Below are 288358 nucleotides of genomic sequence, written 5' to 3' on the forward strand. Positions count from 1 at the left end.
TGGCTGAGGGGAACAGCGGGTTCTGCGGCAAACGGTGGCGGTATTAGGGCCGCGGCTTCGCCCGCTGCGGGGACCGGAGCTGCCCCTGCGTCCGCGGCTGCGGCCGCCACCTCCTCTCCTCCTGACTCGGACATGGCTGTCCCTTCCTCCCACTAACCTGCTGGAGGTCGGAGTTCCTCTTCCGGGATTGGCGCCTTACCGCGCTTTCCGTTCCGCGCTTCTTTTGGCCGGTTCCGCCCACGAAGCTGAGGCTCCTCCCTCCGTGCGCGGCAATGGCGGGTTTTTGGCGGTAAATGGCAATACACAGTCCAAGCACAATAAATCACAGTTCCAAAGCACACATGACCTGATTCTTCAGGCTTAAGTAGATCCTGTTCGTGACGCCAAATTGCAGCGCCCCCACTGCCGCAGGGCCGAGGGGTACCCGGTACCGGGCCTCTGAGTCTCTGCTCTGGGGTTGTCACGGTGGCTAGGCCCAGTCCGTGACCCTGCCGAGGGGCGTACAGTGATAGATATGATATGGATAATGGTGGTGATGCTGTAGTGGTGCGGTGCAGTAAATAACGAGGACACCAGGTTGCAGTCTCTTTACCCCTTTACTGAAGGTTTTAGAGTCCTCAGTCCAGAGCGCTGTCAACAGGGCTGTTTGAGACCGGCCGGTCCAACGACACATCAGGAGCTCTCTTTACAGGTGGGAATCAGTGTCTACCTTCTAGCGCTGTGTGTTGTAGTTCTTCCCTGCTGAGCTCCCGGGAATAGTCCTCACAACTGCTTCTGTCTATCTCTGATGTTCGTTCTCTCCGTCCCCCAGATGATATGGTAGGACGCACCCGTATGACGGGGTAGCCCTGGAGTTCTTCCGGGACCCTAGAGTCGCCCCTCTCCCACAGCTGCCTCCGTTGTCTGCTTAGGTGTTAATTGAAACAGCCAACCTTTAATTGACTGTCCGGCCGTGGTTTGCAGTAGTACTTAAAGTCTCTTACTTGCTCGGCGTTCCGGCCACCGACTGTTTGCGCCTCAGAAGGATGTTGCCTCGGTCTAACAGCACGACTCCTTCTGGTCCTAATTCCTCTTTACTGTATTCCCGTTGTGCACTGGTTAGTTCTGCTCTGAGGAGTCTGCCAGGATCCCATCCCTGACAGGTCCTCTCACCAGCTCTTCCCAGCTACTTCTCACTGTCTTCCTGTCCAACCCCCAGTTTTACCAGAGTGTGAGGAGTGGCCTACTAGATAGGACCACCCCCCCTGGTGGCCGGAGTGTGAAGTGTAGTGAGGTGTTACCTGGTCAGAGAAACTCCTTTAGTGCAATCAGACGTACCATAGCTCCCCATAGTGGCGGAGCCACAGTACTGCAACGACCAGGACTCTGGGGCGCTGCATTTCCATGATAGATTTATTCATGGGGATCTTGGGTTATTGAGGTCTGAGGCAGTTCAATTTATTTGTGATATTGGCATTTCTTCCTTTGAAATGTGACGTACTGTGAGTCCTTTATGTGTTTTGAATATTTTGGGTCTACCATTTTTTAACGAGTTTATTAAAAGTTAATTTTTAATCTAGAATCATACCCTGCTTTTTTACTATATTATTGATTGGTGGTCACAGCTTTTTCATAGGTCTATAAGTTACTTTTAATCAGCTTTAATCTCCAGAAGCTCTGTGTGCTACATAAGAGACTTCCTCTTCAAGGTACACTGACTTGTTTTGGAAACCTCCCATGAGCCTCAAGAAGCTTGAGACGATGATACAAGAAATCTATCATGTGAATTAAAGAGCAAAATATCAATAAAAGTGGGAAGAGGTGCAGAAAACAAAATAAACTTAGAAGAGAATTAGGGGCATTTATCAAAATAGAGAAAAAAATAATTAAGTTGCCCATTGCAACCAATCTGGCTGCCTATTGCAGTTGCCAATGTCCATTTGAAAAGGGAGAACTGGAATCTTTGGTAGCAATAGGAACTTTTCCTTATGGTAGGTCCACACAAGATCGGAAAGCTGCAGATTTATAAATGGATTTGCACAGGGAAAATCTGTAGTAGTTTATAATGCCAGTCAAATAAGCTTTAGACAGACCTCATTCACATGCTGCAGACTTTTTACACATGGATGTTGATCATAACATTCAGACTTAAAAATCCATAATATGTCAAATGATGAGGACTTACTGCAGATTTTACCCATTTCAATGTAGCGAGATGAAGTGCATGAAGAATTCCACTGCAAAACAGATTTGCAGTGGTTTTTCCTGTTAATTATGGGCATGCTTTATCCTTCCAATAGTTTTGATATATTTTACCCACGTTTAAATGATTTCATAAGTTTTAAAGCACCACTTCAGCAATTTGTTTTTTCTTATTGCAGTGCTGGAGTGGTGCCGTTAATATAGGTTTTCTGCACCTAGTCTTATATTTACCAGACTTTCTTCTTCTGTTATTGGTGCCACTCTGGTTGGATCGCTGTAGTGTTTGCTGGGTGATCCAAAAGCCATCATTCAATGTAAATATATAAGAGCCAGAACGAGGCTCTCATAGACCTCCAGTCTGAAGTCAGACGTCGGGGTCACAAGATGACAGATCAGGACTGAAGCGACAACTGGGAGCGCTAAAGACAGCGGCTGGTGAGCATAATACTAGGATAAGGGAACTTTGATTAGTGGCACCACTCAAGCAGTGACATAAAAATAAATGCTAGAATGGAGCATTAAAGACAGCCAGGTTTTTGAAGAAGAGAATTGGTACCCTTGACAATTTATTTTATGATAAAACAAGGTATGTTCACTAGAGGTGAAAAAAATGTATTCAAGGGGAATTGAATTATACTCAATTAATATATATGAATTATATAAATTTTGCAAAAAATATGCTTTTGTTAAAATGTTTATTTTATGTAATCACTTTCGCACAATGGCAGTTACTAGTCATCATTTTTCTGAATTTAAATAGGCCATCAAAAGGTTAAATATAAAAAAATACTTATACTCACCTTACTGCTCACAAGTGATGAGCGAACTTGCTCGGATAAGGCTTGTGTGCTGAGTGTTTTCGGTGTGCCACAACACAAGAAGAGATTGCCTAATAAACAGGCAATCCCTGCACATGATGCGGCTGTCGAACAGCCGTGAGACATGCAGGTGCGGGGACTCGAACATATTTTTCGAAGACACTCGGTTAGCGCACACCTTATCCGAGCACGTTTGCGCATCACTACAGCCCACCCTCCGGCCCCTCCACTCTTCACCGCCCTTCATCACATCCTCTTACTGTCTTTGCAACCACTGAAATCCCTATCCTGCTGAAAACTGCACAAAGGTCACATCGTCATCACATGCGCCATTAGCTTGTGCATGTGTAAGTAGGGGTGATAAGAAGATTCGGTGAGGACTGAACAGGTGATGTCGAGGATCGGAAGGACAGGTAAGGGGGCAGTGAAATAAGATTAAGTATTCTTTTATCTTTTACATCTTAAGTTTATTATGCTCTGCGCTTGGATAGATGTGGCGCCCCCACTGCCGCAGGGCCGAGGGGTACCCGGTACCGGGCCTCCGAGTCTCTGCTCTGGGGTTGTCACGGCGGCTAGGCCCCGGTCCGTGACCCTGCCGTGGGGCGCTCAGTAAATAACAGGTGTGGATGATGGTGGTGACGCTGTAGTGGTGCAGTGCAGTAAATAACGAGGACACCAGGTTGCAGTCTCTTTACCTCTTTACTGAAGATCTCTGAGTCCTCAGTCCGGAATACGGTTCACCAGGCTGCGCAAGTCCGGCCGGTCCAATGGCACCTCCAGAGTTCTCTTCACAGGTGGAAATCGGTGCCTTCCTACTAGCGCTATGTGTTGTGGTCCTTCCCTGCTGTGCTTACGGAAAGTCCCCCACAACTGTTGTGTCTGTTTCTTAAGTTCCCTCACAACTCGATTAGATGATGTTCTGCTAATCCTCCGTCCCTCCCTGGTGTTCTGGTCGGGACGGCACCCGTTTGACGGGTAGGCTCGGAGCTCTTCCGGGACCCTAGAGTCGCCCCTCTCCACAAGTTGCCCCCCAAGACTGCATAGGTGATATGTGTTAGACAGCCCGCCTTAGACTGACTGTCCTGCCGCTGTTTGGAGTATTGCTTGAAGCTGAATGTTATTCTACTCCCTCGGCGTTCCGGCCACCGGTAGTGCGCCTCAGCAGGATGTTGCTTCGGTCTTACAGCACGACTCCTACTGGTATTTCTCCTTTGCGTGATCTCGTTTCTCACTCAGCACAATCTATCTCTCTTCTAATCCTTTCTTGGGCACCGCCGCTACCCGGAGCAGGCACGGTCCCGTTACGTTCATTCTTGTTGCCAAGCCCCTGTCAGGATCCCACCCCTGACAGAGACCCTACTGTATCTTCCCCTACAACACCCTCTGCCACAAGGTGTTGCCTGGTTCCAACCCAGTCAGCTTTCTGATCTAACTTCCTGCCTGACCCCCAGTTTACCCACTATGGTGGGGAGTGGCCTAATGAATAGCACCCTTAGCTCCCCCCGGAGGCCCAGCTGTGAAATGTATTGGTGTCTGTGATACCTGATCAGATGAACCCCTTCAGTGCCATCAGACGCACCATAGCTCCCCATAGTGGCGGAGCCACAGTACTGCAACGACCAGGACTCTGGGGCGCTGCACTCCCCCCTGGTTAAACACAGTACTCCGGGACTGGGAAGAAAACAACAATACAAGTTAGCAAAAAGACATACAGTTTTGTTGAGTGCAATAACAATAAGTATACTTGAACAGGCTTCCCTTTATGGGAGGTAAGGACACTTGAACGTTACAAACATGGTTAACGTTATAAATTACAGGCTATAAATAACTCCTGTTACCCGACCGGGTATTCTACTAAGTGCAAAATTGTTGAACAATAATTTAACATTGCCTTTAAGGACATACACTCTGAATCCACTAAAGACCTTCCTATAATCACATTATAAGGTAATTTAACTTTTTCATTCTCCTTCTTTAGATCTGCAGGACCGCCTGTCCTATCGGCACCAGACCTTCTGCCTCTCCTTTCGGTTACAGGACCGCCCCATTCAGCCAGGGCCTACTGCCTTTTCAACTACTATACACAGTATAGAACATAACATTACTTTCAGTTTAAGAGCACTGAGCCATCTCTACATGACTCCTATGAGGACTCAGGGTTTACCTTCTATCCTAACTATCTATCAACATTATCAAAACATTTTCTATTGAACATTAAGCCTTCTCATTATCTTTCTTTCTATCATGCATGCTGGACACCACGTCTATCCCTACGGGCCCACTGCATCCTTCTTCTATCTTTCACCTTTTTCTTCTCAGAGAACATCATCAGTATTTCTTCACAATTAACTAATTAAATACATATAACTTTCTCATGTAAACATTATCATCTCTTTCTTTGGTCAAGACATTATTGCTTCCTATCTTAAGCAATATCACGGGTTAAGCGCAACAAATGAACATCCCCTTTAAGAGGGGACCAAGTCTCTATGAGGTAGCACGCCTTCTCAAGCTACCAGTCCATACTCAGCAAAGGTTCCAGTGTGGTATCTTCACAAAGAGTCCTTCTTTAAGTAAAACCAGTAGGGAGCGCCTTTAATAAGGTGCAAACTATGTACAAGAAGTTCGGATCATGCACTGTTCATGATTTCAGCAGTTCTTTTTAACTAGGAACTTGTGCAAAACTTTAGAAAAACAAACAAAAACAAACAATAGGGATCCCAGGTCCACAGAAGGATCCCCTTAAGAGTTAACCCTGGACGGGTTCAGCAGCAAAAAAATCAGGAACCAAACAGTTAAAAACTATGTACATCTTTAAAGCATTATGCTAACTCGTTCTTCGGGGAAGAAGGTGGTTTCCTCCCGGGCCTCACCAGACCAACGGGTCGTCCGGCTGGTTCAAGGATCGGGTCCCGCCCCAACAACGACAGGATCCCTCGCCGGGATGTTCTTTTCACCGAAGCTCCGGCACACCCCCAAGGTACATGGTGAGTCCGGGTGCTCCGCTGTTCTTCAGGGCCAGGTTCAGCAGCTTTTTCAGTAGGAGATTTATCCTCCGGTGCTCCGGCAGCGGCTTGTAGTGCGACGCACCGCTGGATGCCCCGCGCCATCCAGCCAGCCTCTCCCGTGGCTCTCCTCCATCTGGTATAAGTTACCGCGTCACCTGACTCCAGGTCGCAAGGGAATCTTCCTTCGCAGGGCTCCACCTCCTCCCGGTCCACATGGACTTGTAGCGGCTCTCCAATCTCTTGGATAACCCCGCGTCCATATTGAGGGTTGAAGGAGACCACTACACCCCAGTGGGACAAGGGGGGCTCCGCAACGGTGGTTAGATCAACCTGGGTTGCCGGTTGTGGTCGGGCTCGCCATGCAGCCATCAAGCGCCGCAGGTGTTCGGCCTCAGGCATGAGCTTCAGGCCCTGTATCTGCAGCGCACTTTCAGCCGCGACCGGGTTGGAAGGAGCAGGGGACACTGGAGACAAGCAGACCTCCGTGGGCTGGCCCAGCCGAGCGATCACGCGGGCATCGGCCTCCAGGCGGGCAGCGATCCGCCGGGCTTCGGCCGCGGCCATACACTCTTCCGACGGCGGCCGGGGAGGTCGGCCCATCGTTGGCTCTGTAAGGGTCAGCTCTCGCAGTGACGGCGTACCCTGGGCCACCTCGGGCTGTCCAGCCTCTCTCCGGGTTCGACCATTCCCGTGCGGTGCTTCCGGCGTCGCCATCTTTATCTCCTCTCCAGTGTCTTCTTCCTGCGGTCTCTTTCGTGGGCGGCCCCGTCTCCATGGTCTCCACCCTCCAAACAGGATCAGGAGGTGGACCTCAGCTGTTGACGGACACGTCCTCAGGACACAGAAATATTTAGACTGGGCGGCCATTGCTGTTCACGCTCTCCAGCTTGCCTACGCCCACTTCACGCCCCTCCTCTTCTCCTGCGCTCTCCTCAGCGCTGCAATGGCGGCCGATTTTTGGCGGTAAATGGCGCAGCACACAGTCTCTCAATAAAGTACAGTAAATTACAGTTCCTAGGCACACATGACCTGACTCTTCAGGCTTAAGTAGATCCTGTTCGTGACGCCAAGTTGTGGCGCCCCCACTGCCGCAGGGCCGAGGGGTACCCGGTACCGGGCCTCCGAGTCTCTGCTCTGGGGTTGTCACGGCGGCTAGGCCCCGGTCCGTGACCCTGCCGTGGGGCGCTCAGTGAATAACAGGTGTGGATGATGGTGGTGACGCTGTAGTGGTGCAGTGCAGTAAATAATGAGGACACCAGGTTGCAGTCTCTTTACCTCTTTACTGAAGATCTCTGAGTCCTCAGTCCGGAATACGGTTCACCAGGCTGCGCAAGTCCGGCCGGTCCAATGGCACCTCCAGAGTTCTCTTCACAGGTGGAAATCGGTGCCTTCCTACTAGCGCTATTATTTGTGGTCCTTCCCTGCTGTGCTTACGTCAAGTCCCCCACAACTGTTGTGTCTGTTTCTTAAGTTCCCTCACAACTCGATTAGATGATGTTCTGCTAATCCTCCGTCCCTCCCTGGTGTTCTGGTCGGGACGGCACCCGTTTGACGGGTAGGCTCGGAGCTCTTCCGGGACCCTAGAGTCGCCCCTCTCCACAAGTTGCCCCCCAAGACTGCATAGGTGATATGTGTTAGACAGCCCACCTTAGACTGACTGTCCTGCCGCTGTTTGGAGTATTGCTTGAAGCTGAATGTTATTCTACTCCCTCGGCGTTCCGGCCACCGGTAGTGCGCCTCAGCAGGATGTTGCTTCGGTCTTACAGCACGACTCCTACTGGTATTTCTCCTTTGCGTGATCTCGTTTCTCACTCAGCACAATCTATCTCTCTTCTAATCCTTTCTTGGGCACTGCCGCTACCCGGAGCAGGCACGGTCCCGTTACGTTCGTTCTTGTTGCCAAGCCCCTGTCAGGATCCCACCCCTGACAGAGACCCTACTGTATCTTCCCCTACAACACCCTCTGCCACAAGGTGTTGCCTGGTTCCAACCCAGTCAGCTTTCTGATCTAACTTCCTGCCTGACCCCCAGTTTACCCACTATGGTGGGGAGTGGCCTAATGAATAGCACCCTTAGCTCCCCCCGGAGGCCCAGCTGTGAAATGTATTGGTGTCTGTGATACCTGATCAGATGAACCCCTTCAGTGCCATCAGACGCACCATAGCTCCCCATAGTGGCGGAGCCACAGTACTGCAACGACCAGGACTCTGGGGCGCTGCATAGACCTTAGAGCGCAATAAGGGACATCCAGTCCACAGAAAATAAATAACTTTTCTGTAAATTGAATTTCCTGTAAAAATCCTCTTAAACAAGTAAATTAGAATTTTGCCCTATCTGTTCATCTCTAATGTTCCCATGTTGTGGATTATGTCCAGATTTACAGGAGGACTCAACATGTGATTAAGGTTTTTTTGCTACATGCATTGCTGAAGAAAATCTGGACAGTTCCTTGGATATTACAGTTACCACATTCATTATTCACAAGGAATCCTCATTTCAGAGTTGTGGATCAAATCTGCGGCAGAAATCAGTTTGTTTATTGCAAATTCTGATTGTGTGAACTTGGCATTATAGATTGCTCTTTTTTGGCTTTCAGACAATTGGGGAGGTCTGTTCACTAGAAGTGAAACATGACAGAACAAAGTTACATATATTTTACATTTTTATTTATCATTATCAAAAATACAAAGTGCTCAGCACCTTGTCAAAATAGGTTGCATGTTACCAGTCAATCCGCTTTGCTTGAATATTTCAGATTTCAGGCATCGGCGCAGCAAATAGTTACAAAATTGTGCACTTGATTGTTAAAAAATGTCTCTCTTCTGCCACCGACCAATCCTCTGGAAGTTTTGGAATTCCATCTAACGTTTTCAAATTTGGCAAAATGGAGAACACTCTGAAATATTAAAATATACATATGTGATCATGAAATATGAGTAACACAAAACACAAGTCTAGTACCTGTGCACATAAGTTAATATTTATTTACATTTTGTTCGGGTTATTGAGGTTGCTTTTGGTGCTGATGCAGATATATCGGATTAATTGCTTTTACATCTCGATAGAGCAAACATTTCTGAATGTAGCGATACCAAATATGTGAATTTTTTTATTGTTATATTTTTAATGTGACAAAAGGAGGGTGATTTGAACTTTTGTGTTTTGTTTTTACTTTTTTCAAATTTTTACTGATATGTATAGCAAAAAACACAATCTCCTAACAACGCCAGCCAAGAGCCGGCTATGAATTTCAAAGCCCCCCTCAAAGGCAGGGTCACGGCCTCTGACTTAAGTATACATCAAAGGTCATGAAAGGGTTAAAAATTAAGTTATACAAAAACAAACTCAGCTGCAAGAAGAAAGTCCCCTTCATTGAACAAACTGAGAGAGCTGACAACCAAGGGTTTATTTACATATCAGATTCACGTGGTGTTTTTTTACTGTCTTTTTTTCAGAAACTTAATACAAAACAACATGGTTTTGCAGCAATTTTGGAGAAAAAGTATTAAAAACTGTAAAATGACTAAATGGCGTCAATAAAGCTTAAAGGGGTTGTCCAGCCTTGGTGCACAAGTCTACAGTTACTCTGTCACTGCAGACTTGTGAATTCTGACATCTTGCGATGGGCGCGGGCGCTCATGTGAATGTAATTATGCAATTTGCATATTTCCAGCCACGTTCCAACTAGACCATGTCTGGCCTCGCTCAATACACTTGCACTGAGTGAGATTGCACCCACCCAGTCAGCTCCTGACCGCATGTATGCAAATTACATACTTGCTTTCACAGAAGCAGCACTGGCAAAATAGATTCACACAAGTCTGTGTTATGCCTAGGTAGCAACTAATTAGGGAACATATGCTATACATTAAAAAATGCAACTGGCCCTAACCACAGACTAGGAGATGGCAACTCGGCCTTAATCTGCCCAAACAGCCATTGAGTTGCTTCATGTTCTACCTAAAGAACCAGAGGGCAGAGCAGAGTGTGAATTATCTTCAACAGGAGAAGTGTGCTGAAGAAAGGAAAGATCCCATAGTGAGTAAAGTAAATAACGAAATGCCAAACTAAGAATAAAGCATGCACTGTTAACAAATATACTGCCTACTTCCTAATAATAAACCGAAGATAGGTGCAAAATATACTAAAGAAATATGAAAGAAATAATCCTTATCTTTAATCTCACAGACTGGCTTCAAAAATCAATAGAATATCAGAACATCCAAATGAATCTATCACCAGCAGGAAATGCCAGCTGGGGGACAGAATATAAAGCTGCACCCAAAAGGTGAGACAAATGAAAACACCTGTGTTAAGCTAGACAGACTGTAGCCAGACTAGAGAACCCAAACACTCAGAGAAAAGAAGTGTCTCCTGTGGCTTGGCAGAAAGAGATGTCAAATGCTGAAAAGCTCAAGGGAGCGAATCCAGGAGCATGACAGTCTGCAGTCACATAAAGTCGAACAACCCCTTTAAAACGTACTCCAGTTATCACAGCTAAACAATAACTACTAGATTGGTAGGAGTCCATCCATAGATGTTTCCACAAATCGCATGAACAGAAACTTGTAGGAATTCTTACATTTGAAAACAGTGGCATTCCCACATGTACAATACAGCTATAATTAATGTTTACGGGCTTGATGGATAGCCATGGCTGTATTAACAGTCCTATAAAGAATAAATGGAGCAGCAGTTCACACACACAGAATGGCACACTGTTAAAGCATGAAACTAAAGCCACCCATTCTGGGGAGGTCTCAGTTGAAGGACCTCCACCAATTCAGCATGTAGCATGTGAATAGGAGATAACTTGTTATACCAGATATCCTCATTTAATGTCATATGGGGGCTGCGCTGAGCATCTTTGCATCTTTAAATGCAGCATTGTAAGTATAAGAATTGAAATTATTTCACCAACAGCAGCTAATGGAAGGAATAAGGGAGTTCTCAGCTGTGAAGTCGCTACAAGCTTCTTTGGAGTAGGAGTCTCCAGTATAAAACTGTCCAATTCACTGGGGTATTTTGGTGTAGAAAGATGACACTGAGAGTAATTAAATAAAGATAGTACTATTCTGTCTTTAAATGATTTAGAAAACAGATTTTTAAATATCACAAACCGGATATCAGAGTTAATAAAGGAGGGTCTTCTGTTCTGTATCCTGGTGTAATAACTAGAGTGTAGACCGTTGACAGCTCATTAATTTTAGTGCGACCTCTGTAATGCAGAATTGACCTACAGTGGCTTCCCCCAAAGATCACACAATATTGTTGGAGTTTCTAAAACTGGACCTCCACTAATCATATTATCATTTGTGGATGCTTCTAACAAAGCGTTGCACCCCTTTAAAACGGATGAGTGATTGGCTACATTGGTCACATTCAGAGCAGAAAGTCTGGAGCCAGGTGTGAGACGCAGGCAGAATTGGAACAGAAGATGTAGGGTATCAAGAAGATGAGTATTTTTTAGAGGGGTTTTGTGAACCCAGTTTATACAGGCCAGTATCACACCTTCTTTAGTAATTGTTATCATTTGTCATCAAAATTTTGTAAACACTGAATATAATCACGGAGTGTAAAAGCGCAAAGCAATGCAAACTGGCACAAAATGAGTTCATTACAAGTAAGTATACTAGAGTCTCTAACATCATGATGGCTGTCACTTACCGTAGTCTGTAGTCTTCTAAAAACTCACATGGATTTGACTTTAGGACAAGTGACTCTAGTGGAGAATGCTTCAAGTCTGCAAGCCCACTCAAAGACTCAATGTTATTCTCTGCAAGTGATAAGTGCTGGATTGCAGGAAGCTTTGGCAGCTGCTTAAAGGACCTAAAGTGATTTTTGCTTAAATTTAACTCTTTGCACCTGCAACAACCAAATCACTGTTATTTTCAACAGTAATTACAAATGTTGGGACAGTTTGTCTCAAGAATTAGAAATTCATTTACCGAACAACCCAAAATTCTAACAGGAGCCCTGTAACCCCTTGAAGGTTACACCATTTGTGACCTTTAAGGGTTGGTACCAAGTTAATAAGTCATACTCTACTAAACAAGTGATAACTTATTAATCAATGGGGGTCTAACCCCCCAATCGTCCTTTAGAAGGGTCTGAAGCGTGTCAATTACTTCAACGCTTTTACACCTATTCAAATGGATGAGGGAAAAGAACAAGCAAAAATTTATCAAAAACAAGAGGATTCTGCACATTGTTTTTCCTGCCAACACTATTTTTTGCTGGCGAAAAATTAGTGAATACTCAATGTGTGCACAAAGCCTACAAGTATGGTTTAGATCCTATACAAACTCCTGGCTGTGCTCTGCTATTACAACCCCTGGCAAAAATTATGGAATCACTGGCCTTGGAGGATGTTCATTCAGTTGTTTAATTTTGTAGAAAAAAAGCAGATCACAGACTTAGCACAAAACTAAAGTCATTTCAAATGGCAACTTTATGGCTTTAAGAAACACTAAAACAAATCAAGAACAAAAAATGTGGTTGTCAGTAATGGTTACTTTTTTTAATCAAGCATATTGGAAAAATTATGGAGTCACTCAATTCTGAGGAAATAATTATGGAATCACCCTGTAAATTTTCATACCCAAAAATAACACCTGCATCAAATTAGATCTGCTTGTTAGTCTGCATCTAAAAAGGAGTAATCACACCTTGGAGAGCTGTTGCACCAAGTGGACTGACATGAATCATGGCTCCAACACGAGAGATGTCAATTGAAACAAAGGAGAGGATTATCAAACTCTTAAAAGAGGGTAAATCATCACGCAATGTTGCAAAAGATGTTGGTTGTTCACAGTCAGCTGTGTCTAAAATCTTGACCAAATCCAAACAACATGGGAAGGTTGTTCAGGCAAACATACTGGTAGACCAAGGAAGACATCAAAGCCTCAAGACCGGAAACTTAAAGCAATATGTCTCCAAAACAAGAAATGCACAACAAAACAAATGAGGAACGAATGGTTGGAAACTGGAGTCTGTGACCCAACTGTAAGAAACCGCCTAAAGGAAATAGGATTTACATACAGAAAACCTAAATTAAAGCCATCATTAACACCTAAACAGAAAAAAACAAGGTTACAATGGGCTAAGGAAACGCAATCGTGGACTGTGGATGACTGGATGAAAGTCATATTCAGTGATGAATCACGAATCTGCATTGGGCAAGGTGATGGTGCTGGAACTTTTGTTTGGTGTCATTCCAGTGAGATTTATAAAGATGCCTGAAGAGAACATGCATTTTTCCACAGCCATTGATGATATGGGGCTGCATGTCAGGTAAAGGCACTGGGGAGATCGCTGTCATTACATCTTCAATAAATGCACAAGTTTATATTGATATTTTGGACACTTTTCTTATTCCATCAATTGAAAGGATGTTTGGGGATGATGAAATCATTTTTCAAGATGATAATGCATCCTGCCATAGAGCAAAAACTGTGAAAACATTCCTTTAAAAAAGACACACAAGGTCAATGTCATGGCCTGCAAATAGTCCGGATCTCAATCCAATGAAAATCTTTACAGTTGTGATAGTAGTGTGTTATGATTTTCCCAATGGCAGGGAAATCAAAATAACAACGGACTAGCTCTCGGGTGATGGGAACTAAAGTGACCGTGACCTGAACCTGACACGACACTGGAAGTAGCCGGGGAGTGTTTCCTACGATGCCCTAGACACCACGCGCCAGCCGGAGATCTAACTACTCCTATCAGAGGAATATACAGGCCTGCCTTACCTCCAGAGATGAACCCCAAAAGGAGATAGCAGCCCCCCACAGATATTGACGGTGAGTCAAGAGGAAAAGACATACGTAGGATGAACAGCAGATTTAGCACAGTGAGGTCCGCTTACTAAATAGCAGAAGTACAGGAAAGAGTCACTTCACGGTCAACTTCAAAACACTACTCAAAAACACCATCCTGAAATTACTTTAAAACTCCAGTGACAACTCATGCCACTGGAGTGGCAATTTCAGTCCACGAGAGCTTCCAGCTACAGAGAGTCACATTGCAAATAGCTGGACAAAAATAGCATTAACTAGAAACAAAATTCAACTTAGCTGAACAGGATCTTGAGGCAGGAGAATGCAACAGAATGCTACTGATACATTGTTGGCCGGCATCGGACCAGCAGCCAAGCAGCCTTAAATAGGAAACTCCCCTAATGGGTGTCAACAGGTGATCAAGGATAGAAGAAGGCAAATAAGTGGCACTACCATAGAACACCACCGGGGGAGCCCACAAACAGAATTCACAACAGTACCCCCCCTTAAGGAGGGGGCACCGAACCCTCACCAGAACCACCAGGGCGATCTGGATGAGCACTATGAAATGCACGAACCAAATCAGGAGCATGAACATCAGATGCTGTCACCCAAGAATTATCCTCCTGACCATAGCCTTTCCACTTAACCAGATACTGAAGTTTCCGTCTGGAAACACGGGAGTCCAAGATCTTTTCCACCACATACTCCAACTCACCCTCAACCAGCACAGGAGCAGGAGGATCAGCAGACGGAACAACCGGCACCTCATACCTCCGCAACAATGACCGATGAAAAACATTATGAATAGTAAAAGATGCTGGGAGGTCCAAACGAAAGGACACAGGATTGAGAACCTCCAGAATCCTATAAGGGCCGATAAACCGAGGCTTAAACTTAGGAGACAAAACCTTCATAGGAACAAATCGAGAAGACAACCAAACCAGGTCCCCAACACAAAGACGAGGACCGACACGCCGATGACGATTAGTGAACTGTTGAGTCTTCTCCTGGGACAACTTCAGATTGTCCACAACCTGTCCCCAAATCTGATGCATTCTATCAACCACAGCATCTACTCCAGGACAATCCGAAGACTCCAATTGACCGGACGAAAAGCGAGGGTGAAACCCTGAATTACAAAAAAATGGAGAAACCAAAGTGGCAGAACTGGCCCGATTGTTAAGGGCAAACTCTGCCAATGGCAAAAAATCAAGCCAATCGTCCTGATCAGCGGACACAAAACACCTCAAGTAAGTCTCCAAGGTCTGATTAGTACGCTCAGTCTGGCCATTAGTCTGAGGATGGAATGCAGACGAAAAAGACAAGTCGATGCCCATCCTGGCACAGAACGCCCGCCAAAATCTAGACACAAACTGAGTACCCCTGTCAGACACTATATTCTCAGGAATACCATGCAAACGCACAACATTCTGAAAAAATAGAGGGACCAGCTCAGAGGAGGAGGGCAATTTGGGCAAAGGTACCAAGTGAACCATCTTGGAAAAACGGTCACACACCACCCAGATGACGGACATCCTACGAGAAACAGGAAGGTCAGAAATAAAGTCCATAGAGATGTGCGTCCAAGGCCTCTTAGGAATAGGCAAGGGCAACAACAACCCGCTGGCCCGGGAACAGCAGGGCTTAGCCCGAGCACAAACATCACAAGACTGCACAAAAATACGTACATCTCGAGACAAGGAAGGCCACCAGAAGGACCTAGACACCAGATCCCTGGTGCCAAAAATTCCAGGATGACCTGCCAACGCGGAAGAGTGAACCTCCGAAATAACTCTACTGGTCCAGTCATCAGGGACAAACAGTCTACCAGGCGGACAGCGATCAGGCCTATCCACCTGAAACTCCTGCAAAGAGCGCCGCAGGTCTGGGGAGACAGCTGACAATATCACCCCATCCTTCAGGATGCCAGTAGGTTCGGAATCACCAGGCGAGTCAGGCTCAAAACTCCTAGAGAGGGCATCCGCCCTCACATTCTTAGACCCAGGCAGATATGAAACCACAAAGTTAAATCGAGAGAAAAACAACGACCAGCGCGCCTGTCTAGGATTCAGACGCCTGGCTGACTCAAGATAAATTAGATTTTTGTGGTCAGTCAAGACCACCACCTGGTGTCTAGCACCCTCAAGCCAATGACGCCACTCCTCAAATGCCCACTTCATGGCCAAGAGCTCCCGATTTCCAACATCATAATTTCGCTCAGCGGGCGAAAACTTTCGAGAGAAAAACGCACATGGTCTCATCACTGAGCAGTCAGGACCTTTCTGCGACAAAACTGCACCTGCTCCGATCTCGGAAGCATCTACTTCAACCTGGAACGGGAGCGAAACATCAGGCTGGCGCAACACAGGAGCAGAAGAAAAGCGGCGCTTAAGCTCCTGAAAGGCCTCCACAGCCGCAGAGGACCAATTAGCAACATCCGCACCCTTCTTGGTCAAATCAGTCAAAGGTTTAGCAATGGCAGAAAAACCCGCTATGAATCGGCGATAGAAATTAGCAAATCCCAAGAATTTCTGAAGACTCTTTAGAGAAGTAGGTTGTATCCAATCACAAATAGCCTGAACCTTAACAGGGTCCATCTCCATAGATGAAGGGGAAAAAATATATCCCAAAAAGGAAATTCTCTGAACCCCAAAAATACACTTTGAGCCCTTCACAAATAGAGAATTAGCTCGTAAAACCTGAAAAACTCTCCTGACCTGTTGAACATGAGATTCCCAGTCCTCCGAAAAAATCAAAATATCATCCAAATACACAATCATAAATTTATCCAGATATTCACGGAAAATATCGTGCATAAAGGACTGAAAAACGGAAGGGGCATTCGCGAGACCGAAAGGCATTACCAAATACTCAAAATGGCCTTCAGGCGTATTAAATGCGGTCTTCCACTCATCCCCCTGCTTAATCCGCACCAAATTATACGCACCACGTAGATCGATCTTAGTGAACCACTTCGCCCCCTTTATGCGAGCAAAAAGATCAGTCAGTAAAGGTAACGGGTACTGGTATTTAACTGTAATCTTATTCAGAAGTCGATAGTCGATACAAGGTCTCAATGAACCATCCTTTTTACCCACAAAGAAAAACCCTGCCCCCAGTGGAGACAAAGAGGGGCGAATATGACCCTTTTCCAAAGATTCTCTGATATACTCCCGCATAGCAGTATGTTCAGGTACAGACAAATTAAACAAGCGACCCTTAGGAAATTTACTACCGGGAATCAACTCAATAGCGCAGTCACACTCTCTGTGAGGGGGGAGAGAATCAGTTTTAGGCTCCTGAAAGACATCATAAAAATCTGACAGAAATGCTGGGATCTCAGAGGGAGTAGATGAAGAAATGGGAACCAAAGGTGCATCCCCATGAATCCCCCGACATCCCCAGCTCAGCACAGACATTGATCTCCAGTCCAAGACTGGATTATGAATTTGTAACCATGGTAATCCAAGTACTAATACGTCATGTAGATTATATAACACAAGGAAACGAATAATCTCCTGATGGTCTGGGGAAAGATGCATAGTCACTTGTGTCCAATATTGTGGTTTATTGCTAGCCAAAGGTGTAGAATCAATACCCTTTAAGGGAATAGAAACCTCCAGAGGCTCTAAATCAAACCCACAACGCTTGGCAAAGGACCAATCCATGAGACTCAGAGCGGCGCCAGAATCCACATAAGCATCCACAGTAACAGATGATAAAGTACAAATCAATGTCACGGACAAAAGAAATTTAGACTGCAAGGTACCCATAGAAAAAGATTTATCAACCTTTTTATCAACCTTCTTTATGCGTTTAGAGCATGCTGATATAACATGAGCTGGATCTCCACAATAGAAGCACAACCCATTTTTGCGCCTGTAATTCTGTCGTTCGCCTCTAGACAATACACTATCGCATTGCATATGCTCTGGTGCCTTTTCAGAGGTCACCGCCAAATGATGCACAGGTTTTTGCTCAGAAGATACCGCCATATGGTGCACAGATTTGCGCTCCCGTAAACGCCGATCAATCTGGATAGCCAATTTCATGGCATCATTCAGACCTGTAGGCACAGGGAACCCCACCATGACATCCTTCACGGCATCAGAGAGACCTTCTCTGAAATTAGCTGCTAGAGCGCACTCATTCCATTTAGTAAGCACCGACCATTTACGAAATTTTTGGCAGTATATCTCAGCTTCATCTTGCCCTTGGGAAAGAGCTATCAAGGCTTTCTCAGCCAAAATCTCTAAATTAGGCTCTTCATAAAGCAACCCCAAAGCCAGAAAAAACGCATCTACATTTAATAACGCAGGATCCCCTGGCGACAATGCAAATGCCCAACTTTGTGGGTCACCCCGCAATAGAGAAATAATAATTTTAACCTGTTGCGCAGGATCACCAGCAGAGTGAGATTTCAGAGACAAAAACAATTTACAATTCTCTCTGAAATTCAAAAAACGGGATCTGTCTCCGGTAAAAAATTCAGGCATAGGGATCTTAGGTTCAGACATTGGAGCACGTATAACAAAATCTTGTAAGTTCTGGACCTTTGTAGCCAGGTTATTCAGACCTGCAACCAAACTCTGTGGATCCATGATTCAAACAGGTGTAACCAAAGCCATTCAGAGATTAAGAGGAGAGGAAAAAAAAAGGCTGAAGACTGCAGTTTAAGCAAGGAGTACAAATAAGCACTAAGGTGCACTTTCCAAACACAGAAGGAAAAAAAAAAACCTTTTAATATCCTTTCCTGCTTTAGTGCATAGTTTTAACACATGTGGGCCGGCCAAACTGTTATGATTTTCCCAATGGCAGGGAAATCAAAATAACAACGGACTAGCTCTCGGGTGATGGGAACTAAAGTGACCGTGACCTGAACCTGACACGACACTGGAAGTAGCCGGGGAGTGTTTCCTACGATGCCCTAGACACCACGCGCCAGCCGGAGATCTAACTACTCCTATCAGAGGAATATACAGGCCTGCCTTACCTCCAGAGATGAACCCCAAAAGGAGATAGCAGCCCCCCACAGATATTGACGGTGAGTCAAGAGGAAAAGACATACGTAGGATGAACAGCAGATTTAGCACAGTGAGGTCCGCTTACTAAATAGCAGAAGTACAGGAAAGAGTCACTTCACGGTCAACTTCAAAACACTACTCAAAAACACCATCCTGAAATTACTTTAAAACTCCAGTGACAACTCATGCCACTGGAGTGGCAATTTCAGTCCACGAGAGCTTCCAGCTACAGAGAGTCACATTGCAAATAGCTGGACAAAAATAGCATTAACTAGAAACAAAATTCAACTTAGCTGAACAGGATCTTGAGGCAGGAGAATGCAACAGAATGCTACTGATACATTGTTGGCCGGCATCGGACCAGCAGCCAAGCAGCCTTAAATAGGAAACTCCCCTAATGGGTGTCAACAGGTGATCAAGGATAGAAGAAGGCAAATAAGTGGCACTACCATAGAACACCACCGGGGGAGCCCACAAACAGAATTCACAACAGTAGTGATTCCATAATTTTTCCCCTATGCTTGGTTAAAAAAAGTAACCATTACTGACTACCACATTTTTTGTTCTTGATTTCTTTTAGTGTTTCTTAAAGCCAGAAAGTTGCCATTTGAAATGACTTTAGTTTTGTGCCATGTCTGTGATCTGCTTTTTTTCTACAAAATTAAACAACTGAATGAACATCCTCCAAGGCCGGTGATGCCATAATTTTTGCCAGGGGTTGTATAATGTGGTCAGCAAAAGGTTTTTTCCACTTATTGAATACTGTCATTTCTGCAGAAACTGCTCGAACAGTGGCATAGACACAAGATGACTGTTTATAACAATGCACCTTAAGGCCAACCATACACATGAGATGCTCCAGCCAATCGTTCGGTGAGCAGCCATTTCAGCCGACAATCCCATACACAGGAGGGCTCATTCGGTTGACTGCTCGTGCTCTCTATTAGAATGCTGCCTGCTGACACATTGGTCGGCATCTTATCTTAGGGAGAACAATGTGACATGCATGATTGACATCTCTCCCGACCATCAGTTGTCCGATGCCCCCATACTCATTAGACCGTTGGATGGGCCCATCAATATCGGAGGGTTCACTGATAGTTTAATATGTATGGGTGGCCTTAGTCTCAACTGAAGACCTGAGAGAGACAGTTTTAGCCTGTTTTCCTTTCTTTGTGGCTACATGCACAATTAAATGGAAAAGAAATGAAACATAAAAAAAAAATCATACCCAATCAAACTCAAAGTCCTACCCATGAACATTCATCAGCATTTACTCTTACATCAAGCTTTTTCTGGTTCTTTAATAGCATGCATGAGTAGCCCACCTTGGCAATCGAATGGCACTCAAGTCTTTTAATGAGTTGTCGACCAACCAAAGCCTTTCTATTCTTATCAGACGTCGAAGAATACGATGAAAGTTGTTTTCTTGGTAAGGATCCCCAAGATCTTGATAAGACAGATTTATATTCTGCAAATAAACAAGTTAAAGTCAATCACAGGGTTGGATTCCCATCATATAACCTTCCTCACCCCATTCTTGATTTTCAATGTTCGGTTTTACCCATTTCTCATGTTTTGCAATTTTCTTTCCTTCTGAGGAATTTATTGACCGGCCATAAATAAAATGTAGGGCAAAAAGCGATTCCCAGTGAAATTGAAATTTTATTATATTATGAAAAACAGCAATATATAATTTTCACGGAAATATATTATTTCTAGGAGATTTTCTGAGATTTATCATACTCCCTAACAAGCTGCTAAAAGTTCCACTTCAGCTGCTCTCAGAGAAAATTGGATTTCTTTCTAACAATCACTGCTTACGTTACAAGTTATTTGCACATAGTCAGTCATGGTTTACGGTTTGTTATGTATGAATTCATTGTAAGGAGACAGCGCTGAAGCTGGAGTCTGCGCGGCTCCCTGGGGCAGTCTACAACACCTTGTAGTGCAAAGCTTTGCAACCTCTGTATGCACCAGTGAAGGCAACCCGCCACCGAGGCATGTCATACTGGCTTTATTGTCTCTAATGGTTTCCAGCTTTCCGACTCCAGACAGCTCTTTGTTTTACATATATATTTCAAGGAATGTTACACGGTGTTCCGACCAGCCAAGGCCGATTTATGTCTCCATGGAGTGCTAAAACATGATAAAATATCACTTGGAATGCATTGTGAGCATGTTTAACAGACCGAAAACTTGCAAAGACCGACTGCCCTGAAAAAGTGCTGCAGTTTGCGTGCATCAAATAACACCATTCTTTCCTCCTTGTAAAGTTTTCCCTTGTAGCTTCTCTAACTGTCATCACCATGCAGTGACAGGATCTACCCGATACATTATGACAAAGCCCCTAAATACAGGAGCCATATTTATCCATGTAGAAGAATACAATGTATTAACCCTTTAATGACACGTTCCATTTTAGTTTTTTCCTCTTCTTTTATATTTTTTTGAAATTGTCCCATCAATTTAGCCATATGGGGCTTCTTTTTTTGTGAAACAAGTTGTAATTTTTAATGACACAATTAATTTATCAGATAATTTACATTAAATGTGAAAACAATTCAAAGTTAGGTGAAATGTGAAAATGCAAGCAAATACGCCTTTTGTTTTTTGGGTTTTGTTTGTGGACTTGCTTTAGTTTAGTAGCATCACTCCAGGGCTAAAAAAAAGGCTATTGGAATGGGGCTTTAATATTATATATACATATAGTACATGAATGAAAGAAAAGACCTGTATTTTTCGGATTAAAAGACGCTCCGGATTATAAGACGCACCCCAAATTTTGAGGAGAAAAATAGGAAAAAAAGTTTTTTAAAATAAAATGGTGGTGCTTCTTATAATCCATGCGTCTTATTGCTTACCGGGGTGGTGGCTGCGGTGAAGCGGGGTCCCAGGGTCGCTGCTGGAGGAGGCAGGAGTGGGATGATGCTGCTGGCCGCAGGCTGGGATGAGGGGGTGCTCCGATTTGCGGCGTGCTGCTGCAAGTGTCCCCTGCTGTTGCGGGTGCCTGGTGCTGCGGGGGTGTCCGGACGTGCTGCGGGTTGTCCAGTGCTGCTGCGGCTGTCTCCGGTGCTCCTGCAGAGGGCTCTGATGACATTTTGTGAAAGGCCAGAGCCCCCCGCAGTTCCATGTTTTCCTGTGCTGTGGACTCCGGGAAAATGGCCACCGGGGGGGGGCAGTGCATGCACAGAATGAGATCTCAGCAACAAGATCTTGGGAGATGAAATCTCAATTGCGGGGGGCTCTGGCCTTTCACGAAATGTCGGCAGAGCCCCCCGCAGCACCGGAGACACACGCAGCAGCACTGGACACCCCCGCAGCACCATCAGACACCCTGCATGACCGCCAGACACTACCTAATCCCAGCCTGTGGCCTGCAGCTACGGTACCAGTAAGGTATATCAGCATTATAAGATGCACCCTCATTTTCCCCTCAAATTTGGGGGAAAGAAGTGCGTCTTATAATATGAAAAATATGGTGTATGGTCACAGTGAGTTAACAAATTTTAAATTAACAGTTCATATGAGTATATTAAACTTTGTCATATATTTTATCAGAGGAATATGCTTCTTTCTCCACTAGCAACCCTATTTTTTTCCCACTACCTCCTGAACATACCATCCACTCTGAATAAACAGCTCAAACCCATCTTGGTCAAAGCAAGATGGACTGCCAGTCCAGTGAGGTGTCAGGTTACACCTATTATACTCTAAGGAGAGGAGAGGGGGCAAAAGGAGGAATAAGCACTCAGCAAAGTGTAAGACAGCCAAACACAGGCACATCCAGCTGCAGCTTGGAAAAACTGTCTCACAATGCTTCAGTGCTGGATTCACAGCCACACAGCTCAGCATTGCTGGATAATATGTGGACAATTATAATATATATATATATACACTCACCGGCCACTTTATTAGGTACACCTGTCCAACTTCTTGTTAACACTTAATTTCTAATCAGCCAATCACATGGCGGCAACTCAGTGCATTTAGGCATGTAGACATGGTCAAGACAATCTCCTGCAGTTCAAACCGAGCATCAGTATGGGGAAGAAAGGTGATTTGAGTGCCTTTGAACGTGGCATGGTTGTTGGTGCCAGAAGGGCTGGTCTGAGTATTTCAGAAACTGCTGATCTACTGGGATTTTCACGCACAACCATCTCTAGGGTTTACAGAGAATGGTCCGAAAAAGAAAAAAAATCCAGTGAGCGGCAGTTCTGTGGGCGGAAATGCCTTGTTGATGCCAGAGGTCAGAGGAGAATGGGCAGACTGGTTCGAGCTGATAGAAAGGCAACAGTGACTCAAATCGCCACCCGTTACAACCAAGGTAGGCCTAAGAGCATCTCTGAACGCACAGTGCGTCGAACTTTGAGGCAGATGGGCTACAGCAGCAGAAGACCACACCGGGTACCACTCCTTTCAGCTAAGAACAGGAAACTGAGGCTACAATTTGTACAAGCTCATCGAAATTGGACAGTAGAAGATTGGAAAAACGTTGCTTGGTCTGATGAGTCTCGATTTCTGCTGCGACATTCGGATGGTAGGGTCAGAATTTGGCGTAAACAACATGAAAGCATGGATCCATCCTGCCTTGTATGGAGCATCTTTGGGATGTGCAGCCGACAAATCTGCGGCAACTGTGTGATGCCATCATGTCAATATGGACCAAAATCTCTGAGGAATGCTTCCAGCACCTTGTTGAATCTATGCCACGAAGAATTGAGGCAGTTCTGAAGGCAAAAGGGGGTCCAACCCGTTACTAGCATGGTGTACCTAATAAAGTGGCCGGTGAGTGTATATATTACGAATACAAGTCATATGATGGTCAGAAATTGTGTTATTGCACATGTACCATACGCACAGTTTATTCTGAAAAGCACCTGAAATGACAGGTACTGTATACTTTAAAAGAATAGCACAGTGGGCTGATATAATTATTATTATTGTTAGTGACTGTCCAATCATTGTTTATAGCTTTGCTTTAATGTTTTGTTTTAAATTCACAATTCATTACAAGGATATCTAATAACTGTTATATACACAGTTTCTGGTAAAAGGGGAGGAAAGGAAAAAAGCTCACCCATCTAAATGCAAATGTATAATAAAGTCGTAGGTGAATATAGGTGGCACTCACCTTTTATAAATCTTGATATCTTGCATATAGGTCACTTGGGACCATTAGTTGTTCAAAGGTGGATTTCTTCTGTGGTCGGTATGCTGCAAATCCCTGGTAGCTAGTACGTCACTCGGACCAAGTAACCATAGGAGTGTTATCCAGGCTATTTGCGCTCCTGTGGGTGTACTTTGTATGTACTTTTTCTTGAGAAATAATAAAAACCTTTTTGGATAATAAGAAGCCTTGGATCCCACACCCACGGGAGCGCAAATAGCCGGGTATAAAGTTTATTGTTATTTACACAGGAAACTCCCCCAGGAAGAAGCCGCACGCGAAACGCGCGTTGGGGATCTTTACTGGCTAATTAGGTTGTATACCCTGTACTTAGTTTTGCACATTATCACATTACTGATTACTCTGCTATTCTCAATTGCTGTCATTTTATTTGCTGCCATATATTAGACATGTGACTCTTTTGCAAATGGCATATTGTCAATTATTGTAGTCTTTGTAGACACTATATGTACCAGCACTAGGCACATTTATTTAACGGTTTTTCTGGCCCAGTAATTAGGGATGTTTACAATATAATTCAGCATTAGTAGTAAGTGAATTCAATACATTGCCTGTATATCAAGTCTATGCACTAAGCTAAACCAATACTATAATGAACCGCTTTGAATTTATCAGCCAATTAGGTTTATGTGAGCGGTCTCTTACTCTTCATATATAACTTTTATGCACTAAATTAAACTAGTACTGTGATGATGAACTGCTTCTATTTAATTAACCAACCAGGTGTATGCTAGCTGTCCCCTACGTCATATACTTTTTTTCTGTAGTATATCTACGCCTATGCTCTGAGCTAGATGAGTACTATAATAAACTGCTCTCGTTTAGTTAGTAAACTAGGTGGATGCTAGCTGATTCTCATTCTTAGACTTTTGTCTGCAGTTGAAACTTGTGTAAGGGCTCCTACTTGGAATTATTTTCTTGGCAGTATTATGGGCACTTTGGTTTAAAGATAGGCTCTGTATGATGACACTTGTCTATTTAGATATGGGTGTACTACCTCTTTAGGCAGTACCTTTTGTATTTGTATCTCTATTTTTATTGTTTGAGTTTAGATTTATTGTTAATAAAGATGATTTATTTTACTTTTTGGCCTATGCTTCCTTGTTCTGTTTGGATTAGTTTGTAGTTTGAGAAGTGCCATTAATCTAAGCCACTTGTTTGCAGGTTTATCTAATTATTGTTAGTGACTGTCCAATCATTGTTTATAGCTTTACTGTTTTGTTTTAAATTCACAATTGATTTACGAGGATATTTAATAACTGTTATAAAGCAAGCATTTATGATTTGGGCTGCCAGAGACGGCAATTGTGGCAGGAGATGCATTATACTATACCTATAATACCGTAGATAATGGTAGATTTCAGCTCCAGGAAATAAGAGTACTTAGCCTTACCAGACAATTCTCCCAGTTCTCTTGCAGTCTCTGTCTCCATATCTCTTTATCGTTCGTTTGTGTCCTTTCTTGGAATAGATGAGCCTCTCCTCTTATTACAAGTTCATCCTCCGTCGGCCCTGTGTTCATATAAAATGTATGCACACGTTAAAGAATAAACAGCTACACGGTATTCATCTGCTAATAGTAATAACGGAAACGATGTATGGTTGAGTGGATAAACATTTTTGTAAGACTTTAGCTAATGCTTTGTGCAGATAAGAGGCTTCTTACTTTACCTTCTCTCACTCTAGGACAACGAATTTGAGTCCCCTGTACATCATGTTCTTTCAACTTGTGCCAAGTTAGATATTTGAACGCGTCACATGGAAGCTTTAAATACGGAGAAGAAAGAGCTAATTATGTTTTGAAGTGTTTTCATGTGCATTCACAGAACACTTGAAAATGATTAAACCTCCGAAAGCAACACCTTGAAATCACCAAAGTCGCACAAGGACAATTGAGATTAAATATGCAAGTAAAAGTTACCTCTGTTTTGATTAAAAGAAGAACTAAATGACGGCATTCAGCACGGGCACCCTTATAGCATCCGACATGAAAGTCAATATACTCAACCTTCACTACTTACATCAGGTTGGAGAATTCTAGCATAACTCTGACCAAGCTCATTATAGTCTGTGGCATCAGAGCACCGTTCCAGAAAACACACTGATCACATAGGCTCAGTACACATCGTGCCTACTCTCTATTTAGGGGCGCTGTGGATATTATAAAACATAATAAATAACTAAAAGCTTTCAAAGAAAAGCAAGGCCATATCAGAAAAGTCATACTGAAAGGGCTCAGGCCAGTCAAAAAAGAAAGAATCTTAACCATGGTGATCTACAGCAGAATGAGACTGGGAAGCACAAAACAGCGGGGTCTGGATTAGACCTGGAACAGCACCGTGGGGAATCACTGAGGGTGGGCACCTTTTTCTTTTATTATTTGTAATCAGTCAGAGCTCATTTAAATATAATTTTGACCATCTAGATCAAACTTTAATAACGACTTCTTCTCTATTTCCTATCACTTATAGATTGTGAGCATCCCCATAGGCAATGACTTTTGTGAACACTATTTTAGTGGTCTTTACACCAGGGGTTTTTATACAAATAGTAATATACTAGCTGTTTCCAGCCAGCTAACGCTCGGCATGCTCATTGCTATCTAGTTAATGCTGCTGGTGATTAAACTAAAGTAAATAATGACAACATTCAATTTTGTTTGGGAGAATGCGGATGCAATTAAATGTACATTTACCTTGGCTGAAGTGGTTGAATTACATAGAAAGGAAGTGCTGCGTGTGGTAATGTGGGGGGGCGGAGCCTTGTGTGGTAATATGGGGGGCGGAGCCTCGTGTGGTAATGTGGGGGGACGGAGCCTCCTGTGGTAATGTGTGAGGGGACGGAGCCTCGTGTGGTAATGTGTGGGGATGGAGCCTCGTGTGGTAATGTGTGGGGACGGAGCCTCGAGTGGTAATGTGTGGGGACGGAGCCTCATGTGGTAATGTGGGGGGGTGGAGCCTCGTGTGGTAATGTGTGGGGGCGGAGCCTCGTGTGGTAATGTGTGGGGGCAGAGCCTCGTGTGGTAATGTAGGGGGACGGAGCCTCATGTGGTAATGTGGGGGGGCAGAGACTCGTGTGGTAATGTGGGGGGACGGAGCCTCCTGTGGTAATGTGGGGGGGCGTAGCCTCGTGTGGTAATGTGTGGGGACGGAGCCTCGTGTGGTAATGTGTGGGGATGGAGCCTCGTGTGGTAATGTGTGGGGACGCAGCCTCGTGTGGTAATGTGTGGGGACGGAGCCTTGAGTGGTAATGTGTGGGGACGGAGCCTCGTGTGGTAATGTGGGGGGCGGAGCCTCGTGTGGTAATGTGTGGGGACAGAGCCTCGTGTGGTAATGTGTGGGGGCGGAGCCTCTTGTGGTAATGTGTGGGGATGGAGCCTCATGTGGTAATGTGTGTGGACGGAGCCTCGTGTGGTAATGTGTGGGGACGGAGCCTCGTGTGGTAATGTGGGGGGATGGAGCATTGTGTGGTATTGTGGAGGGACACAGCCTCGTGTGGTAATGTGAAGGGATGGAGCCTCATATGGGGGGGGTGGGATTATGTATGGTAATGTGGTGGTAGGGGGATTATCTGTGGTGATGTGGTGGGGGGTGGGATTATGTGTGGTGATGTGGTGGGGGTGGGATTATGTGTGGTGATGTGGTGGGGGGTGGGATTATGTGTGGTAATGTGGTGGGGGGGCAGGATTATGTGGTAATGTGGTGGGGGCGGGATCATCTGTGGTAATGTGGTGGGGGGGCAGGATTATGTGTGGTGATGTGGTGGGGGGATTATGTGTGGTAATGTGGTGGGGGTGGGATTATCTGTGGTGATGTGGGGGGGTGAGATTATGTGTGGTGATGTGGTGGAGGGGCGGGATTATGTGTGGTGATGTGTTGGGGGGCGGGATTGTGTGGTGATGTGGTGGGGGGCGGGATTATGTGTGGTGGGGGGGCGGGATTATGTGTGGTGATGTGGTGTGGGGGCGGTATTATGTGTGAAAATGGGGTGAAGGGGCGGGATTATGTGTGGTGATGTGTTGGGGGGCATAATTATGTGTGGTGATGTGTTGGGGGGTGGGATTATGTGTGGTGGGGGGTGGGATTATGTGTGGTGATGTGGTGGGGGCGGGATTATGTGTGGTGATGTGGGGGGCGGGATTGTGTGTGGTGATGCGGTGCGGATTGTGTGTGGTAATGTGGTGGGGGCGGGATTATCTGTGGTGATGTGGGGGGGCGAGATTATGTGTGGTGATGTGGTGGAGGGGCGGGATTATGTGTGGTGATGTGTTGGGGGGTGGGATTGTGTGGTGATGTGGTGGGGGGCGGGATTATGTGTGGTGGGGGGGCGGGATTATGTGTGGTGATGTGGTGTGGGGGCAGGATTATGTGTGAAAATGGGGTGAAGGGGCGGGATTATGTGTGGTGATGTGTTGGGGGGCATAATTATGTGTGGTAATGTGTTGGGGGGCGGGATTATGTGTGGTGGGGGGTGGGATTATGTGTGGTGATGTGGTGGGGGCAGGATTATGTGTGGTGATGTGGTGGGGGGCGGGATTGTGTGTGGTGATGCGGTGCGGATTGTGTGTGGTAATGTGGTGGGGGGCGGGATTGTGTGTGGTAATGTGGTGGGGGCGGGATTGTGTGTGGTAATTGGGTGGGGGTGGGATTATGTGTGGTGATGTGGTGGGGTGGAGCTACTGTGCAGGGGGCGGATTAGCGAGTGTGTGTGGTGGGGGCGGGATTATGTGTGGTGATGTGTTGGGGGGGCGGGATTATGTGTGGTGATGTGTTGGGGGGCAGGATTATGTGTGGTGATGTGGTAGGGGGTGGGATTATGTGTGGTGATGTGGGGGGTGGAGCTACTGTGCAGGGGGCGGGATTAGCGAGTGTGATGTGGTGGGGGCGGTATTGTGTGGTGATGTGGTGGAGGGGCGGGATTATGTGTGGTAATGGGGTGAGGGGGCGGGATTATGTGTGGTGATGTGTTGGGGGGCGGGCTTATGTGTGGTGATGTGTTGGGGGCAGGATTATGTGTGGTGATGTGGTGGGGGGTGGGATTATGTGTGGTGATGTGGTGGGCGGATGGGATTATGTGTGGGGATGTGGTGCAGATTGTGTGGTGATGTGGTGGGGGGGTGGGATTATGTGTGGTGATGTTTTGGGGGTGGGATTATGTGTGGTGATGTGGTGGGTGGGCGGGATTATGTGTGGTGAGGGGGTGGGGTTATGTGTGGTAATGTGGTGGGGAGGCGGGATTATGTGTGGAAATGTGGTGTGGATTGTGTGTGGTAATGAGGTGGGGGCGAGATTATGTGTGGTGATGTGTTGGGGGGTGGGATTGTGTGGTGATGTGTTGGGGGCAGGATTATGTGTGGTGATGTGGTGGGGGGCGGGATTATGTGTGGTGATGTGTTGGGGGCGGGATTATGTGTGGTGATGTGGTGGGGGGCGGGATTATGTGTGGTGATGTGGTGGGGGGGCGGGATTATGTGTGGTGATCTGTTGGGTGGGCGGGATTATGTGTGGTGATGTGGTGAGGGGGCGGGATTATGTGTGGTAACGTGGTGGGGCAGGATTATGTGTGGTAATGTGGTGGGGCGGGATTATTTGTGGGAATGTGGTGCGGATTGTGTGTGGTAATGTGGTGGGGGGCGGGATTATGTGTGGTAATGTGGTGGGGCGGGATTATGTGTGGTAATGTGGTGCGGATTGTGTGTGGTAATGTGGTGGGGGGCGGGATTATGTGTGGTAATGTGGTGGGGTAGGATTTTGTGTGGTAATGTGGTACGGATTGTGTGTGGTAATGTGGTGGGAGGCGGGATTATGTGTGGTGATGTGCTGGGGTCGGGATTATTTGTGGTAATGTGGTGGGGGCGGGATTGTGTGTGGTAATGTGTTGGTGTGGTAATGTGGTGGGGGCGGGATTGTGTGTGGTAATGGGGTGGGGGGCGGGATTATGTGTGGTGATGTGGTGGGGGGTGGAGCTACTGTGCAGGGGGTGGGATTAGCGAGTAATCACGATGCCTCTTATATATATAGATGTTCTGTAAAACACTATAGAAATTAATGGCTCTATATACAGTGGGGAAAAAAAGTATTTAGTCAGTCAGCAATAGTGCAAGTTCCACCACTTAAAAAGATGAGAGGCGTCTGTAATTTACATCATAGGTAGACCTCAACTATGGGAGACAAACTGAGTAAAAAAAATCCAGAAAATCACATTGTCTGTTTTTTTAACATTTAATTTGCATATTATGGTGGAAAATAAGTATTTGGCCAGAAACAAACAATCAAGATTTCTGGCTCTCACAGACCTGTAACTTCTTCTTTAAGAGTCTCCTCTTTCCTCCACTCATTACCTGTAGTAATGGCACCTGTTTAAACTTGTTATCAGTATAAAAAGACACCTGTGCACACCCTCAAACAGTCTGACTCCAAACTCCACTATGGTGAAGACCAAAGAGCTGTCAAAGGACACCAGAAACAAAATTGTAGCCCTGCACCAGGCTGGGAAGACTGAATCTGCAATAGCCAACCAGCTTGGAGTGAAGAAATCAACAGTGGGAGCAATAATTAGAAAATGGAAGACATACAAGACCACTGATAATCTCCCTTGATCTGGGGCTCCACGCAAAATCCCACCCTGTGGGGTCAGAATGATCACAAGAACGGTGAGCAAAAATCCCAGAACGACGCGGGGGGACCTAGTGAATGAACTGCAGAGAGCTGGGACCAATGTAACAAGGCCTACCATAAGTAACACACTACACCACCATGGACTCAGATCCTGCAGTGCCAGACGTGTCCCACTGCTTAAGCCAGTACATGTCCGGGCCCGTCTGAAGTTTGCTGGAGAGCATTTGGATGATCCAGAGGAGTTTTGGGAGAATGTCCTATGGTCTGATGAAACCAAACTGGAACTGTTTGGTAGAAACACAACTTGTCGTGTTTGGAGGAAAAAGAATACTGAGTTGCATCCATCAAACACCATACCTACTGTAAAGCATGGTGGTGAAAACATCATGCTTTGGGGCTGTTTCTCTGCAAAGGGGCCAGGACGACTGATCCGGGTACATGAAAGAATGAATGGGGCCATGTATCGTGAGATTTTGAGTGCAAACCTCCTTCCATCAGCAAGGGCATTGAAGATGAAACATGGCTGGGTCTTTCAACATGACAATGATCCAAAGCTCACCGCCAGGGCAACGAAGGAGTGGCTTCGTAAGAAGCATTTCAAGGTCCTGGAGTGGCCTAGCCAGTCTCCAGATCTCAACCCTATAGAAAACCTTCGGAGGGAGTTGAAAGTCCATGTTGCCCAATGACAGGCCCAAAACATCACTGCTCTAGAGGAGATCTGCATGGAGGAATGGGCCAACATACCAACAACAGTGTGTGGCAACCTTGTGAAGACTTACAGAAAACGTTTGACCTCTGTCATTGCCAACAAAGGATATTTTACAAAGTATTGAGATGAAATTTTGTTTCTGACCAAATACTTATTTTCCACCATAATATGCAAATTAAATGTTAAAAAAACAGACAATGTGATTTTCTGGATTTTTTTTTCTCAGTTTGTCTCCCATAGTTGAGGTCTACCTATGATGTAAATTACAGACGCCTCTCATCTTTTTAAGTGGTGGAACTTGCACTATTGCTGACTGACTAAATACTTTTTTGCCCCACTGTAGGTACTGAAATAACAGCATTAGTAATTTAATGTTTATCGGATAACGCTCAGACCATTGTTATACTATGAGGAAGTGAAGATCTTCATTTTTTTTCTCATGTCAATTCAGCATGAGAAAAAAAAATCGCAGCATTTTGTGAGTACATCCAATATTCAGATCACGCTCACCCATTCAAGTCTATAAGTGTCTCTTAAGCATCGGACTGCACTCTGATGTCGTCAAACAATGGAGAAGATGGAGAAGTTAAGTTCTCCATCTTCTCTATAATTGTGCTCTGATTTTTTAATGCTTAGAGAATCCGATCACATTAAGTTGACACTCTGACCAATCTCCTTCAGAGTTTAATCAATTCATAATCGACTCAATTCTCTCGAGTGAGAATGTATGCTCATGTTACCCCGGCCTTAGATAAATGATTGCTGCCCATTAAATTCAAAGGGTTTCCTGCAATAGCTGTACTACAGAATTTATAATATGTGGCTTATATAAGACCCGCATATTCACAGTGTTGCAGTGGGATTCACATTACAATTTATTTACACAACAGGTGCACATGGAGCAATTTCCCAAGCAGCAAATAATTTATCAGTACGTTTAAGGGTATGTGTCCACGTTCAGGTTTGCTTCAGGCTTTGGTCAGGATTTTATGCAGGTAAAATCCTGACCAAAAATGCACCTGAGGATACTGGCAGGTCACCTGCGGTGTTCCTGCGTGTTTTGCTCATTGTAGCAACATGCTGCGTTCTGAAAAAACGCACCGCATGTGCGTTTTTGCGGGAATAACGCATGCGTTTTTTAATGCACAGTGGAGACGGGATTTCTTTAAATCCCCTCCACTGTGCTGTAACATCTGGACGCTGCGTTTTTGACTCTGCGGCTCAGCGCTGCGTCAAAAACGCAGCGTTTCCTGAACGTGGACACATACCCTTAAAGTGTGAGAAAAAAAAAGAGTACTATAAGGAAAACACTGATAGGCCACGCTCACACGTTCAGTATTTGATGAGGTTTTTTTTCATCAGTATTTGTAAGCCAAAACCATCAGTGGGTGATAAATACAGTAGTGGTGACGTGTTTCTATTATACCTTTCTTCTGATTGTTCCACTTCTGATTTTGGCATACAAATACTGTTGTAAAGTATTGACCAAATACTGCTGTGTGAACGTGGCCTTCAAGGGAAAATGTACAAGTTTTATGTAGATGTCAAATTAAAACCTACAGTAAAGCCGGCCATACACATTAGATGGCTGTAAGACGAAAGATGCTATGGCCAATCATTCAGCTGAAAGCCATCTCGCCCATTTCTTCCCTACACAGGAGTGATCTCTCGCCTGTGCCCTCCTGTGCAAAGAAAGCTGCCGACAGATCTCAGCAGGTGGATAATCTCCGAGAGAACAAAGTGATGGACAGTCTGACCTCTCCCCGAGGATCAGTATGAAGGACCCCCATACCCTTAAAGTGTCAGCTGACATTAGTCCATTGTAAGACCACTCATTAAGCCAGCATAAAACAGTGTAAATAGATACACATATACACACACACAAAAATATGATTAGTATATCACAAGATATCGTGCTATAATAGGTGAAATATAACTGTACTAAGAAAGACAGAAGGCTTATGTAACATGAAAGCTCACAAATAGCAACTCAGTCTATACACTGGCACGTACACTAAAATTCCGATGCCCTGCTTTTCTATTATATTTTTACTGTCAACAATTGTCTGTTTTCTTCAAATTAAATGTCAAATGATATTCTAATGTTTAGTCAATAGTAACTCGGGATAGTCTGTTTAGTGTTTACTACTTAATTTCTGGTATTCCGTGAGGAATGAAGGGAAAATACATAACGCGATGAGGCACCTGAAAGGAGAACACTTTCCTTCATATCAATGATAAGATAATGCTATGTCAAGGAAGAAAGTCCACTAGTGTAAGATTTACCCTGTGTGCCACAATTAAGTCATGTTGGAGTATGACTGCTACTTATCTGTTGTGATTCGGTTCGTGGGCTCCCCCGGTGGTCTCTTGTGGTACTGGTGTCCTGCAAGCTTTGCCTTCTCAGTTCACCTGTTCCTATCAGGATGTGGGAGTATCCTATTTAACCTTGCTCCTCAGTCATTCTAATGCTGGCCATCAATGTATCCAGAGTGATTCTGTTGCATGTTCCTGCTCCCAGTTTTCTGCTCAGCTAAGTTGGACACTTTAGTCCTTAAGTCTATTTTTGTATGTTTTGTCCAGTTTGCACTTATGTGAATCTCTGCAGCTGGAAGCTCTAGTTGGGCTGAAATTACCACTCCAGTGGCATGAGTTGTCACATGAGTTAAGGTAATTTCAGGATGGTGTTTTGAAGGGTTTTGCAGCTGACCGCGAAGTCCTCTGTTGTATCTTTCTGCTATTTAGTTAGCGGGCCTCTCTGTGCTAAATCTGCTTTCATACTACGTGTGTCTTTTCATCTGCTCTCACCGTTATTATATGTGGGGGCTGCTATCTCCTGTGGGGACATTCTCTGGAGGCAAGCCAGGACTGTGTTTTCTTCTACCAGGGGTAGTTAGTTCTCCGGCTGGCGCGCGGCATCTAGAGACAACGCAGGAATGCCCCCTTGGTACTTCTAGTGTGGTGTGTAGGTTTAGCATCGCGGTCAGCTCTAGTTTCCATCACCCGAGAGCTTGTCCGTTTATTCTATGCTTCTGATGTTTCCTTGCCATTGGAAACCATAACACTTATCCTCCTAATGCCTATGGAACTAGTAAGGCTGTACTCAATTTTTCAAACACTACTTCTGCCTTGTGGCGTAGTTTTTGGTAAATAAATAATTTTCCTAGGAAAATTTGTCTTATGTTGGTCATTCTAACACTGTGTTTACCTAATTGTAAGACCTTGTAAGGAACAGATTTTTTTTATCATGTAATATGATTCAGAAAGGGTCTGCTTAGTTTTCTCTAATTAAGCTTTCTTTAATAAAAGGGTATATTAACAACTCAATATGTTGACATCTTAAACTATATATTTTCCTGTTTTTTGAAACATAACATTTTACAGTCACCTCTGAATTTCACTTCTATAGCCCAAAAATTATCCTTAGAGTTTATCAGATTGCAATCATCTGATATTGTATGGTCTTTTCAACCACTGATAATGTTTCTAAAAGTAGACAAGAATGGGCACACAATACCACTCAATGCAAAGGCCAAGTGTCAGGATATTTGGCTCCAAATATAAATCAGATATATTTCTTCAAACTCTTTTACAATAGAAAGATGAATGTATGTGCTGCCATAGGTGCCATAGGTTCCTGCCGAAGGTCATTCTTCAACTTTACTGATGACTTTGATACAACCCTTATAAATTCTGTGATCATTTTATAGTATAGATTCCTAGGACACTGTGACATTGGAACAATATCCTGTATAAGTTCCTTAGCAGACCTAGGAGAGATGTGTTAATATGGAGTAGCGCTTGCACTCAGCTGGAGAGAATAAGACTGTAAAGCCACAAGATATTTTGTTGTATTCAGGTATTCGCGCGCCCATGTCATTATAAGTATACTACATATGGAAATGAGAAAATTCTCACCGGGGAGGAAATGCCGGAATCACAGCTCTGCTGCAATGCTCGTCTGTTTCTTGACAAGACTGGTAAAGACGTGTTGGTTTCGCTTAGATCAGAGCAGTGCGATGAATAGGATTTAGAGAAGCTGTTGCTGCTTGTGTTCACACCTGAGGAGCTGAAGAGATAATATTATAAGCGGAGCATGGAAATCACAAGCTATGCTTAATTTCAGCACTATATTCCGAGTCAACATGCTTGTCCCTCAAACAGATGTCGGCCTTCTGCGAATGCACAATATTCCATTTCACAAATCACATCATTAGAAAAGTTTCATCTAGGAATAAGTAACCGGAGAAAAAGGAAGCTGAAAACAGTCTTTTCTATGCCACATCATCTATTTCTGAGGCCTGTAGCACAAATGTGGCAGAGATTACTCCTGCATGACTAGATAAAACATTGACGTTGACAAAGGCTGCTGGGCCTGAATACAAAATCGAACGCAGCCTCCCTTCCCCTAAATTATGTGCAATCTGTATACTGGCGTCTTCTTATGTGTATGGGACCTTCTGGCCTTCTGCATAGTCTGATGACTACCTCCAAATTCTACAACCTCAAGTTTTACATGTGACAAATGTGATAGACTTTAGATCTCTCAAGCACGAAGGGGAACACATGCATATTCTACTATGCCGAGTGGGCATGTGCATGGGGAGAGCCAGAAGCCTGTCCCCAGAATGAAAATTCATGTGACAGCTATTGAAGGTGTATGTGAAAGGGTTCAACTTCCAAACTGCATATATGAGCATGCAGGTCTATGAACTGTAAATCCAAAGACACCTTTATATCATCTATCTGCTGCTACATTCCTGAGTAATTAGCTTTAAGTTTATATGCACAGTAGGTGTTATGTCCCCTGGGAATGACAGAGAACTTTAGGAGCTACTGCCTCCAGAGCTCATTTCCCCAGCCAGCACCAGCCTGATTGATAGTTCACCATCTATGTGACATCAGGCAGGGGATTCAGAGAGTAAGCTATAAATCAAGTCAAAGAGGCTGGTGCTGGGCGGGGAAACAACCTGGGGAGACAGAGAAATGATAAGTGCTCAGTCATGTCCAGAGCACTTAATAATTCATGTGCATATGAATAAAAATGCTGATTACCTGAGAATGCAGCAACAGATAGAAGATATAAATGTGTCAATAGATTCACATTGTAAAGCCCTGTATGCAAATGTATGCAGATTATATGAGGTATGGGGGCAGAGTGCAGCTGTATTCTTTCGTTTCTTTAGTGTGCTGTCGTAGCAGCTTTCACTTATTGTGTTAGAAGGTACTGCTCAGTTTTTGAGTGTTTTTTTTGTGCAATATTTAAGCAGCAATGTCTGGCTAAGGAGAAGTTGAAAGTGTTGCCCTTTAATATAATTGCTGAAAAAAAATATCTTCCCTGTGATCAGCAGTTTATTTTCAAGGGGTTATATTTTTTAAAGCAGCTCGGCACCCACACAAAAAATAATAATAATATTAATAATAATGATGATGATGATGATGATGATGAACAGTCAGCTGCCAATAAACACCCATTCTTCTTCTACCAGTCTTCCGATTCCTCCTTGCTTCCTCTTCTGTGAGAAAGGTCATGTGACCATGTTGTCCCTGCTTGGATTGGCTGCAGTCGTCACATGTCTGTACAACCAGGACAGGAACCAGACCACTATCCAAAGGGTCTCATTGGAATAAACCCTAGTACACGGTGCAGTTTCCAGGTCTCCTTGTTCCGGTCATACTCTGCAAACTACAGACCACTCACGCTTGACGTTTTCAGATATTTTCTTCTGTCCAGGGACTTTCTAGTGACTTCCTTTGGTAGTATAAATACGTGACTGTCTTCACTACAGCAATACAATCGTTTCTGTCCGTACTGCACCATGCATTTTTCATAAGCGTTCTCTTTTAAAGTGAAGGGCCACTAACCTATGCAAATAGTGCGATCTATGAGATTATAGTGCAATGTCAACCTTTGACAGATACAATTTTGTTCCCTCTTTGCAATTCTACATTATATAGTCGGATGTAAGAAAATATGAACGATGCCTGTACTATAATCTGCATTATTGCTAGTACTTGCTGTGTGATCCAGGCTTTACAACAAGTGATAGCGATGGCATCCGGGGATCTCACAATTACAAGGCAACGTACGGCTCGGCTGTGCATTTGGTGTAAAGTGAAACGTAATGCAGATTTTATTACACGCATTTAATGTTACATTATTTCAAGGCTATTCTGAATGAGATGTAATGGAATTGCATAGCTCAAAATGATAACATTGTATTTTTACATTCCGGGGAGCAATTAGCCGTTATTAGGGATAATGCAGCTCTCAGGGCCAGGCGATACTAAATAGATTTAGCGGTAAAATAAAAACTTCATTCCAAGGACTTCTAAATGGTGCTTGAATTGAAGAAATGATTTCAATCTATTTCCAAAGGCACTTAAATCTGCTCATATAAAAACTCTCCTAAATAAGCCGCCATCTAAAGTTTAAGGTTACTTTAATTAGATCGAACGTTCAATTAAAGAGACAATTTTTTCCGTTCATTTCAGCCACTATCAGCTGTTCAGCTCTGAATAAGACACTTAATCCCGTAGCAGCAGATTGTCTTTCATTTGCTTTCCCAATTGATGGTACAGAAATAAGACAGAACTTCTCCTCCTGCTTTCTTACCTTTCTGACATGTCTCCTTTCTTCACTGTGTATCTCTCATCTGCAGAACCTCTTTGTTCTTCGTGCTCACCATAGCGGACCCACTGCTGCCGGCTTTGTGCGGTGACTGTGGGACGTTTAGGAAGACTCCATGGATCTAGTTTCCCCAGGGACAATATCTGTTACTTGGTAACACGTCGTCATTTCCGCTGATCCATGTGTCTCCTTATCAATGAATTCCTCTTCAGTCCATTCAGGCATTCTGCATTGCCATCTGTGCAGGGCAGGTACAGAAAATGTATACATCCATTATTAATACTGTCACAGCTGATGTGAGCACAATCCATTTTTATGACCTTGCGATTAGTGTTGAGCATTCCGATACCGCAAGTATCGGGTATCGGCCGATACTTGCGGGTATCGGAATTCCGATACCGAGATCCGATACTTTTGTGGTATCGGGTATCGGTATCGAAACAACATTAATGTGTAAAAGAAAGAATTAAAATAAAAAATATTGCTATACTCACCTCTCCGACGCAGCCTGCACCTTACCGAGGGAACCGGCAGCGTTGTTTGCTTAAAATTCGCGCTTTAACTTCCTTACGTGAAGTCCCGGCTTGTGATTGGTCGCGCGCCGCCCATGTGGCCGCGACGCGACCAATCACAGCAAGCCGTGACGTAATTTCAGGTCCTTCAGGATTTTAAAATTACGTTCCGGCTTTGTGATTGGTCGCGTCGCGGTCACATGGGCGACGCGACCAATCACAACGCCGGAACGTAATTTTAAAATCCTGAAGGACCTGAAATTACGTCACGGCTTGCTGTGATTGGTTGCGTCGCGGCCACATGGGCGACGCGACCAATCCCAAGCCGTGACGTCACGGGAGGCTGGACACGCGCGCATTTTAAAATGCGCGCGTCTCCTGCCTCCCGTGACGTCACGGCTTGTGATTGGTCGCGTCGCCCATGTGACCGCGACGCGACCAATCACAAAGCCGGAACGTAATTTTAAAATCCTGAAGGACCTGAAATTACGTCACGGCTTGCTGTGATTGGTCGCGTCGCGGCCACATGGGCGGCGCGCGACCAATCACAAGCCGGGACTTCACGTAAGGAAGTTAAAGCGCGAATTTTAAGCAAACAACGCTGCCGGTTCCCTCGGTAAGGTGCAGGCTGCGTCGGAGAGGTGAGTATAGCAATATTTTTTATTTTAATTCTTTCTTTTACACATTAATATGGTTCCCAGGGCCTGAAGGAGAGTTTCCTCTCCTTCAGACCCTGGGAACCATCAGGAATACCGTCCAATACATGAGTCCCATTGACTTGTATTGGTATCGGGTATCGGTATCGGATTAGATCCGATACTTTGCCGGTATCGGCCGATACTTTCCGATACCGATACTTTCAAGTATCGGACGGTATCGCTCAACACTACTTGCGATACATTGTAGGTGCAGTTTTTAGGAATAAATGGACACACAGGGTTTACGACTTAGGTAAGAGTACCAAGTAAATACAGTCCCATGTAAACAATGCATTCTACATGGTGGCTGTGTGAGTTTGCTATTAAGGGGATTTAGAAGATCTTTTCCATTATTTGTCATTTTCCTAATAAAAAGAAAAATTTAGAAATCAGTTCCCCCCCCTGTCTACACAGACAAAATGCTATATTTGCAGACGCTGTTTAGTATTAATGTTTAAAACAGAGGTATTGATTGCACATGGGAAATAAAAATACTATCCAATTATTATTGGAGAGAGGAAAAATAAATGTTAGACCATTTTTAATACCTTATAACGATAAGGGATGCTTTGGATGTAGTAGACACGTGGTACATTACATGATCACTGCCTCTATTCCTGGGGTCTAAGGGGTAATGTTTCTCCACGTAGAGAGTGACATGCCAGCTCTGGCATGCCAAAGTAAGGAGGCTTATTCGCCGTGCAATGCTCCTCTGGGAAATGTAATATCCAAATTGTGTCTCCAGAGAGGAAGAGGACTTGAACTCTATAGTGCCACCTGTTAGAAGCAGGAATGATACAAATCAATATCTACTCTTTAACGAATCTTGCAATATTACTTCGGATAAAATCCAAATCAGAAAGTCAATTCGCAGACACGGTGTTTTGGGCTATTGGCCCTCGTCAGTGCAAAGTATGAGAATTGATTTGGCTAGGCGAGAGGCTTTGGACTGAGGTCTAAGTGGTAACTTTTCTCGTTTTGGAGAGTGACATACCGAATATGGCAGGCAAAGGTAAGGAGGCATATTTGCCATGCAATGCTCCTCTAAGAAATTTAACATACAAATTACCTCTTCAGAGAGAAAGAGGAATTGAGAACTCTATAGCGCCACTTGTCCGCGCCATGTTTAGCATATTCATTGTACACTACTGCGACTGAGTGAGGCAGTCCGTAATTACAGCCTACATTGCTCAGACTTAAATCTCACTGAAACGTCGCCATTAACTATGGGCCTTTTAATATTTTTGTATTTTTCTATTTTGGAATGGTGCCTCTATTTTTTGTATATATTGGAGGACTGGTCGCACCTGGGAGGCTTTGCGCCCTATCATTCATCTATTGCTGCTGCTCCACCCATCTTTTTATTATAGATGGATAGATTAATAGATAAATAGATAGATACAGACAAAAAACGAAGGCAGATCACCAGTTTAGGGTGAAAAAATGTGGCTCTTTAATTGCCCAAAATGGCAAAGTTTCGGCTCCGTATTGTGAGCCTTATTCAAGCCACAATCCTTAGTTGAAACGTCGCCAGTTTGGGCAATTAAATAGCCACATTTTTTTCACCCTGAACTGAATGGATGTTACAGTTGAACTACCAGTATTTTGTTCATCGTTTTGATATTCCCCACTTCCACGTCTCGTGAACACTTGACTTTCAGGTGTGATTGTCACCTTGCCTGTTTATGTGAATTCACATGGCAATCACATACAGTTCCAGCTGGAATGTGTTTCGAGGCCCTGTCTTCTAGGAACTTAGAACAGAAGGGGACATCTGAAGCTCGCTGAGGGCCATATTGCACTCTTCTCTTGTGGCATCACGCAACCTGTTCTCTTATGAATCACTTTATTTTGATAATTGTTTCACAGTCAAGCTGTCAGCTCCAGCATTGATCTGTATGTGATGTGAACAACACCGCAGTGATGGTGAAATACGACCACTACTGCACATCTGTTTACTGTACACACCTTGCAGAAAGGCCGCAGGACATGTTGTTAGATGACATAGAGAATCCCTTTTGGACATGTTGACTCTGTTAAGTCAGAGAAGAACGTATTTCTTTATGGGAAAATCAGAGGTATGAAAAGAGATCAATGTCGGAACATCTGGTCTGCAAATACAGTTGGCAAAATGACTCCTGGAAAGAGTATAATCAATATGCAGAACTACCAGGACAACAGAAACAAAGGGTAAGTCCTTAATATATTATGTATTATCTGCTGCAATACCCAGCAATGGCCGACATGAAGTGTTAATTAATCTAATGCAATAGCAGGTTGTGGTGAATGGTCATGAAGATGGGACAGTAATATTCAGGGTCATGTACAAAAACAGATGTCAATTTAGGTAGACAGATGTTTAAAAAAATGCAGCAGAAACATTGGTCTTATCTTTGCAACTTTTTTTTTGATCTTTCACCATCAGTTTCATGATTGTGTGTTCAACTAAGCTGGCCAGATCTGTAAATCATGTGCCAGCAAACTCTTATATTCAGCATTAATATTATAGTGCCAACAGCTAAGAACACCGGGCACACCGGGCCTGTACAGCAATAGATATTTATGAGTGAAAATTGCAAATCTGCCATTGTAGTGCTCAGTACATTGCAGTGCCCAGTACATTGAAATGTCCAACATTGTGCCCAGCCCGTGCTTCTGAAGACATGCACCCGTCCACACTATATCCTGTATTACAGTGTGTCTGTGTATACTGTATCTACATAGTGTGGACCTGTTTACAGTATAGTGCTGTGTAAACACTTTATACAGTCCCTCAGCCTCTATTCTATATTCAGCCAGCACAGCAACAGCTTCTGATATATACAGCCCGGCAGCAGCCCCTCGTATATCTAATATATAAAGCTGAATGTGTGTATGTATGTGTGTATGTGTGTATGTATGTCCGGGATTGGCATCTGAACCGTCGCAGCTACAGCCACAAAATTTTGCACAGTCAAACGTCTGGACCCCAAGAGCGTCATAGGCTATGTTGTGAGGTGAAATTTTAACCCCGCGCTTTCCAATTCACCAAACAATTTTGCCCCTATCTACATAATGGGGAAAAAATGAAAGGAAAAGTGTTGGAGGCAAATTAACAGCTGCCAGATGTGAACAAGGGGGACTTAAAGAATGACAGCGATGGCGCCAAAGAGTATATACTGTACAGTTGCTAAGGTGGGGCCCCGACATGGGATAATCACCACACCACCACGGGGATATGAACACACACACAAAATGCGCCACACACTACCACGTGCTCGAACACATATACCACCCTCAGCGCACATTTCACCACACATACACCAACCTCGCCACATAAAAGTCGAAACACAAAAGTCGCCGCTCAAAACTCGCCACACGCAAAACTCTTCACATGCAAAACTCACCACACGTGCAAAACTCACCTCATGGAAAACTCGCCACATGCAAAACTTGCACACGCGGAAAAATTGCCACATGCACAAAAGTTGCAACACATGCAAAAGTTGCCTCACACAAAACTTGCACATACTCAAAAGGCACCACACATAAAACTCGCCATGCGCAAAACTCGCCATGCGCAAAACTTGCTGCACGCAACTTGCTACACTAACCTGTCACATGCAACTCGACACACAAAAAGTTGCTACACGCATGTTGCCACACAAAACTCATCTCACAAAAGTCACTACATGCATGTCGCCACACGCAACTCAACACACACAGCTTGACACACGAAACTCGCCCTAAAACACACACAAGTCTGGTATTATCCTTCAAAAATAAAAATCTGATTAATAAGCAGACAAACTACAAGAGCAACAAATGTACCATATAGGAATCCGGCAGCTGTAAGTCACATGACCAGTCTATTATGTGTATGTGTGAGCTAATATATACTGCCAGGGGGTGGGCTTACTGTTGGCTGGGGATTTATCAGGCTGCCATTTTAGCTTACAAATACTGAGGTAAAAATACTGACCAAATAACGTGTGAACGAGGTCTAATACAGGAGGAGATGACATACAGATATATACTATATACAGGAGGAGATGACACACAGGTATATACTATTTACAGGGGAGATGACACACAGGTATATACTATATACAGGAGGAGATGACACACAGATATATACTATATACAGGAGAGATGACACACAGGTATATACTATATAGAGGAGGAGATGACATACAGGTACATACTACATACAGCAGGAGATGACATACAGGTATATACTATATACAGGAGGAGATGACACACAGGTATATACTATATACAGGAGCAGATTCCCTCCAGGTATATAGTATATACAGGAGGAGATGACATACAGGTATATGCTATGTATAGGAGGAGATGACATACAGGTATATACTATATACAGGAGGAGATGAAACACAGATATATACTATATATAGGTGAGATGACACACAGGTATATACTATATATAGGAGGAGATGACATACAGGTATATACTATATACAGGAGGAGATGACACACAGGTATATACTATATACAGGAGCAGATTACCTACAGGTATATAGTATATACAGGAGGAGATGACATACAGGTATATGCTATGTATAGGAGGAGATGACATACAAGTATATACTATATACAGGAGGAGATGACACACAGGTATATACTATTTACAGGGGAGATGACACACAGGTATATACTATATACAGGAGGAGATGACACACAGATATATACTATATACAGGAGAGATGACACACAGGTATATACTATATAGAGGAGGAGATGACATACAGGTACATACTACATACAGCAGGAGATGACATACAGGTATATACTATATACAGGAGGAGATGACACACAGGTATATACTATATACAGGAGCAGATTACCTACAGGTATATAGTATATACAGGAGGAGATGACATACAGGTATATGCTATGTATAGGAGGAGATGACATACAGGTATATACTATATACAGGAGGAGATGACACACAGATATATACTATATATAGGTGAGATGACACACAGGTATATACTATATATAGGAGGAGATGACATACAGGTATATACTATATACAGGAGGAGATGACACACAGGTATATACTATATACAGGAGCAGATTACCTACAGGTATATAGTATATACAGGAGGAGATGACATACAGGTATATGCTATGTATAGGAGGAGATGACATACAAGTATATACTATATACAGGAGGAGATGACACACAGATATATACTATATATAGGTGAGATGACACACAGGTATATACTATATATAGGAGGAGATGACATACAGGTATACACTATATACAGGGGACATGACACACAGCAGGTATATACTATATACAGGGGAGATGACATACAGGTATATACTATATACAGGAGATGACATACAGGTGTATACTATATATAAGGGAGATGACAAACATGTATATACTGAGGTGAAAATGAGAGGTGTGAGGTGAAAATGAAAAGGTGTGAGTGCAAAATGAGAGGAGTGAGGGAAAATAGTGGAGTGATCGGAAAATGACAGATGTGAGGTCGAAATGACAAGTGTTAGGGGGGAATGAGAGGAGTGAGGGGAAAAATAAGAGGAGTGAGGGGGAAAATGAGTGGTGTGAGGGAGAAAATGAGAGATGTGAGGGGGAAAATGAAAGATGTGATGGGGAAAATGAGAGGCGTGATGGGAAAATAAGAGAAGTGAGGTGCTATAACTAACCACAGATATTTACTATGCCCAGGCAACGCCGGGCTCTTCAGCTAGTGTATATATATATATATATATATATATATATATATATATATATATACATACAGCTCAACAGCAGCTTCTAATATATACAGCCCAGCAGCAGCCCCTCATATATATGTATATATACAGCCCAGCAGAAACCCCTCATACATATGCAGCCAAGAGAAGCCCCTCATACATATATACAGCCCAGCAGAAGCCCCTCATATATATACAACTCAGCAGAAGCCTCTCATACATATACAGCCCAGCAGAAGCCTCTCATACATACACGGCCCAGCAGAAGCCCCTCATATATATATATATATATATATATATTAATATATATATATATATATATATATATATATATATATATATATACAGCTCAGCAGAAGCCCCTCATATATATACAGCCCAGCAGAAGCCTCTCATACATATACAGCCCAGCAGAAGCCCCTCATATATATATATATATATATATATATATATATATATATATATATATATATATACAGCTCAGCAGAAGCCCCTCATATATATACAGCCCAGCAGAGGCCTCTCATACATATACAGCTCAGCAGAAGCCCCTCATATATATACAGCTCAGCAGAAGCCTCTAATACATATACAGCCCAGCAGAAGCCTCTCATACATATACAGCCCAGCAGAAGCCTCTCATACATATAGAGCCCAGCAGAAGCCCCTCATATATATACAGCCCAGCAGAAGCCTCTCATACATATACAGCCCAGCAGAAGCCTCTCATACATATACAGCCCAGCAGAAGCCCCTCAAATATATACAGCCCAGCAGAAGCCCCTCATATATATACAGCCCAGCAGAAGCCCCTCATACATATAAAGCCTAGCAGAAGCCTTTGACATATAGAGCCCAGCAGAAGCCCCTCATATATATACAGCCCAGCAGAAGCCTCTGACTTATAGAGCCCAGCAGAAGTCTTTAATATAGACAGCCCAAATTTCTACAATATACATACATACAAACATATGTACATATTTTAATCTTTAATTCCCTTTCAGGACTTCAAGGGCTGACAAGGTCAGATATACTGCATGAATTGGACTTTAGTGACATCATTAGTAATTTTGCAGCATGAAAATCAAGGAAAGTGCCCGGATTGTAAAAAATGAATTATTTTACCTGAATTACTCTGCGTAAATGATTTTTGTAAATAAACTTGCGTTCGTTTCACTTTGTGTTTTTGCATTACATATTGCAACACCTTGAAAAATGGGCCTCCCTTCAAAATGGGCCCTGGGCCACCCACCTCTTAAATCCGGCCCTGTTGCTGTATGTTTCTGGAAAACAGCCATGAAGTCAAAATCGTCTCCACGTCTGTAGATAAATTCCCAGAGGGGTGAGAGAAGATGGCAGTTGCTACTGATAAGATTCGATCTTTTTAGAAGGAAGAGGAAGGAGAAGCTCTATGTCTAGTTCCTACCATCTACCTAAAATTGTATCCATAACAACTGACATCTATCTCAGTAATGGGAAAGTCTGTCTTCACCTAATACAAATTTTACCTTTGAAGTAAGAATTTGGGTAATGAATAGTGTTGAGCATTCCGATACCGCAAGTATCGGGTATCGGCCGATACTTGCGGTATCGGAATTCCGATACCGGGATTCCGATACTTGCCGCATATCGGATACCGGAATCGGAAGTTCCCAGATTCAAACTGCACAAATTCAGCCAATGAGAATGATTCCAAGTGTGGGCACATCCTGTTCAGCATGGAGGGCATGAAACTACTGGCAAGGCTGTGATTGGCTGCTGAAATGATGTCATGATGCAGTTTAAAAGTCGCTGGCGCCATTTTGCGCTCACTCTGCTGTGAATTCAGTTAGTGACAGGATGCTGTTTGCTGACTGAGGGCCAGTTTAGAGATAGCGATTTGCTTCTTTGTGCTTTTCCAAGGCTAATTTAGCAACCGCTGTGTTCACCTACTAATCACCTTGCTTTTGCCTTGTAGCGCTGTTTTCACAGCGATCTGCAAGGTCTGTGTGTGTGTGTGTGTGAGTGCAGCCCACTCTCTAGTCTGAGTGCAGCCACATAGGCCATCCATAGCTGGTTGTATTCAGTTCAGGGAGGGTGGTTCATTGCCTCATACTGTTCTTTTTTTTTTTTTCCAAGTAGTGTAGTCTGCTGCTAATTTTTTCAAAAAAATTCTATTAGTGTCTTTCCACCCGTCTCCAGCTAATTTGTGGAAAAACACTACATAGGATAACGTAGAGGAGGGTTTTTGGGCCTTGCAGCGCCGTTTACGGCTGTCTGCACGGTCTCCGTGTGACTGCAGCTCGCCCTGTAGTCTGTGAGCAGCCATAGCCTGGTTGTCTCCAGCTCAGGGTTCTTCGCTGCGTCATACCGCAAAATCAATTTTCATTTTGTTTTAAGTAGTGCAGGCTGCTGCACATTTTTTAAAAAAATTCCTATTAGTGTCTTTCCACCCGTCTCCAGCTAATTTGTAGAAAAACACTACATAGGATAACGTAGAGGAGGGTTTTTGGGCCTTGCAGCGCCGTTTACGGCTGTCTGCACGGTCTCCGTGTGACTGCAGCTCGCCCTGTAGTCTGTGAGCAGCCATAGCCTGGTTGTCTCCAGCTCAGGGTTCTTCACTGCGTCATACCGCAAAATCAATTTTCATTTTGTTTTAAGTAGTGCAGGCTGCTGCACATTTTTTCAAAAAATTCCTATTAGTGTCTTTCCACCCGTCTCCAGCTAACTTGTGGAAAAACACTACATAGGATAACGTAGAGGAGGGTTTTTGGGCCTTGCAGCGCCGTTTACGGCTGTCTGCACGGTCTCCGTGTGACTGCAGCTCTATCTGTTGTCAGTTCAGCCCCCCAAAAATAAATAAATAATAAAGTTCACCAAACACACCAGTGACACCACTTTACATTTGTGTAGGCCACATTAGCTCATATTAAAGTCTAGTCCACACTTTAGAAAATTAGTGTTTCTTATACCTGTTAGGAGTTGTTCAGGAATAAGCACACAAAGCCGTTAGTACTTTTCTGCTTATCTTTATCAGTCAACCAAGATGAAGAAGGCAGTGAGTAAGGCACGTGGGCGTGGGCGCGGAGCAGGGAGGGGACGTGGGGATTCTGTGCCTGCTGCGGGCACCGGTGACTCATCAGCACCCACTTTCACCAGGGAACAGTCATTCATGCGCAGCTTTGTCGCAGAGCGCCGTACACCGCTGCTGCGTGAAGAACAAATTGAAGCCGTTGTCGGATGGATGGCAGCTAATGCATCAACTTCAATTAGTGCAACATCCTCTCATACACAGAGCACTGGAGAGCAGCCATCTGTCTCTTCACCACCTGCCAAATTGCCCAGGCAGACAGAGAGCCCAGGACAGGAGCCGTCTCTACTTCTGTTCTCTGAATCTCTTGGCTTGGAAACAGAGGGCCAGCCAAGCAGCATTGGAGAAATGGAAGAAGAGGCAGGGTGCAGTGATGCCCAACAGCTTTTTCTCTCTGAGTCTGAAGAGGCGGGTGGGCCAGTGGCTCCGGTCACCACATCGCAGGCCGCATCAGCTGATGATGACACTCAGGTGCCACTTACTGGTGCGTGCTCTGCTGCTGAGACTACCCAGGAGGAGCAGTTGGGGGCAGAGGGTAGTGTAGATGATGAGGTCCTTGACCCATCTTGGCGTGAGGGACAGGAAGGTGGTGGGAGCAGCTCTGAGGAAGAGATTCCCCGTACGGCCCAAAGAGGGAGAGGGAGGGGGAAGACTGCGGATCCTGCAGCCTCCGCTTTGGCACCCGTTAGGAGCATGTCTCTTCCAAAAGCCAAAAAGGGCGCTCCCAAGACTTGCAGTGCCTGGTCCTTTTTTGACACAGTTGCAGATGACATTTGCTATGTCAAATGCAAGGTGTGTCATCACAAAGTGAAAAGAGGGAAAAGTGTCAGCAACCTCAATACCACAAATATGTGGAAACATGTGCGCACCAGGCACACGGCGGAGTTATAGAAACGCACTGAAGAGCTAGGCCAACCAACAGCGGCAGCTACCACCTCTTCAGCTCGTGTTGCCTCTTCCTCCAGCTCACACGCAGCTGGTTCGGCTTCCTCCCAGGATCGCCGTGGAAGAACCTCTGGCCCTGTTGTCCAGAGACCCGCTGTAATTCCACCCGCAGCACCACTTTCCCAGTCATCCACACACTCCCAGCCCAGTCTACAGCCATCGGTAGTACAGGCATGGGAGAAAAGGCGGCCTTTCTCGTCAAACCACCCACGAGTACAGGCTCTGACTGCAGGCATTGCCAAACTTCTGTCACTGGAAATGCTGTCATTCAGGCTGGTGGAGACTGACAGCTTCCGTGACTTGATGTCATTGGCAGTCCCACAGTACAATGTGCCCAGCCGCTTTTACTTCAGCAGGCAAGCCGTCCCTGCCCTGCACAAGCATGTGGAGGGACACATAAAACATGCGCTACTGAACGCCGTCAGTAGCAAGGTCCACCTCACCACCGATGCGTGGACCAGTCAACATGGACAGGGGCGATACCTTTCCCTCACTGCCCATTGGGTTAATGTCGTTGAGCCGGGTACAGATCGTGCGAGTGGCGCAGGACGTGTCCTGCCCACTCCAAGGATTGCAGGAATCCATTCTGTACGCATTGACTGCTCCTCTTACACCAGTTCCTCAGAATCATCGCTGCAGGAGCCGTCACAGTCCACCTCCACATGGACCCGTGATGAACGTTTACCTGTTACGACCGACATGAGCACAGCCGTGGCCAAACGTCAACAGGCCGTCTTGAAATTAATTTCTTTGGGGAATCGAAGCCACACAGCGCAGGAGCTCTGGAATGCCATCAAGCAGGAGAGCGATGTGTGGTTTGTGCCAGCGAATCTCCAGCCAGGCATGGTAGTGTGTGATAATGGCCGAAATCTGGTGGCAGCTCTGGGCCTCGGCAACCTCACTCACATCCCATGTCTGGCACATGTGCTCAATTTGGTAGTGCAGAGTTTTTTGAGGGACTATCCGGATCTTGATGCACTGCTGCACAAGGTCCGCCTAGAGTGTGCTCACTTGCGGCGTTCCAGCACGGCAAAAGCGCGCATTGCGGCTCTGCAGCGCCGACACCGCCTGCCGGAACATCGCATCATATGTGACCTGCCTACCAGGTGGAATTCCACGTTACATATGTTGGAGCGGTTGTGTGAGCAGCAGCAAGCTGTAATGGAGTACCAGCTGCATCAGGCGCAAAGAAGTCGCACTCCGCGCCGTACAGACTTCACAACCACAGAGTGGGCCACTATGAATGACGTCTGCCAGGTTTTGCGTCCCTTTGATTATTCCACGCGGATGGCGAGTGCAGATGATGCACTAGTCAGCATGACTGTCCCCCTTATCTGCCTGCTTGAAAAATCACTGCAAGCGCTAAGGGATGATGTTGTGGAAGAGGTGGAGGATGAGGATTCAGCATTTCCATCATCTTCTGGACAGTCAGCGCCACGTGGTTCCTCACAAACGCGTAGGCAGGGGACAGTTTGTGAGGAGGATGAGGAGGAGTTAATGGAGGAGGAAGACATCCGTCCAGAGGAGGGAGTTACACAATTGTCCAGTACTCAGTGTGTACAGCGAGGGTGGGGTGATGACGAGCGGGCAGAGATCACGCCTCCAGCAGGGGACAGCGTTTCTTGGGCAGTTGGCAGTCTGCAGCACATGGTGGATTACATGCTGCAGTGCCTGAGAAACGACCGCCGCATCGCCCACATTCTCAACATGTCTGATTATTGGGTGTTCACCCTCCTCGATCCTCGCTACCGGGACAACGTAGAAAGCCTCATCACACCGTTGAACCGGGAGCGAAAAATGCGGGAGTACCAAGACACACTGGTGAATTCCATCATCTTCTCCATTCCAACTGAGAGAAGTGCTGCTAGTGCATTCCAAAGCAGCTCAGTGCGTCCAGGCAGTGGTGGAGGCTCTGCACAAAGAGGGAGCAGAAGCAGTGCCTCTGCCCAAGGCAAGACCAGTATGGCCCAACTGTGGCACAGTTTTCTGTGCCCGCCACAAAAGTCTACACCATCACAGACGGCTCCAGTCAGCAGGAGGCAACGGTTCCGTCAGATGGTGACAGACTACATGTCTTGCCCTCTTGCTGTACTCCCAGACGGCTCTTCACCTTTCAAGTTTTGGGTCTCAAAGCTGGATACATGGCCAGAGCTAAGCCAGTATGCATTGGAGGTGCTGTCTTGCCCTGCGGCCAGTGTATTATCGGAACGTGTCTTTAGTGCTGCAGGTGGTGTACTAACTGACCGTCGCATGCAACTATCCTCCGATAACGTTGACCGGCTTACTTTCCTGAAAATGAACAAGGCCTGGATCTCGCAGGAATTTGCCACCCCTCTTCCTGATTAAATAATTAGGTGACTGTCTACAGTATCCAGGTCTCCTGTTGTGTTCATCTTTCTACCACCTGAACTTTAATTCCTGGGCTCCAACACCGCCAGTTGAGGCTCAGAAGTGCCGTCTGCACAGTCAAAACATACGACCCAGTGTTATTGGGTTTCAGTAACGTCAGCTGATCCCCAGCTGTGTAGCCGGCAATGTGTCCTGCGACCGCCATGCTGACACAACAACTGAAATGTAAGGGAACCTGTCCCCCCCCCCCCAAGGCGTTTGTTACTGAAAGAGCCACCTTGTGCAGCAGTAATGCTGCACAAGGAAAAGGTAGCTATTTTTGTTTAGCTCCTTGCACACGCAGAACTTAACACTTATAAAATGTGTCCACTGATACCGTAAAACCGTCCCGGAGGTGGGACTTTCCTTCGTAATATGACGCAGCACAGCCGTCATTCCTACCCCCTTGGCGCCGTGCCCCGGCTCCTCAGTGTTGTTTGATTCTGTCCCGGAGCCTGCGCTGTTATGTTATCCCTTGGCCAGGCACACTTAGCGCTGCCCATCTTCTGACATCATTTGGTGTCAGGCTGGCTGCGCCTGTGCGTCCGCGCTGGCCGAGAGCCCGCCTCGCAGTGTCTTCTGATTTAATCCCACTGGGGGCCTGAGATCCATGGACATGCGCAGTGCATATCTGAACCTCCGCCTCTCACTCATCTCCCTACGCCTTCTTCAGACTGTGCGCCATCAGCTGATCCCTAATAGCATGCCACGGCCGTGACGCCGCACAGTCTGAAGAAGCCGTAGGGAGGGGAGTGAGAGGCGAGGATATGCACTGCGCATGGACACGGATCCCAGGCCCGCGGTGGGATTACATTAGACGACACTGCGAGGCGGGCTCTCGGCCAGCGCAGCCGCACAGGCGCAGCCAGCCTGACACCAAATGATGTCAGAAGATGGGCAGCGCTAAGTGTGCCTGGCCAAGGGATAACATAACAGCGCAGGCTCCGGGACGGAATCAAACAACGCTGAGGAGCCGGGGAACGGCGCCAAGGAGGTAGGAATGACAGCTGTGCTGCGTCATATTATGAAGGAAAGTCCCACCTCCGGGACGGTCTCACGGTTTCAGGGGACACATTTTATAAGTGTTTAGTTCTGTGTTTGCAAGGAGCATCATGAAAAGAGCCACCTTTTCCTTTTGCATCTTTTGTGCTGCACAAGCTGGCTCTTTCAGCTACAAACGCCTTGGGGGGGGGGTTAAAGGTTCCCTTTCGACTTTCTCCAATCAGGCTTCGGCCTACAATGTGTTCCTCTGCTTCTCCTGCTGTCCCTGGGCTCCAACACCGCTAGTTGTTGCCTGGTAGTGCTGTACGCACAGTCCCAACAGTCGCTCCTCTGTTATTGGGGTTCAGTAACGTCAGCTGTTCCCCTGCTGTGTGTGTGGCAATCCTTCCTATCTCCTCCACCTCCCCCTCCTCCTCCTTTCCCTGGGCTCCAACACCGCTAGTTGTTGCCTGGTAGTGCTGTACGCACAGTCCCAACAGTCGCTCCTCTGTTATTGGGTTTCAGTAACGTCAGCTGTTCCCCAGCTGTGTGTGTGGCAATCCCTCCTATCTCCTCCACCTCCTCCTCCTGTCCCTGGGCTCCAACACCGCTAGTTGCCGTCCAGAAGTGCTGTCCGCACAGTCCCAACAGTCGCTCCTCTGTTATTGGGGTTCAGTAACGTCAGCTGTTCCCCAGCTGTGTGTGTGGCAATCCTTCCTATCTCCTCCACCTCCTCCTCCTCCTCCTGTCCCTGGGCTCCAACACCGCTAGTTGCCGTCCAGAAGTGCTGTCCGCACAGTCCCAACAGTCCCTCCTCTGTTATTGGGGTTCAGTAACGTCAGCTGTTCCCCTGCTGTGTGTGTGGCAATCCCTCCTATCTCCTCCACCTCCTCCTCCCCCTCCTGTCCCTGGGCTCCAACACCGCTAGTTGCCGTCCAGAAGTGCTGTCCGCACAGTCCCAACAGTCCCTCCTCTGTTATTGGGTTTCAGTAACGTCAGCTGTTCCCCAGCTGTGTGTGTGGCAATCCCTCCTATCTCCTCCACCTCCTCCTCCTGTCCCTGGGCTCCAACACCGCTAGTTGCCGTCCAGAAGTGCTGTCCGCACAGTCCCAACAGTCCCTCCTCTGTTATTGGGGTTCAGTAACGTCAGCTGTTCCACTGCTGTGTGTGTGGCAATCCCTCCTATCTCCTCCACCTCCTCCTCCCCCTCCTGTCCCTGGGCTCCAACACCGCTAGTTGCCGTCCAGACGTGCTGTCCGCACAGTCCCAACAGTCTCTCCTCTGTTATTGGGGTTCAGTAACGTCAGCTGTTCCCCAGCTGTGTGTGTGGCAATCCTTCCTATCTCCTCCACCTCCTCCTCCTCCTCCTGTCCCTGGGCTCCAACACCGCTAGTTGCCGTCCAGAAGTGCTGTCCGCACAGTCCCAACAGTCCCTCCTCTGTTATTGGGGTTCAGTAACGTCAGCTGTTCCCCTGCTGTGTGTGGCAATCCTTCCTATCTCCTCCACCTCCTCCTCCTCCTCCTGTCCCTGGGCTCCAACACCGCTAGTTGCCGTCCAGAAGTGCTGTCCGCACAGTCCCAACAGTCCCTCCTCTGTTATTGGGGTTCAGTAACGTCAGCTGTTCCCCTGCTGTGTGTGTGGCAATCCCTCCTATCTCCTCCACCTCCTCCTCCCCCTCCTGTCCCTGGGCTCCAACACCGCTAGTTGCCATCCAGAAGTGCTGTCCGCACAGTCCCAACAGTCCCTCCTCTGTTATTGGGGTTCAGTAACGTCAGCTGTTCCCCAGCTGTGTGTGTGGCAATCCTTCCTATCTCCTCCACCTCCTCCTCCTGTCCCTGGGCTCCAACACCGCTAGTTGCCGTCCAGAAGTGCTGTCCGCACAGTCCCAACAGTCGCTCCTCTGTTATTGGGGTTCAGTAACGTCAGCTGTTCCCCAGCTGTGTGTGTGGCAATCCTTCCTATCTCCTCCACCTCCTCCTCCTCCTCCTCTTGTCCCTGGGCTCCAACACTGCTAGTTGCCGTCCAGAAGTGCTGTCCGCACAGTCCCAACAGTCCCTCCTCTGTTATTGGGGTTCAGTAACGTCAGCTGTTCCCCTGCTGTGTGTGTGGCAATCCCTCCTATCTCCTCCACCTCCACCTCCCCCTCCTGTCCCTGGGCTCCAACACCGCTAGTTGCCGTCCAGAAGTGCTGTCCGCACAGTCCCAACAGTCCCTCCTCTGTTATTGGGGTTCAGTAACGTCAGCTGTTCCCCTGCTGTGTGTGTGGCAATCCCTCCTATCTCCTCCACCTCCTCCTCCCCCTCCTGTCCCTGGGCTCCAACACCGCTAGTTGCCGTCCAGAAGTGCTGTCCGCACAGTCCCAACAGTCCCTCCTCTGTTATTGGGGTTCAGTAACGTCAGCTGTTCCCCTGCTGTGTGTGTGGCAATCCCTCCTATCTCCTCCACCTCCTCCTGTCCCTGGGCTCCAACACCGCTAGTTGCTGTCCAGAAGTGCTGTCCGCACAGAGCCAAACACCTCGCCAATGTGTTAGTGGGGTTCAGCACCACCAGCTGTTCCCCTGCTGTGTATATGGCAACGTGTACTGCGACCGCCACGCAGGCACAACAAGTTAAATTTAAGGGAACCTGTCCCCCCCCCCCCAGGCGTTTGTTACTGAAGGAGCCACCTTGTGCAGCAGTAATGATGCAAAGGGAAAAAGTGCCTCTTTTCGTGGTGCTCCTTGCACATGCTGAACCTAACACTTATGAAAAGTGTCCCCTCCTACCGTGATACCGTCCGGTAGGTGGAACTTTCCTTTGTGATGTGACGCAGCACAGCCGTCATTCTTACCCCCTTGGCTCCGTGCGCCGCCTCCTCAGCGTTGTTTGAATCAGTCCCGGAGCCTGAGCTGTTAGGTTAGCCCTTGGCCATGCACACATTTTGCGCTGCCCGTCTTCTGACATCATTTGGTGTCAGGCTGGCTGCGCCTGTGCGGCCGCGCTGGACGAGATCCCGCCTCGTACTGTCTTCTGATTTAATCCCACTGGGGGCCTGAGATCCATGGACATGCGCAGTGCATATCTGAACCTCCACCTCTCACTCATCTCCCTACGGCTTCTTCAGACTGTGCGGTGTCAGCTGGTCCCTAATAGCATGCCACGGCCGTGACACCGCACAGTCTGAAGAAGCCGTAGGGAGGGGAGTGAGAGGTGAGGATATGCACTGCGCATGGCCACGGATCCCAGGCCCGCGGTGGGATTACATTAGACGACACTGCGAGGCGGGATCTCGGCCAGCGCAGCCGCACAGGCGCAGCCAGTCTGACACCAAATGATGTCAGAAGACGGGCAGCGCAAAATTTGTGCATGGACAAGGGCTAACCTAACAGCGCAGGCTCCGGGACTGATTCAAACAACGCTGAGGAGGCGGCGCACGGCGCCAAGGGGGTAAGAATGACGGCTGTGCTGCGTCACATCACAAAGGAAAGTTCCACCTACCGGACGGTATCACGGTAGGAGGGGACACTTTTCATAAGTGTTAGGTTCAGCATGTGCAAGGACCATAATTAAAAGAGCTAAGTTTACCTTTTCCAGCATTAGTGCTGTACACGATGGCTCTTTCAGCTACAAACGCTTGGGGGGGGGTTAAAGTTTCCCTTTCAACTTGCTCCAGTGCAGGCTTCGGCCTACACTCTAATCCCTCTCCTCCTCCTGCTGACCCTGGGCTCTAACACCGCCAGTTGGGGCCCAGATGTGCTGGCTGCACAGAGCCAAACACCAGCCAATGTGTCAGTGGGGTTCAGCACCGCCAGCTGTTCCCCTGCTGTGTAGCCGGCAACGTGTCCTGCAACAGCCACGCAGGCACAAGAACTGAAATTGAAGGAGACCTGTCCCCCCTCCCCCAGACGTGTCTACGTTTTCCAGCCACCTTGCACGACAGTAATGCTGCATGTGTGCAAGGTGGCTCAGAAACTTATTCTCCTTGCCCAGGTTGAACTGAACACGTCTAAAATGAGTCCTCTGCGACCATTAAAACGTCCCTCAGGTGTGATTTTCCTTTGTATTGACACGCAACAAGCTCCTTGGTAGCGCTGCCCGTCTTCTGGCATCATTGTTTGGCTGCCTGCGCCTCTGCGGCCGCCTTGCCCCACACAAGGCCCCTCGGTGTCTTATTTATTTGGACTGCGAGGGTGTGATTGATGGGCATGAATGGTGCATTTCTTCGCCTGTCCCTCATCTCCTTCCGCCTTCTTCGGACTGTGCGTCTTCATGGCCGTGGCATGCGATAAGGGATCAGCTGACGCCGCATAGTCTGAAGCGGGTGTAAGAACCTAAGCGAGAGGCGAACATATGTACTGCGCCAGGCCATGAATCCCAGCCCCGCAGTGTTTTAACAATGTTAAGACACTGCGGGGCTGGGATTCATGGTCATCGCAAACCGCAACGGCCGACATTACATGATGTCAGAGGATGGGCAGCGCTAACAGCGCAAGGCCAAGGGATAACACAAAAGCGCAGACTCCTGTGCAACAAATAACGATGCTCAGGAGGCCGCGCAAAGCGCCAAGGTGGCATTTTTGCCAGCTGTACTGCGTCTCTTTACGAAGGGAACTCACGCCTCAAAATCAGTTTGACTGTGTAAGGGCCTAAATGTTATACGTGTTCCTTTCAGCGTGTGCAAGGAGCAAAATTAAAAGAGCAACCTTTGACTTGTGCAGCATTACTGCTGCATAAGCTGTGGCTCTTCTAGTTTGTAACCCCTGAGGGGGGGTTAAAGGTTACCTTTGAAATTTGTTCAATTAGGCTTCGGCCTACACTCTGCTCCCTCTCCTCCTCCTGCTGTCCCTGGGCTCTAACACCGCCAGTTGGGGCCCAGATGTGCTGGCTGCACAGAGCCAAACACCTCGCCAATGTGTCAGTGGGGTTCAGCACCGCCAGCTGTTCCCCTGCTGTGTAGCCGGCAACGTGTCCTGCAACTGCCACGCAGACACAACAGACCCAAAGCTGCCGCCAGTGCAGGCTTCGGCCTACACTCTGCTCCCTCTCCTCCTCCTGCTGACCCTGGGCTCTAACACCGCCAGTTGGGGCCCAGATGTGCTAGCTGCACAGAGCCAAACACCAGCCAATGTGTCAGTGGGGTTCAGCACCGCCAGCTGTTCCCCTGCTGTGCAGCCGGCAACGTGTCCTGCAACAGCCACGCAGACACAAGAACTGAAATTGAAGGGAACCTGTCCCCCCTCCCCCAGGCGTTTGTATGTTTTCCAGCCACCTTGTACAGCAGTAATGCTGCATGTGTGCAAGGTGGCTCATAAACTTATTCTCCTCGCACATGTGGATCTGAAAACACGTCTAAAATGTGTCCTCTGTGTGACCATTAAAACGTCCCTGAGGTGTGACTTTCCTTTGTAATGACACGCAGCAACCCCCTTCTGCCCGTCTTCTGACATCATTGTTTGGCTGGCTGCGCCTCTGCGGCAGCCCTGCCCGACACAACGCCCCTCGGTGTCTTATTTATTTTGACTGCGAGGGTGTGATTGACGGGCATGAGCAGTGCATATCTTCGCCTGTTGTCACTCATCTCCTTCCGTCTTCTTCAGACTGTGCGGCTTCATGGCCGTGGCATGCGATAAGGGATCAGCTGACGCCGCACAGTCTGTAGCAGGTGTAAGGACCCGAGCGAGAGGCGAACATATGTACTGCGCCAGGCCATGAATCCCAGCCCTGCAGTGTGAAACACTGTAAAGACACTGCGGGGCTGGGATTCATGGGCATCGCGAACCGCACCAGCCGACATGAAATGATGTCAGAAGATGGGCAGCGCATGGCCAAGGGATAACACGACAGCACAGACTCCTGTACAGCAAATAACAACGCTCAGGAGGCTGCACCCAGCAACAAGGTGGGATTTTTGACATCTGTGCTGCGTCTCATTACGAAGGGAACTCTCGCCTCCAACACAGTTTGACTGTATAAAGGGCTAAATGTTATACGTGTTTCATTCAGCGTGTGCAAGGAGAAAAATTAAAAGAGCAACCTTTGACTTGTGCAGCACTACTGCTGCATAAGGTGTGGCTCTTCTAGTTTGTAACACCTGAGGGGGGGTTAAAGGTTACCTTTAAAATTGGTTCAATTAGGCTTCGGCCTACACTCTGCTCCCCCTGCAGAGCCTGGGCTCTAACACCGCCAGTTGGGGCCCGGTACTGCTAGCTGCACAGTGAAAAACACCAGCCAATGTGTCAGTGGGGTTCAGCACCGTCAGCTGTTCCCCTGCTGTGTAGCCGGCAACGTGTCCTGCAACAGCCACGCAGGCACAACAGACCCAAAGCTGCCGCCAGTGCAGGCTTCGGCCTACACTCTGCTCCCTCTCCTCCTGCTGACACTGGGCTCTAACACCGCCAGTTGGGGCCCGGTACTGCTAGCTGCACAGAGCAAAACACCAGCCAATGTGTCAGTGGGGTTCAGCACCGCCAGCTGTTCCCCTGCTGTGTAGCCGGCATCGTGTCCTGCAAAAGCCACGCAGACACAAGAACTGAAATTGAAGGGAACCTGTCCCCCCTCCCCCAGGTGTTTGTATGTTTTACAGCCACCTTGTACAGCAGTAATGCTGCATGTGTGCAAGGTGGCTCATAAACTTATTCTCCTTGCCCATGTGGAACTGAACACGTCTAAAATGTGTCCTCTGTGACCATTTAACCGTCCCGGAGGTGTGACTTTCCTTTGTAATGACACGCTGCAACCCCCTTGGTAGCGCTGCCCGTCTTCTGGCATCATTGTTTGGTTGCCTGCGCCTCTGCGGCCGCCCTGCCCCACACAACGCCCCTCGGTATCTTATTTATTTGGACTGCGAGGGTGTGATTGATGGGCATGAGCAGTGCATATGTTCGCCTGTCCCTCATCTCCTTCCGCCTTCCTCAGACTGTGCGGCTTCATGGCCGCGGCATGCGATAAAGGATCAGCTGACGCCGCACAGTCTGAAGTGGGTGTAAGGACCCGAGTGTGAGAGGCCAACTTATGTACTGCGCCAGGCCATGAATCCCAGCCCCGCAGTGTTTTAACTATGTAAAGACACTGCGGGGCTGGGATTCATAGTCATCGCGAACCGCACCGGCAGACATTAAATGATGCCAGAAGATGGGCAGCGCTAACAGAGCAAGGCCAAGGGATAAAACGACAGCGCAGACTCCTGTACAGCAAATAACAACGCTCAGGAGGCTGCGCCCAGCACCAAGGTGGGATTCTTGACATCTGTGCTGCGTCTCATTACGAAGGGAACTCCCGCCAAAAACACAGTTTGACTGTATAAAGGGCTAAATGTTATACGTGTTTCATTCAGCGTGTGCAAGGAGAAAAATTAAAAGAGCAACCTTTGACTTGTGCAGCACTACTGCTGCATAAGCTGTGGCTCTTCTACTTTGTAACACCTGAGGGGGGGTTAAAGGTTACCTTTAAAATTGGTTCAATTAGGCTTCGGCCTACACTCTGCTCCCCCTGCAGAGCCTGGGCTCTAACACCGCCAGTTGGGGCCCGGTACTGCTAGCTGCACAGAGAAAAACACCAGCCAATGTGTCAGTGGGGTTCAGCACCGCCAGCTGTTCCCCTGCTGTGTAGCCGGCAACGTGTCCTGCAACAGCCACGCAGGCACAACAGACCCAAAGCTGCCGCCAGTGCAGGCTTCGGCCTACACTCTGCTCCCTCTCCTCCACCTGCTGACTCTGGGCTCTAACACCGCCAGTTGGGGCCCGGTACTGCTAGCTGCACAGAGCAAAACACCAGCCAATGTGTCAGTGGGGTTCAGCACCACCAGCTGTTCCCCTGCTGTGTAGCTGGCATCGTGTCCTGCAAAAGCCACGCAGACACAAGAACTGAAATTGAAGGGAACCTGTCCCCCCTCCCCCAGGCGTTTGTATGTTTTACAGCCACCTTGTACAGCGGTAATGCTGCATGTGTGCAAGGTGGCTCATAAACTTATTCTCCTCGCACATGTGGAACTGAAAATACGTCTAAAATGTGTCCTCTGTGTGACCATTAAAACGTCCCTGAGGTGTGACTTTCCTTTGTAATGACACGCAGCAACCCCCTTGGTAGCACTGCCCGTCTTCTGACATCATTGTTTGGCTGGCTGCGCCTCTGCAGCAGCCCTGCCCGACACAACGCCCCTCGGTGTCTTATTTATTTTGACTGCGAGGGTGTGATTGACGGGCATGAGCAGTGCATATCTTCGCCTGTTGTCACTCATCTCCTTCCGTCTTCTTCAGACTGTGCGGCTTCATGGCCGTGGCATGCGATAAGGGATCAGCTGACGCCGCACAGTCTGTAGCAGGTGTAAGGACCCGAGCGAGAGGCGAACATATGTACTGCGCCAGGCCATGAATCCCAGCCCCGCAGTGTGAAACACTGTAAAGACACTGCGGGGCTGGGATTCATGGGCATCGCGAACCGCACCAGCCGACATGAAATGATGTCAGAAGACGGGCAGCGCATGGCCAAGGGATAACACGACAGCGCAGACTCCTGTACAGCAAATAACAACGCTCAGGAGGCTGCACCCAGCAACAAGGTGGGATTTTTGACATCTGTGCTGCGTCTCATTACGAAGGGAACTCTCGCCTCCAACACAGTTTGACTGTATAAAGGGCTAAATGTTATACGTGTTTCATTCAGCATGTGCAAGGAGAAAAATTAAAAGAGCAACCTTTGACTTGTGCAGCACTACTGCTGCATAAGGTGTGGCTCTTCTAGTTTGTAACCCCTGAGGGGGGGTTAAAGGTTACCTTTGAAATTTGTTCAATTAGGCTTCGGCCTACACTCTGCTCCCTCTCCTCCTCCTGCTGTCCCTGGGCTCTAACACCGCCAGTTGGGGCCCAGATGTGCTGGCTGCACAGAGCCAAACACCTCGCCAATGTGTCAGTGGGGTTCAGCACCGCCAGCTGTTCCCCTGCTGTGTAGCCGGCAACGTGTCCTGCAACTGCCACGCAGACACAACAGACCCAAAGCTGCCGCTAGTGCAGGCTTCGGCCTACACTCTGCTCCCTCTCCTCCTCCTGCTGACCCTGGGCTCTAACACCGCCAGTTGGGGCCCAGATGTGCTAGCTGCACAGAGAAAAACACCAGCCAATGTGTCAGTGGGGTTCAGCACCGCCAGCTGTTCCCCTGCTGTGTAGCCGGCATCGTGTCCTGCAAAAGCCACGCAGACACAAGAACTGAAATTGAAGGGAACCTGTCCCCCCTCCCCCAGGTGTTTGTATGTTTTACAGCCACCTTGTACAGCAGTAATGCTGCATGTGTGCAAGGTGGCTCATAAAGGTTACCTTTAAAATTGGTTCAATTAGGCTTCGGCCTACACTCTGCTCACCCTGCAGAGCCTGGGCTCTAACACCGCCAGTTGGGGCCCGGTACTGCTAGCTGCACAGAGAAAAACACCAGCCAATGTGTCAGTGGGGTTCAGCAACGCCAGCTGTTCCCCTGCTGTGTAGCCGGCAACGTGTCCTGCAACAGCCACGCAGACACACAGCTGCCGCCAGTGCAGGCTTCGGCCTACACTCTGCTCCCTCTCCTCCTGCTGACCCTGGGCTCTAACACCGCCAGTTGGGGCCCGGTACTGCTAGCTGCACAGAGAAAAACACCAGCCAATGTGTCAGTGGGGTTCAGCACCGCCAGCTGTTCCCCTGCTGTGTAGCCGGCATCGTGTCCTGCAAAAGCCACGCAGACACAAGAACTGAAATTGAAGGGAACCTGTCCCCCCTCCCCCAGGTGTTTGTATGTTTTACAGCCACCTTGTACAGCAGTAATGCTGCATGTGTGCAAGGTGGCTCATAAACTTATTCTCCTTGCCCATGTGGAACTGAACACGTCTAAAATGTGTCCTCTGTGACCATTTAACCGTCCTGGAGGTGTGACTTTCCTTTGTAATGACACGCTGCAACCCCCTTGGTAGCGCTGCCCGTCTTCTGGCATCATTGTTTGGTTGCCTGCGCCTCTGCGGCCGCCCTGCCCCACACAACGCCCCTCGGTGTCTTATTTATTTGGACTGCGAGGGTGTGATTGATGGGCATGAGCAGTGCATATGTTCGCCTGTCCCTCATCTCCTTCCGCCTTCCTCAGACTGTGCGGCTTCATGGCCGCGGCATGCGATAAGGGATCAGCTGACGCCGCACAGTCTGAAGCGGGTGTAAGGACCCGAGTGTGAGAGGCCAACATATGTACTGCGCCAGGCCATGAATCCCAGCCCCGCAGTGTTTTAACTATGTCAAGACACTGCGGGGCTGGGATTCATGGTCATCGCGAACCGCACCGGCCGACATTAAATGATGCCAGAAGATGGGCAGCGCTAACAGCGCAAGGCCAAGGGAAAAAACGACAGAGCAGACTCCTGTACAGCAAATAACAACGCTCAGGAGGCTGCGCCCAGCACCAAGGTGGGATTCTTGACATCTGTGCTGCGTCTCATTACGAAGGGAACTTCCGCCAAAAACACAGTTTGACTGTATAAAGGGCTAAATGTTATACGTGTTTCATTCAGCGTGTGCAAGGAGAAAAATTAAAAGAGCAACCTTTGACTTGTGCAGCACTACTGCTGCATAAGCTGTGGCTCTTCTACTTTGTAACACCTGAGGGGGGGTTAAAGGTTACCTTTAAAATTGGTTCAATTAGGCTTCGGCCTACACTCTGCTCCCCCTGCAGAGCCTGGGCTCTAACACCGCCAGTTGGGGCCCGGTACTGCTAGCTGCACAGAGAAAAACACCAGCCAATGTGTCAGTGGGGTTCAGCACCGCCAGCTGTTCCCCTGCTGCTGTGTAGCCGGCATCGTGTCCTGCAACAGCCACGCAGGCACAACAGACCCAAAGCTGCCGCCAGTGCAGGCTTCGGCCTACACTCTGCTCCCTCTCCTCCTCCTTCTGACCCTTTGCTCCAACACTGCTAGTTGGGGCTCTAGGAAGACAAGCTTGAATAGGTCCCCATCCTGGTTCCAGCACCGTCAGCTGGTTCCGGGCAGAGCCTTTGGCTTAGGTGCCTCCTTCTGGGTATCCGAGTTCCACCAACGTCAGGTGGTCCTTGGTAGTGCTTTCAGGCACGGGTACCTCCTGCTTAGTAACCGGGTTCCAGTAACGTCAGCTGGTCCTCGGTAGTTCCATTGGCTCTTGGACCTTCGGGTAGCCATCCGAGTTCCAGTTCCATCAGCTGTTTCTCGGCATTTTCTCAGCCTTCTTGTACCTTCTGCTACATTTCCAAGTTCAAGACCCTAAAGACGACGACCCGGAAGACCACCCCTAAGATGACGACGACACCAGAGACGACGACCACTGAGATGACGACGACCCTGGAGACGATGACCCTGAAGACCACCCCGATGACGACGACCCCGGAGACAACGACCCTGGAGACGACGACCCTGGAGACGACGACGACATGGGAGACCGAGAAGCAGAAGAACAAGAGGCTGCAGAACAAAGAGCAGAAGAACATTAAGCATAAGACTAAATATCAGAGCAAAAGATATTATCTAAATTATAAGCAGAAGAAGACTAAGCAGTGTATGGGGGTGAGTCCGTTCCTCCTCGTGGTGCCCCTGGATAAAGCCTGATGCTGCAGGCCAAACTGAACGCGGACAAATGTAACTCTTTTGTGACAGGCAGAACGGAAGGTGTAATCTTCAAACTTTTATAGATAACAAATACGGGAATGCCTGTCACAAATAAGAATATGATGAAGAAGTTGAATATGAAAAAGATATTAGTTAAATAAAAAGAATATGAACAATGTAAAAAAAAAAAATATAGGTAGAAGAAGAAGAAGATGAATAAGGTGAAGATAGTTGATGTCAAAGAAGCTGATGATGAGGATAATGAAGAAGAAAGTGGGAGAAGTAAAAAAGAAGGTGAAGGACGTGGAAGTAGTGAAACATCAATATGTGAAAAAAAATAAAAATAAAAATAACATAGTCAAAATCTTTCTAACGCCGAACGTCATAAAAAAACTATAAAAACCTGCTATTCTATTTGTTTGGGCTAAACCTCTGTGCCTTTAATGTCTCCGCCACCTCCCCCAATACATCCTACATTATTCTTAGTTGTTTTCCTTCATGTAGAATTTACCTACAAGGAAAGAAAGGGTTTATTTTAATTCCGATATTTTCGTCCCATTGACTTGCATTGGGATCGGGTATCGGTATCGGATTAGATCCGATACTTTGACGGTATCGGCCGATACTTTCCGATACCGATACTTTCCGATATCGGAAGGTATCGCTCAACACTAGTAATGACCAATTTTGTTAGAGAAAGAAGCCGATTCTTCTGATAAAATATATTACAAAGTTGCTTATTTTCATGTGCACTATTGGTTTATGAAAAAAAAATTAAAACAATGGTTAGCCTGTAAGCTTAGAAGAATAAAAAGACTGAGGACAGAGAGTGGATTAAACATTCTGCCCTGATGCTGTTGGGAGTCATATTAATGGAGAACGCAAATGAGGTGTAGGAGGAAGCACATAAGCAATAAGCATTGCCTGACTGTGGAACCAGCCCTAAAGTCCAACTGAGATGGCTTCATCACCGTATGACGGGGTGTCTAAGCTTGTTTCCTGGCCACACAATCAAGTCTGGACACCAGATGATGTGAAGGAGGAAGTGGATGATGAGTAGTGAGAGTGCGACAAGCAGTAGATGATGATGACTACTTGAGAATATGGCCTGGCTTGAGTCTTCCTCAAATTGCTGGCCTGCTTGCTTTTCTTGCTTTTCTGACAGGAGCAGGTGATGCCTCTTCATGTGCTGATGTAGACCTCTAGTTCCTAGTTCCTTTGAGCTGGGACATCCATGGCTTATTTTCCTGCTGCACAGTCTGCACACAAACATCATCATCATTGTCATCATACCTAACTCAGCTGACATACCTGCTAGGACATGTGCACACCTCGCTGGTACTGCACACCTTTTCTTTGCATTCATATCCATGTTGGTATGTGAGGATCCAACATTATAGTTATCACTTCACTCACTTTCCAAAGCAGAAGTGAGCAGCGCTGAACAGGTCCTTTAAGTATATGCAGAGCTGAGATTGCAGTCATGCCTGCGAACTGTTGCTTGAGATAGACTGGTACTTTTGTAATATTAGAGTATTCCAAGGCTATAAATTCAATATAAAGATAAAGGGGTTGTCCACTACTGAACAACTCCTTCTTAAAATGTGTAAATGGTGCACATAAAATGGAAAACAAACACATACCTGCTATACTGGCGTCGCTTCACATGACTTCCGGTAGTCATGCGATATTGTATTAAAAATGACTGCTCAGGGGGAACCATCGGACCACCCACACTGCTATTCCTTCACTCTCAATTACGGTCATGTCTCTTGGGCTAAGGTAATATACCTTTACTATATGTGCAACACTATATAGGACCGTATTTATATTGCAAGGTTTATTTTCAGGATAAGGATAATATTATTGCATGATGCTATTGGCACTTTTTACTTTATTAACCCTTGGTACATCCATTTTCCGTCTTATCCATTGCTTTATTTATATGGAGCCATAATTGTGGTTTATTATTTGCTCTTACCTTTTCTTAATCTGCCTGGAGCAATTGAGTATAGGTTTTCTACTTTGGGTATGCTCTTTGGTCCCCCTTTAAGGGTATTTTAGTGTATTGTTGTTATGTGGTTTTTATTATTATTTTAATAATATTTCTAATAATTCTAATCATTCTACCTGCGGTTTAATTACTGCTTGTCATGTGTTATTGTATATGAATTTGATGCCAGGTTCCCTTTAATAAAACGTATTCCATTGTTAAAGACAGAGATTCTAATGAGAACGCTATATAGGAGGATGATATTTAACAAATTCTTGATATTGATATTCTATGTGTGTGAAATCACCATAGATGTTCCTGCTTCTCTTGAACTTTTCAATCACATTGTAGATAGGAAATCAAATAATTTGAATATAAGATCAGTATTAACACTTCCTCTTATTTTATGTTAATAGTTTGGAAAATCTGTTCTTCAAAGCAGCAAAAGAAAATAATGTTAGACTTCTGAAAAGTCTAATTGGAAAGAATGCAGATCCATTTCTGAAAGGTATGTTGAAAATGGGAGATCCTGCTGCATCTAAAGTAAGTAAATGCATTGCTCAACCGTGCAGACTGGCTCAGCTTTTTAACCAAATTGGCTTCTTCTTCTATTTATTTCTAGCCTTCTGAAACTGATCAAATATTTGGTAATCCAAGTATTTAAATACACTGTAGGGTAAAAAACACCAGCAGGTCTACAATTTTGTCCCTGGTGTCCTTGGATAAGTCTTTGGTCTTGGCCATGGTGGAGAGGTTGGAGCATGACTGACAGGTGGACAGGTATATTTTATACAGGTAACAAGTTCAAACAGGTGCAATTAATACAGGTAATAAGTGCAGAGTAGGGGGACTTCGTAAGCAAAAACTAATAGGTCTGTAAAGGTCAGAATTCTTGCTGGTTGGTAGGTGGTCAAATACTGATTTCCTGCAATAAAATGCAAATAATTGTTTAAAAATCATAAAATGTGACTCTCTGTTTTTTAAAGTTTAAAGTGTACTTGCAAGTACACTCTCCTGATGACTTCTCACCAAGAAAAAAATGTGTCAGGAGGAATAACAATTTTTTCTTGTTGTAAGAGAGCTATAATTGGGTACTGCCCTTGTTAGGGTGGAAGCAAATACAATGGGTATGATAGGGTAGATTAATGGGATCAAGTCTACCACTGAGGAGGATGAAAAAACTCTGACAATGATCCCAGAGGATCAAAATGGGTGATATCCACACATTTTCTTTTCATGTTTGGTGCACAATGACACTTTATTGTGGTATGTTTTACATTGTAGAATCAGAAACTAGTGGACTGACAAAGTCCACTTTCCAGGAAACTGTTCATGTAGGAATGCTCGGACCGGACACCCACAATAACCACATTATGGGTGTCAGGTCCAAGCATTCCTAGATGAACAGTTCCCAGGAAAGTGGATTGGTTATTGTGGGCCAGTTGAACGGCCACCAAGGTCTCCTGATCTGACCCCCTTAGACTTTTATCTTTGGGGTCATCTGAAGGCAATTGTCTATTCTGTGAAGATATGAGATGTGCAGCATCTGAAACAACGGATACTGGAAGCCTATGATAGCATTTCTTCTGCAGTGTTGCTATCAGTGTGTCATGAGTGGGAGAAGAGGGTTGCATTGACAATTCAACACAATGGGCAGCACTTTGAACACAGTTTATAAGTGGTCATAAACTTGTAAATAACTCATGAATGAAAGAATAAAGTTATGTTAAAACCAAGCACACCATTGGTTTTCTTGTGAAATTCTCAATACGTTTGATGTGTCACATGACCCTTTTCCCATTGGAAAAAAATAAAGTTGGATCCAAAATGGCCGACTTCAAAATGGCCGCCATAGTCACCACCCATCTTGAAAAGTTTTCCCCCTTCCACATATTAATTTGCCACAAACATGAAGTTGATATCACCAACCATTCCCATTTTATTTAGGTGTATCCATATAAATAGCCCACCCTGTTGAAGTAGATAGCTCCAAAACACACCATATTTTAGAGTAATCTTTCAGAATAAAAAATGTCTTTAGATATCCAGATAGGCATACAAATTGGTGCTTCTGATCAAGGGTAAAACATAGAAATATGCAGAAGTCTAAAGCAAGCTGAAGGAAAAAATAAACAAGGCCCTCTGGGCAAGTAAAGCAAAACAAAATAGTAGCACAGTCTTTCTGCTAGCGGGGATCAGCCCGCTCAGTGTTAGCAGAACCGTCGGTTCAGGTATAAGCCAAACACATAACATTTCTCTGGAGTGTTCATCTCCAGACACTGAATACCCACTGTCTCTGGAGCCCAGCTACTTAAGCCCCAGACCACACCCTGAGGTGGAGAGAAGGTGGACAACCTCCCACCTGTTCTATGGTTGTCAACAAAACCCCAGCCCTTTAAATAAATTGGCTGTTAGCTCTTTGCAACACTTAGTGTGCTAACGGAAAAACTTCTGGGTTTTTAGATCACTGAAGCCATGAGCCTCAGCGAAACATATCTCCCTTCCAGCACCTTGCAAGTGACTTTGTCACACACTCTACAGCACTGGATGCAAAACATCTGGCAACACATCAAACATTAATAGTGTTCTGCCTATCCTAGCACAGGCAAATGATCATACCACTGTTAGAGCAAACTTACCCTGTGAGCTCCTTTATCTTTCCTTTAATGGTCCATCCTTTCCAATATTAGCTGATCTCCTGAACCATTTCTACTATGCAATAATACAAGAAATGACTATCACCATATAGACTGTAGGTATGCAACCATATAATAATCTATGCATTAAAGCCTAAAGATAGTGAACCCAAAACTGTACATTATGACCTCCAGTTACTGACGGTGTGGTGGACCCGGCAATGCATTATAATATATACATATAAATTAATTATTTCAAAATAGAACCATTAGTCTGGGGGTAATTAAATCATTCTTTTGTGACAAAATATAAAGAAGACCTTTAAAGGGGTTTTCGGAGATTAAAAAAAATGACTGCTTTATTTGCTTTCTTTCAGAAACAGTACCACCCCTGCTCAAGGGTTGTCCATGGTATTGCAGCTCAGCTCCACTCACTTCAGAGGGGCTGGTTCTAAAATGAAGCAGCCGTGATTTTTTAGACATGGTCAACCCCTTTAAATACAGTTATTATTCCAAGAAAATACATTGCTGGGAACATTATTTGTAGACATTATGATTGTATTTCTTTTATGTTATAGGTGCCATGGGAGAAAATGCAGTCCACATAGCAGCACTGTACAATAATAAGGAAGCTCTAGCTACATTGTTGGATGCTTTCCCTTTCCTGGTAAATACACCTATAGAATGTGACATATATAAAGGTAAGAGGTTGTGACAGTCAAATGTATACCATATACATCATGGGGCAAATGCCCTTTGTGCCCAGGGCATGGGTTTTGGAATGTATATACTGGTGTGAGGATTGCATCGCAATGCTCGGACTGGCTACCTGCTCACCTGACCTGAGCGTGACAGCCCAATGTACTTTTATAGAGCTGTCACGCTCAGGTCAGAAGAGCCAATACCCAGTCCAAGGATTGCAATGCGATCCTTGTGTGAGTAATACAGCCATCCGTCTGCATCCTAATGATCAATCATGCATTTATTACACTAAAAGGGAGTGATCTTCTGACCATGGAAAAGTATAGGATTAACATCATCAAGTTCTCCAAAGCTAACAGATTGTACAGTGAGACTTAACCCCTTAATGACGACCAACATGTCTTTTTCTTGACCTGAGAAATATGAAAATAACGTCCTCGGACAGGTAAACATACAGCCATGGTTTTCTCTGAAGGCTTCTTATCCCCCATATGCTGCCATCAATAATAACTGCAGCATCTAGATGGTGAACAAAGTGATAGGGCTGCCTCTGTAACCCCATCAGCATCCTAAGATCGTGATTGTGTGATCCCATTGATTTCCATCCAAGGCCAAGTAATGGCCTTGGGGATCTGCCAGTTATGGTGACCTGTCAGGATTTAAGTGGAAAATATATAATTTTTCATTTCATTCATTCATTAATTCATTCAACGTAATTCCTGTAAAGCACCTGAAGGGTTAACAAACTACTTCACAGCAGTTTTCAATACTTTGAAGTGTGCTGTTTTTAAAATGCTAATGATTTGAGGGGTCGCTTAATATAGAGGCCCCTCAAAGTCACTTCAAAATTGAATAGATCTCGGAAAAATATAAGTATTGTAAATGTCCTTGAAAAATTGGTGCTAAACTTTGAGACGTTCTAACACCGTAAAAAAATAAAAGAACATTTGAAAAATGATGCTGATGTAAAGTAGACATAAGGGAAATGTTACTTGTACTACACAAAATAGTTAATAATATCTGGTTTAAGGGCATAAACATTAAAAGATTGAATATTGCAAATTTCTGATATCTTCAGAAATAAGCACAAAAGAGATTGAACTAAATTTATCACTAACACAAGGTACAATGTGTCACAAAAAACCCAATCTCAGAATCACTGGGATATACTGAAACATTCTAGATTATTACTTCATAAAGTGATGTTGGTTAGATTTGAAAAATTCGTTTTTGTTTTTTTATCCATAGTTTACACCCTTCCCTAATCTTCCAAGCAGTCACTTATTCTGGCTATACATTGCCTTGACTTATTGTCGTTTATTAGCCAATATTGATAATATTTTTGAGTTCTATGAAAACTTATGCTTACTGGGTGTTTAGACTAAGAATACATTATGGGTAGAGAGATAGTTGGTTAAAGCGGTAACCCACTACTGGGACAACTATACTCCCACATATAAATTTAATAGAGCCTATACTCCCCTACAGTGCAGGCGTCTTTCCAGCAATGCCAGCACCAGGTCTCTCAGGCTCACATGCCGTAGTAATGGTATGTGAACCCTGCAGCCAATCAGCAGCCATTTCACTCTCATTTCCTTAGGAAAAAGCTGACATCTTGAAGAAATGAGAGCTGCGGCTGCTCTGACTTCCTCTGAATATCAGTTACATCGGAAGGAATGGAGAGTGAAGCGGCTATCGATTAGTTGCAGGGCTCAAGTGACATAGCAACAGTGCTCGAACCCTGAGAGACCTCTTGCTGACATTGCTGGAATGGCACTGAAGGTGAATAAAGGCTGTTATTGAGAAGGGTTCCTCCGAGTAGTGGGCAACCCCTTTAACCACATCATAATTTGTGACTTAGAGGCACTGAAGTTTTTTTATATACCACTGCCAGAGGCATATAGCTAGTCAGCTTAGGGAATGAGGTGCAAACATCTGGACGGGCCGCTAACCAGGTAACCATGTTTACAACTACAGGTGTGCACCCTAATTGTGGTTATAAGGGAGCCTTAGTAGATGATGTTACTGAGAATAAATCTCTATACAAAGACCAACACTAATATTACCACCACATGGTGACCATTCACATAGTAGTAGTTACCAGAAAGATTACAGTACAGTTATAGATAATGACTTACCACTGACGTTCTTTCTGATGGGGTCACTTTTCCCATCTTTTCCATCTGGCCCAGACCAACATGACAACCTCTTCCAGCCATGACTCGCCTGCAGAGTTTACAATAAAGTCACATTTGACTTCACATTTTGAGCACGTGCCCATCTATTTCCAACCTGCACAAAATCCTCATCCCACTGTCACCCCAATGCTGAGCCGCAGCTACCCTATGTGTCTTTATTATTGTAACTGCTACATGCACAAAACAGGGCTCCTCTTACTGCTCCACATGATACCTACCACTGTGCCCCTCTAGAGCAGACCTCTCTATGGAGCAACCTGGGCCCAGGACCTAAGCGGGACAATTTCCACCTTCAAAGCAGGTGAAATTGTGAGTTGTGATGAACTATTGAACTGTAAAGTGCCCATGTATTGTTCGTGCACAGGGTCTGTGTCTGCCAGTGGTGTTCCTTACAAAGTAAAATGCCCCTTTGTGCCCTTTAGATGGTAAAATTGCCCTCTAGAAAATATATTAATGCCCTGTGCAAGTGCCCCTCACAAAATATAAAACTGTGCATATTGTGCCCCCTATGTAATACCTTGTGTGCACCGTTCACGGTCTCAATAGCCTGAGTGCCCCAATAACGTCAGAGTCCTGGTGCGGTGAGGTCACCATGCCGCCCCACGTCGTCCAGTGCATGATCCTGCCATTCTATGCAGGCTTAAAGCAACTTAAGGTCTACAGAATGGAGATTTGTAGTGCAGGGAGACTATGCTTCCTTATTTTACCGCACAGCATATCTATATCACAGTATTAACTGCATATACAGGGGGGGGGGGGGGAATAGGTATTTGATCCCTTGCTGGTTCTGTAAGTTTGCCCACTGACAAAGACATGAACAGTCTATAATTTTAAAGGTAGGTTAATTTCAACATTGAGATATAGAATATCAAAAATAAAATCCAGAAAATAACAATGTATAAATATATAAATTTATTTGCATTTTGCAGTGAGAAATTAGTATTTGATCCCCTACCAACCATTAAGAGTCCTGGCTCCTACAGACCAGTTAGACGCTCGTAATCAACTCGTTATCTGCATTATAAATAATAATAATCTATATTTATATAGCGCCAACATATTCCGCAGCGCTTTACAGTTTAACAGTTTCACACGCAAGTCATAAGTACCAACCTTAACAATACAATAATTAAAGCCAAATAAGATGACCCTGCTCATGAGAGCTTACAATCTACAATGAGGTGGGGGAGATACAAAGTACAGGTGTGTATTTATAATGATGTATTTACAATGATGGTCCAGCCATCTTGAGGGAGTGGGGGATAGATGGAGATAGTGAATGGGGCTACACATGCACCCTTACACATAAAATGACTTTGATTAGGGAACGTGATAGGCCGCTCTGAACAAATATGTTTTGAGGGCACGCCTAAAACTATGCAAAATGTGGATGGTCCTAATTTCTTGGGGTAGAGCATTCCAGCGGATTGGCGCAGCGCAGGAAAAGTCTTGGAGACGGGAGTGGGAGGTAAGGATTAGTGAAGAGGTTAGTCTAAAGTGATTTGCAGAGCATAGCGGTTGGTTAGGCTGATAGACAGAAATAAGGGAGGAGGTAAGGGGGTGCTGCACTGTAAAGAGCTTTGTGGGTGAGAACAAGTACTTTGAATTGGATCCTATAATGAATGGGCAGCCAGTGTAATGACTGGTGAAGAGTGGCTGCATCTGAATACCGATTAGCCAGGTAGATGACCTTGGCTGCTGCATTAAGGATAGACTGGAGAGGGAAAAGTGGAGTGAGGGGGAGGTCAATTAATAGAGCATTACAGTAGTCCAGGCGGGAGTGGATCAGGGCAACAGTGAGGGTTTTTGTTGTTTCCATGGTGAGAAAAGGGCGGATTCTAGAGATGTTCTTTAGGTGTAAGCGGCACGAGCGGGCAAGAGATTGTATATGGGAAGTGAAGGAGAGATTGGTGTCAAACATAACACCCAGACAGCGCGTCTGTTGCTGGGGTGTTATTATGGTGCCACCCATGGAGAGGGAAATGTCAGATTTAGGGAGGTTAGTAGACAGTGGGAGCAGAAGAGGTTCAGTTTTGGAGAGGATGAGTTTCAGATAGAGGGCGGACATGATGTCGGAGACTGAGGACAGACAGTCACTGGCGTTCTGTAGTACAGTGGGAGTAAGGTCAGGGGATGACATATATAGTTGTGTGTCATCGGCATAAAGATGGTACTGAAAGCCAAATCTGCTGATGGTCTGTCCAATTGGGGCCATGTAGAGAGAGAAGTGAGCCAAGGACTGAGCCCTGAGGTACCCCGACAGTGAGAGGAAGAGGGGTCGAAGTGGAGCCAACGAACAAAACACTAAAGGAGCGGTCAGAAAGATAGGATGAGAACCAGGAGAGGGCAGTATCCTTAATGCCTAGTGACAGGAGCCTAGAGAGTAGGAGATGGTGGACAACAGTGTCAAAAGCTGCAGAGAGGTCGAAAAGAATCAGCAGAAAGTGGTCACCGTTACACTTTGCTGTCAGATGGTCATTGGTCACTTTGATGAGTGCAGTTTCTGTCGAATGTAGGGGGCAGAAGCCGGACTGTAAAGGGTCTAGGAGGGAGTGAGTGGAGAGGTAACAGGTAAGACGGGAGTAGACCAGGCGCTCCAAGAGTTTAGAGATGAAGGGGAGGTTGGAGACCGGTCTGTAGTTATTTGTGCAGGATGGATCGAGAGAGGGTTTCTTTAATAATGGAGTAATGATAGAGTGTTTGAAGGAGGATGGGAAGATGCCCGAGGAGATAGAGAGAATAAAGATTGTAGTTAGGTGAGTTGTGATGACTGGAGAGAGCGACTGGAGGAGATGTGAGGGAATGGGGACGGTTGTGCATGTAGTCGGATGAGAAGAGAGGAGTCTGGAGAATTCTTCTGTGATGGGATCAAATGTGGAGAGTGAGCCAGGGAAAATGCAGCGAGGGATGGGAGTCACAGCACTTAGTTGCTGGGAGCGGATTTCCTGTCGGATATTATCTATTTTCTCTATAAAGTGGGAGGCCAGGTCATCAGCACAAATGTCTGTGATAGGAGCTTGTGCTTTTGGCCTGAGGAGGGAGTGAAAGGTGTCAAAAAGTTTCTTGGGGTTGTTGGATAGTGAGGAGATCAGGGTGGTGTAGTAGGTCTGTTTGGTGAGGTGAAGGGCAGAGTTATAGGTTCTTAACATAAATTTGAAGTGTATGAAGTCTTCTGGTGTGCGAGTTTTCCTCCATAAGCGTTCAGCACTTCTAGAGCATCGCTGGAGAAGCCGAGTTTGCGATGTGGGCCAGGGCTGTTTTACTCTGTGCTTGGAGGTTCTGAGGGTGAGGGGCGCTACTTGGTCCAGGGTGCTATGTAAGACAGCTGTCTTATGTAGTCACCTGCATAAAAGACTCCTGTCCACAGACTCAATTAATCAGTCAGACTCTAACCTCTACAAAATGGGCAAGACCAAATAGCTTTCTAAGGATGTCAGGGACAAGACATAGACCTGCTCAAAGCTGTAATGGGCTACAAAACTATAAGTAAGACGCTGGGTGAGAAGGAGACAACTGTTGGTGTAATAATAAGAAAATGGAAGAAATACAAAATGACTGTCAATCAACATCAATCTAGTGCACCATGCAAAATCTCACCTCTTGGGGTATCCTTGATCATGAGGAAGGTGAGAGATCAGCCTAATACTACATGGGGGAACATGTTAATGATCTCAAGGCACATTACGCCATAAAGGTTTAAAATCCTGCCGTGCCCGCAAGGTCCCCCGCTCAAGAAAGCACATGTGCAGGCCCATCTGAAGTTTGCTAATGAATACCTGGATGATTCTGTGAGTGATTGGGAGAATGTGATATGGTCAAATGAGACAAATATTGAGGTCTTTGGCATTAACTCAACTCGCCATGTTTGGAGGAAGAGAAATAATGCCTATGACCCAAAGAACACCATCCCCACTGTCAAGCATGGAGGTGGAAACATTATGTTTTGAGGGTGTTTCTCTGCTAAGGGCACAGGACTACTTCACCACATCAATGGGAGAATTATTATTATTTATTATTATAGCGCCATTAATTCCATGGCACTTTACATGTGAGGAGGTGTGTACTGTTGTGAACTCTGTTTTTGGGCTCCCTCTTGTGGTCACAACTGGTACTGTGTGAGTGCTGTCTTTGGGCTCCCTCTGGTGGTTCTTTGTGTCATTCTGCAGGTCTGAGGCAGGATCAGCTGTCTCGTTATCTCTTAGATGGTTTCCTATTTAGTTCAACTGGACTCTCAGTTGTTGCCTGCTGTCAATGACTTCAGTGCTATTTTGGAGCTCTCCTGCAGTCCTTCGTTATCAGTCTCTTCAAGAGAAGCTAAGTTTTGCTTGGTTCATTTTTTGACCATCAGTGGTCACATGTTTCTTGGTTTATTTTTGTCCAGCTTGCTAATATGTGATTTCCTTGCTTGCTGGTAGCTCTAGGGGGCTGAGTTTCTCCCCTCACACCGTTAGTTGGTGTGGGGGTTCTTGTATTCTCAGCGTGGATATTTTGCATAGGGTTTTTTACTGACCGCACAGTTCCTTATCTGTCTTCTGCTATCTAGTATTAGCGGGCCTCATTTGCTTAATCTGTTTTCATTACTACGTTTGTGTTTTCCCCTTACCTCACCGTTATTATTTGTTGGGGGCTTCCTATATCTTTGGGGTGATTTCTCTTGAGGCAAGTGAGGTCTTACTTTCCCTCCAGGAGTAGATAGTTTGTCAGGCTGCGTCGAGACGTCCAGGATTTTAGGCACGTTCACCGGCTTCCTTTAGTGTGTTGGTTAGGATCAGGTTTGCGGTCAGTCCAGTTACCACCTCCCTAGAGCTCGTGTCTATGTTCATAAACTTAGCTAGTCCGTTTTGTGATCCTCAGCCACTAGGATCATAACAGTACAGCAGGCCATCCTGGGATTTTTGGTACCAGAGATTTGGTGGCTAGGTCCTTCTGGTGGCCTTCCTTGTCGCGGGATGTGCGTTCCTTTGTGCAGTCCTGTGGGATTTGTGCTCGGGCTAAGCCTTGCTGTTCTCGTGCCAGCGGTTTGCTTTTGCCTTTGCCTGTCCCAAAGAGGCCTTGGATGCACATTTCCATGGATTTTATTTCGGATCTTCCAGTCTCTCAGAGAATGTCTGTCATCTGGGTAGTGTGTGATCGTTTTTCCAAAATGGTCCATTTGGTGCCCTTGCCTAAGTTGCCTTCCTCCTCCGATTTGGTTCCTCTATTTTTTCAGAATGTGGTTCGCTTGCACGGCATCCCTGAAAATATTGTGTCTGACAGAGGATCCCAGTTTGTGTCCAGATTTTGGCGGATCTTTTGTGCTAAGATGGGCATTGATTTGTCTTTTTCGTCGGCTTTCCATCCTCAGACGAATGGTCAAACCGAGCGAACTAATCAGACCTTGGAAACTTATTTAAGATGTTTTGTTTCTGCTGATCAGGATGATTGGGTGACTTTTTTGCCATTGGCCGAGTTTGCCCTTAATAATCGGGCTAGTTCTGCTACTTTGGTTTCGCCATTTTTCTGCAATTCTGGTTTTCATCCTCGTTTTTCCTCGGGTCAGGTTGAGCCTTCTGACTGTCCTGGGGTGGATTCTGTGGTGGATAGGTTGCAGCAGATTTGGAACCATGTGGTGGACAATTTGAAGTTGTCACAGGAGAAGGCTCAGCACTTTGCCAACCGCCGTCGCGGTGTGGGTCCCCGACTTCTTGTTGGGGATTTGGTATGGCTGTCTTCTCGGTATGTTCCTATGAAGGTTTCCTCTCCTAAATTCAAGCCTCGCTTCATCGGTCCTTATAAGATTTTGGAAATCCTTAACCCGGTGTCATTTCGTTTGGACCTCCCAGCGTCGTTTGCCATTCATAACGTGTTCCATAGGTCTTTGTTGCGGAGGTATGTGGTGCCTGTGGTTCCTTCTGTTGAACCCCCTGCTCCGGTGCTGGTTGAGGGCGAATTGGAGTACGTGGTGGAGAAGATCTTGGATTCTCGTATTTCTAGACGGAGGCTTCAGTATTTGGTTAAGTGGAAGGGCTATGGTCAGGAGGATAATTCCTGGGTTGTCACCTCTGATGTTCATGCGGCCGATTTGGTTCATGCCTTCCATGTGGCTCATCCTGATCGCCCTGGGGGTTTTGATGAGGGTTCGGTGACCCCTCCTCAAGGGGGGGGTACTGTTGTGAACTCTGTTTTTGGGCTCCCTCTTGTGGTCACAACTGGTACTGTGTGAGTGCTGTCTTTGGGCTCCCTCTGGTGGTTCTTTGTGTCATTCTGCAGGTCTGAGGCAGGATCAGCTGTCTCGTTATCTCTTAGCTGGTTTCCTATTTAGTTCACCTGGACTCTCAGTTGTTGCCTGCTGTCAATGTCTTCAGTGCTATTTTGGAGCTCTCCTGCAGTCCTTCGTTATCAGTCTCTTCAAGAGAAGCTAAGTTTTGCTTGGTTCATCTTTTGACCATCAGTGGTCACATGTTTCTTGGTTTATTTTTGTCCAGCTTGCTAATATGTGATTTCCTTGCTTGCTGGTAGCTCTAGGGGGCTGAGTTTCACCCCTCACACCGTTAGTTGGTGTGGGGGTTCTTGTATTCTCAGCGTGGATATTTTGCATAGGGTTTTTTACTGACCGCACAGTTCCCTATCTGTCTTCTGCTATCTAGTATTAGCGGGCCTCATTTGCTTAATCTGTTTTCATTACTACGTTTGTGTTTTCCCCTTACCTCACCGTTATTATTTGTTGGGGGCTTCCTATATCTTTGGGGTGATTTCTCTTGAGGCAAGTGAGGTCTTACTTTCCCTCCAGGAGTAGATAGTTTCTCAGGCTGCGTCGAGACGTCCAGGATTTTAGGCCCGTTCACCGGCTTCCTTTAGTGTGTTGGTTAGGATCAGGTTTGCGGTCAGTCCAGTTACCACCTCCCTAGAGCTCGTGTCTATGTTCACAAACTTAGCTAGTCCGTTTTGTGATCCTCAGCCACTAGGATCATAACAGTGTACATAATAAAAACAAGTACAGTAATCTTAAACAATACAAGTCACGACTGGTACAGGAGGAGAGAGGACCCTGCCCATGAGGGTTCACAATCTACAAGGGATGGGTGAGGATACAGTAGGCAAGTGTAGAGCTGGTTATGCAGTGGTTTGGTCGATTGGAGGTTACTGCAGGTTGTAGGCTTGTCGGAAGAGGTAGATCTTCAGGTTCTTTTTGAAGGTTTCTGTGGTAGTCGAGTCTGATATGTTGTGGTAGAGAGTTCCAGAGTAGGGTGATGCGCAAAAGAAATCTTGTATGCGATTGTGGGAAGAGGAGATAAGAGGGGAGTAGAGAAGGAGGTTGCGTGCAGGTAAGTACGGGAGACGAGGTCACAGATGTATGGAGTACACAAATTGTGGATGGCTTTGTATGCCATGGTTAGGGTTTTGAACTGGAGTCTTTGGGTAATGGGGAGCCAATGCAGGGATTAACAGAGGAGAGAGGCCGGGGAATGGATGGAGCCATGTACCGTTAAATCCTGAGTGACAACTTCCTTCCCTCCTCCAGGACATTAAAAATGGGTCGTGGCTGGGTCTTCCAGCAAGACAATGACCCAAAACATACAGCCAAGGCAACAAAGTAGTGACTCAAAAAAAAGCACATTAAGGTCACGGAGTGGCCTACCCAGTCTCCAGACCTTAATCCCATAGAAAACTTATGGAGGGAGTTGAAGCTCCGAGTTGCCAAGCAACAGCCTCAAAATCTTAATGATTTAGAGATGATCTGCAAAAAGGAGTGGACCAAAATTCCTCCTGACATGTGCACAAACCTCATCATCAACTGCAAAAAACATCTGACTGCTGTGCTTGCCAACAAGGGTTTTGCCACCAAGTATTGTCTTGTTTACCAGAGGGATCAAATACTTATTTCTTACAGCAAAATGCAAATAAATGTACCATATTTGTACCATGTTTTGGGGAAAATGGGGGTGCGTCTTATGGTCGGAATATACTTAGAAATACTATGGCGGTCCGACGCTGCAGCCTCCCTTCCCAGGCTGGTACAGCGGTTGTGATGGCAGAGGCAGTGGTGCTCCTCTGTGGGGTGGCGGCAGTGGTGCTCCTCTGTGGTGCGGGGATCTCGGCAATTTTCCTGCAGGCCACCGCATGCTCAGATTCAGATCTCGGCAACGAGATCTCGTCCCTAGATCTTGTGACGATATCTCGTTGCCGAGATCTGAATCTGAGCATGTGCTGCCCCTGGCGGCCATTTTCCCGGAGGCCACCGGATCTGTGGGGGCCTCCTGGCTTTCATGAAACGCCACCGCCAGAGGAGCACCGTCACTGCTGCCCCACAAAGAAGCACCACAGAGCACCACCGCCGCCCCACTGAGGAGCACCACAGAGCACCACCACCACCGCACCAGCCTGAGATGGGATTTCCCGGAGGCCACCGCACCAGCCTGGACCACCGAACAACCCATGTGACCACTCCTCCACCTGTGCCCATCCCCCCGGTAAGCTGAAATTGGACTGTAAGACGGACTCCCATTTGAGACATTATATTTTTTTCCCTATTTTCCTTCTGAAAATTTGGGGTGCTTCTTATAGTCCGAAAAATATGGAATATAATTTATACAAAGTGATTTTCTGGATTTTATTTTTGATATTCTGTCTCTCAATGTTAATATTAACCTACCCATAAAATTATAGACTGTTCATGTCTTTGTCAACGGGCAAACTTACAAAATCGGCAAGGGATCAAATACTTATTTCCCCCACTGTAGTTAAGAGTAGTGGTTACTGGGCCCGGGGTAACTTCACCCACTGAATATAATAAGAGACATGTCAATGGGTTGCAGTGAGACTCGATGGCCAATTAAATGTCTTTGGTCTACAAAGAATCCTGTTGGCATCAAAGTTTGGTGATTAGAATAGTAATTTTGGAACTCAAGTAAATATAAGGTTTTCTGATTCCTAAAAGGATACAATGAATATGTAGAGAGGATCTAAAAGTCCACATGAAATGCTACTAGACATAAAACAACAGAAGGGCATTCTATTAGTACTGTGCAGTCACTGCTCTGCATTAACACAAGGCACTGATCGGTAAATGATGGTCTTTAGAAATAGGACAGTAACAACAGTGCCACTTATAGGTTATGAGAAGGTAATGCACCCACCTCACAAGACTTCTAACTCCAAAAAAAATAAAAACAAACAAAAATATCCAGTTTGACTTAGAGCAATATTAAATGCAGAAAATATAAAGAAAAAAATCCCAGTCATTTCTCCATAATTATATCTTGTTAATCTTCTCTATAAATATTTCAATGAAAACTATAGGAACATTTTAAGCTCTCCTTTGGGAGATGGTTGTGAGTGTTTAGGACAATATTCTTTGGACACTCAGGTTACCACACCTATTACTGTAAGTTGTGTTTGTAGTGTACACAGGCTTGTTTACCATCCGTCTACCTAAATAATGCAGTGCCACCTTTATTTACCTTGCTTGCACTGTGCACTTTAATTTTGATTATCAGTTTGCCTTGACCTGTTCACTTTGATTTATCCTGGACTCTATTCTAGTCTCTTTTTCTTTACTTTATGATCACTCTGCGGGTAGATATTGGTTTATCACCGTCATATATATTGTATCTGTAGATCACTGTATCTGCACATTGTACTTTTTCTGCCATTGCTGCTATTATGTTTGTGGTCATTTGCACTTTTCTGTAGCGGCTTACTTGCGGATTGAATATTTATATGCCTTTTGCATTTTATTGGTTACTTGTGCCCCTGCATTTTAGTGTACAGCAGCTTGTTAAATTTGTCTATTTATATGTAAACTTTAATAAAATTGTAATTTTTAAAAGATTATATTCTCTGGTGGTGTTCCATTTCCCCTCCTTTTCCTTAGGTGTTTTATTTTATAGTGTACTTCTAGGTATACTTTTCCTTCAACAAAACTAGAAAGGTTTTGATCAAATCAGGTATTTAATGTCTCCAGAATCAGCACTTATTAAAAAAAATAAAATTTGTTAAGAGATTTCAAAAGTAGAGTAAAAGATGCAAGCAATCGGATACACAGTACATCATTGGGATTAACCAGCACACAAAGAGGCAGATCTAGAAGTGTCTACAGATGTATCATATGCAAAGTATAGTAACTTAGTATTATGGCAGTGTGCATTTGAGTAGATCCAGAAATCAACAAATGCAAATGCAACCACAAAATATGGAAAAATAGAGGGGGAGAAGAGTGGCGAGACAACCAAGGAGGACCCAGTCCATCTGCTCCAGATTCTAACATATGTAACAAGGCAGCCCAGTGTAAATAAATGCTCTTTTTGAAGGCCAAAATCAGCATTTTTATGTCTTTAAGAAAAATTAAAAAAAGGGATGAAACACTGATACCCCTACCAATGATCTACCATAATATTAATGGGTTTCCAGTACTTTAAAACATACTTTATATACTGTAGGCCTAGGGATAGATATTAGAAAAACAACCACCCTGCACGCATCCCTCTTACCGGCACTGCTGCTCTGCACTGGCTACTGGGTCAAAACCAAAAGTTTTGAAAGTAATGGAAAGCCAATGTCATAAGAACAGGAGAATTCTAGCAGTTTACCAAAGGCTGAGACAGATGTATTTAGGGAATACTTATTCAGACTTAATGTGACAAGTCTAAAAGACATTTGTTTGTTAAAGTAGATTTCCACTGGGGAAAATGATGGCGTCATTTTAGGATACACCATAAATATCTGACTTTTGGGGACCCAAACAGAGATAAACCAGCAAGGGGCAGCATGGCAAAGTAAAGCCCCCTTTTTTGTTCTCATTCCGCCTTCCCATCTAAAGCTCTAGCACCAATCAATTTGAAGACACGTTATCTGACTGGGAGTGGTGTAGTGTCTGATAAAAGCCTCTATTCTGAGGATGATGTTCTAGCAGTTGGTTCTCCATCGACCAGGCACGAAGGGCATTCCCTAGCCATATGACATCAGTATTGCAGGTAGCACTGTAACTTGCAAGATAATCAATTTTCCAACATGCTGTGACTGAGGTTTAATCCACTACGGTCAAGAGCTCAGAGTTTGCTCCATCAGTGTGGAGACTAGACATGTGTGTGCTAACACAACCTGGAGAATGATTTCTTCTCACTGCACTGATAGCACACAGGGCCAAAGGAGATAACCGTGCACTGAAACACAAAGTATATTCCACATTTTGCATTTTTCCAGCTTACATTACCTAAACGAAGGGAAACCTCTTTAACTGATGCTTAATATTTTCTATATTATAATAACTACCGATATAAGATACCACTAAATCCAATAAGACGCTGATCGCTGTTGCTTCCACCTTGGCAATGTTTCATACATATCTAATTCTGTGGTACGTAGCAGCTGATGAAATGTGAGCTATTATTGAATAGATGGCTTGGAGGAACTTGCTAATTCAAAACTAATCATTAACAGTTTCAAGATTTGCATGGGTGCAAGTTTAAACATGACTTAAATACCAGTAGCCAATTTGCTGGCACCGTCACGCTGGAGCTTAATGAATAGGATAATTGTGATTCTATCATATTAGCAAATCATTTCCATCAATCGCTGAAATGCCCCATTCATTGCCTGTGATGCAACATTACCTTTTATTAATATCACATTATCTGTTTTTACTGAATATAATATCCCAGAGATTAACATGATATTAAACTCTATAATAGAGCTTCATAAATCTAGAGTTTAGAGATGGACAATTATTCCTCCTCGAGGCAGATCAGAAGGAACGTACCTGGCAAGTAGAAGGTTACTTAGCAATGTTATGGGCTTTAAATGAAAGACTTATGATTCTTATCATTCCTTGTACCCAGGGGAAACGGCTTTACACATAGCGATTGTGAACCAGAATCCCGAGATGGTGAAGGAACTAATTGACAGGAAGGCAGACATGCACAACGCTCGAGCCGTGGGGACTTTTTTTGCTCCAAGAAACAAAGGACAATATTATTATGGTATAACATATGAAGCTGGATTTCTGGATCAATATGTGGATAATGGCATAACAAGCTTTTATGTAACTGCAACCCAAATAGAAACGTCCCCACCATTCATCTGAAGCTTTCCGGCCCCATCCCTTCAACCAATTTATAAACACAACTTATTTTGTATATGTATATTGGTCATTTTTTACATCAGTATGGTACTGTTCACATTTCATGTTTCCATTGGAGATATAAGTCTGAAGTATTCCCCAATGTATACTTGTGAAGTATGATTTTGTATAGGCATACAAATAAAACACATTGGCCATTGACTTATATTATAAAAAAATGTATCCACCTCAGCTAATGTTCCTTAGAGGGGTATTCTCAAGTTCTTACATTGTTTTAATGAGGTAGACAGTATGAAATTAAGCAAATTTGCAATTGACTTGCTTTCTCTAACTTTCATTGTCCTGCCAGGAGATATTTTATCTTTAATAGTATACAGCTTTTTTATATGGAATCCGACCTCTAGTGCTTGGCCCAGAGTGTCAGTAGTTATATTCCAGGATAGGAGTTAACTCTTAACATCCTAGTCAGCTTTCTATAGCTCATTGATTTCTATATACAGTAGTAGGTGCTGCTCACATCTCTCTCATCTTCTGAAGAGAGATGTAGTTATAAATCACTAGCCCACCACTTTTAGAGCAGATCTGCTAGTCACAGCTCAGGCATTTTAGGTTGCACCTGTCTGCTTGTTCTGCCCTGTTATCACTATGTGTAAATACAGGGATAGAATTGTACACACCAGAACAAATCACTGATAGCTAAAAGTGTTACAGCAGAATGCTTGCCGAGTTCTACAGTTCTCCTAATACTACAGTTCTATTAACCAGATATATCACTCAATGAGGAAAGCCCGCCCTGCTAGAACCCAGGAAGTGAGGAGACAGTATGGTTGTCGTATTGCTCTGGTCTCACTACCCCGATGGCAACAGCGGTATTATGAATAGACAACCTGTGCAAACAAGAATAGGGAACAGTTCTAGACAAATACAATCATAATCAAGCATCCAGTGATCTTTTAGAGCTAATTGTACATCATTAACTTGTCAATCAATTGAAAAGCATATATACAGTGCATAGACATTTTAAACTTCCGGTACTAAACATTTGCCTGTGCTTTTGTTATAAGAAAGAGCTGAACAGTTTGAATTCATTCTTTTTTATTTCCCTTTGTGGAGTCCTCCAGTATACTTATTCAGACTTCTGTTCACTTTAAGCACAAGTGCTCTCTGCAATCCTATACTACCCCTTTATAACACACCACTAGACCCATATAAAGTTCAAAGGGCACAATTAACCAAAATGTTTATAATAATACACAAAAAAGAACCGGTATAAAGTGCCAATATGCACCAAATAAATATTTTATTTAGAATTTACACATAATATAACCAAAAGACAAATACCTGCAAGGTTGCTACTAAGAAGCAGAGACTGCCACAATAAGTTGTAGGTAATATACGTATTACCACACCTGTGCCTACTTTCATATACCCATACATATAGCTCAATATACTAAAATGTACTACATAGTGTAGGGGTAAAAAGAAACCCTGTCTAAATACATCTAAGTAATGTACTGGGTAAAAATGAAGATAAGCGGCACTTACATATATCTGGTGTGGATCCCAAATGGCGTCCCCGCCGCCCCAACGCACGTTTCGCTTCTTCGTCAGGAGGCGAAAAACACAATAACACACAATCACTGTCAGAGTCAGATGGGAGCTGGCACAATATTGGGCACAACTCCTTATCAGCTAGAAAACCAAACATCTAAAAAACTGAAAAAGGAACAGACTACAGAGAGGGAGAAATAAGATAAAACAAATAACATCAGGTTACTTACTCCTCCTTCCTGCTTCAGCTATCCTCTTCTGTGTATATTCTCTATAATTGTTGTGCCAGTCATCTGGTATACAGATGGTCAGTGTTGGCTAAAGAACTGATTGCTGCTAACAGAGATACTGTACTATTGGGTGGGTGCTGCAGGAGTAATCAACTATGATATTCTCCTGCTCCAGATCTGAAAACCACTGCACATGCTCCACCTGCTCCCCTCTCTCGAAGCCTCTGATATACTTTAAAGTATGAATTCTACACCAATCTCCTAATTTCAAGCCCCCATTTGTGGTCCAGGAGGCTCAACTTCTACTGTCATTCTAACATAGGCCAATCTGGGTTAGTGGAGACCTAAAGGGATCTGACTGCCTTGTTGTCAGAACAGTTAGTCCTCTCAGTTGGCCCTCATGTCTGTAATGGCTAATGCGATACAGAAATATTCGAGGGGGCTGGCAATATGTATGAAATGTACATAACAACATATCTTATTCATATCTTTACCTCCCTCCTTCTCACTTAAACCAGAAGAAATTCATTAAGATCTGAGCGCTCATACTCATTTCAAATTCAATCTTGCTGTGAACCTCATTCAGTCATCTTGCCGACCGCCACCAAAATTATATCTATTTTTCAAAATAGATACAAAAGAAATCTTAACAATCTGCCATTAACTGCATTTTCAAGAAATTTGTTTTAAAGAGGTTGTCCAGGACTTTAACATTGATGGCCCATCCTTAGGATAGCTCATTAGAAACACCCAACACCCCCACCGATCAGCTGTGCCTGGTATTGGCGCCGACCAGAACTGTACAGGTACAGAGGTGCACAGCACGACTTTGCTGTCGGAATAGTGGCAGCAGCTGGGTTTTACACATCTGCCACCTATACAAATCAATAGAGGGTGGATGTGCAGTACCCTGCCACGGCCAGCATTTTGTCGATGGAGCTGTGCAGCTCTGTAACTGAGCAGTTCCGGACAACATCTGATCAGCAGGGGTGCCTGGTGTTGGACCCCCACTGATTGGACATTGATGACCTATCCTACAGATAGTCCATCAATGTTAAAGTCCTGCACAACCTCTTTAACAACTCCTTAATTAGGCACATGTTGTAATATCTACACTATCTATCTATCTATCTATCTATCTATCTATCTATCTGTCTATCTAATTTATTATTTTCAAATGACTCCTGATTTTACGAAGTTATGTCTGGATATAATGAAGTATCAATAACCATAGATCATTCATAGTTTCATAGCCAACAACTCTCCGGGATAGAGCTTTAAATTCCTTCCAAAATCTTTTGACTGTGGGCATTGCCACAGGCAATCATTTAAGCCAACATCCTTGTAGCTGCATTTAGGGCATACATTTAGTATGTGTAGTTTGAACAATGATCTTGTGGGTGTTTATTCATACTGTCTTTGTCAACTTCTCAGATTTTATTCTGGTTCTTAAGTTAATTTTGGTAGCAATGTCCTTGTCCAGCAGCTCTAGTTGAAGCTATCTTTTCTATTTTCTTTCTGCTTCATCCATACCTGAGCAACAAACCTGATTTAATAAAATTCTATGCCTTAGAAATAAAAAAACCATTAAGGATATACCATGAAACAATTTATTTATTTTGTAGTTTAAAAATTATAGTAGCATTTTTTTATTATACTCTGGATGCAGGTTATAATTGGGAAAATATATTGAATTAAAAGGAGGCCTTCTATTTGTATAATTCTTGCAATGTCTAAGTCTTTTCCTTTCTGTCCTCTGACCCCTAAAGCTTTCAATGAATTTATCCAAAACAATTCAAATTACTATGTGTTCCCTGTTGCTTCCAAGTCCAGTTCGTATCTCTGGACTGGTCCTGTCCCTGTCCTCAGAAGCCAACCTAATTTAATACTAAGTGTTTAGACAGGTGGAATACACTTACAGTTATTATTATTATTATTTATTGTTATAGCGCCATTTATTCCATGGCGCATTACATGTGAGGAGGGATATACATAATAAAAACAAGTACAATAATCTTAAACAATACAAGTCATAACTGGTACAGGAGGAGAGAGGACCCTGCCCGCGAGGGCTCACAATCTACAAGGGATGGGTGAGGATACAGTAGGTGAGGATAGAGCTGGTCATGCAGCGGTTTGGTCGATCGGTGGTTACTGCAGGTTGTAGGCTTGTCGGAAGAGGTCAGGCTCTTTTTGAAGGTTTCGATGGTAGTACAGTTGTGCTCAAAAGTTTACATTCCCTGGCAGAATTTTACCTTTCTTGGCCTTTTGTCAGAGAATATGAATGATAACAACAAAACTTTTTCTCCGCTCATGGTTAGTGGTTGGGTGAAGCCATTTATGGTCAAACTACTGTGTTCTCTCTTTTTAAATCATAATCACAACCCAAAACGTCCAATTGACTCTGATCAAAATCTTCCTATTACTCTTTTATCCAGGTAAAGTTCAAAATCTTCCACTTTTCCTTACACTTGCTGCTACTCAGCTGACATTTCTGTCTCTTATCTCTTTTCATTCTGGCTCCATAAGGAATAATTTTCCACCTTAATATTTTAGTTGTTTTCCAAAGCAACACTGACTGTTCTAAATGTTGATACAGGAAAGATATATATCTTAGTACCGTGTTAGCCAGTGGATAGAAAACTATTTAGAATTGAGAGTCCTCAGTGGTTGATACCTTTTAATGGCTAACTGAAAAGATGGTAACAAATTGCAAGCTTTCGAGACTACACAGGTCTCTTCATCAGGTAAAGACTAAAAGACATTCTAGAGAATCACATATTTATGCACAACACATCATAGAAAAAAAAAACAAAAAAAACATAGATAAGACAGGTCACATGAAGCAGAATTACCATGAGTGATAAACAGTTATGTCCATAAATATTGGACCAGTTCTTAGATAATGAATGTTTTATTGTCCTCTGACTGGGGTCTGGTTCTGTTGTGATGACCCCACATGGTCTGAGGGGCAAATTCCTTAGTTCCTTAGTTGATGTGAAAAGACATAAATCCATGCGACACATTCATTCCTGCACTAAGAGTGTCAAAGATCATCATCAGCTTATATTCCCAAACTCTTCTGTTCTTAATGTTGTCTTCCATCCTGTAAAACTGAGCCCTTCCATCTACTCAATCCTCAATCCTTTTCAAAAATATATCTTCCTTCAAAAAAGGCTGAAAGCATCTAACAGAGGTGTTCCTCTGTTACAATAATGTGTCTCCTGAGAGAGTTCCCATGGAATAGACTGAAAAGACTACAGATGCTGCTCACAAAATTAGAATAACATCAAAAAGTTAATTTATTTCAGTTCTTCAATGCAAAAAGTGAAACTCAAATATTACATAGAGTCATTACAGAGTGATCTATTTCAAGTGTTTACTTCTGTTAATGTTGATGATTATTGCTTACAGCCAAAGAAGACCCAAACATCATTATCTCAGTAAATTAAAATAATTAACAAAAAACACCTGAAAAGACTTCCTAAGCATTTAAAATGTCCCTTAGTCTGTTTCAGTAGGCAGTCATTGACACACTCCACAAGGAGGGTAAGCCACAAAAGGTCATTGTTAAAGGAGCTGGCTGTTCACAGAGTGCTGTATCCAAGCATATTAATGGAAAGTTGCGTGGAAGGAAAAAGTGTGGTAGAAAAAGGTGCACAAGCAACTGGGATAACCACAGCCTTGAAAGGATTGTTAAGAAAAGGCCATTCAAAAATTTGGGAGAGAGATTCACAAGGAGTGGACTGCTGCTGGAGTCATTACTTCAAGAGCCACCACACAGACGTATCCAGGACATGGGCTACAAGTGTCGCATTCCTTATTTCAAGCCACTCATGACCAATAGACAAAGCAAGAAGCGTCTTACCTGGGTCAAGGAGAAAAATAAATGGACTGTTACTCAGTAGTCCAAGGTGTTGTTTTTAAATGAAAGTAAATTTTATATTTCATTTGGAAATCAAGGTTCTAGAGTCTGCGGGAAGAGTGGAGAGGCACACAGTCCAAGCTGCTTGAGATCTAGTGTGAAGTTTCCACAATCAGTGATAGTTTGGGGAGCCATGTCATCTGCTGGAGTAGGTCAACTGTGTTTTTATCAAGACCAAAGTCAGCACAGCCGTCTGCCAGGAAATTTTAGAGCACTTCATGCTTTCCTCTGCCGACAAGCTTTTTGGAGATGGAAATTTCATTCTCCAGCAAGACTTGACAACTGTCCACACTGCCAAAAGTACCAATACCTGGTTTATAAACAACAGTATCACTGTGAACAAAAATCCGAATAAGCACAGAATGATACCAAGGCCGAGGGAGGCATGGGCCTCGCCCCCTGAGTATATGCATAAATGCAAGAAAATTCATCAGCTAGTATACTACTCCAAAATATATGAAAACACAGAGCACCATGGAGTACAATAAACACCAAGAGGTAGCGTAAAATCAAATAATCACTTATTATACAAAATTCCATACATGTAAAGTATAACCAGATAATAGAACAAAAAAGAGGGACAAGTATAGAGACCTGCTGGTACAGCAGGTGGACCAGATGATAAAAAATAATCAAAACGCTAAAGGTGTATAAACATGAAGCCTCAATAATATTCCAGCCTTTTTCTTCTCTTCACTAAGACCAGGAAAAGTTGAACATATATAGTTAAAGCATTCTCCACTGTTATTGAGAACTTTGACGAACTGCTTCATCAATCCAAGTTTTATGAGTAAGGGAGGAAAGACAATGTCCTTCCTATCCACTAGGATCATGGATAACATTTTATCGCCAGATGCCAAACTATGTCGCTGAGGCCATTCAGTTTTCACCCAATGCTCTGCTGTAGCTCTACTGTCCCAGTAGCACAGAAAACAAGGGTATTATCATAACAAATGGGAATTATGCGTGTTCAAAGAAAACAAAGATATTCTCACATTTATTGGGAGACTAAATGAAAACTAAATTTACCTTAGTGAACCGTATAAACCTGCACTTTTCATACACTACTTATATTTATCATGGAATTCATGAAAATGGGCTATATACCTATAGCGCAAAAACGTGATGTGAAAGAGAAATTATAAGATCACATTTGAATTCAGCACCCTCAAATTAGTCTAAAACTGTTCCTAAAGTCCATGCCAGAAATTTTTTATTTTTTTTTGTAGACCAGTGTAATATTCAGGCATCTATCATGCCCTCCAGTGTAAAGACTTTATTAAAGACAACTTGTTGTGTCCAGAAACACTATTTTACTGAAAAAATAGGGTTAATGTAATGATAATATCTGTCTGGTTTGAAGGAATGCACAGCCACAGGGAGAAAATGAACTGATATCTCCCCTGTAGCTGCTTGCTTTCAGTCATTGGGGCAGTGCAGGGAGCAGTTACAGTCACCATTCACTTTAATGTAAGTGCTGTAATCACTCCCCTACACTTTGATTGCACAGTCTGTCAAATTGAGAAATAACTGAATTTGTGTTGACATTACAGGAGAGTATGTAACTTCATTTGCTGGTTGTGTGGGTAATCAGGAGATACTACGGCTACTTGTGGAAAATGGAGCTCCTTTGGATTCTCAGGATAACCAAGGTGGGAAATGGACTTGTATCCCTAACAAATAATGGTAGTTTTACTCTAGTTTAACATACCATTTTCTATGCACTTTATCTGGATGTTGGGTAGTGAATCCAAAGCACCATTCATCTAAGGACTGTATTATACACTCTGGCTGTCTAGTCACCATCTTTTGTTTCATATAAACTACGGTAATTGAATGGAAGAAAGGTAAGGAAAAAAGCAAGAAAATGAGAAACTCTAGTGAGTGTATATATATATATATATATATATATATATATATATATATAGATAGATAGATAATCACTGAATGAAGTATTCCAGTTGTAAATCTTTATTCATTACATAGTGAAATGTGTTGAGAACAATAAAACCTAAAAATGATCAACGTAAATCACAACTAATATCCCATGGAGGTCTGTAGTTGGAATGATGCTCAAAATGAAGTTACAGGCTGATCCAACTTCAGTGGAAATGCCTCAAGACAAGGAAATGATGCTCAGTAGTGTGTGTGGCCTCCACGTCCCTGTGTGACCTCCCTACAACGCCTGGGCATGCTCCTGATGAGGCGGCAGATGGTCTCCTGGGGGATCTCCTCCTAGACCTGGACAAAAGCATCCGACAACTCTTGGACAGTCTGTGGTGCAATGTGACGTTGGTGGATGGTGCGAGACATGATGTCCCAGACGTGTTCAATCGGATTTAGGTCTGGGAACGGGCGGGCCAGTCCATAGCTTCAATGCCTTCATCTTGCAGGAACTGCTGACACACTCCAACCACATGAGGTCTGGCATTGTCCTGCATTAGGAGGAACCCAGAGCCAACCGCACCAGCATGTGGTCTCAGAAGGGGTCTGAGGATCTCATCTCGGTACCTAATGGCAGTCAGGCCACCTCTGGCAAGCACATGAAGGGCTGTGCGGCCCTCCAAAGAAAAACCCCACACCATTACTGACCCACTGCCAAACCGGTCATGCTGAAGGATGTTGCAGGCAGCAGATCCCTCTCCATGGCGTATCCAGACTCGGTCATGTCTGTCACATGTGCTCAGTGTGAACCTGCTTTCATCTGTGAAGAGCACAGGGCGCCAGTGGCGAGTTTGCCAATCCTGGTGTTTTGTGGCAAATGCCAAGCGTCCTGCACGGTGTTGGGCTGTGAGCACAACCCCCATCTGTGGACGTCGGGCACTCAGACCATCCTCATATGGTCGGTTTCTAACCGTTTGTGCAGACACATGCACATTTGTGGCCTGCTGGAGGTCATTTTGCAGGGCGCTGGTAGTGCTCCTCCTGCTCCTCCTTGCACAAAGGCTGACATAGTGGTCCTGCTGCTGGGTTGTTGACCTCCTACGGCCCCCTCCTTGTCTCCTGGTGTACTTGTCTGTCTCCTGGTAGCGCCTCCAGCCTCTGAACACTACGCTGACAGACACAGCAAACCTTCTTGCCACAGCTTGCTTTGATGTGCCATCCTGGATGAGCTGCACTACATGAGCCACTTGTGTGTGTTGTAGAGGCCGTCTGATGCTACCACGAGTGTGAAAGCACAACCAACATTCAAAAGTGACCAAAACATCAGCCAGAAAGCATTGGTACTGAGATGTGGTTTGTGGTCCCCAACTGCAGAACCACTCCTTTATTGAGTGTGTCTTGATAATTGCCAATAATTTCCATCTGTTGCACAACAGCATGTGAAACTGATTGTCAAACAGTGTTGGACATTTTGATTTCACAATAGTTTGATTTACTTGGAGTTATATTCTGTTGTTTAAGAGCTCCCTTTATTTTTTTGAGCAGTGTGTAGGAGGGCAACAACCCAGCAGCAGGACCGCTACCTCAGCCTTTGTGCAAGGAGGAACAGGAGGAGCACTGCCTGCAAAATGACCTCCAGCAGGCCACAAATGTGCATATGTCTGCACAAATGGTTAGAAACTGACTTTTTGCAGTGGTCTCTTAATTTTTGCCAGAGCTGTATATACATATACATACACACCTGCTGGTTTATTATAGCACAGCATAAACCGTGGTAGGGTTTAACAAAATGAACATGGCCTTTCTGGCCTAATGGAAAAACAAAAGATAAAGTATAACAGAGTCCTTATCTCTGCGGGATTCGCCTGCTCAGACCACCAAAAGTCCTCAACTTTACCTGGAGCTACCGTCTGGAGACTTTCCTCTCCAAACACACAACAGAGAATAAAAACACAGTAGCTGGACGTTTAACTTCCCCCAACCACACCCTTGAGGTGGAGATATGGTGAGTAGAGGTCCCGCTCATCTCTTACACATAATCACAAAAAACCCAAACCCTTGTACTGGTTGCTTAAGGCCTCTTTCACACTTCCGTCTTTCAGCTTCTGTCACAATCTGTCAATTTTTGAGAATGCAGGATCCTGCAAAAAAATTTGCAGGATCCTGCATTTTCCCATAGACTTGTATTAGCGACGGATTGTGACGGATGGCCATCCGTTTCATCCGTCGTGCACTGGATCCGTCGGAAAATAGCGGTCCGTCGTGCGGAGAAAACGTTCAGAGGAACGTTTTTTCTGCACGTCAGAAAATTGGTCAGTGATGCATCCTGCGCTGCCCGTCGTTGGCTATAATGGAAGCCTATGGACGCAGGATCCGTCGCTGACCGTCACACACAGGAATCCAGTTACGTATCACGTTTTTCCCCTCTTAGCATGCCTGGAAGGATTTTCCAATCCGTGAAAAAAAAATCTCTCTCTCTCTCATCAATGGACATTTGATTCCCTGAAATTTATCAATTGAAATTGTGGCAACAACACAAACGACGCATGCGTCATTACACTGGATGCGTCACACACGTTTTTCACTATTTTCCTGACGTCCGTCGATACGTCATTTTACTGCACAACGACGCACAGCAGAAGGCGGAAGTGTGAAAGAAGCCTAACCCCCTCAGCACATAGCATGCTGGAGAGAAACTTATGGGTTTAATATCATAGATAGCAACCTACATGACACATCTCCCCTTAGACGTTTTCTCCAGCATATTATGTGCTTAGAGAGATTAATCGGCCATGTTTAGGGCTGGATTTTTGTGGACGACTGAAGAGTGGGTTGGATGCAGTCCACCAGATCTCCACCCCACCCTAGGATGAAGTCTAGAGGGTAAATACACAGCTCTCAGACTCACTCGTTGTTCAGTAGGCTTGGTGAGAGGAACTCCAGAGCAATATGTACTGATAAGGAAAGCTGAACCGATGTATGTTTGTTTTCCTGAGCAGGCAGATCCCTGCAATAACACGGATTGTGCTGTGTGTTAATGTTTTGTTTTCTTAGGCCAAAAAGGTTGTGTATATTTTTGCTTACTCTGCACCCTTAATAATAATAAATAAAAATTGTATTTATATAGCTCCAACATATTTGGCAGCACTCTACAATTATAGAGGGGATTTGTACAGACAATAGACATTACAGCATAACAATAACCACAGTTCAAAACAAATACCAAGAGGAATGAGGGCCCTGCTCACAAGCTTACAATCTATGAGGAAAAAGGGGAGACACGAGAGGTGGATGGTAACAATTGCATTAATAAGCCAGTGAGAGACCTAAAGAGACAGTGTACCTGTGTCTACCTTTGTGTGCAGCCAAGTGAGCCGATCTGCCAAAATACATACTGTATATTGTGTTAGATAATCGGTAAACTGGGCAGCATGTATGAGATGTCAGGTTCCCTTCAGACATAAAATTAATTTTGAAGTATAAAAATAAAAAGTATATTTTACATCAAATGCAAAACATCTCAAGAGCTACCTTTGAATAACTACTGACAAATGTTAATTGTTTGTCCTAAGGTAACACAGTATTCCACATTCTTGTTCTCCACCCAAACAAATCAATGGCCTGCAAGACGTATGATTATTTAGGGTCACTGATTTCAAAAGAAAAGATGTTGCATCTAGAAAACATTACCAACAACAAAGGACTGACGCCATTAAAACTGGCTGCACAGGAAGGAGACGTGCTGGTAAGACCGCAATGAAAGGCCGCTTATATTTTTAAAGTGGTATGAAACATATAGAATAGAAATAAAACTGAAGATAAAAGAGTTAGTAAAATATTGTTTAACCATTTGCAGTTGAATGGGGTCTGTAGCCAAGGAGACATGTAGATCCACACAGCTTTCTGGAAAGCTACTTAAAGGAGTTCTCTTTGTGTGAAATATTGTAATATAGACCTTAGTAATGACCTCTGATCTCTAGATATATATTAATGTTGTATTTTTACATACATGTCTACATATCTAGACATGGTCTATGTACGGAAACCTAGAAAAGGGAACATGGTAGCTGATACACGCTGGCCAATTTGCGGGCAGCATGTATCAGGTACTGGCTGTATTAACTCCGCCATGTATGTATGACTCTGGAACACTGCGGCATTTCAAAGAAAAACATACTGTGAAGGGAACCGGTCAGATCCCCCATGCCCTCGAACCCAGCAGCATTTGTGTATGTATTCCTAAATTCCCTGCCTAATCAGCCCATTATAATGTTATTCACTTACATAAATCCATGTGTAAAAAATTTATAACCACCATTTTTCTAATGCTAATTATTAGGCCTTTGACTAGTTGATGGTATATAGTTTCCCCAGACTAGTCTGCCCTCAGGGGCGTGATAACATGATTTGTAAAAGCCAGCATCATTGCGAGCCCCCTGCAAATCTTGCACATGCGAGCGGCTCTATTCAGGACATCATTGCACCTCTGAAACCTGACGTAAGCTTCCCAGCTTCAGAGGAGCACTGCGCATGACCGAAAGTGCAGAAGAAGCGTATATGTGAGCCGTCTCTGCACTTTCGGTCATGTACACTGCGCCTTGAAGCCGGCGGGAAGCGTACACCCAGCTTCAGAGGAGCTGTGATGTGATAACATGCAAATAGGGCTGACTAGCCTGGAAAAACTAATGCTCCATTGACTAGTTAAAGGCCTCATTAGCCTAAGAAAAACTGAGCTTATAAATACTTTTTTTAAACATGGATTTAAGTGACTAACATTATACATGGATGGTTAGGCAGGGAATTTATCAACACATATGTGAATGCTCCTGTGTTGGGCATGGGGGACCTCACAGGATGCCCTTAAATGCCACCATAGTGACAAGTTTCTGCCTACGAGCGTGTATAGTCAAAGATCCATCACTCCAGGGCATCGGGCAGGGAAAAGATCCCAGGGACCGCCATTATGACTAGTCTACAGCGCAGCTCAGTCCCCTGCGGCTATTTTCTCTGAAACGCCGCACTTTTTCACAGTTAAACATACCTGGCTGGGTTAATACATGCTGCCCTCGGATCGTGCAGCATGTATCATTGGCCGGTTCCCTTTAGTGTAAATAAAAAAGTACATAATGTGTCAGATTGCTGTCTGCAGAGAACACAGGGTTAATTTTCTGCTAAACCCTTCCATTTTTTAAAAACTGTAAATTGTGTAAAAATAAATGACATAAAAGTGGAGGGGACTTTTATGATCTTATTTATCAGATTACACCGGGTTTTGGTTTAAACTGAATTCCAAAGAATCCCAGTTTGCATATAAAGTTGCAAAATTGTACAAAATTTTCACTTTGTGCGCTACACTGGGCAAAAGTTGAAAAGTGGGTGTGGTTTACAGGGTGGGAGTGGCCAAGAACTCATAGCTAGAAAATAAACCTTTGTGCTGTCTGCTGAGCATTGTGTTGCATGGGGTTCACAAGGGGCGTAGATGGACTCAGGATACTGAACCGTGAGACTGACTCCATGGCCGGCAAAAATTGAGAAATAAAACATCACATGGAGATTCCACAAAGCAATGCCGTTTTCTTCAGGACAAACTATAAAACATATATACAGCTACTTAGGCTGTGTATTCAGCATATGGACTTTTCAATAAGTGTTGAAGAAATTTAAATTGTCCATGTAATGCAGAATTTTTTCCAACTAAAAGCTATAAAATGGTGCAAATTTGTAGCAAATCCAACAAATATAGATGGTATTTTCTGCATCTAGGACATTCCAAAATGTGCCAAGTTTATTTACTTTTTTAATAAATTCAGGGAAATTTTCCCTCTATTTTTATTTTTTTTTGGTATACAAAATGCCAGTCTTAACCCCCGAAGCTTTTTTCGGTTTTGTGTTTTCGTTTTTTGCTCCTCCTCTTTATAAAGCCATAACTTTTTTGTTTTTCCGCAAAATATGGCCACGTGAAGGCTTGTTTTTTGAGGGACGAGTTGTACTTTTGAACGACACCATTGGTTTTACCATGTCATGTACTGGAAAGCGGGAAAAAATTCCAAGTGCGGTGAAATTGAAAAAAAAGTGCAATCCCACATTTGTTTTTTGTTTTGCATTTTTGCTAGGTTCACTAAATGCTAAAACTGACCTGCCATTATGATTCTTCAGGTTATTACGAGCTCATAGACACCAAACATGTCTAGGTTCCTTTTTATCTAAGTGTTGAAAAAAAATTCCAGACTTTGTTAGTGTCACGGTAACTAAAAATACATAATTCTGGCGTTTTGACTTTTTTTCTCGCTACGCCATTTAGCAATCAGGTTAATACCTTTTTTTATTGATAGATCGGGTGATTATGAACACGGCGATACCAAATATGTGTATGTTTGATTTTATTTTTATTGTTTTATTTTGAATGGGGCGAAAGGGGGGTGATTTGAACTTTTTTATTTTTTATATTTTTAAAAACATTTTTTACTTTTGGCATGCTTCAATAGTCTCCATAGGAGGCTTAGAAGCTGCCACAACCAGGTCACCTCTGCTACATAGAGGCGATGATCAGATCGCCTCTATATAGCAGAATTACTCACTTGCTATGAGCGCCGACCACTGAGTGGTGTTCACAGCAAGCCGGCACTGACAACCATAGAGGTCTCCAGGAGACCTCCAGTTGTCATGCCAACACACCAGTGACCCCACGATTACATTATGCTTTCATGGTGCCCTCCACCCTTTCTTTGTCCACCCCACGATCACACGACGTGGGTCACCGGTGGGCGGATTTCCGGCATGATTGCTGGAAGCACTTGTTAAATGCCACTGCCAGCGCTTGACAGTGGCATTTAACTGGTTAATATCCGCTGCTATTGCGGGCACATGTTAGCTGTTCAAAACAGCTGACATATCCCAGGAAAGATGTGGACTCACTGCCGGAGCCCACATCAAAGGAAGGGAGTCCGACATCGGCGTAAATGTACGCCTGTTGTTGGAAAGGGGTTAAAGGAGTTGTCCAAGACTATTTGAACTAAAAGGCAGGTAGTTGCTAACTATCTATCTTTTCTGCCCAGCGCTGACCTAGATCAGCTCAGAGCCATCATGGACCGTTCCTGCCGGTGAATCTGTGGCTTCCACTGACGTTACAACAAACAGAGCTGCAGCTTCTTCTGCTCTGCTCTGTTGATGGGGTGTGACTGCCAATGTCATGCTGACCGACAGTCTAACTGTTGACGGTGCCCAACTGCAGAGATCCAGCTGTCAATCAGCATGATGGCAGTCATGCCCTTCAATACAACAGCCTGAAAGAAGCACCAGGCTCACCTGCATAAAAAATCCATGATCAATTTGGGTAGAACAGGCAGGCAGTTAGCAACTTTCTGCCTGTTAGTTCTTAGGCTCATAGAAAAATAAATTAAACAGTCCCAGATAATCCATTTAACCTCTTCACGACCTTTGACGCATAGGTACGTCCAAGATCGTGTCCCTGCCTTTGATACTGAGCCCACATCTTTCCCTGCAAATGACACCCGATATGATCAACTGCCCTGTGCCTATAACAGACTCAGACAGCGGCATTTAGTGTCAGAAGTCCTGCCCATCGGTGCCCCTGTCACTTGATCACAGGGCGTATCAATGGGTTGTTATGACAGCTGGGGATCTCCAGAAGACCCCTGTGCCTGTCATTGTGAATTTCCTATAAATGCCAGCTAGCGGTTAGCATTCATAGGAGATTGTGATTTCTGCTATACATAGCAGTGCTGAATGCCTGTTATGTGCAGCACAGGTGGTCGGACGATAGCAGCTACAAGTCCCCTAAGGATACAGATACCTTATTTGACAGAAATACATGGTAACAATAATTTACCCCAAACACATAGTAGGGCCATGTATGACAACCTGGGATTTTAATGACCCATCATCATTACAGATGCAAACACTAAAGAACAAGATGATATAGAGGTCTCAATTATATAGAAAAATGCAAATTTTATTAATAAAATACAACAAGACAAGGAAAATGAGGGCTAGATCACAAGGGAATGCAACACACATGGTACAAAAGATAGGCCGCACAAAGACCGGGACGCAATATAGTAGATATAAATATTTGATAAATAATTCACACACAAGAGATTATATTAACCTCCAAGGAAATAACCCAAATGTTAAATCCAATAATGTGGTTAAAAAACCTACAAACAATAGACATGGGGTATAATCATGCAAAGTATTACCATGGATTTGCCCAAGCTGGCCACAAAGTGGCTCCTAATAACCCAAATAGAGTGTCATGTACACATGTAGGGTATGTGCACACCATGCAGATTTAGTGCAGTTCTGCAGCGTTTTTTTCTGCAGCAGAAACGCTGCAGAACTGCACTGTGATTTACAGAACAATGTAAATCAATGTGAAAAAAAAAAGCTGTGCAGAAAAATCCGTGCAGAAACGCTGCAGATTTCAAAGAAGTGCATGTCACTTCTTTTGTGCAGTTCTGCAGCGTTTCTGCACCCATTGACTCCCATTCTGTGGGTCAAATCCGCATAAAAACTGCAGATGTATATACCATCTGCAGATTTTATGTGGATTTGGGTGTCAAAACCGCAGCAGACGGAAGTGACGTCAGAGGAGGAAGTGAGTGGGCGGAGTGTAGCGAAAATGGAGTTGTACAGTCGGATGGGGATCGATGTGAGGCGTATGGTAGAAATGGTATGTATAGTGTGTGTGTGTGTGTGTGTCTGTGTGTGTGTCTGTGTCTGTGTGTCAGTAGTGACTCATTGTAGTCATTCGTCGGGTGGGACTACTGCTCCCATCGAAATGTGATGATGGGAGAGTTGTCCCATCGTCAGGCGACTGACTACAATGGGTTAAAAACACAAACACACACATAACATGTAGTACATACTCACCACATACGTCCCCGAAGGCCACCTTCCTCGATCATTCTTCTCCCCAAAAAAAAAAAAAAAACTTTTCCGTCGTAATCCATTAATAGGTTGTCCCACGACGTCCTCCGGTGATACACTGCAGGAGTTAATCCCTCCTGCAGTGTATCGGAGCTGCCCGTTCTTTTCCTGGAGCTAAATGAACTCCGGGAGCTCACTTTACGGCAATTGAACTGCTGTAAAATTTTTCAGCAGTGTCGTAAAGCGAGAGTCCCGGAGTTCATTGAACGCCGGTAAACTCGCGCGCATGCGCAGGCACACTGCAGGAGCTTTAGCTTTGGCAGCCATGGAGAGCAGTCACATCTCCTGGTGTGGCTGTTTTCCATGGCAGATCGTCGTGGGACACTCGATATTAATGGACTACGTCGGAAAAGACTACAGATCATCAAGGGATTTGTAAGTATGGTAAAATTTAGAATATTAAAATACTTTTTCCTGTCTCTTTTTTTTGTGTTCAGTAATTTGGGGTTAATAATGGATAGGCGTCTTACAGACGCCTCTCCATTATTAACTGGGGTTAACGTCACCTTACAATGTCAAGGTGACGTTAACCCCTTCATTACCCCATATCCCACCGCTACACGGGAGTGGGAAGAGAGAGGCTAAGCGCCAGATTTGGCGCATCTTAGAGATGCGCCATTTCTGGGGCGGCTGCGGGCTGGTAGTTGTAGCCGGGGGGGCCAATATCCATGGCCCCTCTCTAGGCTATGAATATCAGCCCGCAGCTGTCTGCGTAGCCTTTCTGGCTATAAAATATAGGGGGACCCTATGTCATTTTTTTTCTGGGGTCCTCCTATTTTAATAGCCAGTAAGGCCACGCAGACAGCTGTGGGATGATATTCATAGCCTGGGAAGATTAACCCCTTCCCTGGCTACAAATTAGCAGCCTGCAGTCGCTGGCTTTCCCTTTCTGGACATGAAAATTGGGCGGGAGCCTACGCCAATTTTTTTTAGGGGTTAATAATGGATAGGCGTCTTATAGACGCCTCTCCATTATTAACTGGGGTTAACGTCACCTTACAATGTCACGGTGACATTAACCCCTTATTACCCCATATCCCACCGCTACACGGGAGTGGGAAGAGAGAGGCTAAGCGCCAGATTTGGCGCATCTTAGAGATGCACCATTTCTGGGGCGGCTGCGGGCTGGTAGTTGTAGCTGGGGGGGGCAATATCCATGGCCCCTCTCTAGGCTATGAATATCAACCCTAATCCTAAACGTGACTGAAATACGTGGCACTGAAATACGTGGCACCGAAATATCGTGGCACTTAAATACGTGGCACTTAAATGCGTGGCACCGAAATATCGTGACACTTAAATGCGTGGCACTTAAATGCGTGGCACTTAAATGCGTGGCACTTAAATGCATGGCACTTAAATACGTGGCACTTAAATACGTGGCACTTATATACGTGGCACCGAAATATCGTGGCACTTAAATACGTGGCACTTAAATACGTGGCACTTAAATACGTGGCACTTATATACGTGGCACCAAAATATCGTGGCACTTAAATACGTGGCACCGAAATATCGTGGCACTTAAATACGAGGCACTTAAATATCGTGGCACTTAAATATCGTGGCACTTAAATATCGTGGCACTTAAATATCGTGGCACTATGACTCAGAAAATATTCATTAAACGTGACTGAAATACGTGGCACTATGTCAGAAAATGTTCATTAAACGGTTAGGGGTGAGGTTAGGGGTAGGGTTAGGGTTTGGATCCCTTTATCACCTTGATGGTGGTGGGTGGCTTTTCAGTTTGTTTTCTGTTTTTTTTTTCTATAAAAACGCATGCGTTTTTAACGCAAACAAACGCATGTGCTTAAAAACGCATGCGTTTACATAGACAGCAATGCATTTTTTTGCCGCAAATAAACACATGCGTTTTTTTGCGGCAAAAAAACGCCGCTAGAAATTACTACAGGTTGCATTTCTGCAAATGAACGCACGCGTCCTAAAACGCATGCGTTGCCGAAAACGCGTCAAAATGCATGCGAAAAAACGCCAAAAAAGACGCAAGCGTCACAAAACGCAACGCAACACATGTCCATGCGCCCCCATGTTAAATATAGGGGCGCATGACGCATGCGTTACCACTGCAGCGCCCGACGCTGCGCCGCACAACGCTAATGTGAACCTAGCCTTACCTGCAATCTTTGCTGGTTCAGATACTCCAGTAAAACCCCAATCATCTGGAGGCGTTGTGGCCTGCGTATCCGCACAGAAGTAACATGCTGTTCAGTATGCGGTGGGCTACTTTCTTCCCTGTGTTCTTCATTACCAGCACTCATGGTAAGGCCTGTCAGAAAGTGTTTATGGCTTTCCAAAATGGAGATTGAGAAGAGGTTGGACTAGGAAATGACATCACGTAATTTTTTATTTTTTTTTAATCTCTTTATTTAGCTTTATTTTAAGCTGACAAATCAGCATAAAAAACGCACAAAAAACGCACTAAAAACGCACTAACAACGCACTAAAAACGCACTAAAAAACTGCACCAAAACTGCACTGCAAAAAACGCACTAAAAACGCATAAAAAACGCATAAAAAACGCATAAAAAATGCAGGTGCGTTTTCTGCCAGAAGATGCAGATTTTGTGCAGATTTTGTGCAGAAAATTCTGCACCAAATCTGCATCGTGTGCACATAGCCGTATAGTCAGTGACATGCAATACAAAGTAAACAACTTTACCTATAGTGGCAGGGCAAGAAGATGCAGCTGGGTCAATGCGCGTCCGTGCCGACGCGCGTTTCGGACCTTCCTTCCTCGGGGGGCCTGTCCCCTAAGGAGACTATTAAAGCCAGAAAAAGATTAAAAAAAACACAAGAGTTCAATTCACCCCCCTTTTGCACCATTGAATATAAAACAATAAAAAAATACACATATTTGGAATTGCTGTGTTAAGAAATGTCAGAGCTATCAAAAAATAAAGTAAATTAATCAGATCAGTAAACGGCATAATAAGAAACAAAACAGAAATACCAGAATTAAGTTTTTTTTGCCATTGTAACATTGCAATAAACTGCAACAATGGGCGATCAAAACATCATATCTACCCCAAAATGGTATCAATAAAAACATCAACTCGCAACACAAAAATAAGCCCACACCCAGCCCCAGATCCCGAAAAATGGAGACGCTATGTGTCTTGGAAAATGGCGACATGAGCTCTTTTTTTTTCTTACAAACTTTGTATTTTTTTCACCACTTAAATAAAGAACCTATACAGGTTTGGTGTCTGAATACTCGTACTGACCTGGGGAATCATATTGCCAGGTCATTTATAGCATTTAGTGATCATGGTAAATGAAAAAATAACAAAACAACTGTGGAACTGCACTTTTTTTTTGCAATTTCACTGCACTTGGAATTTTTATTCCAATTTTCCAGTACACTATATGGTAAAATAAATGGAGTCATTCAAAAGTACAACTCATCCGGCAAAAAACAGCTCCACATATGGCTATATTAATGGAAAAATAAAAAAAGTTATGGCTCTGGGAAGAAGGGAAGCAAAAAACAAAAGCGCAAAAATGGAAAATGAAAGGTGGTGGAGGGGTTAATAAATCTACTTGATCTTCCAATAGAATTATGCTATAATTGCATGCCTTACTATACTAAGACAAAAGGCTAGACAGCAGAGATCCTGGCCACCATTAATATAACATTTAAGGGCAGATGCTATGATAAATCAGAAAAAGCTCCTACAGTATGTCCCTTCATATGAAATCTAAGGCTTATGTACCCCAGCTATCCCTTTTGCCTGCATATAAGCCATAGTAGCACTGTGTACAAATATGACAATGTGCATAAGTTCTAAAATACACCTCCTATTTCACATGTTGTATTATCATGTTGTATTATCATTTCTGTTACTGGGATCTAAAGTGATAAGCCTGGCCTGGCATGTCAGAGTGAGGAGACTTAAACGCCATGCATGCTCCTTCATAAAATTTAATATGCAAATTGCCTTTTCAAAAAGGAAGAGGACTAAACTTTAGTACCACCTATTGGAAGTAGCAATCTTCAAGTAAGGGTACCGTTACACTAAACGATTTACCAACGATCACGACCAGCGATACGACCTGGCCGTGATCATTGGTAAGTCGTTGTGTGGTCACTGGGGAGCTGTCACACAGACAGCTCTCCAGCGACCAACGATGCCGAAGTCCCCGGGTAACCAGGGTAAACATTGGGTTACTAAGCGCAGGGCCACGCTTAGTAACCCGATGTTTACCCTGGTTACCATTGTAAATGTAAAAAAAAAAACCACTACATACTCACCTTCTGATGTCCGTCAGGTCCCTGGCCGTCTGCTTCCCGCACTGACTGTGTCAGTGCCAGCCGTAAAGCACAGCACAGCGGTGACATCACCGCTGTGCTCTGCTTTTACTTTACGGCCGGCGCTCACAGTCAGTGCGGGAAGCCACCGGCGAGGGACGTGACGGACACCGGAATGTAAGTATGTAGTGTTTTTTTTTTTTACATTTACAATGGTAACCAGGGTAAACATCGGGTTACTAAGCGCAGCCCTGCGCTTAGTAACCCGATGTTTATCCTGGTTACAAGCGATCGCATCGCTGGATCGGTGTCACACACAACGATCCAGCGATGACAGCGGGTGATCCAGCGACGAAAGAAACTTTCAAACGATCTGCTACAACGTACGATTCTCAGCGGGGTCCCTGATCGCTGCTGCGTGTCAGACACAGCGAGATCGTATGGATATCGCTGGAACGTCATGGATCGTGCCATCGTAGCGACCAAAGTGCCACTCTGAGACGGTACCCTTAGTCTCCTCACTCTGATATGCCAGGTTTAGCTTGTCACTCTCCACAAGGAGAAACATTACCCTCTAAATCCCAGTTGTAGCCTCTCATACAGCCAAACCAGATCTCACACTTTGCACTGACTTGGGGCAATACACTGAAACACCATGTCTGCAAATTGAGATTTTGGTTTGGCTTTTATCATAAGTCATGTGACAAGGCTTGTTAAAGGGTCGTTGACTTTTAGGATTGCTACTTCCTATAGGTGGCACTCGAGTTCTAGAGCTCTTACTCTCTTAAGAGGCAATTTACACATTCTGCTACTGTCATGTCATAAAAATGCCTTTACCCTTAGTAGTAGGGAGCCTATAAATATATAATGTTCAATAATTTCATATTTTTCAGATGTTTAATTACTTTATGACAAAGAGAAAGCACATTTTCTGGTGCTTCGGACCTGTAATGTCCACATTGTACGATCTTACTGGAATCGACTCTTGGAGAGACAAATCCTCGGTGGTGGATATTATATGCACCAGTGACAACAATGCGGTGAGTGTAGCACCTTAGAATAGCAGCACGTAACAGCATTCATTGTGAGTAATAGCTAAAAGATTAAAAAAATAATGAGCTCTAAAACTCCACAGAATAATTAAAGCCATCTGGAGAGTTACTGAGAAAGTGACTGCAGTCTAATTACAGACGATGTACAGTGCACCGCTGATTGCGTTTCGGTATAGAAAATTCTACATACGATTGAAAAAAACAGGAATAATTATAGTTTATAAAATGTCGTTTCAAGCAATAATCACAGCAGATCCTGTCATAAAATGGTAATAAAACAGGATAATAAAGTTCCCACGTGGACCGATTAACCCATTCTGTAGAAGAACAGATAAATAAAATACAGACTTCTACTTGGCCTCTTATGTAGAAAATATTCACATTGGATACTATGAACAGATTATTTTAAGCAGGTTCTCCCTAAAATAACAACACAGCAGCTCAAGGATACAGATTTATCCAACACTATATAAGGGACTACGAAGACTAAGTTTATCATCAGAAGAGGACCTCTCACCAGGGGCTGGTCGGCAAATTTTGGTCTGGGCGGCAAAGGACAAAACAGTGGCCTTTAAACAGCGGCCCATCCTTCTTAGGTTTACCCTTGGCTGCTTCCTAATGGGAGTAGAGGATACAAGGCTTTAAAAAGATAAAACTGGTATAATGATGGGATCATACGCGCCTGTGCATTTCCAGAATAATTGATATGTTAGTAACAGAGCTTTCCTGTAAGTGGTACATTGGCAGGGCCATATTTGCCACTAGGCACGTGAGGGCACGTGCCTAGGGCGGGGACAATGCAGGGGGCGGCACCTGAGCAAGGTTTGTTGTTTTTTTTTGTTGTTTTTTTTTTTATAAAAGCTGGGTCACCTCCCGACTGACCCTGCCCCCCCAACGGCCGCCCGCCCACCTAACACCCACCCTCCTTGAAGATGATACTCACCCTGCTCCAGCGATGCCTGGTCTCGGCTTCTGCAGCGCTCCTGAATGAGCGGTCACGTGGTACCATTCATTAAGGTCATGAATATGCGCATATTCATGACCTTAATGAGCGGTATCACGTGACCGCTCACGCAGGAAGAAGGTGCTTCGCCGGGAGTTGGGACAGAGCCAGAGGGATGTCGGCGTGGCTGCACGGTGAGGAACAGGTAAGTATGAGGGACGGGGGGACAGGGGAGGGGGGATGAAGGAGGACGGTAAGCCGCGCCATTCAAGATGGGAGCGTGGGGTGGGGTGGAGAGATGAGCCATGCATACAGGGGGGGAAATATGAGCCATGCATACAGGAGGGGGAAATATGAGCCATGCATACAGGGGGGGGGGAATATGAGCCATGCATACAGGGGGGGAATATGAGCCATGCATACAGGGGGGGAATATGAGCCATGCATACAGAGGGGGGAATATGAGCCATGCATACAGGAGGGGGAAATATGAGCCATGCATACAGTGGGGAGGGCGAAATATGAGCCATGCATACAGGGGGGGAAATGTGAGCCATGCATACAGGAGGGGGAATATGAGCCATGCATACAGTGAGGGGGGAATATGAGCCATGCATTCAGGGGGAGGAAATGAGCCATGCATACAGGAGGGGGAAATATGAGCCATGCATACAGTGGGGGGGAATATGAGCCATGCATACAGGGGGGGGAATATGAGCCTTGCATACAGGGTGGGAATATGAGCCATGCATATAGGGGGGGGGGAATATGAGCCATGCATACAGGGGGGGAATATGAGCCATGCATACAGGAGGGGGAATATGAGCCATGCATACAGGAGGGGGAATATGAGCCATGCATACAGGGGGGGAATATGAGCCATGCATACAGGGGGGGAATATGAGCCATGCATACAGGGGGGAAATATGAGCCATGCATACAGGAGGGGGAAATATGAGCCATGCATACAGGGGGGGAATATGAGCCATGCATACAGGGGGAATATGAGCCATGCATACAGGGGAGGTGAAATATGAGCCATGCATACAGGAGGGGGAATATGAGCCATGCATACAGGAGGGGGAATATGAGCCATGCATACAGGGGGGGTGAAATATGAGCCATGCATACAGGAGGGGGAATATGAGCCATGCATACAGGGGGGGAATATGAGCCATGCATACAGGAGGGGGGTCATTATACAGTATTAAGCATCATGTGGGATCATTATACAGTATGGAGAACTGTGTGGCCATTATACAGTATTGAGCATCATGTGTGGCCGTTATACAGTATGGAGCATCATGTGTGGCCAATGGCCATTATACAGTATGGAGCATCATGTGTGGCCATTATACAGTATTGAGCATCATGTGGGATCATTATACAGTATGGAGAACTGTGTGTGGCCATTATACAGTATGGAGCACTATGTGTGGCCATTATACAGTATGGAGCACTATGTGTGGCCATTATACAGTATGGAGCACTGTGAGGCCATTATACATTATGGAGCATCATGTGTGGCCATTATACACTATGGAGCATCATGTGTGGCCATTATACAGTATTGAGCATCATGTGTGGCCATTATACAGTATGGAGAACTGTGTGTGGCCATTATACAGTATTGAGCATCATGTGGGGCCATTATACAGTATGGAGCATCATGTGTGGCCATTATACAGTATTGAGCATCATGTGTGGCCATTATACAGTATGGAGCACTGTGGCCATATTTTTTTTGTTTATAATTATTGTATATAAAACAGTGTGATCAGCAGTGCTAAATGGCTGTGGTTGGGACGTGGATATGGGTGTGACTAGTTGTGAAATGGGTGTGGTCAGGGGCGTGGCCTAAAATTTGCCGCGGCGCACTATGTGCACAGCAAACTTTATACCTCCTTCCCTTCTTCAAAAGTTGGGAGGTATGGTACCGTGTTTGCCAGATCATGGTAAGTTCCGCAAATCCCATAGGGAATGAATGAGGCCGAACGCAGTGTTGCCGTAAGTGATCCGTTACGTGGCAGATGCAGAAAAACTGCCCGATCTGCTGCAAAAGGCGACTTTCACATCAGCGATTTTTGCCAAAGTCACTGCTGATAGTGTCATACTCACCAAAGGGGGAGGCAGCACTAAAAGTGCCTAGGGCAGCAAAAACTCTAAATACGGCCCTGTACATTGGTCAGTAATATAAGACTATAATAACCTTGTAATTCGTCTTCGATGTGGAACATCAGCATACCAAATAGTACTCTAGTAACTGACCACTATAAAATTCACCATTGAGTTGGCTCAATAAATACAACTGCATATTGTAACATATTCACCACAAATCTGATACTCACTACACACAGTACTACAACCAAGCTAACTACACAGAAGCAGTAGAAGAACTAAACTTACTACTCGTACATAGATATGGTACCAGGATCAAGTTTAAAGGGGTTTTCGCACCCTGCCAATTATTCTTATACTCTCACAATTTCCTTCTATTTCCATTATAAGCAAGGGGTAGGTAACATGACCACATGCATGGGATTTGCAGAGATATGGTTTTTTTTTATTAGAACTAACTTTATCTTCTTTACTAGAGATAAGCAGATTGGTCCATGGAGGATCAAGTTTGAGTCAAATTTCCTGAAATTTGCAGTTTCGAACATTTTGAACAATTTGAACATTTTGAAATGCGATTTGTGGCTCACAAACAAAAAACAAAAAAAACTTCCCACTACCATTTCCCACACTGCTAAAATGTTGAACTATCAGAGAGCGGTATAAAGTCATTTTGCGTGGCTGCACGATTTCCCCATAATGCCCTGCAGCTATGGCATCTCATGGATTATACCTTGAACAGTGGTGGTCAGTACCTGGCCTATCAGAAATTGTCGGTTTACTGTTTGCACAACATAGTCGTTTTCCATCTCCAGAGTCACTAGGTAAGTCTCTTTCTCTCCTGCAGAGTGTAAGCTCTTATGATAAGCAGTGTTCTTTCTCTCTCTCTATCCTGTAGAGTTTAAATGGGGTTTGTCCACTACTAGGACAACGTGTTCTCAAGCTGTTTGTTTGCCCCTGTTAAAATAAAAACACTTATATTCACCTTCCGTCCCAGTGGTGTCAGCACTCGTGGTCTCGGGGCTCACCTGAAGTTGATATGTCATGTGAGGCTTGCACCCAATCAGCGCTGGCGTCATTGTCCCCACCTTAGGACATGTAACTAATCAACAGGAAGTCAGGACTGAGGTTAGCTTTTATCTTCCACTTGATTACTTATGCGTTCGAAGGTAGGGACAGTGCCACCAATGCTGATTGTGTGCAGGGCTCACATGACATATCAACCTCAGGTGAGCCCAGAGACTGCAAGTGCCGACACTTCAGTAATGGTGCCAGCACAGGAGGTGAGTACAAGTGTTCTATTTTATTGGGGGCAAACATCAGATTGAGAAGGGGTTGTCCTAGTAGTGCCAACCCCTTTAAGCTCTTATCAGTAGGAGCCTCTCTCTTCTGTAGACTAAAGTGTAACCTCTTATGACCAGTGGGGTCCTCTATATGCATCTCTCTTACCCTCTCTCTCCTCTGCCCAACATGAATTTTCTGAGCAATTACAAACTTTCCGGTATTCAAATTCACACTAATTGATTCACTAATAAAAAATCAAATTTTGGATGAAAATTTGGCAAAGTCGATGAATTTGAATTTTAAAAGATCAGTTTATCCGTAGTCTTTTCCAAGGGGGTGTGACTTACAGTTTAATACTTCACAGGCACATCCTGAGAGAATCCTGTAAGCCACGCCTCCTTAGTAAAGACCATACAAATTAGGATTCAATATAAAAAGGCTCATATATCTGGCACCATATGGTGGATTTAAAAATAACAAAAAAATCTGAATAATCAGAGGAACAATAGGAGTAAAATATGAGCAAAATCTGGCTACTTTTGACCTGGTGACTGGTCCTCTTTAAACAATTTAATATAAAATTTCACGAACAATAGAAAACCTAGTATGTCTCAGAAATAATGTGATATACACTTGCTATAGGAAACAGAGTCTAGAGTACAGAACGAGTCAACCGCGGTGTTATAGGAGTGAGGTTCTCATCCTTACCAAATACTCGGAACTCTCCATTTAGTATGCGGTATCTCACAGGAGATTGTATAGAAGCCAGAAAGAACGGAAAAAAGAAAAGATTGTATTGGACCTGAGCTGACCTTTCATTTAATTTAAATTGTTCAATTTATCCAGATGAAACTTACTTTCTATCCAACCAATTCTCTAGCAAAGTGATGTCTAATCTGTTGTATTCCAAAGTCCATTTTGGCTGCATTGAGGTTAATTTAGGTTTTAAAGGTTAGTCTGTTTTATAAAGAGAAAATATATAATGTCCCATCCTAATGAAAAAAAACCTACTAACAGAGTCATCACAAAGTATTATTTCACTCTAACTTCTTATTTGTTCCTTGGTATTATCCTTTTTATCTCCAACTCAAGGCAAGGAATCTTTTGGAAATTACACCTTTAAAGGAACTGCTTCAGTATAAATGGTCTACTTATGGATACAAATATTTTTTGCTGTGCACTTTTCTGTATATTCTCTACACGATCATCTTGACTTTATGCTGCTTGTATCGGCCGCTAATGGAAGAGATCACAGATGGAGGAAAGAGAAAGATCATCACAAGGCCATTTTATGTAAGTGTTATATGCGCTATTCATTTCATTACAGCAATCCATCCTCATTGCAGAATGTCTTGAGACAGCACAATACAGTAATGCACTCATACATCTGTCTTTCAATGAATGACCCCGTTGCTAATAAAATGCTGCCAGGCATTGCTGCACAGATTAGAACCATTTCTCTAAATCCATAAATTAGTCCATAGTTTATTGCTTATTCAAGCACTAATTAAAAGCTTCCCAAATGCCAAGCATGAAGTATATGTTTTGGATGAGTGTAATACCATAACTAGCTGCTGATAAACTATTATTAGGCAGTTTAAAAAGGGATTCTCATCCAGTGATAGAATAGCCCCAAGTGATGACATTGTAGATTTTCATTTATTATTTTTATTACTAACATTGCTGATAAAAAATATTATGACTATCAGTCCAGATCTATCTACCCGTTAGCTGAATATTTTGGCTAAAGTGATTCTTAATGGCAAAATGTTCGAGAACTTGGACTCCCATCGATCTCCAGAATGAATATAGCTCTTTAGTGCTTTAACCCAGAGATTTGTAGATTAATTGGATAATTTAGGATTTAAAGGTTAATCTTTGCAATAAAGATTAAATTGACAGTATAATGAGCACATTTCTTTTTCTGTACTTTTTTTTCCTCTTCCTTCCTTTCAAGATGTATCCATCGATAAAGCTGAGGACTTATTTTTTTAATGACATCATTCACTTGATCATTTAATGTACAGAAAAACAAAAAAGTCCCACACAGGGTTCCATGGTGGACCCCCCCCACCCCCACCCCCACATAATTGTGTCTTTGTTTTCTGCATTTAATTTTGATGGTGTTCACTGTGCAGTGAGAATAACCCATTACCTGGATCTTACAGCTCAGTACAATTACACAGATACTATAGAGATTTTCTTGTTTTACTGTTTTGACAAAATTTTGAATAAACTGTATTTTTCCCATTGATGGAGCTGCGTGAGAGATTCCATATTTTTTTATAATAATAACCTGTAGTTTCTTTTGGTATCATTTTATAGTACATACATCTTTTTCATTGCTCTACATTTTTTGAGAATGAGGTGAGATGCAGCTTAGTTTCTGCCTCCAGAGATTCCACCAGTTTCAGAGCAGTGCTTCCAAGCCTTATAGTGAATAGCTTGGAAGAAGGATCGGGGCAAGGTATTTTGGTTACGTGGGCAGATGAAGCCAATGGCACCCTCCACTTCCATTCCCCAAAGGAATGGGTTAGAGATTACGGTAACAGGACCCCTAATGCACCTTTCCCTCCAGTGTGTCAGGTAAGGCCTCTTTCACACATCAGTTTTTTGCTGTCAGTTGCAATCCGTCGAATTTTGAAAAAAACAGATCTGGCGACTGATGCCACCGGATCCGTTTTTTTCTCATAGACTTGTATTAGTGACAGATTGCGACGGATGGCCTCACTTTTCATCCGTTGTTCACCGGATCTGTTGAAAATTTTTGTCCGGCAGCCAGAGACAATGGACAAAGTAATGTTTTTTGTGTACGTCGAAAAAATGGACAGCGACGGATCCGTCGACGTCCTTCATTTGCTAGAATGGAAGCCAATGGCATCGGATCCGTCAAATGATGCAATCCAGTGTCGGATTCCATCTTTTTTAACTGAGCATGCTCCAATCCAATTAGCCAGATCCGATTGTCGGATCCATCCAAAAGACTGATCCGTCGCATCAGTTTTTCACAAGCTGCAACAGATCCGTCGATCCATTGAGCCAACGGATTGTGACTAATGGCAAAAAAATGATGTGTGAAAGGGGCCTAAGAAGCTCTGATGACCACTTCCACTAGAATTGTTTCTTTTTTCACCAAAAAATACCAGATAAAGTAACAAAAGTTGTGTACTTTACGGGTGTGACTTAATAAGGAATGCAATTTCAAAGTTACATATAGAATCACCCATTGTTTTATTATTATTATTATTATTTATTGTTATAGCGCCATTTATTCCATGGCGCTTTACAAGTGAGGAGGGGTATACATAATAAAAACAAGTACAATAATCTTGAACAATACAAGTCATAACTGGTACAGGAGGAGTGAGGACCCTGCCCGCGAGGGCTCACAATCTACAAGTGATGGGTGAGAATACAGTAGGTGAGGATAGAGCTGATCGTGCAGCGGTTGGTTGATCGGTGGTTACTGCAGGTTGTAGGCTTGTCGGAAGAGGTGGGTCTTCAGATTCTTTTTGAAGGTTTCGATGGTGGGCGAGAGTCTGATGTGTTGTGGTAGAGGGTTCCAGAGTAGGGGTGATACGCGAGAGAAATCTTGTATACGATTGTGGGAAGAGGAGATAAGAGGGGAGTAGAGAAGGAGATCTTGTGAGGATCGGAGGTTGCGTGTAGGAAAGTACCGGGAGATGAGGTCACAGATGTAAGGAGGAGACAGGTTGTGGATGGCTTTGTACGTCATGGTTAGGGTTTTGTACTGGAGTCTCTGGGCAATGGGGAGCCAGTGAAGGGATTGACAGAGGGGAGAGGCCGGAGAATAGCGGGGGGACAGGTGGATTAGTCGGGCAGCAGAGTTTAGAATAGATTGGAGGGGTGCGAGAGTGTTTGAGGGGAGGCCACAAAGCAGGAGGTTGCAGTAGTCAAGACGAGAGATGATGAGGGCATGGACTAGGGTTTTTGCAGATTCTTGGTTGAGGAATGAACGGATTCGTGCAATATTTTTGAGTTGAAGTCGGCAGGAAGTGGAAAGGGCTTGGATATGTGGTTTGAAGGAGAGATCAGCGTCAAGGATAACCCCGAGGCAGCGAGCTTGTGGGACTGGGGAGAGTGGGCAGCCATTTACTGTAATGGATAGGTTCGTTGGGGGGTCACGTGAGATGGGGGAAAGATGATGAATTCTGTTTTGTCCATGTTAAGTTTCAGAAATTTAGCGGAGAAGAAGGATGAAATAGTGGACAGACATTGAGGGATTCTGGTTAGTAGGGAGGTGATATCTGGTCCAGAGATGTAGATCTGTGTGTCATCAGCATAGAGGTGATACTGAAAGCCATGAGATTCTATGAGCTGTCCCAGGCCAAAGGTGTAAATGGAGAAGAGCAGGGGCCCAAGGACTGAACCTTGTGGGACTCCGACAGAGAGGGGGCGAGGTGAGGAGGTGGTGTGTGAGTGGGAGACGCTGAATGTCCGGTCTGTTAGGTATGATGAGATCCAGGATAGGGCCAAGTCTGTGATGCCAAGGGATGAGAGGGTCTGTAATAATAGGGAATGGTCCACTGTGTCAAAGGCAGCCGACAGGTCGAGGAGGAGGAGAACAGAGTAGTGTCGCTTGCTCTTGGCGGTTAAAAGGTCAGTGGTGACCTTAGTTAGGGCAGTTTCAGTGGAATGGTGTGGCCGGAAGCCAGATTGTAAGCGGTCAAAGAGGGAGCAAGAAGAGAGATGGGAGGACAGTTCAAGGTAGACGTGTTGTTCCAGTAGTTTTGAGGCATAGGGGAGAAGTGATATAGGGCGATAGCTAGATACAGAGGATGGGTCAAGAGAGGGCTTTTTGAGGATAGGTGTGATGGAGGCATGTTTAAAGCTTGAGGGGAAAACACCATTTGTTAGTGATAGGTTGAAGAGATGGGTTAGGGTTGGGATGAAGATTGTGGTGAGGTTTGGGATGAGGTGGGTTGGGAGCGGGTCAAGTGCACAGGTGGTGAGATGCGATCTTGAGAGTAGAGTGGTGAGTTGATCTTCTGTAATGGTGGAGTAGTTGGTTTTGGAGGTGGAGGGTAGGGAAGTTGGGAGGAAGGGCTCTGGGGCTTGTTGACCAAAACTGTCTCTGATGTTATCAATCTTCTGCTTGAAGAATGAGGCAAAGTCTTCAGCAGAGATAAGTGAGGAGGGAGGAGGTGCTGGGGGACGGAGGAGAGAATTGAAGGTGTTGAATAACTGTTTAGGGTTGTGAGACAGGGAGGATATGAGAGATGAGAAGTAGGTTTGTTTAGCTGTGGCGAGTGCGGTCTTGAAAGTAGTGAGGGACTGTTTGAATGCGATTAAGTGGTCGTTGGAGTGGGATCTTTTCCATCTGCGCTCAGCAGCCCTGGAAGCTCGCCTCAGTTCTTTGGTCAGGCTGGTGTGCCAGGGCTGTCTGTTGATTTTGCGAGCTTTGGTATGTGTAAGTGGGGCAGCAGATTCCAAAGCTACAGGACCATTCCGGACCATTTACACAATACAAAGGACAAAGATCAATATTCACCCATTCCTATATTTTAAATGTTACACCCAAGGATAGCCATGGAAACTAATAAAGCTTAATGGGGTTGTCCACTACTAGGATAATCCTTCTCAATCCTAATGTTTGCCCCCGATAAAATAGAACACTTGTACTCACCTCCTGTGCTGGCACCATTACAGAGGTATCGGCACTCGCGGTCTCTGGGCTCACGTGAGCCCTGCACCCAATCAGCATTGGTGGCACTGTTCCTGCCTTCAAATGCATAGTCATGGCCAAAAGTATTCACACCCCTGCAATTCTGTCAGATAATACTCAGTTTCTTCCTGAAAATGATTGCAAACACAAATTCTTTGGTATTATTATCTTCATTTAATTTGTCTTAAATGAAAAAACACAAAAAGAATTGTCCTAAAGCCAAATTGGATATAATTCCACACCAAACATAAAAAGGGGGTGGACAAAAGTATTGGCACTGTTGGAAAAATCATGTGATGCTTCTCTAATTTGTGTAATTAACGGCACCTGTAACTTACCTGTGGCACCTAACAGGTGTTGGCAATAACTAAATCACGCTTGCAGCCAGTTGACATGGATTAAAGTTGACTCAACCTCTTTCCTGTGTCCTTGTGTGTACCACATTGAGCATGGAGAAAAGAAAGAAGACCAAAGAACTGTCTGAGGACTTGAGAAACCAAATTGTGAAGAAGCATGAGCAATCTCAAGGCTGCAAGTCCATCTTCAAAGACCTGAATGTTCCTGTGTCTACCGTGCGCAGTATCATCAAGAAGTGTAAAGGCCATGGCACTGTGGCTAACCTCCCTAGATGTGGACGGAAAAGAAAAATTGACAAGAGATTTCAACGCAAGATTGTGCGGATGTTGGATAAAGAACCTCGACTAACATCCAAACAAGTTCAAGCTGCCCTGCAGTCCGAGGGTACAACAGTGTCAACCCGTACTATCCGTCGGCATCTGAATGAAAAGTGACTGTATGGTAGGAGACCCAGGAAGACCCCACTTCTTACCCCGAGACATAAAAAAGCCAAAACTTACCTGAAGAAGCCTAAAACATTTTGGAATAATGTTCTCTGGTCAGATGAGACAAAAGTAGAGCTTTTTGGGCAAAGGCATCAACATAGAGTTTACAGGAGAAAAAAAGAGGCATTCAAAGAAAAGAACACGGTCCCTACAGTCAAACATGGCGGAGGTTCCCTGATGTTTTGGGGTTGCTTTGCTGCCTCTGGCACTGGACTGCTTGACCGTGTGCATGGCATTATGAAGTCTGAAGACTACCAACCAACAAATTTTGCAGCATAATGTAGGGCCCAGTGTGAGAAAGCTGGGTCTCCCTCAGAGGTCATGGGTCTTCCAGCTGGACAATGACCCAAAACACACTTCAAAAAGCAGTAGAAAATGGTTTGAGAGAAAGCACTGGAGACTTGTAAGGTGGCCAGCAATGAGTCCAGACCTGAATCCCATAGAACACCTGTGAAGAGATCTAAAAATGGCAGTTTGGAGAAGGCACCCTTCAAATATCAGGGACCTGGAGCAGTTTGCCAAAGAAGAATGGTCTAAAATTCCAGCAGAGCATTCTAAGAAACTCATTGATGGTTACCGGAAGTGGATGGTCGCAGTTATTTTGGCTAAAGATTGTGCAACCAAGTCTTAGGCTGAGGGTGCCAATACTTTTGTCTGGCCCATTTTTGGAGTTTTGTGTGAAATGATCAATGTTTTGCTTTTTGATTCATTCTCTTTTGTGTTTTTTCATTTAAGACAAATTAAATGAAGATAATAATAACAAAGAATTTGTGTTTGCAATCATTTTCAGGAAGAAACTGAGTATTATCTGACAGAATTGCAGGGGTGTGAATACTTTTGGCCATGACTGTAAGTAATCAAGGTGAAGTTAGAAGCTATCCTCAGTCCTGACTTTCTGTTGATTACTTATAATGACGCCAGCGCTGATTGGGTGCAAGTTAAAATAAAAAGACCTATACTCTCCTCCCGTGCCGGCAGTATCGGCATTCACATTCTCAGGGCTCATGAAGGTTATGTCATGTGTGCCCTGCCACAATTAGCATTGGTGTCACTGTCCCTGCCTTTAGACATATCAGTAATCAAGAGGAACTGAGAACTGAGTGGATAGCGGCAGCTTTCACTTCCTGTTGATTACTTGTCAACAGTATGCTGAATGCCTGCGGCCGGAGGAAGGTGACTGACGGCCTCAGGCATTCCGCAATGTCACTTTTTTGTGTTTTTTTTTTCAAAGTGAATCCCTGTTGGGGAGGCAAGAGGGTAGCGCCTTAGGTGGGTGCCTACCCCTCGTCCTGGCCCTGCTTGCAAGTGTGCACTCCTTGCCCAGGTAAATCGAAAAGATTCTTCTTAAACAAACACTTTGCAATTTTATCTATTTTATAAGATGAGACATCCATTTAACTTTGCCCTTTTCCATTAAACGAGCACAGAAAAAATATCATCTCTAAAAATGTTATCATAAATGGTAAACTTAATTTACTGGATAGTGAGGGTTTACAGTTTATATGAGGGTAAAGTAATTACTGTTTCCATTTTTAGGATTCTTACAAAACAAAAGAAGACTACCTTCGATTAAGTGGAGAAATAATTGTCATTCTTGGTGGAATTCTAATTCTTATAATTGAGGTATGGATTCTGGAAGCATGCTAAATGCAAATTAAAGAGGTTGTTCACTGGAAAAAATATTTTAAGAATTCAAATGAATGAAATTAAATAAAAAAAATACAATTATCAATACTTACTCTGACCGATCCCCTGCAGCTCCCATTACAACTCTTCTCTGGTCCCTGCTTCCTGACCCTCTCTCAACCCTTTGAAAAATATTTGCTAGAGGCTGAAACATTAGTGTAACATTATAGGTCATATAAACTGAGATGTAATGGGTAACCCATGCTTCAAATAGGTAAAGCAATTTAAAGGGTTGTTCTACTAGTTTTATATTGATATGTCCACAGGATTGGTCCTCAATATCAGATCAGAAACTGTCCATCACTCCCTCCGAGTAGATGTTCTCAGTACTGGTGGTGGGATGGTTTTTAGTTGCAGCACAGCTCTGTCAACAGTGCAGTGTCCACTGCTAGGTACTATGTATCCAGCCACTAACATCCACCACTACCACAACTGAGAACAGCTGATTGGTGGGGTGTCGGACAGCTTTGGATTTGATATTGATGACCCATCTCAAGGTTAGGCTATCAATGTAAAACTTGAGGAACAACCTTCTAATTTATGTTTGTAAATTGTGATTTTCTTTATAAACTGAACTCAGTTGTGAAATAAATACAATAATTAAAGCAAATATGAAAGCTCAGCACATCTGACAGCACAGTAATTTAGAATACGCCTGCATAGTGTGAATGTATGTTCTTCCCAGGCTTGTGTAAATTTCCCCTGGTACTTCAGTTTTCTCAAACAATCGAAAAAACATTCCTACTGTGATAATGGTGTGATAATGGAAATAATGAAATTAGATTACTTGACCACAGCAGACTTGATCTAACCTGTTACAAAATCTGTGTATAATACTGATTGATATGGTGCCTATATAAAATATCAGGAAATAAATATTACATTTGTTTCTGTATTATATCTACATTTTAGGTTGCTCAATTAGTCAGAAAGGGGCCAAGACGCTTTTTTGGAAACACAGTGAGAGGTGGACCATTTCACATCATAATGTAAGTGCATTTTGTTAATGCTTACAAAATCTAAGAGTTTAGCCAAGGGGAGAGGGGAAACATCTGAATGGGACCCCTACCTAGGTAAACACATGTATAGGTACACCATAAGTATAGCAAATATTGTAGGGACCTTAATAGATGACAATAGTGTTACTAAATATAAAAGACTAGATCAATATTACCACCATACAGTGACCACATGGTGGGAGATGCCAGTTCTGCAGACTATATAGGGTCACAGCACAGATAAACCTAAAAAGTCACTGGTGATGCCATTACATTTCCTTTTCAGCCTTTTCCATCCAGCCCACACCAGCATGATGACTTCTTCCAGCACCACCTTGTCTGCAGAATATGCAGACATTTGAGTATTCAAATTTCCTGCTCTATCCTCACTTATCACCAACCTACACACACTCCCCATCCCTTTCCCCGTAACCTGCACCTGTTAAGTGGGTTTAAATACTGGACTTAAAATACTGTACACTACTTGAGACTAAAACTAAAGCAATACGGAACAAAGGACCACCAGATAGTATATGAGCCCGAGAATAATTAAAATATGCCTTTATTTATAAAAGTGGCAATGATTACATAAGTAAAAAATGTATAAATACACAAAAGTGCGCAAGAGCAGGATTACATAGGATAATAGATATAATTATTACCAGCAAAACCCCAACAATTCAAAATATAAGGATTTTTGTTTCAGCTGTGTGGAGCACCCCCTACCACAGGGCCACCGAGTCCTAAGTACCGGGTCTCCCTTCTGGCTCTGTCGATGTCACGGTGGCTAGACCCCGGCCTGTGACTCTGTTAAGGGGGATCCAATAAAGGAATAACAGTTCGATGTGTGGGTGGTGGTGATGATGTGGTGCAGTGACGGTCACAGTAATTAACGAGGACACCAGATTGCAGTCTCTTTACCTCTTTACTGAAGGCTCAGGATCCTCAGACTGGAATACGGTTAACCGGGCGGTGAGAGTCCGGCTGGTCTGATGGCACCTCCAGAGCTCCCTTTGCAGGTGGAAATCTGTGCCTACCTTCTAGCGCTTGTGTGTTGTGGTCCTCCCCTGCGGTGCTTACGGGATAGTCCCCACAACTGTTGTGTCTGTTTCTGAAGTTCCCTCACAACTCGATCAAGATGTTCTGCTTCGTCCCCCAGATCATATGGCTAGGACGCACCCGTATGACGGGTAGGCTCGGAGTTCTTCCGGGACCCTAGAGTCGCCCCTCTCCAAATGTTGCCCCCTATGTCTTCTTAGGTGATTTGGGTGAGACAGCCCGCCTATAACTGACTGTCCTGCCGTAGGTTTGAAGTTAGGCCTAGAGCTCTATACTTCCTCGGCGTTTCCGGCCACCGGCTGCGCGCCTCAGTAGGATGTTGCCTCGACTTACAGCACGACTCCTACTGGTGTTTCTCCTTGTTGCGTTGATCTCGTTTCTCACCCTCCTCAATACACCTCGCTTCTTATTCTTTCTCCGGGCACCGCCGCAAGGAAGTGCAGGCGCGGTCCCTTTACGTTCTCTCTAGTTCGCTAGGTCTCTGCCAGGATCCCACTCCTGACAAGGACCCCCCTGAGTCTCTCCCCGCAACACCCTCTGCCACATTATGTTGCCTGTTCGATTCCCAGTCAGCTTCTCTCTAACTTCCTGTCTAACCCCCAGTTTTACCAGACTGTGAGGAGTGGCCTAATACATAGCGCCCTTAGCTCCCCCTGGAGGCCAGACTGTGAAGTGCATTGGTGTCTGTGATACCTGGTCAGGTGAACTCCTTCAGTGCCATCAGACGTACCATCACTCCCCTTAGTGGCGGAGCATCAGTACTGCAACGACCAGGACTCTGGGGGCGCTGCACTCCCCCCCGGTTAAATCCAGTACTCCTGGACTGGGAAGAAACAACAATACATGTCAGCAAAAAGACATACAATTTTTGAAATGCAATAAACAAGTAAACTTTTAACAGAGCTTCCCTTTATGGGAGGTGAGGACACTTGAACGTTGCAAACATGGTTAAATACTTTTAAATAACGTACTATAACTAACTTCTCTTACCCAACCGGGTATCCTGCTAAGTGCAATTTCCGAACAATAATTTAACATTGCCTCTAAGGACGTACACACGAAATCCACTAAAGACCTTCTTATAAAACATTATAAGGCTAATCAACCTTTCTTCATTTTCCTTCTTTACATCTGCAGGACCGCCTGTCTATCTGCCCCAGGCCTGCTGCCTCTCGTTCTGTTGCTGGACCGCCCCATCTCTCATCCGGGCCTACTGCCTTTCTGCTACTATACACAGTATAGAACTTATCATCCCTCTCTCAGTTCAAGATCGCTGAGCCATCTCGGTGTGGCTCCTAGGAAGACTCACCGACTAACCCCATACGGGTTCACTTCCTGTCCTCATTCTTCTAGCAACATCATTAAACATTTCTCACAATTAACTAGCTTACTACATATAACTTTGACATGTAAGCATTATTAGTACTTCCTTTTAAAGCATCATCATTCTTTAAGTGCTATTGATGAACATTCCCTTTAAGAGGGGACCAAGTCTCTATGAGGTAGTGCAACTTCTCAAGCTGCAAGTCCGTATGCAGCAAGGACTCCGATACTGCTTCCAGGAACAGTTTCTTCGCAAAGAGTCCTCTTCTTTGTAAAACCAGTAGAGGGCACCTTTAAGAAGGTGCAAACTATTTACAATAAGTTTGTAATCATGCAGTGTTCATGATCCAGCAGTTCTTTTTCAACAATGATGAACGAGAAACAAAAGCAAAAAGGCAAAAATAGGGATTCCGGGTAAACTAAGGGATCCCTTTAAGAGTTAACCCAAGTCGGGTTGTAGCAGCAAGAAGACACATAAAAGGGCGGACAGTTAACTATATACAGTTTGCAAAGCACTTTAAAGCTTCATAGTAAATTGCAAGACATCAGCCGATAGTAGACACCTCTTGACCGTTCAGGCTTCGGCCCCTGGTCTGCGGCTGATGTAGTGTCAGTGTCAATGGTTGGTCTCTCGGGTGCAGTCAGGTCACCCGGTGTCTGGATTCGAAGACTAACCCTGGCTGCAAGCTCGGTAGCCGCAACAAGGCGTACAGTGGCGATAGTAACAAGATCTGTCAAGTCCGGATCGGTCATGGTCGGGGCAACAGGTGACACCCCCTCAGGCCCACATCGTTGGACGTTCCGAGCGCACCATCCTTGCGCACTCCGGTGGCGGGTGTAGGTCACCTGATCCCCCTTTTGCAATAGTGGGTCACCATATTGGTTGCGGCAGGGAGTCTTCACGTTGTAACTGGTAACGAAGACGTCAGTCGGTAGTCCCGGTTCCTGTATGGAGCCCCAACCCCGCTTTGGGTGAAAGGCCAGCACAGTTCCCCACTTTACCACGTCTTTCCTGCCGCGCGCAGGCTTCGGGCATTGTACTTTTGGCGCAATAGTTTGTTCTGTGTCCTTTTGGTTTTTCCAATGTAGGATCAGGCATTGTTTATATTGTTCCCAAGTGAGCACAGCAAGGGTGAGACCTTCCTCCCGAGCTCCCTCTGGCCCGGTCCAGGGGGTGTCCCACTGGAGGATCAACCCCTCTGGGCTCACATCTACGGGTTCCCCCATCGTGGTCGGTAGTGGAGGTACCAGCTTCCCCATCGTGTCGGGGGTGAGCACCACCAGCCCCGCCGAGAGGAAACGGTTATTGTTGGGGTGAGGAGCGGTCGCGGGAGCGGGATCGGTCAGGGGAGCAGGATCGGTCAGGGGAGCAGGTGCGTCTTCCATACCTGCGCCTGATGTGATTCCACCGGTGTCGATCCGTTCCGCTGACAAGGACACTGGAATCGGCCGCAGCCCGGACTGCGGTTCCTCCACAGTGGCCTCATGATGTGGTTCCGCTCTCCATGGCTCCGTGGTTGGGATAGGCAGGCTCGGGTCCTCCGCCGACGGCTCCAAGGAGTTCGAGTCCTTCGGCTGCGGTGGATTCGGGTCCGTCTCCGGTGGGTGAGGACAAGCCGGGAATACTTCGCCGTCGCTCGGGCACTTGCTGCTCATCGTCGCTGCCCGGCATTCGGCGGCACCGCATACACCTGGCTCCGCCATTTCTCCAAGGTCGAGCTCCCTCTTCGCCTCGTTCCCGCCGTTGCAAATCAGGGGGTGGTTCTCCTCTGCTTCTGGGCAGGTCATCATCTCGCAGCAGAAGTCGGAGGGGGCGGTCACCGCTTTTGGCGCCGCTTTGGTGGTCTCCTCCCATGGCACGCCCTTCTTCTTCCTCTGCGCTCCCTGTGACGCTGCAATGGCAGCGGGTTTTGGCGGCAAATGGCAATGCACAGTCTTTGCAATAAGTCACAGTCCAAGTACAATAAATCACAGTCCCAAGGCACACATGACCTGATTCTTCAAGCTTAAGTAGATCCTGTTCGTGACGCCAAGTTGGGGCACCCCCTACTACAGGGCCACCGAGTCCTAAGTACCGGGTCTCCCTTCTGGCTCTGTCGATGTCACGGTGGCTAGACCCCGGCCTGTGACCCTGTTAAGGGGGATCCAATAAAGGAATAACAGTTCGATGTGTGGGTGGTGGTGATGATGTGGTGCAGTGACGGTCACAGTAATTAACGAGGACACCAGGTTGCAGTCTCTTTACCTCTTTACTGAAGGCTCAGGATCCTCAGACTGGAATACGGTTAACCGGGCGGTGAGAGTCCAGCTGGTCCGATGGCACCTCCAGAGCTCCCTTTGCAGGTGAAAATCTGTGCCTACCTTCTAGCGCTTGTGTGTTGTGGTCCTCCCCTGCTGTGCTTACGGGATAGTCCCCACAACTGTTGTGTCTGTTTCTGAAGTTCCCTCACAACTCGATTATGATGTTCCTCTTCGTCCCCCAGATGATATGGCTAGGACGCACCCGTATGACGGGTAGGCTCGGAGCTCTTCCTGGACCCTAGTGTTGCCCCTCTCCTGTTGTTGCCCCCTATGTCTTCTTAGGTGATTTGGGTGAGACAGCCCGCCTATAACTGACTGTCCTGCCGTAGGTTTGAAGTTAGGCCTGGAGCTCTATACTTCCTCGGCGTTTCCGGCCACCGGCTGCGCGCCTCAGTAGGATGTTGCCTCGGCTTACAGCACGACTCCTACTGGTGTTTCTCCTTGTTGCGTTGATCTCGTTTCTCACCCTCCTCAATACACCTCGCTTCTTATCCTTTCTCCGAGCACCGCCGCAAGGAAGTGCAGGCGCGGTCCCTTTATGTTCTCTCTAGTTCGCTAGGTCTCTGCCAGGATCCCACTCCTGACAAGGACCCCCCTGAGTCTCTCCCCGCAACACCCTCTGCCACATTATGTTGCCTGTTCGATTCCCAGTCAGCTTCTCTCTAACTTCCTGTCTAACCCCCAGTTTTACCAGACTGTGAGGAGTGGCCTAATACATAGCGCCCTTAGCTCCCCCTGGAGGCCAGACTGTGAAGTGCATTGGTGTCTGTGATACCTGGTCAGGTGAACTCCTTCAGTGCCATCAGACGTACCATCACTCACCTTAGTGGCGGAGCATCAGTACTGCAACGACCAGGACTCTGGGGCGCTGCATGTGCATATCAGAAAGTGCCAAAAAAATACTTTATAAAAAACAGGTGTAAATTTGTATATAAATATATATAAATCTAAAAAATAACAGCAAATATAAAGTGCCAGAGTGCATCAATATATAATTGCGTGTATAGAAAATTAGTTAAACACAATAATTAAAGTGTCAAAGTGCAATGACCTACATAGAGGTCAGACAACGTGCAAACCATAAAAAAATGAAGATGTTTGCTAAAAATGTGTAAGACAGCACAGCAATGTATATGCCATATACCTGGGGGTAAGCTGGGTCCCGTGCCTGCGCACACCCAACGCGCGTTTCTAACTGACCTCTATGTAGGTCATTGCAATTTGACACTTTAATTATTGTGTTTAACTAATTTTCTATACACGAAATTATATATTGATGCACTCTGGCACTTTATCTTGCTGTTATTTTTTAGATTTATATATATATATATATTTTTATATACAAATTTACACCTGTTTTTTATAAAGTTTTTTTTTGGCACTTTCTGATATGCACAGCTGAAACAAAAATCCTTATATTTTGAATTGTTGGGGTTTTGCTGGTAATAATTATATCTATTATCCTATGTAATCCTGCTCTTGCGCACTTTTGTGTATTTATACATATTTTACTTATGTAATCATTGCCACTTTTATAAATAAAGGCATATTGTAATTATTCTCGGGCTCATATACTGTCGGGTGGTCCTTTGTTCCGTATTGCTTTGGTTTTAGTCTCTTCTCTGCAGTGGTTCCCATTGCTGGTCTTCACAGTGCACCCTGGTTATCTGTCTATATATTTTTATAATATTGGTGTATGGTATATAGTGAGATCTGTATATATTTTTGGGTGTGCTGTGTTTCTTTTTTTTTCAGTAAATATATTTATTGAAATTTTAAACAGGAAAAACAATAAAAAGAATCATTACAATGTCCAGAGCTATACATTACGCCTCTGAGAACGCAGCACAAGTGCAGTTGAACAAGGACTCTGGCACATAAAGGATACATGCTTCTCATCTTGAGAATCACCTCGGGACATGGACCTTATATACACTGTGTTCCAAATTATTATGCACAAAGAGTTTAGGAGTGATAAGGTTAGAATTTTTTTGTTTGTCATTTAAACTCATTGATGGTGATGTGTGTCAGGGCTCTTTATATCACTGAAAGCAATTGCAGATACCTGTGCAAATTAGTTTGGCATGTGTGTCCAAATAAAGGCAAGAGTACTTAAGAAGGCTGTTCCACATTATTAAGCAGCCTACATTTTTTGTCAAATGGGAAAGAAAAAGGATGTGTCGGCTGCTGAGAAGCAACAAATTGTGGAGTATTTAGGTCAAGGCATGACTACAATCAACATTGCCAAGACACTTCATCGTGATCATCGCACAATCAAGAAGTATGTAGCTGATTCCCAGCACACACGTGTGCGTGCTGATAAGGAAAAATTGAGGACTCTTTCCAACAGGCAATTGCGTAAGGTTAAAAGAGCAGCTGCAAAAATGCCTTGTCATAGCAGCAGAAAAGTTTTTGAAGCTGCTGGTGCCTCCAACGTCCCCAGAACAACAAGATGCAGGGTCCTTCAGAGGTTTGCAGCTGTGCGTAAGCCATCCTGTCGACCACCTCTATCCACTGCACACAAGCAGTGGGCCAAACGATACATGAAGACTGACTTCCAAACTGTTTTGTTCACCGATGAGTGCCGTGCAACGCTCGATGGTCCAGATGGATGGAGTGGAGGATGGCTGGTTGATGGACACCCCATGAAAACACGGCTAAGGCGCCAACAAGGAGGAGGTGGAGTAATGTTTGGGGCTGGAATCATGGGGAGAGAGATTGTCGGCCCCTTTATGATCCCTGAAGGGGTAAAGATGAACTCCATAATCCATGTGGAGTTTCTAAACCAACACTTCCTGCCATGGTTCAAGAGGAAGAACCGTGCTTTCCGCAGCAAGATCATTTTCATGCATGATAATGCACCATCTCATGCTGCAAAAAACACATCTGCACCTCTGGCTGCTATGGGCATAAAAGAGGACAAACTTATGGTGTGGCCACCATCTTCCCCTGACCTCAACCCCATTGAGAACCTCTGGTACATCATCAAAAGGAGTGTCTATGATGGCGGGAGGCAGTTCACATCTAAGCAACAGCTCTGGGAGGGTATTCTGTCCACATGCAAAACAATTGAAGCAGAAACCATCCAAAAACTGACAAATTCAATGGACGAGAGAGTTCAGAAGCTTCTTTCCAACAAGGGGTCCTATGTGCAAATGTATCATCACCAAGAATAAAGTTTTCACGTGAAAACTGTTTGATTTCATTTTGTAATAAGCTGATAATGCTTATAACTTCACAATTGACCATTTTTTTGTTCAAAATAAAAAAAAAAACTGTTAAACTCTGCTGTGCATAATAATTTGGAACATGCATTTTGAGTGTTTATTTTTTTAAAAAAAAATACTGTTTTCATAGGCAGTTTGTTCCAAAACATTGCAATTATACTAGAATAGTAGATGACTGGAAAATAACAATGACTGCAATTCAGATAGGTAATTTAGAGAAAATATGAGGAAATATTATTTGCATAATAATTTGGAACACAGTGTACAGAATACTGAACCTGTAAGAAAAGCAATTGTAGAGATAAGAGAAAAGGAAAGAAAGAGAAAAAGAGAAAAAGAAAGGGGGGGAGGGAGGGAATGGGGGAGAAGGGGAGAAAGGAGGGAGAGGGGAGGGGGGGTTAAGGGAGACCCAGCAATGTACACGCCCACGTATTGAGAATTATGAGTATGTACACAGCCAAGTCAGGAACCCTGTGCTCTCCTTGAAGGATTGCCAGAGGAACCAGGTGCGTCCCTGGTCATATGCAGCATCACCATCACCCGCCACCAGCGACTCCAGACGATGTAATCTATCCATTTCAGCTATCCATTCCTCTGTGGAGGGGACCTCAATGGACCTCCAATGTCGGGGAATAACTGCCCTGGCAGCTATTAGGCAAAATCTCAGGATCCCCTTTTTAACGGAAGCTATCGAATTGGGTATCAGGGACAGTAGGGCCATTTGGGGGGAGGGCTCATGGCGGACCCCAATCATCAAGTGAAAGGCATCGAAAACTGAGTTCCAGAAGGGTTGTAGGGGACCACAGGACCACCAAACATGAAGCATAGAGCCCGTGGCGGAGCCACATCTCCAGCAGGTGTCCGAGATCTCCGGGTTAAACCTGTGGAAAAGGGTGGGACACCTATACCAGCGTGTCAGTAATTTATAATTCCTCTCCTGCGCCTGACTGGACATCGTCATCTTATGTGCAAGAGTGAAGATTTTCAGACTATCCACCTCAGAAAAGGTGATCCCCAGGTCCCTCTCCCAAGCCTCCATAAATCCAAGTATAGTAGGAGGAAGTGAATTCAAGACCAGGCCATAGAGCACTGAAACCACGTGGGAGGGACCCTCAGTAGGGAGCATCAGGGACTCAAATGGCGTCAGTGCCCCCATCGGCACACTGGAAAGAAAGCTCCGCAATTGCAGAAACTCTAGCCAGGACAGCGGTGTCGTAAGATCAGAACCTCGTAACCCCCGCATGCCGGAGAGCCCCGCAAGCTTATCCTTCACCTGACCCAGTCCCACCCCGTCAAGTCATGACCAACACAGATACGTAGATCTATTCATTGCTGGGGGAAAGGCCGGATTATCAAAAAGGGGACTCAGTCTGCTCAATCGGGAGGTCAGGCGTAATTTCACATAGGATCTATCCCAAAACCTCAAAACAATCTGTGTGAGTGGAGCAAAACTCGACACAGGTGGGCGTCCGGTCCCCCCCAGCCAAGGCAGCCAGTACAAAGAAGTAAAAGTTTCTCCAGGAGCACCCACTGTTTATGAGCATCACTGAACCTCCAGTCGACAATCCTAGAGAGCAAGACTGCCTGATAATAACGTTTAAAATCAGGAAGGCCTACCCCCCCTTTAGTCTTGGGTCTCACTAAGACTGAAAATCGAGTCCGTGGCTTCTTAGTTCCCCAAATAAAACTATTGATGGCCGACTGCAGGCGCCTGAAAAAGCAATCCGGAACCTGCACTGGAGCAGTCTGAAAGAGATAGACGAATCGGGGTAAAATATCCATTTTGACCACTCCCACCCATCCGAACCAAGATAGCTGAGGTCTGCCATACCGTTTAAGGTCCAAGATTGTTTTCTCAGGCTTGGAGAAATTTCTGGACTCTGTATAGGACATGATTGTATTGAAATGAAGAAAAAAAAATATTTAATGGGCAATGGTGTTAAAGGGCATAAAACGATTTATAACAACATACTATATTGTTGCCATTGTTTAGATTTGGTCAGTGGAAATGCTGGTCCTGATGTGATACCTAATTATCTCTCAAATCAAGGCGCAGCTTTTTCTAAAGCATGAGCAGAGGGGTGTATGGTCTTGTTACAAAGTCTAAGGGTCTGTACACTATTCTACTTAAGCTTGAGGATAAGCTGAGAGCTTTACTCAAAAACTAGTAAACAGTGACAAAAAATTAATTGACAAAAATAGTTTAGTTACCATTTAGCCTCAGCAAATAAAAATGTTGGATCCAGTGTAAGATGACCTCTGTAATGTGTGGTATAAAACCAGGAGGAGAGATGACATTATTTAGTTCAGGTACTCTATCTCTAGAGACATTTTTCAGATTTAAATGTACAGATTACTCCTTTACACTTCTATTAATTTAACAGGTATACTCAGTTGATTAGATTAAAAATGGTGTTTGAGGACCTAGTCTTCTGGAGTACACCACTCTCCTATGTCCAGACTTCTTGCTTGCTGAGATGTGATGAGTTTCAGTTTGGCCAGGGAGAATGGCTGCACCACTGCCTGAACTGGACAGTATGCTCTCCATGTTGCTTCCAGAGGTAGCTTTGCCTCTGCAGCATCTGAGGAGTACAAGGGCAATGAAGGTAGTCAGGTCATGCAATTTGGCCAACCTCAGAGCAGTGCATAGCACAAAGTATGCAAGAGTGCACTCCTTGCCTGGGAAACTGGTCACCCTTAAAGACTGCATAAGAGCTGGCAAACATGATTATAAGCTATAAACCATAAGTTTCTTGTTTTTTTATGAGCATTTTTTAACTATTTAATAAAATGAGACAACCCCTTTAAGGAAGGTCACAGGAAGGAATAACAGCTTTTTTTCTTTTATAGGCTACTTTATGCCTGCTTTATTTTAGCCATGGTAATTATGCGTTTGCTAAACACTGAAGGGCAGACAATCGTGATGTCATTGTCTCTAATAAGTGGATGGTGCAACTTGATCTACTTTGCTCGTGGATTCCAACTGCTTGGTCCTCTGTGTATAATGATTCAAAAGGTAAAAAGAATCACTGGCCTCAGTGGTCACTTGTCCTTACTCAAGGCTGAGCACTCATTGAGCTGAGTGTTCAGTTTATTTTCAGAAGTCAGTGATTTCCAATATTTTTTTTCTTCATGATAGAATCCATTAAAATACCATACTCTCTTAGAGAGCTCATAACTCAGAAAAGTGTGTTGAGGAGGCAGGTGTTACCATAATTCTAAACCTGACCTTTATAATAGCTTTGATGACAACATTGTGTTTGAGAAAGCTGAAATTAATTTGTCATAACAAGTGATAGTCTGCTGTCTTTTGAGGAAACCACAAGCAGCTTTCTCCAAACACACTGTAGTTTCTTAGACAATGCACATAATATTATTGCAAAATATAGGGCAAACTTCATATCCCAGGGCCTGCATTAATCTCTTAACTTTCTAAGCTTTTTGGCAGAAACATAAAGGGAGTTCCCAAGTTCCTGACAAGAGAGTGAAACGTGAACTCATAGGATAAACTCACCCGCCTGTCCAACGCTACTACTTTGGCCTCCTTCAGGCCAATCATTTAGCTGCAGCAATAATGAACTATCGCTACAGATAACCATTAGTTTCAGTGGTGAATCACATGGAGGCCAGAACAGTGCTTCAAGACAGCAGCCACATAAATGGGGGTGGGACTAGAAAGGAACTGCACTTTCAACAAACGTTGCATAAATTATTGGTACATGCATGTACTGTATATTAGAATTTGTAATATATCTCATCAGAAAAAGCTTTTTCCTTTCTCACTTGTCAGCCAGTTCTTCCTCTCCCCTTCTACGTTGTCATCCACTCTAAAAACAAAAAAATTGCTAAAATCTGTCTTGTTCAGACAAGAAGGTCTGCAGGTTCCCTGTGTTGTTATGACACAGCCCAATATACTCTATGGAGAGGGGAGGGAAGAGGTGGAGTAAGGAACGTGGAGAGGAAACAGGCAGAGGGAGAAATAGAATGATCAAGGTTGACTTTCTAACAAGTCATTTACATCACTTCAGAGCTGATTTACATCCAGAAAACTCAGTATTGCTGCATAATATCCTCCATGTTATTGCTTGTCTCTGTGTGCTTACAAACGAATGAAGAGCATGAACACCCTCTGTGTACTGTGGTTAGTATGGGGGAGATCACTGTAGATAGACTTCTTTACCCAGATCCCAGTGGATCGAAAACTAGAGGTGCTGAGGGTAAACTTGGTGAAAATGCAGAAAATAAGTCATATCGTGCCCATAAATTGAGTTATTTGTCATGTACCCACAGGACAGTTTATTCTGAAAAGTTACCTGAAAGTACAGTTACTCCTTAGCTACTGTACTCAGTATAAGTTTTTCATTTTAGCTTGTCTCACCCTAGTGACAGATTTATCAGAAACTCAAAAACAATAGGTGAACATTTTATATTTGTTAAGGGACAAAATGTAAAAAAAAATCAGGTACAAATATGTTAGAACAGGTCTTCCTTTGGAATTATTTGTTAATGTGCTACAAACTAAGGCTGATGCCATTTATTCTGACACCTCCTTCCAATAAACCAGCACAATTATGTTATGCAGCTCTTTGCAGGTCAGTGATCTTCCTAGTGACAAATAATTCTATTAAAATTGAAAAAAATGCATCCAAATGATAAACCCAATAATATCCTTAGTAAATCCAACCTACCAGCGTTATATACATATCCCTATGACTAAATATTTAGGTCATCATGAAAGTTTTTTCATTATGTTTGCATGTTGCCTTGTAGTAACTTCGAGTAATTTCCTTCTAGATGATAATAAATGACCTTTTACGATTCTGCGTTATCCTGTTTACGGTTCTTACTGGATTTGCTGCAGGTATTACTCACCCTTCTTTAATGAAATTTATATTTGGGTGTGGAAGAACATCTGTATTTCTTTCTATGGATAGTGAATGTACACGAGAGGTTGTTTCTTCTCTAAAAACAGCTGTGAGCTATCATTCCTCGGTTGGCAACTGCTAAATGGATTGCATAAACCTTGATTGGCAGCAGTCCTCTTGACACAAGTGTAATAATGTTTTTTTTTCAGCTCTTAACGTCCACTTTCAAGTCTTGAATGGCACTGTATTCACACACTTCAGAGACTTTCCCATCACTCTCTTTACCTTATTCCAGTTAATGATGGGTCTAAATGACTTACCAGTGCCACAGGACGTACCTATTCCACAGGTCATACATGTTCTTTACATGGTCTACATGTTCTTTGCCTTTGTTCTACTTCTGAATCTTTTAATTGCATTGATGACAGACACCCATTTCCGTGTCAGTAGTGAGCGCACTACATTGTGGCATGCTCAGGTAAGAATTAATATAAGAATTAGGAATAATAAGAATACAGTGGATATGGAAAGTATTCAGACCCGTTTAAATGTTTCACTCTTTGTTTCATTGCAGCCATTTGGTAAATTCAAAAAAGTTCATTTTTTTCCACAATAATGTACCCTCTGCACCCCATCTTGACTGAAAAAAAAAAACAGAAATGTAGAAATTTTTGCAAATATCACATGGTCATAAGTATTTAGACCATTTGCTCAGTATTGAGTGGAAGCACCCTTTTGAGCTAGTACAGCCATGAGTCTTCTCGGGAATGATGGAACAAGTTTTTCACACCTGGATTTGGGGATTCTCTGCCATTCTTCCTTGCAGATCCTCTCCAGTTCTGTCAGGTTGGATGGTGAACGTTGGTGGACAGCCATTTTCAGGTCTCTCCAGAGATGCTCAATTGGGTTTAGGTCAGGGCTCTGGCTGGGCTAGCCAAGAATGGTCACAGAGTTATTCTGAAGCCACTCCTTTGTTGTTTTAGCTGTGTGCTTAGGGTCATTGTCTTGTTGGAAGGTGAACCTTTGGCCAAGTCTGAGGTCCAGAGCACTCTGGAAGAGGTTTTCATCCACAATATCTCTGTACTTGGCTGCATTCATGTTTCCTTCAATGACAACCAGTCATCCTATCCCTGCAGCTGAAAAACACCCCCATAGCATGATGCTGCCACCACCAAGTTTCACTGTGGGGATTGTATTGGGCAGGTGATGAACATTGCCTGGTTTTTCCACACATACTGCTAAGAATTATCACCAAAAAGATCTATCTTCATCTCATCAGACCAGAGAATTTTATTTCTCATAGTCTGGGAGTCCTTTATGTGTTTTTTAGCAAACTCTATGCGGGCTTTCATATGTCTTGCACTGAGGAGAGACTTGAAGTCTTTTGCGGTAGTTGTGGATGAGGTTCTTTATTTTCTCAGATGGTAAAGTTGCCCACTCTTCTTGGCAAAAGCCTCCAGTTGCTGTAAACTCCTTGGCTGTCTAGCATGAACTATGAGATTGAGATGTCCCCAGAGTGGCTTAATGATATTGAGGTCAGGAGACTGAGATGGCAAATCCAGGTCCTTCACTTTGCTCTGCCATAAAGGCCCGACTGGTGGAGGGCTGCAGTGATAGTTGACTTTGTGGAACTTTCTCCCATCGCCCTACTGCATCTCTGGAGCTCAGCCACAGTGATCTTGGGGTTCTTCTTTACCTCTCTCACCAAGGCTCTTCTCCCACGATTACTCTGTTTGGCTGGATGGCCAGGTCTAGGAAGACTTCTGGTGGTCCCAAACTTCTTCCATTTAAGGATTACAGAGGCCACAGTGCTCTTAGGAACCTTGAGTACTGCAGAAATTCTGTTATAACCTTGACCAGATCTGTGCCTTGCCACAATTCTGTCTCTGAGCTCCTTGGCCAGTTCCTTTGAACTCATGATTCTCATTTGGTCTGACATGCACTGTGAGCTGTGAGGTCTTATGTAGACAGGTGTGTGCCTTTCCAAATCCAGTCCTATCAGTTTAATTAAACACAGCTGGACTCCAATGAAGGAGTAGAACCATCTCAAAAAGGATCACAAGGAAGTGGACAGCATGTGACTTAAATATGAGTGTCTGAGCAAAGGGTCTGAATATTTATGACCATGTGATATTTCAGTTTTTCGTTTTCATTAAATTTGCAAAAATTTCTACATTTGTTTTTTTTTTTCCAGTCAAGATGGGGTGCAGAGTGTACATTAATGTGAAATAAAATTAACTGTTTTGAATTTACCAAATGGCTGCAATGAAACAGAGCGAAAAATTTAAAGGGGTCTGAATACTTTCCGTATCCACTGTATATATGCCAAATTTCGAAAATCATGAAACTGTATGGATATTGTCCATGTTATAGCAGACATTAACAACTGATCATAAATGGAGCTTGTCACCTCCAAAATGCAAATTCAGCTACTTAAACATTTAATATAGGTGAGTTATTTTATTTCATATGCAAATAAGAATACACTTTCTTGCATACACTTTCGGGCATCAATTTGCATATCCAGTACTGTCCCTAATTGATAGTGCTCACTTACGTAAAGTGAGCGCTCCCTAAACTTAAATCCCTGTTCCTGCACACGGACAGTGGAGGTGCACACAAAGTCAGGGCAGGTGCGTACTCATCGGCTGCGCCCTAATAACTGGCTCCGTTCTGAAGCTACTCACTCGCTACACTTCCAGGTGAGCAGCAGTCACAGACTGGCAGGAGCCAGAGGTCAGGGTGCACCTACACCCACACTGAGTGCTTGCCCACCCCTGACACTATGTGCACTGTTAGGTGTACCAAAGTGCTTTCATTTGCGTACAAAGTAAAAGTCAATTTATGTGCAACGATAACACTAAATGTATCTTACTAGTATGATTTTTATAGGCGCTAAGCCCCTATATCTTTTACGTTAAAAGGATTTTCTGGGCTCAAGAGCAAATTGTCTCTTCAGAGAGGAAGAGGACTAGAAATCTAGTGCCACCTATTGGAAGTAGCAATCCTGAAAGCTGAAAGTCAATGTCGACCCTTTAACGAGCCTTGTCACATGACTTAGGATAATAACCAAACCAGAATCTCAATTTGCAGACACTGTGTTTCGGGGTACTGCCCCTAGGATTGCCAAAAAAGTGTCAAATGTAACAAATTTTACTCTGCCACCAAAAAAAAATTTAAAAATACAGCAATTAAATAAAAAGGACAGTTTTAAAATATATATTAACAGAGTATAATTGAATTTATCCCTAGGTTGCAGCCACTACAGTCATGCTGGAAAGGATTATTCCTAGCCGTCTATGGCCAAGAAGTGGGACACCTGGAGAAATACTTGGACTGGAACCTGGGAAATGGTATTTCAGGTAAAATATAATCCTCTGTATGCAAATAAATAAACATATATGGAGCTAAACAAAATACAAATAAATCCCCCTATTAGCCTAAAGGTGACCACTTTTCCCCTAAATTACTCTGTAGGGAGTTTAGAGAGCTACAGCATTTCCATTTAAAAAATAACAGGCAAGACTTGATTCTGGAACTCCAGAAAGAATAATCTGCACTTGTTGTAGATTTTTGGTTTCTTAACGCTGAAACAATTTATAAATTGAAAAGGGAACCTGCAGCATTACCTGTACACAGCTCTATTTTTTAAGATGTCCATAGCGGCAGACCATGTGGCCACTATGGGGCTCTTGAGCTTGGGGGACCTAGTGCCAATCCTCAATAGAATTTGGGATGATAATCTGTTTATCAAGATGAGCGTCAGATGAAGTGTCAGCAGCAATGATGGTGTTGGGTTGGAAGCAGGAGGGTGTTAAGACACAGAAAAGCATTTCCCTTCACACGGATTCTACATCATCAGAATATAGTAAAAATGCTATTCTTTTTTTGTCCCATAGAATTGAGGAGAAGAATGAGACCTTCTCATCCGACAGGAGGAAACACATTCCTGTTCAAGCAGAAGCCAAAACGTGTTATAATTTAAATGAGAGGGTTTCTGTCTCAGGTTATATAAGTGGAGAATAATCACATAAGATAAAATGTGTATACTGTTCAGAAAAGCTTCTGGGAAAATTCAAAAAGAATATATTTAAATGTAAATATTGTAAAACCAGGAATAAATTCATGTAAATAAAATACTTTAGAATACATTTTTTACGCATCTACAGGCATTTTGTAGAATCAGATATGGCTCTACCATCAGCGGCTGAAGTAGCATTTCTATTTAAAAGCATATATGATTAGAAAATGTGAGTTGTTTCCTAAAATGTACCATTCCTTTTACGCAAAGCCTGTAGAAAAATGGCCGTGTTGCCATGAGTCTGTTCGGTTTTGTCCAGGAGTGGTCCCGATGTTGAGCTCAGTAACTTGTTAGGCAGATTCTTCTTCGGGAGAACCTATCCCCCAATGTCCTGAATTCATTGCTCCCACCACTGTCCAATCCAGGGGGTTTGGATAGGCAAAGACCGGCCCCAATCCCTATGATCTGTCTTGCTGTCCTTACTGCTAGAGTTGAATTGACCTTTACAACAGGCAGCAAGTTAGAAAGAAAGGAGAGGCCTAGTGGCCAAACCTAGGAGTCAGGTAATGAAAGTTTTTATTGTCTGAATACTAGAAAAATGTTTAACTAGAGTTTTGGGATCTAATTAACTCTACAGTTATGTATTAGACCTGTTCTCTTGGCAAATTTGTTCCTTTCTGGAAGGAAAGAACACTAATCTACTAATGCCGCCAACTACCTTGTAAGCAAATATCTTACTCTTCAAATGAAATGTGCCATCACAAAATGACATTTTAATGAAGTCTTTATGTTAAATGCAGTTTTTCAAATTTCCATATCATAATCTTTATTTAAAGAAAAAAAAACATAAATCTTGCAATTTTTACACTGGCCTAACAGATGTCAGCAGTCTCATTATCATCACAAGCAGGGTTGATTACAATGACAGATAACACTTGATCTATTATTCCAAATATGCGATGGTCATATCTCACCTTCTCTCCCTCACTGCACAATGAACTTTGCGTAGTTCAGCACATGTCTAGAAAACTCTCCTATACATCTTATAAAATCAAAGCCATTATTTTGTTCCATATGTCCTTGTGGCTCCAGAAAAAGAAAAGAAACTATGGGAACGATTCATTAATTGCGGTTTGTTTTCCTGTTATTCTCTTGCTATATTCGTTGATGTATTTTGCTGCAAGTTCTTCAAATTTCGAATGTGGTTCATGAATTTTGTGGAAAATCTAAAATGCTTTTTATTATTGCTTTTAAAGAAGCAAGCACTCCCATCAAAAGTGAAGAATTAACTGGGTAGAAATCTAAAATGAGCAAATGTAAGTGCACACTGCTATATAATATAATGATTGCAATATATTAAGAGGATACAATTTTATTGGGAGTGCCTATTTAACATTTGAGAAAAAAGTTGCATGCACCACTCAAATATTGTTCAATTTCTGGAAAAAAATGAATTACTTTTGTGACTTAGAAAAAGAAAAAAACAATAGACAAATCAGCTGAAAACATGGAAACACCTAAAGCCCATTGCAGTGGACATGAATAAATGGGAAAACAAACAAAAAAACACCAATGCAATAAAAACAGTGTTTTATACGTCAAATATTACACTTGTGACTAGTGTGAAAACTGCAAAATTTCTGACATTTAACTTAAAAAAGCCTGTAAAACAATAGGTAATTTTCAGAAGTATATTCCATATTCCATTTAATGTGTCACGCAACATGACTATGGATATTAGTCAAGTATCAAAAACTAGAGAAAACAACTTGGACCTCTGGCCATCAAGTGTATCACATTCCTCCTAAGGAATTGAGGGAGAGCGCAGTGTAAGGCTACTTTCACACTAGTGTCGTGCACTGCACGTCGCTATGCGTCGTTTTGTAGAAAAAACGCATCCTGCAAAAGTGATTGCAGGATGCGTTTTTTCTCCATTGACTTGCATTAGTGACGCAGTGCGACGCATTGCCACACGTCGCAACCGTCGTGCGACGGTTGCGTCGTGTTGCGTCGGACCGTTGCCACAAAAAAACGTTGCTTGTAACGTTTTTTAACCACAAAAAGAAGAAATTGGTATATAGTGCCAATATGCACAGAAAATTTTTATTAAGTAATAAAAGTAAAAACGAGATAACACAGAAAATAACAATGAATACAAGGTAACTGCTAAGAAGCAGGGACCGCCATATATAACAGTACGTGCTGCATGTAACATACACTATAGCCAACATATAAACATGACCTGCTCAATATACTGTACTCTACACAGTGTAGGGGAAAACAGAATGTTGCCCGATATTAGTAAAGAAAGCCGTCTAGCAGAGCCTAGATAACTAAATAAATAAGTAGTGGCACTTACATGAAAAAGTTTTCAGCAGTATATGGCGTCCCCGCCGCCCCAACGCACGTTTCGCTTCTTCGTCAGGAGGCGTGTGTTGGGGAGGGGTGAGACTGGTTATAAAGGGAGACTGGCCAATGAAATCAAAAAATCTCGGAACAAAACACCGGTATAGTGATTACTATGGGTAAAGTGATCGGTAACTTCCGGGATTCTATTGCGCACGCGCAGCTGATACACCCCATCACTGAGACGCATAGACACCGCGGCCGTGGAACGCAAGCTAACATGGGCCGTCGGTAGGACGGCGCATGCGCAGGTTTCCCAATGGCCACTCGTCTAAACGTCAGACAGGGAAGCAGGCGCGTGTGCGCTGAATCCTGGAGCACAGGGATAGAAGAAAAGTAAGCGTAAATGTAAAAATGTGCGTGCTCATAAACTAAATTGTAAAAACAATTGCAAATATAGATATGAAGACCACATCCGTTACAACATATGAGAATAAGCAGTGAGTATTAAAAAGGCTAAATATTTCCTATTAATATACAATACGCCAGTTAAAGTGCAAAAAGGCCATACTGAATAGTGCCCAAATATACAGACGGCCAATAACAGTGTGCAGAAAGTGCTAAAAAAGAGGGCACAATGTGCAAAAAACGCAATACCGCTGTTTGCATACATGCATAACGTCGCATGAATCATAGCAACATACAGATGGCTTGCCAGCAGATAAATGGTGAAAAAACAGAAATATAGTTTACATATACATTTAAAATTTGAAACATAAACATTGGGATTACACAGCAATATTACAAAACGCTCCTTCTTCACATATAAAAAGACGTCCCAAAAAGCCTCATAGTATAGAGTCCATATTGTCCACTTGTGCCGAATGATGATATGAGTAGCTGTACAGATGGAACCAGCTGGCAAAGAGGACCTAGATGGACCTCAAAATCGACCTCACGAGCCAAGGTCACTCCCCATCAAATAGCATAAGGAAATACGATATAAATAAACTATAAAAAAGAGATATCAATTAATAACACGCTAAAAATGCTAAAACATGATTAGCCCATAACAAGAAAAAGATACACCCATTACCCTCCCCTAACCCAATAAAATAGATACCATGTTCAGAGAAAGGAACTAAAACCAAAGTTCTCATTAAGTCCCAGAGGGGCAACTGTTTTTAGTCGGTATATCCATCGACTCTCTACTTGTGTGAGTCTCTTGAATAGATTTCCACCTCTTTGACCCATAGACACCTGATCAATTGCCCGTATAATGAGTTTACTTGAATTGAAATTGTGAAAATCCCTAAAGTGTCTTGGTATGGTTTTAAGGGGTTCATCTGGGCACATATTTTTCGATGTCCCGTATGTGCTCTCTCACCCTAACTTTAAGCTCTCTTGTAGTCATACCAATGTAAATTTCTTTACAAGGGCACTGTGCAAAATAAATCACCCCTGAAGATGAGCAGGTAAGTTTCTTCAAAATTTTAAAAGTACGTGTCCCATCTGAGTTGGTAAACTCTTTGCTTTTTACTAAATTCTTGCACGCCTTGCATAGTCCACAAGGAAAAAAGCCCTGAGCATAAGAAGGAACTATAGGGTTAATCAGCCTAGGATTGGGGGTGTAATGGCTTTCGACCAGAAAATCTCGTAAATTCTTACTCCTTTTTGCTGTAATCAAAGGTTTAACAGAGATGAATTTACGTAAGATGGGATCAGTTTCTAAAACCTTCCAGTGTTTGTTGAAAATATCAGTAAGTTGTTTCCATTGGCTGTTATATGTCGTGATGAGCCTAACTTGCTGAGACACCCCACTTTGTTGTTTTGATGGTTTGTACAACAGTGCATTCCTAGAAGCATTTTTTGCTCTATGATAGCCGTGGCGAATTGTTCTATGGCTGTACCCTCTTTCCCGAAATCTGGAATAAAGTTCTCTTGCCTGGGTTTGAAAGTTTTCTTCTGTTGAACAAATTCATTTGATTCTAAGGTGCTGACCAATAGGAATTCCCCGAATTGTTGACTGAAGATGCGATGATTGGGCATGGAGCAAAGAGTTTGTGGCAGTCGGTTTACGATATACGTCCGTATTCAAAAAACCAGCTGCAGAGACCTGAATGTCTCTCCTCTTTGCCAGCTGGTTCCATCTGTACAGCTACTCATATCATCATTCGGCACAAGTGGACAATATGGACTCTATACTATGAGGCTTTTTGGGACGTCTTTTTATATGTGAAGAAGGAGCGTTTTGTAATATTGCTGTGTAATCCCAATGTTTATGTTTCAAATTTTAAATGTATATGTAAACTATATTTCTGTTTTTTCACCATTTATCTGCTGGCAAGCCATCTGTATGTTGCTATGATTCATGCGACGTTATGCATGTATGCAAACAGCGGTATTGCGTTTTTTGCACATTGTGCCCTCTTTTTTAGCACTTTCTGCACACTGTTATTGGCCGTCTGTATATTTGGGCACTATTCAGTATGGCCTTTTTGCACTTTAACTGGCGTATTGTATATTAATAGGAAATATTTAGCCTTTTTAATACTCACTGCTTATTCTCATATGTTGTAACGGATGTGGTCTTCATATCTATATTTGCAATTGTTCATGTTAGCTTGCGTTCCACGGCCGCGGTGTCTATGCGTCTCAGTGACGGGGTGTATCAGCTGCGCGTGCGCAATAGAATCCCGGAAGTTACCGATCACTTTACCCATAGTAATCACTATACCGGTGTTTTGTTCCGAGATTTTTTGATTTCATTGGCCAGTCTCCCTTTATAACCAGTCTCACCCCTCCCCAACACACGCCTCCTGACGAAGAAGCGAAACGTGCGTTGGGGCGGCGGGGACGCCATATACTGCTGAAAACTTTTTCATGTAAGTGCCACTACTTATTTATTTAGTTATCTAGGCTCTGCTAGACGGCTTTCTTTACTAATATCGGGCAACATTCTGTTTTCCCCTACACTGTGTAGAGTACAGTATATTGAGCAGGTCATGTTTATATGTTGGCTATAGTGTATGTTACATGCAGCACGTACTGTTATATATGGCGGTCCCTGCTTCTTAGCAGTTACCTTGTATTCATTGTTATTTTCTGTGTTATCTCGTTTTTACTTTTATTACTTAATAAAAATTTTCTGTGCATATTGGCACTATATACCAATTTCTTCTTTTTGTGGTTACTTAGTCTATTGGTTTATGTGCCACTGTTATCTCATGTGGGTTTAGTGGTGTAATTATGACTAGTGTTCTGTTCTTCAACAGATTTAATCCCCTTAGATTTACTATGGATTTAAAGGCTAGAGAACTTGTATGGCAAAGTAAAGCCTGTGATATATTTAAGCAAGGTGCTGCTTTGAATTTTACTGATACCAGTTCAGATTTTAAGGACATGACAAAAAAATACAAAAATCTTGTTCACATAAAAACTAAATTATGGTGGACAAAGACATCCATTGATAATTATTTGAAACAGAGGATAATACCCAGAGGTTTACGAATTCAACTGTACCCCACGTTTCCCCTGGAGGATGAGCACTTGGTACAAAAATGGGAAGAAGCAGCAACAACGTGCTCAATATCATTTATGCAAATTATTAATGAAAAAAACAGTAAAATGCTGGAAGAGATTGATATACAAATTAATCAATCCCAGATGAGCATGAACCAAAATTTTAAAACAGATGTGTTGGAAGTGTTCTTTAAAGAGCTTGATGATGATCTGGGCAAATGGGAACGTGACATTAGTGCAATGAAACTAAAGAAGTACCAAAGGGATGTTAATGACTATGAAAACAAAAAAATTTTTCGGTGGCAAAGAAGGGTAGTGTAACATAATAAACCTTTATTAAGGAACCCTTCAAACTCATCATTATCATCAATAGCAAGCAACCAGTCCTCCAATTCTGGAATGGAGGTTTCTGACTACAGGATGATGAAAACAAGATCTAGAGGCAATGGGAATAGCAGAAACTTCTTTCATCCATATCGGAAGAAAAAAGACCAATCTAAGGTACTAAACTTGTCTGCCCATGTACTCACTGAGTTACAGGTAAGTATCCTGGAAAAAGGGCTAACCTTCTCTCCTGGCACTCCTTTAGATGTCTTCACAGCCATAAAAGATGCGCACCTCTTTGCGAGGAAACTGATATTGAAAAGATTTTATGAAAAGTCTGACACACAAACTTCTACTGTTGAATTTGATGATCATGAAGTGCTGGCCATGTTGGAATCTCTTGCGGAAGGTGACCAGCCAAATCTGGTGAGTAATTTTCCCACACATTTATATCCAAAGTCAAAAAATTTTCCGAGTTTAAACTCATGTCCAGCAGTGGACATTTTTGTTAAACTAGTTACAGCTGAGATTGAGAATTTGGGCAAAATAAATATCAATTACTCCCATAAACAAACTTTGGCTGCAATTAAGGACATGCAGAATTGGACTGATGTGTCCTTTAAGCCTGCGGATAAAGGTGGGAATCTTGTTATCTGGCCCAATGTACTTTATGAGAAGCAGGCACACAAACTATTATCTGACAAAAATTGCTATAAAAAACTGTCTTGCAGTCCAGTGGAGAGATTCCATGAGGATCTTTCGGCCATTGTAATTAGAGCTTTTGAGGACAATATCATCCCTAAAAAAATGATGGAGGCATTTATTTCAGTCAAACCTCGCATGCCCACATTTTATTTAATACCAAAGGTTCACAAGAATAGGATGGATCCCCCCGGGAGACCTATAGTGTCGGGGATTGGGGGCCCTTGTGAAGTAGCATGCCAATTTATTGATTTTTATTTAAAGCCACTTGTCTCATCTTTACCATCGTATAATAAAGACACCACATCGGCGTTGGGTCACTTTGATGGATTGGTACTACAGGAGAATATGATCATGGTGACCGCCGATGTGGAAAGTCTTTATACATCGATTAGACATGATGATGGCCTAAGGGCAGCAGCTTGGTTTCTTAAATCAAGCAATCTTGATAACTCATTGGTTGATTTCGTCGTCAGACTGTTGGAATTCATTCTTAAACATAATTGTTTTTTGTTTAATGATCAGGTGTATCTCCAGCTCCAAGGAACAGCCATGGGGGCCACATGTGCCCCCTCTTATGCCAACTTGTTCCTTGGAGCTTGGGAACGTGATATCTTTCAGTGTAACCCTCCCAGATTTATCGACAAAATACAGCATTGGATTCGTTACATTGACGACATTTGGTTTATCTGGGAGGGGTCAGTGGATGAGTTGGATTGTCTGATGAATGATCTCAACAACAATGAGCTCAATATTAGATTGACCTACACACATGGCCGCCATGTTAATTTTTTGGATGTTGACATTCAGGTCTCTGCAGCTGGTTTTTTGAATACGGACGTATATCGTAAACCGACTGCCACAAATTCTTTGCTCCATGCCCAATCATCGCATCTTCAGTCAACAATTCGGGGAATTCCTATTGGTCAGCACCTTAGAATCAAACAAATTTGTTCAACAGAAGAAAACTTTCAAAACCAGGCAAGAGAACTTTATTCCAGATTTCGGGAAAGAGGGTACAGCCATAGAACAATTCGCCACGGCTATCATAGAGCAAAAAATGCTTCTAGGAATGCACTGTTGTACAAACCATCAAAACAACAAAGTGGGGTGTCTCAGCAAGTTAGGCTCATCACGACATATAACAGCCAATGGAAACAACTTACTGATATTTTCAACAAACACTGGAAGGTTTTAGAAACTGATCCCATCTTACGTAAATTCATCTCTGTTAAACCTTTGATTACAGCAAAAAGGAGTAAGAATTTACGAGATTTTCTGGTCGAAAGCCATTACACCCCCAATCCTAGGCTGATTAACCCTATAGTTCCTTCTTATGCTCAGGGCTTTTTTCCTTGTGGACTATGCAAGGCGTGCAAGAATTTAGTAAAAAGCAAAGAGTTTACCAACTCAGATGGGACACGTACTTTTAAAATTTTGAAGAAACTTACCTGCTCATCTTCAGGGGTGATTTATTTTGCACAGTGCCCTTGTAAAAAAATTTACATTGGTATGACTACAAGAGAGCTTAAAGTTACGGTGAGAGAGCACATACGGGACATCGAAAAATATGTGCCCAGATGAACCCCTTAAAACCATACCAAGACACTTTAGGGATTTTCACAATTTCAATTCAAGTAAACTCATTATACGGGCAATTGATCAGGTGTCTATGGGTCAAAGAGGTGGAAATCTATTCAAGAGACTCACACAAGTAGAGAGTCGATGGATATACCGACTAAAAACAGTTGCCCCTCTGGGACTTAATGAGAACTTTGGTTTTAGTTCCTTTCTCTGAACATGGTATCTATTTTATTGGGTTAGGGGAGGGTAATGGGTGTATCTTTTTCTTGTTATGGGCTAATCATGTTTTAGCATTTTTAGCGTGTTATTGATATCTCTTTTTTATAGTTTATTTATATCGTATTTCCTTATGCTATTTGATGGGGAGTGACCTTGGCTCGTGAGGTCGATTTTGAGGTCCATCTAGGTCCTCTTTGCCAGCTGGTTCCATCTGTACAGCTACTCATATCATCATTCGGCACAAGTGGACAATATGGACTCTATACTATGAGGCTTTTTGGGACGTCTTTTTATATCTGAAGAAGGAGCGTTTTGTAATATTGCTGTGTAATCCCAATGTTTATGTTTCAAATTTTAAATGTATATGTAAACTATATTTCTGTTTTTTCACCATTTATCTGCTGGCAAGCCATCTGTATGTTGCTATGATTCATGCGACGTTATGCATGTATGCAAACAGCGGTATTGCGTTTTTTGCACATTGTGCCCTCTTTTTTAGCACTTTCTGCACACTGTTATTGGCCGTCTGTATATTTGGGCACTATTCAGTATGGCCTTTTTGCACTTTAACTGGCGTATTGTATATTAATAGGAAATATTTAGCCTTTTTAATACTCACTGCTTATTCTCATATGTTGTAACGGATGTGGTCTTCATATCTATATTTGCAATTGTTTTTACAATTTAGTTTATGAGCACGCACATTTTTACATTTACGCTTACTTTTCTTCTATCCCTGTGCTCCAGGATTCAGCGCACACGCGCCTGCTTCCCTGTCTGACGTTTAGACGAGTGGCCATTGGGAAACCTGCGCATGCGCCGTCCTACCGACGGCCCATGTTAGCTTGCGTTCCACGGCCGCGGTGTCTATGCGTCTCAGTGATGGGGTGTATCAGCTGCGCGTGCGCAATAGAATCCCGGAAGTTACCGATCACTTTACCCATAGTAATCACTATACCGGTGTTTTGTTCCGAGATTTTTTGATTTCATTGGCCAGTCTCCCTTTATAACCAGTCTCACCCCTCCCCAACACACGCCTCCTGACGAAGAAGCGAAACGTGCGTTGGGGCGGCGGGGACGCCATATACTGCTGAAAATTTTTTCATGTAAGTGCCACTACTTATTTATTTAGTTATCTAGGCTCTGCTAGACGGCTTTCTTTACTAATATCGGGCAACATTCTGTTTTCCCCTACACTGTGTAGAGTACAGTATATTGAGCAGGTCATGTTTATATGTTGGCTATAGTGTATGTTACATGCAGCACGTACTGTTATATATGGCGGTCCCTGCTTCTTAGCAGTTACCTTGTATTCATTGTTATTTTCTGTGTTATCTCGTTTTTACTTTTATTACTTAATAAAAATTTTCTGTGCATATTGGCACTATATACCAATTTCTTCTTTTTGTGGTTACTTAGTCTATTGGTTTATGTACCACTGTTATCTCATGTGGGTTTAGTGGTGTAATTGTAACATTTTTTGGTGCGTCGTTCCCGTCTTTTCCGACCGCGCATGCGCGGCCGGAAGTCCGCCCTCGCCTCCCCGCACCTCACAATGGGGCAGCGGATGTGTTGAAAAACAGCATCCGCTGCCCCCGTTGTGCGGCACATTCACTGCTAGCGTCGGTACGTCGCAACGACGCAATTCGTCGTGCGTCGTCCGACGCTAGTGTGAAAGTAGCCTAACAAAGAAACCCCAGCAGTATGCTTATCTGACTAGCCTAGATAGTCACAAGTAGGACTAGCCCTCAAAGCAGGATCCACCGAAGCCCTAGCAGAGAAGACCAATGGGGGTAGGTTTAAATAGTAGCATCAGCAGTGTGATAGGACAGGCAGGATAAATGAAAAACGCCTGCTGTCTCAAAAGAATGGACAAAGGCAAAAGGTAATCAGCACTTGGCCAGCAAAAGAACCTGCTGTAGCTCAGCGGACAGAGATGCCGAAAGAAGAGTACTGGGCCACCAGATCGATTCCTAAGGCGTAACAGCGGCACTAAAGAGAGTTTTCTTTTCATCTCAAAGAGCGCAAACTTGTATACCAAGTACTGCATACTAATTTTCTCTATTAAGACTCCATACTCAGCTGGTCTCTATCAGAAGAGGTCTTCATGGCTGATGACAAAGCTGTCTGTAGATCAGTATTTTTCTTGTCCAATACCGCTAGTCATTCTAAAGAGTTGGCCATTGACTTCCACTTTTAATAGATGGCAATAGTTATGTAGTTTTCTCTTTCTTTCAGAGTAGGTTCACACAAGCATATAAAAAAAAATCATTCAGCGTTTCATCCAGAAAAGTGGGACATTTTTTCTCACTTGTCTTGCATGTGCAGTCCATAAACAATCCGATTCTTACAGCACCGGCTATTCATCATTTACAGGACCATTTAGGGTAAGTTCACACTAGGAATATTTTCAACATTTTTGCTGGGGTTTTGCCATGCTAGATTTGTCTTTTGTGCATGCTGATTAGTGTTGAAAAAAAAGTCAGCAAAACCAGATACCTGAATTTTTGATGCATTTTTTCAGTGTTTTCACCACCCATTAATTTCAATGAAATTTCTGAATTTTTCTGATTTCTGAAATCTCATAGACTTTGTTGGTACTGTAAAATGCAGCTGAAAATTTGCATAAAAAATGCATTAAAAAAAACACTGGGAAAACGGCTAGTGTGAACTTTGCCTTACAGTTTTGATACAAAATTGCAATGTATCGGCAATAATCGGATTCTATACTGTGGCTCCATACAGCGTCCAATTTTGCTGCGCCCCCATAGACTGGGTGAATCTCATACAATTTACATTAGAAACTAGTACATGCTGCAATTTTTTTTTTCATGCAGATCTGGTCAGAAAAAAAAACACTCATCCACGCTGCCACATTAAATAACGGTCCAAGTGCTGTCCGCTTTTATCATGGACAGCATTCGGACCGAAAAAACAGTCGTGTGAACGAGACCTCAAGGCGACAGCAAACTTGAATGTCTCTCCTCCCCCCGGAGCATTGCCGGTAAGACTCCTTAAATAGAGCAAGTCCTCTCCCTTCCATCCAACGTTCGATCACACAGAATTGAACATCTAAATAACTCTATAATGCAGGTGTTCTAACTGCCAGTCAACTAAACAGAAGATAACTTACATTTACAGTAGGTTTAATTCTTAAAGACCCGTGATACCATGCTTGTCATACTGTACCCCGAAAACCAGCAGAGCAGCGAGAGGTGCTGGCGAAAGAGTGACAGAATTGTAGCTGCATATTAGCCAGGGATTCAACCACATTTACATTTATTTCAACTACAACAGTCCTTCTTAGGACTAATTATAATACATAGTAATTCTGCTGATAGCAGCACTTAGGGAAAGATTGTGCTGAAGGGATTGTGTAGGACAGGATAGGGTGAATTGCATGTCATTTATGCTGCAGCCTGCAACTCATACCAAAACTCCTTCTCAGGGCTAATAATATTCTTTTTTCTGTTAATCCTGCAAATTGTTCTGAGCAGAGAAATATTACACACTGTTTTTACTGCAGTAATTGTGCATCAAAAGCAAACAGCCAGACTTGATTGGATCTCAATAGCCTCGCTATATAGCTCCTGCAGTGTAACCACTCCATCTGAGGAGGGCAAATTTTCCTGTAATAGTAATATTGCAAATTTTTCAAGCAGTGTAATTTTATCCGGCATTTATTGGGCTGCAGTTGTGCCTCAAAACACACAAAAAATGTTTGGTTACAAATAGCATTGCAGTATGGTGCAGTCTAATAAGTCCATTTGAAGTGGGCCAATTTCCCAGCCATTGTAATACTGAAATTTTTATCAGCAGTGTAATTTTATTCAGCATTTTTCGTGCTGCAGTTGTACCTCAAAACAAAAAAACTTGTTTGGTTAGAAATAGCATTGCTCTATTGATACTGGAGGCTAATAAGTCCATCTGAGGTGAGACAATTTTCCTGCATTTGTAACACTGCACCATTTTCTCAAAAGGGATATATCATGTCATTTAAAATGGGAGCATGGTAAGGGACAGGGAAGTGGAAGTGATGCTGATGGTGAGCGCAGAGGCCATAGGCAAGGTGAATCTGTGCCTGCTACAGGAGCATAACAAACACATAATGTCAGTCTAGCTTCCTGTGCCACTATGTATGGGAGCGCGGAACACCACTCTTGAAGCCAGACCAACATGAAAAGGTTTGATGGATAGTAGATAATGCTTTAATTACTTTGCCAGCACAACCCCGTCTTCCACACAGTCCAGTCTCAGTAGCTATGATTCTGGACCACATAATCCTCACCCTAATCCTCATTCCTCCGACCATGTAGAGTGCCTGGAGAAAAATGATCACACACTTGGACACTCCGAAGAGCTGTTCACATTTCCATTTATAGATTATGGTCTCTCGCCCAGCCCAATTCAAGCAGGACATGGGGAGATCGCACGCAGCGATGCCCAAATATTTGAGCATTCACGCTCACAAGAAGGCGATTGTGGGAAAATGCAATTACTGTCGCAAGTGGCGGATGATGATGAGACACAAATACCAACAAGTGGTGTTGCTATGTCAGCAAGTACTAAGAAACAGGACACAGAATAGGCCATACAAAAATGGGGATCACCAAAATGCAAGGATTAAACCAAAACAACACTACTTTATTACAATATCACACAGGACATGAACATTTAAAATCAATTAAAACATTTGCATACACTGAGCCTATAATAAGGCAAGCACCTGTGCTAAACAAATGGGGGAAATAATTGGAGATGTTCTGTACTTCCATATGGACAGCATATTCGTATTATACAAAAATAATATAAAGGCAGCAGTAACAGAATATACCAATGGAGGCTTAGTTATTAGGCCACAAGTAAGTGCATAAACACAAAGATATAAAGTTACTGGTGTGCATCAAATAAGTCTAACGGACTCTGTAAACCAAAGACCTAGCAGTCTTCAATAGAGCAGAAAAGGTCTCTATTAGACCAATACAGTGATGTACAAATGGAAATACCCCTAATCGATCATAAATATGTAGTGCTGAGTCACACAAACAACACAATATGAAACTAAAGATAATAGACAGAGTCCCGATAGTGAGCAAGCATTCATATCTCTATACCAGACCTATACATGCAAAAAAGCAGTTAGTGCACCAGCCAATACCAGAGCCCCAAGGAGTAATACTTAGTACCCCATGTTAGCAAGATCAGTCTCATATTGTGGGGGACCATTTGTTTCCTAGATGTGTGTACATCCCATGGTCAGTAATTATATATATATAGTTAATTACTGTGTTGTTTGTGTGACTCAGCACTACATATTTATGATCGATTAGGGGTATTTCCATTTGTACATCACTGTATTGGTCTCAGAGACCTTTTTTGCTCTATTGATGACTGCTAGGTCTTTGGTTTACAGAGTCCGTTAGACTTATTTGATGCACACCAGTAACTTTATATCTTTGTGTTTATGCACTTACTTGTGGCCTAATAACTAAGCCTCCATTGGTATATTCTGTTACTGCTGCCTTTATATTATTTTTGTATAATACGAATATGCTGTCCATATAGAAGTACAGAACATCTCCAATTATTTCCCCCATTTGTTTAGCACAGGTGCTTGCCTTATTATAGGCTCAGTGTATGTAAGTGTTTTAATTGATTTTAAATGTTCATGTCCTGTGTGATATTGTAATAAAGTAGTGTTGTTTTGGTTTAATCCTTGCGTTTTGGTGATCCCCATTTTTGTATGGCCTATTCTGTGTCCTGTTTCTTAGAGCTTATGCAAATTTTTAGTTCAAGGGTAGGATCCCATGTTACCATTTCCTGTGGTGTCCCCACAAAACTATTAGTCTAAAGTATGTCAGCAAGTAAGGACAAGGACCAGGGTGAGGAAGTGGAAGACGAGGTTGATAACGAAGAAGTCACTGACCCAACCTGGGAAGGTGACATACAGAGCAAGGACAGTAGCGCACAGGGGGGAGGGATTCGCTGCACCACAACAGACATGAATAGGCAGTGTGATGGCCAGAGACACAAGGTGGGCAACTGTTCCCAGAGCACCAACAGGGGTGAAGTTGCTAAGATATGGGTTCAGTGTTCCCGAGTCTGGCTCTTTTTTAAAGACAGTCTAGTTAACCCATAAAAGGCCCTTTGCAACATCTGCCATGCCAGTATGGCAGTAAGAGCAGCACAACTACCAGCCTGACCACCACCAGCATGCTAAGGCACATGACGGCAAAGCACCCAACTAGTTGGGCCATAAGCCATGATCCAGAAACACTGTCTGCTGGTAAGTCCACTGCCTCTTTCCCTGTTCTACGTGCACATGACACCACATTTCGAGATTTGCTGCCGTGGAAATGTTGCAGTTTAGGCTTATGGAGAAGAAAGCTTTCCGCAACCTCACGGCGGTGGCCGTCCCTCGGTACTCGATCCCCAGCTGCTACTTTTTCGATGGCACACTGATTCAATCAGGGTTGCCACCACCTTCTACAACAGTTCCGGCACCTCTTCCTCCATCTCCGGAACATCAACATCAATTGCAAGCTGGAAGCACTGCAGCACTGGCTTGGCCAAGCGGCAACAGGTTCTGCTGAAGCTAATCTGCTTAGGTGACAAACCGCACACTGCCGTGGAGTTGTTGATAGGTCTAGCAGACCAGGCTGATCTGTGGTTCTCGCCCCTAAACCTACAACCAGGCATGATCACACGTGACAATGGCCGAAACCTGGAGGCGGTTCTGAAGATTGGCAACCTTGTATACATACCCTGCCTGGCCCACGTGCTCAACCTAGTGGATCAGTGTTCTCTCAAAACCTACCCAGATCGGCCTAAGATACTTGCGAAAGTATGCCGCTTGTGTGCCCATTTCCTGCTAGTGTCGCTGCCCTAGCCAGGCTGCAGCAGCAATTGCAACTTCCAGCTCATCAACTGGTGTGTGATGTCATCACAAAATGGACCTCAATGTTACAAATGTTGACATGGTCTTTTAAGCAGCAGAGGGCAGTAGTTAAATACCAGCTACACCATGACCATCAGTATTCTGGTCAGCCTCTGCACACGAGGGTATATTCCCACGATAAGTAAACACTGTGTCCAACCTGCAGCGGCCAGATGTTACAGCATAGTGGGTGGGATTTCAAGAAATCCCATGCCCACTATGCGTGCACCGACGCCTACAGCTCACCCACAGAGACGGACATGCGGCGCATCTTTTCAGACTGGAGCATGTCAATTTATCTTGCGTAGACGCGAATCTCTGCAAGATAAATATCACCCATACAAAATATTGGACACGGTGATTCCGCACGATTTAGTGAACACATGCGGAATCACCTTCGTTCAAAAGCCGGCAGCGCTTTGGACGCAGCAGACATGTGCTGCGTCCAAAGCTCTGCCGATTATTGCTGAACATACTCTGATAGCTGATGAGTGGGCATCAATGTCGGACATCTGTGCTGTTCTCAAAAACTTTGAGGACTCAACCAAGATGGTGAGCGGTGATGACACCATGATCAGTGTCATCATCCCGATTCGGTCTACTGAAAGACTCACTGCTCACAATTAAAGACTGGGTGATACTACACCACCCAGCCTCATCTCATCTTCTCAACACAAATTGGCTGATAATGAGGAAGAACAGGAGCTGGTTGCCTGCACTACAGACGGTACTACGCACACTACCTTCACCCGTCTGTTTAACATGGATGGCCTGAAGATGAGAAGGACAAGGGAACATGGACAGTCGTTCAATTGGTGCGGACAGGAAAGTCTTGGCAGTCTGGCACATATGACTGAGTTTATGTTCTGCTGCTTTTCTCATGACCTCTGCATTGTACGAATTTTGGCCCGCCTAATTACTGGCTGGTCACCCTTCTAAACCCATGCTACAAGGAGAACTTTGTCTCTCCTTCCTGTGGCATAAAGGTCTAATAAAATGTTGCCGTACCAGAAAGCCCCAGTTGAATTATTTAAAAAATTCCTATCTGGCAATGCTGGTGGCAGAGAGGTCACAGTTCCTTAGACAACCTAGGAGTGGAGATGAAGGAGACACACCAGATGCAGTATAGGCAGGGGAACACCCTCAAAGGTCTGGGCAGTTTTCTCAGACCCTCCCAGCGCCCAGGACCTGATGTGTGGGGTACTTTGACAAGGAAGGAAAAGTTTTGGAAGATGCTGAGAGTACCTTGGTGACCGTACCAGCATCCTCTGGGATTCCTCTGTGCCTTACAACTATTTGGTGTCCAAGTTAGGCACATGGCATGAACTGTCTCTCTCTGCCTTGGAGGTCCTTGCCTGCCCTGCCGCTAGCGTTTTGTCAGAGCAGTTTTTTTGTGCCGCTGGGGGTATTGTAACAGATTGACACACATCTGCCTGTCAACTCAATATACTGTCAAGTGAAAATGCTGGCAGATTTCTCTACACCACCGGATGACAGCAGAGGAACATAAACTCAAATCCAGTGTTTTTTTTTTTCTGGTCTATTTTTTTGGTCTTATTACCCAAACATGGGTATACCCTTCAAGATTTCGTCTTTTTTGGAATCAACCTCCTCCACCACATCAACATGATACCAAAAAACTCTCTTGGTCTCATCTGTTCACAAGACACCTGCTGGCCCACTAATATTAGAAAAGACCGCCTGATGGTCTTCTACAACTAGTGATGGCTGCCTAATGGCCCTGAAAACAAAATTGTGTCTTCCAATATACCTGATCATATCTCGCACACCACATGGCCAGGTAAGGTATTAAAATTATCAAATTAAATTTCCTATGGAATGTTTTTCACCCCATTGAAAGCAATGTAAATGTTCAAAAATGCAGCAAAAATACTGTGAGAGAGCATAGCCCACGGTGTGGAGGAGCATTATTTTCCTCTTATTTTGCCTTATGTACAAGTACAGGTCCTTCTCAAAAAATTAGCATATACTGTTAAATTTCATTATTTACCATAATGTAATGATTACAATTAAACTTTCATATATTATAGATTCATTATCCACCAACTGAAATTTGTCAGGTCTTTTATTGTTTTAATACTGATGATTTTGGCATACAACTCCTGATAACCCAAAAAACCTGTCTCAATAAATTAGCATATCAAGAAAAGGTTCTCTAAACGACCTATTACCCTAATCTTCTGAATCAACTAATTAACTCTAAACACATGCAAAAGATACCTGAGGCTTTTAAAAACTCCCTGCCTGGTTCATTACTCAAAACCCCCATCATGGGTAAGACTAGCGACCTGACAGATGTCAAGAAGGCCATCATTGACACCCTCAAGCAAGAGGGTAAGACCCAGAAAGAAATTTCTCAACAAATAGGCTGTTCCCAGAGTGCTGTATCAAGGCACCTCAATGGTAAGTCTGTTGGAAGGCAAAAATGTGGCAGAAAACGCTGTACAACGAGAAGAGGTGACCGGACCCTGAGGAAGATTGTGGAGAAGGACCGATTCCAGACCTTGGGGAACCTGAGGAAGCAGTGGACTGAGTCTGGTGTGGAAACATCCAGAGCCAACGTGCACAGGCGTGTGCAGGAAATGGGCTACAGGTGCCGCATTCCCCAGGTAAAGCCACTTTTGAACCATAAACAGCGGCAGAAGCGCCTGACCTGGGCTACAGAGAAGCAGCACTGGACTGTTGCTAAGTGGTCCCAAGTACTTTTTTCTGATGAAAGCAAATTTTGCATGTCATTCGGAAATCAAGGTGCCAGAGTCTGGAGGAAGACTGGGGAGAAGGAAATGCCAAAATGCCTGAAGTCCAGTGTCAAGTACCCACAGTCAGTGATGGTGTGGGGTGCCATGTCAGCTGCTGGTGTTGGTCCACTGTGTTTCATCAAGGGCAGGGTCAATGCAGCTAGCTATCAGGAGATTTTGGAGCACTTCATGCTTCCATCGGCTGAAATGCTTTATGGAGATGAAGATTTCATTTTTCAGCACGACCTGGCACCTGCTCACAGTGCCAAAACCACTGGTAAATGGTTTACTGACCATGGTATTACTGTGCTCAATTGGCCTGCCAACTCTCCTGACCTGAACCCCATAGAGAATCTGTGGGATATTGTGAAGAGAAAGTTGAGAGACGCAAGACCCAACACTCTGGATGAGCTTAAGGCCGCTATTGAAGCATCCTGGGCCTCCATAACATCTCAGCAGTGTCACAGGCTGATTGCCTCCATGCCACGCCGCATTGAAGCAGTCATTTCTGCCAAAGGATTCCCGACCAAGTATTGAGTGCATAACTGAACATTATTATTTGATGGTTTTTTTTGTTTGTTGTTAAAAAACACTTTTATTTGATTGGACGGGTGAAATATGCTAATTTATTGAGACAGGTTTTTTGGGTTATCAGGAGTTGTATGCCAAAATCATCAGTATTAAAACAATAAACCTGACAAATTTCAGTTGGTGGATAATGAATCTATAATATATGAAAGTTTAATTGTAATCATTACATTATGGTAAATAATGAAATTTAACACTATATGCTAATTTTTTGAGAAGGACCTGTAATTATCCTGGAAAGAATGTTTCTTAACATTTTTCCCAGTAAAATAATTTTAACTGCGGTTTTGTATGTTTTATTGTCAGTCCGTAACAGTTGCATAATACTCTGACAACATTATTCCCAGCAGCGACCTGGGATTCAGAGATGCTTCCAGGGGTCCTCTCCATGCCATTTCAACGCTGTTTCCATAGTTTTAAATTTTTAGACCCCCTACAGACCTCTGGGGGCTGCCACAAAAATGCTCAAGTTTCCCATTGACTTTCATTATACTTGCTACTTGGGTCAAGCACCCAAGCATTACGATTTGCTCGACTCGAATAACGAGTACTCAAGCATTTGAGTGCTCGATCATCACTATTGTATATGTATGTGAGCAGGCTGTGTATGTACTGTCTATATATACATGCAGGATCTGAATATATATGTGTGCATGCACACATATAGAAATATGTGTAATATATACTGTATATTATATATATTTTTACACATACATCGTTAAAGCTAGAAGTTTACATACACTATATAAAAAGACACATACATATTTTTCTCAATACCTGACATGAAATCAGGATAAAACTTTCCCGTTTTAGGTCAATTAGGATTACATTAATATTTGACAAATGCCAGAATGAGAATGTTTTAAGGCATTTTTATTACTTACTGCAAAGTCAAAAGTTTACATACACTTCATTAGTATTTGGCACCACTGCCTTTAAACTGAATGACTTGAGTCAAACGTTTGAAATATCCTTCCACAAGCTTCTCACAATAGCTGGTCGGAATTTGGGTATCTTGAAGTTGTACCAAAGGATGAGCCAGACTTGTGCAAGTCTACAATTCTCTTCCTGATATCTTGGCTGATTTCTTTAGACTTTCCCATGATGTTACACAAAGAAGCAGTGTGTTTCAGGTGTGCATTAAAATACATCCACAGGTGTGTCTCTAATTAACTCAGATGTTGCCAAAAACAGAAGCTTCCAAACACATGCCATCATCATATGGGCAGTCCAGATTGGTTTGAAGGCATAGTAATCTTAGAGTACATAAACTTTTAACTCTGCAGTAAGTAATAAAAATGCCATAAAACATTCTCTCTCTCTCTCATTCTGGCATTTGGCAAATATTAATAATTATAGTAATCCTAATTGATCTAAAATGGGAGAGGTTTATTCTGATTTCATGTCAGATATTGAGAAAAGCATGCATATGTGGCTTTTTATATGGTGTATATAAACTTCTGGCTTCAACTGTAAATATATTATACACACATATATACATTACCGTTCAAACGTTTAGGGTCACTTAGAAATTTTCTTATTTTTGAAAGAAAAGCACAGTTTTTTCTAGTGAAGCTAACAAAGAGTGATTCAGAAATACACTCTATACATTGTTAATGTGGTAAATGACTATTCTAGCTGCAAACGTCTGGTTTGTAATGCAATATCTTCATAGGTGTATAGAGGCCCATTTCCAACAACCATCACTCCAGTGTTCTTATGGTACTTTGTGTTTGCTAACTGTAAGAAGGCTAGTGGATGGTTAGAATACCCTTGAAAACCCTTGTGCAAGTATGTTAGCACAGCTGAAAACAGTTTGGCTGATTAGAGAAGCTATAAACCTGACCTTCCTTTGAGCTAGTTGAGAATCTGGAGCATTACATTTGTTGGTTCCATTAAACTTTCAAAATGGACAGAAAAAAGAACTTTCGTGTGAAACTCGACAGTCCATTCTTGTTCTTAGAAATGAAGGCTATTACATGCGAGAAATTGCCAAGAAACTGAAGATTTCCTACAATGGTGTGTACTACTCCCTTCAGAGGAGAGCACAAACAGGCTCTAACCAGAGTAGAAAGAGAAGTGGGAGGCCCCGCTGCACAACTGAGCAACAAGACAAGTATATTAGAGTCTGTAGTTTGAGAAATCGACGCCTCACGGGTCCTCAACTGGCAGCTTCATTAAATAGTACACGCAAAATGTCAGTGTCAACGTCTACAGTGAAGAGGCGACTCTGGGATGCTGGCCTTCAGGGCAGAGTGGCAAAGAAAAAGCCATATCTGAGGCTGGCTAATAAAAGGAAAAGATTAATATGGGCAAAAGAACATAGACATTGGACAGAAGAAGATTGGAAAAAGATGGTATGGACAGACGAATCCAAGTTTGAGGTGTTTGGATCACACAGAAGAACATTTGTGAGATGCAGAACAACTGAAAAGATGCTGGAAGAGTGACGCCATCTGTCAAGCATCGTCTAGGTAATGTGATGGTCTGGGGTTGCTTTGGTGCTGGTAAAGTGGGAGATTTGTACAAGTTAAAAGGGATATTGAATAAGGAAGGCTATCACTCCATTTTGCAACGCCATGCCCATACCCTGTGGACAGCGCTTGATTGGAGCCAATTTCATCCTACAACAGTACAATGACCCAAAGCACACCTCCAAATTATGCAAGAACTATTTATGGAAGAAGCAGGCAGCTGGTATTCTATCTGTAATGGAGTGGCCAGCGCAGTCACCAGATCTAAACCCCATTGAGCTGTTGTGGGAGCAGCTTGACCGTATGGTACGCAAAAAGTGCCAATCAAGCAAATCCAACTTGTGGTAGGGGCTTCTGGAAGCATGGGGTGAAATTTCTCCAGATTACCTCAGCAAATTAACTGCTAGAATGCCAAAGGTCTGCAATGCTGTAATTGCTGCAAAGGGAGCTTTCTATGATGAAAGCAAAGTTTGAAGGAGAAAATTATTTTAAATACAAAATCATTTTTTTTGAACCTTGTCATTGTCTGGACTAGATTTTTAATTCATTTCGCAACTCATTTGATTAATAAAAGTTGAAAAACACAAAATAACACAAAATTGTCTGGGTGACCCTAAACTTTGGAACTGTAGTGTGTATAATTATATATATATATATATATAAATGTATGTATGTGACCACTAGCTCACCAAGGACCTAGTAATCTTCTTGGGCAATACACACTGTGGCACAAGCTGCATATCCTAAGCTAGTAGCCCCAGTTCCGAATGAAGATGCATTACGTGTGAGGTTAAGAAAGAAACGAAAGGATGAGCTAGAGGTAGCTGCGCAGACGATCGGATCAGACAAGGAGCAGCCGGACACGTGAGATATCTTTCTCTCAATATGTGCACACACATATACACGGTGTTCCAAATTATCATGCACATAGAGTTTAGGAGTGATAAGGTTAGAATTTTTTTGTTTGTCATTTAAACTCATTGATGGTGATGTGCGTCAGGGCTCTTTATATCACTGAAAGCAATTGCAGATACCTGTGCAAATTAGTTTGGCAGGTGTGTCCGAATAAAGGCAAGACTACTTAAGAAGGCTGTTCCACATTATTAAGCAGCCTACATTTTTTGCCAAAATGGGAAAGAAAAAGCATGTGTCGGCTGCTGAGAAGCAACAAATTGTGGAGTATTTAGGTCAAGGCATGACTACAATCAACATTGCCAAGACACTTCATCGTGATCATCGCACAAGTATGTAGCTGATTCCCAGCACACACGTGTGCGTGCTGATAAGGAAAAATTGAGGACTCTTTCCAACAGGCAATTGCATAAGGTTAAAAGAGCAGCTGCAAAAATGCCTTGTCATAGCAGCAGACAAGTTTTTGAAGCTGCTGGTGCCTCCAACGTCCCCAGAACAACAAGATGCAGGGTCCTTCAGAGGTTTACAGCTGTGCGTAAGCCATCCTGTCGACCACCTCTATCCACTGCACACAAGCAGAAACGGCTCCAGTGGGCCAAACGATACATGAAGACTGACTTCCAAACTGTTTTGTTCACCGATGAGTGCCGTGCAACGCTCGATGGTCCAGATGGATGGAGTGGAGGATGGCTGGTTGATGGACACCCCATGAAAACACGGCTAAGGCACCAACAAGGAGGAGGTGTTTTGGGCTGGAATCATGGGGAGAGAGATTGTCAGCCCCTTTATGATCCCTGAAGGGGTAAAGATGAACTCCATAATCTATGTGGAGTTTCTAAAACAACACTTCCTGCCATGGTTCAAGATGAAGAACCGTGCTTTCCGCAGCAAGATCATTTTCATGCATGATAATGCACCGTCTCATGCTGCAAAAAACACATCTGCATCTCTGGCTGCTATGGGCATAAAAGAGGACAAACTTATGGTGTGGCCACCATCTTCCCCTGATCTCATCCCCATTGAGAACCTCTGGAGCATCATCAAAAGGAGTGTCTATGATGGGGGGAGGCAGTTCACATCTAAGCAACAGCTCTGGGAGGGTATTCTGTCCACATGCAAAAGAATTGAAGCAGAAACCATCCAAAAACTGACAAATTCAATGGACGAGAGAGTTCAGAAGCTTCTTTCGAACAAGGGGTCCTATGTGCAAATGTAACATCACCTAGAATAAAGTTTTCACTTGAAAACTGTTTGATTTCATTTTGTAATAAGCTGATAATGCTTATAATTTCACAATTGACCATTTTTTTGTTCAAAATAAAAAAAAAAGGTTAAAAACTCTGCTGTGCATAATAATTTGGAACATGCATTTGGAGTGTTTATTTTTTTTAAAAGATACTGTTTTCATAGGCAGTTTGTTCCAAAACATTGCAATTATACTAGAATAGTAGATGACTGGAAAATAACAATGACTGCAATTCAGATAGGTAATTTAGAGAAAATATGAGGAAATATTATTTGCATAATAATTTGTAACACAGTGTACACATAGATCCCTAATAAAGAGGTTGTCCACTACTTTTACATTGATGGCCTAACATTAGGAAAGGTCAAATGTCTGATCGGCCGGGGTCCGTCACTCCCGCTGACCAGCTGTTATCGATGTCAGCTGCTGGTGGAAGTACTCACCAGTCCAAAACGTTCACATACAGAAAAATATAGAATGGAAGTAGCGATCCAGTGGAAATACCGTAAATACTCGAGTATAAGCCGAGATTTTCAACCCACTTTTTTGGGCTGAAAGTCCCCCTCTCAGCTTATACTCGAGTCATACCCAGGGGTCGGCAGGGGAGGGGGAGCGGGGGCTGTCTAAAAATACTCACCTAGTCCAGGCGCGGTCCCTGGCTTCCCCGGCGCCGACAGCAGCAGCTTTAGCCTGTACTGAGCGGTCACATGGTACCGCTCATTACAGTAAATGAATATGCGGCTCCACCTCCCATAGGGGTGGGGCCGCATATTCATTACTGTATTGAGCGGTAACAGTGACCGCTCAGTATTTAGAAGCTGCGGCGTCAGGGAAGCAGGGACTGCACAGCGCCAGGACCAGGTGAGTATACGGGGAGGGGAGCGCAGCGCTGCGCGATAGTCACCTTTCCTCGTTCCGGGCGCCGATCTGTCTTCAGCAGTGACGCTCAGGTCAGAGGGCGCGGTGACGTAGTTAGTGTGCGCCCTCTGCTGAACGTCGGTGAACATGGAGTGGCGCCGGAACGAGGTGCGGGTGACTATTGAAAGTGCCGGGGGCCTGACTGACGGAGAGGTGAGTATGTGAATTTTTTTTTTTATAGCAGCAAATGGGGCAAATATCTGTATGGGGCATCTATGGGGCCATAACGTTTGTGCAGCACTATATGGGGCCATAATGTTTGTGCAGCACTATATGGGGGCCATAACGTTTGTGCAGCACTATATGGGGGCCATAATGTTTGTGCAGCACTATATGGGGCCATAACGTTTGTGCAGCACTATATGGGGCCATAACGTTTGTGCAGCACTATATGGGGCCATAACGTTTGTGCAGCACTATATGGGGCAAGTGTCTGTATGGGGCCATAATTAACATTTGTAGAGCACTACAGTATATGCGGCAAGTGTCTGTATGGAGCATCTTATAGGGCCATAATCAAGGTTTGTGCAGCACTATATGGGGCAAATATCTTTATAGAGCATCTTATGGGGCCATAATCAGCATTTGTGCAGCATTATATGGGGCAGATGTGTCTATGGAGCATCTTATGGGGCCTTTATTAACCTTTATGCAGGATTATATGGGGCATATTTTAATATGGAACATCTTATGGGGCCATCATAAACTGCATGGAGCATTATATGGGGCTCCTGATTCAGTATGGATATTCAAAAACACTTAACCTACTGATGTCTTAATTAATTTAACTTTTATTGGTATCTATTTTTACTTTTGACATTTACCGGTAGCTGCTGCATTTCCCACCCTAGGCTTATACTCGAGTCATTAAGTTTTCCCAGTTTTTTGTGGCAAAATTTAGGGTGGTCGGCTTATACTCGAGTATATACGGTAAGTGATAGATATGAACTTTATTTGACCTTTTTCACTTCTTTCCACTGGAGCACTGCTTCAACTCTATCATTCAACTTGCTCTGTTTTTAGCCAGGAGACATACAGGTGCTTCTCACAAAATTAGAATATCATCAAAAAGTGAATTTATTTCAGTTCTTCAATACAAAAAGTGAAACTCATATACTATATAGAATCATTGCAAACAGAGTGATCTATTTCAAGTGTTTATTTCTGTTAATGTTGATGATTATGGCTTACAACCAATGAAAACCCAAAAGTCATTATCTCAGTAAATTAGAATACTTTATAACACCAGCTTGAAATTTTTTTTTTTAAATCCGAAATGTTGGCCTACTGAAATGTATTTTCAGTAACTGCTCCTTTTGCATCATTAACTGGATCAATGCAGCGTGGCATGGAGGCGATCAGCCTGTGGCACTGCTGAGGGGTTATGGAAGCCCAGGTTGCTTTGATAGCAGCCTTCAGATCATCTGCATTGTTGGGTCTCGTGTCTCATCTTCCTCTTGATAATACCTCATAGATTCTCTTGAAATTCAAGAACACTTGAAATAGATCACTGTTTCTAAGGACTTTATATAATATATGAGTTTCACTTTTTGTATTGAAAAACTGAAATAAATTATCTTTTGATGAGATTCTAATTTTATGAGCAGCACCTGTAAATGGAAGTTTTTATAAGCGGATATGGGTAATACATGCAGTGGTTACCCTGCAGCCTTCTCTCTGGCTCTACACACAGTATATACACAGAAGGCCTCATTATATACACTTTCTGTGTTTCTATAACTGCACCATTTGATAAATGAGCTCTTGGGGCTACTACACTGCTGCTGACCAGAGGCGCTGCCTAGCAACCAGCCTCAGGGGGTGTGTCTCAGACCACTGCATACTCTGGCAGCTCCCATAATCTGTGTTTCTCTCATTTCATAATTCATGTAATTCTAGTCATTCTTCTTTACTGTAATACACCATAATGTGTGTGGAGATGATCGGTCCTCTTTAAATTGTCACTCAAGAAAAACAATCTCCCAATTCATTTCATTATATGAAACATTTGAAAAATTACAGCGTAAATTGTATCAGGCCTAATGTAAACCTAACATCTCTTACATAAAAATAATGTCACTAGTTTACAGCGACACCCATATTATGGGTGTTGGTCCGAGCATTTGTACATGAACAGTTTCCTGAAAAGTGGATTGGTCATCGTGGGCCAGCTGAATGGCCACCAAGGTCTCCTGATCTGACCCCCTTAGACTTTTATCTTTGGGGTCATCTGAAGGCAATTGTCTATGCTGTGAAGATAGGAGATGTGCAGCATCTGAAACCACAGATACTGGAAGCCTGTGCTAGCATTTCTTCTGCGGTGTTGCTATCAGTGTGTCAAGAGTGGGAGAAGAGGGTTGCATTGACAATCCAACACAATGGGCAGCACTTTGAACACATTTTATAATTGGTCATTAATTTGTAAATAACTCATGAAAGAATAAAGTTACGTTAAAACCAAGAACACCATTGTTTTTCTCGTGAAATTCTCAATAAGTTTGATGTGTCACATGACCCTCTTCCCACTTGAAAAAATAAAGTTGGATCCAAAATGTCCGACTTCAAAATGGCTGCCATGGTCACCACCCATCTTGAAAAGTTTTCCCCTCCCATATACTAATGTGCCACAAACATGAAGTTGATATCACCAACCATTCCCATTTTATTTAGGTGTATCCATATAAATGGCCCACCCTGTACTCACTTCTGGTAATCAAGGATTGCTAGTGTTTAATACTGCCTTATTTTGGAGTTGGATGTGTTGGTTGTTTGACAAGGCGTTTAGTGTTGTTCAGAAGACTGTTGCTTGGTGATTTGTCTGTCTGCATATACTCATTTTTTTTTTTCTTCCTTTACTTCCCGGTGTTCCACTCTGTTTGTGATTGCATATTTGTACGATTGTTTTTATCCCATTTATCCCTGTACATCTTCCCTTGTTAGTCTGGTTTGTGTATTCTTATACTCAACAACTCCTCACTTCCCAGTGTGGCGACAGATCAGGGCTACTTTAGGAGCTCAGCAAGACACATGGCCCCAGCATCATCAGAAGTAAACCAGGGAGCAAGGATGGGTAGTGCTCCCTAGCTTTAGGCATAGGTAAGAGTCCCGGGATATCCTGTAATAGTACCATGACAAATAAGGAAACTGCAAACATGGCTATATTTCCAAAACATCAACTTTATAGAACACAAAACACATATTGCACACAATTTGCACCCAGTCTGGGTGCGTGGAATAAATCAGTAGCTTTACACAGATGCTCTAAATAAAAATATATTTTCACATGTACAACTTTATTTGGCAGGCGATCACAAAAAGCACAAACAAAGGTAGAGAATTGTAACACTGGAGGAGATATGTCTACATAAAGGATTTCCACTGGCTTCTTTTCTCCAACAATCTTTGCTTTTTCAGTAGCCAGATCCCTAATGTACAGTGCACTGTCAGAGATGAGATTTTCCAGGATTCATCCACTTATGGATTGAGCTTTCTTCTTTTCACGATGGAGTTCAGCATTTTTTTTTAATGAAAATCTATAAAAGCCCAACGTACATTCAACTTACCGTTTATTACATGTTATCCTGGAAGGAGGAGAGACATTTACACAACAAACATCAATGATATTTATGTTGCAAACAATGTGCTTAGATATTATTTTCCATATGTATGCATGTATGAGCAGGACTAGAGTTCTTCAAAATCATGACCAACGGAATTCAGTGCCTCTGGGTGCATGACTCTTCCCAGAAACAAGACACAGCCTAAAATAGAAGCAAAACCAGATTACAATGGATTTGGAGGACATGCCGTGTTTCATTTTGCAAAACGTATCAAGCAAGTGCTGGGAAGCAGCGATAAACATGCAGAACAGCTCCCGGAAAGGAGGTTACACAACCGCTGGAAAAAGCTTCACTTCAGTGGAGAGGAGCAAAGCAGACAAAGCGAACAAAGGACAAAACTGCTCTGGAGGCGATCGGAGGAGAGCTGAAGCACAGATACCTTTCCCAGGGATGAAAGAGCAGGGATGGCAGCAAGGCCGTCACGTTCCACAGCGCTGCATGCACAAGGCAGAAGCTACAAGAAATGCATGAAGAGAACTCACCAGTTCTGCGGTTTCTAATCAAGAAGAAGAAGGGGTGGTCAAATATCACCTGGGGGTACAGCACCGCCATCCTACTATTGGCAATTATTCCTACAGAGAAACAACAAAACGCCATCACAGGGGACACAAACTTAAGACATTGGCCCCAATCTATCATGTTCTGTACCTGCTGCTCTTGAAGGGGTTGTCCACCTTCGGACACATTTTTTTTTTTACTACAATGAATGAAATTGAGGCTAATTTTCTCAAATTAGTTATTTTTAATTTTCTTTCCCAGAAACCAAACCATATTCTAGTTTCAGCAAATAAATGGCCGTCTTTGTATTATGAAATATATAGCGCCTTGAAAGAGTATCCATATCCTGTGAACTTTTTACATTTTTTTCATGTTACACCCACAAACTTCAATGCATTTTATTTGGATTTAATGGGATGTACCAACACTAACTAGCAAGTATTTGTGAATTCTTTGCAATGTAATGCGCATACGAGCCAAAGAGCGCCAGCTCATGTGCGTATTCGACTACTCTGCTCTTCCCGCAGAAGGGTAGAGAGAAGTACGTCTGTGCAGGAGCGCAATTGGGGCTCTGTGCGGACGATGTAGGATGCGTCATCCACATGAAACAGGGCAGGACGATGGCGTTTGCGACAAATGAGGAGGCGCTGAAGAATGCCCATCGGACCGGACTGCACCATATGGGAAGAGGGGGATTAGGCATTTTCGGGGCTGTACAGAGGCAGTTGGGGACTCAGACATCTTCCTAGAATACTGTAAAAGAAGCATTAAAGGTGGTGACAGTACTTTATGTTGGGAAAACCAGGGACAGGTTCCCTTTAACTAAACAATAATAAATGTTTCCAATGATCATAGAACATTTTCCCATAAAGGATGCTGCAAGTGCTTTATTATACAAATAAAAAAAAATAAAAAAAATTAGTAATTTTTATTTTTGATATTGTCCTGAACTTTTGCCCATAAAAGTTTGCCGTTTGAAGACAACTAGAGAACAAAACAAAAGGCTGTTGGATGTGGATTAATTCTTTTATTTTCCATGTCAGAAGAGAAACAAAATTGTAGGATAGAAGAGAATCTGCCTTTACAGTTATTCACATCCGTGGATTTTGGCCATGACAACAACAAAATAGTTTTCCGTGACTGCATAAACAAAAATAAATAGGATCAAAAATCAATTTTATGAGGTTTTCTTGTTTTGTAACATTGACTATGGTTTTAATGTTTTACTCACCCTCATCGGGTGGAGCATTCAGTCTCCGCAGCTGCTCCTGGTATCGGATTTTGTCTGCAGCGCTGCAGTCAATCAATGAGCCCAGTGGCTCAGGCCATCAAATCAGACAGAGCCACTGAGCTCAGATACGGGCTGCAGTGCTGTCAACGTGACTTCAGAGCTGGAGACAAAATTAACAGTCCCTGGGAGCTGCGGTGGAGACTCAGCGCTGGACCAGAGGAAGGGGAGTAAAAACAGTTTATTTTTCTTAAAACTAACTATAGACATGGGACAGAGGTTTTTTGAAAACTAGGAAACCCCCATAAAGCTACATTTATCCTGGCATTCTCCCCTTATGTATAGCTGCACTAATCTTGGAGGATACCTGAATCCTAGATGTAGTCAGGGTGGAGGAAGTTTCTCCCAGAAAGCAGGGTCAATGGACAGCGAAACGCACGTCGAGGTTTTCAGTGTTGGCATTTCAGTACTGGGATAAGGTGCAAGTTTGTTTTTTTATTTAATCGGTGAAAATTTTTTTGGGGGAAATTTGTAACACACCCCCCCCGAAAAGAAAAAAAAAAAAAAGGCATTTGCCTTTGTTGCCATCTTCCGGGACCCATAAAATTTTCAATTTTTGAGATATGGGGCTGTGTGAGGACCTATTATTTGCGCCCTGAGCTGACGTTTTTACTGATATGATTTTGGGGTAAAGTAAGACGTTTTGATCGCCTCTTATTGCAGAGGCAAAAACCAAGTAATTCTTGTGTTTCGATTATTTTCTCACTATGCTGTTAACTAATCAAATTAATTTATTTTAGGTCTTGATAGTTCGGACTTTTAACGAATGCAGAGATACTAAATATATTTCATTTTTAATGGCTGAAAGAGTGGGAAGATTTGAACTTTGGGTTTTTTGTTTGTTTGTTTTCTTTTTCATATTTTTAGGTTTTGTTTTTTTTTTTACTCTATTTAATAGACCCCGGGAGGGAAACTGAAGCTGCAATTATCTGATCTCTCGTACTAGACATCGCAGTGCATTCCAGCAATGTATCACTTATTGGGTTGCTATAGTTTTGATATAATCACTTATCTACTGCAGTTCTAGCAGTGCTCTGAATGCTGAGCTCTGTATAACCCCGCCTACACCACGGTTTGCCAGCTTTCAGTGTACGCTGTGCATAGGCAGAGAGCTGCCAATCAGTGGTGGGGGTGGGGTTATACGGAGCTCAGAATTCAGAGCACTTATAAATCTGAGGCAGATAACGGTGATTATTATCAAAAGTACAGCAAGAAGTCCAGTAATAATCGCTGGAATCAAGATATGCCATTCTGCTGCTCTCAGATTAGGTGACAAATTCCCTTTAAAGGTTCTGTTAATCTGCTTGGCTGTTATTGGAAATCATAGAAATTGCTGTGGGCAAACAGATCACTACGTTCATATTGCAGAGCTAAAAATAACATATTATAAAAGAAAATCATATAATACATTCGCGATTGATTTAATCCCATCGCCTTCTGAAGGAACATGAAATTTTAACAGAGCAGCGCTGTACAATAAAACCAAGAGGAGGACGAACTATTTAAGATTTCATTCCATAATGTTATAGAGGTTGTACTATACCAGAGGCGGCCGCGGCTTCAGATCCTTCTTCATTAATCTCCAGATATGACTTGTGCACGGCTTTATCAACGTAAAGATCCTTGTTATCTGGAAACAATACAGGTTGGTTACAAGAATGAAGGTCTGCAATCAGATGTGTGGCAATGTACATGAACAATGAATGTTAAAGGGGGAACAGCTACCGGGGAGAGAACGAAGGAAAGAAAGACGACTGTTCAGATTCAGGGGGAGCACAGTAGCATTTCACAGCTTCATGTCTGGCCAGCTGTTGCGGATGACCAGGGCGATCATGTCCTTACATGATACTGCTATATAATGCCCTAATGCTGTGATGTACAGAAGGAAGAAAACCAAAAGAAATTCAAAATATCTGCAAAAAGGGGTGAATGATTGCTACCAGCTTTTGTGAAGAGAAGGCATTTCCTGTTTTAGTCAAAGATTACACTTTAAAGGGAATCTGTCAGCAGGTTTTTGCTATGCAATTTATAGACAGAATGCTGTAGGGGTTAAAACACAGATTTCAGCAATGCCTCTCTAGTCAAGCTCTGAGGTTTTGTTTGCTTGCAACTATTGTTTAAGCACCAGAAGGTGCTGGGACAAAGCAGTGCGTGCCTGCTAGTCTGACTCCGCCCCCTTCTGTGACAGGCAGCTGGCTATGGACATTGTATATACAGAGCTCCATGTGGGCGGGGTTAGCTTTCTCAGCTTTGCTACATTGCTGAATCTAAAAACAGATTGTGTGAGAACGGTTGCACCCAGTAATCTATTTGATACAGCATTGGATTAAGGGTCTATTTGCCAACATCAGGCTGTTCTCAGATGAGGAAGCAAAAACCTGCTGAAAGATACCCTTTAAGCAATTTTTGTTCAAATATATATCGGTCTATATCAGTGTTCCCCAACTTCGGTCCTCAAGAGCCACCAACAGATCATGTTTTCAGGATTTCCTTAATATTACCAGGTGATGGAATTATTGCCTGTCTAGGGCTGCAATTATTACCTGGGAAATTCTAAGAAATCCTGAAAACATGACCTGTTGGTGGCTCTTGAGAACTGGAGTTGGGAAACACTGGTCTATATATTAACGTTATCTTCTCAAAGGCAACTGAATACCAAAGTTTCTGATTTTATAGATTTATCAAGATCCACTTATAAAGAAAGCTTTATTTTCTACTTGGTATCAATGTTTGTTCTGTTCTGAATGTATCTGAAATGGAAAGCAAAATGATGGCTATCTGTCATGATCAATTTCACATAGATTGAAATGAATATGTCAAGTAACTGACCACTTTATTTTCATTTTTGCATTATTTTGCTTCTCAAAAAAAAAAAGGAGCTATAAGCAAAAAAATTGAGCAGTCACAGCCGGGCTATACAACATCACATAATTATATAGCATTACCAAGTGGGTTTGATGGGTGCATCCTGATATAGACTTATCAGTCTGTTCGGTTGTCAAATTTGTACATTTGCAAGAAATAGAGTAACAGAAGAATGTAGAGTTTTAAGAAAATATGTCCCACTTAATATTCTTAGCACAGACTTGTCATGACTGCAAAGAGATCTTAAAGGGAACCTGTCACCTGAATTTGGCGGGACCAGTTTTGGGTCATATGGGCGGGGTTTTCGATTCACCCTTTCCTTACCCGCTGGCTGCATGCTGGCCGCAACATTGGATTGAAGTTCATTCTCTGTCCTCCGGAGTACACGCCTGCGCAAGGCAATATTGCGTATTGCGTATTACCATAGCTACCGATCGCCACCTTCCCTGGATGTCTGCACCGCTTCTGGACTGCGCTCACACAACGTATATAGCGTCGAGCGGCAGCTACTTTGAGTATTACGCTTCATTCAGACATCAGATTAAGTCAGAGTGCTATCTGTGATTTTCATGGATAATATTCGTACTGGTGATCGTCTATGGGGCTAGCTACATGTTCACGGACCAAGAAGCCCACGAAAAAAAATCACTGAGACATGTCAGATTTTGATCTGAAGATTGGATCATAATCGGCAATGCAAGTCAGTGTGTCCATAAAAAATAAAATAAAATCAGACTGCACTATGATAACATCCGAGTGTGGTCCGATTTTCACGGATTGTCACAAAGAAGGCGATGGAGAAAATTGTTTTTTTTTTTGTTTTTTTTTTTAATTTCTCCAAGTACGAGAAAATCAGATGACAATCGGACCACACAATGATCAAACTGTGTTCGGAATAATCGATCCATTTTTCAAGTATGTGGGAAATTGGACATTTGAATGAAACACAAGTCTATGAGTCTCCGAACAAGACACCATGGACTTCGTTTGAAAAAGTGACTTGAAGTCCACAAATATCATATGCGAGTTGGCTATTGAGAATTCAGGTGATGTGAGCTAAAAATAAATATTATATTAACACACGTCCACACCAATACATACTTGGAAGAGATTCGAAAATTAAAATTCTGCTGAGACTTCTTTGACATAATGATGGAATAAAAAAAATAAAAAATAAAAAACACAAATGGGCTGTTGAAAATTAGTTTCGGTGGACCGGATGGTTCTTTAAAAAGTTGATTATTTTCTTTTTTTTTTCTATATATAAATATATTTCAGTTTTATTACAGCCACTGTTAGCTTCTGCATTTATAATAAAGGACACAGCAGATCTAGAATCCACTTTAATTACCAAGCCCGAGTAATAAAACATTAATGGAACGCTTCCATTTATGACGCACTTTATGATTGGCAGCAATGCGACTCCGCAAGCTCCCGCACACAATGCACGCTCGGTACGGCCTGTATCATTAGCTCTATAAGCAATGGATACATTAACACAAATTAATATTGCGAGCCTTGCTTTGCTTATATTCATATAGTTTGAAATGTATATTCAGAGAATCGTCTCTGCAACATGTGGGAAGCGAGAAGCCTGTGCGCGGATTACCCCAATGCATTATTAATGGGCTGCCTGTGCAATATAATAAATAAAAAAGATAAATACGAGCAATAAAGTACGGTGACAGCCAAAGCTGGAAACTGGAAGTTACAAATGCTGCAGTGGTATCATACCGGATATTGCAGACAGATCAGCTTGTCTGCCGAATATCTCTACGATGCCAAGCCGTGACAAAACATCCTTCAGATCAACCGTTTCTTCCACTTTGAGCCTATAAAACAGGTTATTTGAGATTAAAGCAGCTTTTCAAACGAAGAATAAAAAAAGGTTTGTACTGCGGTGAGATGACTGGAACAACATCAGGAAATTGAATGCAACGGAACCTCTCGACAGGATCTGGATAATCTGATCTATACAATAGACCCATAAAATGCTTTTTACGCCATGTGAATTACATGACAAGTCAAATGAAGCTTTCAAGTTGACTTGTCATCTGGTCTCTGATTATATCTTATTAGCGTTCTCATGCTGCCTGTACACTGTGCAGTAAGTAAAGAAGGTGCAAGCAAGTTCACTAAAAGACTGGGAATCAGCCAGATCAGGCTGCTCCGGAAAGTCTTTGAGGCACAGAGTAGCAGCCTTTGGACAAGCAAAGTGATCATGGCTGCTTAGATCTTCATTTCTTTGCTTTCATCATAATGCATTATATAGTTGAAATGTACCGTATTTTCCGGCGTATAAGACGACTTTTTAACCCCTAAAAATTGTCCCAAAAGTCGGGGGTCGTCTTATACGCCAGGTACGGCATGTGCAGGGAGCGATCCTGGATGTTCCCAGGGTCTGAAGGAGAGGAGACTCTCCTTCAGGCCCTGGGATCCATATTCATGTTAAAAATAAAGAATAAAAATAAAAAATATGTACATACTCACCCTTCCGAGAAGCCTGGCTCTCACCGGTGTAAGCGTCTGCCTCCGTTCCTAAGAATTGCAGCGTGGAGGACCTTCGATGACGTCACGGTCAGGTGACTGGTCACATGAGCGGTCACGGACCAATCACAGGCCAGTCACCTGACCGTGACATCATCGAGGGTCCTTCATGCTGCATTTCTTAGGAACGGAGGCAGATGCTTACACCGGTAAGAGCCAGGCTTCTCGGAAGGGTGAGTATATACATATTTTTTATTTTTATTCTTTATTTTTAACATGAATATGGATCCCAGGGCCTGAAGGAGAGTCTCCTCTCCTTCAGACCCTGGGAACCACACGCTGTATAAGATGACTGGGCATATAAGATGACCCCAGTCTTATACAGCGGGCATATCCCAAATTCCATATTTTATATGGAAAAGTTGGGGGTCGTCTTATACGCCCAGTCGTCTTATACACCAGAAAATACGGTACCTGTTTGAGAAAAAGCTGTTAGATATTGTATATCTACATATTACATACACACTCGGGAAAATAAGTATTTGATACACTGCCAATTTTGCAAGTTTTTCCACCTACAAAGAATGGGAAGGTCTGTCATTTTTATCAACTGTGAGAGACAGAATCTAATAAAATAAAATAAGCCGACCCGAGTATAAGCCGACCCCCCTAATTTTGCAACAAAAAACTGGGAAAACTTAATGACTCGAGTATAAGCCTAGGGTGGAAAATGCAGCAGCTACCGGTAAATGTCAAAAATAAAATAGATACCAATAAAAGTAAAATTAATTGAGACATCAGTAGGTTAAGTGTTTTTGAATATCCATATTGAATCAGGAGCTCCATATAATACTCCATACAGTTCATGATGGGCCGCATAAGATGCTCCATACAAAATACGCCCCATATAATGCTCCATAAAATTTATGATGGGCCCCATAAGATGCTCCATATTAAAATATGCCCCATATAATGCTGCACAAATGTTGATTATGGCCAATAAGATGCCCCATATAATGCTGCACAAATGCTGATTATGGCCCCATAAGATGCTCCATATAACAATGTGCCACATATAGTGCTCCATAATGTTCATTATGGCCCCATAGATGCTCCATATAACAATGTGCCACATATAATGTTCCATACAGTTCATTATGGCCCCATAGATGCTCCATATAACAATGTGCCACATATAATGTTCCATACAGTTCATTAATGGCCCCATAGATGCTCCATATAACAATGAGTCACATGTAATGCTCCATACAGTTCATTATGGCCCCATAAGATGCTCCATATAACAATGTGCCACATATAATGCTCCATACAGTTCATTATGGCCCCATATAACAATGTGCCACATGTAATGCTCCATACAGTTCATTATGGCCCCATAGATGCTCTATATAACAATGTGCCACATATAATACTGCTGCAGCAATTAAAAAAAAAATGACATACTCACCTCTCGTCGCTGCCCGCTGCTCCTGAGCATCTTGTCTCTCCTCAGTGACTGTTCAGGCAGAAAGTGGCGCGCACACTAATACGTCATCATGCCCTCTGACCTGAACAGTCACTGCAGAGGATGCGAAAGACGGGGCGGAGGTGGAACGAGGAAAGGTGAATATGAAAATACTCACCTGCTCCCGGCGCAGTCCCTGGCAGCTTCTCCCGGCCAGATGGTCTCCGGCGCCGGCAGCTTCTTCCTCTGTTCAGCGGTCACTGGTACCGCTCATTACAGTAATGAATATGCGGCTCCACCCCTATGGGAGTGGAGTCCATATTCATTACTTTAATGAGCGGTACCACGTGACCGCTGAACAGGGGAAGAAGCTGTCGGCGCCGGAGACCATGGGACACGCAGGGACCGTGCCAGGAGCAGGTGAGTATAATAATAATAATTTTTATTTATATAGCGCCAACATATTCCGCAGCACTTTACAATTAAGCGGGGACATGTACAGACAATAAATTCAGTACAAGTTAAGACAATTAAAAAATTTAAACAGTGACATTAGGAGTGAGGTCCCTGCTCTCAAGCTTACAATCTACAAGGAAGTGGGGGGACACAATAGGTGAAAAGTGCTTGTTATTTCTGGTCTGGAAATTATAATAAATAGGGATTTTCATATAAAAGCTGCATGATCCGGTCATCAGCCCGTGTGTTTAAGTGCAATAGTCAAGTATCAAGTGCAGTTATCGTGTGCATGGAGGGTGTGGAGACAGATGAATAGTAGGGTGCAGATTCAGAGTAATATTTGGAAGGAGGGAACAGGACAAAGTTAGTTTACTGAGTAGTTGATGTGGTAGGCTTGTTTGAAGAGATGGGTTTTTAAAGCGCCCTTGAATAGGTCGCGGCTAGGTATCAGTCTGATCATCTGGGGAAGTGCATTCTAGAGAGCTGGCGCAGCACGAAAGAAGTCTTGGAGACGGAGGTGCGAGGTTCAGATTATGGGGGATGTTAGTCTTAGGTCATTTGTAGAACGGAGGGCACGTGTAGGGCGATAGAGATGAGAGAGGAGATGTAAGGCGGTGCGGAACTGTGGAGGGCTTTGTGGGTGAGAGAGATGAGTTTGTACTGGACCCTGTAGCGAATGGGTAGCCAGTATAATGACTGGCACAAGATGGAGGCATCGGTGAAGCGGCTGGACAGAAATATGACTCTGGCTGCCACATTCAAGATGGATTGGAGAGGAGAAAGTTTGGAAAGAGGGAGACCAATCAGAAGAGAGTTGCAGTAGTCCAGACGAGAATGAATAAGAGCGACAGTAAGAGTCTTAGCAGTTTCAAATGTGAGAAGAGTATGTGACAGTCGTCGCTCCTCCTCACCTGCCGACCATGACTCGAGTATTAGCCGAGAGGGGCACTTTCAGCCCATTTTTTGGAGCTGAAAATCTGGGCTTATACTCGAGTATATATTGTAATTAGTTTGCATTTTATTGCATGAAATATATATTTGATACAATAGAAAAACAATTTAATATTTGGTACAGAAACCTTTGTTTGCAATTACAGAGGTCAGATATTTTCTGTAGTTCTTGACGAAGTTTGCACACAAACTTCTCCAGATCTTTCAGGTTTTGGGGCTGTCAGTAGGCAACATTGCGTTTCAGCTCCCTCCAAAGATTTTCTATTGGGTTCAGGTCTTGAAACTGGCTAGGCCACCCCAGGACCTTGAAATGCTTCTTGCAAAGCCACAAATTAGTTGCCCCGGCAGTGTGTTTTGGGTCATTGTCATGCTGGAAGACCCAGCCACGACTCATCTGCAATGCTTACTGAGGGAAGTAGGTTGCTGGCCAAAATCTCACGATACATGACCCCATCCATCCTCCCTTCAATACGGTGCAGTCATCCCCTTTGCAGAAAAGCACCCCCAAGGTATGAAGTTTCCCCCATCATGTTTCACAGTTGGGATGGTGTTCTTGGGGTTGTACTCATCCTTCTTTCTCCAAACATGGCGAGTTGAGTTGATACCAAAAAGTTCTATTTTGGTCTCATCTGACCACATGACCTTCTCTCATACCTCCTGTGGATCATACAGATGGACATAGGCGAACTTCAAACGGGCCTGGACATGTGCTGGTGTGATTCATAACAGCGTAATGTGTTACTAAGGATAATGTTTGAGACTGTGGTCTCAGCTCTCTTCAGGTCATTGACCAGGTCTTCCCATGTACTTCTGGGCTGATTCCTGACCTTTCTCAGAATCATCCTTACCCGACAAGGCGAGATCTTGCATGGAGCACCAGACAGAGGAACACTGGCAGTCATCTTATGTTTCTTCCATTTTCTAATTGTGCCAACAGTTGTTGCCTTCTCACCAAGCTGCTTGCCTATTGTCCTGTAGCCCATGTGCAGGTCTAAAAGTTTGTTCCTGGTATCCTTAAACAGCTATTTGGTCTTGGTCATGGTAGAAAGGTTGGAGTGTGATTGTGTGGACAGGTGTCTTTAAAACAGGTAGAAAGAGTTCAAACAGGCACATTTAATACAGGTAATGAGTGCAGAGTAGGAGCGCTTCTTAGAGAGAAAACTAATATGCCTGTGAGAGCCAGAATTCTTGCTGGTTGGTAGGTTATCAAACACTTATCTAATGCAATAAAATGCAATTTAATTATTTAAAAATACGATTTTGTTTTTTTTTTATTTTTAGATTCTGTCTCCCACAGTTGACGTGTACCTAGGATAAATGTTACAGATCTTTCCATTCTTTGTAGGTGGGAAAACTTCCCAAATCAGCAGTGTGTCAAATACTTATTCTCCTCACTGTGTTTTCTTACTTCTTACACAAACGTCTGCGTACAGTTCGAAAACTTTATAAGTATGCGACACAAGGTATCACGAAATTAGAAGAACAAAAAATCTACCTCAGAAAACAGGTGCAGACTATGAGCAAAAAAAAGGAGAGGATTGTGTGTGGGTCCCATCCGATAAGTAACATGTCATCTAACAAAAAAACATCAAACAGTGTTTCAAGCAGGAGAGCACGGTCCAGAAGGCCACGGCCCGTCCAACAGGAGACCACGGCGCCCCCAGCAATTATGCTCAATGACTCATGCAGTCTACATGAGCCAAGGGATAGTGGTTTTATGGCATGTCCGAGAGGTCTGACCCTCTGTGACCAAACATTGACTCCTTGTATTCTAAAATCTCGCATTTTGCAACCCTGATGCAAACACACAGCTACTACTGGATCAGTTCACTGGTCAGTAGTTTCCTTAGGCACCAAAGCAAATAAAATGAATGATTCTTAATTCCTTTTTATTGTGCAAAACATGAATGGGTGGTAAAAATCGATTAAGAAAATCCACATTGGCAAGTAAATTTTACTGTAATCCAAACATTCAGCAAAAATAGTTATTTTAAACTTGGAGAAATTGGTTTTCTCTTAATGTCTGTCTGACAAGGATTAAGCGAAACAGAACTTATCACTTGTGTGCTGTGGCTTTTCATTCTCGGTGGACATTATCTATTTCGCACTTCATAGTTTGCCTCCTCTCGTCAGCAGATATAAATATTTATAACTGTTTATTTAGTGCTCTGATAAAATTCCATGCCGCTTCTGCATTTTAAATCAGGAGCCAGCGCTGAGAAAAGCAGCAGTTAATCTCACAAAGCTAAGTAGGGAAATTACAGAATCACTCCATCAAATTTCAATCTTGCTAACCTACAGTATCCCATATATCACGATGAAATAAAGCCCAAACTGAGATGAACTTTTTCCTACCAGGAACAGAATTGATTTTTAATGTATTTATTCAGATATTGTTGTATATTACTTTCACTACAGAATCCCTGATCAGAGAGGAAACATGAATTGGGCAACGTCAAGTATGGAGGATCGTCAAAATGATTAACTAGGTGATATCTAGTGTGCGGAATAAGATAAAAAATATATACGAATTCTATATCCGAGAGAAGAGTAAAATCATGCGCACCGCTAACAGCTCACATTGTGCCCAGCCGTACAGTATATGGAGACCATTCAATAGGAACTCAATCAATGTTACTTTTATGAAAGATTCAAGTTTCATCACCTTTTTCTCCTTTTCAAAGGTTCTCAGCTAAAACCAAAAGTCTCTAGTCTCCTTTCCTAATGTATCTGCTACAAGTTAGCAATGTATGCTAATATATGTAAGGACTAGTGACGAGTAAACATGCGCGAACATATTTTCCGAGCACGCCGAAGACACTATGTTAACACACGAGCATGCTTGGCTAACGCCTTTTCCGAGTACGATCGCTCATCACTAATAAAGACACTTGTCAGAAACGCATCTGAGGTTCTCTAAATAGAAAGATTTTTTATGGGAACCTTTGCTGGATTTTTGCGCTTTTCAGGTGATTGAATCTTGTTTTTCTATAAGGCTTTCCAGGCATCAGGGATCCCTTAAGTCATGGGTGAACTGACTGTCGCATCAGCACAGACAGCTGAATGCAGTAGTGGTATGTGAATGCTCTGTGCCAGGGGAGAGCGGCGCAGAGCACAACAGGAAGGTACCGTAATTGCAATGACCTGTCTGTTAGTGCTTAGATACATTGTTTGTTTTTTTGTGAAGCCCCAGATACCCCCTATTTAAATAAATAGGAATGCAAATCAGGGAAGCATTACCTATAGACATTTACTTATTAGCCAACCACTACCACACCCTAAAAACAAATATAAACTACATAGCAATACAAGTTTTTCAAAAGGACTAGTGGAAACCGTTTTGTGTTAAAGGAAAAATGTCTAGCAAATGTTTCTAGAAGTCAATGAATAACAACTGTAGCAAAAAACAAAAAAAATTGCATCCAATTTATTACAATGTAACAAGTGCACTGTATCTTCAAACTACAAAAACCTTAGATGTGCAAACTCTTTTTGTGAACAACATTAACCCCTCTACCACCAAGCCTGTTTTCACCTTAATGACTCAAACACAAAAATTGCTGGAATCAAGAGATGACGCCATGTCATGTTTGGAGAGCCCCTGATGCTCCTAAACAGTGGAAACCCCCAACAATTGACCCCATTTTGGAGACTAGACCCCTTAAGGTATGTACCTAGATGTGTTGTGAGCACCTTGAACCCAGAGGTGCTTCACAGAATTTTACAACACTGATCTGTGAAAAAGGAAAAAAGGAAAAATTTTCTCTGGGTGTTCTATCCCCCTTTTTGTTCTCATTTTCACAAGGACAGCAGAAGAAAATGGACTCCAAAATTTGTTGTACAATTTCTCCTGAGTTCACAGATACCCCATATGTGGTTGAAAACTACTTTTGAGGCACAGTGCAAAGCTCAGAAGGGAAGAAGCGCCATATTGGCGTTCGGATTTTGCTGGAATGGTTTGAGAGTGTCACATTGGCAGAGACCCTGAGGTGCCAGAACAACACAAACCACCTATATGTGACCTCATTTTACAAATTACACCTCCCAATAAATTCATCTAGGGAGGCAGTGGTCACATTGACACCACATGTGCCTCACAGAATTTTACACCATTGGGCGGCGAAGAAAGAATAATATTACATTTTTAAATCACTAAAATGTTGTATTAGCCTCAAATTTTTAAGTTTTCTAAAAATTAATAGGAAAAAAATGGACCTCAGTTTGATGTAAAAATTTCTCTTAAGTGCGCCAATATCTTACCTGTAATTGGGGAATACTTTTCAGGCACAGCATAAAACTCAGAAGGGAAGGAGTGCCATAATGTAGAGCAGATTTTACTATTATGGCATGTGGGTGCTGTGACCCAAGGGGAGAGCCCCAGAGGTGCCAGAATAGCAGAGTGACCCATAAATGACCCCATTTTACAAACTACACCTCTCAATGAATTCATCCAAAGGTGCAGTGATCATATTTACACCATGGGTGTGTCACAGAATTTTATACTATTCGGCAGTGAAGAATGAATAACTATTTTTACCACCCAAATTTTGTTTCAGCCTCAGATTTTACATTTTCACACAAGACGTGGCCAAAGGTGGCACCATAATTTGTTCCACAGTCTCTGCTGAACGTGGAAATACCCCATAAGTGGCTATACAGTATACACAGCGAGACTCGGGGGAGACGGAGCGATATTTGCCTCCTAGAATAGGGGTTCTGTATATGGAGTTCGCAAACTACCTGCTAGAAGATCAAAACCCCCCCTCAAGTGACCCCATTTTGGAAATTATTCCCCTTTGGGAATTTATCTACAGGTGTAGTGGCGATTTTGACTCCAGGGGTATTTTCCAGAAACAAGCAGCACTGGATGTTGCCAAGTGAAAATTGCAAACTGCCGTTGTAGTGAACACTACGCTGTAGCGACAGGTACCTTGTAGTCACCAGTATGTTGCAGTGACAAATACAATGTATTGACCAGTACATTGTGCCTAGTTCATGCTTCTGGAGACATGCACCCGTAAATTAGGCGGGCTCTCATCGTTACAGAAATTCCAAACATGTGGACGCTAAATTGTGGGGCTCAAGAGGGGGACATTTGGATTTGGGAGGGCAGAATTTGTTGGATCTCTTTTGGGGGCAAGGAGCCACAGCGCTTTTCCAAAGCCTTTGCACTGCTAGTAATATGGAAGCCAATCTATTTCTATTGACAGATGATGGACTTGCGTGGGGAATTGCTTTTTTGTGTGAATTGATTTGGAACATTTTACATAACATTCAGAATCACATTTATCCTGTTGGCTAAGCTGAGCACTTTGGGGTTTCCATCTAAATCTCTGCGTTACGCGTTTGAGATGAAACCCCCGAAGGATCCATTCACTATAATCAGGCAGCAGTTATTCTGGACTCCGTCCGCCCTCTTTTCCTCGTTGTCCTTTTTTTTTTTTTTTTTTTTTTTAAGAAGTGCACAAAACTGTGGCCAACAGCACTTTTATGCACATCAAAAAAGACAGACACACCTATAAGCCAGACAGCATCCACAGTGCCTCATTATAGGGAATCTTCCACCAGGGGTTCTGTCTGAGTCAAGTATTTCAGAGATTTACATGGAAATCCCGGTGTAAGAGCTCAGCATACAGCACAGGATAAACATGAGCCGAGCCTTACTGCGATCTTTGGGAGGCAGAATGAAAAAAAAAGAAATCAACAGCAGGTGAGAAATTGGATTTATTTTTTGCACTGTTCCTCGCGCGGTATGAGTGATAAGTCAACTTTATTCTTCTGGTCAATGTGATTATAGCAATACCAGATTTATATCAGGTTTTTATGATTGGCTACTGTCACACATTAAAATACGCTTATTTTTTCAAAAACGTAACTTCCATATTTTGAGAGTTATAATTTTTCCATATTTCTGCCGACAGTCATGTGAGGGCTTGTTTTCTTGTTTTTTTGCGGGACGAGTTGACATTTTTAATGGTACCATTTTCAGGTACATTACTTTTTTATAGCTTTCTATTCTGATTTTTGGGAGGCAGAATGAACAAAAAACAGCAATTCAGGAATTGATTTTTTGGGAGGGTTTTTATGCGGTTATGCTTGTGGTAAAATTGATAAGGCAGCTTTATTCTCCGGGTCAGTGCAATTACAATGATACCACATTTCTATAGTGGTTTTTTATGTTTTGGCTCTCTTACACAATAAAAACTATCTAATAAAAAATTATTATTTTTGCATCACTTTATTCTGAGAGCTATAGCTTTTTTATTTTTCGGCTGACGGAGCTGTAGGGTGGCTTGTTATTTGCAGGAAAAGATGACGTTTTCAACAATACATTTTTATTTATAATTGTCTTTTTGATCGTGGTTTATTCCATTTTTATTCGGCATTATGATGAAAAAGTATAGTACCAGTATTTTGCAGTGTTATTTAATTATTTATTTTTAAACGGTGTTCACTGACGGGGTTAACTAGCTTGAGAGTTTTATGGAGAAGGTCATTTCGGATGCAGTGTTACCAACCATGTGTACTTTAACCATATGCACTTTTTTGTTTAATTTATTTAAATTTACATTTCTATGTAAACATATCAGTTATACATTCTATTACATTTTTTCCAGATTTTTAAAATATTTTTACAATGGTTATTTTTTCTTGTGTACTTAGTCCCTCCATGGGACTTTCACTTTTAGCAGTCTGATTACAGTTAAATAGCATTGCTATGCTTTGTAACTGTCAGCTCTGCAGCGACAAAAGTTAGTTAGGTAACAGATTTACTGTTGTAAAATAAAAGCACAGCCAAAGCACAAAAAGGAACTTTAAAAACTCCCAAAATGTAAAAATTCCCGCAAGACAGTGAGGACCCTTGACATGGCTTGGAAGCTTGGGTATTTTTCCCAAAATATTAACCAATACCTCCTAATATTATTATATTATTTTGCACATTTTATCTTTACAGGGTGCAGCCAGGCCCATCAATGGTGACCATGTAGACTAGGGGCTTGCACCTCTGTGGTGTAGTGGTAGAGTGCCTGGCAGTCCGCCTAATCAAATAATAGGGGTGTGCACTAGGCTGCTTCTTGGACACTGTACTATACGTGTGTGACTTGCCCCCCATTGCAGGCTTCATCTGTGTATAAATCTAATACTAGGCAATCACCCCCTCCATGGACTGGTAGCATGAAAGTGGTTGTTTCATCAGTATTTTGCATCTGTGGTACCTCCTTTAGTAAGGTGGTCTACTGCATCCTGTTTGTTTATTCCTTTCTGATGTTGGCTGGTAAATACCATTGCCTTTTTGCCATGTCTACATTTTGTACTGTTCCGCACCCGTCTTGTGTCTTCTTTTCTCAGCAGCCAGCTTCCTCTGCTCTCGTCTGGGAAGGAAATTATCAAAGTAACCTGCCACATACCTCTGATGTCACTCCCCTATGGCTTTGCAAGCCAGCTCAGATGGCAGCAGTATTCGGGTAGCTAGTCATCTATGCTGCTACCTACCAACCACATTGCTGGACATTAGCAAGGTGTGCCCTTTGGGAACAGCAAAGCAGAGTAGGTTGAGCTGTCTTTGTCAAAGTACCTGTTAACATGTTTGTCTCTGCTATTCCAAAGTGCTTGTCTGATCACACAGCTCTAATGTTCGAAGGTGTATGTTCACACATTCGGCTCAGCTGTACCCAGTTGACTGAAGCACACTCTGTTCTGCTGAACCAAGTTGCCTATATGCACATAAGCTCCACTGATCCACATGCTGTCCACATATCCAGGACGACTGTTCCAAGTGCGGTCCACCATATCCACATGTCCCACTGGTCCATCCACTTACTGCCTGGAATAACCAACTCTGCTGGATCTCTTTGCACCAATGTCTCCGGTCCGAGCTGTTTATCCAGCCCTACCCTTTAGTGGAGCCATAACATGTGCTACTCATGCCAAATGGTAAGGTAAGGAAGAACCCATTTTTGTGTATGGAAACCTGGAGAGTGAGCACATATAAGCTTATAACAGTTAGCAAAGGCAACAATTTATACAATGTATATGCACCCTTGAACACTAGAGTAAAAATTATAGCCATGGCTTACTGGTCTCCTGATAGGATTAAATCTATTCTGGTCTCATATTCTGATGCCCTAACTTGGATCCATCCAAATTTGATCATATCTGACCCGTGCTTCCTAAACAAATCCTGCAAGCCTGAAAACTATGTGGCTGTGATAATATATTTTTATTTCCATCCTAGTAAAATATCTCAGCTGATAAATGTAGACACGCTAAGGGTATGTGTCCACGTTCAGTATTACATCCGGATTAGCTGAGGATTGAGCGTTCAACCCGCAGTGTCCAGATGTTACAGCATAGTATAGGGTGCGGAGGGTATAGGGTGCGGAGATCCCGGATGTGTTCACTGGACACATCCGGAATCACCGTGCATACAGAAGGGGGCGGCGCTTTGGGCGGAGCAGGTTTTCCGCTCCGTCAAAAGCGCCGTGATTACGGACTGTGGACACGCACCCCAAGGTCATCATGATAATTCTTATTAGTAGGTCAGTTTGGCTTATTGTACACCCAGAATAACTGATGCTCCTACTGAGTCACGTAATGTATCATATACCCTAATGCGGCCTGATCTCAGGTAGTAAGGCGAATACATATCAGAGCAGTACAGACTAAGTCCATCCAATATTGATAATATTTGTGGGATCCTACCTTGGTAGATAAACTTCAACTTTTTGCTCTTTCACAGAATTAGCCCACTCATCAATCAGCGAGGCTTTGACCAGAGGCTCAAGTGTTGCCAAAGGAACCTCTTGTCTGGACAACAGAAGCATAAGGCTGAGCTCATCTCCTTCATATGGCATCTCCAGAACTTGATAAACTCCACCAGCCTCATTAGATCCATCAGTAAATTCTCCTGCAACCAAATGTACAATATTGGGCAATTAGGGGACAGAGCTGTTGTGAGACTTCATACAGCAGCACTTTATATATGGGCAAATAAAAAAACAAGTAGTCAATTTTTTGGTTTGTGCCACCATCTTCTAAGAAATGCAACGTCCTTATTTTTCATCGATGGAACTCGGTGAGAACTTTGCACGTCGAGCTGACGTTTATATTAGTACCATCTCAGCATACGACATTTTGATTGTTTTTTTTTACTTCATTTTTTGAAGGAAGTTGGAGACTAAAAAAACAACAATTCTGGCATTTGGATTATTTCTCTCTTTAGGTCATTTACCTTACGGGTGAATTAATTTTGTATTTTGATAGTTTGGATTCTTATGAATGCAACAAAAAAATATATTGATATTTTTCTTTATTTTTGAATTGAGAAAAGGGGAGCAACAAACTCAATTATTTTCTATTTTTAAATAGTAATTAAACTTTTAGATTATTTATACATTGTAGTTTGTACGTTGTAGTTTGTGCACTCAACGTCTTTCTAAGGTCGCCATACCTGCTAAGTTTTTCAAGAGGAAAACGCTTCAGGAATTTTTTTTTTGCTCCATGAAACAATGGTCACAAACTGCTGGAGACTGACAGGAGCAGAGGTAACAGAAGACGAAGACGCTGGCAGGTGAGAATAAGAGAGGGGCAGGGATTAGATTAGGAGAGACTGCTAGCAAATGGCTGGGCAAAAGCTCAATAAGACATCTGGGTGTCTTCTTGGCATCTTTTGACTTTTAAAGCATAGAGCGCCTTTAGAGTGGAAAATGCCTGAAGAATGGTCAGGTCACTTCTTTTAACTTCCGAATGTCTTTGGAAACTTGAAGCAGTTAAAAGATGCTCTAAAATCTAAACATATGAACAAGTCGCTGTTACATAGAAATGGTCATTCTTTTGAGCGTTTCTGAGCAATTCCCAGGTGGGTTTTGGAATTGGAAACCAACATAGCATCCAGAGACCCATGCTAAGTAATCAAATACTTTGTGCACTCTATCGGAGTCCCAATATCAATATAGACCTATCAATGACCCACCAAAAAATGTAATATTCATAAATCAATACCAGAACCATATACATAATAGAGTATAACTTTAGTAACTATACAAAATGTCCAGAGGAAGAATTAAAACACCCCTAAAAAACACAGAAAAAAAGAGGCAATGTAGTTTCTGGTATGTAACAAGATGGCAAAAAATAATTTAATGAAATGATAATCAAATATTAGAAAAAGTATGAAAAATAGGGTGCCTACAAAACCATGAAATAAGTCATAGGATGTAATTAAGATATTAAAAACAAATATATATGCATATACCATGATAATCCTTCTAACAAATTTATCATTTTACAAAACACCTTTCAATAAAGCTGAAACATTGGACAGAATAATGAAATAGTTAAAATGAATTTCAGTTCCTATCAGAATCCTTCAATTAGAGACGCTGTCAAAGTGCCAGGACACCAACACCAACTATTACCAGCCATCAGTGATGCACCAATAAACAAACCCCACTGCCCAGTAGCCCCATTAGCAAACCACACTGCCCAGTAGCCCCATGAGCAAACCACACTGCCCAGTACCCCATTAGCAAACCACACTGCCCAGTAGCCCCATTAGCAAACCACACTGCCCAGTAGCCCCATTAGCAAACCACACTGCCCAGTAGCCCCATTAGCAAACCACACTGCCCAGTAGCCCCATTAGCAAACCACACTGCCCAGTGCCCCTATGATGAACCACACTGCCCAGTGCCCCTATGATGAACCACACTGCCCCTATGATGAACCACACTGCCCAGTGCCCCATGATGAACCACACTGCCCAGTGCCCCTATGATGAACCACACTGCCCAAACACCAATTGTTTTTGGAAAGGACCTGCTTGATAAATATGTGTACATACCCTTAAAGTGCACAGCTCAGGGCGCAGGAGCCCCTAGCATGAGCATGCGCACAGAGCGGCGTACAGGTTCAGTAGAAAACCTATGACTTTCTACGGAATCAAACTAGAACTCTGCGCTCCTGCCTCCTGAGCTGCGCACATCTAAGAGGTCTTTTGCACAATTGGCAGGGGTGTCAGGACCTGGATCGCTACGGATCTGCACAGAATAATAGGGACTGCAACGTATAAAAAGAATATCCAAAATTGAGTTACTCTTTAAAAATGTAAAACTAAAAAAAACTGTTCATCTTTTTAGTCACAATGGTGGACAATGATCTGCGATCATCTGATGGCTTCTTCTATGTACTGTGATACTACCATGGCATCAAAATGACTGAGAAGGGGGTGCAGCCTGGAACTCATCAGATAAATGTCACTGAGATTGACAGAAGCGTTTAAGAGATTAAAAAGTAGCTGCAACTGCTGCGGTTAGGGGTGAATGAAGCGGCTCAGCTGCCAAAGCCTCCCGGCCAGCGCTGCATTATTCTCCCGAATATAAAGGGATACCATGACCAAACGATCTGCCCTCACTTGATACGATAGGAAAACCTTTTATAAATGTAACAATCCACTTGTAATGCATTACAGCACCACTCCAGACTTTTCTTTATTCACCACTGGAGTGGCGCTTTAAATGTAAGTCCTCTGTCCCCAGACATATACTCGCCCTCAGGCATCTTCACCATTTTTTTGCGCCATCTTGTGAGCACAGCTTCTGACTGGCTGGAACTCAGAAGTTACGTCACAAGCTCTCAATTCAACTAAGAGAGCTGGAACCTCTGGTTCGCTCCGTGAAACTGGAGCAGCTGGCAGGTCACAAACTGCAGGAGACATACTGGAGTAGCAGCAAAAACAGATGAGTGTCAGACAGGGGGCAGGGGACCACTCCAGAGGTGAAATAAATTAAAAAACAAACAAAAAACAAACACTGGAGTGGTGCTTTAATCTTTTGTGCTTTCCATCTCTCACAGTAACACATGTCAATGTGGGTGATATCATTGGATAGTTTCCTGTTTTCCCTAGCTTACTCATGACTCATATATATATAATTCGTATAATCAGCGCGGTCCAGCGCAGCCGGATGCTATACTCTAATTCTGCCGTCAGGACGTGGTCTGGGTATCAGACACTGCAGCCGCGTCAGTAACCTACACAGGAAACCTGACACATAGATTAGTAGCTAATTCAAGCATATCTGTATAGAAGAAGCGGTAACAGATTAGAATGTCATTTTAGAGGGATTGTCCACAACTAGACGATCTAACAGATCAGTTCTGTCTAATGGACAATGCCATGTGACCCCCTGTGACACGGTGCCAACCTTGGCGGAATGGTGCACATTGATTAAAATCTGAGATCACAGTAAAGTAGGGGTCCACTGAGCCATGTGTTAAAACCAAGTTCATGAGGAATTTTATGATTTGGGATACCCAGTTTTCTAGAACTCCATTAGGGAATTCTGCCATCCAATGTTCTCCACAGAAATCCATGGTCTGCGTATTAATGGCAGGTTACTGGCCAGCACTTCTTACCGTAGTAAAATTCTCCTTTCTGATACATCATTGGGATCTGCACTTCACTCTCATCATCTTTTGTAAAGGAAAAGGTTCTGGTGTTTTCAGGTCTAAACTGGGACTTCCAGTTCCCCTTAAAGTAGATGGCGTTGACCAGGGCCAACTTTGTCAGTTCAGTGAAGTCTTCAGCTGACAACAGATTCTGAATGCGATCTGAGGAAACAAATCACCGTAAGCACATATTGACTGCGGTATAAGAGGTTAGGTAGATCATCCTATGTTTTCTAGGCCTTTATTAGAGAATACGTGCATTGTAATCATTTTATCTTGCTTTTGGAGAGGCTGGAACATTGAGTTCCATTTACAATGTCATCCTCTGCTTCTTTCACCTTGTCTCATACAATAACAATAGAAACATTTTCATTTATCAGAACAACGCAAACACTGTATCTTGTTCTCAGGGTCATGTCCTGGTTTCTACCGTCATCGGAGAGCAAACAAGACCCCCTAATTTAGACTCCCCCTCTCAGCCAGTGGTGTTGAAGATGCAGCCCTCCTGTTTTAGCAATGTTTCTACAAGGTTCAGTAAAGCTAAGGCCAGATGTGGCTTTTCGGGCCACTTGAGCAGAGCTGCTGGGTTCCTTGATTGGTTGCAGCACGGTCAAAGCTGCAGACAGTAACAGACACTGGGAGAAACGGCGGAGACTCAGCGATAGACCCAGGGACAGTGTCACAAGACTTTCTTTAAAACAAACTTCAGCCCAGTTGACAGGGGTTTTCTGTTAAACATAAAACCCCTTTTAAAGAAATTTTGCAAATCTTGCAAGTTGAGAAGAAATTGCGTCCCCATTTTTTAATCACAAATTTCTTCGTTGAATAGGTTGAAAAAAGACCTAGGTCCATCAAGTTCAACTTTTCTAATTTTCTTGTCACTACCAAAAGAACAGGAGATGTTCAACTAAGAAAATCTCTGCCAAGCTTTTAATTCTGCCAGGTTACCCACTTCTCATGCTGTAGTTCTGGCTGAAGACACTATTCTGTATGTGATAGCAGGCGGTGCTTACCATTTATGGGGGTGAAGCCCTGGGGGGTCATAACATGCCCATTGTCTGGCACATGCGTACCACAGATTGTCCAAATCCAAATTATTCACCACGCACTGCAGTGTAATGGACTGTTAGGAGTGAGTACAGTGTAGTGTGTGGAAGGAGGGTCTGAGACATGTAGGGATTTGTGGTCTGGGTGCGAGGAATGCAGCATACATATCCTAAAATTAGAACCCCCCCAATCACAACCACTGCAGGAGATACACAACCGGGACCTGCAGGACCAAACACTACTGTAAAAGTCAGATACAAAAGAGCATTTACAAGGCACAAAGCATTTATACTGATTTTAAGTAAAAGTGCCAGGGCTTTTGGAAAATGTTTGGGGGAATAGCCAACCCTTTTAAAGATGGCTTAGCCTCTTCTCTCCTTGACATGGGCATGACCTCTCCCGTATATGATCATCTTGCCCAATAACTGGTCATCATCATTTAAGTTGGAAAAGATGTGATCATTAGATATTTTGTATGGAGTTTTCCTGCACGATTACTTGTTACTTTTCTCCCCAGATCAGGATATACCATCACTCAGCAAATTTCCTGGTTTGAGGAGTCTATTCCCTGACCTGCATCTTCATCTCACAAGTGTCAAGAAGCTCTTCTGCAATTTAAAAGACACTTCCCTCCGGCTGACAGATGAAAGTGTTAACCAATTCCCCACCAGTGCCTTATCTACAAGACCAATGTGGCTGAATGCTTGGTAATCCTGTCCTGCAGGCAAGTCACAGGCCTGTCTAAGATCTAGAAGGCTGTTTGTGGTCTTGAAGCTTCTGCAGAAATTGTCATTGATCCAGAACTAAAATGTCTTAGAAGACAAGCGATTATGTAATACGTATAAAAGGAAGGCTTATTTCACTGAATACAAAGTTAAGGCAGAGACAGACTGCCGTCTTTCTCGTGTGAGAATTGCATCGTAAAACCTGCAACTGGCTGTCGGCTCTCCTGACCTGAGCTTGACAGCTGCATAGAAATACATCATACTGTCTTGCTCAGGTCAGGAGAGGTGCCGGCCAGTACGTGCAGTGCGATGCGATTCTCGCAGGAGAAATACAACAGTCTGTCTCTACCCTTACAATTTCTTCGTAGGAATAATATGAGAAGGGTTTAGGGTTTGGGAAGAAACTATGTTTCTCAATGCATACGATGCCTTCCTATGTAAGACTTTCAGTATAGTAATCGGCCATTGATGAGTTGAGTTATCTTAATGTAGGGCTACCACACACGATACTGGAGAAATATCTCTTCATTACACAATTGCACACTCGGATGAATATACATACAGGTGCTTCTCACAAAATCAGAATATCATCAAAAAGTTCATTTATTTCAGTTTTTCAATACAAAAAGTGAAACTCATTATATAGAGTCATTACAAACAGAGTGATCTGTTTCAAGTGTTTATTTCTGTTAATGTTGATGATTATGGCTTACAGCCAATGAAAATCCAAAAGTCATTATCTCAGTAAATTAGAATAATTAACAAAAAACACCGGCAAATGCTTCCTAAGCATTTAAAAAAGGTCCCTTAGTCTGTTTCAGTAGGCTCCACAATCATGGGGAAGACTGCTGAATTGACAGATGTCCAGGAGGCAGTAATTGACACGGAGGGTAAGCCACAAAAGGTCATTGCTAAAGAAGCTGGTTGTTCACAGAGTGCTGTATTCAAGCATATTAATGGAAAGTTGAGCGGAAGGAAAAAGTGTGGTAGAAAAAGGTGCACAAGCAACCGGGATAACCGCAACCTTGAAAGGATTGTGAAGAAAAGGCCATTCAAAAATTTGGAGGAGATTCACAAGGAGTGGACTGCTGCTGGAGTCATTGCCTCAAGAGCCACCACACAGACATATCAAGGACATGGGCTACAAGTGCCGCATTCCATGTGTCAAGCCACTCATGACCAATAGACAATGCCAGAAGCATCTTACCTGGGCCATGGAGAAAAAGAACTGGACTGTTACTCAGTGGTCCAAGGTGGCGGTTTGGGGAGCCATGTCTTCTGCTGTTCTAGGTCCACTGTGTTTTATCAATACCAAAGTCAGCACAACTATCTACCAGGAAATTTTAGTCCAGCAGGACTTGGCACCTGTCCACACTGCCAAAAGTACCAATACCTGGTTTAAAAACAACAGTATCACTGTGTTTGTTTGGCCAGCAAACTTGCCTGACCTTAACCTCATAAAGAATCTATGGGGCATTGTCAAGAGGAAGGTGAGAGACACCAGACCCAACAATGCAGACGAGCTGAAGACAGCTATCAAAGCAACCTGGGCTTCCATAACACCTCAGCAGTGCCACAGGTTGATCGCCTCCATACATCTCTGCCTTGATGCAGTAATTGATGCAAAAGGAGCCCCGACAAAGTATTGAGTGCATTTACTGAACACACATTTCAGTAGGCCAACATTTCGGATTTTAAAATATTTTTTCAAGCTGGTGTTATAAAGTATTCTAATTTACTGAGATAACGACTTTTGGGTTTTCATTGGCTGTAAGCCCTAATCATCAACATTAACAGAAATAAACACTTAAAATAGATCACTCTGTTTGTAATGACTCTATATAATATGTGACTTTCACTTTTTGTATTGAAGAACTGGAATAAATGAACGATGATATTCTAATTTAGTGAGAAGCACCTGTATTTACAAATATATACAAAAATAAGAAAAATATTAAAAAAAAACAGAGAGAGAGAGAGAGAGAGAGAGAGAGATAAAAAGGATAGCAAACAAAAAGGAATGAGACAAACAGAAAAAAAGTGTGAGAAACAAAAAGAGTGAACAGAAAAAGAGAGAGAAAAAGAGAGAAGAGAGAGAAAGAGCAAAGAGAGTGAATGAGAGAAATATTCGGTCCTGACAAAGCTTCTTTGCATTTGACAGAGAGAAACTGATAAATTTAGGAATAAGGCTATGTGCACACGTTCAGGATTTCTTGCAGAAATTTCCTGACAAAAAACGGACATTTCTGCCAGAAATCCGCATGAGTTTTTTTTTTTTTGCGTTTTTTCCGGAGCTTTCCCAATGCATTAAATAGCGGGGGGAAAAAAAAGAAAAATTAATGAACATGCTGCATTTTTTACCGCGATGCATTTTTTTCGCAAAAAAAAAAAACGCATCATGTGCACCAAAAATGGCGGAATGCATTCTAAATGATAGGATGCATATGTATGCGTTTTTTATGCGTTTTTATTGCGAAAAATCCTGAACGTGTGCTCATACCCTCAGTCTACAACTGGTTGGCCCTACTCTTTCCTTCCCTCTCTCCATTTCTAAGAGGAATAACAGAGAAACAGTACAATGAAAAAAATGCTTTGAAATTGTTATTTTGTCAATAACATTTGTGAAATATTGACTACAATAGACACATGAGCTGACAGATTCTGTATGTGAGCGATAATGACGGCGTCCATGGCACAGATGGTTGTTAGCCTTGGATCCACAGCCCGTGAATCAGACACCGGCCGCACTGCGGGGCACTACACGGCTCCCGTTACTTGCTTGTGATTAGCATCAGTTGACCCAAGTACAAAACATCAATAAAAAACCTGCAGCCAAGTGAATGTATCAGTTCTACAACTCAAGTTACTATTGATCAGTGGATATAAAATGGCGTCAATCTTGGAATAATGAAATCAGCCCCACAGTCTCAATAGAGGAAGATAACATACTATTAGTGTGATTTTCCACCCACGCATTGATGTGATCGGCTACAGCGGAGCCTTGACTGAAGTCTACATTTTCTACTTCTGCCTTGAAGTATTTTTTCATTAACTGGATGAACTTGTCACTGATATGAAATCCATTCTGTAAATATAGGGAGTTTGCAATGCTGAGCACATAATGCCGTTCCTGGGCTGTCATCATGCTGGAAAGATCTTTTAACAGAGTAAATTCTTCACCTTGGGAGAAAAGAAACATAAATGAGCGAATAGAAGACGACACGATACGGCCACATTGGTAAATTAAACCCCAGTGGCAGCCTATACAGATAACGCGCATTGAATGGCTTCCAAGGAACAGGAAAGTAAATCATAATACACTTCTACTAAGCAAGGCTGCTTTACCGGGAGAGATAACGGGACGCAACCAAGCTCTCCCCAACAAGCCGCTTTATTATACGTCTTTCATGGCCGCAGGAAAGCGATTTTACTGCCATGTTCCTGCACAATCATTCTGGAGGTCTATAGTCTTCTAAAGCTTACCGTCAAAAATATATATTTTATACATTTATAGTAGAGAGGAGAAAATCTTTTGGAAAATAAGTTTACCAGCTTTGCAGAATTAGTCCCAAAAATTTAGATTTGCAGAATAATGAAAAGTTCTCCAAATAACCTGAAAAGTCATGTATAAGACTACTGGAGCCTCCTAGAAATGTATCCGACCCATTTCAACCTCTTTGACATTATTAAGGCCATGTTTATGGTGACCTCTATGGGTAAACGGATGGAAACCGTTCTTCACTGCTGTGCTGTCACACACTATCGGTGATGTTTAGTCAGCGTTTCATTGCTTTCTCTTCATATCTATTGCTGAGCTGAGTGCGCTGACTTCTTACTATCCATATTCTCCATAATGGCCAATCCTTGCTATGCCATGTAATGTAATAGTGACAAAGCCTTAGGCCATGCCTGAGGTCATGTGAGCCTTCTCTGGCAGATGCAATTTTCCACATTATGTAACATGGTAGCAAGTATTTTGAAAATTTGTGTGAAGAGAATAAAAATGTGTTCAAATTCAACAGGTCTAAAGAACCTCCAAAAATTAGACACAAATTGGATTAGCTGTTAGGTTCAATTTTGTTTTGTTGCTGGTTTTAATTTCACTTTAATTTTTCACTTTACACTTGTTTAAAGGGAATCTGTCAGCAGGCTTTTGCTTTTTAATCTGAAAGCAGTATAATGTAGAGAATCTGATTCCAGGGATGTATCACTTATTAGGCTGTGGGCTGTAGTTTCAATACAATCAGTGTTTTCTCAGCAGGAAGATATCATTGTCGGACTAGGTCTCACGTGCCAGACAGTCCAGCTAATCTGTATAATCCCACCCCCACCACTAATTGGCAGTTTAATGACAATGTACAGTGCATATGGAAACCTGGCAATCAGTGGTGTGGGCGGGATTATACACAGCTCACCATTCTGAGCACTGCTACAACTACAGCAGGGAAAACAGGGGTTCTATAAAAACTACATCTACTAGCCCAGTAAGTGATACGTCATTGTAATCAAGCGCTCTGCCCCTACATCATGCTGCACTCAGATTCTATAGCAAAAACCTGCTGACAGATTCATCTTAATACTTTTAGTGGTCAGAGTTGTTCTTCTTTAAGAGAAACCCCATATATAGCCATTGTTAAATGAGAACACTCATTCCCACAGCTACTATTAATAATAAATTAGAAACAAACTACATACAGTTTCATTATATCTTACCTTTACAGCTATAGGCCCATTCATACAAGTAGTTAATCGTGTATGTGATAAGAGCAGAATAAACGATCTGTACACGATAGCAGAAAAGCACCGTATTTTTCGGACTATAAGACACACTTTTTTTCCCCACGAGATTTGGGGAGAAAATGGGGGTGCGTCTTATAGTTGGAATGTACTTACCAGTAGTGTGGCAGCAGCAGGAGTTGGCCGATTCTGTTGGCCCTGGGCGGGGAAGAGGGGGTGTTCGGTGGTCTGATGCTCCAGGGTAATGACATGACTCCCATCCCAGACTGGTGAGGCAGTATTCGGTGGTGCGGGAGCTCTGCCAACATTTTGTGAAAGCGCGGAGCCCCCGCACATCCATTGCTGCAATGTGGTGGCACCACCGAATACTGCTGCACCAGTCTGGGATGGGAGTCGTTTCATCGCCGGACCACCGAACATCCCCTGTGATTAAGCTCCACCAGCACTGCCGATCCTCCCTGGTAAGCCGAATTCGGACTATAAGACAGATCCCCATTTGACGCATTAATTTGTTTTCCTATTTTCCTTCTGAAAATTTGGGGTGAGTCTTATGGTCCGGTGCGTCTTATAATCGGAAAAATACGGTATATACATTTGTCTAATAAATCTGCAGTTGTTTAAATCACAACAAACATCGTTCACTGTATTCACACGTGTATTAAATGCCAGATACTTGGCAGTGTAAGCATAAAAAAGACATTGAATGAGCGAACAATGTCCAAAATCAATGAGAGAGCAACAATATTTATTTTTGCTCGCATATACAGTTTTGTGAAGTATGAACGTTCAGTCGGTCACCCCATTTACATCATTGCACAATGCGCCATAAGCGGTCAAATCTTGACTATTATCAACTCATAAGCAAACAATCCAGAGAACTGTATCAGACAGACTAACCACTGTAAAGATATATTAAAAGGGTTGTACTGTCTACAGATCCAGTATATCACACAAGCTCCACTGACGTGAATAGACCGAGTTAACATACAACACATATCCTGTGGACAGGAGTTGTGCCATTTCTGATAGGAAACAGCCATGTTTGTCAAATTCTGGATAATGCCTTCAAAAAACAAAGCAAGCAATATTTAGATGATAATAAAAGTGTTCGAAGATGGACAAATTTGGGCATATGTGATGTACAGTCGCTAGAAACTCAAAGCTGAATTCTATGATTTTATATATTAGTGGATCATAAAAACTTTATAAAAAAATAAAATTAAAGACATCTGGTTCTTAGAAGGTCTTAAAAACGAGATAACTATAACCTCATATGAAGAACACACGATAAATTAAACAGAAGTAGTGTGTAAAAAATTAATTACACCCTTTCTGCTTTGGCATTTTGTTGGTCTGGAGCACTGAAGTGTGTTAACACAGTGCCGATGAGGAAAAACATAAGCAAGTAAAACAATTTGGAGTTCATCAAAATACAGTGATAAAAATGATTCAGAAGCGGAAAACATTCAAGGCAGTTCGCAATCTTCTCAGGTTTGGATGTCCCAGTAAATTCACCCCAACGTCAGACAATGCAATGCCCAAAAAAACAAGAGCTACAGCTCAGACACTAAAGGTCTCACATAATATGTTAAATGCACATCATCACAAACACGTCATATGAATTCTCAAGCACAGTGGTAGAGGGGCTTTTTTGCTGCCACAGGACCCGGGCACCTTGCACTCACCAAGATGACTATGAATTCCTCTGTATGCTAAAATGTTCTAGAGTCATGAAGCCATCTATCTGAAGGCCAAAGCTTGGCCAGCAAAATAAAACTATAGTTACCAGCAAAACTAACATGAAGAGATCTGGTAATCTCATTGTCTCTACAACTCAAGCAAAGTCTATTTCAAATGTTTGTCTGTCCAAGTCAAACGTCATCTTACCATTCAAATTTTAAAAAAGGTTTTCCGATTTCAGAAACCCCATATCCTCCGACTGAAGTTTGCTTTGAAAAAAAGCAAACTGTGGCTTACTCACACCCACCCGGATTAGGCACGGAGTCTCCATCGCTACTCTCAGGGTCTGTTATTGTCTGCAGTGCTAACGCCATGAATGAGATCAGCGGTTCATGCCATCAGCTCTGGCAGAGCCACCAAGCTCACTTCCTGGCTGGAGTGTGGTCAACGAGACATCAGAGCTGCAGACAATAATAGACACTAGAGGCAACAGCGAAAACTTAGCGCTGGACCTGGAGAGAGCGAGTAAACAACGGATTGTTTTAAAAAAAGAAAAAAAGAACAAAACGGCGGCGGGGACATGGTATCCAAAACTGGGAAACCCTTTTAACCATGGACAAAATCCCAAACTAAAAGGATTAAATATCGTAATCAGTTATTATCATAAAACATGTGCCATTGTGAATCTACCGTTCTTCAGCTTGTCGTATCCCAGTGCGTGTCGAATCTCTTTAAGACTGGCTCCACGCGCACCCAACTCCACCATTCCTACGGCAATAGCGATGCTTAGAGGGGAGAACAAGATGTTCTCATCTTCCTTCGTGGCTCTAAGTTCATGGTAGACCTTTACGGAGAACTCAGAGATGGTGTCATCATGGACGTTCAAGCTCAGCACTGTTGCCTGCACAGCAAGGAGTGATAAAAAGCCGAAGAGACGCATGCTTGAAAGAAACCTACAAAACACAAAGAAGAGGGGTTACGGTGTATGAAAGATCAGCACAGATCAATGAAGTATTACACAGCATTCATTAAACATGTTATCCCAGACTGGGACAATCTCAGGAGCCAGGAATCCAAGGCACCTAGAAATCACTGACCTCTGACTTTTTGGGTTATTTTCTATTGCAGTCTATGGATGTAGCTTGATGGTAAATGGGGGGGAAAAAAAATAAACTATCTTCTAGAACGGTGTAACGGGATCATAAATTCCATAATCCACCTATCCACAAAGAAATGTTATGTACCTTCTGCCCGAAAATAAAAAAGGGCTGTACGGAACTAGGATAAACTCGCCAATTTTTTTTCCCCAAAGAACATGGTCTCATAGGTCCAGGCTTAGTATTGTCACTTAGTTACATTAAAGAGAATAGTGCTGAGACAAAATAGATAAGTGTGGCAGCCATGTTTTTCTAATCTAAAAAAATCCTTGGATCATATACAGTAAATCCCTTTATATCTAACAGTTATTGCATATGTAGCAGTAAATGTTCAGCCAAAGTCACCAAACCAAACCCAATTCGATCCCAATAATCGCCACTCAACTGCTACTATTCATCAATAATGTGCAAGACTCAGCAAAGAGCCCTGAAGTTTTGGAGTTTTTGATGCATTGGAAGTAGTGTGTACTATAACCTACAAGGATCTATAGCCAGGAAAGTGCACATATAAACTTAACTGACATAATGACGGAAAATAAGGGCAGTAAACGACTAGTATACAACTACAGGCACTATTATAAAAGAGGAGACAGACCGATTACCTCCTCAGAGGCTATGGTCAATAGAGACTGCAGAATTCAAGAAGTTTCACAAAGGGAAAATAGACTATCTTTCAGCCAAACAGCTACAGCGTGACTGAAGTGCCCATGGGTTCCTATGGCAGCAGAAGGTCTTTCAATGCCCTCTGGGTTTGCCATGTTCAAAAGCCTATTAGAGTCTGCAGGGGTTTAAATAGGCCTCCTATCAATATAAGGGCACATACAGATGGCCGTATTTCTCGTGGGAGGATCGTATTGCACTGCAAGAATGGGCCTGTCACCTCTCCTGACCGGACAGTGACAGCGTGATGTATTTCCATGCAGAGTTCATGCTCAGGTCAGGAGAGCCGATGCTCAGTCTGAGGAATGCAAAGTGATCCTCGCACGAGAAATATGAAATTCCGTCTGCGACCTAACACTGACAGGTTGGTAAAATACACGCCACTATACAAGTAGTGCAGTGTATTATCTAAGTGCCCAGACAAAAGCGTGTTCAATCCCATTGTGGAACTAATAAATATTGTAAAAAAAAAAAATCTATTGAAAAAAAAATGGAAAACAGATTTTTGTGTACTCAGCGTAAAATCCTTTTCTCCGAGACACTCAATGGAGGAGCTGGTCTCAGAACCACCTTGTCCTGGGGAAAAGTCAGATACGAAGCTCGGCAGGAAAGAGCAGCCAACTCAGAAACCCGTCTAATAGAAGTTATCGTGACAAGAAAAATGACCTTCCATGAGAGGTAAGTTAAATAGACATCCTGTAGTGGTTCGAAGGGGGGATTCCTGTAGAACACCTAGGACCGGGTTAAGGTCCCAGGCGTCAAGGGAGCTCTATAGGGCGGTACCACGTAGGAGACCCCCTGAATGAAAAAGAACAGACAAGGCTGAGATCTTTCCCTTGAGGGAACTTGGCACTAGACCAGAGTCCAGGCCTGCCTGAAGAAACTCCAAGATGTTAGGAATGGAAAAAATAAGTTGGGGATGATCGGGATCTCTGCATCATGAAAAAAAGACTTTCCAGGTGCGGTGATAGATACGCGCTGAAGCGGGCTTTCGAGCGCTAATCATCGTGGTAAAGTCCCGGGAGAACCCGGCCCGTCAGGACCCAGGCTTCAACGGCCAAGCCGTTAGAGTCCCTGAGTTCGGGTGGTAGATTGGACCCTGGCAAAGTAGATCCAGACGAAACGGCAGCCGCCAGGGGACATCGGCAACAAGTTGCATTAGCTCTGCGTACCATGCCCGATGAGGCCAGTCCGGGGCGACCAGAATTACTGGAACCCCTTCTGCTTTGACCTTCCGGATGATTTTCGGAAGCAGCGGCAATGGGGGAAACACGTACGGTAGCCGAAACTGATTCCATGGAAGGACCAGGGTGTCCACGCCGATGGCCCTTGGGTCTCGGGATCGAGCGACAAACTTGGGGACCTTGGTGTTCAACCAGGAAGCCATCAGATTCACATCCGGGCTTCCTATGCATTGACAAATCTGCTGAAAAACCTCTAGATGGAGAGACCATTCCCCCGATGAGAGACTCTGTCGGCTGAGAAAATCCACTTCCCAGTTCTCTACGCCTGCTATGTGAACTCCTGAGATCACTGAATGATTTTTCTCTGCCCAGCGGAGGACGGGTTCTACTTCGCGCATGGTTGCTCTGCTGCGGGTGCCCCCTTGGTGATTTATATAAGCCACAGCCATGGCATTGTCCGACTGAATGCGGACTGGGCGCCCCTCCAGAAGATGATTGAAGTGTCGCAAAGCCCCCTGAATTGCTTGTATTTCTAGGAGATTGATAGGAAGGCGTGACTCTTGAGGCGGCCAACTGCCAGGAGACTGGCGTCGGTAGTGACCACCAGCCAATGGTCCGGGGGGGGGGGGGGAGGGTTTCCCCTGAAGAAGGGAAAGGCTCAGTGTCCACCACCTGAGTGCCTGCCTGACCTGGGTGGACAGACGGCATGGGCGGTCGAGAGAAAACGGACTCATGTTCCAGGTTGCCAGCAGCGCATGCTGCAAGGGGCAGAGATGAAACTGGGCAAACGGAACAGCTTTCATTGACGCCACCATTTTTCCTAGGACACTCATGCCAAAACGAATGGAACGAGGAATAGGCCGACGGAGTTCCTGGACTCCCAGACAAATGGCTAGGACCTTGTCTCAAGGGAGAGTCACCAACCCTTGGGAGGTGTCCAAGATCATTCCTAAGAAGGAAATTTTCTGAGCTGGGGCGGGAGATGACTTCTGCAAATTTATGAGCCACCTCAGGTGAGACAGTGTATCCAAAGTGATGTGGACGCATTACTCGCTGTCCTGAAAAGACGGTCCCTTGATCAGGAGGTCATCCAAGTATGGCAAGACGACCACGCCCCGAGAATACAGAATAGACATGACGGCCACCATGGCCTTTGTGAACACCCCGGGGGGCGGTGGCTAGCCCGAAGGGCAGGGCGGTAAACTGAAAGCGTAGCCCGTGGACAGCGAAATGCAGGAGCCTTTGATTAGAGGGAAAAATGGGAATATGAAGATAGGCGTCTTGGATGTCGATAGACGCCAACAATTCTCCCCTTTCCATCGCAGAAAAGACAGAACGGAGGAACTCCATCCGGAAAAGTCTGACCTTTACGAACCTGTTTAGGAGCTTTAGGTCCGAAATGGGCCTTACAGTTCCGTCCTTTTTCGGAACCATGAACAGGTTCGAGTAGAGTAGCACCCCTGGAATCTTTTGTTTTCCGGCACAGGAATGATAACCCCATTGTGCCAGAGGGACTCGATGGCCTGAAAAAAGGAGTGGGGGTTTGCCTCTGCCTTGGAGGTATGGGAAAGAAAAAAATGATTTGGGGGCAGGGAGCAGAATTCTATTCTGCCGGAGGACACCATTTCTCTGACCCATGCGTCGTGAACGACGGAGAGCCAGATATCGCGAAAACAGAGCAGACGACCGCCTAATTTGTCGGTGTCGACCGGAAAGGGCCTCGAATCACTTGGTTGAAAATCTGTGGGACCTGGATCCCTAGATTTGGGCTGGTTATTCCACAATGGCTTAGTCTTGTAAGAGACTTGACCATCTCTGTCCCTCTAGGAGGGGCAGCAAGATTGGTTGAAGTGGCCCATGCAGGGCTGCGAAAAGGCTGAAAACGCATCTGTGGCTGATGCCGAAAAGGTCGCCTTACCTTCTGTTGGGGAAGGAAGCTAGTTTTTCCGCCCGTGGAGTCTGAGATAAGCTGGTCTAGCTTCTCACCGAATAGCCGGCCGCTTTGATACGGCAAAGTAGTAAGGGACTTTTTTGTTGTAGAGTCTGCTCGCCATGTCCCGAGCCACAGGGCTCTCCTAATAGAAATAGCGTTTGCGGCCTCAAGCACCGCGCAGTTAGCCGCATCCGGGGATGCGTTAACCAAATAATCCCCAGCTAAGGATATCTGGTTAGCAAGATCAACGACCTCTGGTGGGAGGTCAGTTCCCAGCAGGGCTCTGTTTAGAGAGTCTGCACAGGATACCATGGCTTTAGCCACCCATGTTGCAGCGAAGGAGGGGAGAGAGTGCTGAGCCCGATGCCTCGAATATCGAGCGAGCAAGGCTCTCTGTCAGATGATCAGTAGGATCCTTGATGGAGGATCCATTTGGTAATGATAGCAGGGTTTTGGAAGCCAAACGATACAGGCAGATCCACTGTGAGGGATTCCGCCCATTTTTTGCGAAGATGCGAAGCAAAAGGGTATCTCGCTTCCAGCGTCTTCTGACCTGTAAACCGCTTGTCTGGCCGCTCCCTATGCCGCTTTACTATGTCCTCGAACTTAGGATGACCGCCGAACTTCCTATGGGGGCGTTTTGGCCAGTTTAAACGACACCTTGTGGCCTGTAGTAAGCGTAGGTTCCTCATCAATTTCCAGGGTTTGATTTACGGCCTAAATGAGACTATCGACTGTCTCCTGAGAACTAGGAGGGCCAGGTACACTTTGATCAGTCACGGTGGAGGGCTCCTGAGCGCGTTCGGAATCGCAGGCTTCGCATAATTGTTTTTTCTGCACTTGCGGGAAAGCAGTGTGACAGGAGGTACATGAAGCAAATAATACCGTATGGGTCTTGTTGGTCCTTCTAGACATGCTGTACCCCTGGCTAATATGGGCTGCATACTGCTGGGAGGCTGCTATAGCCTGAGAACTAAGTGTCAGATATAGGACTGCAGCGCTTACCACAGGTCCTGTGCCTGTCCTGGACAGAGAGCGATCTGCAGCTTGTCGGTGGTGCCCCTGTGTCCTGGATCTATGCAGATTTAAAAAGAGGCGCCTCTGTGAGAAGCGCCACCGGGAGGACGGAGCCGCCGGAAATACGCATGCTTGGGGGAGGGTCCGCCGGAAGAACGCACACTAGGGGGTGGAGCCTCCGGCCTGCGGCCCAATAGTGGCTGAAGCCGGGGAGTAGATTATACAACGTCGGCACAACACGTGCACGCGCATGCGTAGCTGCTGGTAAGAACGCTGCAGAAGCCGTCCCAGCCCCCCTTCTTCGTATACTCACGCATGAAGATCCAGGTCAGAGAGGAGGAGGGGGGCTATAATATGGACGGTGCAGGCACCCTCAATCCATCCTCCTTTGTAAGGGATGAGGAGAGGGACCGTCCGCCTCCTTCCATCACCGCAGTGAACAGCATGGGTGATGCAGTGGGGGAAGCACGGACCAAATGTGTGCCTCTGTGCAGCCTAGGGTTTCACTACCTCAGGGTGGACAGGGTTGTGTCCGGCAAAAAAAATGTCCCACATCGCAGGAGAGGATATGTGGAGGCGACACTCGACGTGCTCGCCTGTTGTTGGTTTGGGGAGATCAGACCCTTTCAATAGGGTTCGTCGCCCCTGTCTCATCTTCATAGGAAAAAAAAAAAAAAGAAAAAAGGATGGTCTGAGAAAGCAGACCAGTGTGCCTCCTACAGACACTAAGCATGAACTGGTTCTGGTGGAGCCAGCATGAGGATATATACTGCAGGAGGAGGAGCTAACCTTTTTTAGCATTCACTTAGTGTCAGCCTCGTAGCGGCAGCAGCATACACCTATGGTCCGGTGTCCCCCAATGAGGTGAAGGAGAAAAAACATGTTTCACAACTAGTAATTGGCGAACACAAACAGTAAAGTTCGGGATCCGTACCCAAAATCTACTGTTCGGGTACGGACCCAGAACACGGACTTCTCCAGGAAGTTCTTTTTACTGTTTGGGTTTGGTATCTCGAACATCGTGCGTTTCCCATGCTGTCATCCAAAAACACCAGCAGCTCTGATCAGCGGTAAGAAAAATAAAAAAAATATATAGTTCCAGGGAAGGGGCGATGAAAAAACCCAACAAAAAAATATGATTGGTTATTGAAGTCAAAATACGGAAAAGCTATGCGGGCCACAAACCCAACATTTCTCCATCATCCCAAGAAAGCGATACCACTGTAATGCCCGTTGGGAGCAGCATCATGATGTGGTAACTTCTTCATTGCCAGGGACTGGAAAACTGCCCAGTACAAAAAGAAAGATTAATGACAGGAAATACAGGACTATGCTGGAAGAAAATCTCTGTCAATCAGATCTGTCACTAGGTTTCACAATTTAAACTTTCTAAATAAGTAGATACAATACCGGGGAAAAGTTTGGACACACCTGTTCATGAAGTGGTCCTACTTGTTCTTCCTGGAATGTGCACATTCTAGATTCAGACTTAGAGAGGACCTTTCACCAAATTTTTCATGTTGAACAGATGTAGGTGTTTTCACTGGTGATGTGCACTTCTTCCCACTGTATGAGTAGTTATCTGATAACACCCATGTAGACTTAACAAAAGATAACTCATTAGGTGCCAACTATTTTGATTGCTAATAATGCAATGGAGAAGCAATATAATAAAAAATATAAATATTATATATATATATATATATATATATATATATATATATATATAAATAAATACATTTATTCCACTCTGCAGCCAATATTATTTCCTGTGTCCAAATTTAAAAAATGTGGTGACTGGTCCAAGCAAGATCACGAAGGTACACATCCGGAAACCAGGAGTAAAGAGAGGTGTGAAACAAAGCAGAACGTGTGAATCTTAATTTCTCAATCCCTCCCCTTCTTGGTCACATAGCCCCCGCATTGTCTGGGGGCGTTTCTGCCACAACACAATGTCCCGCTATGTGCACACCAGGGGACGACATGTCCTTACTAGTGATGAGCGAATATACTTGTTACTCGAGATTTCCAGAGCATGCTCGGGTGTCCTCGGAGTATTTTTTAGTGCTCGGAGATTTAGTTTTCATCGCCTCAGATGATTGATTTACAGCTATTAGTCAGGCTAAGTGCATGTGGGGGTTGCCTGGTTGCTAGGGAATCCCCGCATGTAATCAAGCAGGCTAGTAGCTGTAAATCATCCAGCTGCGGCGAAAAAACTAAATCTATGAGCACTAAAAAATACTCGGAGGACACCCGAGCGTGCTCGGGAAATCTCGAGTAACGAGTATATTCGCTCATCACTAGTCCTTACAGAAGGCTGTAGCAGCCAAACTGGGTAATGTGCCTTGAATATGGATTAAATTACCAACATTGCACAGCATAGCACCTCCACACCATCACAGCTCCCCCCTCCATGCCTCATAGTGGGCACCAGTATATAGAAACCATAATTTCACCTTTCCTGGGTCTCACATAGAGATGCAGGTTGGTATCGAACAAGTCAAAATTTGATTCTTCAGACCACAGTACAGACTTCCACTGATCTAATGCCAAGTGTCCAGTCCTTGTGTTGCTTAAAGGGAACCTGTCACCTCGTTTTTTCGGTATGAGATAAAAATACTGTTAAATAGGGCCTGAGCTGTGCATTACAATAGTGTAGTTTGTGGACCCCGATTCCCCACCTATGCTGCCGAAATACGTTACCAAAGTAGTCGTTTTCGCCTGTCAATCAGGCTGGTCAGGTCGGATGGGCGTGGTGTCTTCCCCCAGATCTTGCGTAGTTTTCCGTTGGTGGCGTAGTGGTGTGCGCATGTCCAAGGTCCCGAATCCTGCACAGGGGTGTGAAAATAGCAGCGATGTCCGTTATTCCATTGGTGGTCGGTGGGCGCGGCCATCTTGCTTTGGCCGCGCGTGCGCAGAAGCGGCGCTCTGCTGGCCGCGGCTTCAGGAAAATGGCCGCGGGCATCTGCGCGTGCGCAGATGGCTATCGCGGCGGCCATTTTCGTGAAGCAGAGTTCGCATCTCGGCTGCAGCCTCAGTCCAACGATCTTTAACATCTACATCAATGAGCCGGCGGTGGCCCTAGAGTCCTCCTCAGCACCAGGACTCATCCTCCATGACAACCAGGTGAAATTTTTGCTGTATGCGGATGACCTCGTGCTGTTATCACCAATTGAGGAAGGCCTCCGAGATCATCTGAAAATCCTAGAGACCTTCAGCAGCACATGGGCACTACCAATCAACCAGAAGAAAACTAATATCATGGTGTACCAGAAAAGAAAGCAGAAACCTACTGGCCATCCTACCTTTATGATAGACAACCGTCCACTTACAGAAACCAACAGGTACACCTACCTCGGACTAGAACTCAGCTAGTCAGGGAGCTTCAAGCAAGCCATAGAGTTACTAAAAGACAAGGCATCCAAAGCCTTCTATGCCATCAGAAGACGTCTGTACCATCTCAAGGCACCAGTAACCATCTGGCTAAATATCTTTGACTCCATCATTGCCCCAATCCTTCTGTACGGCAGTGAGGTCTGGGGCCCAGTCTCATACCCAAACTGGTCAAAGTGGGACGCTGGGCAGACTGAAATATTCCACCTAGAGTTCTGCAAGCATCTTCCCCAAGTCCATTGGAGCACATCAAACAGCACCTGCCGAGCAGAGCTGGGCAGATTCCCACTACACTTCGAAATAAAGAAGGAGCTATCATTCAAGGCTCATCTACAAAGTAGCAGTCCCAGCTCCTACCATCACAAAGCCTTCCTACACCAGGAAGCCTGACCAAGCCATCAACCTACATGGCCTGACAAAAGGCGAAATTCAGAAGATGGTACACAAAGTCAAAGAGGAATATCTCAGCATCTGGAGGAACGACAAACAAATCCCAGAAACTGACGATATACCAGAACCTACAGAGGGAATACAAACTGGCCCCATATCTAGAGAAACTAGAAAACCCCAAAGAGCGACAGATCCTGAGCCGGTACAGACTGAGCGCCCAAAGCCTACTCGTTGAATCCGGGCGGCACCGACAGAACTACAAACCCCGAGAGAGCAGACTCTGCCAGCAGTGCCCCCAGGAGGCTGTGGAAGATGAGGCCCACTTCCTGCTGAGGTGCCCCAAATACTCCGCAGTAAGGGACACTCACCTCAAGAGACTGTCTGATCTCCTCCCAGACTTCACCTCCATGGAGGAGGAAGAGAAACTACCGATAATACTGGGGAAGAGGAAAGTGCAGCAGCCATAGCAGCGGAATATGTCAGTGCCTGCCACAAAATAAGAGGAGCCTGATATATGTCATGGACTCCTGTACCCCACCCTAGACATGTCCCCTATCCTCTAAAAGGAGCCTGATATATCCTGGACCTCTATTTGCCTCCCTACCCCACCCCCCTATTTTTGCCATATGCTTTGGCAATGCTAACATGCACTTAGTCCTGTCAATAAATCTCATTTGAATTGAGAGAAAAACAGAGCGGAAAAACAGCGAAAGAGAAGAAAGAAAAAAAGAGAGAGAGAGAGAGAGAGAGAGAGAGAGAGAGAGAGAGAGAGAGAGAGAGAGAGAGAGAGAGAGAGAGAGAGAGAGAGAGAGAGAGAGAGAGAGAGAGAGAGAGAGAGAGAGAGAGAGAGAGAGAGAAAAAAAAAAAAAAAAAAAAAAAAAAAAAAAGGGAGAAAAAAAGAGAGAGAAAAAGAGTAAGAGGGAAAAAGAAATCAAGCAGAAGAGAAGATGCACTAATATGTTTGGCCTTATGATACACCGAGCGCCTAGACTTGGTGTGAATAGTCATTCGGTGCTGACAGAATCCCTTTTAAGACACACGTCAAACTCTGGCACATGAGACAAATCTGGCCTGCAGGGTGATTATACACTGCTCAAAAAAATAAAGGGAACACTTAAACAACAGAATATAACTCCCAAGTAAATCAAACTTCTGTGAAATCAAACTGTCCACTTTGGAAGCAACACTATTTGAAAATCAATTTCACATGCTGTTGTGCAAATGGAACAGACAACAGATGGAAATTATTGGCAATTATCAAGACACCCTCAATAAAGGAGTGGTTCTGCAGGTGGGGACCACAGAACACATCTCAGTACCAATGCTTTCTGACTGATGTTTTGGTCACTTTTGAATGTTGGTTGTGCTTTCACACTCGTGGTAGCATGAGACAGACTCTACAACCCACACAAGTGGCTCAGGAAGTGCAGCTCATCCAGGATGGCACATCAATGTGAACTTTGGCAAGAAGGTTTGCTGTCTGTCAGCGTAGTGTCCAGAGGCGCTACCAGTAGACAGGTCAGTACACCAGGAGACGTGGAGGGGGCCGTAAGAGGGCAACAACCCAGCAGCAGGACCGCTACCTCAGCCTTTGTGCAAGGAGGAACAGGAGGAGCACTGCCAGAGGCCTGCAAAATGACCTCCAGCAGGCCACAAATGTGCCTCTGTCTGCACAAATGGTTAGAAACCAACTCCATGAGGATGGTCTGAGTGCCTGATGTCCACAGATGGGGGTTGTGCCACTAGGTACCGAGATGAGATCCTTAGACCCCTTGTGAGACCATATGCTGGTGCGGTTCGCCCTGGGTTCCTCCTAATGCAGGACAATGCCAGACCTCATGTGGCTGGACTGTGTCAGCAGTTCCTGCAAGATGAAGGCATTGAAGTTATGGACTGGCCCGCCCGTTCCTCAGACCTGAATCTGATTGAACACATCTGGGACATCATGTCTCTCACCATCCACCAACGTCACACAATGCACCACAGACTGTCCAGGAGTTGGTAGATGCTTTAGTTCAGGTCTGGGAGGAGATCCCTCAAGAGACCATCCACTGCCTCATCAGGAGCATGCCCAGGCATTGTAGGGAGGTCATACAGGCATGTGGAGGCCACACACTACTGAGCATCATTTCCTTGTCTTGAGGCATTTCCACTGAAGTTGGATCAGCCTGTAACTTCATTTGCCACTTTGATTTTGAGCATCATTCCAACTCCAGACCTCCGTGGGATATTAGTTGTGATTTACATTGATCATTTTTAGGTTTTATTGTTCTCAACACATTCCACTATGTAATGAATAAAGATTTACAACTGGAATATTTCATTCATTGACATCTAGGATGTGGGATTTTAGTGTTCCCTTTATTTTTTTGAGCAGTGTATTTGGCCTGTGAAGCTGGAACTACCCACGAGGTGGGCATCACGTTTAACTTCATCAGCAGCCGGTGTGCCAATACAGTTTAAAGTAATGATGGATGAGATAGCTGTCAGCGGACGTTGTGTCCGCCATCATTCTCCCTCTGCATCTGACTAGGCGCAGCGGGCGCGATGATGTCACTATTTCCCGTTCACTGTGCCCAGCATTGAAGAGCTGCAAAGAAATTGCTGCTGAAACTGGAGCAGTGGGGGGGAATCAAGGAGAGGGGACTATTTTTTTCCATACCATTATACTGCACGGAGGTCTATGTGGGGCCCGGTATTCTGCACGGAGGGCTATGTGGGGCCCGGTATTCTGCACGGAGGGCTATGTGGGGCCCGGTATTCTGCACGGAGGGCTATGTGGGGCCCGATATTCTGCACGGAGGGCTATGTGGAGCCTGGTATTCTGAACGGAGGGCTACATGGGGCCCGGTATTCTGCACGGAGGGCTACGTGGGGCCCGGTATTCTGCACGGAGGGCTATGTGGGGCCTGGTATTCTGCACGGAGGGCTATGTGGGGCCTGGTATTCTGCACGGAGGGCTATCTGGGGCCCAGTAATCTGTGTGGAGGGCTATGCGGGGCCCACTAATCTGTGTGGAGGACTATGTGAGGGCCATTATTATCCGATGCTGAAACCAGGAGGTCATGTGAGGTAAAGTATGCAATATCCATACTCCTGGCCACGTTCACACATGTGAATTGAGCAAGACCTAGCAAGTCTAGTTACGATGTGGCCAGAAGTATGCATATTGCAATAATTGCGGTCACAAACGCCCAGAGCTCGCACTGTGCATGTTGTGAGGATTCACTAGTCTGCTGTCACACTCAGAGTGACTACAGACTTTCATGCCAAACTTGGACAACCCCTTTAAGGTGGTTATATACTTTCAATAGCTGTTGGCCAGCCATTCATACAACTGCTATTTCTCTATGAGCTTCCCTGTGTTCTCAATGTGAGTAAGCAGCTGGCAGTGGCATAATTCACCAGAGAATGGAAGGGTTGGGAGCTGGCCCTCTACATGCCCAGGCCGTATTTTCCCAAACATCATCTATTGGAAAAGTCAGCATGCAGGTCACACCGAGGTTCTGACCCACTTACACTCCTACACAAACACAGCAATCGTCTGGCCAATCTCTCTCATGTGTATGGGGTCCTTTCCTCCACGAGAGGAATGAAACGTTCCTGACAACTGACAACACAGCATAGCCAGAAGCGGGAATGCAAATCCATTTCCAAACCGGATGACAGAATGCTTCATTTTAGCGTCTCACTATTTGTGCCATAAACTTCAAAACACAGAGACTGGAATAATAGGAGGCTGCAAATCACATTTTCAGCGTATTATCTGTTAGTCGGCATCTGGGACAACCAGACGGTTGGATGATGAAGTCGGAAGAGTTATCATTAGCCTATATGCTTATGCCTTATGGGCGCTGCTGTGCAGCTGGAGAAATTGATGTGCCGCCAGCAGTCGGTGCAGGGGGATTAGCATACATAAGGGGCTGCGGGGTATGGCTGGCCCCCCACGCTGGATGGAAGCTCTACTTTATGAGCAGTGTATTCTGGAAATACCAAATATCTCTAATACAAGTGCTAGAAAAACTGGGCAGCAAATGATATGTACAGAATGTCTACGTCGCCCATCACAGCGGTAAGTGTACGGCCCCACTGACACTGCAGACGGGTGCAGCACCCACCACGTCCGATCCAGCTGCACTTCCTCCATTAAACTTGCCCTCACCCAGCCGCAGCAGATGGTGCCATTTCACTGTGGTGTGTACTTTACCCCGTGTGTGCCAGCAGTAGTGCCCGGCCGCTTACCACTTCATTACTCGCTGTTTGTATATAGAATTTTGCAATGTTTACTCTCTGGAAAGCTAATAGTCTCCGCCAGAAGCAATCACCGAGAGCAAAGATAAGAGAACTGGCAGGAAAAATAAATGTATACGATTATTTACTCAGCGGCACTGACAGTACATTGCACAGAGGGTGCGGCAAGAGGCCAAAACGAAAACCACACAAGTAGTTCCGAGCGTTTCCTCGTAAAAATGTATCACATCGAGCACATTCCTATATTAGACCTGTACTGGAGGCCGCTTGTCAACAGCCACTGAAGCCCCCACAGGCGCAGTCAGACGTCTTGGTAGAAAAGCTTCCAAGTCATACAGTAATATGTCACAGGTCCCTGTATCGTGCAGATACGTCATGTCAGAATCTAGATAAGCTGTCGGACACTCAATAAGGCCACTACTGCGGCTCCCACTAAGGGCACATACTGAAGGGGCTTCCCAATAAAGGAAGCAGGGGCATGAGACTCCGCCGCGGCATGAGACTCCGCCGCGGCATGAGACTCCGCCGCGGCATGAGACTCCGCCGCGGCATGAGACTCCGCCGCGGCATGAGACTCCGCCGCGGCATGAGACTCCGCCGCGGCATGAGACTCCGCCGCGGCATGAGACTCCGCCGCGGCATGAGACTCCGCCGCGGCATGAGACTCCGCCGCGGCATGAGACTCCGCCGCGGCATGAGACTCCGCCGCGGCATGAGACTCCGCCGCGGCATGAGACTCCGCCGCGGCATGAGACTCCGCCGCGGCATGAGACTCCGCCGCGGCATGAGACTCCGATATACATTCTGTTTTTTATTTTTATTAATCAGTGAGAGTCAGAAATTTGATCTATAGAATGAAGGGACCAGAGGGTAATAAAGACTCATCCTGCCAATAAAAAAGAAAAAATGAAAAAGACGTGTGTCCCTGGAACTTAGCCATATCCACGCTTTTCCTTCTACTGTCTGGCTGTAAGACAACTGGCTGCAGCAGGAACCTCCCCCCTTTGGCTGATCAGAGGCCCCACCCACTGATTAAACCCCACCCTACAGATGTGCAGCAGTCTAATGTGTAACAGATTGGCCTGACATTGTGTTCTCGGCAGGGTTTTTGCAAGTTATAGGATGCAGGTTTTAGGAAACTGCAGAAGCTCCTGCAGATGGATAAACAGCAGGGGTAATCTATGAATGATCTCTCAGATCAGTGTTCCTTTAAAGCAGGGGTGGGGAACCTCAGGCCCCAGGGCCATTTACGGCCCTTGATGACCTTTTATCAGGCACCGGGGCAGATTCTCAGGGACCGCATTCTTGGGCAGGGACCTGTATTTTGATAGAAAAAGTGGAATCTAAAACCTAGCGAGCATGGCCTGCCCCGGGCATGGCGGACTGGGCGTCACATTGCAGAATTGGCATCCAGCATCACCATGTAAGCTGGACACAGGATATCCAATGGCATTCCCAATATCCCTGGAGAATAAAGCCGCAGAACACTTCCCTGGCCAGCTCCTGTACTGTACCCGCTACTATTCTGTATCTCCAAAAATACTGGAAAACCGAGGCGTGAAGGAAAGGCTGATTTGTAACAAGTACTGATGTAATTTTAATGCTGTCAGTGTGGTAAACATGGAGGAAATTGGGAGCAACGACGACAGCACAACTGTGACAACACAACAGGAAAGTTGTCACTTGTGGGAACGTCCACAGCACTCGCTCTCCAGGCGCAGCGTTACTCTGCCACTTCTGAGCACAGCGTCCTTATGAGATATGACAGGACCACACTGCGCGGAGGGGAAGCAGAAGCGCGAGCACAATCCCTCCGACACCACAACATTAACTCCTGGTAACGTGCCAGCTTCTCTTTATTCTTGTTCTATCATTTATTATTCCAAAGCCTCCAGCAACTAAAAACGTGACAGAAAATAGTACAAGGCAAAAAGGAGAGTATGGGGCGGTAATAAAGCTGGATATGATCCGTAAGAGGATAAGGCAAAAGGAGAGTATGGGGCGGTAATAAAGCTGGATATGATCAGTAAGAGGATAAGGCAAAAGGTGAGTATCGGGCGGTAATAAAGCTGGATATGATCAGTAAGAGGATAAGGCAAAAGGTGAGTATGGGAAGTAATAAAGCTGGATATGATCAGTAAGAGGATAAGGCAAAAGGAGAGTATGGGGCGGTAATAAAGCTGGATATGATCAGTAAGAGGATAAGGCAAAAGGAGAGTATGGGGCGGTAATAAAGCTGGATATGATCAGTAAGAGGATAAGGCAAAAGGTGAGTATCGGGCGGTAATAAAGCTGGATATGATCAGTAAGAGGATAAGGCAAAAGGTGAGTATGGGAAGTAATAAAGCTGGATATGATCAGTAAGAGGATAAGGCAAAAGGAGAGTATGGGGCGGTAATAAAGCTGGATATGATCAGTAAGAGGATAAGGCAAAAGGTGCGTATGGGAAGTAATAAAGCTGGATATGATCAGTAAGAGGATAAGGCAAAAGGTGAGTATGGGGGGTAATAAAGCTGGATATGATCAGTAAGAGGATAAGGCAAAAGGAGAGTATGGGGCGGTAATAAAGCTGGATATGATCAGTAAGAGGATAAGGCAAAAGGAGAGTATGGGGCGGTAATAAAGCTGGATATGATCAGTAAGAGGATAAGGCAAAAGGTGAGTATGGGGCGGTAATAAAGCTGGATATGATCAGTAAGAGGATAAGGCAAAAGGAGAGTATGGGGCGGTAATAAAGCTGGATATGATCAGTAAGAGGATAAGGCAAAAGGAGAGTATGGGGCGGTAATAAAGCTGGATATGATCAGTAAGAGGATAAGGCAAAAGGTGAGTATCGGGCGGTAATAAAGCTGGATATGATCAGTAAGAGGATAAGGCAAAAGGAGAGTATGGGGCGGTAATAAAGCTGGATATGATCAGTAAGAGGATAAGGCAAAAGGAGAGTATGGGGCGGTAATAAAGCTGGATATGATCAGTAAGAGGATAAGGCAAAAGGTGCGTATGGGAAGTAATAAAGCTGGATATGATCAGTAAGAGGATAAGGCAAAAGGTGAGTATGGGGGGTAATAAAGCTGGATATGATCAGTAAGAGGATAAGGCAAAAGGAGAGTATGGGGCGGTAATAAAGCTGGATATGATCAGTAAGAGGATAAGGCAAAAGGAGAGTATGGGGCGGTAATAAAGCTGGATATGATCAGTAAGAGGATAAGGCAAAAGGTGAGTATGGGGCGGTAATAAAGCTGGATATGATCAGTAAGAGGATAAGGCAAAAGGAGAGTATGGGGCGGTAATAAAGCTGGATATGATCAGTAAGAGGATAAGGCAAAAGGAGAGTATGGGGCGGTAATAAAGCTGGATATGATCAGTAAGAGGATAAGGCAAAAGGAGAGTATGGGGCGGTAATAAAGCTGGATATGATCAGTAAGAGGATAAGGCAAAAGGTGAGTATGGGGCGGTAATAAAGCTGGATATGATCAGTAAGAGGATAAGGCAAAAGGAGAGTATGGGGCGGTAATAAAGCTGGATATGATCAGTAAGAGGATAAGGCAAAAGGAGAGTATGGGGCGGTAATAAAGCTGGATATGATCAGTAAGAGGATAAGGCAAAAGGAGAGTATGGGGCGGTAATAAAGCTGGATATGATCAGTAAGAGGATAAGGCAAAAGGAGAGTATGGGGCGGTAATAAAGCTGGATATGATCAGTAAGAGGATAAGGCAAAAGGAGAGTATGGGGCGGTAATAAAGCTGGATATGATCAGTAAGAGGATAAGGCAAAAGGTGAGTATGGGGCGGTAATAAAGCTGGATATGATCAGTAAAAGGATAAGGCAAAAGGAGAGTATGGGGTGGTAATAAAGCTGGATATGATCAGTAAAAGGCTCCCATTACAGTTACGTTGTGGAAATATTGGGGCAATTGTTTAATTAAAGAAACAAATAAGTAAATATTAATAAGACAACAGTGGGGACAATGCAGGATACACGGAGTCCAATCTCAGCCCTATGTTAATGGTGTGGGAATTTTCTATTTTCTGTAGAAACTGATATTTTGAGCTACTGCAATCTACTATATAATTGTCTAAGGTCTACTTCCGTCTTTCTGTCTTACTTTCTGTCACAGAAATCCCAAGTTGCTGATTGGTCGCGGCAAAACAGCCACGACCAATCAGCGACGGGCACAGTCCGGCGGCAAAATGGTCACTCCTTACTCCCCGCAGTCAGTGCCTGCTCCATACTCCCCTCCAGTCAGCGCTCACACAGGGTTAATGGCTGCGTTGCACCGCGGTGTAACGCAGTCCGTTAACGCTGCTATTAACCCTGTGTGACCAACTTTTTACTATTGATGCTGCCTATGCGGTTTTAATAGTAAAAAGATCTAATGTTAAAAATAATAAAAAAAATAAAAAATAGTTATATACTCACCGTCCGTCGGCTCCTCGCGACGCTCCGGTGACCGCTCCATTCATTGCGGTCTCGCGAGATGATGACGTAGCTGTCTCGCGAGACCACTACGTCATCATCTCGGAAGACCGCAATGCACTCTTGGGACCGGAGGGCGAGAGGAGCATCGGTAAACGCTTCGCCTGGATCCGTGTGCCAAAGGAGGGTGAGTACATAACTATTTTTTATTTTAATTCTTTTTTTTTTTAACAGGGATATGATGCCCACATTGCTATACACTGCATGGGCTGTGCTCTACCGTGCATGGGCTGTGCTATACACTACGTGCGTGGGCTGTGCTATACACTACGTGCGTGGGCTGTGCTATACACTACGTGCGTGGGCTGTGCTATACACTACGTGCGTGGGCTGTGCTATACACTACGTGCGTGGGCTGTGCTATACACTACGTGCGTGGGCTGTGCTATACACTACGTGCGTGGGCTGTGCTATACACTACGTGCGTGGGCTGCTATACACTACGTGAGCTGTGTTATACGCTACGTGGGCTGTGTTATACGCTACGTGGGCTGTGTTATACGCTACGTGGGCTGTGCTATATACTACGTGGGCTGTGCTATATACTACGTGGCCGGCCGCCAAGAATCAGCGACAGGCGCACCATGCTTCGCTAATTGGTCGCGGCCGGCCGAATCCTGTGTATTCAATGTATTATTCTAAAATCTTCATAAATAAACTACATACATATTCTAGAATGCCAGATGCGTTAGAATCGGGCCACCATCTAGTAAGAGATAAAGAAGTAGGCGACGGTCTGAAATGACTGTGTATGGATCCTATGTAACAACTGCCTCCAGCAGCCTCAGTGAGGGCCTCCGCCATAGCGGGCTATTATCATGGATACCAGTGATCCGCCACATGGTGCCAAGCCTTAGTAAGCTCAGCAAGTCCTGCCGACTGGCAAAAGTAGCTGGAAGCCCACAGGTTTCAGAATGTGGGCCACAGAAAGAACTGATCTTTATTCCTACTTCATCTACTGAGGTTCACAATACTGCCAGTCAATAAAACAGCCGACCTGCGCAGGGCTAAGTGCGGGGTATGTAGGCGACACGGCCGACTTTCAAGAAAAACAAGTTCTCACTGATCGGAATGAGGCAATGTAGGTACAGTCAGCGATCTCCGGAGTGGTCACTTCTGGCAGAGGCTCCACCAGCGGGTCACGTCCCCAGAGCTGCGGCGAGGCTTCTTACACCGGGGCCAAAGAATCACTGTGCTGCCCTAACCGCGTATCCAGAGGCCCGGGAAACGGAGATGTGGCACATCAGCGCCCCGACACCAGGGCTACCAACGGGACTTTTTCTTTTGTCTGGACAGCATATTGAAAAATCACACAGATAGTATTTTTACAGACACATTGTAAAGCCATAATAACCCATTGATGATCAGTGATACTTGTCTGCAGCCCAAAACTCTGCTATGAAGACATCAGCTGCAATCACTGTGCACTGTAAAATATTCTGTATAAACATCTTCAGCTTAAAAACCCAGATTCCTTACATTTTTTTTTTCTTTTAACAGACAGGAAAAACAAATCTCTATTTTTACGGAATTTCGGTACAGTTGTCATCGCTGCCTGACGCCCGTCATGTCATCCCCTCCCCAGATCGGCCCCTGCGGCACTCATATACACCGGAGGCTTTCACTGTCAGCCATAACAGCCACGACACTGCCGTCCGGGTGCCCATCTGCCCACTCACGCACACGGCGCACCCGGAGGAGTGGGCATTGCACCTTATAATTACCCCACAGCACTGCCGTCGGGGCACCCATCTGCCCACTCACGCACACGGCGCACCCGGAGGAGTGGGCATTGCACCTTATAATTACCCCACAGCACTGCCGTCCAGGCGACTATCTGCCCACGGCGCACCCAGAGGAGTGGGCACGGCACCTTATAATTACCCCACGGCACTGCCGTCCGGGCACCCATCTGCCCACTCACACACACGGCGCACCCGGAGGAGTGGGCATTGCACCTTATAGTTACCCCACAGCACTGCCGTCCGGGTTCCCATCTACCCACTCACGCACACGGCGCACCCGGAGGAGTGGGCATTGCATCTTATAATTAACCCACAGCACTGCCGTCCGGGCAACTATCTGCCCACGGCGCACCCAGAGGAGTGGGCACTGCACCTTATAATTACCCCACGGCACTGGCGTCCGGGCACCCATCTGCCCACTCACACACACGGCGCACCCGGAGGAGTGGGCATTGCACCTTATAGTTACCCCACAGCACTGCCGTCCGGGTTCCCATCTACCCACTCACGCACACGGCGCACCCGGAGGAGTGGGCATTGCATCTTATAATTAACCCACAGCACTGCCGTCCGGGCAACTATCTGCCCACGGCGCACCCAGAGGAGTGGGCACTGCACCTTATAATTACCCCACAACAGTGCCTGGAAATAACAGGGAAGTCTGGGAAAAATACACCAGAGGTATGAAGCGAAGTCATAAGGAAATACGGCAGAAACAGGAACATATCCAGGATAACACATTATTATTATTATATAATGTCACATGGACCCGTAGAAGCGCTGAGTGCGCGAAACGGCCGTCGTCCTCCTGTTCACTCCCCGCAACTTTACTTTTTACCTGCTGATTCCAAGAAAATGTCTGTAACCTCGATATGGTAAAATAGAAGACATCAACTTCACTGCAAACTGGGTGAGTGCCGCATTTCTTTTTCTATTTTCTATGGACTATCTTTTTGACTATTACATGTGAAGCACCAGTTCCCAGTGGCAAAAAGCAACCGGTTCTTTAGTCCTGAGGGATCATATGTTGTATGCCTTGAAATGCACTACAGCTCCTAGTGCCATTCAATAACCATTAAATAATAATAATCCATAATCGTGTAATAATGATAACAGAACAGTAATAACTAATAAATAGACTGAAAAAATGTGATGCACACTGTATTCTTAGAGCGGAAGGTGCAGGCTGAACTAACAGTCATAATGTTAATAGAAAAACAGCCGCACACATAAAACTTGAAGGTCTATGCAAAAAATATTATTTTATTTGTGCGTACAGTCATCACCAAGTGTTCAATAGCATAGGAAGGATTTGACAGACAGAAAGTTTTTAGGTTAACGTTTCGACCAAGGCTGGTCTTTGTCAAAACCTCTCTGAAAAAATAAATCATATCAATATATGCTACAAGCATGCTGTACATAAATACCCTTAAGTGGAAGCAAGGACACGACATGTACCAATACAAAAACCCGATACCAATAAAACCTCAGGTATATACAACCTAATATACAATCTAACAGTACATAAAAGGGACTCTACAAGGGGTCCCGGAAAATACACTTCTAAAGCACTAGGAGAAGCAGGCGAACCATGAAGACGGAAGCCGAATCTGCATTAGGATAACAAGTAGCATGTCCATATAGACATAACTGCATTTCCCATATTGTTTTGATTTATGGAACGCCCACCACAACAACCTAGAGGAAAGAAAGACATGACCATATACATAAGGCACCCCTTTGCTTCATAGAGGAGGTACATGAGAGAGACAGGACAACCCCCACAATATACGGGATTAAGAAAAAAATATAAATAGTAATAATTAGCGATAACAATGCTGGAAACCAATAATATTGGATTAGAGGAGATGCGAAACTTGAAAGTAAACCCAGGATGCTGAAATAAAGTAAAAAATAAACAAAATAATAAATAAAAATTGAATAACTATTGGAAAAAAATGAATATTGGAAAAAAGGAAAAAGAAAAATAAAAAAATAAAAAACTAAAGATAAAATACAACAAGGAACAATAAGAAAAAATTGGAAAATAAATGAAAAAGGAAAAAAAGGGAAAAGAAAAAAGAAAACCAAAACCTAAAAAATGAAAAGCTTAAAAAAAATACTAGATAATTGTAGGGACTTACCCTGGAAGTGCAGTAGTAAGAAGAAAGAGTGCAACCGTCCCACTCCTATAGGTCGAAGCGGAGGGGGAAGGAAAGGGAAGGAAAGAAACAAAGTTAGTTGTGGTATCATGGGCACAGGAACCTGCAAACGGCAAAACATGTAAGGCCTGGCACCATAAATGATTAGCCAAACAAAAAGTCGAGTTCCTTGTTGAGACCCTTAGGTGATAGGGTCTGCAGCGTATAGATACAGTAGGCTTCTCTCTCTCTCAGACGTTTTACATGATCACCTCCTCGTCTCAGTTTCTCAACTTTCTCAATCACTTGGAACCGTAGTTGTGATACAGAATGGTTAGCCGTAGTGAAATGATAGGGGAGTGGGAGCCAGGTTTTCTTCAGCCTAATGGTGGATTTATGGCTCGAAATCCTGTCCCTAATGTGTTGTGTAGTCTCACCAATGTATACTAGGCCACAAGGGCATTTGATTAGATAAACTACATAATTGGTTTCACACGTGTAAAAAGCCCTTAATTCCAAACCTCCTGCCCGTGTGTGGATGTATAATGTCGCTAGACTTGATTACGTTGGCACAACAAGCACACCCCAAGCAGGGGAAAGTGCCTGTTCTTTGTGAACTCAGAAACTGCTGTCTAGGTTGTTTGGTAAAGCTGTCAACGTCGGCCCTCACCAGGTAGTCCCTTACATTCCTAGGTCTTCGTTTGCACATCAGTGTGGGGGATTATCTGTGGGTAGGCCTCGGACAGGATGGGCCAGTGTTAATTGATCACTCCATAGACCATGGGCATGATGGGGTGGTGGGTACGTATGACTGGGACTCTCTTTTTTGGGGGTTTGGTTTGCATGAGAAGAGGGAGTTGCTGTAGATATAGTTCCTCTCAAAGGTATCCATATACAGGTTAGCATAAGCCGGTGCCATGTTCGACCCCATCGCGGTCCCGCAAGTTTGTAGATAGAACTGGTCCCCGAAGAGGAAATAATTTTCCTCTAACACTAAGGACAAAAGATCCAAGATAAATTGTTGTAATTGGGAACTAAGGTTAGAAGTCAATAGAATATTACTCACTGCCTCTACACTCAAATCATGTTTGATTGAGGTGTAGAGGCTTTTGACATCCAAAGTAGTCAAAAGACATTGTGATGAGATAGTGGAAAATTGTTTAAATTGTCCTTATGAAATGGCCGGTGTCCAAAATGAAAGATCTGGTGTTTTTGACCAGTGGGGTTAGATATTTTTCGAGGAAGATGGATAACGGGGACAGGATCGAATCTGTAGATGCCACTATGGGGCGACCTGGGGGATTGGTAAGGGACTTATGAATTTTGGGAAGAACATAAAAAACGGGGATTACTGGATGTGGATTAGATAAAAAAGTGACCGTTTTTTGATCAATACAGTTGAGGGTCTTGTATTTAAGAAGTACTGCATCGATCTTTTTAATCTTAGGTGTAGGGTCATGGGCAATTTTCCTGTATGTAGAGTTATCTGAGAGTTGGTTATTGATTTCCCTCACATAGTCATTATGAATTCAAGTGACTATGGCCCCACCCTTGTCAGCCGGTTTGATTGTTATGTTCCTGTTCACAAAAAACAAAGAGACAGCGCTGGCGCTGTTGCTTTGTTTTTTGTGGTCTTGATACTGTCCAGGATGGGCTCCCACGTTTTTGGACGTGCGCCCTTGTGTCCGCTGAGACCTTCAATCTATATATAAAAGGGTGCGGTTTTGACTTTCTTTTGACTTTGATGTTATGTTCCTGTTGTCCCTTAGGGATTCGATGGCTTGTTTCTCTAAAGATGTAATTCCTAGTGGGAAAGTGGCCCTTCCGATGTCGCGTAAGGATGTCCTGTATGTCTCTATGGATCAAATCAATACATGTTTCGGTTGCATGATACGTGTGAGGTGGATTGAATGAGTTCTTGTTAAATAAGCCCAGAGAAGAAATAGACAGCTCAGGGGTGGGGGTCCCCCCAGAAGAGGGTGCCCCACTCCTGATAGGATCATTAAGTAAACCAAAGTGCGTTTTTAATCTGATACTACGATAGAAATACTGCAAATCCTGTTCAAGTTTAAAACTATCCCAGGGAGGGGTCGGACAAAACGAAAGACCCCGTTGTAGAACTGAAAGTTCCAGTGGATTCAATGTGTATAATGATATGTTGATCACAGATTTACACTCCCTACCTGTGACCTCATTACCATACGCTCGATCGAGATTGCGTTTTGACCTCCTTGTCGGTCTCATCCTTGTTGTCTCCTCCCTAAAAAAACGTCCTTGATTGTAGGTGTGCGTAGAGCCGCTGCTGTCCGAGCTGAAGGAGCCAGGACGTCTTGAGGTATATTGTCCTCGCCTTTGTCCAGAGTTTGTGGACTCGTTCCATCTATAGACGCGTTCAAGCCTGTAATCCTCCGAGTCTCTGTGGAATTTACTTCTCTTTGTCTCCTGTAGAGATTTCCGATTCTCTTCTATAATCTTGTCGGTCTTTGTTTTCAGGTTCTGCCAATCGGTGGCGGAGATGGTTGAGCTCAGTTGTTCCTCGATGGACTTGACCCTTGCCTCGGATTCAAGAATTGCCGTGTGTAGGGTCTCTATTGTTAGAAGGATTAGATCCAGTGAACACTTGTTTAGGATTTGCTGGTATTTCTCCCAGTAATCGGGTCTATCCGCAAACAGTGTAGGGCGGAGGTTGCACCGTAGGCCTCTTGGGATACGGCTCAGCTTAAAATATTCTTCCAAAGTAATGGAGTGAAGATCGTAGGACATCAGTCTCCGGCGTTCTCTCTCAGTCTCTGCTTCTGATTTTCTATGTTGGCGTACGAAGAAAATCACTTGATTTCGTAATTTTTGACAAAATAGTCAAAGTGGTTGTTTCGGCAAATGCAAAAGTTTGCGTAGACATTAGGTAACAGGTGCGACCATCAAGAAAAATATCAGCAGGCTGAAAAAATGTGATGCACACTGGATTGTTAGGGCTTGTTCACACTTTCCTTTTTTTGCTGCGGATTTTTCAGCTGCGGATTTGGAAAAACCGCAGTGCAAAACCGCGGTGGTTTTCACTGCGTTTTTTTGTGCGGTTTCTACTGCGGGTTTCCAACTGCACTTTCCTATTGGTGCAGGTGGAAAACCGCTGCAGAATCTGCAGAAAGAATTGACATGCTTTTTGGAAGTGCATCTGAACAGCAAGGTGGATTGCTGTTGAGGGGAGATAGAGAGAAAAAAAAAAAATCTATAAATCTTCAGCACAGCAAGTGTGAGCGAGCTGAGTGTGACCTGAGCGTAAGTGTGAACGGCGGGTAAGTGTGTGACTTGTGATTCAGTGACTTTGGATTCAGGGAGTTTCCAAGGGAGGAATTGCTTCTGTTTTTTTTTTTTTTTTTTTTTTGGGGTTTAATTAATACTTTGTATTTATTTTTAATTAACGTTTCTGTGTGCTGCAATCCCCATTAGGAAATGTGCTCCACAATTGTTAATGCCATCCAGTGTACATCTTGCCACATGTATGCAGTCCTTGACCAGCTGGTCGAGGGTGCATACTGCTGTGCGAGATGTGAGCACATTGTGCATTTGTAAACCCAGATACTGGATCTAAATGTGCAGCTGGCAACACTGAGATCCATAGACAATATGGAGAGGAGTCTTCTGCTCACTGAGCAGACGCACAATGGGATAGATGAGGAGGGGGATGGTATGATGGAGCTGCAGGACAGTGTGGCAGTTAGCTGGGTGACAGATAGAAGGCGGGGTAGAGGGAAGAGTGCCAGGGAGGCTAGTCCTGATCTGGCACACCCCAATAAGTTTGCTAAGTTGGCAGATGAGGGGGATGCCAGTACAGGGGTAGCACTGCTGCAGCCAGGCATGTCCTCTGAAAGCCGGAGGAGTGACTGCTCCAGTAAGGAGGGAAATAGGAGAGCAGGGCAGGCCAGACAGGTGCTGGTAGTGGGGGACTCAATTATTAGGGGAACAGATAGGGCAATCTGTCACAAAGACAGGGATCGTTGAACGGTGTGCTGCCTACCTGGCGCTCGAGTCCGACACATCGCTGATCGGGTGGACAGATTACTGGGAGGGGCTGGTGAGGACCCAGCGGTCATGGTGCACATTGGCACAAATGACAAAGTTAGAGGTAGGTGGAAGGTCCTTAAAGATGATTTCAGGGAATTAGGCTGCAAGCTGAAAGCAAGGACCTCCAACGTGGTATTTTCTGAAATACTGCCTGTACCACGTGCCACGCCAGAGAGGCAACGGGAGATTAGGGAGGTTAATAAGTGGCTCAAGAATTGGTGTAGGAAGGAGGGGTTTGGGTTCCTGCAGAACTGGGCTGACTTCTCAGTTGGCTACAGGCTCTACGCTAGGGACGGGCTGCACCTCAATGGGGAAGGTGCAGCTGTGCTGGGGGAGAAAATGGTTAGAAGGTTGGAGGAGTGTTTAAACTAGGGATTGGGGGGGAGGGTATTCATTTTATAGGAGGGGAAGATAGTGCAGATAGAGACCTGGGCACAAATAAGGAAGTTGGGGGTGGCGGAGGCATGGGGGGTGGGGTTAGAACAGTTAGTAATTTAAGAAAGAATAGAGGTACAGAGAGTAACATCAAGTGCATGTATACTAATGCCAGAAGCCTCGCCAACAAAATGGATGAATTAGAACTAATGTTGTTGGAGCATAATTATGACATGGTGGGGATATCTGAGACGTGGCTGGATGAGAGCCATGACTGGGCTGTTAACTTGCAGGGCTATAGCCTTTTCAGAAATGACCGTACAGATAAGCGAGGGGGTGGGGGGTGTCTATCTGTAAAATCTTCCTTAAAACCCATCCTGCGTGATAATATAGGTGAATTTAATGAAAATGTAGAGTCCCTGTGGGTGGAGATAAGGGGAGGGGGAAAAAATAATAAATTACTGATAGGGGTTTGTTATAAATCTCCAAAACTAATGGAAGCAATGGAGAATATCCTTGTAAAGCAAATAGATGAAGCTGCGACTCAAGGAGAAGTCATTATTATGGGGGACTTCAACTACCCTGAAATAGATTGGGGAACAGAAACCTGCAGTTCCAGTAAAGGTAATCGGTTTTTGACAACTATGAGAGACAATTACCTTTCACAACTGGTTCAGGACCCAACAAGGAGGGGGGCACTGCTAGACCTAATATTAACCAACAGGCCAGACCGCATATCAAATATAAGGGTTGGGGGTCACTTGGGGAATAGTGATCACAAAATAATAAGTTTTCATGTAACCTTTAATAAGATGGGTAGTAGGGGGGTGACAAGGACACTAAACTTCAGGAGGGCAAATTTCCAACGGATGAGAGAGGATCTTGGTGCAATTAACTGGGACGATATCCTGAGACACAAAAATACACAAAGAAAATGGGAGACGTTTATTAGCATCCTGGATAGGACCTGTGCACAGTATATACCGTATGGGAATAAACATACTAGAAATAGGAGGAAACCAATATGGCTAAATAGAGCTGTAAGGGGCGCAATAAGGGACAAAAAGAAAGCATTTAGAGAATTAAAGGAAGTAGGTAGTGAGGAGGCATTAAATAAATACAGAAAATTAAATAAATTCTGTAAAAAGCAAATCAAGGCAGCAAAGATTGAGACAGAGAGACTCATTGCCAGAGAGAGTAAAAATAATCCCAAAATATTCTTTAACTATATAAATAGTAAGAAACTAAAAAATGACATTGTTGGCCCTCTTAAAAATAGTCTGGGTGAAATGGTGGATGAGGATGAGGAAAAAGCCAATATGCTAAATGACTTTTTTTCATCAGTATTTACAAAAGAAAATCCCATGGCAGACAAAATGACTAGTGATAAAAATTCCCCATTAAATGTCACCTGCTTAACCCAGCAGGAAGTACGGCGGCGTCTAAAAATAACTAAAATTGACAAATCTCCGGGCCCGGATGGGATACACCCCCGAGTACTGCAGGAACTAAGTACAGTCATTGATAGACCATTATTTTTAATCTTTAAAGAGTCCATAATAACAGGGTCTGTACCACAGGACTGGCGTATAGCAAATGTGGTGCCAATATTCAAAAAGGGGACAAAAACTGAACTCGGTAATTATAGGCCAGTAAGCTTAACCTCTACTGTGGGTAAAATCCTGGAGGGCATTCTAAGGGATGCTATGCTGGAGTATCTGAAGAGGAATAACCTCATGACCCAGTATCAGCACGGGTTTACTAGGGACCGTTCATGTCAGACTAATTTGATCAGCTTCTATGAAGAGGTAAGTTCCGGACTGGACCAAGGGAACCCAGTGGACGTAGTATATATGGAGTTTTCCAAAGCTTTTGATACGGTGCCACACAAAAGGTTGTTACATAAAATGAGAGTAATGGGGATAGGGGAAAATATGTGTAAGTGGGTTGAGAGCTGGCTCAGGGATAAGAAACAAAGGGTGGTTATTAATGGAGCACACTCGGACTGGGTCACGGTTAGCAGTGGGGTACCACAGGGGTCAGTATTGGGCCCTCTTCTTTTTAACATATTTATTAATGACCTTGTAGGGGGCATTCAGAGTAGAATTTCAATATTTGCAGATGACACTAAACTCTGCAGGGTAATCAATACAGGGGAGGACAATTTTATATTACAGGATGATTTATGTAAACTAGAAGCTTGGGCTGATAAATGGCAAATGAGCTTTAATGGGGATAAATGTAAGGTCATGCACTTGGGTAGAAGTAATAAGATGTATAACTATGTGCTTAATTCTAAAACTCTGGGCAAAACCGTCAATGAAAAAGACCTGGGTGTATGGGTGGATGACAAACTCATATTCAGTGGCCAGTGTCAGGCAGCTGCTACAAAGGCAAATAAAATAATGGGATGTATTAAAAGAGGCATAGATGCTCATGAGGAGAACATAATTTTACCTCTATACAAGCCACAAGTTCGACCACACTTAGAATACTGTGCACAGTTCTGGTCTCCGGTGTATAAGAAAGACATAGCTGAACTGGAGCGGGTGCAGAGAAGAGCGACCAAGGTTATTAGAGGACTGGGGGGTCTGCAATACCAAGATAGGTTATTACACTTGGGGCTATTTAGTTTGGAAAAACGAAGGCTAAGGGGTGATCTTATTACAATGTATAAATATATGAGGGGACAGTACAAAGACCTTTCTGATGATCTTTTTAATCATAGACCTGAGACAGGGACAAGGGGGCATCCTCTACGTCTGGAGAAAAGAAGGTTTAAGCATAATAACAGACGCGGATTCTTTACTGTAAGAGCAGTGAGACTATGGAACTCTCTGCCGTATGATGTTGTAATGAGTGATTCATTACTTAAATTTAAGAGGGGACTGGATACCTTTCTGGAAAAGTATAATGTTACAGGGTATATACACTAGATTCCTTGATAAGGCGTTGATCCAGGGAACTAGTCTGATTGCCGTATGTGGGGTCGGGAAGGAATTTTTTTCCCCAATGTGGAGCTTACTCTTTGCCACATGGGTTTTTTTTGCCTTCCCCTGGATCAACATGTTAGGGCATGTTAGGTTAGGCTATGGGTTGAACTAGACGGACTTACAGTCTTCCTTCAACCTTAATAACTATGTAACTATGCTACTTCTTTTTTTCCGCAGAAAATCAGCGCGGATTTTCAAGCGGAAAAACGCAAAGTGGGCACAGCGGTTTTTGTTTTCCATAGGGTAACATTTTACTGTACCCTGCATGGAAAACGGCTGCGGATCCGCAGCAAAAACCGCAAAGTGTGAACATAGCCTTAGAGCGGAAGGTGCAGGCTAAACGAACAGTTACAATGTTAATGGAAAACCTTCAAATATTATGTGTGCGGCTGTTTTTCCATTAACATTGTAATTAAGAAATAGACAGGAGATGACACATATTAGTGATAATAATAATAAATATTAATATACAGACTATTACGTGATATAAATGGTAACACTATGCAGATGACAGATCAGTGTGACACCTGGGCACAGCCCACACCTCCAGCACTCTGCCCACACCTCCAGCACTCTGCCCATCATATCACGTGTGCACGATCGTCCCCGCTGCTGTGCCCAGCAGTGCCGTGCGCACCCCGACCACACCTGCACTGATGCCCTCACAGCGGCACTGGCATCCCCTGACTCAGTGATATCTGCGCCCATCTGTGATCACCATGGAGACCAGCTGGCGCTGGGATGAGGTGTGCACCGCGCGCTCAGCAGCGGCCGGTCCTGGCAGCAGGCGCTCAGCATCCCTCACCTCGTGCAGCGGTGCCGCCTCCGCTCCGTGCTGCTGCCTCCGCTCCGTGCTGCTGCTCCGCCGTCTCCTCCTCCGGCTGACTGCTGCTCTACCACAGCTTTCCCCATAGCACCCGCATGTTGTCACCTGACAGCCAATCACGTAGCGGCCGCCCCCTTCCTCGCCTGTGATTGGCCTAGTACCACCATTCTGTCTCTTACACTTCCGCTCGCTATTTGACAAGCGGCGTGTTTGTTATGAAAGGCCTTGGTTCCGCAAAGCACGACGGGAAATGTAGTTCGTACCTCGTTTCATAATCGTTGGAAAACCCTACAGAAAAACTACAACTCCCAGTAGACCCAAACTTTTCTCTATGTGTGTGGTAGCCACGCCTTCTCGAAAGGTAAACTCGTCGGACTGATTCCGGGCAACGCCTTATTTCTTCTTCAGGACGGCGGACACTTCCTAGAGCGGACTTCCGGTGACAGGGACTCCGGAGCAGTGGTGGGAGCACGAAGGCGGGGGCCGTGTCATCCGCTCGCCGGGTCACAGGTAGCCTGCATGTGTGAGCTGTGGCGGCGTGGGCCGGATACCGGTGCTCCTCTGCCGGACAGTGTGCTGAGTAATGCCGGGCCTGGAGGAGTCAGGGGGACCGGTGCCGTGCTCTGCCCTCAGCTTCCTGCCGGTACCGGCCACTACCCGGGGCAGATGTGATCAGCAGGGACCGCCCTGACCATCAGTGATCGGGCTGTGCTCCTGCCTGCAGCCATGGCTGCCCTGCTTCCTGCTGAATCACCCCGAGCACAAGTGGCAAAGGTTACTGATCCACCTGCTGCGGCCATAACCAGGCCGGGCCCTCAGTGCACAGTGTGGGGGGTATATGGGGGGCCCTGCGTGAGGGGTATATGGGGGGGCTGAGCCTTGTGTGAGGAGGGGTATATGGGGGCCCTGTGTGAGGAGGGGTATATGGGGGGCTGAGCCCTGCGTGAGGGGTATATGGGGGGCTGAGCCCTGTGTGAGGGGGTATATGGGGGGTGAGCCCTGAGTAAGGGGGTATATGGGGGGGCTGAGCCTTGTGTGAGGAGGGGTATATGGGGGGGGGGCTGAGCCCCACGTGAGGGGTATATGGGGGGGTAAGCTCTGTGTGTGAGGGGTATATGGGGGCCCTGTGTGAGGGGTATGTGGGGGGGTGAGCTCTGTGTGTGAGGGGTATGTGGGGGGGGTGAGCTCTGTGTGTGAGGGGTATGTGGGGGGGGTGAGCTCTGTGTGTGAGGGGTATGTGGGGGGGGTGAGCTCTGTGTGTGAGGGGTATATGGGGGGTGAGCCCCGTGTGAGGGGTATATGGGGGCTGAGCCCCACGTGAGGGGTATATGGGGGGGTAAGCTCTGTGTGTGAGGGGTATATGGGGGCCCTGTGTGAGGGGTATGTGGGGGGGGTGAGCTCTGTGTGTGAGGGGTATGTGGGGGGGGTGAGCTCTGTGTGTGAGGGGTATGTGGGGGGGTGAGCTCTGTGTGTGAGGGGTATGTGGGGGGGTGAGCGCTGTGTGTGAGGGGTATATGGGGGGTGAGCTCTGTGTGTGAGGGGTATATGGGGGGTGAGCCCCGTGTGAGGGGTATATGGGGGGTGAGCCCTGTGTTTGGGGTATATGGGGGGTGAGCCCTGTGTTTGAGGGGTATATTGGGAGGGCTGAGCCCCGTGTGAGGGGTATATGGGGGGTGTCGATGCTGCCGCTCCCTTGCCAGAGGGTGTGAATTAGAATTCAGTCCTTTTTCTGTGACACCTGCCATCAGTGTACAGCTGGATCTCTCCTAACACACTGGGTGGTTCTGTCAGAAATCCCGTTTAGCCGCCATTCATCTAATGTAATTGTGTGATGTCTGCCAGTGTGGGGCCATGGAAGCAGCAGTGCTTGTCTTGCTCACACCAGGGAGTTTGGATACATGTGAAGTTAGTTTCCTAGCCCCTCACCATGTTGAGGTATGACTGCTCAGCCAATCACTTATGTAGTGGGATTTTCGGTGGTCTGATTAACCCTTTTAACTAGGTTTGTCTGATAGAGAAGAGACCTTTTTGGAGCAAGCACATACATATATGATTGTATTCTTCGCTTGGTCAGTGAGTGATCGTCAGATCATTGTCTTGTGACGTTATTGTATACGGACTTCGTCATCCATGTTCTTCATTCTGGGTTTATATATTTGACCGTACTAAACGCTTGAATGCTAAAGGGGTGAAAGAGAGAGAAGTTCTATAACAGGTCAAAAATTGCAAAATAATGTAAAAACAAGCAACTTATTAGCATACTTTCTTCTGGAGAATGGAGGGATTTTTATTCCCCCCCCCACTGCTTGACGTGTTCACTGGACTCCTTTACAGTCCATCTGCAGTGGACGTTCTCTTAGACAAGGAGATCAGCGCTTGCAAGCTGTTTCCAATGTAGCTTGGAAGTGCTGCTCTGAAGCTGGGTGAATCTGGCCAGCTTCCTTGTTCCTGTGCTTCCCAGGGCAGTCACACACAAAATGGCGCTGCCCTGTGATGCTACTCTTCATTCTGACCTAGGGATACTAGACCACCCAAAAGGGGAGGGAAATGGTGATGTCAGCAGCTACTGCCCCAATTTTGCTGCTAACAGTAAAGTGGCAAGTCTCACTATAGCTGCTTGAGGTCTAAAACGGAAAATGCTCCCCCTAGTGGTAAGTGTGTGTGTGTGTGTGTGTGTGTGTGTGTGTGTGTGTGTGTGTGTGTGTGTATACATATACAGTACAGACCAAAAGTTTGGACACAACTTCTCATTTAAAGATTTTTCTGTATTTTCGTGACTATGAAAATTGTACATTCACACTGAAAGCATAAAACTATGGATTAACACATGTAGAATTATGTACTTAGCAAAAAGGTGTGAAACAACTGAAAATGTCTAATATTCTAGGTTCTTCAAAGTAGTCATCTTTTGCTTTGATGACTGCTTTGCATACTCTTGGCATTCTCTTGATGAGCTTCAAGAGATAGTCACCGGAAATGGTCTTCCAACAATCTTGACGGAGTTCCCAGAGATGCTTAGCACTTGTTGGCCCTTTTGCCTTCACTCTGCGGTCCAGCTCACTCTAAACCATCTCGATTGGGTTCAGGTCTTGTGACTGTGGAGGCCAGGTCATCTGGCGTAGCACCCCATCACTCTCCTTCTTGGTCAAATAGCCCTTACACAGCCTGGAGGTGTGTTTGGGGTCATGGTCCTGTTGAAAAATAAATGATGGTCCAACTAAACGCAAACCAGATGGAATAGCATGCCGCTGCAAGATGCTGTGGTAGCCATGCTTGTTCAGTATGCCTTCGAGTTTGAATAAATCCCCAACGGTGTCACCAGCAAATCACCCCCACACCATCACACCTCCTTCTCCATGCTTCACGGTGGGAACCAGGCATGTAGAGTCCATCCGTTCACCTTTTCTGCGTCGCACAAAGACACGGTGGTTGGAACTAAAGATCTCAAATTTGGACTCATCAGACCAAAGCACAGATTTCCACTGGTCTAATGTCCATTCCTTGTGTTCTTTAGCCCAAACAAGTCTCTTCTGCTTGTTGCCTGTCCTTAGCAGTGGTTTCCTAGCAGTTATTTTACCATGAAGGCCTGCTGCACAGTCTCCTCTTAACAGTTGTTGTAGAGATGTGTCTGCTGCTAGAACTCTGCGTGGCATTGACCTGGTCTCTAATCTGAGCTGCTGTTAACCTGTGATTTATGAGGCTGGTGACTCAGATAAACTTATCCTCAGAAGCAGAGGTGACTCTTGGTCTTCCTTTCCTGGGGCGGTCCTCATGTGAGCCAGTTTCTTTGTAGCGCTTGATGGTTTTTGCAACTGCACTTGGGGACACTTTCATAGTTTTCACAATTTTTCAGGCTGACTGGCCATCATTACTTTAAGGCTAAGTGCACACGTCGCAGAATTGCCGCGGAAATTCTGCAACTCCTGCCGCGGGTATATCGCATGCAGAATTGGCATGCATATTCCTGCTAAAAACTAGCTTTTTGCAAGCATAATTACCTTGCAGAATGCTAGCATTTTCCAAGCGATCTGTAGCATCGCTTCGAAAACTGATTGATAGGTTGGTCACACTTGTCAAACATAGTGTTTGACAAGTGTGACCAACTTTTTACTATTGATGCTGCCTATGCAGCATCAATAGTAAAAGATAGAATGTTAAAAATAATTAAAAAATTAAAATTCTTATTCTCACCTTCCGAAGGCAGCCGATCTCCTCATCGGCTTCCGTTCCTATAGATGCTTTGTGTGCAGGACCTGCGATGATGTCAGTCACGTGACCGCAAAGTCATCGCAGGTCCTTCACACAAAGCATCCATGGGAACGGAAGCGGCCGCGTGCACTGCTGAGAGGCGGGAAGACTCCGGGGCCATCAGATGGTGAGTATATCACTATATATATATTTTTTTTTAACAATTATATGGTGCCCAGTCCGTGGAGGAAAGTCTCCTCTCTTCCACCCTGGGTACCAACCGCACATGATCTGCTTACTTCCCGCATAGTGGGCATTGCCCCATGCGGGAAGTAAGCAGATCAGTGCATTCTTAGGTGTGCGGAATCCCCGCGATTCCGCAAATTTAACCCCTTCCCGACCTTTGACGCATACGCTGCGTCATGAAAGTCGGTGCCAATCCGACCTGTGACGCAGCGTATGCGTCATGGAAAGATCGCGTCCCTGCAGATCGGGTGAAAGGGTTAACTCCATTTTCACCCGATCTGCAGAGACAGGGGGAGTGGTACTTCAGCCCAGGGGGGGTGGGCTACGATCCCCGTGGCTACGATCGCTCTGATTGGCTGTTGAAAGTGAAACAGCCAATCAGGGCGATTTGTAATATTTCACCTATGAAAATGGTGAAATATTACAATCCAGCCATGGCCGATGCTGCAATAGCATCTGCCATGGCTGGAGACCCTGATCTGCCCCCCCCCCCGCCACCGATCGCCCCCCCCAGTCATCCTTTCTGCCCCGATCTCCTGTCCGCTCCCCTCCTCCCTCCCTCCAACCCCCCCGTGTTCCGATCCCACCCCCCCATACTTACCTAGCTTCGATGTCCCTCCCGGTGTCCGGCCGTCTTCTCCATGGGCGCCGCCATCTTGGAAAGCGGCGGGCGCATGCGCAGTGCGCCCGCCGAATCTGCCAGCCGGCAGATTCATTACAAGTACATTTTGATCGCTGTGGTAGGTTCTATCGCAGCAATCAAAATAAAAAAATAATAACCCCCCCCCCCCCCCCCCCCCTTTATCACCCCCATAGGTAGGGACAATAATAAAATAAAGAAAATATTTTTTTTTCTTTTTCCACTAGGGTTAGGGTTAGAACTAGGGGTAGGGTTAGGGGTAGGGTTATGGCATGTGCACACAGTGCGGATTTGGCCGCGGATCCGCAGCGGATTTGGCCGCGGATCCGCAGCGGATTTGGCCGCGGATCCGCAGCGGATTTGGCCGCTGCGAATTTGAAGCAGTTTTCCATCAGGTTTACAGTACCATGTACACCTATGGAAAACCAAATCCGCTGTGCCCATGGTGCGGAAAATTCCGTGCAGAAACGCTGCGTTGTATTTTCCGCAGCATGTCAATTCTTTGTGCGGATTCCGCAGCGTTTTACACCTGTTCCTCAATAGGAATCCGCAGGTGAAATCCGCACAAAAAAACACTGGAATTCTGCTGTAAATCCGCAGGTAAAACGCAGTGCCTTTTACCTGCAGATTTTTCAAAAATCGTGCGGAAAAATCTCACACGAATCCGCAACGTGGGCACATAGCCTTATGGTTAGGGTTGGAATTAGGGCTAGGGTTTGAAATAGGGTTAAGATTAGGCTTGTGGTTAGGGTTACGGATAGGGTTTGGGGTGTGTTGGGGTTACAGTTGTGGTTAGGGTTGGGATTAGGGTTACGGTTGGGATTAGGGTTAGGGTTAGGGTTGGAATTAGGGTTACGGGTGTGTTGCGGTTAGGGTTGTGGTTAGGGGTGTGTTGGGGTTAAGGTTGTGATTAGGGTTATGGCTACAGTTGGGATTAGGATTAGGGGTGTGTTGGGGTTAGTGTTGAAGTTAGAATTGAGGGGTTTCCACTGTTAGGGCACATCAGGGGTCTCCAAACGCAACATGGCGCCACCATTGATTCCAGCCAATCTTGCGTTCAAAAAGTCAAATGGTGCTCCCTCCCTTCCAAGCCCCGACGTGCGCCCAAACAGTGGTTTACCCCCACATTTGGGGTACCAGCGTACTCAGGACAAACTGGGCAACAACTGTTGGGGTCCAATTTCTCCTGTTACCCTTGTGAAAATAAAAACTTGCTTGCTAAAACATCTTTTTTGAGGAAAGAAAAATGATTTTTTATTTTCACGGCTCTGCGTTGTAAACTTCTGTGAAGCACTTGGGGGTTGAACGTGCTCACCACACATCTAGATAAGTTCCTTGGGGGGTCTAGTTTCCAAAATGGGGTCACTTGTGGGGGGGGTTTCTACTGTTTAGGCATATCAGGGGATCTGCAAACGCAACCTGATGCCCGCAGAGCATTCCATCAAAGTCTGCATTTCAAAACGTCACTACTTCCCTTCCAAACCCCGACGTGTGCCAAAACAGTGGTTTACCCCCACATATGGGGTATCAGCGTACTCAGGAGAAACTGGACAACAACTTTTGGGGTCCAATTTCTCCTGTTACTCTTGCAAAAATAAAAAATTCTGGGCTAAAAAAATATTTTTGAGGAAAGGAAACACATTTATTATTCTCACGGCTCTGCGTTATAAACTTCTGTGAAGCACATGGGGGTTCAAAGTGCTCACCACACATCTAGATTAGTTCCTTGGGAGGTCTAGTTTCCAAAATGGGGTCACTTGTGCGGGAGCTCCAATGTTTAGGCACACAGGGGCTCTCCAAACGCGACATGGTGTCCGCTAATGATTGGAGCTAATTTTCCATTCAAAAAGCCAAATGGCGTGCCTTCCCTTCCGAGCCCTGCCGTGCGCCCAAATAGTGGTTTACCCCCACATATGGGGTATAATCGTACTCAGGACAAACTGGACAACAACATTTGGGGTCCAATTTCTCCTACTACCCTTGGGAAAATAAAAAATTCTGGACTAAAAATCATTTTTGAGGAAAGAAAAATTATTTTTTATTTTGACGGCTCTGCGTTATAAACTTCTGTGAAGCACCTGGGGGTTATAAGTGCTCACTATGCATCTAGATAAGTTCCTTGGGGGGTCTAGTTTCCAAAATGGGGTCACTTGTAGGGGAGCTCCAATGTTTAGGCACACAGGGGCTCTCCAAACGCGACATGGTGTCCGCTAACGATGGAGATAATTTTTCATTCAAAAGTCAAATGGCGCTCCTTCCCTTCCGAGCCTTACCATGTGCCCAAACAGTGGTTTACCCCCACATGTGAGGTATTGGTGTACTCAGGAGAAATTGCCCAACAAAATTTAGGATCCATTTTATCCTGTTGCCCATGTGAAAATGAAAAAATTGAGGCTAAAATAATTTTTTTGTGAAAAAAAAAAAAAGTACTTTTTCATTTTTACGGATTAATTTGTGAAGCACCTGGGGGTTTAAAGTGCTCACTATGCTTCTAGATAAGTTCCTTGGGGGGTCTAGTTTCCAAAATGGGGTCACTTGTGGGGGAGCTCCAATGTTTAGGCACACCGGGGCTCTCCAAATGCGACATGGTGTCCGCTAAAGATTGGAGCCAATTTTTCATTGAAAAAGTCAAATGGCGCTCCTTCCCTTCCGAGCCCTGCTGTGCGCCCAAACAGTGGTTTACCCCCACATATGAGGTATCAGCGTACTCAGGACAAATTGGACAACAACGTCCGTGGTCCAGTTTCTCCTTTTACCCTTGGGAAAATAAAAAATTGTTGCTAAAAGATCATTTTTGTGACTAAAAAGTTAAATGTTCATTTTTTACTTCCATGTTGCTTCTGCTGCTGTGAAACACCTGAAGGGTTAATAAACTTCTTGAATGTGGTTTTGAGCACCTTGAGGGGTGCAGTTTTTAGAATGGTGTCACTTTTGGGTATTTTCAGCCATATAGAACCCTCAAAATGACTTCAAATGTGAGGTGGTCCCTAAAAAAAAATGGTTTTGTAAATTTTGTTGTAAAAATGAGAAATCACTGGTCAAATTTTAACCCTTATAACTTCCTAGCAAAAAAAAAATTGTTTCCAAAATTGTGCTGATGTAAAGTAGACATGTGGGAAATGTTATTTATTAACTATTTTGTGTCACATAACTCTCTGGTTTAACAGAATAAAAATTCAAAATGTGAAAATTGCAAAATTTTCGCAAAATTTCCGTTTTTTTCACAAATAAACTCAGAAATTATCGACCTAAATTTACCACTAACATGAAGCCCAATATGTCACGAAAAAACAGTCTCAGAATCGCTAGGATCCGTTGAAGCGTTCCTGAGTTATTACCTCATAAAGGGACACTGGTCAGAATTGCAAAAAACGGCAAGGTCATTAAGGCCAAAATAGGCTGGGTCATGAAGGGGTTAATGAACATGCTGCATTTTTTTTTTTGAATTTGATTCCGCTCAGGAAAACAACGCGGCATGTGCAAAAAAAAATGCGGATTGCGTTCTATTAAATAGGATGCTTAATGTGAGCATTTTTTTCGCGGTTTTATAGCGAAAAACCGCAAAAAATCTGCTACGTGTGCACACAGCCTAAAAAATAAAGGTCACTCGTTTTTCTTTACTTAGCTGCTTTTTTCTTGCCATAGTACAAATTCTAACAGTCTATTCAGTAGGACTATCAGCTGTGTATCCACCAGATTTCTGCTCAATACAACTGATGGTCCCTTCCCCTTTTTAAGGCAAGAAATCCCAATTATTAAACCTGACAGGGCACACCTGTGAAGTGAAAACAATTCCTGGTGACTATCTCTGAAGCTCATCAAGAGAATGCCAAGAGTGTGCAAAGCAGTCATCAAAGCAAAAGGTGGCTACTTTGAAGAACCTAGAATATAAGACATATTTTCAGTTGTTTCACACTTTTTTTGTTAAGTATATAATTCCACATGTGTTAATTCATAGTTTTGATGCCTTCAGTGTGAATTTACAATTTTCATAGTCGGGTCATTCCGTGTCAAGTGAACCAATGATTTTTACCTCCTATATTTTAAATTCTTTTGAGATTTTATTTGGTAAGTGTGTCAGAGTGTGCAAAATGTGAAGAGATAGAGAGAGATAGAGAGAGATATATATATATATATATATATATATATATATATATATATATATATATATATATATAATTTTTTTTTTTTTTTTTTCAAAATTCGGAAAAAGTGCGAATTTCGGTGTTGCCTACCTTTACATTTCTCCTCGTAACTCAGGCTAGGAAAAAGATAGAGAAACAAATTAAACACCATTCTACTCGGATCTGTACAGGCTTTCACCAGATATGTCACAGGAGTATCTTTGATAATATTTTACCAAATATTCACACCAAATCTTAACACCCAGGCAACTCCTCAAATGGAGGGAGAAAAATATTCTTACCATCCAGTTCACGTATTGTACAAACCAGGACTACGAAGAGGAGGAGAGTTTGTTAAAACATCGGTTACAGGAAGCAGAACCCATCACATGGACTCGGCAATACCACTCTGTCATTCCATGTAGTGAAACAAATAAAAACAAGGATTTTTTTTTCATGTGGAAAGACAGTGAAGTCTATGAAGTGGCAGAAGGTGGCACAAGATTGGCAATGAAGACATAACTGGTGAATATGATCGGCGCTGGTGGCTACTGGACCCTCCAAAGATTGTGAAAATGAAGTAGAAGTGACTTTTCTGCACCTTCTGGCCCAGCCCCATCCTTTGTGTATCCAAGATAACTCTGACATTGTAAAAGTTACAAAAATCAGATATTAACTTCAGGTTGAGCCGAACACCATGACAGCCGCACATACTCTGACACAAAAGGAAACCCCCATTGCTAGTGAGCTCTTATGGACACGATGACATTTCACCCACTAGAAGGGACACATTGATGATAACAGGCCAGTGTAAAAACCTACTATTAATTGTTCGATTAGTTTATATTTTATAGAACGAGGATTTAACTACTGTACTATGCTTCTTAAACACTTCATAAGTTACGTGTTTAGTGATAAAATTGAAAAAAAATTGTTACATGTATAAATAGGTGGTAAAAATATTGGTTCTTTTCATCTTGTGTTTTAACATAATTAGGATGAGACTGTATTTGGAAAACCACACTGGAGGATATGATCACCTTTTTTCCATTACGTCCATCAGGACAGCACCATGGAGGACGTCCTTCCTTGACCTATAGCGGGACAGGATCACAGAGAGGTTAAAAGGACCCTCCAGTGTTTTTCCTGTCCCTACAGGGGACGGTTGTATGAGAGGTTGCTCCTAGAGCGAAGATAGACTCCTCTTTGAGAGGTTCCTCAGCCAACAGTCAGCCTGTGCAATGGGCTTAGGGGGATCGTGCGGCAGGTCCAATCCTTCCCCCTGTCAAGTAGCCAGGGTGGAAACTCCCTGGTGGGGAGTCCCTCAGCCCCAGAGACCAGTCGAGCGGACGGGCTCCTGGGTAGACCCACTTCCTCCCGGTGGGGGGGCTCTCGGCTCGGACGCCGACCGGCAAAACACCACTATGTCCGAAAGTCGTGTGGTGGAGAAGGCTGTTGCGCTTCCGGTGACGTCCGGAGCGCCAGTACATAGGATTGGCGTGCGTTCCACGATGGAACACAGAACGGGGCACAGGTGAATAAATCATTGACAGTAATGCGGCATTCCTGACGGGACACCGCTTCCTTCCACGGTAGGCTCTCGGCGTTACCAGCTCCCCCTGTCTTCTAGCAGGTATGGAGCCAGCACAGGTGAGCGCATGGTTTAAATGTTGCATTGATGGCCTGGGCTGACTCTAGTCTCATGCCTTTGTGCCAAAGCTGTACCTGGAACCCATTTGCAGCTATGCCTTGGACCTCTAGGCTATGGTAGGGCCATATGTCCAGGCTACATCTCATGACTGGACTTCAGTTAGTTGCAGGTCTTGTCTGCACAGAGCCTTATGATTGGGCTTCAGAGTGATTTTTTTTTTTTTTTTTTTTTTTTTTTTTTGGAAGCATGCTTTCCATTTTCTGGTTCAATAAACAAGTGTTTCACTTTTGTTTGCAACTTAACTACTCCTTCCATAGGAGGACACAAGGTTGTAATTCAGCACATTGTCTCCATGAAGACTGCCCTCCTGCTGCGGCTCATTATTTAGCTCCTTCGGGTGGAGTCAGTCTGACAAATGAGATGTACAGTCATGGCCAAAAGTTGAGAATGACACCAAAATTATATTTTTACATGATCTGCTGCCCTCTGGTTTTTATTAGTGTTTGTCTGATGTTTATATCACATACAGAAATATAATTGCAATCATATTATGAGTACCAATAAGTTATATTGACAGTTAGAATGAGTTAATGCAGCAAGTCAATATTTGCAGTGTTGACCCTTCTTCAAGACCCCTGCAATTCTCCCTGGCATGCTCTCAATCAACTTCTGGACCAAATCCTGACTGATAGCAGTCCATCCTTGCATAATCAATGCTTGCATTTTGCCTGAATTTGTTGGTTTTTGTTTGTCCACCCGTCTCTTGATGATTGACCACAAGTTCTCAATGGGATTAAGATCTGGGGAGTTTCCAGGCCATGGACCCCAAATCTCTCTGTTTTGTTCCATGAGCCATTTAGTTATCACCTTTGCTTTATGGCAAGGTGCTCCATCATGCTGGAAAAGGCATTGTTGGGCGCCAAACTGCTCTTGGACGGTTGGGAGAAGTTGCTCTTGTAGGACATTCTGGTACCATTCTTTATTCATGACTATGTTTTTAGGCAAGACTGTGAGTGAGCCGATTCCCTTGGCTGAGAAGCAACCCCACACATGAATGGTTTCAGGATGCTTTACAGTAGGCATGAGACAAGACTGGTGGTAGCGCTCACCTCTTCTTCTCCGAATAAGCTGTTTTCCAGATGTCCCAAACAATCGAAAAGGGGATTCATCAGAGAAAATGACTTTGCCCCAGTCCTCAGCAGTCCACTCCCTGTACCTTTTGCAGAATATCAGTCGGTCCCTGATGTTTTTTCTGGAGAGAAGTGGCTTCTTTGCTGCCCTCCTTGAAACCAGGCCTTGCTCAAAGAGTCTCCGCCTCACAGTGCGTGCAGAAGCACTCACACCAGCCTGCTGCCATTCCTGAGCAAGCTCGGCACTGCTCGTAGTCCGATCCCGCAGCTGAAACGGTTTTAAGAGATACGGTCGTGGCGCTTGCTGGTCTTTCTTGGGCGCCCTGGAGCCTTTTTGACAACAATGGAAGCTCTCTCCTTGAAGTTCTTGATGATGCGATAGATCGTTGACTGAGGTGCAATCGTTGTAGCTGCGATACTCTTCCCTGTTAGGCCATTTTTGTGCAGTGCAATGATGGCTGCACGTGTTTCTTTAGAGATAACCATGGTTAACTGAAGAGAAACAATGATACCAAGCACCAGCCTCCTTTTAAAGTGTCCAGTGATGTCATTCTTACTTAATCATGACTGATTGATCGCCAGCCCTGTCCTCATCAACACCCACACGTGTTAATGGATCAATCACTAAAACGATGTTAGCTGCTCCTTTTAAGGCAGAACTGCAATGATGTTGAAATGTGTTTTGGGGGTTAAAGTTCATTTTCTGGGCAAATATTGACTTTGCAAGTACAGTAATTGCTGTTAAGCTGATCACTCTGACATTCAGGAGTATATGCAAATTGCCATTAGAAAAAATAAAGCAGTAGACTTTGGAAAAATTAATATTTGTCTCATTCTCAATTTTTGGCCATGACTGTACTGTTCAGAGTGGAGATTTATCTGGAACTCTGATAGATTGCTCTTTTGCTTAAAAGTGTAAGTCTGGTCTCTTGTTTGGCACCTTCAAGCATGGCCTAGTCTCTCTGTGCATCTCTTTGCATCATACTGCTTTTATGCATCATATGGAGTGTCTCTGTGCATGATACTGCATCATAGTACATCTATGCAACATATCGAGTGCCCCTGTGGCTTCATACGGCATCATACTGTTTCATAGGGACTTTGTGCATCATATTGCTTTATAGTTCCTATATGCATCATAGCGCTTCATAGTTACTTTGTGCATCAGAGTGCTTCATATTGCCTTATTGCATCATATTGCATCGCGGTTCCTATATGCATCATAGTGCTCATATTGCCTTTGTTTATCATATTGCTTCATGTTTCCTATACGCATCATAGCGCTTCATATTGCCTTTGTGCATTAGATTACAGCACATTGCTTCATGGTTCCTATATGCATCATAGTGACTTTGAAGCAATATGCTGTAATATAATGCACATAGTTCCTATATGCATCATAGTGCTTCATTGTTCCTATATGCATCATACTGCTTCATTGTTCCTGTATGCATCATAGTGCTTCAGATTGCCTTTGTGCATCATATTTCTTCATAGTTGCTATATGCATCATAGCGCTTCATAGTGACTTTGCATCATATTGCATCGTATTGAATCAGATTACTTAATAGTGCCTTTGGACATCATATTGCATTATATTGCTTCATAGTTCCTATATGCATCATATTGCATCATAGGGTTTCGGTGCCCTGTGCCTCGGGGTATCATTAGTGTGTCGGGCGTGGTGCTTTTTTCGCCTCTGGCTGTGAGCCACTGGGTTAGACCTTCTGTCTGGTGCCTTGTGTGGCCGCACATTGTATCATGGGCCTACCACTTCACATTTTTGTCTTGGGCCTCAACTCTAGATATAGAGTCCTTGTGTTTTGGACCCAGATCCAGCTTTTGTTACTTCATTCTTTACAACTGGGCTTAGTCAAGCAAACAGAAATGCTTGAATTGTCTTAGTAAAATTTGCATTTCTTCTGTTTGGAACAGATCTCTCAGGTACCGTAGGTTCTACTTTGAGTGCTAAAGGCAAGTCTATTACATAATTAGCTTTAAAAGATGACATACGTCATTTTGGTACATCCTATAAAAGGACATACTACTGTCCTGGGAGCGGAAAAATCCCACGAGTTGAAAGGAAGGATTCCTTCCGCCTCGGAATGCTTTGTCCTAAGATATTAGGACCATCTACAATTTGCATAGTTTTAGTCGCTCCCTCAAAACACATTTGTTCAGAGTGACCTATCACGTTCCCTAATCAGTCATTTTATGTTTGTGTGTGTGTGTGTGTGTAGCCCATTCACTATCTCCATCTATCCCCCACCCCCTGAAGATGGCTGTGCCATCATTGTAAATACAACATTAATACACACTTGTACATTGTATCTTCCCCACCTCATTGTAGATTGTGAGCTCTCACGAGCAGGGTCGTTTTATTTTGCTTTAATTATTATATGGTTGTTACTTATGACTGTTGTGTTTGAAACTGTCAAACTGTAAAGCGCTGTGGATTATGTTGACGCTATATAAATAAAGTTTATTGTTTGTTATTATTGATCCTTCCCAAACTCCACATTCGGCAATCAGACAGATTCTTGTCCCATAAGTCTGTTGCGTTTTGTTTACCAGGGACATCAGCACGGCCTTCTGTACCTTGTGGTGAAGCAGCAGCAATGTGTCGTGTGACAGAGGATCCCATACAGCTCATACGGCTCTTACAGCAGTCACGGCTCCTAAGATAAATGAAACTGTATCCAGGGCTCTTAGGCTACTTTCACACTAGCGTCATGCTCTGCACGTCGCTATGCGGCGTGGCGGCACACCGACGCTAGCTGTGGAAGTGCCGCAAACGGGGGCAGCGGATGCTGTTTTTCAACGCATCCGCTGCCCCATTGTGAGGTGTGGGGAGGAGGGGGCGGAGTTCCGGTCGCGCATGCGCGGTCGGAAAAGACTGTAACGACGCACCAAAAAACGTTACAAGCAACGTTTTTTGGTGGCGACGGTCCGACGCAACCATCGCATGACGGTTGCGACGTGTGGCAATGCGTCGCAGTTCCTCGTTAATAAGTCTGGAGAAAAAACGCATCCTGCAAGCACTTTTGCAGGATGCATTTTTTCTCCAAAACGACGCATAGCGACGTGCAGTGCACAACGCTAGTGTGAGAGTAGCCTTACTGTTAAGACCCCATCGTCTCACTGCCTCACAGTAGATAATCTCCCTCCGTAATGAGGAAGAAACCTACTTTTTCTCTAGCCATGGAATATGGTTACTCCCACAATGGCAGTCTGAGTGTATAAAGATCCCTGAGAAGATTGCCTCTTGGGATATGTATGCGTGTAATATGCATATATGGACAAATAAGTTGACATACTTATAATGTCTGGACTAATGACTCATATAAATACAGTTTCGAATAATTTCAAGTGTTGGAAGATTTTTACTAGCACCACCACCTTCATCGATTCAGAGTCCAGACTCCCTGTGTCTAACATCAGTAAAACAGGAGTGATGATCCACGTTTCTCTTTCAGCGCTTCTAATGAGAAGCCCGACGTTGGTAATGGCAGGAGATATTACCTGCCGGATGGTGTAATCCTTAGTTTCAATAATATCCAACCCTTACTTGGGGTTTAGACATCTAAGGATTTGGAATAGACGTGATCTCCTGGATGAGTAATGTGCATACATCCCAATGCTCTGCCATTATCCACGTACTAACTGTTATTGGTTTGATCTTCTCACAGTCCAGGACCTCTGTCCTGCAGGTCTCCTTGTAGTAAGCTGGTCTGTAACCAAGGTTTAACCTGAGCCCAGAAGGTCCGATGAAGGAACAGTCCTGGGTTATAAGCACATGTAGCTTATTATTGGTCGGTACAGTCCTCATTGTGTGGTGGCTGTGACTTTCACCATATTTTGCTGGGCGATAAGGTTTTCTAACCCTATTCTGGGGCTGTGATGTCTATAAGTATCTATCACAGTAAATAACTTGCTGTGTGGTTCATTATTGGTATTGGAGTACAATGGGTGTATCTCACTTTCTGCTTCTGATGCTTATTTCGTTAACCACATTCATACTGAAATTGGCCATTATAGATATATATCAGACACTCACTACGGTGATTTTCTTTGCGGATCTCTTTAGATATCTATGGTTTTTCTGATCTTTCAGATCATTTATATATTTAGTCTGGTTTTTGCCTGGGACTTTGATTCCTGGGCTTCTGTACCCACCCTGGGAGAGTTTCTTTGGTATTCTCCATGGTGCTGTCCTGAGGGACGTAATGGAAAAAGGGAATTAGACCTACCGGTAATTCGGTTTCCAGGTAGTCCCTCAGGACAGCACCCTTAGTTCCCTCCCTTATGTTTCGCTTTTTAGGCTTGTACGGGATTAATCTACCAGCAGATCGTTCGTACTTTGGGTCACCATGGCTCGAAATTAAGATGAAGCCGTTAAATGGTTATTACAGACATGTTTGTAAGGGCATGTTTAGACCATTTATTTCCATCCTTCTGTGGTACTTTGAAAAAACACTGGAGGTGGGAGGGTCCTTTTAACCTCTGAGTGATCCTGTCCCGCTATAGGTCGAGGAAGGACGTCCTCCATGGTGCTGACCAGAGGGACTACCTGGAAACCGAATTACCGGTAGGTCTAATTCCCTTTTTCTTTTGGCTTGTTCAATGAATTCAGGTTGAAAATGCTGATCAAGTTGTGTTATGATGATAAAGATGTATTTATTCTGGCACTTCGGTATTTGTTTTTTGAGTTTCTTTATTGTTACATATAAATGTTGAATTCAATAAGTTGTAATTTGAAAAGAAAAAAGGCAAGAAACTCGCACAAATATAAAATCAGATGATTCAAGGCTTAAAAAAAATAAAAAAATAAAAATTTGATGGGTCCCAAGTTGAATCCCTGTACAAATATAAACAAGAACACAAGTAACACACATGCATGTTTTCACAAACCTTAAAACATACTTTTTTTCCACAATTGCGCATCAAAATTTTGAATGATTTCTCCTAAACATAATATAAAGAAACAGTCTTGTGACACATCAAATGAAAGCCGGTACCGTTCTGAGAAAAATGATGCGCCTCCCGAGATATGATAAAAAATGTAAAGCCAGGCCAAATTTTGCGCTCTTTCAAAACTTTAGAAGTCTGTAAATTAACCAATAAAGAGAAAAATTCATAACTTTTAATTTGTATTTAAAGTTGTACTTCATAAAAAAATCTAAAGACGTCAGGTGTTAAATAAAATAAAATTCAGATTTGGATCACTTGATGTGGAATGACCCAGTCATGAAAACACAAGAAATATCTTTAAATGAGAATGTGTCCAAACTTTCGGTCTGTACTGTGTGTGTGTGTGTGTGTGTGTATGTATGTATACCGTATAAGCCGAGATTTTCAGCCCACTTTTTTGGGCTGAAAGTGACCCTCTCGGCTTATACTCGAGTCAATGTCGGCGGGTGAGGGGGAGCGGCGGCTGTCACATACTCACCTGCTCCTGGCGCGGTCCCTGCATGTCCCATGGTCTCCGGGCAGCTCTTCCTTTGTTCAGCGGTCACGTTGTACCGCTCATTACAGTAATGAATATGGACTATACTCCCATAGGGGTGGAGCCGCATATTTATTACTGTAATGAGCGGTACGTGACCGCTGAACACGGGAAGATGCTCCCGGAGACCATCTGACAGTGAGACACTGCCAGGGACCACGCCGGGAGCAGGTGAGTATATCAGGGGAGGTGAGCATTGCGCGATAGTCACCTTCCTCATTCCATCGCTGCGCGCTGCTCTGTCTTCCGTCCTCTGGCTGTGACTGTTCAGGTCAAAGGGCGCGATGACGCGATTAGTGTGCGCCGCCCTCTGCCTGAACAGTCAGTGCAGAGGATGGAAGACAGAGCAGCGTGCAGCGATGGAACGAGGAAGGTGACTATCACAAGTGCTGGGGGCCTGAGCGAAGAGAGGTTAGTATGTGACTTTTTATTTTTTAAACGGCCACTGTCACCCCCCCAGCCGTTATAAGCTCAAAGCGCCACCTTGTGCAGCAGTAATGCTGCAGTCTAACAAGGTGGCTCTTTTAGTTTTTGATTCATTTATTACCTCAAAAAAGCGTTTTAAAAATTGGCCACACATACCAGATATTATACCTGGAGGCGGTCCGAAGCGTCCTGTATGAATCCCCCAACTGCCGTCACTCATCTCTTCAGGGCCGATGGTACCCGCCCCCTGAGCGCTGTTATCTTCTGAAATCCGGCGCCTGCGCTGTGCGTGCCTGCCTGGGGCCTGCGCAGTGTTCATTGTCAGTGCGGCCACACTGTTGCTGAATCCCCCGCCCCGCACTGTGTTATTCATTATGCACAGTGCGGGGCTGGGGTTCCTGGGAAGGCGGGGGAGCTGGGGAGCGTCGGAGCTGGGGAGCGTCTAAACAGCGCAGTGCGCATGCCCAGGAACCCCAGCCCCGCACTGTGCATAATGAATAACACAATGCGGGGCGGGGATTCAGTAACAGGGTGGCCGCACTGACAATGAACACTGCGCAGGCCCCAGGCAGGCACGCACAGCGCAGGCGCCGGATTTCAGACGATAACAGCGCTCAGGGGGCGGGGACCATCGGCCCTGAAGAGAAGAGTGACGGCAGTTGGGGGATTCATACAGGACGCTTCGGACCGCCTCCTGGTACAATATCTGGTATGTGTGGCCAATTTTTAAAACGCTTTTTTGAGGTAATAAATGAATCAAAAACTAAAAGAGCCACCTTGTTAGACTGCAGCATTACTGCTGCACAAGGTGGCTCTTTTAGTTTATAACGGCTGGGGGGGGGGTTACAGTGGCCCTTTAATTTTAATCGCAGCAACAGCAAATGGGGCAAATGTGTGGAGCATCTTATGGAGCATCTCATGGGGCCACAATGTATGGAGCATCTCATGGGGCCACAATGTATGGAGCATCTTATGGGGCCATCAACCTTTATGCAGCATTGTATGGGGCAAATGTTTCTTTGGAGCATCTTATGGGGCCATTATTAACCTTTGTGCAGCATTGTATGGGCTATATTTTAATATGGAGCATCTTATGGGGCCCATCACGAACTGTATGGAGCATCTTATGGGGCTCCTGATTCAATATGGATATTCAAAAACACTTAACCTACTGATGTCTCAATTAATTTTACTTTTATTGGTATCTATTTTTATTTTTGACTTTTACCGGTAGCTGCTGCATTTCCCACCCTAGGCTTATACTCGAGTCAATAAGTTTTCCCAGTTTTTTTTGTGGCAAAATTAGGGGGGTCGGCTTATACTCGGGTATATACTGTGTGTACATCCATCCATCCATCCATCCATCCATCTTCGGGTGCAAGGCCCCCAGACAATCAGTCCACCGATCATCCAAATGTCATATAACTTCAAAAAAAGAGGCAGCACTCCATTGTTCCAGTATAGAAATGTGCAGGGTTTAATTTACCCACATATCTGGGCAACGTTTCGGCTCAAAAAAAGGCTTGAGAGAGGCTCATTTTGAGCTGAAACGTTGCCCAGATATGTGAGTAAGGCTACTTTCACACTAGCGTTTTTGGCTGCACATCGCAATGCTTCGTTTAGGAGAAAAAACGCACCCTGCAAAGTTGTCTGCAGGATGCTTTTTTTCCCCATAGACTAACGTTACCGACGCATTGCCACACGTCGCAACCTTCGTGTGACTGTTGCGTCGTGTTTTGGCGCACCGCCGCCACAAAAAAAGTTACCTGTAACGTTTTTTTGTGCGTCTAGTCCGTTTTTTTCACATTATGCGTCGAGCCGACGCTAGTGTGAAAGCAGCCAAAATTAAACCCTGCACATTTCTATACTGGAACAATGGAGTGCTGCCTCTTTTTTTGAAAAAAAAAAAATAGATAGATATATTATACCGTATATACTCGAGTGTAAGCCGAGATTTTCAGCCCACTTTTTTGGGCTGAAAGTCCTTCTCTCGGCTTATACTCGAGTCATACCCAGAGGTCGGCAGGAGAGGGGGAGCGGGGGCTGTCTAAAAATACTCACTTAGTCCAGGCGCGGTCCCTGCAGGTCCCTGGCTTCGCCGGCAGCAGCAGCTTCAGCTTCTTCCTGTACTGAGCGGTCACATGGTACCGCTCATTACAGTAAATGAATATGCGGCTCCACCTCCCATAGGGGTGGAGCCGCATATTCATTACTGTATTGAGCGGTAACAGTGACCGCTCAGTACAGTTAGAAGCTGCGGCACCGGGGAAGCAGGGACTGCACAGGTGAGTATACGGGGAGCGCTGCGCGATAGTCACCTTTCCTCGTTCCGGGCGCCGCTCTGTCTTCTGAGCGTCACTGCTGGTCAGAGGGCGCGGTGACGTAGTTAGTGTGCGCCCTCTGCTGAACGTCAGTGCTGAACATGGAGCGGCGCCGGAACGAGGTGCGGGTGACTATTGAAAGTGTCGGGGGCCTGACCGACGGAGAGGTGAGTATGTGATTTTTTTATTTTTTTTTTTTATCGCAGCAAATGGGGCAAATATCTGTATGGGGCATCTATGGGGCCATAACGTTTGTGCAGCACTATATGGGGGCCATAACGTTTGTGCAGCACTATATGGGGGCCATAACGTTTGTGCAGCACTATATGGGGGCCATAACGTTTGTGCAGCACTATATGGGGGCCATAACGTTTGTGCAGCACTATATGGGGCAAGTGTCTGTATGGGGCCATAATTAACGTTTGTAGGGCACTACAGTATATGGGGCAAGTGTCTGTATGGAGCATCTTATAGGGCCATAATCAAGGTTTGTGCAGCACTATATGGGGCAAATATCTTTATAGAGCATCTTATGGGGCCATAATCAGCATTTGTGCAGCATTATATTGGGCAAATGTGTCTATGGAGCATCTTATGGGGCCTTTATTAACCTTTATGCAGGATTATATGGGGCATATTTTAATATGGAACATCTTATGGGGCCATCATAAACTTTATGGAGCATTATATGGGGCTCCTGATTCAATATGGATATTCAAAAACACTTAACCTACTGATGTTGCAATTAATTTTACTTTTATTGGTATCTATTTTTACTTTTGACATTTACCGGTAGCTGCAGCATTTCCCACCCTAGGCCTATACTCGAGTCATTAAATTTTCCCAGTCTCTGTGGCAAAATTAGGGGGGTCGGCTTATACTCGAGTGAGTATGTATGTGGGTGTGTGTAATAAATATATATATATTTTTTTTTTCATATAGAAATGTTTTCAGACATTGCATTAACACATTTTTAATTACTATTAAAATAGTAATAGGGATAGGGTTGAGGGGACAATACATGCCCGACTTATACTCGAGTCAATAAGCTTACCCAGTTGTGCCTCGGCTTATACTCGAGTATGTATGGTATGTCTCTAAGCCACAAAGAAATGTGAATCGCGGCACCAGTGTATTAAAACAATAATATAATAATCCTTTGTACGGAGGAGTTGAGCTGGGTTATAGCTCCTTTATCAGCATAAATGTCCAATTTGGAGGTGCTCAGAATATATCAACATGTATATATGAATAATTCAGAAAAAAAGTAAGCGGCACTCACCACGGCAGCTTGAATGGAAAGTCCTTTATTTCATGACTATCATCTTGGGCTACTTTCACACTAGCGTTAACTGCAATCCGTCACAATGCGTCGTTTTGCAGAAAAAAATGCATCCTGCAAAAGTGCTTGCAGGATGCGTTTTTTTCTCCATTGACTAACATTAGCGACGCATTGTGACGGATTGCCACACGTCGCAACCGTCGTGAGACGGTTGCACCGTGTTGTGGCGGTCCGCCGGGAGCAAAAAACGTTACATGTAACGTTTTTTGCTCCCGACAGTCCGCTTTTTCCGACCGCGCATGCGCGGCCGGAACTCCGCCCCCACTTCCCCGCACCTCACAATGGGGCAGCGGATGCGCTGGAAAAATGCATCCGCTGCCCCCGTTGTGCGGCGGAGACAACGCTAGCGTCGATGACCTCGGCCCAACGCACTGCGACGGGCCGAGCCCGACGCTAGTGTGAAAGTAGCCTTATATGGTAAGGTGAGAGAGGAGTATGGCCGCTTTGCGTTACCACGCCCATGTGTTATTGTGCTGGTATCGTCCATCAGTAGTATGTGGCAGCCTTCTTGTGACCAGTAGTTATTAGAGGCCGCTCCAGTGCACTAGTGAGTCTTCCTTTAGTCGGTACAAACCACCGCACAGGGCGTTCCTGCTGTTTTGGAAATGCTTTGCCCCAGTAGACTAGCCGTCATGGTTTGGACCCTTTTTTATTTTTCCTCCCAAAGCCGCTCGGGTTCTTAAGCTGCCTTTTACACTGCAAGAGAATTGTAAGCGAGTTTAGTAAACGCTAATGTCAGGATTATCTTTCCGTGTAAACAGTCTGCAAACCTCTCGTTCTTCGGGTGAAATTATCTTTTGAGCAGTGGAAAAACAAATGGCCTATTCTCAGTGGTGCATCGTCCTTGCACTGCAGAGAATAATGGCAGTGTATGTGCACGGAGCATCCTAGTATAGTCAGCTCAGTGCATCGTGCAAACAGGTATTGAAACTACCTCCAACTGTGGTATCGTGCCGCCGGTGCTCCATATATACGGACCTTTACACTTACTAATTTTCTTTTCTGCTTTCCACATCTCCATTTGATAAACTTGCTGTGTGAAGAGGGACCCCGGTCATCAGAGACCGTTCCCTTCTCTGCCTGACGGGAGTCGTAGCCGCCATGGTGTAGCGTAGCTGTGGAAACCTGTGGTCTGTCTGCGCGGTTCTAGAATGAATTGCTAATGGTCTTGCAGTTACAATTGCCGAGGCTGCTACTTGGAAGCGCCATCCTTGAAGGTGTCCGTACAGGGAGACCCTCATCAGATCTGACATTGGGTCTGGAGAGACAGAAATGCGCACTGGGTGATTGTGCCGGTACGGTGCCCGGAGAATGTGACTGGCAGAACCCAAACATGATACTCGCTGAGTGCTGTATGATTGCCTCGGTGACTGGTCTCCAGAACTTGGCGCATTGTTCTCCAGCGAGCCCTTCTGCGACTGGTATGCACAATGTCGGCCTCGGTGTTTATATCCGGCACGGGGTTGGTGGGAGTACCGGTTGTCAGACCACCAATGATCTGATCTCAATATATTGTGACGAACAATCTCTCTTTAGTCAGGGGTGGTCACATATTACCAGGTCAGCCATATCTATGCAGAGCTCAAGAACCGTATAGACAAAGCGCACGTATTTACCTAACTCTACCATCGCCTTGCAATACTTTTTGTATGGCAAAGCATACAATCATAGAAAGCGCCCTTATATATTGAAGGGGGGTAATAAGACAGTTGTCACCAACCTTGTCCCTTCAAACGTTTCATAAAGGCGTGGTCCAAAATACAAATTTTCATTCTAAATCCCTATCTATTTAAATCTAAACTATTTTCCAATATAATTTACTTTTAATTTTGAATTCCTGATCCTTCCCTCACTTCACTAACTGCTCTGCCCCACACCCTCTCTAATTATTTTTGGATGGAATAACGGAGCATGTTGTCCACATACTCGGCATGCAGAGACCAGAGACATCACTTGCAGGGGCGGTGTTGGTCTCTGCACACTGCGTATTCTGACAACCATGACAGTGTGCTCTGTTGCAGGCTCGTTACTATTAATCTGAGCCAGTGAGAGCGCACTATCATTGCACTAGTCCAGCCCCTGGAACAAAGGTCACTGATGATACTAGTTTTCAGGGAGGGGGCATGTGCTGCAGTAATGAATGCAGACTGTGCACCATAATGACTCTTCGTTTGAGTATCCCAGCATGCCTTGGTCATCAAATGGTAAGTAGGAAACAAAGAAAAAAAGTTGGGGAATTTCTTAAAGTATATTAAAAAATGGTCTAGATTATTGCATTAATTTGCATTTCGGACCACCCCTTCTAAAGCTGTTCATACATATTAGATAGCTGTTGGTGGACTGATCTCGACTGTTTCTTCTTTCCTAAACCTGAGCGTTCGTTCGGGCCGAGCACTCCAGCATTCTCTGAGAAAGCCTTTGCCAGACGTATGGCGACAGCTTTGTTCTCCCAGAGATGAGCCATTGGCAGTCAGAAATCAGACATGATGTCCACTGATGTTCAGATGTCAGGGCCCCCATACACATTAGTCTGTCGGCCAAACCAATCAATATCCTCATGTTCAGCTAACATTAGTGTAACATATATGGGAGCATTAAAGGGAGTCTGTCCCCGTGTTTTTGCAATGTAATCAGAGATCAGTAGAGGCAGAGACCCTGATTCCAGCTGATTAGTGTTTTAATAACATCAGTTTTACCAACAGGATTTTATCACTAGAGGGATAGTTAATCAGCTGCCAGGTATCCCTCTGTATAACCACGCCACCACCACTGTTGGCTTTTCTGGGTACACTGTACATGGGCAGAAAGCTACCAATCTGTGTGGGCGAGGGTTATAAAGGGCTCAGCAGCAGAGAAAACTGAGCAAAACTATTAAAATGACAGCAAGTAGCCCAGTAAGTGATACATCTCTGGAATGAAGCTCTGTATCCCCACATTATGCCACTCTCAGATTGGGTAGTAAAATCTTGGTGACAGACTCCCTTTTAAGGCCTCATTCACACATCCTTGTGATCTGTACAGGAAAAATCAGTACCGGTGTGATCCGTGTGTAACAGCAGCCCCAGAAATGCCATAAGATGCACCAAGTCTGCTGCCTAGCCTCGCGCTTGTGTTGGGGTCGATGTCAGCTTTTTATGGCTGCTGACATCAAGCCCAGGGGTTAGGAATGGAGAGGTGTCTGAGAGGCCCCCATTACTAAGCCCATAGTCATATTGTAAAAAAACACACACATGCGCCACGACATGCACAGCGAGCCTGCCCCAGACCTGGAAAGTGATGGCTAACAATCACGGGTGACCCTCTGCTCCGCCTGCGATGGTTAGCCTTTTCAATGCCTATATCAGTCTCTTACAGCGGCATTTAACTTTCCCTGACGAGTGCTTGTGTCCTTCCGCCCATCGATGCGTCTGTGACGTGGTCTCGGATGCGTTGTCATGACAGCTGGGGGTCTGCCGATGACCTTTGTGTTTGTCATTACGGAACTCCTGTGAAATTTTGCCTGTGACAGAGCTTCAAAGGAGACTGACTGCACAAGCAGTCGGACGATTGAATCTTCAAGGGCCCTAAGGATGCTAACCATTAAAAAAAAAAGTTTAAAAAAATGAAAGTTAAAATCTCCCTTCTTTTCCCACATTGAAAATAAATCTATCAAAACATTAAAACCATTAACACGATCAATAAACACTTTAAACAGAAAAAATATTAAAGAACACCAAAACTACTTTTTGATTCCCACAATTCCCTAAAACAATGCTGTAACAAACGATCAAAAAGTCACATCTATCCCAAAATGGTACTAATAAAACGTTTCACCCGCAACAAAATAAACTAACATACAGCTCCATCAGAAGAAAAATAAAAAGGTTACTTTTCTTGGAAAATGGCAACACAGCTCTTCAATTTTAAACTTTTTTTTCTTTTTTTTTTTGCAATGTTTTTTCACCACTAAATTTTTTAAAAAAAAACTGGACATGTTTGATGAACAGAATCATATTGCCAGGTCATATTTACCAGGAAAATGCACACCTTTCAATAAACAATTCCCAAACATCAATGTCAGAATATTTGGTAAAATGAATGGTGTCGTTCAAAAGTACTACTCCTGCAAAAAAATCAAAAACCTTTATGACTCCGGGAAAAAAGGGAGGGAAAAAAACAAACAAAAATGTGTCCGGTTCTGAAGGTGTTCATTAAAAGAAACGGACATCTTTATTTGAAATAAACACTCCCCAACCTCTGTTACCTATTTATTAGTGTAAAATTAAAAAATTATTCCTCATCTGTCCTACAATAATCCACCATATTTGTCCCGTGCCAAAATCCATCTCTGCTTCTGGATGCCTTGCTGAATGGTGGCATAATGCGACCCCTTCAGCCTGTTATCCAGGAGACGCTGAGCTTCAGGAACCTGCGGTCACGTCATTAAAGGGAACCTGTCACCCCCCTCAGGCGTTTGTAACTAAGAGCCACCTTGTGCAGCCCTAATGCTGCATTCTGACAAGGTGGCTCTTTTAGTTATGATGCCTGCACATGCTGAAATAATCACTTATAAAATGTGCCCCCTCCTACACTGAAATCGCCAGGGAGGCGGGTCTTTCCTTCCTAATCAGACGCAGCACAGCCGTCACTCCGGGCCTATGTGTGCCAGGCGCCGCCTCCTGAGCATTGTTTGAATCTGTCCCTGAGCCTGCGATGTGGTGTTATCCCTTGGGCATGCGCAGTTAGCGCTGCCCGTCTTCTGACATCATTTGTTGTCAGACTGACTGCGCCTGTGCAACCACGCTGCCCGAGATGCCGCCCCGCAGTCTCTTCTGATCTATTCACACTGCGGGGCTGGGATCCCTGGGCATGTGCAGTGCATATCTAAGCCTCTCACTCATCTCCCTCCATCTTTTTCACGCTGTGCGGCGTCAGCTGATCCCTATGCGCATGCCACGGCGATTAGGGATCAGCTGATGCCGCACAGTCTGAAGAAGGCGGAGGGAGATGAGTGAGAGGCTTGGATATGCACTGCACATGCCCAGGGATCCCAGCCCCGCAGTGTGAATAGATCAGAAGAGACTGCGGGGCGGCATCTCGGGCAGCGTGGTTGCATAGGCGCAGTCAGTCTGACAACAAATGATGTCAGAAGATGGGCAGCGCTAACTGCGCATGCCCAAGGGATAACACCACATCGCAGGCTCAGGGACAGATTCAAACAATGCTCAGGAGGCGGCGCCTGGCACACATAGGCCCGGAGTGACGGCGGCGCTGAGTCTGATTAGGAAGGAAAGTCCCGCCTCCCTGGCGATTTCAGGGTAGGAGGGGGCACATTGTGTTTATTTCAGCATGTGCAGGGAGCATAACTAAAAGCCACCTTGTCAGAATGCAGCATTAGTGCTGCACAAGGTGGCTCTTGGTTACAAACGCCTGAGGGGGGTGAAAGGTTCCCTTTTAAGGTTACTGCAGGTCGCTGGGGCTGTCGTTTTCCCTGCGGCGGGGGGTCTGCTGGGGCTGCCGTATATGTTTGCGGATTCGGTGGTCCGCACTAAAGCACAGAGCCTTGTCTTTGCAGTGTTGGGGTCCCGGGTTCAAATCCAACCAAGGACAACATCTGCAATCAGTTTGCATGTTCTCACCATGGTGGCATGGGTTTCCTCCCATAAAGACCAGACTGATAGGGATCTAAATTCCCAACGTGGACAGTGATGTCTGTGAAGCGCTGTGGAATATGATGGGTGCTATATGTGGCATGTGTGAACTCTTAGGCTATTGGCAGCAGTTTTCCATGCATTGTACAGTACCATATAAACCTATGGGAAACAAAATCCGCAGTGCACATGCTGCGGAAAATACCGCGTGGAAACTCTGCGTTGTTTATTCCGCAGCATGCCAATTCTTTGTGTGGATTCTGTAGTGGTTTACACCTGCTCCATAATAGGAATCCGCAGGTGTAAAACCGCAGGTGGAATCTGCACAAAAACCGCAATAATTCTGCAGGAAATCTGCAGAGCGGTTTACGTGCGGATTTACCAAAATCAGTCCGGAAAATCGGCAGAGTAACCCGCAGCGTGTGCACATAGCCTTATACATTTATCTTTAAGGGGAGATTGCATGTAAGAATGTGCGCAAGACAGACTTTCTCTTTAAAAAGTGAATAAAAAATATTTAGGAAAATTAATCCCAAATTGTATAAAGGGGTTATTGTTGAAGGGATGTAGAAGTGTCATGCTGGTTGTCGTCTTTAAAGGGAACCTGTCAGCAGGATTGTGCACCATAACCTCCACACAGTGTCAGGTCAGCGCCGTTATACTGATTACAATGACACCTTGGTTGATGAAATCCGTCTTGTGGCTGTTGTTTAATCTTTATTTTCAGTATTGTGTTAATGAGATTCTCGTGCCCTAAGGCCGGGTTGGTGCATGTGGTGCTCTGATTATATATTCATAATGCAGACTGCTGATCCCTCAGTGACCTGCCTCCTAGTTTGCATAATGAATATCTGTATATACTTAAACACACACAAACCTTCTGCAGGCAGGCGCCAGCCATGACAACTGCCCTGCATCAAAACCACATTTTGTGTACCAGTAATACATTTTTATTTTATTTTTTTTCCATGTTATTTAGCTAGAGTAAGAAAAAATAAATGTGAAAATGGCGCCTGCGCGGTAGCTGTTATCAGTGTCTGCTGCTGATCCGATAGCTGCTACTGCGCATGCGCCAGCGGCATCTTACTGGAGAAGTGAAAAACACAGGCGCCATTTTCATTTATTTTTTGTTCCTCTAGCTAAATAACATGGAAAAAAAAATTATTATTGGCACACAAAACATGTGAATTTGCCTGCAGAAGGTTTTTTTTATTCATTATGTAAACTAGGGGTGGGTCAGTGAGGGATCAGTGACCTGTCAGCAGTCTGCATTATGAATATATAATCAGAGCACCACATGTCCCAGCCCGGCCTTAGGGCATGAGAATCTCATCAACTACAAGCTGAAAATAAAGATTAACAAACAACCACAAGACGGATTTCATCAACCAAGGTATTAATGTAATCAGTATAACGGCGCCGACCTGACACGGTAGGTTACTGTGCACAATCCTGCTGACAGGTTCCCTTTAAGATTTCCAAAGAGTCTGCCTTTAGAAAATGGGACATTGGTACAAGACCTGAACAAAAAGCCCAAACTGCTTGCAACTCAATGTAAAATGTGACTAGTCTGCAGCACTCGCACAAGTGCTGGCACGGGACTGCCACAGGCCTAGGCTTGTACTGAGGATAGCTGGCCACAGGCTTTTGGAGCTTTTCTAGTCCTAAGGATACAGCTTTGCTCGCTGACCCCTCATGTTTCTTCTGTTTTAGGGGAACAGAATAATTTCTCGCACGGATAGGACCGCCTGCATCGAGCGCACTGAATGAGGAGACTTCTGCTTCTATAGCACCATATTCTAACAGCCTGGTCTCTGTGAATGAGGATGACAATGGAAGAGATGAAGAATGAAGCAGAGACCACTTCTATGGTTTCCATGCCCCTGTATGCGGTTATGTATCCAGTGTTTAATGAGGTTGGTGCTTTTCATGTACAGTACTTGGATAAAGGTATGCCCTCTCGATGTTGGGGGGGATTGCTTCTGCTTTTTTAAGTCTTTTTCAACAATGTCCGCACACGTTTTCTTAACAGCCCCACTGACTGTAGTAGGATTGCTCTCGTGATGTGCCACCAGGCTCTATCAACTCACTTTCTTTTCCAAATGGAAACCCATCGGGGTCGATTCATTAAGACTGGCGTTGTACATGCCAGCCTTGATAAAGGGGCCCAGTGGTGTAAGACGCCCCAAGCTCCTGAAGAGACGCACCTCACTTCATGAATTTGTGCAACCTCTGGCCAGAAACGCTCCTCCTGTCAGGGAGTGGAGGGAAATCTCTGGCACGAGTTATACCACTAGAATGCCATACCGTCTGGAGAACTCGGCAGGTGCTGTTAAAGGGAATCTGTCACCTACTTTTGGCCCTATAAGCTTCCGCCACCGCCATCAGGGGCTGTATCGTCTGTCGTGATCTTGGGTTGGGTGAGGGCATATTTTTTGCTCGCTGAGCTGACACTTTTATCGATACTATTTTGGTGCAGATATGATCTTTTGATTGCCCGTTCTTACATTTTAATGCAATGTTGCGGTGACCAAAAAAATGTACCGTAATTATGGCGTTTAATCCGATTGGTAAACTATGTAGTGAAAGTCTAATTTTTTTTTTATATATATATCTTGATCAGGCGATTCTGAACGCAGCGATACCAAATATGTGGGTTTTGTTTTTATTTTGAATGGGGGTGATTTGAAAAAAAAAAAAAAATAATAATTATATATCTATTTTTTTTTTTTTTTTTTTTTTTTTTTTTTTCTTTTTTTAACTTTACCCGACCGCTTGTGCTACAGAGAGCAAGGTTTCAGCCCTGCTGTTAGTAGCAGAAATGCTTATTTGCTGTGAGGGCTGACCGCTATAGCAATCTGGCAATGACAACCACAGGGGTCTGCTGCAGAACCGGTGCTGTCATGCCAACCAATCGACGCCCCACGGTCATGTGATACGGGTGCTGATGGGCGGGATTAGCAATTTGCTTCCGGTGTGATCACATTAAATGCTGCTGTCAGATTGTCAGCAGCATTTAACAGGTTAACAGCTGTGGTTGGATCGTGATTGCAGCGGTTAGTGGCACGTGTCAGCTGTTGAAATCAGCTGACGTGCTGGAAAAGATGTGGGTTCAGCGCTGGAGCCCACATTAAAGGGAGATGCATGTAGAAAAGCCGCGGAGACACTGAAACAGCTGTCTGTGGACGGATACCATGTTTTGGCATAGGTGGTTTTCCTCATTGGATGCTGCCCTTCCCGTGGTTGTTCCTTCCCGGTGAAAGACCTGGCTATTCATTGCTTGCGTTGAGAAACAAGTGATGGTGTCTCCGCAGCTTTTCTACATGCATTTGCATATTTCCCATAAGGGATAGGGGCAGTGTTCTGGATCACTGCGTTGAGAAACACATGATGGTGTCTCCGTGGTGTTAGATGTTTTGATCTCCCCGAGGTCATTCACCCTTATGTTTATACACATTAAAGGGAGAGACATGACATGTGCCGTACATGTATGGCGCATGTCGTGAAGGGGATAAAATTAGAAAACAAATAATAAATTCTTGTGTTCAGGGCCTTGTCTTGTGCACTTTTTAGGCAGTAGACGTCTGCTGCAGAGTCTTTACTGACTAGTTGGACAGTCCCTGAAATGCTGTTTTACCACTCCTCGATGACACACACAAGAAACAATACTGTAGGGTGAGGTCGGCATTGCTTAGTTGCTTGCTTACTATATGACCAAAAATCTAATGTACAGTTGTAGATTCCCTTTGGAATTTCCTTGATTTCTGCATTTACTAAAAAAAAAAAAATTGAGCGGACTTATCACAGTTAATGGCACACAACTTGACTAAGCTAATAACTCATAAACTGTTGTCTTGTCTTATACTAAACACATTGAGGAATCATCTGTAGTATAGGGACAGTGCCCAGTTTAGATTTCCTTTTTTTTTTTTAGTTGCTGTAGCTGCAAATAAGATTTGCACATTCACAGGGAAATATATGCTATTACTACCAGTAAATGTTTAGATGCCTTAAAATTCCTTTCTGGGTTGGCTTGCATATACAGGCTTCTTTAAAGGGACACTGTCACCTGAATTTGGAGGGAAGAATCTTTAGCCATAGGGGTGGGGTTTTCGGGTGTTTGATTCACCCTTTCCTTACCCGCTGGCTGCATGCTGGCTGCAATATTGGATTGAAGTTCATCCTCTGTCCTCCATAGTACATGCCTGCGCAAGGCAAGATTGCCTTATGCAGGCATGTACTACGGAGGACAGAGAATGAACTTCAATCCCATATTGCAGCCAGCATGCAGCCAGCGGGTAAGGAAAGGGTGAATCAAACAGCCAAAAACCCCGCCCCTATGGCTAAAGATTGTTCCCTCCAAATTCAGGTGAGTGTGTCCCTTTAAAGACCTGCCATAACTCCTAGCAGTTTTGTCCTCCTGCTTGTGAAAGGCTTCTTCCTGTCGTTGTATAGACCACTAGCACTGCTCCCCTATATAACTTGCTGGAGCAGTACTTTACAAATGTATACATGATTACTGCTGTGTATTTCTCTGGGGGAGCCATATTAGATGGATATACTTTCTGTATTTTCTGTACTTGTGGGGTATGAATAACAGTTAACAGAATAATGTAGATTATTACAGCATCCAGAAACTGATGGCGTACAGCCCTTCCCCAGAAAACTTGCGAGTTGTACATAGTCTTATCTGCGTAGAGTTGTCATCCCACCTTATCTCTGCCTCCAGCACTACAGGCGCTGTCACTCCCCCACTGTGAGGAGATGATTTCTTCACAAGTGAGCTGCACAGTGTAGGAAGTATCTGTTTTGTGTGACTTCTCTGGTGGCCAGGGTGAAAACTGCAATATTTCACCTTTTTATGTAGATGCTGATGATGATTTAACCCCCCTCCCCACATTTGTTTTGTGTGTCTTTTTTGTTTTTTGTTTTTTTTTTTATATGTATATCTATCAGCCTGACTTAAAGTCCTTTACTTAAAATAGGCCCTCAGTATCACAATGTGGGGCAAGGTGGTCTTCATAGTTTGAGGCACAGCTCCATGCCTTTTATTCCCATGTAAGTACCGCAGATGCAATGACTAGGAGGACGACGATGTGACACCCTCTCCACTCAATGACCTACTAGGACATCCTAGGGGTGGGTTCCATTCACATTAAGCGGTTAGGCTACGTTCACATTTGCGGCCAGCGCCGCAGCGGCGCCGCATGCGTCATGCGCCCCTATATTTAACATGGGGGCGCATGGACATGCGGCGCACTTGCGTTTTGCGCCGCATGCGTCGCTGCGGCGCCCGCGTCGGTGCGCAGAGGACGCAGCAAGTTGCATTTTTGCTGCGTCCAAATTCAATGAAAAAAACGACGCATGCGGCGCAAAACGCAGCGTTGTGCATGCGTTTTGCTGCGTTTTTGTTTGCGTTGTGCGCTGCGGCGCCGACGCTGCGGCGCACAACGCAAATGTGAACGTAGCCCTAATCTGACATCTAAATATCAATGGGCTGTCCATAGTGCCCTCCATGACCCGAAAGTGTGGGTCTGATAAGTTGCCCTGGCACTCGGGGGGCCTGCTGAGTACCCTCATCACCGCCTTCTTGATACATCTGTGAAGCATAGCTAGTTAGACGAAGATTCATAGAATATTCGAGTTGGACAGACCTCCCGAGTCATTAGTGCAGTTTAGAAGACCACTTTGTATTGTTAAAAAAAAAAAAAAAAAATCTGAAAAATACAGCTAAAATTACGGTCTCCTACAAAGCCTAGCTTGTCGGTAGACCAACATGACCGCCATTGGTATCTTCAGTAGGCCTCTGGCTACTATGGCAAATCATTGGCACCCTGCGATTGCAACTGTAGGGGGCCCTCTGGGCATCTAGAACTGTGTGCCCCCTAGACTGCACGCCTTAAATGCTACAGGGAAAGATTGATGGCAGCTTTTAAGTGGGTAATCGCAACAATCAACACTTGGTGCCCATCGCTGTTACAGGCAGAAGGCAGCTGTCTAACTTCTTAGTATGGGAATGACCAGTATAATCATATGGGATAGCTGACGCACCACTACAATGTGTAGATATATAGAGGGGGTGCAAGACTGATGGCTAATAATGCAAACTAACCAAAGCACGAGAAACAAGAGCCATCAAAATGTCTGCACACCACCGAAGTTAAAATAATATAAGCTTTATTGGGAACATAATTAAAAACATCTAAAATCACACATACCCTCCGTGCAGATGCCCCTGTGAACACTGTATGCCACTATATATAGGTAAATAAACATATGAAATCTTACAGACGTGTCCCTGCCCTCTGCACTTAATATTATAATATAACTATATGTAGACAAAATGGAGAATGAACACGCTGTATACAACCATATAACAGCAAATATGCACACAGTCAAGTATGATACAAGCCACACAGCATGCAAATAGCATGCAGCACCCCAACACAATATGCAGCTTTCAAAGGGAGCAGATAAAATAAACTGCCCTAGATATCCAAAGAAAGGGACAGAGGAAGATGTCCAAATATATAACCTGAAATACCCTGCATAGTCTGGTCCTAGGAGTGGTCAAAAGGTGAGGATAGTGCTGGAAAGAGCAACATAGGATGAAACCTGCTGCAAGAGGCTGTGAGGCTGAATAGTCACAGGGCAAATGCGACCGGAGGGGAAGCCCAACGCGTGTCGCTGTTCTAAGACAGCTTCGTCAGGGGAAGTAGTGCAAATACCCCCAATAGCGCTTAAATACCTTATAATCAATTGTGTGGTCAGGTCCGGTGTGTAGCTGGCAGAGCATGGGGGCCGGAAAACCGGAAGTGACTCACCAGGAAGAAGGGAAAATGAAAGTGTCCTGAATGCCACACTGAGCATGTGCCAATGGAAGGTCAAAACAGCAGAATGGATATAGGCAAAAAGTCTGAAGAAACGTAAGTGTTTGTGACAGCGCAGCTCCCGGGAGCAGATGTGGTGACAGTCCTGCGATGCATGACTGTCAGCCCATCTGTGGGCACAAAAGAAAAAGCCTCCTGGTACAGTCCATATATAGAGGCAGCGAGTACACAGCAAGGAGGAGAAAGCAGAACCAATCCTAAAAGATGAATGTAGAACCAGAAGATTAACTCCTGAAAAAAGATTTTAAGATTATGTACATAAATATACCAATAAATAAGCACATTTATGAGTCATGGTGTTATAACATGAAATAGATATATATATGTATTCCAATGTGCAGACTTCATTAGAACATACAGTACATAGAAGACAGAATAAATACCATCAAACTATGCTGAATCAGATTAATTCATCAATATATATACAGCACCCTCACAAAACACATGGATAAAACTTCCATGATATGATATTACACAGGATTACAAACGGATACTTCAATTGTCCTGTTATGTAATATATTGTCCAATAGGGAAGGAGAAGCATAAAATCCCTCTCCCTTCCCCCCATATAATGTTCCATTTAGGTCCAAAGTCTTCTCCTCTTCTCCGAAGTCTTGTAAATGAAAAAACATACAGATTCTTCTCCAGACCTCCATATCACAACCAGAGGGAGTCGATGCCGCTCAATATGCTGTTCGGGAAGCGCATAACTCCACTCCAAACGTCCACCACCACCGCAGAAATCCTTTGCGTCTATCAGCCACCGCTGTATTGATCGTAGAAAAATGTCCCTGAATCCTCCGGCGCAGCTCCTGTGTGGTCTGGCCTGGTTCCACTGAGTATGGTATCCAGTAATTGAAGTATCCGTTTGTAATCCTGTGTAATATCATATCATGGAAGTTTTATCCATGTGTTTTGTGAGGGTGCTGTATATATATTGATGAATTAATCTGATTCAGCATAGTTTGATGGTATTTATTCTGTCTTCTATGTACTGTATGTTCTAATGAAGTCTGCACATTGGAATACATATATATATCTATTTCATGTTATAACACCATGACTCATAAATGTGCTTATTTATTGGTATATTTATGTACATAATCTTAAAATCTTTTTTCAGGAGTTAATCTTCTGGTTCTACATTCATCTTTTAGGATTGGTTCTGCTTTCTCCTCCTTGCTGTGTACTCGCTGCCTCTATATATGGACTGTACCAGGAGGCTTTTTCTTTTGTGCCCACAGATGGGCTGACAGTCATGCATCGCAGGACTGTCACCACATCTGCTCCCGGGAGCTGCGCTGTCACAAACACTTACGTTTCTTCAGACTTTTTGCCTATATCCATTCTGCTGTTTTGACCTTCCATTGGCACATGCTCAGTGTGGCATTCAGGACACTTTCATTTTCCCTTCTTCCTGGTGAGTCACTTCCGGTTTTCCGGCCCCCATGCTCTGCCAGCTACACACCGGACCTGACCACACAATTGATTATAAGGTATTTAAGCGCTATTGGGGGTATTTGCACTACTTCCCCTGACGAAGCTGTCTTAGAACAGCGACACGCGTTGGGCTTCCCCTCCGGTCGCATTTGCCCTGTGACTATTCAGCCTCACAGCCTCTTGCAGCAGGTTTCATCCTATGTTGCTCTTTCCAGCACTATCCTCACCTTTTGACCACTCCTAGGACCAGACTATGCAGGGTATTTCAGGTTATATATTTGGACATCTTCCTCTGTCCCTTTCTTTGGATATCTAGGGCAGTTTATTTTATCTGCTCCCTTTGAAAGCTGCATATTGTGTTGGGGTGCTGCATGCTATTTGCATGCTGTGTGGCTTGTATCATACTTGACTGTGTGCATATTTGCTGTTATATGGTTGTATACAGCGTGTTCATTCTCCATTTTGTCTACATATAGTTATATTATAATATTAAGTGCAGAGGGCAGGGACACGTCTGTAAGATTTCATATGTTTATTTACCTATATATAGTGGCATACAGTGTTCACAGGGGCATCTGCACGGAGGGTATGTGTGATTTTAGATGTTTTTAATTATGTTCCCAATAAAGCTTATAATATTTTAACTTCGGTGGTGTGCAGACATTTTGATGGCTCTTGTTTCTCGTGCTTTGGTTTGACCAGTATAATCAAACATTAATGGGTTAAGGTTTGTTCATGCCCATTTGCTCCTTAAAGTAGTGGGTTCTTTCCGCTGTTCTGCGGACTCTGCTCCTGAGCCCACTCCATACACCAACATCTGTGGAAGATGTTGGGAAGGGTTTATTGGCCTCCTCAGACACGGTGACCGTGCTTCCATGCATCCAGAGACCTCATATCTTGGTTGTAGAGCTGGTAGGAAGTGAGGCTGGATTGGATGGTAAAGTGAATAATTACCTGATAAGAGCCGGGCCTTTTCCCCTTATCCTCTCATCCGGCGATAAAGGCCATTTGGAGCGGAGATAACGTGTGACATGTCCTCGCCCGTCTCGTAATCTAGGCTTTAAGCACGATACTAATGTTCCCGCTCCTGCAGTCTTTCCTACACGGCCACAATCTTATGATCTGTGATGGGTTTAAAAAAGAAAACTCAAGCCCTTTCTATTTTTCTGCGCATTATAGGATAATTCTGCTTTGCTTTTCCTTTTTTATGGCTTCCACCGATGTGATAAATGTGATTTATGAGTACTGTGCAAGTGTACGAGGACAAAGGGCCATGTGTAAAATTATAGCTTCAATTTGTGCGGTGTCTCCAACTTGAATCCATCTAAGCTCTGGCTTCGGTAACGGCCATTGTATTATTTTTGGGACAGCTGGTAAACAGACTGCTCGGTAATGTGCATCTGTATGGAGCCCTCTCCAGTAGAAATCATTCAGACGCATTGCTTATGGCGGATTTACTGCGCACGTACCAAAATATGCAGATCTGCAAAATTGGCTGGACGGAGATTTTACTTTGTGCTCATTGGGTCGCTGTAAGTCTCAACGTGCCGCTGCGTACTTCCCATATAGGACAGTATGGTGGGAGTGCGGGCTCTGCACATAGGGGGCTTACTGCTCTGCTAACCAGGCAGATCTGAGCTGCAATGCAGTAAATGATTGTACGAAGGCATTTCACCGCACAGAATGATCACTTTCTTTACATTAATTGTGGCAGATCCATTATAGGGAACTTATGTTTTTTATATATGGATATGGTGATACGGCTGTAACAGATCCTTGTCCCCCACTCAAAATGATACCATCTTTGTAGAAAAAAAAACCCCAAATGAGCATATACTCTACAGCAATGAAATAACATGGGGTACTTGGTTAACTCTTCTGAGCAAAAAAGCATAAGCCATCCCACCACGACTAGATGCACCCATCCCACCACGACAAGGTGCACCCATCACACCACGACAAGGTGTCCTTACCTGTCTCTAGTATTAAAACCTTATTAGAACCTCAATGTGCATAAGGGCAGAGTCGGACAGGGGCCGACTGAGAATTTATACATAGGAAGCTATATAGATAGAATACTTCGCTCGGAAAGTGGAGCCATGCTCCTGATTGTAGAAAGTACAAGAGATTACTGCAAAACCAAAGACCTTACCTGGACTATAAGCTGGTATGCATGTAAAGTGTATAAGCACACGTTCGCACTGGCCATTTCATACACAACCCCAGATCCAATCTGCCAGTCATGAGAACTCTAGCATATACAGTACAGACCAAAAGTTTGGACAACTTCTCATTTAAAGATTTTTCTGTATTTTCATGACTCTGAAAATTGTACATTTACACTGAAGGCATCAAAACTATGAATTAATGTGGAATTATATACTTAACAAAAAAGTGTGAAATAACTGAAAATATGTCTTATATTCTAGGTTCTTCAAAGTAGCCACCTTTTGCTTTGACTGCTTTGCACACTCTTGGCATTCTCTTGATGAGCTTCAAGAAGTAGTCACCAGGAATGGTCTTCCAACAATCTTGAAGGAGTTCCCAGAGATGCTTAGCACTTGTTGGCCCTTTTGCCTTCACTCTGCGGTCCAGTTCACCCCAAACCATCTCGATTGGGTTCAGGTCTGGTGACTGTGGAGGCCAGGTCATCTGGCGTAGCACGCCATCACTCTCCTTCTTGGTCAAATAGCCCTTACACAGCCTGAAGGTGTGTTTTGGGTCATTGTCCTGTGGAAAAATAAATGATGGTCCAACTAAACGCAAACCAGATGGAATAGCATGCCGCTGCAAGATGCTGTGGTAGCCATGCTGGTTCAGTATGCCTTCAATTTGGAATAAATCCGCACCAGTGTCACCAGCAAAGCACCCTCACACCATCACACCTCCTCCTCCATGCTTCACGGTGGGAATCAGGCATGTAGAGTCCATCCGTTCACCTTTTCTGCGTCGTACAAAGACACGGTGGTTGGAACCAAAGATCTCAAATTTGGACTCATCAGACCAAAGCACAGATTTCCACTGGTCTAATGTCCATTCCTTGTGTTCTTTAGCCCAAACAAGTCTCTTCTGCTTGTTGCCTGTCTTTAGCAGTGGTTTCCTAGCAGCTATTTTACCATGAAGACCTGCTGCACAAAGTCTCCTCTTAACAGTTGTTGTAGAGATGTCTGCTGCTAGAACTCTGTGTGGCATTGACCTGATCTCTAATCTGAGCTGCTGTTAACCTGTGATTTCAGAGGCTGGTGATTCGGATAAACTTATCCTCAGAAGCAGAGGTGACTCTTGGTCTTCCTTTCCTGGGGCGGTGCTCATGTGAGCCAGTTTCTTTGTAGCGCTTGATGGTTTTTGCCAACGCACTTGGGGACACTTTCAAAGTTTTCCCAATTTTTCGGACTGACTGACCTTCATTTCTTAATGTAATGATGGTCATTCGTTTTTCTTTACTTAGCTGATTTTTTTCTTGCCATAAATACAAATTCTAACAGTCTATTCAGTAGGACTATCAGCTGTGTATCCACTAGACTTCTGCACAACACAGCTGATGGTCCCAAACCCATTTATAATGCAAGAAATCCCACTTATTAAACCTGACAGGACACACCTGTGAATTGAAAACCATTCCCGGTGACTACCTCTTGAAGCTCATCAAGAGAATGCCAAGAGTGTGCAAAGCAGTCATCAAAGCAAAAGGTGGCTACTTTGAAGAACCTAGAATATAAGACATAATTTCAGTTGTTTCACACTTTTTTGTTAAGTATATAATTTCCCATGTGTTAATTCATAGTTTTGATGCCATCAGTGTGAATGTACAATTTTCGTAGTCATGAAAATACAGAAAAATCTTTAAATGAGAAGGTGTGTCCAAACTTTTGGTCTGTACTGTAGCTTCTACGCTAATCAAGCTGAGTGCACTGGGGTGTGTCACTGCACTGGACTGCTCCTCCTTCATACATTGACACGCCCCCAGTGTACTCCCAGCCTGATTAGCATATGACTTCTACTCTAGATTTGTCATGACTGTGCACCTTGAATCCTCTTACAAACAGGTATATTTCCCCCCCCCCCCCCCCCACAACTACTTCCATAGGCAAGAACATGCTGAGATTCCCTTTTTGCATCCTGGGTTTTTCCTCTCTTTCCAAGAAGAATAACTTTAATTTTTCTGTGGATGAGGACTTGTATTTGCAGGATGTGTTGTACTTTTGAATGACCCCATTCATTTTACTACATGGTGTACTCAAACAGGGTAAATATTCCAAATGCTTTGAATTTTCAGGGTAAAAGCCACCATTTTCTGAGACTTAACACTGTCGATGGAGCTGTGAGGTCTTATTTTTGGGCTTGATATCGCATTTTGGTAGGTGTGATTTTTATGGACGCAGTGATGTCACGTTATGTATGTGGGTTTTCTTTACTTTCACTGTATTCCCTTAGACGACTTGACTCTGTGATCGTTGGATCGCACGTACCTTAGATCACAGTATTGCTGCATATACTACAAGTCACGGTCTCCTGAAGCTCGGGTACAAGCTGCTGGCAGAGGCTGACAGTGGCATGTAACAGGGTGTCTTGGGCAGAGCTTTGCTCCACTCATGACTGTTAGAGGCAGGTCCTGGCTGTGGTAACAACCATTATCGGTTTGGTGTGGGGTGGGCTCACCCCCGTACTTCCACTACAGTCTTGTGCCAACGATAGTCACTATAGATGTTGAAACCAGATAGGTTTTTCTACCAGAGCTAGGCAGTAACCAATAATCTCTGCTAACCATGAAGTGGTCGCCCAGTTTTCCCAGAAATCTGTATGGGAAAAAAAAAACTAAATTATCAAATAGAATTTCATATTTACTTTTTTTATTTCCTTTTACAATAAAGGTGAAATTTGAGACTCATTGCCTTTTTTAAGTAAAAGTTTAAAGTGAACCTGTCATGTTGAAAATGGCTTCTGATCTGCAGGTAGGAGGTTATAGAGAAGGAGGCAATGATCAGCATGATGTGCAACTTTATTTTTAAAGTTCCCCTAAATGTGTTCCATTTATTGTAACCCCTTGTGACTGTGTGCATAAAAGTCCGGTGGGCGGTGCTACTCGGTGATTGGCAGTCTCCCCTCTGACTGCATGCAGAGACTCCTGTCAATCACTTAGTAGGACCCCCCCCCCCCCCATGGGACTTTATGAATACAAAAAACATGATTTCAATAAATGAAATTCAGGGTGTACTGACTTTCCCCACAATCTTATATATCAAACTGCTCCTTCTCTATATACCATGATGTCATAGACCGGACTGCATGTACCATACATGTCCTCAGTGTATGCGCCGGGGATATTAACCCTGAGTTACTGGGTTTCTACTGCTTGTTTCTATTTGCAGAGGATGTTGATTTTCCTGTTTTATGCAATAGAATCAAACAAGTGATTATTGGGGCATTAACGCTGTTCATTTCCCTTCCTTCTCCCAGTTAGAGCGTGTAAACCTCTCGGCAGCGCAGACTCTTCGGGCAGCTTTTATAAAGGTAAGTGATTTGTGTCCATTTTCTAGTCGGCACCAGGAACCAATAAGTTTCCTCCTTTATTGACCCTTCGGAGGTTTTATTAGTGTACTTGGCGACGTGGCGGATTTGCAGCAGAGGTGCTGAAAGTAAAGCGAATTTTACTCTTCAGTGTCTTGGGGAAAGGCTGTGAAATGTAATTTCTGCTTCATGGCCAACAGTCAGCGTGGAAACATAAATGTGCAGTGTAATTTGTGCTACAGTCAATGGAGAAAATCCCCAATTAATCAAAGTGGGCAAATCCACATGAAAATGAGTGGTGCGCAATTCCCAATCCGCTCCGGAGGCTCTGCCTGGATTACGTTTTATTGCCTGCTGTACATATTCCTATTTCTGAGATCCTGTAGCATAAATCTGCAGTAAAGATGTCACTCTTAAGGATATATTCTAATGGTTTATCAATTTATTATCTTCTTATTTGCGCTGCATTAAAAGAATGAAACCAGATCACTTCCCCGGTCCTTCTGTGAGCCCCCTGTTACACTAGTGGGTGACTGCTGCTCGGCAAGGATACACGACCTGTCGCCAGTAGCAATCATGGCCGCAACTTGTACAGCTCGGTAACTCGCCAGAGCTACAATGGCCCACCACTAAAAAAGAAACTAACATTGACACGAATTGGGCAGGTCTAAGGCGCTGAGAGGAATCCAGATTAGAGAATATACAACAGGTTTGAATTGTAAAGTGCCATGGAATATGTTGGCGCTATATCAGTGTACTAATGCAGGAGAGCTGGTGCCAAAATCAAGGGCGTCCTGCCTCTCGGTTGTTCTTGGTAATCAAATGCTTCCCTGGAATTTACTTCATAAGCAACACCTAAAATCTGAATGAAGCTATCCGCCACCCACTGGTCCACCCTACTACTGCACCCTACTACTGTCCTAGTAAAGTGGGGGTTCTTTCTTTTATTTGGGGGGGGGGGTTAACTGAGTTTGTCATATTCTGTATAGGTTTAGTCCTGGCAGCCTCAGCTCAGTTGTCCTGGATTTTGGCCCATATGGAGACCAAGCACTTTTGTTTTTCCTCCCTTTCTTCCAACAGCCATAACTTATTTTGTGCTTTTCCATCCTTACTTTTTGCCTTTTGGGGGGAGAAAGTGTAGCTTTGAATGAGGCCATTTATTTTACCACAAGTATAATCTTCTGAAAATTGTTGCAAGAAAAATGTTCTAAGGGTGGTGAAGGGAAAAAAAGAATTCCACCATTCTTTTTGGGGCTTTATTTTTACGGCGATCACTTGGCAATATAACACTCCAGTTCAAAACTTATGAGGGGTTTCTTTTTTACTTATTGCCATTTTAGATTTGTGAAAAGAGGGTGATTTTGAAAGGAACCTGCCACCTGGCTTTCCCAATATAAAGCTACCGCCTTTGCCTCTCATACAGCAGTATATCATGCATAGTCCCCAACCACCTTGTATGTCCAAAAAATACCCTTTATAATGCCCTCCCAAGCGGTCTGATGGCCGTTCCTGGTCTAGGCGCCTCTTCTCTCCCCATTCTCCTGCACTTCTTCATGTGAAACACTCGTCCCACATTATTCCCAATCTCACTCCTGTGCAGGTTAACTTTGCCCTACTAAGCATTACAGTGCTTTGTTCTACCATCAGCATGGATCGAGATTGGGGGCGCTGTGTGGATCACGAAGGACGCGTGATACACCTGTATCAGGGCAGGAGGATGGGGATAAACGCGGCGCCAAGCAATACCAGCAGTGCCAATCGGACCAGACCACACCATTATGGGGGGATTATGAAAGGTATTTTCCAGGTCACCACCTGACAGCACACTGGAGGACGTCCTTCTTAGCCATGATGGGACAGGAAACACGAGAGGTTAAAAGGACCCTCCCCCTACCACCCTTCAGTGTTTTTCCTGTCCCATTATGGATAGGAACGGCGAGAGGAAGCTACCGTTCTGTGCGGGGGGATGTGGATCGGGGGGGCTTTGCCTCACCCTTCCCTCCATAAGGCGCCCGCTGGCCGACACCCGACCGAGGGTCCCTCTGCCTACCAGTGTAGCGCTGCTCCTGGTATGAGGATCGCTTCCCCCTGCCGGGGGCTCTCGATCCTTCCGTCACGCCCCCTGGTGCATGCGAATCCCAGCGGCGGCCTCTGCTGATGTCGGCGTCTCCATGCGGCCGGCATGGGGATGGAAACCCTCGCTGCACCATCCTCTCTTTCCGGCCGCGCGTCACTTCCGGTTTGCGGCTGAGGGGGGCGGGCGGCGTCTCTGCAGGCGGTAGTGAGCGCGGGAGCGCTGTACAGATGAAAAGAGGAACAGAAGTATAAAGGTATGTGCAGGGGCAGTAAGCGATCTCCAGTGCAGTAACATGGAGGACGCAGCTAGAGCAGAGGGGCAGGAGTCCACAGCGCTAGTAAGTAGAGCAGGGCTCTTTGTTATGGATATCTTAAAAAAAAAAAAAAAAAAAAAAAAAAAAAGGGCATTATCCTAGAGTTTGTTATTTTCTATAGGCTGCCTCATTACCTGAAAAACCGTTAAAGAAACCTGGCAAAAGCAAGAAGTGCCCTATTTGTGCAGCCAAGCTGAAAGATACCTGGCAGAAACCCCTATGTGAAGCATGCACCTGCAAAATCATAGGAGAGGAGCAGGCTTCTCTTATGTCAAATATGAGAGCCATGATAAGAGAGGAGGTCCAGGCTTCGGTATCAAGTCTGGTACTACCGCAAGCCTCACCTTCAGAGAGACCGAGCAAAAGGCAGAGGGTCGATTACTCTTCAGGAGACTCGTTATCTGCGGTATCGGATATAGAGGAAGAGGAGAGCAGAGACCCTCCAGAGAGAGGGAGGAAATACTTATTCTCCGCAGCAGACACAGGAGAACTGTTGGAAGCTGTACGGCATACTATGCAGATTGAGGATCCACAACCATCTTGTTCGGTTCAAGATGAAATGTTTGGTGGCCTGCGCTCACAAACTGCGATGGTGTTTCCTGTAAATTCCCATATTAGATCCATGATTTTGGATGAATGGGAGGAGGCGGAGAAGAGATTGACTATTCCTAAAGATTTCCGACTCCGCTTGCCGTTTGACCCGGAGGATGTTAAAGAATGGGTCGATGTTCCTAAAATAGACATTCCATTGGCGAAAGTGTCCAAAAGAACCTCAATCCCCTTTGAGGACTCTTCCAACTTAAAAGAGCCCATGGACAGAAAGGCAGATGGACTTTTGAAACGGGCCTGGGAAAGTTCTTCGGCGGTTATCGGAGCTAATATTGCAGCAACATCAGTGGCTCGCTCCATGGACCTGTGGCTAAATGATCTTCAGGATCAATTAATAGCCAAAACTCCTAGAGATACTATCCTGAAATCTCTGCCTCTGTTGAAATTGGCAACCACCTTTTTAGCAGACGCGTCCGCAGAGACTGTTAGATTTGCGGCTAGAGGGCAATCTCTCTCTAATGCAGCCAGAAGAGCTATCTGGCTCAAAAGCTGGTCGGGTGATATGCACTCCAAAAATAAATTATGTTCCATACCCTTCTCTGGGGGCAGGGTCTTCGGACCAGTCCTCGACGATATCTTAGAGAAAGCCGCAGATGTAAAAAAGGGGTTCCCCGAAGAAAAGCCTAAAAAATTCCAGCCCTTTCGGAGACCCCGCTATAATCAGAAACAGGATTACAGGGGTAAAGGGAAGCAAGGTAGATGGAGCTACCAGAAAGGGGGAGATAGTAGACCCAAAACCAAGGACTCGAGTTACTCAGGTCCGAGGTCCAGCTACCATAGAAAATGACGCCATCAGAGTAGGGGGTCGTCTAGCCGGATTCCTAGAAGGTTGGAGGGAAATAACAACGAGTCCTTGGGTGTTACAAGTGGTGTCCCAGGGGTACAAAATCGAATTTTCCTCCCTTCCGCCCGAAAGATTTCTGGTGTCCAGTACACATCTAAAATCATCGTCCCCCATGTGGTCGGATATACAGGACCTCCTAAAAATGGCAGCAATTGTTCCGGTCCCCTCTCAAGAAGAGTACAGAGGTCATTACTCGAATCTCTTCTCGATAACAAAACCATCAGGAGAGTCGAGAACAATTATAAATCTGAAGCACCTAAACAACTGGGTGGTATACAAAAGGTTCAAAATGGAGTCGATTCGGTCTACCATTCCTCTGTTGGGAAAGGGTATGGTGATGTGCACTCTGGACCTAAAGAGTGCATATTACCATGTTCCCATTTACTTAAACCACCAAAAGTTCCTGCGGTTCGCGGTAAACATGGAAGGGAAAATCTATCACTTTCAGTTTCGCTGTCTCCCCTTCGGCCTGGCGTCGGCTCCCAGAGTTTTTACAAAACTTATGGTAGAGGTAGTCGCATATCTGAGAAATCAGGATTTGTTGGTAATCCCTTACCTAGACGACTTTTTGGTAGCGGCAGAGTCAGTAAACCAGCTCAGGATCAACTGTCAGTTCCTCATATCCACTCTAGAGAGTCTCGGGTGGATCATAAACTGGGAGAAGTCAGATCTAATACCAAAATCCAGAATAAAATTCCTAGGAGTCATGCTCGACTCGGAAACAAGAATGTCCTACCTTCCGGAAGACAGGCTAAAGGGTATAGTAAAAAAGGTCCATCTTTTCTCCCGAGGCCGAAATACGATCAGAGACGGGATGATAATACTGGGGCTAATGACGGCCTGTATCCCTTGCGTGAGATGGAGTCAGTTTCATTCCCGACAGCTTCAGCAGGGAGTTCTGAAGAGCTGGAACAGAACGCAAAATTCTCTAAATCAAAGACTAAATCTTTCTTTTCAGATCAAGAGGTCCCTGGTATGGTGGACTCTCTCCAAAAATCTCCGGCTGGGAGTACCATGGCTCCAAACTCCGAGTGTGTCAGTCACGACAGACGCAAGTCAGGAAGGTTGGGGAGGTCATGTCCTGGGAAGATATTTCCAAGGTCGCTGGGAAAGAAAGGACAGCAAGAAGTCATCAAACCACAGAGAGTTGCATGCGGTTTGGAAGGTCTTAACGGCGGCACAACATTTGCTGAAGAACAAGCATGTAAAGATCTTCTCGGACAATACGACGACCGTAGCCTTCCTTCGACACCAGGGGGGCCCAAGACATCTGGCATTGCAAGATCTAGCAGAACAGATCTTCAAGTGGGCAGAGAAGTCGGTGCGGTCAATCTCGGCGGTACATCTGGAGGGATCCAAGAACCAGTTGGCGGATTTCCTGAGCAGGAAAAGTGTATCCCCTACAGAGTGGGAACTAAACGACGAAGTATTCAGGGATCTTTGTCATCGTTGGGGGAAGCCGGCTGTGGATCTATTTGCTACAAAGCAAAACGCAAAAGTCAAGACCTTTTACTCCCTAAACCCCTGGGAAAGCCCAGCTGCGATCGATGCCCTGTCACAGCCTTGGAACGACGGTCTTCTGTATGCGTTTCCACCTCTGGCATGGATTCCAAGAGCACTCAGGAAAATCTGCGAGGACGGGGCCAAAGTCATCCTCATAGCTCCTCACTGGCCGAAACGAAGTTGGTTTCCAATGCTAAAGAGATTATCAGTGGAAGATCCCTTCCGGTTACCAGACAGAGAGGATCTTCTTCTACAAGGTCCAGTTCTACACCAGAACCCAGGAGCGCTTCAGTTGGCAGCCTGGATCCTGAACGGAAGGTCTTGAGGGCAAAAGGTCTTTCAGATGACGTCATCTCTACCCTTCAAGCCAGCAGGAAGCCGGTGACATCTGCCATCTACACAAAAATATGGAAAACATTCTGTGGATTCTGTGGGAAGATGACAGTTGATACTGACCATCCAGATATCCCAAAAATTCTTGACTTCTTGCAGTCAGGATTTCAGAAAGGTCTTAGACCAAGTACATTAAGAGTCCAGATAGCGGCCCTAAGTGTATTTTTTGATTTTTCTTTATCTACTCACCCCTGGATTAGTCGATTCTCTAGAGCAGTCCAGAGGCTAAGGCCATTTATTAGGAAATCAGTCCCACCGTGGGATCTTAATCTGGTCCTGAATTTTCTCTGTGATCAGTCCTGGGATATATCGGGAGACATAGACATCAACAAACTCTCTCTTAAAACCGCGTTTTTAGTTGCGATCACATCGGCAAAAAGGTTGGGGGAACTACAGGCTCTTTCGGTACAGAACCCGTATTTACAGATCTTCGATGATAAAATAGTACTAAAGCTTGATCCGGCCTTTCTCCCTAAGGTCGTTTCTGATACTAATATGAATCAGGAGATTGTTTTACCGTCTTTTTGCCAATTCCCTAAAAATCAAAAAGAAAGATTTTTTCATAACCTTGATGTAAGGGAATCAGTACTCAGGTACCTTGATCTATCTAGACCCTGGAGACAGGACAATAACTTGTTTGTTCAGTTCAGGGGTTCAAATAAGGGGAAAAAAGCGTCTAAAGCGACTATCGCACGGTGGATAAAATCTACAATTGATTTAGCCTACAAAGCTAAAGGTCTAAATTCCCCGGTTAATCTTAAAGCCCACTCATCTAGGGCCATGGCCACATCATGGGCGGAGAAAGGGGGGGCTACGGCAGACCAGATCTGTAGAGCTGCATCATGGTCTAATCTTAGTACCTTTTCTAAACACTATAAACTAGATGTAGTTTCGCCTCAGTTGGCTTTTGGTAGGAAGGTACTTCAAGCAGTGGTCCCACCCTGAATACCATTCTCCTTTGGTATTTCTCCAGTGTGCTGTCAGGTGGTGACCTGGAAAACAGTAATTAGACTTACTGGTAATTGTATTTCCAGGAATCCATCCTGACAGCACTGTTAGTTCCCTCCCTATGGTTTGATCTTTATACTTATGTGATGTAACATTTGTATGATTGATTATCTTGTTGTAATAAAACTTGTTTTTGCATCCATCCAGATGTGTTACTTTGGAAAAACACTGAAGGGTGGTAGGGGGAGGGTCCTTTTAACCTCTCGTGTTTCCTGTCCCATCATGGCTAAGAAGGACGTCCTCCAGTGTGCTGTCAGGATGGATTCCTGGAAATACAATTACCAGTAAGTCTAATTACTGTTTTTTTGGGATTTTCAGACTGATTGGAGTGGGTATGGAAAGTATTCAAACCCCTTTTAAATTTTTTACTTTCTTTCATTGCAGCCATTTGGTAAATTAAAATAAAGTTCTTTTTTTTTTTCTTATTAATGTACACACTGCACCCGATCTTGACTGGGAAAAAAAAAAAACAAATGTAGCAATTTTGGCAAATTTATAAAAAAAAAAAAAAGAAAAAAAAAAAGTGAAATATAACATGGTCATAAGTATTCAGATCCTTTGCTCAGTATTGAGTAGAAGCACCCTTTTGAGCTAGTACAGCCATGAGTCTTCTTGGGAATGATGCAACAAGTTTTTCACACCTGGATTTGGGGATCCTCTGCCATTCTTCCTTGCAGATCTTCTCCAGTTCCGTCAAGTTGGTTGGTGAACGTTGGTGGACAGCCATTTTCAGGTCTCTCCAGAGATGCTCAATTGGATTTATGTCAGGGCTCTGGCTGGGCCAGTCAAGAATGGTCAGAGTTGTTCTGAAGCCACTTCTTTGTTATTTTAGCTGTGTGCTTATGGTCATTGTCTTATTGGAAGGTAAACCTTTGGCCATGTCTGAGGTCCAGAACACTCTGGAAGAGGTTTTCATCCAGGATATCTCTGTACTTGGCTGCATTCATGTTTCCTTCAATGACAACCAGTCGTCCTGTCCCTACAGCTGAAAAACTCCCCCATAGCATGATGCTGCCACCACCATGTTTCTCTGTTGGGATTGTATTGGGCAGGTGATGAGCAGTGCCTGGTTTTCTCCACACATACCACTTAGAATTATGACCAAAACGTCTTATCTTCGTCTCATCAGACCAAAGAATCTTATTTCTCATAGTCTGAGTCTTTCATGTGTTTTTGAGCAAACGCTATGCAGGCTTTCATATGTCTTGCACTGAGGAGAGGCTTCTGTTGGGCCGCTCTGCCATAAAGGCCCAACTGGTGGAAGCCTGCAGTAATAGTTGATTTTGTGGAACTTTCTCCCATCTCCCTACTGCATCTCTGGCGCTTGGCCACAGTAATCTTGGAGTTCTTCTTTACCTATCTCACTAAAGCTCTTCTCCCACGATTGCTCAGTTCGGCTGGACGGCCAGGTCTAGGAAGACTTCTGGTGGTCCCAAACGTCTTCCATTTAAGGATTATGGAGGCCACTGTGCTCTTAGGAACCTTGAGTACTGCAGAAATTATTTTGTAACCTTGGCCAAATCTGTGCCTTGCCACAATTCTGTCTCTGAGCTTCTTGGCCAGATCCTTTGACCTCATGATTCTCATTTGGTCTGACATGCTCTGTGGGCTGTGAGGTCTCATATAGACAGGTGTGTGCCTTGCCAAATTAAGTCCTATCAGTTTAATTAAACACAGCTGGACTCCAATGAAGCAGTAGAACCATCTCAAAGAGGATCACAAGGAAATGGACAGCAGGTGACTTAAATATGAGTGTCTGAGCAAAGGGTCTATTTAAACTCATTGATGGTGATGTGTGTCAGGGCTCTTTATATCACTGAAAGCAATTGCAGATACCTGTGCAAATTAGTTTGGCAGGTGTGTCCAAATAAAGGCAAGACTACTTAAGAAGGCTGTTCCACATTATTAAGCAGCCTACATTTTTTGCCAAAATGGGAAAGAAAAAGGATGTGTCGGCTGCTGAGAAGCAACAAATTGTGGAGTATTTAGGTCAAGGCATGACTACAATCACCATTGCCAAGACACTTCATCGTGATCATCGCACAAGTATGTAGCTGATTCCCAGCACACACGTGTGCGTGCTGATGAGGAAAAATTGAGGACTCTTTCCAACAGGCAATTGCAAAAGGTTAAAAGAGCAGCTGCAAAAATGCCTTGTCATAGCAGCAGACAAGTTTTTGCAGCTGCTGGTGCCTCCAACGTCCCCAGAACAAGATGCAGGGTCCTTCAGAGGTTTGCAGCTGTGCGTAAGCTATCCTGTCGACCACCTCTATCCACTGCACACAAGCAGAAACGGCTCCAGTGGGCCAAACGATACATGAAGACTGACTTCCAAACTGTTTTGTTCACCGATGAGTGCCGTGCAACGCTCGATGGTCCAGATGGATGCAGTGGAGGATGGCTGGTTGATGGACACCCCATGAAAACACGGCTAAGGGGCCAACAAGGAGGAGGTGGAGTAATGTTTTGGGCTGGAATCATGGGGAGAGAGATTGTCGGCCCCTTTATGATCCCTGAAGGGGTAAAGATGAACTCCATAATCTGTGGAGTTTCTAAAACAACACTTCCTGCCATGGTTCAAGAGGAAGAACCGTGCTTTCCGCAGCAAGATCATTTTAATGCATGATAATGCACCATCTCATGCTGCAAAAAACACATCTGCATCTCTGGCTGCTATGGGCATAAAAGAGGACAAACTTATGGTGTGGCCCCTGACCTCAACCCCATTGAGAACCTCTGGAGCATCATCAAAAGGAGTGTCTATGAGGGCGGGAGGCAGTTCACATCTAAGCAACAGCTCTGGGAGGGTATTCTGTCCACATGCAAAACAATTGAAGCAGAAACCATCCAAAAACTGACAAATTCAATGGACGAGAGAGTTCAGAAGCTTCTTTCCAACAAAGGGTCCTATGTGCAAATGTAACATCACCTAGAATAAAGTTTTCACTTGAAAACTGTTTGATTTCATTTTGTAATAAGCTGATAATGCTTATAACTTCACAATTGACCTTTTTTTTTAAAAAAAAAAAAAAAAGGTTGAAAACTCTGCTGTGCATAATTTGGAACATGCATTTTGATTGTTTATTTTTATTGTAAAAAGATTCTGTTTTCATAGGCAGTTTGTTCCAAAACATTGCAATTATACTAGAATAGTAGATGACTGGAAAATAACAATGACTGCAATTCAGATAGGTAAAATAGAGAAAATATGGGGAAATATTATTTGCATAATTTGGAACAGTGTACTTATGACCATGTGATATTTCAGTTTTTCTTTTTTAATATGCCAAAATGTCTACTTTTGTTTTTTCAGTTAAGATGAGGTGCAGAGTGTACATTAATGAGAAAAAAATGAACCTTTTTGAATTTACCAAATGGCTGCATTTAAACAGAGTGAAAAATTTAAAGGGGTCTGAATACTCTCCGTACCCACTGTATGTGCCAGTCAGTAGATACAAAAAAATAAGTTGTTCCTCAAACATTTCTTCACTTCCCATGTGAGAACTTTAATCAGGCAGATGAAATGCAAATGTAATTAAAGCATTCCCATGCGACCCGCGGGGCAGCGCCACCTCTGTTTGTACGCCAAGGTGACCTGCACTGTGTCTTAGATGTGGCAGATTAAGTGTTTTTCTAAAGCTGGCAGATGTAATGAATCACACTCTTATTAATGTGTTAGTGTCCCTGAACCTGCTCCACACAACTTCTTTAATAAAACCAAGCCGATTTTGATAAATTTAGCTGTAAACAAATCATTAACCAGCGGTCGGCAGCAGGGACTGCATTATTCTACATCCGAGGATTGAGATCAAGGACAGCAGAGTGGGATTATACAGATATTGGACAAGGGAGATGAGTAGGTAAATAATTTGCACTTTATTTCCGTCTATAAAGTAACGTTCTGTAGATCTGACTATCCGTCTGTCCGTTTTGCCATATAAAGGGCTGTGTCCGTGGAAGATGCCCATCCGTGTGCCCTATTGAGTGATGTGGTGACAGTACAATGGGGGAGTAACTTGCTGGGACCCTATTCTATGCAGAGTGTCTTTTTATCCCGTACTAGTACTTTTCTTTACACCCACAAAGACTGCCTAATATCTAGGGTACATGTTGCACTGACAGGCATTGTACACTGTAATACAGAAGTATTTCAGTTTGGTATTATATGTACAATTAGGCCCATCCATGTTCAAATGCCTTAATCTATTGGGTCTAAAGTAAAATATACAGTTTAAAGAAAACTTAAAAGGAAAATAAAATGCTCAGCACCCACTTTTTTTTTTATTTAAATGCTGTCAAGACAAAGCACAGTTGGATACACCTCATCTGTAGAAACCCATACTAAGTTATCACATTATGTAACCTGCGCTGTGAACTTTGTAGAGAAAAAAAATGTTAAGTACTGTTTGTTCACACCCTTCCTCAAAGAAATAGAAAATGTCAATTTGGTGTTAAAAAAAAAAAATCACATCACGCAGTCATCAGAATATATTATATTAATTCATATACTGTGTGCATGTGATAGATAGATATATATATATCTATCTATCTATCTATCACATGCACACAGTATATGAATTAATATAATATATTCTGATGACTGCGTGATGTGATTTTTTTTTTTTTTTTTTTTTTCCCTCGAGTAGTCACGACAGGCATGGCGGTTTTCATCAGTCTCCTGGCTGTTGTGTCAATATGTCAACCCATCTGCCCTCCGGTTGATGTCACAGGCGCACCCATGGGTGCATAGAATGACATGCGCCCTGTCGACACACATTAAATGCTGTCAGTGATTGACAGTAACATTTAACAGGTTAATAGCGGTGCGTGAAGCTCCTCTCCACCTGTGGCTGTTGGCTGTGATACTCGGGCATCATTTGACTCCATTATCTGCATCAAAGTCAGGGTGCTGGCATATGACGTAGCTGTACGTCCTATATCGTGGAAGTTCTTAAAAAGGAACGATTGTCAACCAACTTTGCATAGATTAGTACAAGCGCATGTAAGAAACTTTTATGATAAATCTTGTCAGAGAATTCAGCTTCTTTCTGCACTTTCAGACACTACTTCCCCTCCTCCACTTACGGACTACCTCCACATAGAGGTGTCAGTTTATGCTTCTTATTTATACTCCTTTTAGAGAGGGAAGGAGGAGTGAGGAAAAGATGATGTAAGAATAAAAGCAGAGGGGAACACACAGATCATGCTGAGCTGTCTAACAAGTCTTTTGCCTCACCCCAGGGCTTGATTCACTTCCACAAAGCTCAGTACTGATGTATAATTTACTCCATTCGGCGGCTGCTTCTTCTGTGTTCTAAGTAATGAAGATCAGAAATCTGTGTATGGGAGACAACATGGCAGTGTCTCCTAATACCAGCTCATAGTCTGCTGCATATCCGAGAGCCTGCTGGGAGAGAAACTGCTGAAAGTGCATGATATGTGGTGTAGTGGGCAGACCTAATTAGTCCTCATATGCACATACAGTGCAGCTTATTCTGAAGCTACTTGAGTGTCTTCACCCTTGAAGTACATGAAACAAATCTGCTCTTGTGCCCTGAATTATAAAATACAGCCTTATATAATGTTTAATTTTTTTCCCACAGGCAGAAAAAGAGAATCCGGGGCTCACGCAAGATATTATTACAAAAATCCTCGAAAAGAAGAGTGTGGAAGTAAACTTCACAGAATCTCTTCTACGTATGGCAGCTGATGATGTGGAAGGTGAGTTTCAGCTCCAGTGCCGTGCCAATACTGCATCTAGTCCTAATTAGGCGAGTTCTACTCCCAGCATTATAGCCTAATTCTGGGGATTTAGTACGGTTATATCCAATCCATGCAGACACAGCATATGCTCAGGGCATGGCATTTTTTTTTTTTTTTTTTTTCTGGCATTCTTCACATACATTTTCCAAATGTCAGTGGTTTTTAGGTTCAGTATGCAGTAAACCCCTAGGAGTGGGAGGGAATGGTCCCGTTTTTAGGGGAACCGGCTCTTTCTGGTAATGCCCACTGGTTGTGGTCTGTTAGTGGAGAGAGACGGCAGTGTAAGTGCGCATTGCAGGGACGGAAGCCTTACTGACTGCTCTCATTGTTTTTCTATGGCACTTAGAATACATGATTGACAGGCCTGAACCGGAGTTCCAGGAACTGAATGAAAAAGCGCGAGCACTTAAACAGATCCTTGGGAAAATACCTGATGAAATCAATGATAGAGTGAGGTTTCTTCAGACAATCAAGTGAGTCTCCTCTTCACTTCACCTTCCTTTCACATGAAATGCTTTATGTATAGCAATGTGGTAATGTCTTATAACCAATGGAGGACCAGTTACTCCCAACGACTACCAAGTAAAATCCCACAGAGGATTGTAATCTTAATCCAGTGTTTCATTCATAGAAAAAAACCTCATACATACACAGCGCGTACAACTCCAGCCACTATTACGGCTGAGAAAGGTGGGACCGAAGTGCCCAGTGCCAACTATGTGACCAGACCAGCCCTACATGAAGGACTTTGTATCCGTTACCTGAATGTGTGTGATTAATAAGACAGCGGACTAGGGGGCTAGGCAGGTGTGGGGGAAACGGCTGCAAAGTAAGAAGGCTTTCAAAACTAGTAGTGTTAATATGTGGCATTTTGTTACTTGATACAAAAAATAAACTAAGGATAAAAAAAAAAAGAAATCAATGATGCAATCACACATCATGAATTCTTCTAGGTACACTTGCACAAAGTCTTTGAAGGAACTTCGCAGGGAGGTTGCTCCAAAATATTGGAGAACAAACCTCAGATCTTCCTAGCATGTAGAGTTGTGCAAATCCTTCTGTCTCCATGTAATCTCACACACTATGATCAGGGCTCTGTGGTGGCCATATCATTACTTCCAGGACTCCATGTTCTTCTACACTGAAGATCGTCCTTAAGGACATTTGGCTGAAGCATAGATTTGCAGCCATTCAGGCACATTCCTGATTTTCCATAAAAGTTAATTATTTGTCTATTTCTCACCATTGATAACACCATTAATCCCGGCCAAATCCTCCACTCCATTTGTTAAAATGCAGTCCTGGACTTGCAAGGAACCTTTACCGTGCATCACTCTTCTCTGCGGACCCTCACTATTGTTCCACTCCAGTCCTTTTGTTACAGCCTGATATTTTATTTTGAAAATTCAGTCCAGAGCACCTGATGCTATTTGGTTTTTTTTTTTTTACACCCTCGTGCCTATGTTCTTTGTTTAGTTGAGTCACTTGGCCTGCTTTACATGTAAAGGCTATGGCTTTGCCTGCAATCTTTCCATGAAGACCACTTTTTGGCCAAACTTCTCTGAACAGCAGATGTGAATGTAGCGGAGTCCCACTGATTGCTGCTAGTTCTGATGCAGTAGACCTTGTCTTGTTCATGTGCTCAGTCTTGCTATGGATTATGATCTGTGGCATGAAACTATTTTCCACAACCTCACCTTTTTGTAGCAGAGCTTGGTTGTCCTTTCCCAGTTTTAAGCTGCTTATACAGCTGTTAGTTTGTAAATGTGTTTCAACCTAGATATGAATACGAGGCTAATTTTCCGATTTGGCAGTCACACCAAATACTGATTAGAATTGGGCTTCACTCCAGTTCATTCCCTTTCAAATTTGTTAACTAATAATAGTTTTATTTTTGGCACTTTTTATTAAAAAAAAATGTACATTGCAGTGTTTCTCCACACCTGCGTAAGTCCTTTTCACAGTAGTGTTTTGCTGCCTGCCCTGAATTCCACATGGGCTGAGGGATCACAGTAGAAAGCACTATTGTAGTGAGCCGGTTCCATCTGTCATGTCGTGGGAAGCAGCTCATTTGAAGAGCTGCCATATTATATTACATTTTGGAAGTGTTTGCAATTTTTTTATTGAATGCTATACAGTCGACCTGGGGCTTACAGTTGCAGTAATACTCCATTGCCCTGTTTTACATGTGGGTGCAGTAACACGATACAGTGCGATTTGCCCACTGCAAGCTATCGCCAGTCCCAGCTATCGCATTCTGTACATGCATCGCTGCTTAGGTCTGTGGCTGCAATGGTTGTGTCCTAGTCTTGCAGATCATTGCTTCCCAGACCCAACCATTGTTGCTGCAGTGGTGGCAGATTTAGGATGTGTTTGGACTGATCTGGGCTTGGTGGTACAGATAATCTGGCTTTTTCCATTGTTTTCTGTGTGGCATGTGTAATGTTACTTTTTTCACTTACAGGGACATTGCGAGTGCGATAAAGGAGCTTCTTGACACAGTCAACAATGTTTTCAAAAAATACCAATATCAGAATCGTAGGGTAAGTCAAAAACCCATAATGATTCTATCCTAAACGTAAGATGCCAGCAAAGTCTCCATTTCTACCAGGTGCACGTTCTCTGCTATACCCTCCCACAATGTCCCTGTGCCAGTGCTGGACGACTAGGCTGGCTTGCTCCACACCAGTTCAGTGTGAATAATCTGGGGCTGACTGGTCGGTAGCCATGTGCGGCTGATGATCACCACAGAGGACTGTGACATTGTATTGGCTGAGTGGTGCAAATGGCAAGCTTGGCATTGTCAGTGGGGTAGAGGGAAGCTGGGTGGCACATTTCTATATCCACACTATTGTATGTGATGTTTTGGGTGTCTACTGTATATACTCGAGTATAAGTCGACCCGAGTATAAGCCGGATGCCCCCCCCTAATTTTGCCACAAAAAACTGGGAAAACTTAATGACTCGAGTATAAGCCTAGGGTGGAAAATGCAGCCGCTACTGGTAAATTTCAAAAATAAAAATAGATACCAATAAAAGTAAAATTAATTGAGACATCAGTAGGTTAAGTGTTTTTGAATATCCATATTGAATCAGGAGCCCCATATAATGCTCCATACAGTTTATGATGGGCCCATAAGATGCTCCATATTAAAATATGCCCCATATAATGCTGCACAAATGCTGACTATGACCCCATAAGATGCTCCATACAGACATTTGCCCCGTATAATGCTCCATACAGATATTTGCCCCCATATCATGCTGCACATGGCCCCATACAGATATTTGCCCCCATATCATGCTGCACATGGCCCCATACAGATGCCCCATACAGATATTTGCCCCCATATCATGCTGCACATGGCCACATAAGATGCCCCATACAGATATTTGCCCCATATGCTGTTGCTGCGATTAAAAAAAATTACATACTCACCTCTCCGGCCCCCGGCACTTGCTAGAGTCACCTGCTCCCCGTTCCACCGCTAACCGCCGCTGTGTCTTCCCATCCTCTGCACCAACGTTCAGGAAGAGGGCGGCGCGCACTAATCGCGTCACCACGCCCTCTGACCTGAGCGTCACTGCAGAAGACACAGCGGCGCCGACGGTGGAACGAGGACCAGGTGAATATCGCGCACTGCCCCCCGTCACTCACCTGCTCCCGGCGAGGCCCCTTCATGTCTGTTTCCCGGCGCTGCATTTTCTTCCTGTAGTGAGCGGTCACCGTTACCGCTCATTACAGTAATGAATATGCGGCTCCACCCCTATGGGACCATGTGACCGCTCAATATAGGAAGAAACTGCAGCGCCGGGAAGCAGGGACCGCGCCAGGATTAGCTGAGTATTATTAGACAGCCCCTGCTCCCCCTCCCCTGCCGACCCCTGTGTATGACTCGAGTATAAGCAGAGAGGGGCAATTTCAGCCCAAAAAAGTGGGCTGAAAATCTCTGCTTATACTCGAGTATATACGGTAAGTTACTGCAACTTTTTCTGTTGCAATTTTTGGTCAAACACCATCTGAAAGGGTCACAGGTGATGCACATGGGTGCCGTCCGAGTCTCTGCTGTCCCAAAGCACTGCAGAAGGATGACTTGTCCATGAAGTGTGATGAGATGTCACTGTCTTGCGTTACTGACTGCTTTTTGTTTTTTACAGGCACTCGAGCACCAAAAGAAAGAATTTGTAAAATACTCTAAAAGTTTTAGTGATACTCTCAAAACCTATTTTAAAGATGGAAAGTAAGTAGTTTTCTGTAACGTGACTCCTTCCACAGTGCAACGTTCAGCTCCAGATGAGCGGCGTGCAGACCGCCCCCTAGTAGTCACAGGTCGTAATGACTGTACTGCAATGTGCAGTGCCAGCAACACAAGCCATAAATGAGACCATTTCATATGTGTGGCTAAGCATGGAAAAACTATACTTCAGTATACCAGAAAACCTAGGATATTAAGCTGTGTTGTTACACATAGGCACCTTTTAAAGCCCTCCACACATAACACATGGCTGCCTAAATATATAGGAAGAACCTGCTCAGCCAAGTGCTCCTGTGCTCCGAGAGCTACTGCTGGACTCCTCCTACAGCGACTTCTCTCTGAGAGGATTGGCCGTCTGAAGCCGGACGCGGATGATTTTTATTCTCCCCCCCCAACACCATTTGTCGGTCTAGTTTGAGGCCCCCCCCCCCCCATAAACCCATTGTCAGCAGAGCCTGCCGATGACTGCTACTTTAGCTGACGTTGGCCTAGTGTGTAAAGGGGTCTAAAGCCCTGCCCCACTCCCACAACACAAGGGGATTGGGGCAGGAGGAGGCGTCACGCCTGCCATCTATTGAGATGTGTGCATGATATGTCACCTACATCTCGGCCGGTATCGGTAGACAATCTCCTCATGGTGTGTCGGTGAGTGGAGCAGGACCTACCCTTTGACCTTCATACACTTGGTATCAGACTTCTATAGTCCCGGTGCTTTCATTGTATCCTGTTAATGGTGCTGTTCCTTCCTGTTTGGGAAGGCCACTTCTGTTTTGGGAGCAATTAATGATATATTATTTTACAAGCTGTAATTCAATAGGATTAATGACATGAATTTAGTTTTGTGCGGTCTCTAAACCAAAACCATAACTTTGGTCAATCGGCACTCCTAACATGTCCGTTTTAGTAAGTTACTTAATGTACGAATAATGTAATTGTTGGGTGTTACCAATTGGGATATGGTAACAGCTAGCTGTCAATTTATTTCTACATTTCTAGTTATAATTAATGGAACGGCGCCTTACAGATTTACCAAATAACCAATACTTGATTATCTTAAGTGTAAAGGAAATTATATTTTAAAACTATTTTAAAAATAAAAATCTGAAAATTGTGACGTACATTTGTATTAAGCCCCACTGAGCCAATGCTTTCTAGGACCACATTTCACTGCAATTACTGCTGCAGCTATTTTGGGTTATGTCTCTACCAGCTTTTCACATCTGAAACTTGCCCATTCTGCTTTGCACACTCGCTCTAGGTCAGTGAGATTGGATTGGAGGCATTTGTACAGCAATTTTCAAGTCTTGCCACAGGTTCTCAATGGGATTTAGGTCTGGATTGTGACTGGACCATTCACGCACATGAATATGATTTGATATAAACCATCCATTGTAACTCTGGTAATAGCTTTAGGGTCTTTGTCCTACTGGAAGGTGAGGCTGCTACAATCTGACATCTGCCCCTGCTGAAGAAAAGCTTCCCCACAGCAAGATGCTTCCGCCACGTTTGACAGTGGGGATGGTGTTTTCATGGTGATATGCAGTGTTGGAACTCTGAGCTAAATGGAAAGTTCTAAAGTGGAGGAAACCTTTGACCCAATCTGACTACAGCACTTTTTTTTTCCACATACTAGCTGTGTCCCCTACATGTCTTTTTGCCAAGACTTCCTATGGCTTGCTTTAAAAAAAATAAAATATATATATATATTTATTTATTTTTTTGCCACTCTTCCATAAAGGCCAGATTTGTAGAGTATATGACTGAGGGCACAGTCAGGCGGCCGTATAACACGGACGACCATCGCGATGCTTGGACTGGTGGACGCCATGTAACGGTCACACTCAGGAGAGCCGCTGGCCAGTCCATGCGATGCAGTAGTCGTATGTGTTATATGGATGTCTGACCGCCCTTATAGTTGGAGTTGCCCTATGGACAGATTCTCCCGCCTGAGCTGTGGATTTCTGCTGCTCCTCCAGAGTGACCATGGTTCTCTTGGCTGCTTCTCTAGTGCTCTCCTTGCTTAGGATGTCCGTTTAGGTCAGCGTATCCAAAACTCCAATCCTCACGGCTCTCCTATAGATTCTTTTTTTTTTTTTTTTTTTTGCATTACACAGGTGATGGAACTTAATATAAAGGCATCAGAAATTGCCACAAGCTCTCGCTTGTGAAATACTAGGAAAATTCTGAAAACCTGATGTGTTACAGGCCGAGGACTGGCGTTTAGGAATCACTGGCTTAGGTGGACAGCCATGTCTTGCTAGATTTGCAGTTGTGCCACAATTTTTATTTTATTTTCTGTGGCACCAACATATTTCGCAGCACTTTATTTTTTTTATTGTCTCTGAAATGTAAAGACATCACCACGTAAACCTATTTCAACAGATGCCAAGAGGAATGAGAGCCCTTCTCAGAAGCTTACAATGTGTCAGGAAATAGGGGAGACACGGAAGATAAATTATAAAAGTGCTTGTATTGTATGGTCCAGCCATCGATATAATAAATGGGGGTATTCACGCAACGCAGCATGAATTGGTCATCAGCCAGTGTCTGTACAGTAGACAGTGCTACTAACTGCATGGAGGCTGCCTACAAGGTAACAAATTGAAAGAAAATCTTCGAAGGGTAAAACTAATAGTTACATGAAGTGGAGCGATAGACCAATCTAAAGAGCGTTTTTAGGGCACGCTTAAAACTGTGGGTATTGGAAATTAATCAAATTGTCCTGGGTAGTGCATTCCAGAAAATTGATGCAGTTCGTGAGAAGTCTTGGAGATTAGTAGGTGGGCCTTGGGTTTTTAGCAGAACAGAGGGCATAGGTAGTGTGATACAGAGATGAGGGATGAGATGTAGGGTGGTGCAGAACTGTGGAGAACTTTGTGGGTGAGAATGATAAGTTTCTGTTGTATTCTGTAGCGGATGGGTAACCAGTGTAATGACTGGCACCTGGTAGATGCATCGGTGTAGCAGTTAAAGGCATATGATCCTGGCTGCTGCATTCAGGATGGAGGGGAGAGTTGAGTAAGAGGGAGACCAATTAGTAGAGGGTTGCAGTAGTCAAATACTCCTATTTTTGGATGAAGATTTGAACAGTGCCACGTCAGATGTTCAAAGCTTGAACTATTTATATTTTTAACCACTTTCCGACCTCGGACGGGATAGTACGTCAGAGGTCAGAACCCCCACTTTGATGCGGACTCCGGCAGTGAGGCCGCATCAAAGCCGGGACATGTCAGCTGTTTTGAACAGCTGACATGTGACCACAATAGCGATGGGTGGAATCGCGATCCACCCGCCGCTATTAACTAGTTAAATGCCGCTGTCAAACGCTGACTGAGGCATTTAACCGGGTCTTCCGGCCATCGGGCTGGAAATGAGCGCATCGCTGACCCCCGTCACATGATCGGGGGTTAGCAATGCATCTGCATAGTAACCATAAAGGTCCTTGAGACCTCTATGGTTGCTGATTCTGGATTGCTGTGAGCGCCACCCTGTGGTCGGCGCTCATAGCAATGCAGGAATTCGGCTACATAGGAGCGATCTGATGATCGCTCCCATGTAGCTGAGACGATCGAATTGTGCCAGCTTCTAGCCTCTCATGGGGGCTATTGAAGCATGGCAAAAGTAAAAAAAAAAAAAAAGTTTAAATCACCCCCCTTTCGCCCCATTCAAAATAAAACAATAAAAAAATCAAACCTACACATATTTAGTATAGCCGGTTCAGAATCGCCCAGTCTATTAATAAAAAAAAAAAAAAAAGATTAACCTCATCGCTAAACAGCGTAGCGAGAAAAAAAATCACAACGCCAGAATTACGTTTTTTGGTCGCCGCAACATTGCATTAAAATGTAATAACGGGCGATATAAAGAACGAATCTGCACAAAAGTGGTGTCAATAAAAACGTCAGCTTTCAATGCAAAAAATAAGCCCTCACCCGACCCCAAATCACGAAAAATGGAGATGCTACGAGTATTGGAAAATGGCACAATTTTTTATTTTTATTTTTTTTTTTAAGCAAAGTTTGGAATTTAGATAGTGTCACTATCTACTTGCGGTGGATACCGCGTAGTTCCTGTGTCTCTCCCCCTTAGCTCTCTGACTGCCGGGTTGGCCTCTTGTACAGCTCTCCACTTTTTTCCGGCATAGTCTCTTTATTCCTATTATTGATGCTAATAAGTTTTTGACTGGGGTTTCACTATACGTACCACTCTTGCTACCATTAGCACACTGATGACGATCTTTGCAGACCGAAACGTTTGTGACTACTGTATGTATGACATTAAACACCCCCCATTTGCTTCACATCTGGAGTGTGCTAATTATATAAATTTCCCTATGAAGTCGTAATGATCCGGAGAATCATAATGGCAGGTCAGTTTTAGTTTTTAAAAAAGGTGTGGCTCTGGGAAGGAGGGGAGCGACCTGTCTGGTGTGTTCCTTGGTTTTCATGATGCTGTTTTTGTATTGGAATACAGGGGGCTGAATAGAAATGCACGTCACAATTTTCAAATGTGTGTGTGTGTGTATATAGATATATGTAAATAGATGGATGTATATAGATAGATGGATGTATATAGATAGATGGATGTATATAGATAGATGTATATATAAAAAAAAAATTTGTTTAGAAAATCACGTATAATTTCCTTTACACTTCACAAATATTTGAAACATTGTGTTGGTAAGTTTCATAAAATCCCAGTACAATACACTTGTTTGAGTGTAACAAGTAAAAAAAAAAAAAGTGGAAAAATCCATGAGGTATGAATACATTTACTAGGTTGTATGTGTATAAAAAATTTTATATTTTGCATGACCTGTATCTGGCCCACGAATTCCAGATTTTCACCACCAATTTGGTGGATCCAGTCAGCTGTAACATGTCTGTTTTCATTATAAATATTTAATAATGTGTATATATTTGTGTGTAAATTTATTTATTTTTTATTTTTTTGACACATTTGTAAATTATATCTATTAGGGTATGTTTCCACGTTTAGGAAACGCTGCGTGTTTGACGCTGCGTAGAGCCACAGCGTGAAACACGCAGCGTCCAGATGTTACAGCATAGTGGAGGGGATTTCCTGAAATCCCGTCTCCACTATGCGGTAAAACACGCAGGCGGCAGACCCGCGTAAACGGACGTGGGGCGCATCTTTTCAGAACGCAGCATGTCTGTTTACAATGCTGCGACGCTCCGTCACCGCGCCATAAATTTAGCATAGACTATCATTAGATGCGTAAAATCTCATCTAATGATTAGTCACATGCGTAGACACTGCGTAAATGCAGCTTACTAAGCATGTCTGCCGGCTCACCTGTCCCGCCGCCAGAATTCCGCGTCCACTGCAGTTCTCGTGATAACTTATCTTATCGCGAGAACTGCCGTGCATGTGACCGGGGGTTATCTCCGGTCACTACTCTGGTTCTCACAAACAGCTGATCAGCTGTTTGATAATGCTGTAGTGTAGGTGATCGCTGAAAAGTTAATCTCCGGCGA

General features: G+C 44.1%; 4 protein-coding genes and 1 long non-coding RNA gene across 6 annotated transcripts in view; 2 read left to right on the plus strand and 3 right to left on the minus strand.

Annotated features, from left to right (window-relative positions):
• Positions 1-8690: 8690 nt before the first annotated feature.
• LOC143810020 (uncharacterized) lies at positions 8691-38193 on the minus strand. The gene is made up of 7 exons (XM_077292935.1): positions 37949-38193; positions 35251-35401; positions 25678-25771; positions 25400-25518; positions 20144-20286; positions 11675-11872; positions 8691-8903 (listed from the first exon to the last, which is right to left on the minus strand). Exons 1-7 carry the CDS (start codon positions 37957-37959, stop codon positions 8789-8791), a joined length of 831 nt encoding a protein of 276 aa, XP_077149050.1. The 5' UTR covers positions 37960-38193; the 3' UTR covers positions 8691-8788.
• A 2912-nt stretch (positions 38194-41105) lies between these two features.
• Positions 41106-136059, plus strand: LOC143808197 (transient receptor potential cation channel subfamily V member 6-like). Of its 2 annotated transcripts, XM_077290607.1 has the most exons (15): positions 41106-41363; positions 66261-66352; positions 69059-69181; positions 83197-83337; positions 90698-90796; positions 94601-94773; positions 105144-105290; positions 110737-110937; positions 117709-117795; positions 118771-118847; positions 129617-129782; positions 131561-131627; positions 131841-132109; positions 134884-134993; positions 135531-136059. In XM_077290607.1, the coding sequence occupies exons 1-15, from the start codon at positions 41254-41256 to the stop codon at positions 135655-135657; spliced, it is 1989 nt and encodes a 662-aa protein (XP_077146722.1). In that variant the 5' UTR covers positions 41106-41253; the 3' UTR covers positions 135658-136059. The 2 variants fall into 2 exon arrangements, with proteins under 2 accessions (XP_077146722.1, XP_077146723.1); XM_077290608.1 differs by lacking the exon at positions 83197-83337.
• Positions 136060-163340: 27281 nt separating this feature from the next.
• Positions 163341-225220, minus strand: SERPINI1 (serpin family I member 1). Its single transcript, XM_077290611.1, has 10 exons — positions 225032-225220; positions 216800-216844; positions 195140-195402; positions 190982-191212; positions 186228-186422; positions 182517-182721; positions 170189-170286; positions 167133-167219; positions 164286-164375; positions 163341-163944 (listed from the first exon to the last, which is right to left on the minus strand). The coding sequence occupies exons 1-10, from the start codon at positions 225136-225138 to the stop codon at positions 163868-163870; spliced, it is 1398 nt and encodes a 465-aa protein (XP_077146726.1). The 5' UTR covers positions 225139-225220; the 3' UTR covers positions 163341-163867.
• Positions 225221-225425: 205 nt separating this feature from the next.
• PDCD10 (programmed cell death 10) overlaps positions 225426-288358 on the plus strand; it is a 68521-nt gene continuing 5588 nt past the window's right edge. Inside the window, exons 1-7 of the mRNA XM_077290612.1 lie at positions 225426-225562; positions 253970-254172; positions 266044-266097; positions 278445-278562; positions 278951-279077; positions 281069-281147; positions 282763-282845. Coding sequence (XP_077146727.1) covers positions 254077-254172; positions 266044-266097; positions 278445-278562; positions 278951-279077; positions 281069-281147; positions 282763-282845 — 557 coding nt within the window. The 5' untranslated portion in view covers positions 225426-225562; positions 253970-254076. The remainder of the gene's footprint in view (positions 225563-253969; positions 254173-266043; positions 266098-278444; positions 278563-278950; positions 279078-281068; positions 281148-282762; positions 282846-288358) is intronic.
• Positions 226768-239367, minus strand: LOC143810021 (uncharacterized). The gene is made up of 3 exons (XR_013222603.1): positions 239350-239367; positions 234362-234387; positions 226768-227232 (listed from the first exon to the last, which is right to left on the minus strand). It is a non-coding gene; the product is annotated as an uncharacterized LOC143810021 (long non-coding RNA).

Source organism: Ranitomeya variabilis, chromosome 2 (genome assembly GCF_051348905.1).
Source record: "Ranitomeya variabilis isolate aRanVar5 chromosome 2, aRanVar5.hap1, whole genome shotgun sequence".
NCBI classification, from domain to species: Eukaryota; Metazoa; Chordata; class Amphibia; order Anura; family Dendrobatidae; genus Ranitomeya; species Ranitomeya variabilis.

Bases quoted from the DNA above. Each gene is read 5' to 3' on its own strand.
- LOC143810020 (XM_077292935.1), bottom strand. The intron at 25,772-35,250 runs GTGAGAATTTTC...CCGTATTTAAAG, and splicing joins ATTCCGGCATTTCCTCCCCG to CTTCCATGTGACGCGTTCAA. The intron at 25,519-25,677 runs GTAAAGTAAGAA...ATATGAACACAG, and splicing joins TTGTCCTAGAGTGAGAGAAG to GGCCGACGGAGGATGAACTT.
- LOC143808197 (XM_077290607.1), top strand. From the start codon at position 41,254: ATGAAAAGAGATCAATGTCGGAACATCTGGTCTGCAAATACAGTTGGC. The intron at 41,364-66,260 runs GTAAGTCCTTAA...TTATGTTAATAG, and splicing joins CAGGACAACAGAAACAAAGG to TTTGGAAAATCTGTTCTTCA. The intron at 132,110-134,883 runs GTAAGAATTAAT...ATTTATCCCTAG, and splicing joins CTACATTGTGGCATGCTCAG to GTTGCAGCCACTACAGTCAT.
- SERPINI1 (XM_077290611.1), bottom strand. From the start codon at position 225,138: ATGGGGAAAGCTGTGGTAGAGCAGCAGTCAGCCGGAGGAGGAGACGGC. The intron at 216,845-225,031 runs GTGAGGGATGCT...TTCGACCTATAG, and splicing joins AGGCGGCACCGCTGCACGAG to GAGTGGGACGGTTGCACTCT. The intron at 182,722-186,227 runs GTAAGAAGTGCT...ATTTGGTTGCAG, and splicing joins GAAAGGAGAATTTTACTACG to GAGAATTTACTGATGGATCT.